Genomic DNA, 288,358 nt, shown 5'->3' on the forward strand with positions numbered 1-288,358 from the left:
AAGTGTCTCCTCAGTGTGTTCCCATTTCCTTGGAAACAGTGTATTTGCTGGGAGAAAAGTGCATTACTGTGCGCTTTCACTGTTCAGCAAGTACATGTGTAGAAGCACAGCGCTAGCAGAAACGACCGTTTCTCGACGTTTTCTAACTCAGGGAACAAGTTGCACACTTCTGAGATGCATTTCGGCAACTTTGTCAGAAATGAGTTTTTTGCCTACAGAGACATGCCTATTTGCGCAGTAGTACAGATTCTGAGTATGTAACTGGGCTTGATGAAATCAGCATTTCTCTTGCTTCCCTGTGCGTAGGGAAGCTCAGTTTTAGTCACAGTAGCTCCCACAAGTGTCTCCTCAGTGTGTTCCCATTTCCTTAGAAACAGTGTATTTGCTGGGAGAAAAGTGCATTACTGTGCGCTTTCACCGTTCAGCAAATACATGTGTAGAAGCACAGCGCTAGCAGAAACAAACGTTTCTCGACGTTTTCTGACTCAGGGAACAAGTTGCACACTTCTGAGATGCATTTGGGCAACTTTGTCAGAAATGAGTTTTTTGCCTACAGAGACATGCCTATTTGCGCAGTAGTACAGATTCTGAGTATGTAACTGGGCTTGATGAAATCAGCATTTCTCTTGCTTCCCTGTGCGTAGGGAAGCTCAGTTTTAGTCACAGTAGCTCCCACAAGTGTCTCCTCAGTGTGTTCCCATTTCCTTAGAAACAGTGTATTTGCTGGGAGAAAAGTGCATTACTGTGCGCTTTCACCGTTCAGCAAATACATGTGTAGAAGCACAGCGCTAGCAGAAACGAATGTTTGTCGACGTTTTCGAACTCAGGGAACAAGTTGCACACTTCTGAGATGCATTTGGGCAACTTTGTCAGAAATGAGTTTTTTGCCTAAAGAGACATGCCTATTTGCGCAGTAGTACAGATTCTGAGTATGTAACTGGGCTTGATGAAATCAGCATTTCTCTTGCTTCCCTGTGCGTAGGGAAGCTCAGTTTTAGTTACTGTAGCTCCCACAAGTGTCTCCTCAGTGTGTTCCCATTTCCTTAGAAACAATATATTTGCTGGGAGAAAAGTGAATTATTGTGCGCTTTCACCGTTCAGCAAGTACATGTGTAGAAGCACAGCGCTAGCAGAAACGACCGTTTCTCGACGTTTTCTAACTCAGGGAACAAGTTGCACACTTCTGAGATGCATTTCGGCAACTTTGTCAGAAATGAGTTTTTTGCCTACAGAGACATGCCTATTTGCGCAGTAGTACAGATTCTGAGTATGTAACTGGGCTTGATGAAATCAGCATTTCTCTTGCTTCCCTGTGCGTAGGGAAGCTCAGTTTTAGTCACAGTAGCTCCCACAAGTGTCTCCTTAGTGTGTTCCCATTTCCTTAGAAACAGTGTATTTGCTGGGAGAAAAGTGCATTACTGTGCGCTTTCACCGTTCAGCAAATACATGTGTAGAAGCACAGCGCTAGCAGAAACGAATGTTTGTCGACGTTTTCGAACTCAGGGAACAAGTTGCACACTTCTGAGATGCATTTGGGCAACTTTGTCAGAAACGAGTTTTTTGCCTAAAGAGACATGCCTATTTGCGCAGTAGTACAGATTCTGAGTATGTAACTGGGCTTGATGAAATCAGCATTTCTCTTGCTTCCCTGTGCGTAGGGAAGCTCAGTTTTAGTTACTGTAGCTCCCACAAGTGTCTCCTCAGTGTGTTCCCATTTCCTTAGAAACAATATATTTGCTGGGAGAAAAGTGAATTACTGTGCGCTTTCACCGTTCAGCAAATACATGTGTAGAAACACAGCGCTAGCAGAAACGACCGTTTCTCGACGTTTTCTAACTCAGGGAACAAGTTGCACACTTCTGAGATGCATTTCGGCAACTTTGTCAGAAATGAGTTTTTTGCCTACAGAGACATGCCTATTTGCGCAGTAGTACAGATTCTGAGTATGTAACTGGGCTTGATGAAATCAGCATTTCTCTTGCTTCCCTGTGCGTAGGGAAGCTCAGTTTTAGTCACAGTAGCTCCCACAAGTGTCTCCTCAGTGTGTTCCCATTTCCTTAGAAACAGTGTATTTGCTGGGAGAAAAGTGCATTACTGTGCGCTTTCACCGTTCAGCAAATACATGTGTAGAAGCACAGCGCTAGCAGAAACGACCGTTTCTCGACGTTTCTAACTCAGGGAACAAGTTGCACACTTCTGAGATGCATTTGGGCAACTTTGTCAGAAATGTGTTTTTTGCCTAAAGAGACATGCCTATTTGCGCAGTAGTACAGATTCTGCGTATGTAACTGGGCTTGATGAAATCAGCATTTCTCTTGCTTCCCTGTGCGTAGGGAAGCTCAGTTTTAGTCACAGTAGCTCCCACAAGTGTCTCCTCAGTGTGTTCCCATTTCCTTAGAAACAGTGTATTTGCTGGGAGAAAAGTGCATTACTGTGCGCTTTCACCGTTCAGCAAATACATGTGTAGAAGCACAGCGCTAGCAGAAACGACCGTTTCTCGACGTTTCTAACTCAGGGAACAAGTTGAACACTTCTGAGATGCATTTGGGCAACTTTGTCAGAAATGTGTTTTTTGCCTAAAGAGACATGCCTATTTGCGCAGTAGTACAGATTCTGCGTATGTAACTGGGCTTGATGAAATCAGCATTTCTCTTGCTTCCCTGTGCGTAGGGAAGCTCAGTTTTAGTCACAGTAGCTCCCACAAGTGTCTCCTCAGTGTGTTCCCATTTCCTTAGAAACAGTGTATTTGCTGGGAGAAAAGTGCATTACTGTGCGCTTTCACCGTTCAGCAAATACATGTGTAGAAGCACAGTGCTAGCAGAAACGACCGTTTCTCGACGTTTTCTAACTCAGGGAACAAGTTGCACACTTCTGAGATGCATTTGGGCAACTTTGTCAGAAATGTGTTTTTTGCCTAAAGAGACATGCCTATTTGCGCAGTAGTACAGATTCTGAGTATGTAACTGGGCTTGATGAAATCAGCATTTCTCTTGCTTCCCTGTGTGTAGGGAAGCTCAGTTTTAGTTACTGTAGCTCCCACAAGTGTCTCCTCAGTGTGTTCCCATTTCCTTAGAAACAATATATTTGCTGGGAGAAAAGTGAATTACTGTGCGCTTTCACCGTTCAGCAAATACATGTGTAGAAGCACAGCGCTAGCAGAAATGAACGTTTCTCGACGTTTTCTAACTCAGGGAACAAGTTGCACACTTCTGAGATGCATTTGGGCAACTTAGTCAGAAATGAGTTTTTTGCCTAAAGAGACATGCCTATTTGCCAGGTAGTACAGATTCTGAGTATGTAACTGGGCTTGATGTAATCAGCATTTCTCTTGCTTCCCTGTGCGTAGGGAAGCTCAGTTTTAGTCACAGTAGCTCCCACAAGTGTCTACTCAGTGTGTTCCTATTTCCTTAGAAACAGTGTATTTGCTGGGAGTAAAGTGCATTACTGTGCGCTTTCACCGTTCAGCAAGTACATGTGTAGAAGCACAGCGCTAGCAGAAACGACCGTTTCTCCACGTTTTCTAACTCAGGGAACAAGTTGCACACTTCTGAGATGCATTTCGGCAACTTTGTCAGAAATCAGTTTTTTGCCTACAGAGACATGCCTATTTGCGCAGTAGTACAGATTCTGAGTATGTAACTGGGCTTGATGAAATCAGCATTTCTCATGCTTCCTTGCGCGTAGGGAAGCTCAGTTTTAGTCACAGTAGCTCCCACAAGTGTCTCCTCAGTGTGTTCCCATTTCCTTAAAAACAGTGTATTTGCTGGGAGAAAAGTGCATTACTGTGCGCTTTCACCGTTCAGCAAATACATGTGTAGAAGCACAGCGCTAGCAGAAACGACCGTTTCTCAACGTTTTCTAACTCAGGGAACAAGTTGCACACTTCTGAGATGCATTTGGGCAACTTTGTCAGAAATGAGTTTTTTGCCACAGAGACATGCCTATTTGCGCAGTAGTACAGATTCTGAGTATGTAACTGGGCTTGATGAAATCAGCATTTCTCTTGCTTCCCTGTGCGTAGGGAAGCTCAGTTTTAGTCACAGTAGCTCCCAAAAGTGTCTCCTCAGTGTGTTCCCATTTCCTTAGAAACAGTGTATTTGCTGGGAGAAAAGTGCATTACTGTGCACTTTCACCGTTCAGCAAGTACATGTGTAGAAGCACAGCGCTAGCAGAAATGAACGTTTCTCGACGTTTTCTAACTCAGGGAACAAGTTGCACACTTCTGAGATGCATTTGGGCAACTTTGTCAGAAATGAGTTTTTTGCCTACAGAGACTTGCCTATTTGCGCAGCAGTACAGATTCTGAGTAGGTAACTGGGCTTGATGAAATCAGCATTTCTCTTGCTTCACTGTGCGTACGGAAGCTCAGTTTTAGTCACAGTAGCTCCCACAAGTGTCTCCTCAGTGTGCTCCCATTTCCTTAGAAACAGTGTATTTGCTGGGAGAAAAGTACATTACTGTGCGCTTTCACCGTTCAGCAAATACATGTGTAGAAGCACAACGCTAGCAGAAACGAACGTTTCTCGACGTTTTCTAACTCAGGGAACAAGTTGCACACTTCTGAGATGCATTTGGGCAACTTTGTCAGAAATGAGTTTTTTGCCTACAGAGACATGCCTATTTGCGCAGTAGTACAGATTCTGAGTATGTAACTGGGCTTGATGTAATCAGCATTTCTCTTGCTTCCCTGTGCGTAGGGAAGCTCAGTTTTAGTCACAGTAGCTCCCAAAAGTGTCTCCTCAGTGTGTTCCCATTTCCTTAGAAACAGTGTATTTGCTGGGAGAAAAGTGCATTACTGTGCGCTTTCACCGTTCAGCAAGTACATGTGTAGAAGCCCAGCGCTAGCAGAAACGACCGTTTCTCGACGTTTTCTAACTCAGGGAACAAGTTGCACACTTCTGAGATGCATTTGGTCAACTTTGTCAGAAATGAGTTTTTTGCCTACAGAGACTTGCCTATTTGCGCAGTAGTACAGATTCTGAGTATGTAACTGGGCTTGATGAAATCAGCATTTCTCTTGCTTCCCTGTGCGTAGGGAAGCTCAGTTTTAGTCACAGTAGCTCCCACAAGTGTCTCCTCAGTGTGTTCCCATTTCCTTAGAAACAGTGTATTTGCTGGGAGAAAAGTGCATTACTGTGCGCTTTCACCGTTCAGCAAATACATGTGTAGAAGCACAGCGCTAGCAGAAACGACCGTTTCTCGACGTTTTCTTACTCAGGGAACAAGTTGCACACTTCTGAGATGCATTTGGGCAACTTTGTCAGAAATGAGTTTTTTGCCTACAGAGACATGCCTATTTGCGCAGTAGTACAGATTCTGAGTATGTAACTGGGCTTGATGAAATCAGCATTTCTCTTGCTTCCCTGTGCGTAGGGAAGCTCAGTTTTAGTCACAGTAGCTCCCACAAGTGTCTCCTCAGTGTGTTCCCATTTCCTTAGAAACAGTGTATTTGCTGGGAGAAAAGTGCATTACTGTGCGCTTTCACCGTTCAGCAAATACATGTGTAGAAGCACAGCGCTAGCAGAAACGACCGTTTCTCGACGTTTTCTAACTCAGGGAACAAGTTGCACACTTCTGAGATGCATTTGGGCAACTTTGTCAGAAATGTGTTTTTTGCCTAAAGAGACATGCCTATTTGCGCAGTAGTACAGATTCTGAGTATGTAACTGGGCTTGATGAAATCAGCATTTCTCTTGCTTCCCTGTGTGTAGGGAAGCTCAGTTTTAGTTACTGTAGCTCCCACAAGTGTCTCCTCAGTGTGTTCCCATTTCCTTAGAAACAATATATTTGCTGGGAGAAAAGTGAATTACTGTGCGCTTTCACCGTTCAGCAAATACATGTGTAGAAGCACAGCGCTAGCAGAAACGACCGTTTCTCGGCGTTTTCTAACTCAGGGAACAAGTTTCACACTTCTGAGATGCATTTGGGCAACTTTGTCAGAAATGAGTTTTTTGCCTACAGAGACTTGCCTATTTGCGCAGTAGTACAGATTCTGAGTATGTAACTGGGCTTGATGAAATCAGCATTTCTCTTGCTTCCTTGCGCGTAGGGAAGCTCAATTTTAGTCACAGTAGCTCCCACAAGTGTCTCCTCAGTGTGTTCCCATTTCCTTAAAAACAGTGTATTTGCTGGGAGAAAAGTGCATTACTGTGCGCTTTCACTGTTCAGCAAATACATGTGTAGAAGCACAGCGCTAGCAGAAACGACCGTTTCTCAACGTTTTCTAACTCAGGGAACAAGTTGCACACTTCTGAGATGCATTTGGGCAACTTTGTCAGAAATGAGTTTTTTGCCTACAGAGACATGCCTATTTGCGCAGTAGTACAGATTCTGAGTATGTAACTGGGCTTGATGAAATCAGCATTTCTCTTGCTTCCCTGTGCGTAGGGAAGCTCAGTTTTAGTCACAGTAGCTCCCAAAAGTGTCTCCTCAGTGTGTTCCCATTTCCTTAGAAACGGTGTATTTGCTGGGAGAAAAGTGCATTACCGTGCACTTTCACCGTTCAGCAAGTACATGTGTAGAAGCACAGCGCTAGCAGAAACGACCGTTTCTCGACGTTTTCTAACTCAGGGAACAAGTTGCACACTTCTGAGATGCATTTGGGCAACTTTGTCAGAAATGAGTTTTTTGCTTACAGAGACTTGCCTATTTGCGCAGCAGTACAGATTCTGAGTAGGTAACTGGGCTTGATGAAATCAGCATTTCTCTTGCTTCCCTGTGCGTAGGGAAGCTCAGTTTTAGTCACAGTAGCTCCCAAAAGTGTCTCCTCAGTGTGTTCCCATTTCCTTAGAAACAGTGTATTTGCTGGGAGAAAAGTGCATTACTGTGCGCTTTCACCGATCAGCCAATACATGTGTAGAAGCACAGCGCTAGCAGAAAAGACCGTTTCTCGAAGTTTTCTAACTCAGGGAACAAGTTGCACACTTCTGAGATGCATTTGGGCAACTTTGTCAGAAATGAGTTTTTTGCCTAAAGAGACATGCCTATTTGCGCAGTAGTACAGATTCTGAGTATGTAACTGGGCTTGATGAAATCAGCATTTCTCTTGCTTCCCACTGCGTAGGGAAACTCAGTTATAGTCACTGTAGCTCCCACAAGTGTCTCCTCAGTGTGTTCCCATTTCCTTAGAAACAGTGTATTTGCTGGGAGAAAAGTGCATTACTGTGCGCTTTCACCGCTCAGCAAATACATGTGTAGAAGCACAGCGCTAGCAGAAAAGACCCTTTCTCGACGTTTTCTAACTCAGGGAACAAGTTGCACACTTCTGAGATGCATTTGGGCAACTTTGTCAGAAATGAGTTTTTTGCCTAAAGAGACATGCCTATTTGCGCAGTAGTACAGATTCTAAGTATGTAACTGGGCTTGATGTAATCAGCATTTCTCTTGCTTCCCTGTGCGTAGGGAAGCTCAGTTTTAGTCACAGTAGCTCCCAAAAGTGTCTCCTCAGTGTGTTCCCATTTCCTTAGAAACAGTGTATTTGCTGGGAGAAAAGTGCACATTACTGTGCGCTTTCACCGTTCAGCAAATACATGTGTAGAAGCACAGCGCTAGCAGAAATGAACGTTTCTCGACGTTTTCTAACTCAGGGAACAAGTTGCACACTTCTGAGATGCATTTGGGCAACTTTGTCAGAAATGAGTTTTTTGCCTAAAGAGACATGCCTATTTGCGCAGTAGTACAGATTCTGAGTATGTAACTGGGCTTGATGAAATCAGCATTTCTCTTGCTTCCCTGTGCGTAGGGAAGCTCAGTTTTAGTCACAGTAGCTCCCACAAGTGTCTCCTCAGTGTGTTCCCATTTCCTTAGAAACAGTGTATTTGCTGGGAGAAAAGTGCATTACTGTGCGCTTTCACCGTTCAGCAAATACATGTGTAGAAGCACACCGCTAGCAGAAACGACCGTTTCTCGACGTTTTCTAACTCAGGGAACAAGTTGCACACTTCTGAGATGCATTTGGGCAACTTTGTCAGAAATGTGTTTTTTGCCTAAAGAGACATGCCTATTTGCGCAGTAGTACAGATTCTGAGTATGTAACTGGGCTTGATGTAATCAGCATTTCTCTTGCTTCCCTGTGCGTAGGGAAGCTCAGTTTTAGTCACAGTAGCTCCCACAAGTGTCTCCTCAGTGTGTTCCCATTTCCTTAGAAACAGTGTATTTGCTGGGAGAAAAGTGCATTACTGTGCACTTTCACCGTTCAGCAAATACATGGATAGAAGCACAGCGCTAGCAGAAACGACCGTTTCTCGACGTTTTCTAACTCAGGGAACAAGTTGCACACTTCTGAGATGCATTTGGGCAACTTTGTCAGAAATGAGGTTTTTGCCTACAGAGACATGCCTATTTGCGCAGTAGTACAGATTCTGTGTATGTAACTGGGCTTGATGAAATCAGCATTTCTCTTGCTTCCCTGTGCGTAGGGAAGCTCAGTTTTAGTCACAGTAGCTCCCACAAGTGTCTCCTCAGTGTGTTCCCATTTCCTTAGAAACAGTGTATATGCTGGGAGAAAAGTGCATTACTGTGCGCTTTCACCGTTCAGCAAATACATGTGTAGAAGCACAGCACTAGCAGAAACGACCGTTTCTCGACGTTTTCTAACTCAGGGAACATGTTGCACACTTCTGAGATGCATTTGGGCAACTTTGTAAGAAATGTGTTTTTTGCCTAAAGAGACATGCCTATTTGCGCAGTAGTACAGATTCTGAGTATGTAACTGGGCTTGATGAAATCAGCATTTCTCTTGCTTCCCTCTGCGTAGGGAAGCTCAGTTTTAGTCACTGTAGCTCCCACAAGTGTCTCCTCAGTGTGTTCCCATTTCCTTAGAAACAGTGTATTTGCTGGGAGAAAAGTGCATTACTGTGCGCTTTCACCGTTCAGCAAATACATGTGTAGAAGCACACCGCTAGCAGAAACGACCGTTTCTCGACGTTTTCTAACTCAGGGAACAAGTTGCACACTTCTGAGATGCATTTGGGCAACTTTGTCAGAAATGTGTTTTTTGCCTAAAGAGACATGCCTATTTGCGCAGTAGTACAGATTCTGAGTATGTAACTGGGCTTGATGTAATCAGCATTTCTCTTGCTTCCCTGTGCGTAGGGAAGCTCAGTTTTAGTCACAGTAGCTCCCACAAGTGTCTCCTCAGTGTGTTCCCATTTCCTTAGAAACAGTGTATTTGCTGGGAGAAAAGTGCATTACTGTGCACTTTCACCGTTCAGCAAATACATGGATAGAAGCACAGCGCTAGCAGAAACGACCGTTTCTCGACGTTTTCTAACTCAGGGAACAAGTTGCACACTTCTGAGATGCATTTGGGCAACTTTGTTAGAAATGAGTTTTTTGCCTAAAGAGACATGCCTATTTGCGCAGTAGTACAGATTCTGAGTATGTAACTGGGCTTGATGAAATCAGCATTTCTCTTGATTCCCTGTGCGTAGTGAAGCTCAGTTTTAGTCCCAGTAGCTCCCACAAGTGTCTCCTCAGTGTGTTCCCATTTCCTTAGAAACAGTGTATTTGCTGGGAGAAAAGTGCATTACTGTGCGCTTTCACCGTTCAGCAAATACATGTGTAGAAGCACAGCGCTAGCAGAAACGAACGTTTCTCGACGTTTTCTAACTCAGGGAACAAGTTGCACACTTCTGATATGCATTTGGGCAACTTTGTCAGAAATGTGTTTTTTGCCTAAAGAGACATGCCTATTTGCGCAGTAGTACAGATTCTGAGTATGTAACTGGGCTTGATGAAATCAGCATTTCTCTTGCTTCCCTGTGTGTAGGGAAGCTCAGTTTTAGTTACTGTAGCTCCCACAAGTGTCTCCTCACTGTGTTCCCATTTCCTTAGAAACAATATATTTGCTGGGAGAAAAGTGAATTACTGTGCGCTTTCACCGTTCAGCAAATACATGTGTAGAAGCACAGCGCTAGCAGAAACGACCGTTTCTCGGCGTTTTCTAACTCAGGGAACAAGTTTCACACTTCTGAGATGCATTTGGGCAACTTTGTCAGAAATGAGTTTTTTGCCTACAGAGACTTGCCTATTTGCGCAGTAGTACAGATTCTGAGTATGTAACTGGGCTTGATGAAATCAGCATTTCTCTTGCTTCCTTGCGCGTAGGGAAGCTCAATTTTAGTCACAGTAGCTCCCACAAGTGTCTCCTCAGTGTGTTCCCATTTCCTTAAAAACAGTGTATTTGCTGGGAGAAAAGTGCATTACTGTGCGCTTTCACCGTTCAGCAAATACATGTGTAGAAGCACAGCGCTAGCAGAAACGACCGTTTCTCAACGTTTTCTAACTCAGGGAACAAGTTGCACACTTCTGAGATGCATTTGGGCAACTTTGTCAGAAATGAGTTTTTTGCCTAAAGAGACATGCCTATTTGCGCAGTAGTACAGATTCTGAGTATGTAACTGGGCTTGATGAAATCAGCATTTCTCTTGCTTCCCTGTGCGTAGGGAAGCTCAGTTTTAGTCACAGTAGCTCCCAAAAGTGTCTCCTCAGTGTGTTCCCATTTCCTTAGAAACAGTGTATTTGCTGGGAGAAAAGTGCATTACCGTGCACTTTCACTGTTCAGCAAGTACATGTGTAGAAGCACAGCGCTAGCAGAAACGACCGTTTCTCGACGTTTTCTAACTCAGGGAACAAGTTGCACACTTCTGAGATGCATTTGGGCAACTTTGTCAGAAATGAGTTTTTTGCCTACAGAGACTTGCCTATTTGCGCAGCAGTACAGATTCTGAGTAGGTAACTGGGCTTGATGAAATCAGCATTTCTCTTGCTTCCCTGTGCGTAGGGAAGCTCAGTTTTAGTCACAGTAGCTCCCAAAAGTGTCTCCTCAGTGTGTTCCCATTTCCTTAGAAACAGTGTATTTGCTGGGAGAAAAGTGCATTACTGTGCGCTTTCACCGATCAGCCAATACATGTGTAGAAGCACAGCGCTAGCAGAAAAGACCGTTTCTCGAAGTTTTCTAACTCAGGGAACAAGTTGCACACTTCTGAGATGCATTTGGGCAACTTTGTCATAAATGAGTTTTTTGCCTAAAGAGACATGCCTATTTGCGCAGTAGTACAGATTCTGAGTATGTAACTGGGCTTGATGAAATCAGCATTTCTCTTGCTTCCCACTGCGTAGGGAAACTCAGTTATAGTCACTGTAGCTCCCACAAGTGTCTCCTCAGTGTGTTCCCATTTCCTTAGAAACAGTGTATTTGCTGGGAGAAAAGTGCATTACTGTGCGCTTTCACCGCTCAGCAAATACATGTGTAGAAGCACAGCGCTAGCAGAAAAGACCGTTTCTCGACGTTTTCTAACTCAGGGAACAAGTTGCACACTTCTGAGATGCATTTGGGCAACTTTGTCAGAAATGAGTTTTTTGCCTAAAGAGACATGCCTATTTGCGCAGTAGTACAGATTCTGAGTATGTAACTGGGCTTGATGTAATCAGCATTTCTCTTGCTTCCCTGTGCGTAGGGAAGCTCAGTTTTAGTCACAGTAGCTCCCAAAAGTGTCTCCTCAGTGTGTTCCCATTTCCTTAGAAACAGTGTATTTGCTGGGAGAAAAGTGCACATTACTGTGCACTTTCACCGTTCAGCAAATACATGTGTAGAAGCACAGCGCTAGCAGAAATGAACGTTTCTCGACGTTTTCTAACTCAGGGAACAAGTTGCACACTTCTGAGATGCATTTGGGCAACTTTGTCAGAAATGAGTTTTTTGCCTACAGAGACTTGCCTATTTGCGCAGCAGTACAGATTCTGAGTAGGTAACTGGGCTTGATGAAATCAGCATTTCTCTTGCTTCCCTGTGCGTAGGGAAGCTCAGTTTTAGTCACAGTAGCTCCCAAAAGTGTCTCCTCAGTGTGTTCCCATTTCCTTAGAAACAGTGTATTTGCTGGGAGAAAAGTGCATTACTATGCGCTTTCACCGATCAGCCAATACATGTGTAGAAGCACAGCGCTAGCAGAAAAGACCGTTTCTCGAAGTTTTCTAACTCAGGGAACAAGTTGCACACTTCTGAGATGCATTTGGGCAACTTTGTCAGAAATGAGTTTTTTGCCTAAAGAGACATGCCTATTTGCGCAGTAGTACAGATTCTGAGTATGTAACTGGGCTTGATGTAATCAGCATTTCTCTTGCTTCCCTGTGCGTAGGGAAGCTCAGTTTTAGTCACAGTAGCTCCCAAAAGTGTCTCCTCAGTGTGTTCCCATTTCCTTAGAAACAGTGTATTTGCTGGGAGAAAAGTGCACATTACTGTGCACTTTCACCGTTCAGCAAATACATGTGTAGAAGCACAGCGCTAGCAGAAATGAACGTTTCTCGACGTTTTCTAACTCAGGGAACAAGTTGCACACTTCTGAGATGCATTTGGGCAACTTTGTCAGAAATGAGTTTTTTGCCTAAAGAGACATGCCTATTTGCGCAGTAGTACAGATTCTGAGTATGTAACTGGGCTTGATGAAATCAGCATTTCTCTTGCTTCCCTCTGCGTAGGGAAGCTCAGTTTTAGTCACAGTAGCTCCCACAAGTGTCTCCTCAGTGTGTTCCCATTTCCTTAGAAACAGTGTATTTGCTGGGAGAAAAGTGCATTACTGTGCGCTTTCACCGTTCAGCAAATACATGTGTAGAAGCACACCGCTAGCAGAAACGACCGTTTCTCGACGTTTTCTAACTCAGGGAACAAGTTGCACACTTCTGAGATGCATTTGGGCAACTTTGTCAGAAATGTGTTTTTTGCCTAAAGAGACATGCCTATTTGCGCAGTAGTACAGATTCTGAGTATGTAACTGGGCTTGATGTAATCAGCATTTCTCTTGCTTCCCTGTGCGTAGGGAAGCTCAGTTTTAGTCACAGTAGCTCCCACAAGTGTCTCCTCAGTGTGTTCCCATTTCCTTAGAAACAGTGTATTTGCTGGGAGAAAAGTGCATTACTGTGCGCTTTCACCGTTCAGCAAATACATGTGTAGAAGCACAGCGCTAGCAGAAACGACCGTTTCTCGACGTTTTCTAACTCAGGGAACATGTTGCACACTTCTGAGATGCATTTGGGCAACTTTGTAAGAAATGTGTTTTTTGCCTAAAGAGACATGCCTATTTGCGCAGTAGTACAGATTCTGAGTATGTAACTGGGCTTGATGAAATCAGCATTTCTCTTGCTTCCCTCTGCGTAGGGAAGCTCAGTTTTAGTCACTGTAGCTCCCACAAGTGTCTCCTCAGTGTGTTCCCATTTCCTTAGAAACAGTGTATTTGCTGGGAGAAAAGTGCATTACTGTGTGCTTTCACCGTTCAGCAAATACATGTGGAGAAGCACAGCGCTAGCAGAAACGAACGTTTCTCGACGTTTTCTAACTCAGGGAACAAGTTGCACACTTCTGAGATGCATTTGGGCAACTTTGCCAGAAATGAGTTTTTTGCCTACAGAGACATGCCTATTTGCGCAGTAGTACAGATTCTGAGTATGTAACTGGGCTGGATGAAATCAGCATTTCTCTTGCTTCCCTGTGCGTAGGGAAGCTCAGTTTTAGTCACTGTAGCTCCCACAAGTGTCTCCTCAGTGTGTTCCCATTTCCTTAGAAACAGTGTATTTGCTGGGAGAAAAGTGCATTACTGTGCGCTTTCACCGTTCAGCAAATACATGTGTAGAAGCACAGCGCTAGCAGAAACGAACGTTTCTCGACGTTTTCTAACTCAGGGAACCAGTTGCACACTTCTGAGATGCATTTGGGCAACTTTGTTAGAAATGAGTTTTTTGCCTAAAGAGACATGCCTATTTGCGCAGTAGTACAGATTCTGAGTATGTAACTGGGCTTGATGAAATCAGCATTTCTCTTGATTCCCTGTGCGTAGGGAAGCTCAGTTTTAGTCCCAGTAGCTCCCACAAGTGTCTCCTCAGTGTGTTCCCATTTCCTTAGAAACAGTGTATTTGCTGGGAGAAAAGTGCATCACTGTGCGCTTTCACCGTTCAGCAAATACATGTGTAGAAGCACAGCGCTAGCAGAAACGAACGTTTCTCGACGTTTTCTAACTCAGGGAACAAGTTGCACACTTCTGAGATGCATTTGGGCAACTTTGTCAGAAATGTGTTTTTTGCCTAAAGAGACATGCCTATTTGCGCAGTAGTACAGATTCTGAGTATGTAACTGGGCTTGATGAAATCAGCATTTCTCTTGCTTCCCTGTGTGTAGGGAAGCTCAGTTTTAGTTACTGTAGCTCCCACAAGTGTCTCCTCACTGTGTTCCCATTTCCTTAGAAACAATATATTTGCTGGGAGAAAAGTGAATTACTGTGCGCTTTCACCGTTCAGCAAATACATGTGTAGAAGCACAGCGCTAGCAGAAACGACCGTTTCTCGGCGTTTTCTAACTCAGGGAACAAGTTTCACACTTCTGAGATGCATTTGGGCAACTTTGTCAGAAATGAGTTTTTTGCCTACAGAGACTTGCCTATTTGCGCAGTAGTACAGATTCTGAGTATGTAACTGGGCTTGATGAAATCAGCATTTCTCTTGCTTCCTTGCGCGTAGGGAAGCTCAATTTTAGTCACAGTAGCTCCCACAAGTGTCTCCTCAGTGTGTTCCCATTTCCTTAAAAACAGTGTATTTGCTGGGAGAAAAGTGCATTACTGTGCGCTTTCACCGTTCAGCAAATACATGTGTAGAAGCACAGCGCTAGCAGAAACGACCGTTTCTCAACGTTTTCTAACTCAGGGAACAAGTTGCACACTTCTGAGATGCATTTGGGCAACTTTGTCAGAAATGAGTTTTTTGCCTACAGAGACATGCCTATTTGCGCAGTAGTACAGATTCTGAGTATGTAACTGGGCTTGATGAAATCAGCATTTCTCTTGCTTCCCTGTGCGTAGGGAAGCTCAGTTTTAGTCACGGTAGCTCCCAAAAGTGTCTCCTCAGTGTGTTCCCATTTCCTTAGAAACAGTGTATTTGCTGGGAGAAAAGTGCATTACCGTGCACTTTCACCGTTCAGCAAGTACATGTGTAGAAGCACAGCGCTAGCAGAAACGACCGTTTCTCGACGTTTTCTAACTCAGGGAACAAGTTGCACACTTCTGAGATGCATTTGGGCAACTTTGTCAGAAATGAGTTTTTTGCCTACAGAGACTTGCCTATTTGCGCAGCAGTACAGATTCTGAGTAGGTAACTGGGCTTGATGAAATCAGCATTTCTCTTGCTTCCCTGTGCGTAGGGAAGCTCAGTTTTAGTCACAGTAGCTCCCACAAGTGTCTCCTCAGTGTGTTCCCATTTCCTTAGAAACAGTGTATTTGCTGGGAGAAAAGTGCATTACTGTGCGCTTTCACCGATCAGCCAATACATGTGTAGAAGCACAGCGCTAGCAGAAAAGACCGTTTCTCAAAGTTTTCTAACTCAGGGAACAAGTTGCACACTTCTGAGATGCATTTGGGAAACTTTGTCAGAAATGAGTTTTTTGCCTAAAGAGACATGCCTATTTGCGCAGTAGTACAGATTCTGAGTATGTAACTGGGCTTGATGAAATCAGCATTTCTCTTGCTTCCCACTGCGTAGGGAAACTCAGTTATAGTCACTGTAGCTCCCACAAGTGTCTCCTCAGTGTGTTCCCATTTCCTTAGAAACAGTGTATTTGCTGGGAGAAAAGTGCATTACTGTGCGCTTTCACCGCTCAGCAAATACATGTGTAGAAGCACAGCGCTAGCAGAAAAGACCGTTTCTCGACGTTTTCTAACTCAGGGAACAAGTTGCACACTTCTGAGATGCATTTGGGCAACTTTGTCAGAAATGAGTTTTTTGCCTAAAGAGACATGCCTATTTGCGCAGTAGTACAGATTCTGAGTATGTAACTGGGCTTGATGTAATCAGCATTTCTCTTGCTTCCCTGTGCGTAGGGAAGCTCAGTTTTAGTCACAGTAGCTCCCAAAAGTGTCTCCTCAGTGTGTTCCCATTTCCTTAGAAACAGTGTATTTGCTGGGAGAAAAGTGCACATTACTGTGCGCTTTCACCGTTCAGCAAATACATGTGTAGAAGCACAGCGCTAGCAGAAATGAACGTTTCTCGACGTTTTCTAACTCAGGGAACAAGTTGCACACTTCTGAGATGCATTTGGGCAACTTTGTCAGAAATGAGTTTTTTGCCTAAAGAGACATGCCTATTTGCGCAGTAGTACAGATTCTGAGTATGTAACTGGGCTTGATGAAATCAGCATTTCTCTTGCTTCCCTGTGCGTAGGGAAGCTCAGTTTTAGTCACAGTAGCTCCCACAAGTGTCTCCTCAGTGTGTTCCCATTTCCTTAGAAACAGTGTATTTGCTGGGAGAAAAGTGCATTACTGTGCGCTTTCACCGTTCAGCAAATACATGTGTAGAAGCACAGCGCTAGCAGAAACGACCGTTTCTCGACGTTTTCTAACTCAGGGAACATGTTGCACACTTCTGAGATGCATTTGGGCAACTTTGTAAGAAATGTGTTTTTTGCCTAAAGAGACATGCCTATTTGCGCAGTAGTACAGATTATGAGTATGTAACTGGGCTTGATGAAATCAGCATTTCTCTTGCTTCCCTCTGCGTAGGGAAGCTCAGTTTTAGTCACTGTAGCTCCCACAAGTGTCTCCTCAGTGTGTTCCCATTTCCTTAGAAACAGTGTATTTGCTGGGAGAAAAGTGCATTACTGTGCGCTTTCACCGTTCAGCAAATACATGTGTAGAAGCACAGCGCTAGCAGAAATGAACGTTTCTCGACGTTTTCTAACTCAGGGAACAAGTTGCACACTTCTGAGATGCATTTGGGCAACTTTGTCAGAAATGAGTTTTTTGCCTAAAGAGGCATGCCTATTTGCGCAGTAGTACAGATTCTGAGTATGTAACTGGGCTTGATGAAATCAGCATTTCTCTTGCTTCCCTGTGCGTAGGGAAGCTCAGTTTTAGTCACAGTAGCTCCCACAAGTGTCTCCTCAGTGTGTTCCCATTTCCTTAGAAACAGTGTATTTGCTGGGAGAAAAGTGCATTACTGTGCGCTTTCACCGTTCAGCAAATACATGTGTAGAAGCACACCGCTAGCAGAAACGACCGTTTCTCGACGTTTTCTAACTCAGGGAACAAGTTGCACACTTCTGAGATGCATTTGGGCAACTTTGTCAGAAATGTGTTTTTTGCCTAAAGAGACATGCCTATTTGCGCAGTAGTACAGATTCTGAGTATGTAACTGGGCTTGATGTAATCAGCATTTCTCTTGCTTCCCTGTGCGTAGGGAAGCTCAGTTTTAGTCACAGTAGCTCCCACAAGTGTCTCCTCAGTGTGTTCCCATTTCCTTAGAAACAGTGTATTTGCTGGGAGAAAAGTGCATTACTGTGCACTTTCACCGTTCAGCAAACACATGTATAGAAGCACAGCGCTAGCAGAAACGACCGTTTCTCGACGTTTTCTAACTCAGGGAACAAGTTGCACACTTCTGAGATGCATTTGGGCAACTTTGTCAGAAATGAGGTTTTTGCCTACAGAGACATGCCTATTTGCGCAGTAGTACAGATTCTGTGTATGTAACTGGGCTTGATGAAATCAGCATTTCTCTTGCTTCCCTGTGCGTAGGGAAGCTCAGTTTTAGTCACAGTAGCTCCCACAAGTGTCTCCTCAGTGTGTTCCCATTTCCTTAGAAACAGTGTATATGCTGGGAGAAAAGTGCATTACTGTGCGCTTTCACCGTTCAGCAAATACATGTGTAGAAGCACAGCGCTAGCAGAAACGACCGTTTCTCGACGTTTTCTAACTCAGGGAACATGTTGCACACTTCTGAGATGCATTTGGGCAACTTTGTAAGAAATGTGTTTTTTGCCTAAAGAGACATGCCTATTTGCGCAGTAGTACAGATTCTGAGTATGTAACTGGGCTTGATGAAATCAGCATTTCTCTTGCTTCCCTCTGCGTAGGGAAGCTCAGTTTTAGTCACTGTAGCTCCCACAAGTGTCTCCTCAGTGTGTTCCCATTTCCTTAGAAACAGTGTATTTGCTGGGAGAAAAGTGCATTACTGTGCGCTTTCACCGTTCAGCAAATACATGTGTAGAAGCACAGCGCTAGCAGAAACGAACGTTTCTCGACGTTTTCTAACTCAGGGAACAAGTTGCACACTTCTGAGATGCATTTGGGCAACTTTGTCAGAAATGAGTTTTTTGCCTACAGAGACATGCCTATTTGCGCAGTAGTACAGATTCTGAGTATGTAACTGGGCTGGATGAAATCAGCATTTCTCTTGCTTCCCTGTGCGTAGGGAAGCTCAGTTTTAGTCACAGTAGCTCCCACAAGTGTCTCCTCAGTGTGTTCCCATTTCCTTAGAAACAGTGTATTTGCTGGGAGAAAAGTGCATTACTGTGCGCTTTCACCGTTCAGCAAATACATGTGTAGAAGCACAGCGCTAGCAGAAACGAACGTTTCTCGACGTTTTCTAACTCAGGGAACCAGTTGCACACTTCTGAGATGCATTTGGGCAACTTTGTTAGAAATGAGTTTTTTGCATAAAGAGACATGCCTATTTGCGCAGTAGTACAGATTCTGAGTATGTAACTGGGCTTGATGAAATCAGCATTTCTCTTGATTCCCTGTGCGTAGGGAAGCTCAGTTTTAGTCCCAGTAGCTCCCACAAGTGTCTCCTCAGTGTGTTCCCATTTCCTTAGAAACAGTGTATTTGCTGGGAGAAAAGTGCATTACTGTGCGCTTTCACCGTTCAGCAAATACATGTGTAGAAGCACAGCGCTAGCAGAAAAGACCGTTTCTCGACGTTTTCTAACTCAGAGAACAAGTTGCACACTTCTGAGATGCATTTGGTCAACTTTGTCAGAAATGAGTTTTTTGCCTACATAGACATGCCTATTCGCGCAGTAGTACAGATTCTGAGTATGTAACTGGGCTTGATGAAATCAGCATTTCCCTTGCTTCCCTGTGCGTAGGGAAGCTCAGTTTTAGTCACAGTAGCTCCAACGAGTGTCTCCTCAGTGTGTTCCCAGTTCCTTAGAAACAGTTTATTTGCTGGGAGAAAAGTGCATTACTGTGCGCTTTCACCGTTCAGCAAATACATGTGTAGAAGCACATCGCTAGCAGAAACGAACGTTTCTCGACGTTCTCTAACTCAGGGAACAAGTTGCACACTTCTGAGATGCTTTTGGGCAACATTGTCAGAAATGAGTTTTTTGCCTACAAAGACATGCCTATTTGCGCAGTAGTACAGATTCTGAGTATGTAACTGGGCTTGATGAAATCAGCATTTCTCTTGCTTCCCTGTGCGTAGGGAAGCTCAGTTTTAGTCACAGTAGCTCCCACAAGTGTCTCCTCAGTGTGTTCCCATTTCCTTAGAAACAGTGTATATGCTGGGAGAAAAGTGCATTACTGTGCGCTTTCACCGTTCAGCAAATACATGTGTAGAAGCACAGCGCTAGCAGAAACGACCGTTTCTCGACGTTTTCTAACTCAGGGAACATGTTGCACACTTCTGAGATGCATTTGGGCAACTTTGTAAGAAATGTGTTTTTTGCCTAAAGAGACATGCCTATTTGCGCAGTAGTACAGATTCTGAGTATGTAACTGGGCTTGATGAAATCAGCATTTCTCTTGCTTCCCTCTGCGTAGGGAAGCTCAGTTTTAGTCACTGTAGCTCCCACAAGTGTCTCCTCAGTGTGTTCCCATTTCCTTAGAAACAGTGTATTTGCTGGGAGAAAAGTGCATTACTGTGCGCTTTCACCGTTCAGCAAATACATGTGTAGAAGCACAGCGCTAGCAGAAATGAACGTTTCTCGACGTTTTCTAACTCAGGGAACAAGTTGCACACTTCTGAGATGCATTTGGGCAACTTTGTCAGAAATGAGTTTTTTGCCTAAAGAGACATGCCTATTTGCGCAGTAGTACAGATTCTGAGTATGTAACTGGGCTTGATGAAATCAGCATTTCTCTTGCTTCCCTGTGCGTAGGGAAGCTCAGTTTTAGTCACAGTAGCTCCCACAAGTGTCTCCTCAGTGTGTTCCCATTTCCTTAGAAACAGTGTATTTGCTGGGAGAAAAGTGCATTACTGTGCGCTTTCACCGTTCAGCAAATACATGTGTAGAAGCACACCGCTAGCAGAAACGACCGTTTCTCGACGTTTTCTAACTCAGGGAACAAGTTGCACACTTCTGAGATGCATTTGGGCAACTTTGTCAGAAATGTGTTTTTTGCCTAAAGAGACATGCCTATTTGCGCAGTAGTACAGATTCTGAGTATGTAACTGGGCTTGATGTAATCAGCATTTCTCTTGCTTCCCTGTGCGTAGGGAAGCTCAGTTTTAGTCACAGTAGCTCCCACAAGTGTCTCCTCAGTGTGTTCCCATTTCCTTAGAAACAGTGTATTTGCTGGGAGAAAAGTGCATTACTGTGCACTTTCACCGTTCAGCAAATACATGTATAGAAGCACAGCGCTAGCAGAAACGACCGTTTCTCGACGTTTTCTAACTCAGGGAACAAGTTGCACACTTCTGAGATGCATTTGGGCAACTTTGTCAGAAATGAGGTTTTTGCCTACAGAGACATGCCTATTTGCGCAGTAGTACAGATTCTGTGTATGTAACTGGGCTTGATGAAATCAGCATTTCTCTTGCTTCCCTGTGCGTAGGGAAGCTCAGTTTTAGTCACAGTAGCTCCCACAAGTGTCTCCTCAGTGTGTTCCCATTTCCTTAGAAACAGTGTATATGCTGGGAGAAAAGTGCATTACTGTGCGCTTTCACCGTTCAGCAAATACATGTGTAGAAGCACAGCGCTAGCAGAAACGACCGTTTCTCGATGTTTTCTAACTCAGGGAACATGTTGCACACTTCTGAGATGCATTTGGGCAACTTTGTAAGAAATGTGTTTTTTGCCTAAAGAGACATGCCTATTTGCGCAGTAGTACAGATTCTGAGTATGTAACTGGGCTTGATGAAATCAGCATTTCTCTTGCTTCCCTCTGCGTAGGGAAGCTCAGTTTTAGTCACTGTAGCTCCCACAAGTGTCTCCTCAGTGTGTTCCCATTTCCTTAGAAACAGTGTATTTGCTGGGAGAAAAGTGCATTACTGTGCGCTTTCACCGTTCAGCAAATACATGTGTAGAAGCACAGCGCTAGCAGAAACGAACGTTTCTCGACGTTTTCTAACTCAGGGAACAAGTTGCACACTTCTGAGATGCATTTGGGCAACTTTGTCAGAAATGAGTTTTTTGCCTACAGAGACATGCCTATTTGCGCAGTAGTACAGATTCTGAGTATGTAACTGGGCTGGATGAAATCAGCATTTCTCTTGCTTCCCTGTGCGTAGGGAAGCTCAGTTTTAGTCACAGTAGCTCCCACAAGTGTCTCCTCAGTGTGTTCCCATTTCCTTAGAAACAGTGTATTTGCTGGGAGAAAAGTGCATTACTGTGCGCTTTCACCGTTCAGCAAATACATGTGTAGAAGCACAGCGCTAGCAGAAACGAACGTTTCTCGACGTTTTCTAACTCAGGGAACCAGTTGCACACTTCTGAGATGCATTTGGGCAACTTTGTTAGAAATGAGTTTTTTGCATAAAGAGACATGCCTATTTGCGCAGTAGTACAGATTCTGAGTATGTAACTGGGCTTGATGAAATCAGCATTTCTCTTGATTCCCTGTGCGTAGGGAAGCTCAGTTTTAGTCCCAGTAGCTCCCACAAGTGTCTCCTCAGTGTGTTCCCATTTCCTTAGAAACAGTGTATTTGCTGGGAGAAAAGTGCATTACTGTGCGCTTTCACCGTTCAGCAAATACATGTGTAGAAGCACAGCGCTAGCAGAAAAGACCGTTTCTCGACGTTTTCTAACTCAGAGAACAAGTTGCACACTTCTGAGATGCATTTGGTCAACTTTGTCAGAAATGAGTTTTTTGCCTACATAGACATGCCTATTCGCGCAGTAGTACAGATTCTGAGTGTGTAACTGGGCTTGATGAAATCAGCGTTTCCCTTGCTTCCCTGTGCGTAGGGAAGCTCAGTTTTAGTCACAGTAGCTCCAACGAGTGTCTCCTCAGTGTGTTCCCAGTTCCTTAGAAACAGTTTATTTGCTGGGAGAAAAGTGCATTACTGTGCGCTTTCACCGTTCAGCAAATACATGTGTAGAAGCACATCGCTAGCAGAAACGAACGTTTCTCGACGTTCTCTAACTCAGGGAACAAGTTGCACACTTCTGAGATGCTTTTGGGCAACATTGTCAGAAATGAGTTTTTTGCCTACAAAGACATGCCTATTTGCGCAGTAGTACAGATTCTGAGTATGTAACTGGGCTTGATGAAATCAGCATTTCTCTTGCTTCCCTGTGCGTAGGGAAGCTCAGTTTTAGTCACAGTAGCTCCCACAAGTGTCTCCTCAGTGTGTTCCCATTTCCTTAGAAACAGTGTATTTGCTGGGAGAAAAGTGCATTACTGTGAGCTTTCACCGTTCAGCAAATACATGTGAAGAAGCACAGCGCTAGCAGAAACGAACGTTTCTCGACGTTTTCTAACTCAGGGAACAAGATGCACCCTTCTGAGATGCATTTGGTCAACTTTGTCAGAAATGAGTTTTTTGCCTACAGAGACATGCCTATTTGCGCAGTAGTACAGATTCTGAGTATGTAACTGGGCTTGATGAAATCAGCATTTCTCTTGCTTCCCTGTGCGTAGGGAAGCTCAGTTTTAGTCACAGTAGCTCCCACGAGTGTCTCCTCAGTGTGTTCCCATTTCCTTAGAAACAGTGTATTTGCTGGGAGAAAAGTGCATTACTGTGCGCTTTCACCGTTCAGCAAATACATGTGTAGAAGCACAGCGCTAGCAGAAACGAACGTTTCTCGACGTTTTCTAACTCAGGGAACAAGTTGCACACTTCTGAGATGCATTTGGGCAACTTTGTCAGAAATGAGTTTTTTGCCTACAGAGACATGCCTATTTGCGCAGTAGTACAGATTCTGAGTATGTAACTGGGCTGGATGAAATCAGCATTTCTCTTGCTTCCCTGTGCGTAGGGAAGCTCAGTTTTAGTCACAGTAGCTCCCACAAGTGTCTCCTCAGTGTGTTCCCATTTCCTTAGAAACAGTGTATTTGCTGGGAGAAAAGTGCATTACTGTGCGCTTTCACCGTTCAGCAAATACATGTGTAGAAGCACAGCCCTAGCAGAAACGAACGTTTCTCGACGTTTTCTAACTCAGGGAACCAGTTGCACACTTCTGAGATGCATTTGGGCAACTTTGTTAGAAATGAGTTTTTTGCCTAAAGAGACATGCCTATTTGCGCAGTAGTACAGATTCTGAGTATGTAACTGGGCTTGATGAAATCAGCATTTCTCTTGATTCCCTTTGCGTAGGGAAGCTCAGTTTTAGTCACAGTAGCTCCCACAAGTGTCTCCTCAGTGTGTTCCCATTTCCTTAGAAACAGTGTATTTGCTGGGAGAAAAGTGCATTACTGTGCGCTTTCACCGTTCAGCAAATACATGTGTAGAAGCACAGCGCTAGCAGAAACGAACGTTTCTCGACGTTTTCTAACTCAGGGAACAAGTTGTACACTTCTGAGATGCATTTGGGCAACTTTGTCAGAAATGAGTTTTTTGCCTACAGAGACAAGCCTATTTGCGCAGTAGTACAGATTCTGAGTATGTAACTGGGCTTGATGAAATCAGCATTTCTCTTGATTCCCTGTGCGTAGGGAAGCTCAGTTTTAGTCACAGTAGCTCCCACGAGTGTCTCCTCAGTGTGTTCCCATTTCCTTAGAAACAGTGTATTTGCTGGGAGAAAAGTGCATTACTGTGCGCTTTCACCGTTCAGCAAATACATGTGTAGAAGCACAGCGCTAGGAGAAACGAACGTTTCTCGACGTTTTCTAACTCAGGGAACAAGTTGCACACTTCTGAGATGCATTTGGGCAACTTTGTCAGAAATGAGTTTTTTGCCTACAGAGACATGCCTATTTGCGCAGTAGTACAGATTCTGAGTATGTAACTGGGCTGGATGAAATCAGCATTTCTCTTGCTTCCCTGTGCATAGGGAAGCTCAGTTTTAGTCACAGTAGCTCCCACAAGTGTCTCCTCAGTGTGTTCCCATTTCCTTAGAAACAGTGTATTTGCTGGGAGAAAAGTGCATTACTGTGCGCTTTCACCGTTCAGCAAATACATGTGTAGAAGCACAGCCCTAGCAGAAACGAACGTTTCTCGACGTTTTCTAACTCAGGGAACCAGTTGCACACTTCTGAGATGCATTTGGGCAACTTTGTTAGAAATGAGTTTTTTGCCTAAAGAGACATGCCTATTTGCGCAGTAGTACAGATTCTGAGTATGTAACTGGGCTTGATGAAATCAGCATTTCTCTTGATTCCCTTTGCGTAGGGAAGCTCAGTTTTAGTCACAGTAGCTCCCACAAGTGTCTCCTCAGTGTGTTCCCATTTCCTTAGAAACAGTGTATTTGCTGGGAGAAAAGTGCATTACTGTGCGCTTTCACCGTTCAGCAAATACATGTGTAGAAGCACAGCGCTAGCAGAAACGAACGTTTCTCGACGTTTTCTAACTCAGGGAACAAGTTGTACACTTCTGAGATGCATTTGGGCAACTTTGTCAGAAATGAGTTTTTTGCCTACAGAGACAAGCCTATTTGCGCAGTAGTACAGATTCTGAGTATGTAACTGGGCTTGATGAAATCAGCATTTCTCTTGCTTCCCTGTGCGTAGGGAAGCTCAGTTTTAGTCACCGTAGCTCCCACGAGTGTCTCCTCAGTGTGTTCCCAGTTCCTTAGAAACAGTGTATTTGCTGGGAGAAAAGTGCATTACTGTGCGCTTTCACCGTTCAGCAAATACATGTGTAGAAGCACATCGCTAGCAGAAACGAACGTTTCTCGACGTTCTCTAACTCAGGGAACAAGTTGCAATTTCTGAGATGCTTTTGGGCAACATAGTCAGAAATGAGTTTTTTGCCTACAAAGACATGCCTATTTGCGCAGTAGTACAGATTCTGAGTATGTAACTGGGCTTGATGAAATCAGCATTTCTCTTGCTTCCCTGTGCGTAGGGAAGCTCAGTTTTAGTCACTGTAGCTCCCACAAGTGTCTCCTCAGTGTGTTCCCATTTCCTTAGAAACAATGTATTTGCTGGGAGAAAAGTGCATTACTGTGCGCTTTCACCGTTCTGCAAATACATGTGTAGAAGCACAGCGGTAGTAGAAACGAACGTTTCTTGACGTTTCCTAACTCAGGGAACAAGTTGCACACTTCTGAGATGCATTTGGGCAACTTTGTCATAAATGAGTTTTTTGCCTACAGAGACATGCCTATTTGCGCAGTAGTACAGAGTCTGAGTATGTAACTGGGCTTGATGAAATCAGCATTTCTCTTGCTTCCCTGTGCGTAGGGAAGCTCAGTTTTAGTCACTGTAGCTCCCACATGTGTCTCCTCAGTGTGTTCCCATTTCCTTAGAAACAGTGTATTTGCTGGGAGAAAAGTGCATTACTGTGCGCTTTCACCGTTCAGCAAATACATGTGTAGAAGCACAGCGCTAGCAGAAACGAACGTTTCTCGACGTTTTCTAACTCAGGGAACAAGTTGCACACTTCTGAGATGCATTTGGGCAACTTTGTCAGAAATGAGTTTTTTGCCTACAGAGACATGCCTATTTGCGCAGTAGTACAGATTCTGAGTATGTAACTGGGCTTGATGAAATCAGCATTTCTCTTGCTTCCCTGTGTGTAGGGAAGCTCAGTTTTAGTCACAGTAGCTCCCACAAGTGTCTCCTCAGTGTGTTCCCATTTCCTTAGAAACAGTGTATTTGCTGGGAGAAAAGTGCATTACTGTGCGCTTTCACCGTTCAGCAAATACATGTGTAGAAGCACAGCGCTAGCAGAAACGACCGTTTCTCGACGTTTTCTAACTCAGGGAACAAGTTGCACACTTCTGAGATGCATTTGGGCAACTTTGTCAGAAATGAGTTTTTTGCCTAAAGAGATATGCCTATTTGCGCAGTAGTACAGATTCTGAGTATGTAACTGGGCTTGAAGAAATCAGCATTTCTCTTGCTTCCCTGTGCGTAGGGAACCTCAGTTTTAGTCACAGTAGATCCCACAAGTGTCTCCTCAGTGTGTTCCCATTTCCTTAGAAACAGTGTATTTGCTGGGAGAAAAGTGCATTACTGTGCGCTTTCACCGTTCAGCAAATACATGTGTAGAAGCACAGGGCTAGCAGAAACGAACGTTTCTAGACGTTTTCTAACTCAGGGAACAAGTTGCACACTTCTGAGATGCATTTGGGCAACTTTGTCAGAAATGAGTTTTTTGCCTACAGAGACATGCCTATTTGCGCAGTAGTACAGATTCTGAGTATGTAACTGGGCTTGATGAAATCAGCATTTCTCTTGCTTCCCTGTGCTTAGCGAAGCTCAGTTTTAGTCACAGTAGCTCCCACAAGTGTCTCCTCAGTGTGTTCCCATTTCCTTAGAAACAGTGTATTTGCTGGGAGAAAAGTGCATTACTGTGAGCTTTCACCGTTCAGCAAATACATGTGTAGAAGCACAGCGCTAGCAGAAACGAACGTTTTTCGACGTTTTCTAACTCAGGGAACAAGATGCACCCTTCTGAGATGCATTTGGTCAACTTTGTCAGAAATGAGTTTTTTGCCTACGGAGACATGCCTATTTGCGCAGTAGTACAGATTCTGAGTATGTAACTGGGCTTGATGAAATCCGCATTTCTCTTGCTTCCCTGTGCGTAGGGAAGCTCAGTTTTAGTCACAGTAGCTCCCACAAGTGTCTCCTCAGTGTGTTCCCATTTCCTTAGAAACAGTGTATTTGCTGGGAGAAAAGTGCATTACTGTGCGCTTTCACCGTTCAGCAAATACATGTGTAGAAGCACAGCGCTAGCAGAAACGAACGTTTCTCGACGTTTTCTAACTCAGGGAACAAGTTGCACACTTCTGAGATGCATTTGGGCAACTTTGTCAGAAATGAGTTTTTTGCCTACAGAGACATGCCTATTTGCGCAGTAGTACAGATTCTGAGTATATAACTGGGCTGGATGAAATCAGCATTTCTCTTGCTTCCCTGTGCGTAGGGAAGCTCAGTTTTAGTCACAGTAGCTCCCACAAGTGTCTCCTCAGTGTGTTCCCATTTCCTTAGAAACAGTGTATTTGCTGGGAGAAAAGTGCATTACTGTGCGCTTTCACCGTTCAGCAAATACATGTGTAGAAGCACAGCGCTAGCAGAAACGAACGTTTCTCGACGTTTTCTAACTCAGGGAACCAGTTGCACACTTCTGAGATGCATTTGGGCAACTTTGTTAGAAATGAGTTTTTTGCCTAAAGAGACATGCCTATTTGCGCAGTAGTACAGATTCTGAGTATGTAACTGGGCTTGATGAAATCAGCATTTCTCTTGATTCCCTGTGCGTAGGGAAGCTCAGTTTTAGTCCCAGTAGCTCCCACAAGTGTCTCCTCAGTGTGTTCCCATTTCCTTAGAAACAGTGTATTTGCTGGGAGAAAAGTGCATTACTGTGCGCTTTCACCGTTCAGCAAATACATGTGTAGAAGCACAGCGCTAGCAGAAAAGACCGTTTCTCGACGTTTTCTAACTCAGAGAACAAGTTGCACACTTCTGAGATGCATTTGGTCAACTTTGTCAGAAATGAGTTTTTTGCCTACATAGACATGCCTATTCGCGCAGTAGTACAGATTCTGAGTATGTAACTGGGCTTGATGAAATCAGCGTTTCCCTTGCTTCCCTGTGCGTAGGGAAGCTCAGTTTTAGTCACAGTAGCTCCAACGAGTGTCTCCTCAGTGTGTTCCCAGTTCCTTAGAAACAGTGTATTTGCTGGGAGAAAAGTGCATTACTGTGCGCTTTCACCGTTCAGCAAATACATGTGTAGAAGCACAGCGCTAGCAGAAATGAACGTTTCTCGACGTTCTCTAACTGAGGGAACAAGTTGCACACTTCTGAGATGCTTTTGGGCAACATTGTCAGAAATGAGTTTTTTGCCTACAAAGACATGCCTATTTGCGCAGTAGTACAGATTCTGAGTATGTAACTGGGCTTGATGAAATCAGCATTTCTCTTGCTTCCCTGTGCGTAGGGAAGCTCAGTTTTAGTCACTGTAGCTCCCACAAGTGTCTCCTCAGTGTGTTCCCATTTCCTTAGAAACAGTGTATTTGCTGGGAGAAAAGTGCATTACTGTGCGCTTTCACCGTTCAGCAAATACATGTGTAGAAGCACAGGGCTAGCAGAAACGACCGTTTCTCGACGTTTTCGAACTCAGGGAATAAGTTGCACACTTCTGAGATGTATTTGGGCAACTTTGTCAGAAATGAGTTTTTTGCCTAAAGAGACATGCCTATTTGCGCAGTAGTACAGATTCTGAGTATGTAACTGGGCTTGATGAAATCAGCATTTCTCTTGCTTCCCTGTGCGTAGGGAAGCTCAGTTTTAGTCACAGTAGCTCCCACAAGTGTCTCCTCAGTGTGTTCCCATTTCCTTAGAAACAGTGTATTTGCTGGGAGAAAAGTGCATTACTGTGCGCTTTCACCGTTCAGCAAATACATGTGTAGAAGCACAGCGCTAGCAGAAACGAACGTTTCTCGACGTTTTCTAACTCAGGGAACAAGTTGCACACTTCTGAGATGCATTTGGGCAACTTTGTCAGAAATGAGTTTTTTGCCTACAGAGACATGCCTATTTGCGCAGTAGTACAGATTCTGAGTATGTAACTGGGCTGGATAAAATCAGCATTTCTCTTGTTTCCCTGTGCGTAGGGAAGCTCAGTTTTAGTCACAGTAGCTCCCACAAGTGTCTCCTCAGTGTGTTCCCATTTCCTTAGAAACAGTGTATTTGCTGGGAGAAAAGTGCATTACTGTGCGCTTTCACCGTTCAGCAAATACATGTGTAGAAGCACAGCGCTAGCAGAAACGAACGTTTCTCGACGTTTTCTAACTCAGGGAACCAGTTGCACACTTCTGAGATGCATTTGGGCAACTTTGTTAGAAATGAGTTTTTTGCCTAAAGAGACATGCCTATTTGCGCAGTAGTACAGATTCTGAGTATGTAACTGGGCTTGATGAAATCAGCATTTCTCTTGATTCCCTGTGCGTAGGGAAGCCCAGTTTTAGTCACAGTAGCTCCCACAAGTGTCTCCTCAGTGTGTTCCCATTTCCTTAGAAACAGTGTATTTGCTGGGAGAAAAGTGCATTACTGTGCGCTTTCACCGTTCAGCAAATACATGTGTAGAAGCACAGCGCTAGCAGAAACGAACGTTTCTCGACGTTTTCTAACTCAGGGAACAAGTTGCACACTTCTGAGATGCATTTGGGCAACTTTGTCAGAAACGAGTTTTTTGCCTACAGAGACAAGCCTATTTACGCAGTAGTACTGATTCTGAGTATGTAACTGGGCTTGATGAAATCAGCATTTCTCTTGCTTCCCTGTGCGTAGGGAAGCTCAGTTTTAGTCACAGTAGCTCCCACAAGTGTCTCCTCAGTGTGTTCCCATTTCCTTAGAATCAGTGTATTTGCTGGGGGAAAAGTGCATTACTGTGCGCTTTCACCGTTCAGCAAATACCTGTGTAGAAGCACAGCGCTAGCAGAAAAGACCGTTTCTCGACGTTTTCTAACTCAGAGAACAAGTTGCACACTTCTGAGATGCATTTGGTCAACTTGGTCAGAAATGAGTTTTTTGCCTACATAGACATGCCTATTCGCGCAGTAGTACAGATTCTGAGTATGTAACTGGGCTTGATGAAATCAGCATTTCCCTTGCTTCCCTGTGCGTAGGTAAGCTCAGTTTTAGTCACAGTAGCTCCAACGAGTGTCTCCTCAGTGTGTTCCCAGTTCCTTAGAAACAGTGTATTTGCTGGGAGAAAAGTGCATTACTGTGCGCTTTCACCGTTCAGCAAATACATGTGTAGAAGCACAGCGCTAGCAGAAACGAACGTTTCTCGACGTTCTCTAACTCAGGGAACAAGTTGCACACTTCTGAGATGCTTTTGGGCAACATTGTCAGAAATGAGTTTTTTGCCTACAAAGACATGCCTATTTGCGCAGTAGTACAGATTCTGAGTATGTAACTGGGCTTGATGAAATCAGCATTTCTCTTGCTTCCCTGTGCGTAGGGAAGCTCAGTTTTAGTCACTGTAGCTCCCACAAGTGTCTCCTCAGTGTGTTCCCATTTCCTTAGAAACAGTGTATTTGCTGGGAGAAAAGTACATTACTGTGCGCTTTCACCGTTCAGCAAATACATGTGTAGAAGCACAGCGCTAGCAGAAACGACCGTTTCTCGACGTTCTCTAACTCAGGGAACAAGTTGCACACTTCTGAGATGCTTTTGGGCAACATTGTCAGAAATGAGTTTTTTGCCTACAAAGACATGCCTATTTGCGCAGTAGTACAGATTCTGAGTGTGTAACTGGGCTTGATGAAATCAGCATTTCTCTTGCTTCCCTGTGCGTAGGGAAGCTCAGTTTTAGTCACTGTAGCTCCCACAAGTGTCTCCTCAGTGTGTTCCCATTTCCTTAGAAACAGTGTATTTGCTGGGAGAAAAGTGCATTACTGTGCGCTTTCACCGTTCAGCAAATACATGTGTAGAAGCACAGGGCTAGCAGAAACGACCGTTTCGCGACGTTTTCGAACTCAGGGAATAAGTTGCACACTTCTGAGATGAATTTGGGCAACTTTGTCAGAAATGAGTTTTTTGCCTAAAGAGACATGCCTATTTGCGCAGTAGTACAGATTCTGAGTATGTAACTGGGCTTGATGAAATCAGCATTTCTCTTGCTTCCCTGTGCGTAGGGAAGCTCAGTTTTAGTCACAGTAGCTCCCACAAGTGTCTCCTCAGTGTGTTCCCATTTCCTTAGAAACAGTGTATTTGCTGGGAGAAAAGTGCATTACTGTGCGGTTTCACCGTTCAGCAAATACATGTGTAGAAGCACAGCGCTTGCAGAAACGAACGTTTCTCGACGTTTTCTAACTCAGGGAACAAGTTGCACACTTCTGAGATGCATTTGGGCAACTTTGTCAGAAATGAGTTTTTTGCCTACAGAGACATGCCTATTTGCGAAGTAGTACAGATTCTGAGTATGTAACTGGGCTTGATGAAATCAGCATTCTCTTGCTTCCCTGTGCGTACGGAAGCTCACTTTTAGTCACAGTAGCTCCCACAAGTGTCTCCTCAGTGTGTTCCCTTTTCCTTAGAAACAGTGTATTTGCTGGGAGAAAAGTGCATTACTGTGCGCTTTCACCGTTCAGCAAATACATGTGTAGAAGCACAGCGCTTGCAGAAACGAACGTTTCTCGACGTTTTCTAACTCAGGGAACAAGTTGCACACTTCTGAGATGCATTTGGGCAACTTTGTCAGAAATGAGTTTTTTGCCTAAAGAGACATGCCTAATTGCGCAGTAGTACAGATTCTGAGTATGTAACTGGGCTTGATGAAATCAGCATTTCTCTTGCTTCCCTGTGCGTAGGGAAGCTCAGTTTTAGGTACAGTAGCTCCCACAAGTGTCTCCTCAGTGTGTTCCCATTTCCTTAGAAACAGTGTATTAGCTGGGAGAAAAGTGCATTACTCTGCGCTTTCACCGTTCAGCAAATACATGTGTAGAAGCACAGCGCTAGCAGAAACGAACGTTTCTCGACGTTTTCTAACTCAGGGAACAAGTTGCACACTTCTGAGATGCATTTGGGCAACTTTGTCAGAAATGAGTTTTTTGCCTACACAGACATTCCTACTTGCGCAGTAGTACAGATTCTGAGTATGTAACTGGGCTGGATAAAATCAGCATTTCTCTTGCTTCCCTGTGCGTAGGGAAGCTCAGTTTTAGTCACAGTAGCTCCCACAAGTGTCTCCTCAGTGTGTTCCCATTTCCTTAGAAACAGTGTATTTGCTGGGAGAAAAGTGCATTACTGTGCGCTTTCACCGTTCAGCAAATACATGTGTAGAAGCACAGCGCTAGCAGAAACGAACGTTTCTCGACGTTTTCTAACTCAGGGAACCAGTTGCACACTTCTGAGATGCATTTGGGCAACTTTGTTAGAAATTAGTTTTTTGCCTAAAGAGACATGCCTATTTGCGCAGTAGTACAGATTCTGAGTATGTAACTGGGCTTGATGAAATCAGCATTTCTCTTGATTCCCTGTGCGTAGGGAAGCTCAGTTTTAGTCACAGTAGCTCCCACAAGTGTCTCCTCAGTGTGTTCCCATTTCCTTAGAAACAGTGTATTTGCTGGGAGAAAAGTGCATTACTGTGCGCTTTCACCGTTCAGCAAATACATGTGTAGAAGCACAGCGCTAGCAGAAACGAACGTTTCTCGACGTTTTCTAACTCAGGGAACAAGTTGCACACTTCTGAGATGCATTTGGGCAACTTTGTCAGAAACGAGTTTTTTGCCTACAGAGACAAGCCTATTTACGCAGTAGTACAGATTCTGAGTATGTAACTGGGCTTGATGAAATCAGCATTTCTCTTGCTTCCCTGTGCGTAGGGAAGCTCTGTTTTAGTCACAGTAGCTCCCACAAGTGTCTCCTCAGTGTGTTCCCATTTCCTTAGAAACAGTGTATTAGCTGGGAGAAAAGTGCATTACTCTGCGCTTTCACCGTTCAGCAAATACATGTGTAGAAGCACAGCGCTAGCAGAAACGAACGTTTCTCGACGTTTTCTAACTCAGGGAACAAGTTGCACACTTCTGAGATGCATTTGGGCAACTTTGTCAGAAATGAGTTTTTTGCCTACAGAGACATTCCTATTTGCGCAGTAGTACAGATTCTGAGTATGTAACTGGGCTGGATAAAATCAGCATTTCTCTTGCTTCCCTGTGCGTAGGGAAGCTCAGTTTTAGTCACAGTAGCTCCCACAAGTGTCTCCTCAGTGTGTTCCCATTTCCTTAGAAACAGTGTATTTGCTGGGAGAAAAGTGCATTACTGTGCGCTTTCACCGTTCAGCAAATACATGTGTAGAAGCACAGCGCTAGCAGAAACGAACGTTTCTCGACGTTTTCTAACTCAGGGAACCAGTTGCACACTTCTGAGATGCATTTGGGCAACTTTGTTAGAAATTAGTTTTTTGCCTAAAGAGACATGCCTATTTGCGCAGTAGTACAGATTCTGAGTATGTAACTGGGCTTGATGAAATCAGCATTTCTCTTGATTCCCTGTGCGTAGGGAAGCTCAGTTTTAGTCACAGTAGCTCCCACAAGTGTCTCCTCAGTGTGTTCCCATTTCCTTAGAAACAGTGTATTTGCTGGGAGAAAAGTGCATTACTGTGCGCTTTCACCGTTCAGCAAATACATGTGTAGAAGCACAGCGCTAGCAGAAACGAACGTTTCTCGACGTTTTCTAACTCAGGGAACAAGTTGCACACTTCTGAGATGCATTTGGGCAACTTTGTCAGAAACGAGTTTTTTGCCTACAGAGACAAGCCTATTTACGCAGTAGTACAGATTCTGAGTATGTAACTGGGCTTGATGAAATCAGCATTTCTCTTGCTTCCCTGTGCGTAGGGAAGCTCTGTTTTAGTCACAGTAGCTCCCACAAGTGTCTCCTCAGTGTGTTCCCATTTCCTTAGAATCAGTGTATTTGCTGGGGGAAAAGTGCATTACTGTGCGCTTTCACCGTTCAGCAAATACCTGTGTAGAAGCACAGCGCTAGCAGAAAAGACCGTTTCTCGACGTTTTCTAACTCAGGGAACAAGTTGCACACTTCTGAGATGCATTTGGTCAACTTTGTCAGAAATGAGTTTTTTGCCTACATAGACATGCCTATTCGCGCATTAGTACAGATTCTGAGTATGTAACTGGGCTTGATGAAATCAGCATTTCCCTTGCTTCCCTGTGCGTAGGGAAGCTCAGTTTTAGTCACAGTAGCTCCAACGAGTGTCTCCTCAGTGTGTTCCCATTTCCTTAGAAACAGTGTATTTGCTGGGAGAAAAGTACATTACTGTGCGCTTTCACCGTTCAGCAAATACATGTGTAGAAGCACAGCGCTAGCAGAAACGACCGTTTCTCGACGTTCTCTAACTCAGGGAACAAGTTGCACACTTCTGAGATGCTTTTGGGCAACATTGTCAGAAATGAGTTTTTTGCCTACAAAGACATGCCTATTTGCGCAGTAGTACAGATTCTGAGTATGTAACTGGGCTTGATGAAATCAGCATTTCTCTTGCTTCCCTGTGCGTAGGGAAGCTCAGTTTTAGTCACTGTAGCTCCCACAAGTGTCTCCTCAGTGTGTTCCCATTTCCTTAGAAACAGTGTATTTGCTGGGAGAAAAGTGCATTACTGTGCGCTTTCACCGTTCAGCAAATACATGTGTAGAAGCACAGGGCTAGCAGAAACGACCGTTTCTCGACGTTTTCGAACTCAGGGAATAAGTTGCACACTTCTGAGATGCATTTGGGCAACTTTGTCAGAAATGAGTTTTTTCCTAAAGAGACATGCCTATTTGCGCAGTAGTACAGATTCTGAGTATGTAACTGGGCTTGATGAAATCAGCATTTCTCTTACTTCCCTGTGCGTAGGGAAGCTCAGTTTTAGTCACAGTAGCTCCCACAAGTGTCTCCTCAGTGTGTTCCCATTTCCTTAGAAACAGTGTATTTGCTGGGAGAAAAGTGCATTACTGTGCGGTTTCACCGTTCAGCAAATACATGTGTAGAAGCACAGCACTAGCAGAAACAAACGTTTCTCGACGTTTTCTAACTCAGGGAACAAGTTGCACCCTTCTGAGATGCATTTGGGCAACTTTGTCAGAAATGAGTTTTTTGCCTACAGAGACATGCCTATTTGCGCAGTAGTACAGATTCTGAGTATGTAACTGGGCTTGATGAAATCAGCATTTCTCTTGCTTCCCTGTGCGTAGGGAAGCTCAGTTTTAGTCACAGTAGCTCCCACAAGTGTCTCCTCAGTGTGTTCCCATTTCCTTAGAAACAGTGTATTTGCTGGGAGAAAAGTGCATTACTGTGAGCTTTCACCGTTCAGCAAATACATGTGTAGAAGCACAGCGCTAGCAGAAACGAACGTTTCTCGACGTTTTCTAACTCAGGGAACAAGTTGCACACTTCTGAGATGCATTTGGGCAACTTTGTCAGAAATGAGTTTTTTGCCTACAGAGACATGCCTATTTGCGCAGTAGTACAGATTCTGAGTATGTAACTGGGCTTGATGAAATCAGCATTCTCTTGCTTCCCTGTGCGTACGGAAGCTCAGTTTTAGTCACAGTAGCTCCCACAAGTGTCTCCTCAGTGTGTTCCCATTTCCTTAGAAACAGTGTATTTGCTGGGAGAAAAGTGCATTACTGTGCGCTTTCACCGTTCAGCAAATACATGTGTAGAAGCACAGCGCTAGCAGAAACGACCGTTTCTCGACGTTTTCTAACTCAGGGAACAAGTTGCACACTTCTGAGATGCATTTGGGCAACTTTGTCAGAAATGAGTTTTTTGCCTAAAGAGACATGCCTAATTGCGCAGTAGTACAGATTCTGAGTATGTAACTGGGCTTGATGAAATCAGCATTTCTCTTGCTTCCCTGTGCGTAGGGAAGCTCAGTTTTAGGTACAGTAGCTCCCACAAGTGTCTCCTCAGTGTGTTCCCATTTCCTTAGAAACAGTGTATTAGCTGGGAGAAAAGTGCATTAATGTGCGCTTTCACCGTTCAGCAAATACATGTGTAGAAGCACAGCGCTAGCAGAAACGAACGTTTCTCGACGTTTTCTAACTCAGGGAACAAGTTGCACACTTCTGAGATGCATTTGGGCAACTTTGTCAGAAATGAGTTTTTTGCCTAAAGAGACATGCCTATTTGCGCAGTAGTACAGATTCTGAGTATGTAACGGGGCTTGATGAAATCAGCATTTCTCTTGCTTCCCTGTGCGTAGGGAAGCTCAGTTTTAGTCACAGTAGCTCCCACAAGTGTCTCCTCAGTGTGTTCCCATTTCCTTAGAAACAGTGTATTTGCTGGGAGAAAAGTGCATTACTGTGAGCTTTCACCGTTCAGCAAATACATGTGTAGAAGCACAGCGCTAGCAGAAACGAACGTTTCTCGACGTTTTCTAACTCAGGGAACAAGTTGCACACTTCTGAGATGCATTTGGGCAACTTTGTCAGAAATGAGTTTTTTGCCTAAAGAGACATGCCTATTTGCGCAGTAGTACAGATTCTGAGTATGTAACTGGGCTTGATGAAATCAGCATTTCTCTTGCTTCCCTCTGCGTAGGGAAGCTCAGTTTTAGTCACAGTAGCTCCCACAAGTGTCTCCTCAGTGTGTTCCCATTTCCTTAGAAACAGTGTATTTGCTGGGAGAAAAGTGCATTACTGTGCGCTTTCACCGTTCAGCAAATACATGTGTAGAAGCACAGCGCTAGCAGAAACGAACGTTTCTCGACGTTTTCGAACTCAGGGAACAAGTTGCACACTTCTGAGATGCATTTGGGCAACTTTGTCAGAAATGAGTTTTTTGCCTAAAGAGACATGCCTATTTGCGCAGTAGTACAGATTCTGAGTATGTAACTGGGCTTGATGAAATCAGCATTTCTCTTGCTTCCCTGTGCGTAGGGAAGCTCAGTTTTAGGTACAGTAGCTCCCACAAGTGTCTCCTCAGTGTGTTCCCATTTCCTTAGAAACAGTGTATTAGCTGGGAGAAAAGTGCATTACTGTGCGCTTTCACCGTTCAGCAAATACATGTGTAGAAGCACAGCGCTAGCAGAAACGAACGTTTCTCGACGTTTTCTAACTCAGGGAACAAGTTGCACACTTCTGAGATGCATTTGGGCAACTTTGTCATAAATGAGTTTTTTGCCTACAGAGACATGCCTATTTGCGCAGTAGTACAGAGTCTGAGTATGTAACTGGGCTTGATGAAATCAGCATTTCTCTTGCTTCCCTGTGCGTAGGGAAGCTCAGTTTTAGTCACAGTAGCTCCCACAAGTGTCTCCTCAGTGTGTTCCCATTTCCTTAGAAACAGTGTATTTGCTGGGAGAAAAGTGCATTACTGTGCGCTTTCACCGTTCAGCAAATACATGTGTAGAAGCACAGCGCTAGCAGAAACGAAGGTTTCTCAACGTTTTCTAACTCAGGGAACAAGTTGCACACTTCTGAGATGCATTTGGGCAACTTTGTCAGAAATGAGTTTTTTGCCTACAGAGACATGCCTATTTACGCAGTAGTACAGATTCTGAGTATGTAACTGGGCTTGATGAAATCAGCATTTCTCTTGCTTCCCTGTGCGTAGGGAAGCTCTGTTTTAGTCACAGTAGCTCCCACAAGTGTCTCCTCAGTGTGTTCCCATTTCCTTAGACACAGTGTATTTGCTGGGAGAAAAGTGCATTACTGTGCGCTTTCACCGTTCAGCAAATACATGTGTAGAAGCACAGCGCTAGCAGAAACGAACGTTTCTCGACGTTTTCTAACTCAGGGAACAAGTTGCACACTTCTGAGATGCATTTGGGCAACTTTGTCAGAAATGAGTTTTTTGCCTAAAGAGACATGCCTATTTGCGCAGTAGTACAGATTCTGAGTATGTAACTGGGCTTGATGAAATCAGCATTTCTCTTGCTTCCCTGTGCGTAGGGATGCTCTGTTTTAGTCACAGTAGCTCTGACAAGTGTCTCCTCAGTGTGTTCCCATTTCCTTAGAAACAGTGTATTTGCTGGGAGAAAAGTGCATTACTGTGCGTTTTCACCGTTCAGCAAATACATGTGTAGAAGCACAGCGCTAGCAGAAACGACCATTTCTCAACGTTTTCTAACTCAGGGAACAAGATGCACCCTTCTGAGATGCATTTGGGCAACTTTGTCATAAATGAGTTTTTTGCCTACAGAGACATGCCTATTTGCGCAGTAGTACAGATTCTGAGTATGTAACTGGGCTTGATGAAATCAGCATTTGTCTTGCTTCCCTGTGCGTAGAGAAGCTCAGTTTTAGTCACTGTAGCTCCCACAAGTGTCTGCTCAGTGTGTACCCATTTCCTTAGAAAGAGTGTATTTTCTGGGAGAAAAGTACATTACTGTGCGCTTTCACCGTTCAGCAAATACATGTGTAGAAGCACAGCGCTAGCAGAAACGAACGTTTCTCGACGTTTTCTAACTCACGGAACAAGATGCACACTTCTGAGATGCATTTGGGCAACTTTGTCAGAAATGAGTTTTTTGCCTAAAGAGACATGCCTATTTGCGCAGTAGTACAGATTCTGAGTATGTAACTGGGCTTGATGAAATCAGCATTTCTCTTGCTTCCCTGTGCGTAGGGAAGCTCAGTTTTAGTCACAATAGCTCCCACGTGTGTCTCCTTAGTGTGTTTCCATTTCCTTAGAAACAGTGTATTTGCTGGGAGAAAAGTGCATTACTGTTCGCTTCACCGTTCAGCAAGTACATGTGTAGAAGCACAGCACTAGCAGAAACGAACGTTTCTCGACGTTTTCTAAATCAGGGAACAAGTTGCACACTTCTGAGATGCATTTGGGCAACTTTGTCAGAAATGAGTTTTTTCTACAGAGACATGCCTTTTTGCGCAGTAGTACAGATTCTGAGTATGTAACTGGGCTTGATGAAATCAGCATTTCTCTTGCTTCCCTGTGCGTAGGGAAGCTCAGTTTTAGTCACAGTAGCTCCCACAAGTGTCTCCTCAGTGTGTTCCCATTTCCTTAGAAACAGTGTATTTGCTGGGAGAAAAGTGCATTACTGTGCGCTTTCACCGTTCAGCAAATACATGTGTAGAAGCACAGCGCTAGCAGAAACGAATGTTTCTCGACGTTTTCTAACTCAGGGAACAAGTTGCACACTTCTGAGATGCATTTGGGCAACTTTGTCAGAAATGAGTTTTTTGCCTACAGAGACATGCCTATTTGCGCAGTAGTACAGATTCTAGTATGTAACTGGGCTTGATGAAATCAGCATTTCTCTTGCTTCCCTGTGCATAGGGAAGCTCAGTTTTAGTCACTGTAGCTCCCACAAGTGTGTCAGTGTGTTTATATTTCCTTAGAAACAGTGTATTTGCTGGGAGAAAAGTGCATTACTGTGCGCTTTCACCGTTCAGCCAATACATGTGTAGAAGCACAGCGCTAGCAGAAACGAACGTTTCTCGGCGTTTTCTAACTCAGGGAACAAGTTGCACACTTCTGAGATGCATTTGGGCAACTTTGTCCGAAATGAGTTTTTTGCCTACAGAGACATGCCTATTTGCGCAGTAGTATAGATTCTGAGTATGTTACTGGGCTTGATGAAATCAGCATTTCTCTTGCTTCCCTGTGTGTAGGGAAGCTCAGTTTTAGACACAGTAGCTCCCACAAGTGTCTCCTCAGTGTGTTCCCATTTCCTTAGAAACAGTGTATTTGTTGGGAGAAAAGTGCATTACTGTGCGCTTTCACCGTTCAGCAAATACATGTGTAGAAGCACAGCGCTAGCAGAAACGACCGTTTCTCTACGTTTTCTAACTCAGGGAACAAGTTGCACACTTCTGAGATGCATTTGGGCAACTTTGTCAGAAATGAGTTTTTTGCCTACAGAGACATGCCTATTTGCGCACTAGTACAGATTCTGAGTATGTAACTGGGCTGGATGAAATCAGCATTTCTCTTGCTTCCCTGTGTGTAGGGAAGCTCAGTTTTAGTCACAGTAGCTCCCTCAAGTGTCTCCTCAGTGTGTTCCCATTTCCTTAGAAACAGTGTATTTGCTGGGAGAAAAGTACATTACTGTGCGCTTTCACCGTTCAGCAAATACATGTGTAGAAGCACAGCACTAGCAGAAACGACCGTTTCTCGATGTTTTCTAACTCAGGGAACAAGTTGCACACTTCTGAGATGCATTTGGGCAACTTTGTCAGAAATGAGTTTTTTGCCTACAGAGACATGCCTATTTGCGCATTAGTACAGATTCTGAGTATGTAACTGGGCTTGATGAAATCAGCATTTCTCTTGCTTCCCTGTGCGTAGGTAAGCTCAGTTTTAGTCACTGTAGCTCCCACAAGTGTCTCCTCAGTGTGTTCCCATTTCCTTAGAAACAGTGTTTTTGCTGGGAGAAAAGTGCATTACTGTGCGCTTTCACCGTTCAGCAAATACATGTGTAGAAGCACAGCACTAGCAGAAACGAACGTTTCTCGATGTCTTCTAACTCAGGGAACAAGTTGCACACTTCTGAGATGCATTTGGGCAACTTTGTCAGAAATGAGTTTTTTGCTAAAGAGACATGCCTATTTGCGCAGTAGTACAGATTCTGAGTATGTAACTGGGCTTGATGAAATCAGCATTTCTCTTGCTTCCCTGTGTGTAGGGAAGCTCAGTTTTAGACACAGTAGCTCCCACAAGTGTCTCCTCAGTGTGTTCCCATTTCCTTAGAAACAGTGTATTAGTTGGGAGAAAAGTGCATTACTGTGCGCTTTCACCGTTCAGCAAATACATGTGTAGAAGCACAGCGCTAGCAGAAACGACCGTTTCTCGACGTTTTCTAACTCAGGGAACAAGTTGCACACTTCTGAGATGCATTTGGGCAACTTTGTCAGAAATGAGTTTTTTGCCTACAGAGACATGCCTATTTGCGCACTAGTACAGATTCTGAGTATGTAACTGGGCTGGATGAAATCAGCATTTCTCTTGCTTCCCTGTGTGTAGGGAAGCTCAGTTTTAGTCACAGTAGCTCCCTCAAGTGTCTCCTCAGTGTGTTCCCATTTCCTTAGAAACAGTGTATTTGCTGGGAGAAAAGTACATTACTGTGCGCTTTCACCGTTCAGCAAATACATGTGTAGAAGCACAGCACTAGCAGAAACGACCGTTTCTCGATGTTTTCTAACTCAGGGAACAAGTTGCACACTTCTGAGATGCATTTGGGCAACTTTGTCAGAAATGAGTTTTTTGCCTAAAGAGACATGCCTATTTGCACAGTAGTACAGATTCTGAGTATGTAACTGGGCTTGATGAAATCAGCATTTCTCTTGCTTCCCTGTGCGTAGGTAAGCTCAGTTTTAGTCACTGTAGCTCCCACAAGTGTCTCCTCAGTGTGTTCCCATTTCCTTAGAAACAGTGTTTTTGCTGGGAGAAAAGTGCATTACTGTGCGCTTTCACCGTTCAGCAAATACATGTGTAGAAGCACAGCACTAGCAGAAACGAACGTTTCTCGATGTTTTCTAACTCAGGGAACAAGTTGCACACTTCTGAGATGCATTTGGGCAACTTTGTCAGAAATGAGTTTTTTGCCTAAAGAGACATGCCTATTTGCGCAGTAGTACAGATTCTGAGTATGTAACTGGGCTGGATGAAATCAGCAGTTCTCTTGCTTCCCTGTGCGTACGGAAGCTCAGTTTTAGTCACAGTAGCTCCCACAAGTGTCTCCTCAGTGTGTTCCCATTTCCTTACAAACAGTGTATTTGCTGGGAGAAAAGTGCATTACTGTGCGCTTTCACCGTTCAGCAAATACATGTGTAGAAGCACAGCGCTAGCAGAAACGAACGTTTCTCGACGTTTTCTAACTCAGGGAACAAGTTGCACACTTCTGAGATGCATTTGTGCAACTTTGTCAGAAATGAGTTTTTTGCCTAAGAGACATGCCTATTTGCGCAGTAGTACAGATTCTGAGTATGTAACTGGGCTTGATGAAATCAGCATTTCTCTTGCTTCCCTGTGCGTAGGGATGCTCTGTTTTAGTCACAGTAGCTCCGACAAGTGTCTTCTCAGTGTGTTCCCATTTCCTTAGAAACAGTGTATTTGCTGGGAGAAAAGTGCATTACTGTGCGCTTTCACCGTTCAGCAAATACATGTGTAGAAGCACAGCGCTAGCAGAAACGACCATTTCTCAACGTTTTCTAACTCAGGGAACAAGATGCACACTTCTGAGATGCATTTGGGCAACTTTGTCAGAAATGAGTTTTTTGCCTAAAGAGACATGCCTATTTGCGCAGTAGTACAGATTCTGAGTATGTAACTGGGCTTGATGAAATCAGCATTTCTCTTGCTTCCCTGTGCGGAGGGAAGCTCAGTTTTAGTCACAGCAGGTCCCACAAGTGTCTCCTCAGTGTGTTCCCATTTCCTTAGAAACAGTGTATTTGCTGGGAGAAAAGTGCACATTACTGTGCGCTTTCACCGTTCAGCAAATACATGTGTAGAAGCACAGCGCTAGCAGAAACGAACGTTTCTCGATGTTTTCTAACTCAGGGAACAAGTTGCACACTTCTGAGATGCATTTGGGCAACTTTGTGAGAAATGAGTTTTTTCTACAGAGACATGCCTTTTTGCGCAGTAGTACAGATTCTGAGTATGTAACTGGGCTTGATGAAATCAGCATTTCTCTTGCTTCCCTGTGCGTAGGGAAGCTCAGTTTTAGTCACAGTAGCTCCCACAAGTGTCTCCTCAGTGTGTTCCCATTTCCTTAGAAACAGTGTATTTGCTGGGAGAAAAGTGCATTAGTGTGCACTTTCACCGTTCAGCAAGTACATGTGTAGAAACACAGCGCTAGCAGAAAAGACCGTGTCTTGACGTTTTCTAACTCAGAGAACAAGTTGCACACTTCTGAGATGCATTTGGGCAACTTTATCAGAAATGAGTTTTTTGCCTATAGAGTTATGCCTATTTGCGCAGTAGTACAGATTCTGAATACGTAACTGGGCTTGAAGAAATCAGCATTTCTCTTGCTTCCCTGTGCGTAGGGAAGCTCAGTTTTAGTCACAGTAGCTCCCACAAGTGTCTCCTCAGTGTGTTCCCATTTCCTTAGAAACAGTGTATTTGCTGGGAGAAAAGTGCATTACTGTGCGCTTTCACCGTTCAGCAAATACATGTGTAGAAGCACAGCGCTAGCAGAAACGACCATTTCTCAACGTTTTCTAACTCAGGGAACAAGATGCACACTTCTGAGATGCATTTGGGCAACTTTGTCAGAAATGAGTTTTTTGCCTAAAGAGACATGCCTATTTGCGCAGTAGAACAGATTCTGAGTATGTAACTGCGCTTGATGAAATCAGCATTTCTCTTGCTTCCCTGTGCGTAGGGAAGCTCAGTTTTACTCACAGTAGCTCCCACAAGTGTCTCCTCAGTGTGTTCCCATTTCCTTAGAAACAGTGTATTTGCTGTGAGAAAAGTGCATTACTGTGCGCTTTCACCGTTCAGCAAATACATGTGTAGAAGCACAGGGCTAGCAGAAACGAACGTTTCTAGACGTTTTCTAACTCAGGGAACAAGTTGCACACTTCTGAGATGCATTTGGGCAACTTTGTCAGAAATGAGTTTTTTGCCTACAGAGACATGCCTATTTGCGCAGTAGTACAGATTCTGAGTATGTAACTGGGCTTGATGAAATCAGCATTTCTCTTGCTTCCCTGTGCGTAGGGAAGCTCAGTTTTAGTCACAGTAGGTCCCACAAGTGTCTCCTCAGTGTGTTCCCATTTCCTTAGAAACAGTGTATTTGCTGGGAGAAAAGTGCATTACTGTGGGCTTTCACCGTTCAGCAAATACATGTGTAGAAGCACAGCGCTAGCAGAAACGACCGTTTCTCGACGTTTTCTAACTCAGGGAACAAGTTGCACACTTCTGAGATGCATTTGGGCAACTTTGTCAGAAATGAGTTTTTTGCCTAAAGAGACATGCCTATTTGCGCAGTAGTATAAAGTCTGAGTATGTAACTGGGCTTGATGAAATCAGCATTTCTCTTGCTTCCCTGTGCGTAGGGAAGATCAGTTTTAGTCACAGTAGCTCCCACAAGTGTCTCCTCAGTGTGTTCTCATTTCCTTAGAAACAGTGTATTTGCTGGGAGAAAAGTGCATTACTGTGCGCTTTCACCGTTCTGCAAATACATGTGTAGAAGCACAGTGCTAGCAGAAACGAACGTTTCTCGACGTTTTCTAAATCAGGGAACAAGTTGCACACTTCTGAGATGCATTTGGGCAACTTTGTCAGAAATGAGTTTTTTCTACAGAGACATGCCTTTTTGCGCAGTAGTACAGATTCTGAGTATGTAACTGGGCTTGATGAAATCAGCATTTCTCTTGCTTCCCTGTGCGTAGGGAAGCTCAGTTTTAGTCACAGTAGCTCCCACAAGTGTCTCCTCAGTGTGTTCCCATTTCCTTAGAAACAGTGTATTTGCTGGGAGAAAAGTGCATTACTGTGCGCTTTCACCGTTCAGCAAATACATGTGTAGAAGCACAGCGCTAGCAGAAACGAATGTTTCTCGACGTTTTCTAACTCAGGGAACAAGTTGCACACTTCTGAGATGCATTTGGGCAACTTTGTCAGAAATGAGTTTTTTGCCTACAGAGACATGCCTATTTGCGCAGTAGTACAGATTCTGAGTATGTAACTGGGCTTGATGAAATCAGCATTTCTCTTGCTTCCCTGTGCATAGGGAAGCTCAGTTTTAGTCACTGTAGCTCCCACAAGTGTGTCAGTGTGTTTATATTTCCTTAGAAACAGTGTATTTGCTGGGAGAAAAGTGCATTACTGTGCGCTTTCACCGTTCAGCAAATACATGTGTAGAAGCACAGCGCTAGCAGAAACGAACGTTTCTCGGCGTTTTCTAACTCAGGGAACAAGTTGCACACTTCTGAGATGCATTTGGGCAACTTTGTCCGAAATGAGTTTTTTGCCTACAGAGACATGCCTATTTGCGCAGTAGTATAGATTCTGAGTATGTTACTGGGCTTGATGAAATCAGCATTTCTCTTGCTTCCCTGTGTGTAGGGAAGCTCAGTTTTAGACACAGTAGCTCCCACAAGTGTCTCCTCAGTGTGTTCCCATTTCCTTAGAAACAGTGTATTTGTTGGGAGAAAAGTGCATTACTGTGCGCTTTCACCGTTCAGCAAATACATGTGTAGAAGCACAGCGCTAGCAGAAACGACCGTTTCTCGACGTTTTCTAACTCAGGGAACAAGTTGCACACTTCTGAGATGCATTTGGGCAACTTTGTCAGAAATGAGTTTTTTGCCTACAGAGACATGCCTATTTGCGCACTAGTACAGATTCTGAGTATGTAACTGGGCTGGATGAAATCAGCATTTCTCTTGCTTCCCTGTGTGTAGGGAAGCTCAGTTTTAGTCACAGTAGCTCCCTCAAGTGTCTCCTCAGTGTGTTCCCATTTCCTTAGAAACAGTGTATTTGCTGGGAGAAAAGTACATTACTGTGCGCTTTCACCGTTCAGCAAATACATGTGTAGAAGCACAGCACTAGCAGAAACGACCGTTTCTCGATGTTTTCTAACTCAGGGAACAAGTTGCACACTTCTGAGATGCATTTGGGCAACTTTGTCAGAAATGAGTTTTTTGCCTAAAGAGACATGCCTATTTGCACAGTAGTACAGATTCTGAGTATGTAACTGGGCTTGATGAAATCAGCATTTCTCTTGCTTCCCTGTGCGTAGGTAAGCTCAGTTTTAGTCACTGTAGCTCCCACAAGTGTCTCCTCAGTGTGTTCCCATTTCCTTAGAAACAGTGTTTTTGCTGGGAGAAAAGTGCATTACTGTGCGCTTTCACCGTTCAGCAAATACATGTGTAGAAGCACAGCACTAGCAGAAACGAACGTTTCTCGATGTCTTCTAACTCAGGGAACAAGTTGCACACTTCTGAGATGCATTTGGGCAACTTTGTCAGAAATGAGTTTTTTGCTAAAGAGACATGCCTATTTGCGCAGTAGTACAGATTCTGAGTATGTAACTGGGCTTGATGAAATCAGCATTTCTCTTGCTTCCCTGTGTGTAGGGAAGCTCAGTTTTAGACACAGTAGCTCCCACAAGTGTCTCCTCAGTGTGTTCCCATTTCCTTAGAAACAGTGTATTTGTTGGGAGAAAAGTGCATTACTGTGCGCTTTCACCGTTCAGCAAATACATGTGTAGAAGCACAGCGCTAGCAGAAACGAACGTTTCTCGGCGTTTTCTAACTCAGGGAACAAGTTGCACACTTCTGAGATGCATTTGGGCAACTTTGTCCGAAATGAGTTTTTTGCCTACAGAGACATGCCTATTTGCGCAGTAGTATAGATTCTGAGTATGTTACTGGGCTTGATGAAATCAGCATTTCTCTTGCTTCCCTGTGTGTAGGGAAGCTCAGTTTTAGACACAGTAGCTCCCACAAGTGTCTCCTCAGTGTGTTCCCATTTCCTTAGAAACAGTGTATTTGTTGGGAGAAAAGTGCATTACTGTGCGCTTTCACCGTTCAGCAAATACATGTGTAGAAGCACAGCGCTAGCAGAAACGACCGTTTCTCGACGTTTTCTAACTCAGGGAACAAGTTGCACACTTCTGAGATGCATTTGGGCAACTTTGTCAGAAATGAGTTTTTTGCCTACAGAGACATGCCTATTTGCGCACTAGTACAGATTCTGAGTATGTAACTGGGCTGGATGAAATCAGCATTTCTCTTGCTTCCCTGTGTGTAGGGAAGCTCAGTTTTAGTCACAGTAGCTCCCTCAAGTGTCTCCTCAGTGTGTTCCCATTTCCTTAGAAACAGTGTATTTGCTGGGAGAAAAGTACATTACTGTGCGCTTTCACCGTTCAGCAAATACATGTGTAGAAGCACAGCACTAGCAGAAACGACCGTTTCTCGATGTTTTCTAACTCAGGGAACAAGTTGCACACTTCTGAGATGCATTTGGGCAACTTTGTCAGAAATGAGTTTTTTGCCTAAAGAGACATGCCTATTTGCACAGTAGTACAGATTCTGAGTATGTAACTGGGCTTGATGAAATCAGCATTTCTCTTGCTTCCCTGTGCGTAGGTAAGCTCAGTTTTAGTCACTGTAGCTCCCACAAGTGTCTCCTCAGTGTGTTCCCATTTCCTTAGAAACAGTGTTTTTGCTGGGAGAAAAGTGCATTACTGTGCGCTTTCACCGTTCAGCAAATACATGTGTAGAAGCACAGCACTAGCAGAAACGAACGTTTCTCGATGTCTTCTAACTCAGGGAACAAGTTGCACACTTCTGAGATGCATTTGGGCAACTTTGTCAGAAATGAGTTTTTTGCTAAAGAGACATGCCTATTTGCGCAGTAGTACAGATTCTGAGTATGTAACTGGGCTTGATGAAATCAGCATTTCTCTTGCTTCCCTGTGTGTAGGGAAGCTCAGTTTTAGACACAGTAGCTCCCACAAGTGTCTCCTCAGTGTGTTCCCATTTCCTTAGAAACAGTGTATTTGTTGGGAGAAAAGTGCATTACTGTGCGCTTTCACCGTTCAGCAAATACATGTGTAGAAGCACAGCGCTAGCAGAAACGACCGTTTCTCGACGTTTTCTAACTCAGGGAACAAGTTGCACACTTCTGAGATGCATTTGGGCAACTTTGTCAGAAATGAGTTTTTTGCCTACAGAGACATGCCTATTTGCGCACTAGTACAGATTCTGAGTATGTAACTGGGCTGGATGAAATCAGCATTTCTCTTGCTTCCCTGTGTGTAGGGAAGCTCAGTTTTAGTCACAGTAGCTCCCTCAAGTGTCTCCTCAGTGTGTTCCCATTTCCTTAGAAACAGTGTATTTGCTGGGAGAAAAGTACATTACTGTGCGCTTTCACCGTTCAGCAAATACATGTGTAGAAGAACAGCACTAGCAGAAACGACCGTTTCTCGATGTTTTCTAACTCAGGGAACAAGTTGCACACTTCTGAGATGCATTTGGGCAACTTTGTCAGAAATGAGTTTTTTGCCTAAAGAGACATGCCTATTTGCACAGTAGTACAGATTCTGAGTATGTAACTGGGCTTGATGAAATCAGCATTTCTCTTGCTTCCCTGTGCGTAGGTAAGCTCAGTTTTAGTCACTGTAGCTCCCACAAGTGTCTCCTCAGTGTGTTCCCATTTCCTTAGAAACAGTGTTTTTGCTGGGAGAAAAGTGCATTACTGTGCGCTTTCACCGTTCAGCAAATACATGTGTAGAAGCACAGCACTAGCAGAAACGAACGTTTCTCGATGTTTTCTAACTCAGGGAACAAGTTGCACACTTCTGAGATGCATTTGGGCAACTTTGTCAGAAATGAGTTTTTTGCCTAAAGAGACATGCCTATTTGCGCAGTAGTACAGATTCTGAGTATGTAACTGGGCTGGATGAAATCAGCATTTCTCTTGCTTCCCTGTGCGTACGGAAGCTCAGTTTTAGTCACAGTAGCTCCCACAAGTGTCTCCTCAGTGTGTTCCCATTTCCTTACAAACAGTGTATTTGCTGGGAGAAAAGTGCATTACTGTGCGCTTTCCCCGTTCAGCAAATACATGTGTAGAAGCACAGCGCTAGCAGAAACGAACGTTTCTCGACGTTTTCTAACTCAGGGAACAAGTTGCACACTTCTGAGATGCATTTGTGCAACTTTGTCAGAAATGAGTTTTTTGCCTAAGAGACATGCCTATTTGCGCAGTAGTACAGATTCTGAGTATGTAACTGGGCTTGATGAAATCAGCATTTCTCTTGCTTCCCTGTGCGTAGGGATGCTCTGTTTTAGTCACAGTAGCTCCGACAAGTGTCTCCTCAGTGTGTTCCCATTTCCTTAGAAACAGTGTATTTGCTGGGAGAAAAGTGCATTACTGTGCGCTTTCACCGTTCAGCAAATACATGTGTAGAAGCACAGCGCTAGCAGAAACGACCATTTCTCAACGTTTTCTAACTCAGGGAACAAGATGCACGCTTCTGAGATGCATTTGGGCAACTTTGTCAGAAATGAGTTTTTTGCCTAAAGAGACATGCCTATTTGCGCAGTAGTACAGATTCTGAGTATGTAACTGGGCTTGATGAAATCAGCATTTCTCTTGCTTCCCTGTGCGGAGGGAAGCTCAGTTTTAGTCACAGCAGGTCCCACAAGTGTCTCCTCAGTGTGTTCCCATTTCCTTAGAAACAGTGTATTTGCTGGGAGAAAAGTGCACATTACTGTGCGCTTTCACCGTTCAGCAAATACATGTGTAGAAGCACAGCGCTAGCAGAAACGAACGTTTCTCGATGTTTTCTAACTCAGGGAGCAAGTTGCACACTTCTGAGATGCATTTGGGCAACTTTGTGAGAAATGAGTTTTTTCTACAGAGACATGCCTTTTTGCGCAGTAGTACAGATTCTGAGTATGTAACTGGGCTTGATGAAATCAGCATTTCTCTTGCTTCCCTGTGCGTAGGGAAGCTCAGTTTTAGTCACAGTAGCTCCCACAAGTGTCTCCTCAGTGTGTTCCCATTTCCTTAGAAACAGTGTATTTGCTGGGAGAAAAGTGCATTAGTGTGCACTTTCACCGTTCAGCAAGTACATGTGTAGAAACACAGCGCTAGCAGAAAAGACCGTGTCTTGACGTTTTCTAACTCAGAGAACAAGTTGCACACTTCTGAGATGCATTTGGGCAACTTTATCAGAAATGAGTTTTTTGCCTATAGAGATATGCCTATTTGCGCAGTAGTACAGATTCTGAATACGTAACTGGGCTTGAAGAAATCAGCATTTCTCTTGCTTCCCTGTGCGTAGGGAAGCTCAGTTTTAGTCACAGTAGCTCCCACAAGTGTCTCCTCAGTGTGTTCCCATTTCCTTAGAAACAGTGTATTTGCTGGGAGAAAAGTGCATTACTGTGCGCTTTCACCGTTCAGCAAATACATGTGTAGAAGCACAGCGCTAGCAGAAACGACCATTTCTCAACGTTTTCTAACTCAGGGAACAAGATGCACACTTCTGAGATGCATTTGGGCAACTTTGTCAGAAATGAGTTTTTTGCCTAAAGAGACATGCCTATTTGCGCAGTAGAACAGATTCTGAGTATGGAACTGCGCTTGATGAAATCAGCATTTCTCTTGCTTCCCTGTGCGTAGGGAAGCTCAGTTTTACTCACAGTAGCTCCCACAAGTGTCTCCTCAGTGTGTTCCCATTTCCTTAGAAACAGTGTATTTGCTGTGAGAAAAGTGCATTACTGTGCGCTTTCACCGTTCAGCAAATACATGTGTAGAAGCACAGGGCTAGCAGAAACGAACGTTTCTAGACGTTTTCTAACTCAGGGAACAAGTTGCACACTTCTGAGATGCATTTGGGCAACTTTGTCAGAAATGAGTTTTTTGCCTACAGAGACATGCCTATTTGCGCAGTAGTACAGATTCTGAGTATGTAACTGGGCTTGATGAAATCAGCATTTCTCTTGCTTCCCTGTGCGTAGGGAAGCTCAGTTTTAGTCACAGTAGGTCCCACAAGTGTCTCCTCAGTGTGTTCCCATTTCCTTAGAAACAGTGTATTTGCTGGGAGAAAAGTGCATTACTGTGGGCTTTCACCGTTCAGCAAATACATGTGTAGAAGCACAGCGCTAGCAGAAACGACCGTTTCTCGACGTTTTCTAACTCAGGGAACAAGTTGCACACTTCTGAGATGCATTTGGGCAACTTTGTCAGAAATGAGTTTTTTGCCTAAAGAGACATGCCTATTTGCGCAGTAGTACAGAGTCTGAGTATGTAACTGGGCTTGATGAAATCAGCATTTCTCTTGCTTCCCTGTGCGTAGGGAAGCTCAGTTTTAGTCACAGTAGCTCCCACAAGTGTCTCCTCAGTGTGTTCCCATTTCCTTAGAAACAGTGTATTTGCTGGGAGAAAAGTGCATTACTGTGCACTTTCACCGTTCAGCAAGTACATGTGTAGAAGCACAGCGCTAGCAGAAAAGACCATGTCTCGACGTTTTCTAACTCAGAGAACAAGTTGCACACTTCTGAGATGCATTTGGGCAACTTTATCAGAAATGAGTTTTTTGCCTAAAGAGATATGCCTATTTGCGCAGTAGTACAGATTCTGAATATGTAACTGGGCTTGAAGAAATCAGCATTTCTCTTGCTTCCCTGTGCGTAGGGAACCTCAGTTTTAGTCACAGTAGATCCCACAAGTGTCTCCTCAGTGTGTTCCCATTTCCTTAGAAACAGTGTATTTGCTGGGAGAAAAGTGCATTACTGTGCGCTTTCACCGTTCAGCAAATACATGTGTAGAAGCACAGGGCTAGCAGAAACGAACGTTTCTAGACGTTTTCTAACTCAGGGAACAAGTTGCACACTTCTGAGATGCATTTGGGCAACTTTGTCAGAAATGAGTTTTTTGCCTACAGAGACATTCCTATTTGCGCAGTAGTACAGATTCTGAGTATGTAACTGGGCTTGATGAAATCAGCATTTCTCTTGCTTCCCTGTGCGTAGGGAAGCTCAGTTTTAGTCACAGTAGGTCCCACAAGTGTCTCCTCAGTGTGTTCCCATTTCCTTAGAAACAGTGTATTTGCTGGGAGAAAAGTGCATTACTGTGCGCTTTCACCGTTCAGCAAATACATGTGTAGAAGCACAGCGCTAGCAGAAACGACCGTTTCTCGACGTTTTCTAACTCAGGGAACAAGTTGCACACTTCTGAGATGCATTTGGGCAACTTTGTCAGAAATGAGTTTTTTGCCTAAAGAGACATGCCTATTTGCGCAGTAGTACAGAGTCTGAGTATGTAACTGGGCTTGAAGAAATCAGCATTTCTCTTGCTTCCCTGTGCGTAGGGAAGCTCAGTTTTAGTCACAGTAGCTCCCACAAGTGTCTCCTCAGTGTGTTCCCATTTCCTTAGAAACAGTGTATTTGCTGGGAGAAAACTGCATTACTGTGCGCTTTCACCGTTCAGCAAATACATGTGTAGAAGCACAGCGCTAGCAGAAACGAACGTTTCTCGACGTTTTCTAACTCAGGGAACAAGTTGCACACTTCTGAGATGCATTTGGGCATCTTCGTCAGAAATGAGTTTTTTGCCTAAAGAGACATGCCTATTTGCGCAGTAGTACAGATTCTGAGTATGTAACTGAGCTTGATGAAATCAGCATTTCTCTTGCTTCCCTGTGCGTAGGGAAGCTCAGTTTTAGTCACTGTAGCTCCCACAAGTGTCTCCTCAGTGTGTTCCCAATTCCTTAGGAACAGTGTATTTGCTGGGAGAAAAGTGCATTACTGTGTGCTTTCACCGTTCAGCAAATACATGTGTAGAAGCACAGCGCTAGCAGAAACGACCGTTTCTCGACGTTTTCTAACTCAGGGAACAAGTTGCACACTTCTGAGATGCATTTGGGAAACTTGGTCAGAAATGAGTTTTTTGCCTACAGAGACATGCCTATTTTCGCAGTAGTACAGATTCTGAGTATGTAACTGGGCTTGATGAAATCAGCATTTCTCTTGCTTCCCTGTGCGTAGGGAAGCTCAATTTTAGTCACAATAGCTCCCACGTGTGTCTCCTCAGTGTGTTCCCATTTCCTTAGAAACAGTGTATTTGCTGGGAGAAAAGTGCATTACTGTGCGCTTTCACCGTTCAGCAAATACATGTGTAGAAGCACAGCGCTAGCAGAAACGACCGTTTCTCGATGTTTTCGAACTCAGGGAACAAGTTGCACACTTCTGAGATGCATTTGGGCAACTTTGTCAGAAATGAGTTTTTTGCCTAAAGAGACATGCCTATTTGCGCAGTAGTACAGATTCTGAGTATGTAACTGGGCTTGATGAAATCAGCATTTCTCTTGATTCCCTGTGCGTAGGGAAGCTCAGTTTTAGTCACTGTAGCTCCCACAAGTGTCTCAGAGTGTTCCCATTTCCTTAGAAACAGTGTATTTGCTGGGAGAAAACTGCATTACTGTGCGCTTTCACCGTTCAGCAAATACATGTGTAGAAGCACAGCGCTAGCAGAAACGAACGTTTCTCGACGTTATCTAACTCAGGGAACAAGTTGCACACTTCTGCGATGCATTTGGGCAACTTTGTCAGAAATGAGTTTTTTGCCTAAAGAGACATGCCTATTTGCGCAGTAGTACAGATTCTGAGTATGTAACTGGGCTTGATGAAATCAGCATTCTCTTGCTTCCCTGTGCGTAGGGAAGTTCAGTTTTAGTCACAGTAGCTCCCACAAGTGTCTCCTCAGTGTGTTCCCATTTCCTTAGAAACTGTGTATTTGCTGGGAGAAAAGTGCATTACTCTGCGCTTTCACCGTTCAGCCAATACATGTGTAGAAGCACAGCGCTAGCAGAAACGAACGTTTCTCAACGTTTTCTAACTCAGGGAACAAGTTGCACACTTCTGAGATGCATTTGAGCAACTTTGTCAGAAATGAGTTTTTTGCCTACAGAGACATGCCTATTTGCGCAGTAGTACAGATTCTGAGTATGTAACTGGGCTTGATGAAATCAGCATTTCTCTTGCTTCCCTGTGCATAGGGAAGCTCAGTTTTAGTCACAGTAGCTCCCACAAGTGTCTCCTCAGTGTGTTCACATTTCCTGAGAAGAAGTGTATTGGCTGGGAGAAATCTGCATTACTGTGCGCTTTCACCGTTCAGCAAATACATGTGTAGAAGCACAGCGCTAGCAGAAACGACCGTTTCTCGACGTTTTCTAACTCAGGGAACAAGTTGCACACTTCTGAGATGCATTTGGGCAACTTTGTCAGAAATGAGTTTTTTGCCTACAGAGACATGCCTATTTGCGCAGTAGTACAGATTCTGAGTATGTAACTGGGCTTGATGAAATCAGCATTTCTCTTGCTTCCCTGTGTGTAGGGAAGCTCAGTTTTAGTCACAGTAGCTTCCACAAGTGTCTCCTCAGTGTGTTCCCATTTCCTTAGAATCAGTGTATTTGCTGGGAGAAAAGTGCATTACTGTGCGCTTTCACCGTTCAGCAAATACATGTGTAGAAGCACAGCGCTAGCAGAAATGACTGTTTCTCGACGTTTTCTAACTCAGGGAACAAGTTGCACACTTCTGAGATGCATTTGGGCAACTTTGTCAGAAATGAGTTTTTTGCCTACAGAGACATGCCTATTTGCGCAGTAGTATAGATTCTGAGTATGTAACTGGGCTTGATGAAATCAGCATTTCTCTTGCTTCCCTGTGCGTAGTGAAGCTCAGTTTTAGTCACAGTAGCTCCAACAAGTGTCTTCTCAGTGTGTTCCCATTTCCTTAGAAACAGTGTATTTGCTGGGAGAAAAGTGCATTACTGTGCACTTTCACCGTTCAGCAAGTATATGTGTAGAAGCACAGCGCTAGCAGAAAAGACTGTGTTTCGACGTTTTCTAACTCAGGGAACAAGTTGCACACTTCTGAGATGCATTTGGGCAACTTTGTCAGAAATGAGTTTTTTGCCTAAAGAGATATGCCTATTTGCGCAGTAGTACAGATTCTGAATATGTAACTGGGCTTGATGAAATCAGCATTGTCTTGCTTACCTATGCGTAGGGAAGCTCAGTTTTAGTCACTGTAGCTCCCACAAGTGTCTGCTCAGTGTGTACCCATTTCCTTAGAAACAGTGTATTTGCTGGGAGAAAAGTGCATAACTGTGCGCTTTCACCGTTCAGCAAATACATGTGTAGAAGCACAGCGCTAGCAGAAACGACCGTTTCTCGACGTTTTCTAACTCGGGGAACAAGTTGCACACATCTTAGAGGCATTTCGGCAACTTTGTCAGAAAGGAGTTTTTTGCCTAAAGAGACGTGCTTTAGAACGCACTAGTTTTTCCTCTTCGCACAGTAGGACAGATTCTGGGTATGTGACTGTGCTTGATGAAATCCTCATTTCTCTTGCTTCCCTGTGCGTAGGGAAGCTCAGTTTTAGTCACAGGAGCTCCCACAAGTGTCTCCTCATTGTGTTCACATTTCCGTAGAAACAGTGTATTTCCTGGGAGAAACGTGCATTAATTACTATTCCGATTCACCGTTCAGCACATACATGTGTAGAAGCACAGCGCTAGCAGAAACAACAGTTTCTTGATGTTGTCTAACTTGCGGAACAAGTTGCACACTTCTGAGAGGCATTTGGGCAACTTTGTCAGAAATGAGTTTTTGCCTAAAGAGACGTGCTTTAGAACGCTCTAGTTTTTCCTCTTTGCGCAGTTGTACAGATTCCGAGTATGTGACTGTGTTTGATGAAATCATCATTTCTCTTGCTTCCCTGTGCGTAGGGAAGCTCAGTTTTAGTCACAGGAGCTCCCACAAGTGTCTCCTCATTGTGTTCACATTTCCGTAGAAACAGTGTATTTCCTGGGAGAAACGTGCATTAATTACTATTCCGATTCACCGTTCAGCACATACATGTGTAGAAGCACAGCGCTAGCAGAAACAACAGTTTCTTGATGTTGTCTAACTCGCGGAACAAGTTGCACACTTCTGAGAGGCATTTGGGCAACTTTGTCAGAAATGAGTTTTTGCCTAAAGAGACGTGCTTTAGGACGCACTAGTTTATTCTCTTTGCGCAGTTGTACAGATTCCGAGTATGTGACTGTGTTTGATGAAATCATCATTTCTCTTGCTTCCCTGTGCGTAGGGAAGCTCAGTTTTAGTGACAGGAGCGCCCACAAGCGTCTCCTCCGTGTGTTCGCACTTTCTTATAAACAGCGTATTTCTTGGGAGAAAAGTGCATTACAGTGCCGTTTCACCGTTCAGTAAATACATGTGTAGAAGCACACCGCTAGCAGAAACAACAGTTTCTTGATGTTTTCTAACTCGGGAAACAAGTTCTACACTTCTGAGAGGCATTTGGGCAACTTAGTCAGAAAGGAGTTTTTTGCCTAAAGAGACGTGCTTTAGAACGCACTAGTTTTTCTTCCTTGCGCAGTTGTACAGATTCCGAGTATGTGACTGTGTTTGATGAAATCATCATTTCTCTTGCTTCCCTGTGCGTAGGGAAGCTCAGTTTTAGTGACAGGAGCTCCCACAAGCGTCTCCTCCGTGTGTTCGCACTTTCTTCTAAACAGCGTATTTGCTGGGAGAAAAGTGCATTACAGTGCCGTTTCACCGTTCAGTAAATACATGTGTAGAAGCACACCGCTAGCAGAAACAACAGTTTCTTGATGTTTTCTAACTCGGGGAACAAGTTGCACACTTCTTAGAGGCATTTCGGCAACTTTGTCAGAAAGGAGTTTTTTGCCTAAAGAGACGTGCTAGTTTTTCCTCTTTGCGCAGTTGTACAGATTCCGAGTATGTGACTGTGTTTGATGAAATCATCATTTCTCTTGCTTCCCTGTGCGTAGGGAAGCTCAGTTTTAGTCACAGGAGCTCCCACAAGTGTTTCCTCATTGTGCTCACATTTCCGTAGAAACAGTGTATTTCCTGGGAGAAACGTGCATTAATTACTATTCCGAATCACCGTTCAGCACATACATGTGTAGAAGCCCAGCGCTAGCAGAAACAACAGTTTCTTGATGTTGTCTAACTCGGGGAACAAGTTGCACACTTCTGAGAGGCATTTGGGCAACTTTGTCAGAAATGAGTTTTTGCCTAAAGAGACGTGCTTTAGAACGCACTAGTTTTTCCTCTTTGCGCAGTTGTACAGATTCCGAGTATGTGACTGTGTTTGATGAAATCATCATTTCTCTTGCTTCCCTGTGCGTAGGGAAGCTCAGTTTTAGTCACAGGAGCTCCCACAATTGTCTCCTCATTGTGTTCACATTTCCGTAGAAACAGTGTATTTCCTGGGAGAAACGTGCATTAATTACTATTCTGATTCACCGTTCAGCACATACATGTGTAGAAGCACAGCGCTAGCAGAAACAACAGTTTCTTGATGTTGTCTAACTCGCCAAACAAGTTGCACACTTCTGAGAGGCATTTGGGCAACTTTGTCAGAAATGAGTTTTTGCCTAAAGAGACGTGCTTTAGAACGCACTAGTTTTTCCTCTTTGCGCAGTTGTACAGATTCCGAGTATGTGACTGTGTTTGATGAAATCATCATTTCTCTTGCTTCCCTGTGCGTAGGGAAGCTCAGTTTTAGTCACAGGAGCTCCCACAAGTGTCTCCTCATTGTGTTCACATTTCCGTAGAAACAGTGTATTTCCTGGGAGAAACGTGCATTAATTACTATTCCGATTCACCGTTCAGCACATACATGTGTAGAAGCACAGCGCTAGCAGAAACAACAGTTTCTTGATGTTGTCTAACTCGCGGAACAAGTTGCACACTTTTGAGAGGCATTTGGGCAACTTTGTCAGAAATGAGTTTTTGCCTAAAGAGACGTGCTTTAGAACGCACTAGTTTTTCCTCTTTGCGCAGTTGTACAGATTCCGAGTATGTGACTGTGTTTGATGAAATCATCTTTTCTCTTGCTTCCCTGTGCGTAGGGAAGCTCAGTTTTAGTCACAGGAGCTCCCACAAGTGTCTCCTCATTGTGTTCACATTTCTGTAGAAACAGTGTATTTCCTGGGAGAAACGTGCATTAATTACTATTCCGATTCACCGTTCAGCACATACATGTGTAGAAGCACAGCACTAGCAGAAACAACAGTTTCTTGAAGTTGTCTAACTCGCGGAACAAGTTGCACACTTCTGAGAGGCATTTGGGCAACTTTGTCAGAAATGAGTTTTTGCCTAAATAGACGTGCTTTAGAACGCACTAGTTTTTCCTCTTTGCGCATTTGTACAGATTCCGAGTATGTGACTGTGTTTGATGAAATCATCATTTCTCTTGCTTCCCTGTGCGTAGGGAAGCTCAGTTTTAGTGACAGGAGCGCCCACAAGGGTCTCCTCCGTGTGTTCGCACTTTCTTCTAAACAGCGTATTTGCTGGGAGAAAAGTGCATTACAGTGCCGTTTCACCGTTCAGTAAATACATGTGTAGAAGCACACCTCCAGCAGAAACAACAGTTTCTTGATGTTGTCTAACTCGGGGAACAAGTTGCACACTTCTGAGAGGCATTTGGGCAACTTTGTCAGAAATGAGTTTTTGCCTAAAGAGACGTGCTTTAGAACGCACTAGTTTTTCCTCTTTGCGCAGTTGTACAGATTCCGAGTATGTGACTGTGTTTGATGAAATCATCATTTCTCTTGCTTCCCTGTGCGTAGGGAAGCTCAGTTTTAGTGACAGGAGCGCCCACAAGGGTCTCCTCCGTGTGTTCGCACTTTCTTCTAAACAGCGTATTTGCTGGGAGAAAAGTGCATTACAGTGCCGTTTCACCGTTCAGTAAATACATGTGTAGAAGCACACCGCTAGCAGAAACAATAGTTTCTTGATGTTTTCTAACTCGGGGAACAAGTTGCACACTTCTTAGAGGCATTTCGGCAACTTTGTCAGAAATGAGTTTTTGCCTAAAGAGACGTGCTTTAGAACGCACTAGTTTTTCCTCTTCGCACAGTAGTACAGATTCTGGGTATGTGACTGTGCTTGATGAAATCCTCATTTCTCTTGCTTCCCTGTGCGTAGGGAAGCTCAGTTTTAGTCACAGGAGCTCCCACAAGTGTCTCCTCATTGTGTTCACATTTCCGTAGACACAGTGTATTTCCTGGGAGAAACGTGCATTAATTACTATTCCGAATCACCGTTCAGCACATACATGTGTAGAAGCCCAGCGCTAGCAGAAACAACAGTTTCTTGATGTTGTCTAACTCGGGGAACAAGTTGCACACTTCTGAGAGGCATTTGGGCAACTTTGTCAGAAATGAGTTTTTGCCTAAAGAGACGTGCTTTAGAACGCACTAGTTTTTCCTCTTTGCGCAGTTGTACAGATTCCGAGTATGTGACTGTGTTTGATGAAATCATCATTTCTCTTGCTTCCCTGTGCGTAGGGAAGCTCAGTTTTAGTGACAGGAGCGCCCACAAGGGTCTCCTCCGTGTGTTCGCACTTTCTTCTAAACAGCGTATTTGCTGGGAGAAAAGTGCATTACAGTGCCGTTTCACCGTTCAGTAAATACATGTGTAGAAGCACACCGCCAGCAGAAACAACAGTTTCTTGATGTTGTCTAACTCGGGGAACAAGTTGCACACTTCTGAGAGGCATTTGGGCAACTTTGTCAGAAATGAGTTTTTGCCTAAAGAGACGTGCTTTAGAACGCACTAGTTTTTCCTCTTTGCGCAGTTGTACAGATTCCGAGTATGTGACTGTGTTTGATGAAATCATCATTTCTCTTGCTTCCCTGTGCGTAGGGAAGCTCAGTTTTAGTCACAGGAGCTCCCACAAGTGTCTCCTCATTGTGTTCACATTTCTGTAGAAACAGTGTATTTCCTGGGAGAAACGTGCATTAATTACTATTCCGATTCACCGTTCAGCACATACATGTGTAGAAGCACAGCGCTAGCAGAAACAACAGTTTCTTGATGTTGTCTAACTCGCGGAACAAGTTGCACACTTCTGAGAGGCATTTGGGCAACTTTGTCAGAAATGAGTTTTTGCCTAAATAGACGTGCTTTAGAACGCACTAGTTTTTCCTCTTTGCGCAGTTGTACAGATTCCGAGTATGTGACTGTGTTTGATGAAATCATCATTTCTCTTGCTTCCCTGTGCGTAGGGAAGCTCAGTTTTAGTGACAGGAGCGCCCACAAGCGTCTCCTCCGTGTGTTCGCACTTTCTTCTAAACAGCGTATTTGCTGGGAGAAAAGTGCATTACAGTGCCGTTTCACCGTTCAATAAATACATGTGTAGAAGCACACCGCCAGCAGAAACAACAGTTTCTTGATGTTTTCTAACTCGGGGAGCAAGTTGCAAACTTCTTAGAGGCATTTCGGCAACTTTGTCAGAAAGGAGTTTTTTGCCTAAAGAGACGTGCTTTAGAACGCACTAGTTTTTCCTCTTCGCACAGTAGTACAGATTCTGGGTATGTGACTGTGCTTGATGAAATCCTCATTTCTCTTGCTTCCCTGTGCGTAGGGAAGCTCAGTTTTAGTCACAGGAGCTCCCACAAGTGTCTCCTCATTGTGTTCACATTTCCGTAGAAACAGTGTATTTCCTGGGAGAAACGTGCATTAATTACTATTCCGATTCACCGTTCAGCACATACATGTGTAGAAGCACAGCGCTAGCAGAAACAACAGTTTCTTGATGTTGTCTAACTCGCGGAACAAGTTGCACACTTCTGAGAGGCATTTGGGCAACTTTGTCAGAAATGAGTTTTTGCCTAAAGAGACGTGCTTTAGAACGCACTAGTTTTTCCTCTTTGCGCAGTTGTACAGATTCCGAGTATGTGACTGTGTTTGATGAAATCATCATTTCTCTTGCTTCCCTGTGCGTAGGAAAGCTCAGTTTTAGTGACCGGAGCTCCCACAAGCGTCTCCTCCGTGTGTTCGCACTTTCTTCTAAACAGCATATTTGCTGGGAGAAAAGTGCATTACAGTGCCGTTTCACCGTTCAGTAAATACATGTGTAGAAGCACACCGCCAGCAGAAACAACAGTTTCTTGATGTTTTCTAACTCGGGGAGCAAGTTGCACACTTCTTAGAGGCATTTCGGCAACTTTGTCAGAAAGGAGTTTTTTGCCTAAAGAGTCGTGCTTTAGAACGCACTAGTTTTTCCTCTTCGCACAGTAGTACAGATTCTGGGTATGTGACTGTGCTTGATGAAATCCTCATTTCTCTTGCTTCCCTGTGCGTAGGGAAGCTCAGTTTTAGTCACAGGAGCTCCCACAAGTGTCTAATCATTGTGTTCACATTTCCGTAGAAACAGTGTATTTCCTGGGAGAATCGTGCATTAATTACTATTCCGATTCACCGTTCAGCACATACATGTGTAGAAGCACAGCGCTAGCAGAAACAACAGTTTCTTGATGTTGTCTAACTCGCGGAACAAGTTGCACACTTCTGAGAGGCATTTGGGCAACTTTGTCAGAAATGAGTTTTTGCCTAAAGAGACGTACTTTAGAACGCACTAGTTTTTCCTCTTTGCGCAGTTGTACAGATTCCGAGTATGTGACTGTGTTTGATGAAATCATCATTTCTCTTGCTTCCCTGTGCGTAGGGAAGCTCAGTTTTAGTCACAGGAGCTCCCACAAGTGTCTCCTCATTGTGTTCACATTTCCGTAGAAACAGTGTATTTCCTGGGAGAAACGTGCATTAATTACTATTCCGATTCACCGTTCAGCACATACATGTGTAGAAGCACAGCGCTAGCAGAAACAACAGTTTCTTGATGTTGTCTAACTCGCGGAACAAGTTGCACACTTCTGAGAGGCATTTGGGAAACTTTGTCAGAAAGGAGTTTTTTGCCTAAAGAGACGTACTTTAGAACGCACTAGTTTTTCCTCTTTGCGCAGTTGTACAGATTCCGAGTATGTGACTGTGTTTGATGAAATCATCATTTCTCTTGCTTCCCTGTGCGTAGGAAAGCTCAGTTTTAGTGACAGGAGCTCCCACAAGCGTCTCCTCCGTGTGTTCGCACTTTCTTCTAAACAGCATATTTGCTGGGAGAAAAGTGCATTACAGTGCCGTTTCACCGTTCAGTAAATACATGTGTAGAAGCACACCGCCAGCAGAAACAACAGTTTCTTGATGTTTTCTAACTCGGGGAGCAAGTTGCACACTTCTTAGAGGCATTTCGGCAACTTTGTCAGAAAGGAGTTTTTTGCCTAAAGAGACGTGCTTTAGAACGCACTAGTTTTTCCTCTTCGCACAGTAGTACAGATTCTGGGTATGTGACTGTGCTTGATGAAATCCTCATTTCTCTTGCTTCCCTGTGCGTAGGGAAGCTCAGTTTTAGTCACAGGAGCTCCCAAAAGTGTCTAATCATTGTGTTCACATTTCCGTAGAAACAGTGTATTTCCTGGGAGAATCGTGCATTAATTACTATTCCGATTCACCGTTCAGCACATACATGTGTAGAAGCACAGCGCTAGCAGAAACAACAGTTTCTTGATGTTGTCTAACTCGCGGAACAAGTTGCACACTTCTGAGAGGCATTTGGGCAACTTTGTCCGAAATGAGTTTTTGCCTAAAGAGACGTGCTTTAGACGCACTAGTTTTTCCTCTTTGCGCAGTTGTACAGATTCCGAGTATGTGACTGTGTTTGATGAAATCATCATTTCTCTTGTTTCCCTGTGCGTAGGGAAGCTCAGTTTTAGTCACAGGATCTCCCACAAGTGTCTCCTCATTGTGTTCACATTTCCGTAGAAACAGTGTATTTCCTGGGAGAAACGTGCATTAATTACTATTCCGATTCACCGTTCAGTAAATACATGTGTAGAAGCACAGCGCTAGCAGAAACAACAGTTTCTTGATGTTGTCTAACTCGCGGAACATGTTGCACACTTCTGAGAGGCATTTGGGCAACTTTGTCAGAAATGAGTTTTTGCCTAAAGAGACGTGCTTTAGAACGCACTAGTTTTTCCTCTTTGCGCAGTTGTACAGATTCCGAGTATGTGACTGTGTTTGATGAAATCATCATGTCTCTTGCTTCCCTGTGCGTAGGGAAGCTCAGTTTTAGTGACCGGAGCTCCCACAAGCGTCTCCTCCGTGTGTTCGCACTTTCTTCTAAACAGCGTATTTGCTGGGAGAAAACTGCATTACAGTGCCGTTTCACCGTTCAGTAAATACATGTGTAGAAGCACACCGCTAGCAGAAACAACAGTTTCTTGATGTTGTCTAACTCGCGGAACAAGTTCTACACTTCTGAGAGGCATTTGGGCAACTTTGTCAGAAAGGAGTTTTTTGCCTAAAGAGGCGTGCTTTAGAACGCACTAGTTTTTCCTCTTTGCGCAGTTGTACAGATTCCGAGTATGTGACTGTGTTTGATGAAATCATCATTTCTCTTGCTTCCCTGTGCGTAGGGAAGCTCAGTTTTAGTGACAGGAGCTCCCACAAGCGTCTCCTCCGTGTGTTCGTACTTTCTTCTAAACAGCATATTTGCTGGGAGAAAAGTGCATTACAGTGCCGTTTCACCGTTCAGTAAATACATGTGTAGAAGCACACCGCCAGCAGAAACAACAGTTTCTTGATGTTTTCTAACTCAGGGAGCAAGTTGCACACTTCTTAGAGGCATTACGGCAACTTTGTCAGAAAGGAGTTTTTTGCCTAAAGAGACGTGCTTTAGAACGCACTAGTTTTTCCTCGTCGCACAGTAGTACAGATTCTGGGTATGTGACTGTGCTTGATGAAATCCTCATTTCTCTTGCTTCCCTGTGCGTAGGGAAGCTCAGTTTTAGTCACAGGAGCTCCCACAATTGTCTCCTCATTGTGTTCACATTTCCGTAAAAACAGTGTATTTCCTGGGAGAAACGTGCATTAATTACTATTCCGATTCACCGTTCAGCACATACATGTGTAGAAGCACAGCGCTAGGAGAAACAACAGTTTCTTGATGTTGTCTAACTCGCGGAACAAGTTGCACACTTCTGAGAGGCATTTGGGCAACTTTGTCAGAAATGAGTTTTTGCCTAAAGAGACGTGCTTTAGAACGCACTAGTTTTTCCTCTTTGCGCAGTTGTACAGATTCCGAGTATGTGACTGTGTTTGATGAAATCATCATTTCTCTTGCTTCCCTGTGCGTAGGGAAGCTCAGTTTTAGTGACCGGAGCTCCCACAAGCGTCTCCTCCGTGTGTTCGCACTTTCTTCTAAACAGCGTATTTGCTGGGAGAAAACTGCATTACAGTGCCGTTTCACCGTTCAGTAAATACATGTGTAGAAGCACACCGCTACAGAAACAACAGTTTCTTGATGTTGTCTAACTCGCGGAACAAGTTCTACACTTCTGAGAGGCATTTGGGCAACTTTGTCAGAAAGGAGTTTTTTGCCTAAAGAGGCGTGCTTTAGAACGCACTAGTTTTTCCTCTTTGCGCAGTTGTACAGATTCCGAGTATGTGACTGTGTTTGATGAAATCATCATTTCTCTTGCTTCCCTGTGCGTAGGGAAGCTCAGTTTTAGTGACAGGAGCTCCCACAAGCGTCTCCTCCGTGTGTTCGCACTTTCTTCTAAACAGCATATTTGCTGGGAGAAAAGTGCATTACAGTGCCGTTTCACCGTTCAGTAAATACATGTGTAGAAGCACACCGCCAGCAGAAACAACAGTTTCTTGATGTTTTCTAACTCGGGGAGCAAGTTGCACACTTCTTAGAGGCATTACGGCAACTTTGTCAGAAAGGAGTTTTTTGCCTAAAGAGACGTGCTTTAGAACGCACTAGTTTTTCCTCGTCGCACAGTAGTACAGATTCTGGGTATGTGACTGTGCTTGATGAAATCCTCATTTCTCTTGCTTCCCTGTGCGTAGGGAAGCTCAGTTTTAGTCACAGGAGCTCCCACAATTGTCTCCTCATTGTGTTCACATTTCCGTAAAAACAGTGTATTTCCTGGGAGAAACGTGCATTAATTACTATTCCGATTCACCGTTCAGCACATACATGTGTAGAAGCACAGCGCTAGCAGAAACAACAGTTTCTTGATGTTGTCTAACTCGCGGAACAAGTTGCAAATTCTGAGAGGCATTTGGGCAACTTTGTCCGAAATGAGTTTTTGCCTAAAGAGACGTGCTTTAGAACGCACTAGTTTTTCCTCTTTGCGCAGTTTTACAGATTCCGAGTATGTGACTGTGCTTGATGAAATCATCATTTCTCTTGTTTCCCTGTGCGTAGGGAAGCTCAGTTTTAGTCACAGGAGCTCCCACAAGTGTCTCCTCATTGTGTTCACATTTCCGTAGAAACAGTGTATTTCCTGGGAGAAACGTGCATTAATTACTATTCCGATTCACCGTTCAGCACATACATGTGTAGAAGCACAGCGCTAGCAGAAACAACAGTTTCTTGATGTTGTCTAACTCGCGGAACATGTTGCACACTTCTGAGAGGCATTTGGGCAACTTTGTCAGAAATGAGTTTTTGCCTAAAGAGACGTGCTTTAGAACGCACTAGTTTTTCCTCTTTGCGCAGTTGTACAGATTCCGAGTATGTGACTGTGTTTGATGAAATCATCATGTCTCTTGCTTCCCTGTGCGTAGGGAAGCTCAGTTTTAGTGACCGGAGCTCCCACAAGCGTCTCCTCCGTGTGTTCGCACTTTCTTCTAAACAGCGTATTTGCTGGGAGAAAACTGCATTACAGTGCCGTTTCACCGTTCAGTAAATACATGTGTAGAAGCACACCGCTAGCAGAAACAACAGTTTCTTGATGTTGTCTAACTCGCGGAACAAGTTCTACACTTCTGAGAGGCATTTGGGCAACTTTGTCAGAAAGGAGTTTTTTGCCTAAAGAGGCGTGCTTTAGAACGCACTAGTTTTTCCTCTTTGCGCAGTTGTACAGATTCCGAATATGTGACTGTGTTTGATGAAATCATCATTTCTCTTGCTTCCCTGTGCGTAGGGAAGCTCAGTTTTAGTGACAGGAGCTCCCACAAGCGTCTCCTCCGTGTGTTCGTACTTTCTTCTAAACAGCATATTTGCTGGGAGAAAAGTGCATTACAGTGCCGTTTCACCGTTCAGTAAATACATGTGTAGAAGCACACCGCCAGCAGAAACAACAGTTTCTTGATGTTTTCTAACTCGGGGAGCAAGTTGCACACTTCTTAGAGGCATTACGGCAACTTTGTCAGAAAGGAGTTTTTTGCCTAAAGAGACGTGCTTTAGAATGCACTAGTTTTTCCTCGTCGCACAGTAGTACAGATTCTGGGTATGTGACTGTGCTTGATGAAATCCTCATTTCTCTTGCTTCCCTGTGCGTAGGGAAGCTCAGTTTTAGTCACAGGAGCTCCCACAATTATCTCCTCATTGTGTTCACATTTCCGTAAAAACAGTGTATTTCCTGGGAGAAACGTGCATTAATTACTATTCCGATTCACCGTTCAGCACATACATGTGTAGAAGCACAGCGCTAGGAGAAACAACAGTTTCTTGATGTTGTCTAACTCGCGGAACAAGTTGCAAATTCTGAGAGGCATTTGGGCAACTTTGTCCGAAATGAGTTTTTGCCTATAGAGACGTGCTTTAGAACGCACTAGTTTTTCCTCTTTGCGCAGTTGTACAGATTCCGAGTATGTGACTGTGTTTGATGAAATCATCATTTCTCTTGCTTCCCTGTGCGTAGGGAAGCTCAGTTTTAGTCACAGGAGCTCCCACAAGTGTCTCCTCATTGTGTTCACATTTCCGTAGAAACAGTGTATTTCCTGGGAGAAACGTGCATTAATTACTATTCCGATTCACCGTTCAGCACATACATGTGTAGAAGCACAGCGCTAGCAGAAACAACAGTTTCTTGATGTTGTCTAACTCGCGGAACAAGTTGCACACTTCTGAGAGGCATTTGGGCAACTTTGTCAGAAATGAGTTTTTGCCTAAAGAGACGTGCTTTAGAACGCACTAGTTTTTCCTCTTTGCGCAGTTGTACAGATTCCGAGTATGTGACTGTGTTTGATGAAATCATCATGTCTCTTGCTTCCCTGTGCGTAGGGAAGCTCAGTTTTAGTGACCGGAGCTCCCACAAGCGTCTCCTCCGTGTGTTCGCACTTTCTTCTAAACAGCGTATTTGCTGGGAGAAAACTGCATTACAGTGCCGTTTCACCGTTCAGTAAATACATGTGTAGAAGCACACCGCTAGCAGAAACAACAGTTTCTTGATGTTGTCTAACTCGCGGAACAAGTTCTACACTTCTGAGAGGCATTTGGGCAACTTTGTCAGAAAGGAGTTTTTTGCCTAAAGAGGCGTGCTTTAGAACGCACTAGTTTTTCCTCTTTGCGCAGTTGTACAGATTCCGAGTATGTGACTGTGTTTGATGAAATCATCATTTCTCTTGCTTCCCTGTGCGTAGGGAAGCTCAGTTTTAGTGACAGGAGCTCCCACAAGCGTCTCCTCCGTGTGTTCGCACTTTCTTCTAAACAGCATATTTGCTGGGAGAAAAGTGCATTACAGTGCCGTTTCACCGTTCAGTAAATACATGTGTAGAAGCACACCGCCAGCAGAAACAACAGTTTCTTGATGTTTTCTAACTCGGGGAGCAAGTTGCACACTTCTTAGAGGCATTACGGCAACTTTGTCAGAAAGGAGTTTTTTGCCTAAAGAGACGTGCTTTAGAACGCACTAGTTTTTCCTCTTTGCGCAGTTGTACAGATTCCGAGTATGTGACTGTGTTTGATGAAATCATCATTTCTCTTGCTTCCCTGTGCGTAGGAAAGCTCAGTTTTAGTCACAGGAGCTCCCACAATTGTCTCCTCATTGTGTTCACATTTCCGTAAAAACAGTGTATTTCCTGGGAGAAACGTGCATTAATTACTATTCCGATTCACCGTTCAGCACATACATGTGTAGAAGCACAGCGCTAGCAGAAACAACAGTTTCTTGATGTTGTCTAACTCGCGGAACAAGTTGCAAATTCTGAGAGGCATTTGGGCAACTTTGTCCGAAATGAGTTTTTGCCTATAGAGACGTGCTTTAGAACGCACTAGTTTTTCCTCTTTGCGCAGTTGTACAGATTCCGAGTATGTGACTGTGTTTGATGAAATCCTCATTTCTCTTGCTTCCCTGTGCGTAGGGAAGCTCAGTTTTAGTCACAGGAGCTCCTACAAGTGTCTCCTCATTGTGTTCACATTTCCGTAGAAACAGTGTATTTCCTGGGAGAAACGTGCATTAATTACTATTCCGATTCACCGTTCAGCACATACATGTGTAGAAGCACAGCGCTAGCAGAAACAACAATTTCTTGATGTTGTCTAACTCGCGGAACAAGTTCTACACTTCTGAGAGGCATTTGGGCAACTTTGTCAGAAAGGAGTTTTTTGCCTAAAGAGGCGTGCTTTAGAACGCACTAGTTTTTCCTCTTTGCGCAGTTGTACAGATTCCGAGTATGTGACTGTGTTTGATGAAATCATCATTTCTCTTGCTTCCCTGTGCGTAGGAAAGCTCAGTTTTAGTTACAGGAGCTCCCACAAGTGTCTCCTCATTGTGTGCACATTTCCGTAGAAACAGTGTATTTCCTGGGAGAAACGTGCATTAATTACTATTCCGATTCACCGTTCAGCACATACATGTGTAGAAGCACAGCGCTAGCAGAAACAACAGTTCCTTGATGTTGTCTAACTCGCGGAACAAGTTGCACACTTCTGAGAGGCATTTGGGCAACTTTGTCCGAAATGAGTTTTTGCCTAAAGAGACGTGCTTTAGAACGCACTAGTTTTTCCTCTTTGCGCAGTTGTACAGATTCCGAGTATGTGACTGTGTTTGATGAAATCATCATTTCTCTTGCTTCCCTGTGCGTAGGGAAGCTCCGTTTTAGTGACAGGAGCGCCCACAAGCGTCTCCTCCGTGTGTTCGCACTTTCTTCTAAACAGCGTATTTGCTGGGAGAAAAGTGCATTACAGTGCCGTTTCACCGTTGAGTAAATACATGTGTAGAAGCACAGCGCTAGCAGAAACAACAGTTTCTTGATGTTGTCTAACTCGCGGAACAAGTTCTACACTTCTGAGAGGCATTTGGGCAACTTTGTCAGAAAGGAGTTTTTTGCCTAAAGAGGCGTGCTTTAGAACGCACTAGTTTTTCCTCTTTGCGCAGTTGTACAGATTCCGAGTATGTGACTGTGTTTGATGAAATCATCATTTCTCTTGCTTCCCTGTGCGTAGGGAAGCTCAGTTTTAGTGACAGGAGCGCCCACAAGCGTCTCCTCCGTGTGTTCGCACTTTCTTCTAAACAGCGTATTTGCTGGGAGAAAAGTGCATTACAGTGCCGTTTCACCGTTCAGTAAATACATGTGTAGAAGCACACCGCTAGCAGAAACAACAGTTTCTTGATGTTTTCTAACTCGGGGAACAAGTTGCACACTTCTTAGAGGCATTTGGGCAACTTTGTCAGAAATGAGTTTTTTGCCTAAAGAGACGTGCTTTAGAACGCACTAGTTTTCCTCTTCGCACAGTAGTACAGATTCTGGGTATGTGACTGTGCTTGATGAAATCCTCATTTCTCTTGCTTCCCTGTGCGTAGGGAAGCTCAGTTTTAGTCACAGGAGCTCCCACAAGTGTCTCCTCATTGTGTTCACATTTCCGTAGAAACAGTGTATTTCCTGGGAGAAACGTGCATTAATTACTATTCCGATTCACCGTTCAGCACATACATGTGTAGAAGCACAGCGCTAGCAGAAACAACAGTTTCTTGATGTTGTCTAACTCGCGGAACAAGTTGCACACTTCTGAGAGGCATTTGGGCAACTTTGTCAGAAATGAGTTTTTGCCTAAAGAGACGTGCTTTAGAACGCACTAGTTTTTCCTCTTTGCGCAGTTGTACAGATTCCGAGTATGTGACTGTGTTTGATGAAATCATCATTTCTCTTGCTTCCCTGTGCGTAGGGAAGCTCAGTTTTAGTGACCGGAGCTCCCACAAGCGTCTCCTCCGTGTGTTCGCACTTTCTTCTAAACAGCGTATTTGCTGGGAGAAAACTGCATTACAGTGCCGTTTCACCGTTCAGTAAATACATGTGTAGAAGCACACCGCTAGCAGAAACAACAGTTTCTTGATGTTGTCTAACTCGCGGAACAAGTTCTACACTTCTGAGAGGCATTTGGGCAACTTTGTCAGAAAGGAGTTTTTTGCCTAAAGAGGCGTGCTTTAGAACGCACTAGTTTTTCCTCTTTGCGCAGTTGTACAGATTCCGAGTATGTGACTGTGTTTGATGAAATCATCATTTCTCTTGCTTCCCTGTGCGTAGGGAAGCTCAGTTTTAGTGACAGGAGCTCCCACAAGCGTCTCCTCCGTGTGTTCGCACTTTCTTCTAAACAGCATATTTGCTGGGAGAAAAGTGCATTACAGTGCCGTTTCACCGTTCAGTAAATACATGTGTAGAAGCACACCGCCAGCAGAAACAACAGTTTCTTGATGTTTTCTAACTCGGGGAGCAAGTTGCACACTTCTTAGAGGCATTACGGCAACTTTGTCAGAAAGGAGTTTTTTGCCTAAAGAGACGTGCTTTAGAACGCACTAGTTTTTCCTCGTCGCACAGTAGTACAGATTCTGGGTATGTGACTGTGCTTGATGAAATCCTCATTTCTCTTGCTTCCCTGTGCGTAGGGAAGCTCAGTTTTAGTCACAGGAGCTCCCACAATTGTCTCCTCATTGTGTTCACATTTCCGTAAAAACAGTGTATTTCCTGGGGGAAACGTGCATTAATTACTATTCAGATTCACCATTCAGCACATACATGTGTAGAAGCACAGCGCTAGCAGAAACAACAGTTTCTTGATGTTGTCTAACTCGCGGAACAAGTTGCACACTTCTGAGAGGCATTTGGGCAACTTTGTCCGAAATGAGTTTTTGCCTATAGAGACGTGCTTTAGAACGCACTAGTTTTTCCTCTTTGCGCAGTTGTACAGATTCCGAGTATGTGACTGTGTTTGATGAAATCCTCATTTCTCTTGCTTCCCTGTGCGTAGGGAAGCTCAGTTTTAGTCACAGGAGCTCCCACAAGTGTCTCCTCATTGTGTTCACATTTCCGTAGAAACAGTGTATTTCCTGGGAGAAACGTGCATTAATTACTATTCCGATTCACCGTTCAGCACATACATGTGTAGAAGCACAGCGCTAGCAGAAACAACAGTTTCTTGATGTTGTCTAACTCGCGGAACAAGTTCTACACTTCTGAGAGGCATTTGGGCAACTTTGTCAGAAAGGAGTTTTTTGCCTAAAGAGGCGTGCTTTAGAACGCACTAGTTTTTCCTCTTTGCGCAGTTGTACAGATTCCGAGTATGTGACTGTGTTTGATGAAATCATCATTTCTCTTGCTTCCCTGTGCGTAGGGAAGCTCAGTTTTAGTTACAGGAGCTCCCACAAGTGTCTCCTCATTTTGTGCACATTTCCGTAGAAACAGTGTATTTCCTGGGAGAAACGTGCATTAATTACTATTCCGATTCACCGTTCAGCACATACATGTGTAGAAGCACAGCGCTAGCAGAAACAACAGTTCCTTGATGTTGTCTAACGCGCGGAACAAGTTGCACACTTCTGAGAGGCATTTGGGCAACTTTGTCCGAAATGAGTTTTTGCCTAAAGAGACGTGCTTTAGAACGCACTAGTTTTTCCTCTTTGCGCAGTTGTACAGATTCCGAGTATGTGACTGTGTTTGATGAAATCATCATTTCTCTTGCTTCCCTGTGCGTAGGGAAGCTCCGTTTTAGTGACAGGAGCGCCCACAAGCGTCTCCTCCGTGTGTTCGCACTTTCTTCTAAACAGCGTATTTGCTGGGAGAAAAGTGCATTACAGTGCCGTTTCATCGTTGAGTAAATACATGTGTAGAAGCACAGCGCTAGCAGAAACAACAGTTTCTTGATGTTGTCTAACTCGCGGAACAAGTTCTACACTTCTGAGAGGCATTTGGGCAACTTTGTCAGAAAGGAGTTTTTTGCCTAAAGAGACGTGCTTTAGAACGCCCTAGTTTTTCCTCTTTGCGCAGTTGTACAGATTCCGAGTATGTGACTGTGTTTGATGAAATCATCATTTCTCTTGCTTCCCTGTGCGTAGGGAAGCTCAGTTTTAGTGACAGGAGCGCCCACAAGCGTCTCCTCCGTGTGTTCGCACTTTCTTCTAAACAGCGTATTTGCTGGGAGAAAAGTGCATTACAGTGCCGTTTCACCGTTCAGTAAATACATGTGTAGAAGCACACCGCTAGCAGAAACAACAGTTTCTTGATGTTTTCTAACTCGGGGAACAAGTTGCACACTTCTTAGAGGCATTTGGGCAACTTTGTCTGAAATGAGTTTTTTGCCTAAAGAGACGTGCTTTGGAACGCACTAGTTTTCCTCTTCGCACAGTAGTACAGATTCTGGGTATGTGACTGTGCTTGATGAAATCCTCATTTCTCTTGCTTCCCTGTGCGTAGGGAAGCTCAGTTTTAGTCACAGGAGCTCCCACAAGTGTCTCCTCATTGTGTTCACATTTCCGTAGAAACAGTGTATTTCCTGGGAGAAACGTGCATTAATTACTATTCCGATTCACCGTTCAGCACATACATGTGTAGAAGCACAGTGCTAGCAGAAACAACAGTTTCATGATGTTGTCTAACTCGCGGAACAAGTTGCACACTTCTGAGAGGCATTTGGGCAACTTTGTCAGAAATGAGTTTTTGCCTAAAGAGACGTGCTTTAGAACGCACTAGTTTTTCCTCTTTGCGCAGTTGTACAGATTCCGAGTATGTGACTGTGTTTGATGAAATCATCATTTCTCTTGCTTCCCTGTGCGTAGGGAAGCTCGGTTTTAGTGAGAGGAGCGCCCACAAGCGTCTCCTCCGTGTGTTCGCACTTTCTTCTAAACAGCGTATTTGCTGGGAGAAAAGTGCATTACAGTGCCGTTTCACCGTTCAGTAAATACATGTGTAGAAGCACACCGCTAGCAGAAACAACAGTTTCTTGATGTTGTCTAACTCGCGGAACAAGTTCTACACTTCTGAGAGGCATTTGGGCAACTTTGTCAGAAAGGAGTTTTTTGCCTAAAGAGACGTACTTTAGAACGCACTAGTTTTTCCTCTTTGCGCAGTTGTACAGATTCTGAGTATGTGACTGTGTTTGATGAAATCATCATTTCTCTTGCTTCCCTGTGCGTAGGGAAGCTCAGTTTTAGTGACAGGAGCTCCCACAAGCGTCTCCTCCGTGTGTTCGCACTTTCTTCTAAACAGCATATTTGCTGGGAGAAAAGTGCATTACACTGCCGTTTCACCGTTCAGTAAATACATGTGTAGAAGCACACCGCCAGCAGAAACAACAGTTTCTTGATGTTTTCTAACTCGAGGAGCAAGTTGCACACTTCTTAGAGGCATTTCGGCAACTTTGTCAGAAAGGAGTTTTTTGCCTAAAGAGACGTGCTTTAGAACGCACTAGTTTTTCCTCTTCGCACAGTAGTACAGATTCTGGGTATGTGACGGTGCTTGATGAAATCCTCATTTCTCTTGCTTCCCTGTGCGTAGGGAAGCTCAGTTTTAGTCACAGGAGCTCCCACAAGTGTATAATCGTTGTGTTCACATTTCCGTAGAAACAGTGTATTTCCTGGGAGAAACGTGCATTAATTACTATTCCGATTCACCGTTCAGCACATACATGTGTAGAAGCACAGCGCTATCAGAAACAACAGTTTCTTGATGTTGTCTAACTCGCAGAACAAGTTGCACACTTCTGAGAGGCATTTGGGCAACTTTGTCCGAAATGAGTTTTTGCCTAAAGAGACGTGCTTTAGAACGCACTAGTTTTTCCTCTTTGCGCAGTTGTACAGATTCCGAGTATGTGACTGTGTTTGATGAAATCATCATTTCTCTTGCTTCCCTGTGCCTAGGGAAGCTCAGTTTTAGTCACAGGAGCTCCCACAAGTGTCTCCTCATTGTGTTCACATTTCCGTAGAAACAGTGTATTTCCTGGGAGAAACCTGCATTAATTACTATTCCGATTCACCGTTCAGCACATACATGTGTAGAAGCACAGCGCTAGCAGAAACAACAGTTTCTTGATGTTGTCTAACTCGCGGAACAAGTTCTACACTTCTGAGAGGCATTTGGGCAACTTTGTCAGAAAGGAGTTTTTTGCCTAAAGAGGCGTGCTTTAGAACGCACTAGTTTTTCCTCTTTGCGCAGTTGTACAGATTCCGAGTATGTGACTGTGTTTGATGAAATCATCATTTCTCTTGCTTCCCTGTGCGTAGGAAAGCTCAGTTTTAGTTACAGGAGCTCCCACAAGTGTCTCCTCATTGTGTGCACATTTCCGTAGAAACAGTGTATTTCCTGGGAGAAACGTGCATTAATTACTATTCCGATTCACCGTTCAGCACATACATGTGTAGAAGCACAGCGCTAGCAGAAACAACAGTTCCTTGATGTTGTCTAACTCGCGGAACAAGTTGCACACTTCTGAGAGGCATTTGGGCAACTTTGTCCGAAATGAGTTTTTGCCTAAAGAGACGTGCTTTAGAACGCACTAGTTTTTCCTCTTTGCGCAGTTGTACAGATTCCGAGTATGTGACTGTGTTTGATGAAATCATCATTTCTCTTGCTTCCCTGTGCGTAGGGAAGCTCCGTTTTAGTGACAGGAGCGCCCACAAGCGTCTCCTCCGTGTGTTCGCACTTTCTTCTAAACAGCGTATTTGCTGGGAGAAAAGTGCATTACAGTGCCGTTTCACCGTTGAGTAAATACATGTGTAGAAGCACAGCGCTAGCAGAAACAACAGTTTCTTGATGTTGTCTAACTCGCGGAACAAGTTCTACACTTCTGAGAGGCATTTGGGCAACTTTGTCAGAAAGGAGTTTTTTGCCTAAAGAGGCGTGCTTTAGAACGCACTAGTTTTTCCTCTTTGCGCAGTTGTACAGATTCCGAGTATGTGACTGTGTTTGATGAAATCATCATTTCTCTTGCTTCCCTGTGCGTAGGGAAGCTCAGTTTTAGTGACAGGAGCGCCCACAAGCGTCTCCTCCGTGTGTTCGCACTTTCTTCTAAACAGCGTATTTGCTGGGAGAAAAGTGCATTACAGTGCCGTTTCACCGTTCAGTAAATACATGTGTAGAAGCACACCGCTAGCAGAAACAACAGTTTCTTGATGTTTTCTAACTCGGGGAACAAGTTGCACACTTCTTAGAGGCATTTGGGCAACTTTGTCAGAAATGAGTTTTTTGCCTAAAGAGACGTGCTTTAGAACGCACTAGTTTTCCTCTTCGCACAGTAGTACAGATTCTGGGTATGTGACTGTGCTTGATGAAATCCTCATTTCTCTTGCTTCCCTGTGCGTAGGGAAGCTCAGTTTTAGTCACAGGAGCTCCCACAAGTGTCTCCTCATTGTGTTCACATTTCCGTAGAAACAGTGTATTTCCTGGGAGAAACGTGCATTAATTACTATTCCGATTCACCGTTCAGCACATACATGTGTAGAAGCACAGCGCTAGCAGAAACAACAGTTTCTTGATGTTGTCTAACTCGCGGAACAAGTTGCACACTTCTGAGAGGCATTTGGGCAACTTTGTCAGAAATGAGTTTTTGCCTAAAGAGACGTGCTTTAGAACGCACTAGTTTTTCCTCTTTGCGCAGTTGTACAGATTCCGAGTATGTGACTGTGTTTGATGAAATCATCATTTCTCTTGCTTCCCTGTGCGTAGGGAAGCTCAGTTTTAGTGACCGGAGCTCCCACAAGCGTCTCCTCCGTGTGTTCGCACTTTCTTCTAAACAGCGTATTTGCTGGGAGAAAACTGCATTACAGTGCCGTTTCACCGTTCAGTAAATACATGTGTAGAAGCACACCGCTAGCAGAAACAACAGTTTCTTGATGTTGTCTAACTCGCGGAACAAGTTCTACACTTCTGAGAGGCATTTGGGCAACTTTGTCAGAAAGGAGTTTTTTGCCTAAAGAGGCGTGCTTTAGAACGCACTAGTTTTTCCTCTTTGCGCAGTTGTACAGATTCCGAGTATGTGACTGTGTTTGATGAAATCATCATTTCTCTTGCTTCCCTGTGCGTAGGGAAGCTCAGTTTTAGTGACAGGAGCTCCCACAAGCGTCTCCTCCGTGTGTTCGCACTTTCTTCTAAACAGCATATTTGCTGGGAGAAAAGTGCATTACAGTGCCGTTTCACCGTTCAGTAAATACATGTGTAGAAGCACACCGCCAGCAGAAACAACAGTTTCTTGATGTTTTCTAACTCGGGGAGCAAGTTGCACACTTCTTAGAGGCATTACGGCAACTTTGTCAGAAAGGAGTTTTTTGCCTAAAGAGACGTGCTTTAGAACGCACTAGTTTTTCCTCGTCGCACAGTAGTACAGATTCTGGGTATGTGACTGTGCTTGATGAAATCCTCATTTCTCTTGCTTCCCTGTGCGTAGGGAAGCTCAGTTTTAGTCACAGGAGCTCCCACAATTGTCTCCTCATTGTGTTCACATTTCCGTAAAAACAGTGTATTTCCTGGGGGAAACGTGCATTAATTACTATTCAGATTCACCATTCAGCACATACATGTGTAGAAGCACAGCGCTAGCAGAAACAACAGTTTCTTGATGTTGTCTAACTCGCGGAACAAGTTGCACACTTCTGAGAGGCATTTGGGCAACTTTGTCCGAAATGAGTTTTTGCCTATAGAGACGTGCTTTAGAACGCACTAGTTTTTCCTCTTTGCGCAGTTGTACAGATTCCGAGTATGTGACTGTGTTTGATGAAATCCTCATTTCTCTTGCTTCCCTGTGCGTAGGGAAGCTCAGTTTTAGTCACAGGAGCTCCCACAAGTGTCTCCTCATTGTGTTCACATTTCCGTAGAAACAGTGTATTTCCTGGGAGAAACGTGCATTAATTACTATTCCGATTCACCGTTCAGCACATACATGTGTAGAAGCACAGCGCTAGCAGAAACAACAGTTTCTTGATGTTGTCTAACTCGCGGAACAAGTTCTACACTTCTGAGAGGCATTTGGGCAACTTTGTCAGAAAGGAGTTTTTTGCCTAAAGAGGCGTGCTTTAGAACGCACTAGTTTTTCCTCTTTGCGCAGTTGTACAGATTCCGAGTATGTGACTGTGTTTGATGAAATCATCATTTCTCTTGCTTCCCTGTGCGTAGGGAAGCTCAGTTTTAGTTACAGGAGCTCCCACAAGTGTCTCCTCATTTTGTGCACATTTCCGTAGAAACAGTGTATTTCCTGGGAGAAACGTGCATTAATTACTATTCCGATTCACCGTTCAGCACATACATGTGTAGAAGCACAGCGCTAGCAGAAACAACAGTTCCTTGATGTTGTCTAACGCGCGGAACAAGTTGCACACTTCTGAGAGGCATTTGGGCAACTTTGTCCGAAATGAGTTTTTGCCTAAAGAGACGTGCTTTAGAACGCACTAGTTTTTCCTCTTTGCGCAGTTGTACAGATTCCGAGTATGTGACTGTGTTTGATGAAATCATCATTTCTCTTGCTTCCCTGTGCGTAGGGAAGCTCCGTTTTAGTGACAGGAGCGCCCACAAGCGTCTCCTCCGTGTGTTCGCACTTTCTTCTAAACAGCGTATTTGCTGGGAGAAAAGTGCATTACAGTGCCGTTTCATCGTTGAGTAAATACATGTGTAGAAGCACAGCGCTAGCAGAAACAACAGTTTCTTGATGTTGTCTAACTCGCGGAACAAGTTCTACACTTCTGAGAGGCATTTGGGCAACTTTGTCAGAAAGGAGTTTTTTGCCTAAAGAGACGTGCTTTAGAACGCCCTAGTTTTTCCTCTTTGCGCAGTTGTACAGATTCCGAGTATGTGACTGTGTTTGATGAAATCATCATTTCTCTTGCTTCCCTGTGCGTAGGGAAGCTCAGTTTTAGTGACAGGAGCGCCCACAAGCGTCTCCTCCGTGTGTTCGCACTTTCTTCTAAACAGCGTATTTGCTGGGAGAAAAGTGCATTACAGTGCCGTTTCACCGTTCAGTAAATACATGTGTAGAAGCACACCGCTAGCAGAAACAACAGTTTCTTGATGTTTTCTAACTCGGGGAACAAGTTGCACACTTCTTAGAGGCATTTGGGCAACTTTGTCTGAAATGAGTTTTTTGCCTAAAGAGACGTGCTTTGGAACGCACTAGTTTTCCTCTTCGCACAGTAGTACAGATTCTGGGTATGTGACTGTGCTTGATGAAATCCTCATTTCTCTTGCTTCCCTGTGCGTAGGGAAGCTCAGTTTTAGTCACAGGAGCTCCCACAAGTGTCTCCTCATTGTGTTCACAATTCCGTAGAAACAGTGTATTTCCTGGGAGAAACGTGCATTAATTACTATTCCGATTCACCGTTCAGCACATACATGTGTAGAAGCACAGTGCTAGCAGAAACAACAGTTTCATGATGTTGTCTAACTCGCGGAACAAGTTGCACACTTCTGAGAGGCATTTGGGCAACTTTGTCAGAAATGAGTTTTTGCCTAAAGAGACGTGCTTTAGAACGCACTAGTTTTTCCTCTTTGCGCAGTTGTACAGATTCCGAGTATGTGACTGTGTTTGATGAAATCATCATTTCTCTTGCTTCCCTGTGCGTAGGGAAGCTCGGTTTTAGTGAGAGGAGCGCCCACAAGCGTCTCCTCCGTGTGTTCGCACTTTCTTCTAAACAGCGTATTTGCTGGGAGAAAAGTGCATTACAGTGCCGTTTCACCGTTCAGTAAATACATGTGTAGAAGCACACCGCTAGCAGAAACAACAGTTTCTTGATGTTGTCTAACTCGCGGAACAAGTTCTACACTTCTGAGAGGCATTTGGGCAACTTTGTCAGAAAGGAGTTTTTTGCCTAAAGAGACGTACTTTAGAACGCACTAGTTTTTCCTCTTTGCGCAGTTGTACAGATTCTGAGTATGTGACTGTGTTTGATGAAATCATCATTTCTCTTGCTTCCCTGTGCGTAGGGAAGCTCAGTTTTAGTGACAGGAGCTCCCACAAGCGTCTCCTCCGTGTGTTCGCACTTTCTTCTAAACAGCATATTTGCTGGGAGAAAAGTGCATTACACTGCCGTTTCACCGTTCAGTAAATACATGTGTAGAAGCACACCGCCAGCAGAAACAACAGTTTCTTGATGTTTTCTAACTCGAGGAGCAAGTTGCACACTTCTTAGAGGCATTTCGGCAACTTTGTCAGAAAGGAGTTTTTTGCCTAAAGAGACGTGCTTTAGAACGCACTAGTTTTTCCTCTTCGCACAGTAGTACAGATTCTGGGTATGTGACGGTGCTTGATGAAATCCTCATTTCTCTTGCTTCCCTGTGCGTAGGGAAGCTCAGTTTTAGTCACAGGAGCTCCCACAAGTGTATAATCGTTGTGTTCACATTTCCGTAGAAACAGTGTATTTCCTGGGAGAAACGTGCATTAATTACTATTCCGATTCACCGTTCAGCACATACATGTGTAGAAGCACAGCGCTATCAGAAACAACAGTTTCTTGATGTTGTCTAACTCGCGGAACAAGTTGCACACTTCTGAGAGGCATTTGGGCAACTTTGTCCGAAATGAGTTTTTGCCTAAAGAGACGTGCTTTAGAACGCACTAGTTTTTCCTCTTTGCGCAGTTGTACAGATTCCGAGTATGTGACTGTGTTTGATGAAATCATCATTTCTCTTGCTTCCCTGTGCCTAGGGAAGCTCAGTTTTAGTCACAGGAGCTCCCACAAGTGTCTCCTCATTGTGTTCACATTTCCGTAGAAACAGTGTATTTCCTGGGAGAAACCTGCATTAATTACTATTCCGATTCACCGTTCAGCACATACATGTGTAGAAGCACAGCGCTAGCAGAAACAACAGTTTCTTGATGTTGTCTAACTCGCGGAACAAGTTCTACACTTCTGAGAGGCATTTGGGCAACTTTGTCAGAAATGAGTTTTTGCCTAAAGAGACGTGCTTTAGAACGCACTAGTTTTTCCTCTTTGCGCAGTTGTACAGATTCCGAGTATGTGACTGTGTTTGATGAAATCATCATTTCTCTTGCTTCCCTGTGCGTAGGGAAGCTCAGTTTTAGTCACAGGAGCTCCCACAAGTGTCTCCTCATTGTGTTCACATTTCCGTAGAAACAGTGTATTTCCTGGGAGAAACGTGCATTAATTACTATTCCGATTCACCGTTCAGCACATACATGTGTAGAAGCACAGCGCTAGCAGAAACAACAGTTTCTTGATGTTGTCTAACTCGCGGAACAAGTTGCACACTTCTGAGAGGCATTTGGGCAACTTTGTCAGAAAGGAGTTTTTTGCCTAAAGAGGCATGCTTTAGAACGCACTAGTTTTTCCTCTTTGCGCATTTGTACAGATTCCGAGTACGTGACTGTGTTAGATGAAATCATCATTTCTCTTGCTTCCCTGTGCGTAGGGAAGTTCAGTTTTAGTGACAGGAGCTCCCACAAGCGTCTCCTCCGTGTGTTCGCACTTTCTTCTAAACAGCATATTTGCTGGGAGAAAAGTGCATTACAGTGCCGTTTCACCGTTCAGTAAATACATGTGTAGAAGCACACTGCCAGCAGAAACAACAGTTTCTTGATGTTTTCTAACTCGGGGAGCAAGTTGCACACTTCTGAGAGGCATTTGGGCAACTTTGTCAGAAAGGAGTTTTTTGCCTAAAGAGACGTGCTTTAGAACGCACTAGTTTTTCCTCTTCGCACAGTAGTACAGATTCTGGGTATGTGACTGTGCTTGATGAAATCCTCATTTCTCTTGATTCCCTGTGCGTAGGGAAGCTCAGTTTTAGTCACAGGAGCTCCCACAAGTGTCTCCTCATTGTGTTCACATTTCCGTAGAAACAGTGTATTTCCTGGGAGAAACGTGCATTAATTACTATTCCGATTCACCGTTTAGCACATACATGTGTAGAAGCACAGCGCTAGCAGAAACAACAGTTTCTTGATGTTGTCTAACTCGCGGAACAAGTTGCACCCTTCTGAGAGGCATTTGGGCAACTTTGTCAGAAATGAGTTTTTGCCTAAAGAGACGTGCTTTAGAACGCACTAGTTTTTCCTCTTTGCACAGTTGTACAGATTCCGAGTATGTGACTGTGTTTGATGAAATCATCATTTCTCTTGCTTCCCTGTGCGTAGGGAAGCTCAGTTTTAGTGACAGTAGCGCCCACAAGCGTCTCCTCCGTGTGTTCGCACTTTCTTCTAAACAGCGTATTTGCTGGGAGAAAAGTGCATTACAGTGCCGTTTCACCGTTCAGTAAATACATGTGTAGAAGCACACCGCTAGCAGAAACAACAGTTTCTTGATGTTGTCTAACTCGTGGAACAAGTTCTACACTTCTGAGAGGCATTTCGGCAACTTTGTCAGAAAGGAGTTTTTTGCCTAAAGAGACGTGCTTTAGAACGCACTACTTTTTCCTCTTTGCGCAGTTGTACAGATTCCGAGTATGTGACTGTGTTTGATGAAATCATCATTTCTCTTGCTTCCCTGTGCGTAGGGAAGCTCAGTTTTAGTGACAGGAGCTCCCACAAGCGTCTCCTCCGTGTGTTCACACTTTCTTCTAAACAGCATATTTGCTGGGAGAAAAGTGCATTACAGTGCCGTTTCACCGTTCAGTAAATACATGTGTAGAAGCACACCGCCAGCAGAAACAACAGTTTCTTGATGTTTTCTAACTCGGGGAGCAAGTTGCACACTTCTTAGAGGCATTTCGGCAACTTTGTCAGAAAGGAGTTTTTTGCCTAAAGAGACGTGCTTTAGAACGCACTAGTTTTTCCTCTTCGCACAGTAGTACAGATTCTGGGTATGTGACTGTGTTTGATGAAATCATCATTTCTCTTGCTTCCCTGTGCGTAGGGAAGCTCGGTTTTAGTGACAGTAGCGCCCACAAGCGTCTCCTCCGTGTGTTCGCACTTTCTTCTAAACAGCGTATTTGCTGGGAGAAAAGTGCATTACAGTGCCGTTTCACCGTTCAGTAAATACATGTGTAGAAGCACACCGCTAGCAGAAACAACAGTTTCTTGATGTTGTCTAACTCGCGGAACAAGTTCTACACTTCTGAGAGGCATTTGGGCAACTTTGTCAGAAAGGAGTTTTTTGCCTAAAGAGACGTGCTTTAGAACGCACTAGTTTTTCCTCTTTGCGCAGTTGTACAGATTCCGAGTATGTGACTGTGTTTGATGAAATCATCATTTCTCTTGCTTCCCTGTGCGTAGGGAAGCTCAGTTTTAGTCACAGGAGCTCCCACAAGTGTCTCCTCATTGTGTTCACATTTCCGTAGAAACAGTGTATTTCCTGGGAGAAACCTGCATTAATTACTATTCCGATTCACCGTTCAGCACATAAATGTGTAGAAGCACAGCGCTAGGAGAAACAACAGTTTCTTGATGTTGTCTAACTCGCGGAACAAGTTGCAAATTCTGAGAGGCATTTGGGCAACTTTGTCCGAAATGAGTTTTTGCCTAAAGAGACGTGCTTTAGAACGCACTAGTTTTTCCTCTTTGCGCAGTTGTACAGATTCCGAGTATGTGACTGTGTTTGATGAAATCCTCATTTCTCTTGCTTCCCTGTGCGTAGGGAAGCTCAGTTTTAGTCACAGGAGCTCCCACAAGTGTCTCCTCATTGTGTTCACATTTCCGTAGAAACAGTGTATTTCCTGGGAGAAACGTGCATTAATTACTATTCCGATTCACCGTTCAGCACATACATGTGTAGAAGCACAGCGCTAGCAGAAACAACAGTTTCTTGATGTTGTCTAACTCGCGGAACAAGTTGCACACTTCTGAGAGGCATTTGGGCAACTTTGTCAGAAATGAGTTTTTGCCTAAAGAGACGTGCTTTAGAACGCACTAGTTTTTCCTCTTTGCGCAGTTGTACAGATTCCGAGTATGTGACTGTGTTTGATGAAATCATCATTTCTCTTGCTTCCCTGTGCGTAGGGAAGCTCAGTTTTAGTGACAGGAGCGCCCACAAGCGTCTCCTCCGTGTGTTCGCACTTTCTTCTAAACAGCGTATTTGCTGGGAGAAAAGTGCATTACAGTGCCGTTTCACCGTTCAGTAAATACATGTGTAGAAGCACACCGCTAGCAGAAACAACAGTTTCTTGATGTTGTCTAACTCGCGGAACAAGTTCTACACTTCTGAGAGGCATTTGGGCAACTTTGTCAGAAAGGAGTTTTTTGCCTAAAGAGACGTGCTTTAGAACGCACTAGTTTTTCCTCTTTGCGCAGTTGTACAGATTCCGAGTATGTGACTGTGTTTGATGAAATCATCATTTCTCTTGCTTCCCTCTGCGTAGGGAAGCTCAGTTTTAGTGACAGGAGCGCCCACAAGCGTCTCCTCCGTGTGTTCGCACTTTCTTCTAAACAGCGTATTTGCTGGGAGAAAAGTGCATTACAGTGCCGTTTCACCGTTGATTAAATACATGTATAGATGGACAGCGCTAGCAGAAACAACAGTTTCTTGATGTTGTCTAACTCGCGGAACAAGTTCTACACTTCTGAGAGGCATTTGGGCAACTTTGTCAGAAAGGAGTTTTTTGCCTAAAGAGACGTGCTTTAGAACGCACTAGTTTTTCCTCTTTGCGCAGTTGTACAGATTCCGAGTATGTGACTGTGTTTGATGAAATCATCATTTCTCTTGCTTCCCTGTGCGTAGGGAAGCTCAGTTTTAGTGACAGGAGCTCCAACAAGCGTCTCCTCCGTGTGTTCGCACTTTCTTCTAAACAGCGTATTTGCTGGGAGAAAAGTGCATTACAGTGCCGTTTCACCGTTCAGTAAATACATGTGTAGAAGCACACCGCCAGCAGAAACAACAGTTTCTTTATGTTTTCTAACTCGGGGAGCAAGTTGCACACTTCTTAGAGGCATTTCGGCAACTTGTCAGAAAGGAGTTTTTTGCCTAAAGAGACGTGCTTTAGAACGCACTAGTTTTTCCTCTTCGCACAGTAGTACAGATTCCGGGTATGTGACTGTGTTTGATGAAATCATCATTTCTCTTGCTTCCCTGTGCGTAGGAAAGCTCAGTTTTAGTGACAGGAGCTCCCACAAGCGTCTCCTCCGTGTGTTCGCACTTTCTTCTAAACAGCATATTTGCTGGGAGAAAAGTGCATTACAGTGCCGTTTCACCGTTCAGTAAATACATGTGTAGAAGCACACCGCCAGCAGAAACAGCAGTTTCTTGATGTTTTCTAACTCGGGGAGCAAGTTGCACACTTCTTAGAGGCATTTCGGCAACTTTGTCAGAAAGGAGTTTTTTGCCTAAAGAGACGTGCTTTAGAACGCACTAGTTTTTCCTCTTCGCACAGTAGTACAGATTCTGGGTATGTGACTGTGCTTGATGAAATCCTCATTTCTCTTGCTTTCCTGTGCGTAGGGAAGCTCAGTTTTAGTCACAGGAGCTCCCACAAGTGTCTCCTCATTGTGTTCACATTTCCGTAAAAACAGTGTATTTCCTGGGAGAAACGTGCATTAATTACTATTCCGATTCACCGTTCAGCACATACATGTGTAGAAGCACAGCGCTAGGAGAAACAACAGTTTCTTGATGTTGTCTAACTGGCGGAACAAGTTGCAAACTGAGAGGCATTTGGGCAACTTTGTCCGAAATGAGTTTTTGCCTAAAGAGACGTGCTTTAGAACGCACTAGTTTTTACTCTTTGCGCAGTTGTACAGATTCCGAGTATGTGACTGTGTTTGATGAAATCATCATTTCTCTTGCTTCCCTGTGCGTAGGGAAGCTCAGTTTTAGTCACAGGAGCTCCCACAAGTGTCTCCTCATTGTGTTCACATTTCCGTAGAAACAGTGTATTTCCTGGGAGAAACGTGCATTAATTACTATTCCGATTCACCGTTCAGCACATACATGTGTAGAAGCACAGCGCTAGCAGAAACAACAGTTTCTTGATGTTGTCTAACTCGCGGAACAAGTTGCACACTTCTGAGAGGCATTCGGGCAACTTTGTCCGAAATGAGTTTTTGCGTAAAGAGACGTGCTTTAGAACGCACTAGTTTTTCCTCTTTGCGCAGTTGTACAGATTCCGAGTATGTGACTGTGTTTGATGAAATCCTCATTTCTCTTGCTTCCCTGTGCGTAGGGAAGCTCAGTTTTAGTCAGAGGAGCTCCCACAAGTGTCTCATCATTGTGTTCACTTTTCCGTAGAAACAGTGTATTTCCTGGGAGAAACGTGAATTAATTACTATTCCGATTCACCGTTCAGCACATACATGTGTAGAAGCACAGCGCTAGCAGAAACAACAGTTTCTTGATGTTGTCTAACTCGGGGAACAAGTTGCACACTTCTGAGAGGCATTTGGGCAACTTTGTCAGAAATGAGTTTTTGCCTAAAGAGACGTGCTTTAGAACGCACTAGTTTTTCCTCTTTGCGCAGTTGTACAGATTCCGAGTATGTGACTGTGTTTGAGGAAATCATCATTTCTCTTGCTTCCCTGTGCGTAGGGAAGCTCAGTTTTAGTCACAGGAGCGCCGACAAGCGTCTCCTCCGTGTGTTCGCACTTTCTTCTAAACAGCGTATTTGCTGGGAGAAAAGTGCATTACAGTGCCGTTTCACCGTTGAGTAAATACATGTGTAGATGGACAGCGCTAGCAGAAACAACAGTTTCTTGATGTTGTCTAACTCGCGGAACAAGTTGCACACTTCTGAGAGGCATTTGGGCAACTTTGTCAGAAAGGAGTTTTTTGCCTAAAGAGACGTGCTTTAGAACGCACTAGTTTTTCCTCTTTGCGCAGTTGTACAGATTCCGAGTATGTGACTGTGTTTGATGAAATCATCATTTCTCTTGCTTCCCTGTGCGTAGGGAAGCTCAGTTTTAGTGACAGGAGCGCCCACAAGCGTCTCCTCCGTGTGTTCGCACTTTCTTCTAGACAGCGTATTTGCTGGGAGAAAAGTGCATTACAGTGCCGTTTCACCGTTCAGTAAATACATGTGTAGAAGCACACCGCTAGCAGAAACAACAGTTTCTTGATGTTGTCTAACTCGCGGAACAAGTTCTACACTTCTGAGAGGCATTTGGGCAACTTTGTCAGAAAGGAGTTTTTTGCCTAAAGAGACGTGCTTTAGAACGCACTAGTTTTTCCTCTTTGCGCAGTTGTACAGATTCCGAGTATGTGACTGTGTTTGAGGAAATCATCATTTCTCTTGCTTCCCTGTGCGTAGAGAAGCTCAGTTTTAGTCACAGGAGCGCCCACAAGCGTCTCCTCCGTGTGTTCGCACTTTCTTCTAAACAGCGTATTTGCTGGGAGAAAAGTGCATTACAGTGCCGTTTCACCGTTGAGTAAATACATGTGTAGATGGACAGCGCTAGCAGAAACAACAGTTTCTTGATGTTGTCTAACTCGCGGAACAAGTTGCACACTTCTGAGAGGCATTTGGGCAACTTTGTCAGAAAGGAGTTTTTTGCCTAAAGAGACGTGCTTTAGAACGCACTAGTTTTTCCTCTTTGCGCAGTTGTACAGATTCCGAGTATGTGACTGTGTTTGATGAAATCATCATTTCTCTTGCTTCCCTGTGCGTAGGGAAGCTCAGTTTTAGTGACAGGAGCGCCCACAAGCGTCTCCTCCGTGTGTTCGCACTTTCTTCTAAACAGCGTATTTGCTGGGAGAAAAGTGCATTACAGTGCCGTTTCACCGTTCAGTAAATACATGTGTAGAAGCACACCGCCAGCAGAAACAACAGTTTCTTGATGTTTTCTAACTCGGGGAGCAAGTTGCACACTTCTTAGAGGCATTTCGGCAACTTTGTCAGAAAGGAGTTTTTTGCCTAAAGAGACGTGCTTTAGAACGCACTAGTTTTTCCTCTTCGCACAGTAGTACAGATTCTGGGTATGTGACTGTGCTTGATGAAATCCTCATTTCTCTTGCTTCCCTGTGCGTAGGGAAGCTCAGTTTTAGTCACAGGAGCTCCCACAAGTGTCTCCTCATTGTGTTCACATTTCCGTAGAAACAGTGTATTTCCTGGGAGAAACGTGCATTAATTACTATTCCGATTCACCGTTCAGCACATACATGTGTAGAAGCACAGCGCTAGCAGAAACAACACTTTCTTGATGTTGTCTAACTCGCGGAACAAGTTGCACACTTCTGAGAGGCATTTGGGCAACTTTGTCAGAAATGAGTTTTTGCCTAAAGAGACGTGCTTTAGAACGCACTAGTTTTTCCTCTTTGCGCAGTTGTACAGATTCCGAGTATGTGACTGTGTTTGATGAAATCATCATTTCTCTTGCTTCCCTGTGCGTAGGGAAGCTCAGTTTTAGTGACAGGAGCGCCCACAAGCGTCTCCTCCGTGTGTTCGCACTTTCTTCTAAACAGCGTATTTGCTGGGAGAAAAGTGCATTACACTGCCGTTTCACCGTTCAGTAAATACTTGTATAGATGGACAGCGCTAGCAGAAACAACAGTTTCTTGATGTTGTCTAACTCGCGGAACAAGTTCTACACTTCTGAGAGGCATTTGGGACACTTTGTCAGAAAGGAGTTTTTTGCCTAAAGAGACGTGCTTTAGAACGCACTTGTTTTTCCTCTTTGCGCAGTTGTACAGATTCCGAGTATGTGACTGTGTTTAATGAAATCATCATTTCTCTTGCTTCCCTGTGCGTAGGGAAGCTCAGTTTTAGTGACAGGAGCGCCCACAAGCGTCTCCTCCGTGTGTTCGCACTTTCTTCTAACAGCGTATTTGATGGGAGAAAAGTGCATTACAGTGCCGTTTCACCGTTCAGTAAATACATGTGTAGAAGCACACCGCTAGCAGAAACAACAGTTTCTTGATGTTGTCTAACTCGCGGAACAAGTTCTACACTTCTGAGAGGCATTTGGGACACTTTGTCAGAAAGGAGTTTTTTGCCTAAAGAGACGTGCTTTAGAACGCACTAGTTTTTCCTCTTTGCGCAGTTGTACAGATTCCGAGTATGTGACTGTGTTTGATGAAATCATCATTTCTCTTGCTTCCCTGTGCGTAGGGAAGCTCAGTTTTAGTCACAGGAGCTCCCACAAGTGTCTCCTCATTGTGTTCACATTTCCGTAGAAACAGTGTATTTCCTGGGAGAAACGTGCATTAATTACTATTCCGATTCACCGTTCAGCACATACATGTGTAGAAGCACAGCGCTAGCAGAAACAACAGTTTCTTGATGTTGTCTAACTCGCGGAACAAGTTCTACACTTCTGAGAGGCATTTCGGCAACTTTGTCAGAAAGGAGTTTTTTGCCTAAAGAGGCGTGCTTTAGAACGCACTAGTTTTTCCTCTTTGCGCAGTTGTACAGATTCCGAGTATGTGACTGTGTTTGATGAAATCATCATTTCTCTTGCTTCCCTGTGCGTAGGGAAGCTCAGTTTTAGTGACAGGAGCGCCCACAAGCGTCTCCTCCGTGTGTTCGCACTTTCTTCTAAACAGCGTATTTGCTGGGAGAAAAGTGCATTACAGTGCCGTTTCACCGTTGAGTAAATACATGTGTAGATGGACAGCGCTAGCAGAAACAACAGTTTCTTGATGTTGTCTAACTCGCGTTACAAGTTCTACACTTCTGAGAGGCATTTGCGCAACTTTGTCAGAAAGGAGTTTTTTGCCTAAAGAGACGTGCTTTAGAACGCACTAGTTTTTCCTCTTTGTGCAGTTGTACAGATTCCGAGTATGTGACTGTGTTTGATGAAATCATCATTTCTCTTGCTTCCCTGTGCGTAGGGAAGCTCAGTTTTAGTGACAGGAGCGCCCACAAGCGTCTCCTCCGTGTGTTCGCACTTTCTTCTAAACAGCGTATTTGCTGGGAGAAAAGTGCATTACAGTGCCGTTTCACCGTTGAGTAAATACATGTGTAGATGGACAGCGCTAGCAGAAACAACAGTTTCTTGATGTTGTCTAACTCGCGGAACAAGTTGCACACTTCTGAGAGGCATTTGGGCAACTTTGTCAGAAAGGAGTTTTTTGCCTAAAGAGACGTGCTTTAGAACGCACTCGTTTTTCCTCTTTGCGCAGTTGTACAGATTCCGAGTATGTGACTGTGTTTGATGAAATCATCATTTCTCTTGCTTCCCTGTGCGTAGGGAAGCTCAGTTTTAGTGACAGGAGCTCCCACAAGCGTCTCCTCCGTGTGTTCGCACTTTCTTCTAAACAGCGTATTGGCTGGGAGAAAAGTGCATTACAGTGCCGTTTCACCGTTCAGTAAATACATGTGTAGAAGCACACCGCTAGCAGAAACAACAGTTTCTTGATGTTTTCTAACTCGGGGAACAAGTTGCACACTTCTTAGAGGCATTTCGGAAACTTTGTCAGAAAGGAGTTTTTTGCCTAAAGAGACGTGCTTTAGAACGCACTAGTTTTTCCTCTTCACACAGTAGTACAGATTCTGGGTATGTGACTGTGCTTGATGAAATCCTCATTTCTCTTGCTTCCCTGTGCGTAGGGAAGCTCAGTTTTAGTCACAGGAGCTCCCACAAGTGTCTCCTCATTGTGTTCACATTTCCGTAGAAACAGTGTATTTCCTGGGAGAAACGTGCATTAATTACTATTCCGATTCACCGTTCAGCACATACATGTGTAGAAGCACAGCGCTAGCACAAACAACAGTTTCTTGATGTTGTCTAACTCGCAGAACAAGTTGCACACTTCTGAGAGGCATTTGGGCAACTTTGTCAGAAATGAGTTTTTGCCTAAAGAGACGTGCTTTAGAACGCACTAGTTTTTCCTCTTTGCGCAGTTGTACAGATTCCGAGTATGTGACTGTGTTTGATGAAATCATCATTTCTCTTGCTTCCCTGTGCGTAGGGAAGCTCAGTTTTAGTGACAGGAGCGCCCACAAGCGTCTCCTCCGTGTGTTCGCACTTTCTTCAAAACAGCGTATTTGCTGGGAGAAAAGTGCATTACAGTGCCGTTTCACCGTTGAGTAAATACTGGTATAGATGGACAGCGCTAGCAGAAACAACAGTTTCTTGATGTTGTCTAACTCGCGGAACAAGTTCTACACTTCTGAGAGGCATTTGGGCAACTTTGTCAGAAAGGAGTTTTTTGCCTAAAGAGACGTGCTTTAGAACGCACTAGTTTTTCCTCTTTGCGCAGTTGTACAGATTCCGAGTATGTGACTGTGTTTGATGAAATCATCATTTCTCTTGCTTCCCTGTGCGTAGGGAAGCTCAGTTTTAGTGACAGGAGCGCCCACAAGCGTCTCCTCCGTGTGTTCGCACTTTCTTCTAAACAGCGTATTTGCTGGGAGAAAAGTGCATTACAGTGCCGTTTCACCGTTCAGTAAATACATGTGTAGAAGCACACCGCTAGCAGAAACAACAGTTTCTTGATGTTGTCTAACTCGCGGAACAAGTTCTACACTTCTGAGAGGCATTTGGGACACCTTGTCAGAAAGGAGTTTTTTGCCTAAAGAGACGTGCTTTAGAACGCACTAGTTTTTCCTCTTTGCGCAGTTGTACAGATTCCGAGTATGTGACTGTGTTTGATGAAATCCTCATTTCTCTTGCTTCCCTGTGCGTAGGGAAGCTCAGTTTTAGTCACAGGAGCTCCCACAAGTGTCTCCTCATTGTGATCACATTTCCGTAGAAACAGTGTATTTCCTGGGAGAAACGTGCATTAATTACTATTCCGATTCACCGTTCAGCACATACATGTGTAGAAGCACAGCGCTAGCAGAAACAACAGTTTCTTGATGTTGTCTAAGTCGCGGAACAAGTTTCACACTTCTGAGAGGCATTTGGGCAACTTTGTCAGAAAGGAGTTTTTTGCCTAAAGAGACGTGCTTTAGAACGCACTAGTTTTTCCTCTTTGCGCAGTTGTACAGATTCCGAGTATGTGACTGTGTTTGATGAAATCATCATTTCTCTTGCTTCCCTGTGCGTAGGGAAGCTCAGTTTTAGTGACAGGAGCGCCCACAAGCGTCTCCTCCGTGTGTTCGCACTTTCTTCTAAACAGCGTATTTGCTGGGAGAAAAGTGCATTACAGTGCCGTTTCACCGTTCAGTAAATACATGTGTAGAAGCACACCGCTAGCAGAAACAACAGTTCCTTGATGTTGTCTAACTCGCGGAACAAGTTCTACACTTCTGAGAGGCATTTGGGCAACTTTGTCAGAAAGGAGTTTTTTGCCTAAAGAGACGTGCTTTAGAACGCACTAGTTTTTCCTCTTTGCGCAGTTGTACAGATTCCGAGTATGTGACTGTGTTTGATGAAATCCTCATTTCTCTTGCTTCCCTGTGCATAGGGAAGCTCAGTTTTAGTGATAGGAGCGCCCACAAGCGTCTCCTCCGTGTGTTCGCACTTTCTTCTAAACAGCGTATTTGCTGGGAGAAAAGTGCATTACAGTGCCGTTTCACCGTTGAGTAAATACATGTGTAGATGGACAGCGCTAGCAGAAACAACAGTTTCTTGATGTTGTCTAACTCGCGGAACAAGTTCTACACTTCTGAGAGGCATTTGGGCAACTTTGTCAGAAAGGAGTTTTTTGCCTAAAGAGACGTGCTTTAGAACGCACTAGTTTTTCCTCTTTGCGCAGTTGTACAGATTCCGAGTATGTGACTGTGTTTGATGAAATCATCATTTCTCTTGCTTCCCTGTGCGTAGGGAAGCTCAGTTTTAGTGACAGGAGCTCCCACAAGCGTCTCCTCCGTGTGTTCGCACTTTCTTCTAAACAGCGTATTTGCTGGGAGAAAAGTGCATTACAGTGCCGTTTCACCGTTCAGTAAATACATGTGTAGAAGCACACCGCCAGCAGAAACAACAGTTTCTTGATGTTTTCTAACTCGGAGAACAAGTTGCACACTTCTTAGAGGCATTTCGGCAACTTTGTCAGAAAGGAGTTTTTTGCCTAAAGAGACGTGCTTTAGAACGCACTAGTTTTTCCTCTTCGCACAGTAGTACAGATTCTGGGTATGTGACTGTGCTTGATGAAATCCTCATTTCTCTTGCTTCCCTGTGCGTAGGGAAGCTCAGTTTTAGTCACAGGAGCTCCCACAAGTGTCTCCTCATTGTGTTCACATTTCCGTAAAAACAGTGTATTTCCTGGGAGAAACGTGCATTAATTACTATTCCGATTCACCGTTCAGCACATACATGTGTAGAAGCACAGCGTTAGGAGAAACAACAGATTCTTGATGTTGTCTAACTCGCGGAACAAGTTGCAAATTCTGAGAGGCATTTGGGCAACTTTGTCCGAAATGAGTTTTTGCCTAAAGAGACGTGCTTTAGGACGCACTAGTTTTTCCTCTTTGCGCAGTTGTACAGATTCTGAGTATGTGACTGTGTTTGATGAAATCATCATTTCTCTTGCTTCCCTGTGCGTAGGGAAGCTCAGTTTTAGTCACAGTAGCTCCCACAAGTGTCTCCTCATTGTGTTCACATTTCCGTAGAAACAGTGTATTTCCTGGGAGAAACGTGCATTAATTACTATTCCGATTCACCGTTCAGCACATACATGTGTAGAAGCACAGCGCTAGCAGAAACAACAGTTTCTTGATGTTGTCTAACTCGCGGAACAAGTTGCACACTTCTGAGAGGCATTTGGGCAACTTTGTCAGAAATGAGTTTTTGCCTAAAGAGACGTGGTTTAGAACGCACTAGTTTTTCCTCTATGCGCAGTTGTACAGATTCCGAGTATGTGACTGTGTTTGATGAAATCCTCATTTCTCTTGCTGCCCTGTGCGTAGGGAAGCTCAGTTTTATTCACAGGAGGTCCCACAAGTGTCTCCTCATTGTGTTCACATTTCCGTAGAAACAGTGTATTTCCTGGGAGAAACGTGCTTTAATTACTATTCCGATTCACCGTTCAGCACATACATGTGTAGAAGCACAGCGCTAGCAGAAACAACAGTTCCTTGATGTTGTCTAACTCGCGGAACAAGTTCTACACTTCTGAGAGGCATTTGGGCAACTTTGTCAGAAAGGAGTTTTTTGCCTAAAGAGACGTGCTTTAGAACGCACTAGTTTTTCCTCTTTGCGCAGTTGTACAGATTCCGAGTATGTGACTGTGTTTGATGAAATCATCATTTCTCTTGCTTCCCTGTGCGTAGGGAAGCTCAGTTTTAGTGACAGGAGCGCCCACAAGCGTCTCCTCCGTGTGTTCGCACTTTCTTCTATACAGCGTATTTACTGGGAGAAAAGTGCATTACAGTGCCGTTTCACCGTTCAGTAAATACATGTGTAGAAGCACACCGCCAGCAGAAACAACAGTTTCTTGATGTTTTCTAAGTCGGGGAGCAAGTTGCACACTTCTTAGAGGCATTTCGGCAACTTTGTCAGAAAGGAGTTTTTTGCCTAAAGAGACGTGCTTTAGAACGCACTAGTTTTTCCTCTTCGCACAGTAGTACACATTCTGGGTATGTGACTGTGCTTGATGAAATCCTCATTTCTCTTGCTTCCCTGTGCGTAGGGAAGCTCAGTTTTAGTCACAGGAGCTCCCACAAGTGTCTCCTCATTGTGTTCACATTTCCGTAAAAACAGTGTATTTCCTGGGAGAAACGTGCATTAATTACTATTCCGATTCACCGTTCAGCACATACATGTGTAGAAGCACAGCGCTAGGAGAAACAACAGATTCTTGATGTTGTCTAACTCGCGGAACAAGTTGCAAATTCTGAGAGGCATTTGGGCAACTTTGTCCGAAATGAGTTTTTGCCTAAAGAGACGTGCTTTAGGACGCACTAGTTTTTCCTCTTTGCGCAGTTGTACAGATTCTGAGTATGTGACTGTGTTTGATGAAATCATCATTTCTCTTGCTTCCCTGTGCGTAGGGAAGCTCAGTTTTAGTCACAGTAGCTCCCACAAGTGTCTCCTCATTGTGTTCACATTTCCGTAGAAACAGTGTATTTCCTGGGAGAAACGTGCATTAATTACTATTCCGAATCACCGTTCAGCACATACATGTGTAGAAGCACAGCGCTAGCAGAAACAACAGTTTCTTGATGTTGTCTAACTCACGGAACAAGTTGCACACTTCTGAGAGGCATTTGGGCAACTTTGTCAGAAATGAGTTTTTGCCTAAAGAACGTGGTTTAGAACGCACTAGTTTTTCCTCTATGCGAGGTGTACAGATTCCGAGTATGTGACTGTGTTTGATGAAATCCTCATTTCTCTTGCTGCCCTGTGCGTAGGGAAGCTCAGTTTTAGTCACAGGAGGTCCCAAAAGTGTCTCCTCATTGTGTTCACATTTCCGTAGAAACAGTGTATTTCCTGGGAGAAACGTGCTTTAATTACTATTCCGATTCACCGTTCAGCACATACATGTGTAGAAGCACAGCGCTAGCAGAAACAACAGTTCCTTGATGTTGTCTAACTCGCGGAACAAGTTGCACACTTCTGAGAGGCATTTGGGAAACTTTGTCAGAAAGGAGTTTTTGCCTAAACAGACGTGCTTTAGAACGCACTAGTTTTTCCTCTTTGGCCAGTTGTACAGATTCCGATTATGTGACTGTGTTTGATGAAATCCTCATTTCTCTTGCTTCCCTGTGCGTAGGGAAGCTCAGTTTTAGTCACAGGAGCTCCCACAAGTGTCTCCTCATTGTGTTCACATTTCCGTAGAAACAGTGTATTTCCTGGGAGAAACGTGCATTAATTACTATTCCGATTCACCGTTCAGCACATACATGTGTAGAAGCACAGCGCTAGCAGAAACAACAGTTTCTTGATGTTGTCTAACTCGCGGAACAAGTTGCACACTTCTTAGAGGCATTTGGGCAACTTTGTCAGAAAGGAGTTTTTGCCTAAAGAGACGTGCTTTAGAATGCCCTAGTTTTTCCTTTTGCGCAGTTGTACAGATTCCGATTATGTGACTGTGTTTGATGAAATCCTCATTTCTCTTGCTTCCCTGTGCGTAGGGAAGCTCAGTTTTAGTCACAGGAGCTCCCACAAGTGTCTCCTCATTGTGTTCACATTTCCGTAGAAACAGTGTATTTCCTGGGAGAAACGTGCATTAATTACTATTCCGATTCACCGTTCAGCACATACATGTGTAGAAGCACAGCGCTAGCAGAAACAACAGTTTCTTGATGTTGTCTAACTCGGGGAACATGTTGCACACTTCTGAGAGGCATTTGGGCAACTTTGTCAGAAATGAGTGTTTGCCTAAAGAGACGTGCTTTAGAACGCACTAGTTTTTCCTCTTTGCGCAGTTGTACAGATTCTGAGTATGTGACTGTGTTTGATGAAATCATCATTTCTCCTGCTTCCCTGTGCGTAGGGAAGCTCAGTTTTAGTGACAGGAGCTCCCACAAGCGTCTCCTCCGTGTGTTCGCACTTTCTTCTAAACAGCGTATTTGCTGGGAGAAAAGTGCATTACAGTGCCGTTTCACCGTTCAGTAAATACATGTGTAGAAGCACACCGCTAGCAGAAACAACAGTTTCTTGATGTTTTCTAACTCGGGGAACAAGTTGCACACTTCTTAGAGGCATTTGGGCAACTTTGTCAGAAAGGAGTTTTTTTGTCTAAAGAGACGTGCTTTAGAACGCACTAGTTTTTCCTCTTTGCACAGTAGTACAGATTCTTTGTATGTGACTGTGCTTGATGAAATCCTCATTTCTCTTGCTTCCCTGTGCGTAGGGAAGCTCAGTTTTAGTCACAGGAGCTCCCACAAGTGTCTCCTCATTGTGTTCACATTTCCGTAGAAACAGTGTATTTCCTGGGAGAAACGTGCATTAATTACTATTCCGAATCACCGTTCAGCACATACATGTGTAGAAGCACAGCGCTAGCAGAAACAACAGTTTCCTGATGTTGTCTAACTCGGGGAACAAGTTGCACACTTCTGAGGGTCATTTGTGCAACTTTGTCAGAAATGAGTTTTTGCCTAAAGAGACGTGCTTTAGAACGCACTACTTTTTCCTCTTTGCGCAGTTGTAAAGATTCCGAGTATGTGACTGTGTTTGATGAAATCCTCATTTCTCTTGCTTCCCTGTGCGTAGGGAAGCTCAGTTTTAGTGACAGGAGCTCCCACAAGCGTCTCCTCCGTGTGTTCGCACTTTCTCTAAACAGCGTATTTGCTGGGAGAAAAGTGCATTACAGTGCCGTTTCACCGTTCAGTAAATACATGTGTAGAAGCACACCGCCAGCAGAAACAACAGTTTCTTGATGTTTTCTAACTCGGGGAACAAGTTGCACACTTCTCAGAGGCATTTGGGCAACTTTGTCAGAAAGGAGTTTTTTTGCCTAAAGAGACGTGCTTTAGAACGCACTAGTTTTTCCTCTTTGCACAGTAGTACAGATTCTGGGTATGTGACTGTGCTTGATGAAATCCTCATTTCTCTTGCTTCCCTGTGCGTAGGGAAGCTCAGTTTTAGTCACAGGAGCTCCCACAAGTGTGTCCTCATTGTGTTCACATTTCCGTAGAAACAGTGTATTTCCTGGGAGAAACGTGCATTAATTACTATTCCGAATCACCGTTCAGCACATACATGTGTAGAAGCACAGCGCTAGCAGAAACAACAGTTTCTTGATGTTGTCTAACTCGGGGAACAAGTTGCACACTTCTGAGAGGCATTTGGGCAACTTTGTCAGAAATGAGTGTTTGCCTAAAGAGACGTGCTTTAGAACGCACTAGTTTTTCCTCTTTGCGCAGTTGTACAGATTCTGAGCATGTGACTGTGTTTGATGAAATCATCATTTCTCTTGCTTCCCTGTGCGTAGGGAAGCTCAGTTTTAGTGACAGGAGCTCCCACAAGCGTCTCCTCCGTGTGTTCGCACTTTCTTCTAAACAGCGTATTTGCTGGGAAAAAGTGCATTACAGTGCCGTTTCACTGTTCAGTAAATACATGTGTAGAAGCACACCGCTAGCAGAAACAACAGTTTCATGATGTTTTCTAACTCGGGGAACAAGTTGCACACTTCTTAGAGGCATTTGGGCAACTTTGTCAGAAAGGAGTTTTTTTGCCTAAAGAGACGTGCTTTAGAACGCACTAGGTTTTCCTCTTCGCACAGTAGTACAGATTCTGGGTATGTGACTGTGCTTGATGAAATCCTCATTTCTCTTGCTTCCCTGTGCGTAGGGAAGCTCAGTTTTAGTGACAGGAGCTCCCACAAGTGTGTCCTCATTGTGTTCACATTTCCATAGAAACAGTGTATTTCCTGGGAGATACGTGCATTAATTACTATTCCGAATCACCGTTCAGCACATACATGTGTAGAAGCACAGTGCTAGCAGAAACAACAGTTTCTTGATGTTGTCTAACTCGCGGAACAAGTTGCACACTTCTGAGAGGCGTTTGGGCAACTTTGTCAGAAATGAGTTTTTGCCTAAAGAGACGTGCTTTAGAATGCACTAGTTTTTCCTCTTTGCGCAGTTGTACAGATTCCGAGTATGTGACTGTGTTTGATGAAATCATCATTTCTCTTCCTTCCCTGTGCGTAGGGAAGCTCAGTGTTAGTGACAGGAGCGCCCACAAGCGTCTCCTCCGTGTGTTCGCACTTTCTTCTAAACAGCGTATTTGCTGGGAGAAAAGTGCATTACAGTGCCGTTTCACCGTTGAGTAAATACATGTGTAGATGGACAGCGCTAGCAGAAACAACAGTTTCTTGATGTTGTCTAACTCGCGGAACAAGTTCTACACTTCTGAGAGGCATTTGGGCAACTTTGTCAGAAAGGAGTTTTTTGCCTAAAGAGACGTGCTTTAGAACGCACTAGTTTTTCCTCTTCGCACAGTAGTACAGATTCTGGGTATGTGACTGTGCTTGATGAAATCCTCATTTCTCTTGCTTCCCTGTGCGTAGGGAAGCTCAGTTTTAGTCACAGGAGCTCCCACAAGTGTCTCCTCATTGTGTTCACATTTGCGTAAAAACAGTGTATTTCCTGGGAGAAACGTGCATTAATAACTATTCCGATTCACCGTTCAGCACATACATGTGTAGAAGCACAGCGCTAGGAGAAACAACAGTTTCTTGATGTTGTCTAACTCGCGGAACAAGTTGCAAATTCTGAGAGGCATTTGGGCAACTTTGTCCGAAATGAGTTTTTGCCTAAAGAGACGTGCTTTAGAACGCACTAGTTTTTACTCTTTGCGCAGTTGTACAGATTCCGAGTATGTGACTGTGTTTGATGAAATCATCATTTCTCTTGCTTTCCTGTGCGTAGGGAAGCTCAGTTTTAGTCACAGGAGCTCCCACAAGTGTCTCCTCATTGTGTTCACATTTCCGTAGAAACAGTGTATTTCCTGGGAGAAACGTGCATTAATTACTATTCCGATTCACCGTTCAGCACATACATGTGTAGAAGCACAGCGCTAGCAGAAACAACAGTTTCTTGATGTTGTCTAACTCGCGGAACAAGTTGCACACTTCTGAGAGGCATTTGGGCAACTTTGTCAGAAATGAGTTTTTGCCTAAAGAGACGTGCTTTAGAAAGCACTAGTTTTTCCTCTTTGCGCAGTTGTACAGATTCCGAGTATGTGACTGTGTTTGATGAAATCATCATTTCTCTTGCTTCCTTGTGCGTAGGGAAGCTCAGTTTTACTGACAGGAGCGCCCACAAGCGTCTCCTCCGTGTGTTCGCACTTTCTTCTAAACAGCGTGTTTGCTGGGATAAAAGTGCATTACAGTGCCATTTCACCGTTCAGTAAATACATGTGTAGATGGACAGCGCTAGCAGAAACAACAGTTTCTTGATGTTGTCTAACTCGCGGAACAAGTTCTACACTTCTGAGAGGCATATGGGCAACTTTGTCAGAAAGGAGTTTTTTGCCTAAAGAGACGTGCTTTAGAACGCACTAGTTTTTCCTCTTTGCGCAGTTGTACAGATTCTGGGTATGTGACTTTGTTTGATGAAATCACCATTTCTCTTGCTTCCCTGTGCGTAGGGAAGCTCAGTTTTAGTGACAGGAGCTCCCACAAGCGTCTCCTCGGTGTGTTCGCACTTTCTTCTAAACAGCGTAATTGCTGGGAGAAAAGTGCATTACAGTGCCGTTTCACCGTTCAGTAAATACATGTGTAGAAGCACACCGCTAGCAGAAACAACAGTTTCTTGATGTTTTCTAACTCGGGGAACAAGTTGCACACTTCTTAGAGGCATTTCGGCAACTTTGTCAGAAAGGAGTTTTTTGCCTAAAGAGACGTGCTTTAGAACGCACTAGTTTTTCCTCTTCGCACAGTAGTACAGATTCTGGGTATGTGACTGTGCTTGATGAAATCCTCATTTCTCTTGCTTCCCTGTGCGTAGGGAAGCTCAGTTTTAGTCACAGGAGCTGCCACAAGTGTCTCCTCATTGTGTTCACATTTCCGTAGAAACAGTGTATTTCCTGGGAGAAACGTGCATTAATTACTATTCCGATTCACCGTTCAGCACATACATGTGTAGAAGCACACCGCTAGCAGAAACAACAGATTCTTGATGTTGTCTAACTCGCGGAACAAGTTCTACACTTCTGAGAGGCATTTGTGCAACTTTGTCAGAAAGGAGTTTTTTGCCTAAAGAGACGTGCTTTAGAACGCACTAGTTTTTCCGCTTTGCGCAGTTGTACAGATTCCGAGTATGTGACTGTGTTTGATGAAATCATCATTTCTCTTGCTTCCCTGTGCGTAGGGAAGCTCAGTTTTAGTGACAGGAGCTCCCACAAGCGTCTCCTTCGTGTGTTCGCACTTTCTCCATAACAGCGTATTTGCTGGGAGAAAAGTGCATTACAGTGCCGTTTCACCGTTCAGTGAATACATGTGTAGAAGCACACCGCCAGCAGAAACAACAGTTTCTTGATGTTTTCTAACTCGGGGAACAAGTTGCACACTTCTTAGAGGCATTTCAGCAACTTTGTCAGAAAGGAGTTTTTTGCCTAAAGAGACGTGCTTTAGAACGCACTAGTTTTTCCTCTTCGCACAGTAGTACAGATTCTGGGTATGTGACTGTGCTTGATGAAATCCTCATTTCTCTTGCTTCCCTGTGCGTAGGGAAGCTCAGTTTTAGTCACAGGAGCTCCCACAAGTGTCTCCTCATTGTGTTCACATTTCCGTAGAAACAGTGTATTTCCTGGGAGAAACGTGCATTAATTACTATTCCCACAGCGCTAGCAGAAACAACAGTTTCTTGATGTTGTCTAACTCGCGGAACAAGTTGCACACTTCTGAGAGGCATTTGGGCAACTTTGTCAGAAATGAGTTTTTGCCTAAAGAGACGTGCTTTAGAATGCACTAGTTTTTCCTCTTTGCGCAGTTGTACAAATTCCGAGTATGTGACTGTGTTTGATGAAATCATCATTTCTCTTGCTTCCCTGTGCGTAGGGAAGCTCAGTTTTAGTCACAGGAGCTCCCACAAGTGTCTCCTCATTGAGTTCACATTTCCGTAGAAACAGTGTATTTCCTGGGAGAAACATGCATTAATTACTATTCCGATTCACCGTTCAGCACATACATGTGTAGAAGCACAGCGCTAGCAGAAACAACAGTTTCTTGATGTTGTCTAACTCGCGGAACAAGTTGCACACTTCTGAGAGGCATTTGGGCAACTTTGTCAGAAAGGAGTTTTTTGCCTAAAGAGACGTGCTTTAGAACGCACTAGTTTTTCCTCTTTGCGCAGTTGTACAGATTCCGAGTATGTGACTGTGTTTGATGAAATCATCATTTCTCTTGCTTCCCTGTGCATAGGGAAGCTCAGTTTTAGTGACAGGAGCTCCCACAAGCGTCTCCTCCGTGTGTTCGCACTTTCTTCTAAACAGCGTATTTGCTGGGAGAAAAGTGCATTACAGTGCCGTTTCACCGTTCAGTAAATACATGTGTAGAAGCACACCGCCAGCAGAAACAACAGTTTCTTGATGTTTTCTAACTCGGGGAACAAGTTGCACACTTCTTAGAGGCATTTCGGCAACTTTGTCAAAAAGGAGTTTTTTGCCTAAAGAGACGTGCTTTAGAACGCACTAGTTTTTCCTCTTCGCACAGTAGTACAGATTCTGGGTATGTGACTGTGCTTGATTAAATCCTCATTTCTCTTGCTTCCCTGTGAGTAGGGAAGCTCAGTTTTAGTCACAGGAGCTCCCACAAGTGTCTCCTCATTGTGTTCACATTTCCGTAGAAACAGTGTATTTCCTGGGAGAAACGTGCATTAATTACTATTCCCACAGCGCTAGCAGAAACAACAGTTTCTTGATGTTGTCTAACTCGAGGAACAAGTTGCACACTTCTGAGAGGCATTTGGGCAACTTTGTCAGAAATGAGTTTTTGCCTAAAGAGACGTGCTTTAGAATGCACTAGTTTTTCCTCTTTGCGCAGTTGTACAGATTCCGAGTATGTGACTGTGTTTGATGAAATCATCATTTCTCTTGCTTCCCTGTGCATAGAGAAGCTCAGATTTAGTCACAAGAGCTACCACAAATGTCTACTCAGTGTTCGCACTTTCTTCTAAACAGCGTATTTGCTGGGGAAAAGTGCATTACAGTGCCGTTTCACCGTTCAGCACATACATGTGTAGAAGCACACCGCTAGCAGAAACAACAGTTTCTTGATGTTGTCTAACTCGCGGAACAAGTTGCACACTTCTGAGAGGCATTTGGGCAACTTTGTCAGAAATGAATTTTTGCCTAAAGAGACGTGCTTTAGAACGCACTAGTTTTTCCTCTTTGCGCAGTTGTACAGATTCCGAGTATGTGACTGTGTTTGATGAAATCATCATTTCTCTTGCTTCCCTGTGCGTAGGGAAGCTCAGTTTTAGTGACAGGAGCTCCCACAAGCGTCTCCTCCGTGTGTTCGCACTTTCTTCTAAACAGCGTATTTGCTGGGAGAAAAGTGCATTACAGTGCCATTTCACCGTTCACTAAATACATGTGTAGAAGCACACCGCCAGCAGAAACAACAGTTTCTTGATGTTTTCTAACTCGGGGAACAAGTTGCACACTTCTTAGAGGCATTTCGGCAACATTGTCAGAAAGGAGTTTTTTGCCTAAAGAGACGTGCTTTAGAACGCACTAGTTTTTCCTCTTCGCACAGTAGTACAGATTCTGGGTATGTGACTGTGCTTGATGAAATCCTCATTTCTCTTGCTTCCCTGTGCGTAGGGAAGCTCAGTTTTAGTGACAGGAGCTCCCACAAGTGTGTCCTCATTGTGTTCACATTTCCGTAGGAACAGTGTATTTCCTGGGAGAAATGTGCATTAATTACTATTCCCACAGCGCTAGAAGAAACAACAGTTTCTTGATGTTGTCTAACTCGGGGAACAAGTTGCACAATTCTGAGAGGCATTTGGGCAACTTTGTCAGAAATGAGTTTTTGCCTAAAGAGACGTGCTTTAGAATGCACTAGTTTTTCCTCTTTGCGCAGTGGTACAGATTCCGAGTATGTGACTGTGTTTGATGAAATCATCATTTCTCTTGCTTCCCTGTGCGTAGGGAAGCTCAGTTTTAGTCACAGGAGATCCCACAAGTGTCTCCTCATTGTGTTCACATTTCCGTAGAAACAGTGTATTTCCTGGGAGAAACGTGCATTAATTACTATTCCGATTCACCGTTCAGCACATACATGTGTAGAAGCACAGCGCTAGCAGAAACAACAGTTTCTTGATGTTGTCTAACTCGCGGAACAAGTTCTACACTTCTGAGAGGCATTTGGGCAACTTTGTCAGAAATGAGTTTTTGCCTAAAGAGACGTGCTTTAGAACGCACTAGTTTTTCCTCTTTGCGCAGTTGTACAGATTCCGAGTATGTGACTGTGTTTGATGAAATCATCATTTCTCATGCTTCCCTGTGCGTAGGGAAGCTCAGTTTTAGTGACAGGAGCGCCCACAAGCGTTTCCTCCGTGTGTTCGCACTTTCTTCTAAACAGCGTATTTGCTGGGATAAAAGTGCATTACAATGCCGTTTCACCGTTCAGTAAATACATGTGTAGAAGCACACCGCTTGCAGAAACAACAGTTTCTTGATGTTGTCTAACTCGCGGAACTAGTTCTACACTTCTGAGAGGCATTTGGGCAACTTTGTCAGAAAGGAGTTTTTTGCCTAAAGAGACGTGCTTTAGAACGCACTAGTTTTTCCTCTTTGCGCAGTTGTACAGATTCCGAGTATGTGACTGTGTTTGATGAAATCATCATTTCTCTTGCTTCCCTGTGCGTAGGGAAGCTCAGTTTTAGTGACAGGAGCTCCCACAAGCGTCTCCGCCGTGTGTTCGCACTTTCTTCTAAACAGCGTATTTGCTGGGAAAAAAGTACATTACAGTGCCGTTTCACCGTTCAGTAAATACATGTGTAGAAGCACACCGCCAGCAGAAACAACAGTTTCTTGATGTTGTCTAACTCGCGGAACAAGTTGCACACTTCTGAGAGGCATTTGGGCAACTTTGTCAGAAATGAGTTTTTGCCTAAAGAGACGTGCTTTAGAACGCACTAGTTTTTCCTCTTTGCGCAGTTGTACAGATTCCGAGTATGTGACTGTGTTTGATGAAATCATCATTTCTCTTGCTTCCCTGTGCGTAGGGAAGCTCAGTTTTAGTGACAGGAGCTCCCACAAGCTTCTCCTCCGTGTGTTCGCACTTTCTTCTAAACAGCGTATTTGCTGGGAAAAAAGTGCATTACAGTGCCGTTTCACCGTTCAGTAAATACATGTGTAGAAGCACACCGCCAGCAGAAACAACAGTTTCTTGATGTTGTCTAACTCGCGGAACAAGTTGCACACTTCTGAGAGTCATTTGGGCAACTTTGTCAGAAATGAGTTTTTGCCTAAAGAGACGTGCTTTAGAACGCACTAGTTTTTCCTCTTTGCGCAGTTGTACAGATTCCGAGTATGTGACTGTGTTTGATGAAATCATCATTTCTCTTGCTTCCCTGTGCGTAGGGAAGCTCAGTTTTAGTGACAGGAGCTCCCACAAGCGTCTCCTCCGTGTGTTCGCACTTTCTTCTAAACAGCGTATTTGCTGGGAGAAAAGTGCATTACAGTGCCATTTCACCGTTCACTAAATACATGTGTAGAAGCACACCGCCAGCAGAAACAACAGTTTCTTGATGTTTTCTAACTCGGAGAACAAGTTGCACACTTCTTAGAGGTATTTCGGCAACATTGTCAGAAAGGAGTTTTTTGCCTAAAGAGACGTGCTTTAGAACGCACTAGTTTTTCCTCTTCGCACAGTAGTACAGATTCTGGGTATGTGACTGTGCTTGATGAAATCCTCATTTCTCTTGCTTCCCTGTGCGTAGGGAAGCTCAGTTTTAGTGACAGGAGCTCCCACAAGTGTGTCCTCATTGTGTTCACATTTCCGTAGGAACAGTGTATTTCCTGGGAGAAACGTGCATTAATTACTATTCCCACAGCGCTAGCAGAAACAACAGTTTCTTGATGTTGTCTAACTCGGGGAACAAGTTGCACACTTCTGAGAGGCATTTGGGCAACTTTGTCAGAAAGGAGTTTTTTGCCTAAAGAGACGTGCATTAGAACGCAATAGGTTTTCCTCTTTGCGCAGTTGTACAGATTCCGAGTATGTGACTGTGTTTGATGAAATCATCATTTCTCTTGCTTCCCTGTGCATAGAGAAGCTCAGTTTTAGTCACAGAGCTACCACAAATGTCTACTCAGTGTTTGCACTTTCTTCTAAAACAGCGTATTTGCTGGGAAAAAAGTACATTACAGTGCCGTTTCACCGTTCAGTAAATACATGTGTAGAAGCACACCGCTAGCAGAAACAACAGTTTCTTGATGTTTTCTAACTCGGGGAAGAAGTTGCACACTTCTAAGAGGCATTTCGGCAACTTTCTCAGAAAGGAGTTGTTTCCTAAAGAGACGAGCTTTAGAACGCACTAGTTTTTCCTCTTCGCACAGTAGTACAGATTCTGGGTATGTGACTGTGCTTGATGAAATCCTCATTTCTCTTGCTTCCCTGTGCGTAGGGAAGCTCAGTTTTAGTCACAGGAGCTCCCACAAGTGTCTCCTCACTGTGTTCACATTTCCGTAGAAACAGTGTATTTCCTGGGAGAAACGTGCATTAATTACTATTCCCACAGCGCTAGCAGAAACAACAGTTTCTTGATGTTGTCTAACTCGGGGAACAAGTTGCACACTTCTGAGAGGCATTTGGGCAACTTTGTCAGAAAGGAGTTTTTTGCCTAAAGAGACGTGCTTTAGAACGCACTAGTTTTACCTCTTCGCACAGTAGTACAGATTCTGGGTATGTGACTGTGCTTGATGAAATCCTCATTTCTCTTGCTTCCCTGTGCATAGGGAAGCTGAGTTTTAGTCACAAGAGCTACCACAAGTGTCTCCTCATTGTGTTCACATTTCCGTAGAAACAGTGTATTTCCTGGGTAGAAACGTGCATTAATTACTATTCCGATTCACCGTTCAGCACATACATGTGTAGAAGCACAGCGCTAGCAGAAACAACAGTTTCTTGATGTTGTCTAACTCGCGGAACAAGTTCTACACTTCTGAGAGGCATTTGGGCAACTTTGTCAGAAATGAGTTTTTGCCTAAAGAGACGTGCTTTAGAACGCACTAGTTTTTCCTCTTTGCGCAGTTGTACAGATTCTGAGTATGTGACAATGTTTGATGAAATCATCATTTCTCTTGCTTCCCTGTGCGTAGGGAAGCTCAGTTTTAGTGACAGGAGCGCCCACAAGCGTCTCCTCCGTGTGTTCGCACTTTCTTCTAAACAGCGTATTTCCTGGGATAAAAGTGCATTACAGTGCCGTTTCACCGTTCAGTAAATACATGTGTAGAAGCACACCGCTTGCAGAAACAACAGTTTCTTGATGTTGTCTAACTCGCGGAACAAGTTCTACACTTCTGAGAGGCATTAGGGCAACTTTGTCAGAAATGAGTTTTTGCCGAAAGAGACGTGCTTTAGAACGCACTAGTTTTTCCTCTTTGCGCAGTTGTACAGATTCCGAGTATGTGACTGTGTTTGATGAAATCATCATTTTTCTTGCCTCCCTGTGCATAGAGAAGCTCAGTTTTAGTCACAAGAGCTACCACAAATGTCTACTCAGTGTTCGCACTTTCTTCTAAACAGCGTATTTGCTGGGAGAAAAGTGCATTACAGTGCCGTTTCACCGTTCAGCACATACATGTGTAGAAGCACACCGCTAGCAGAAACAACAGTTTCTTGATGTTTTCTAACTCGGGGAAGAAGTTGCACACTTCTTAGAGGCATTTCAGCAACTTTGTCAGAAAGGAGTTTTTTGCCTAAAGAGACGTGCTTTAGAACGCACTAGTTTTTCCTCTTTGCGCAGTTGTACAGATTCCGAGTATGTGACTGTGTTTGATGAAATCATCATTTCTCTTGCTTCCCTGTGCGTAGGGAAGCTCAGTTTTAGTGACAGGAGCTCCCACAAGCGTCTCCTCCGTGTGTTCGCACTTTCTTCTAAACAGCGTATTTGCTGGGAGAAAAGTGCATTACAGTGCCGTTTCACCGTTCAGTAAATACATGTGTAGAAGCACACCGCCAGCAGAAACAACAGTTTCTTGATGTTTTCTAACTCGGGGAACAAGTTGCACACTTCTTAGAGGCATTTCGGCAACTTTGTCAGAAAGGAGTTTTTTTGCCTAAAGAGACGTGCTTTAGAACGCACTAGTTTTTCCTCTTTGCGCAGTTGTACAGATTCCGAGTATGTGACTGTGTTTGATGAAATCCTCATTTCTCTTGCTTCCCTGTGCGTAGGGAAGCTCAGTTTTAGTGACAGGAGCGCCCACAAGCGTCTCCTCCGTGTGTTCGCACTTTCTTCTAAACAGCCTATTTGCTGGGATAAAAGTGCATTACAGTGCCGTTTCACGGTTCACTAAATACATGTGTAGAAGCACACCGCTTGCAGAAACAACAGTTTCTTGATGTTGTCTAACTCGCGGAACAAGTTCTACACTTCTGAGAGGCATTTGGGCAACTTTGTCAGAAAGGAGTTTTTTGCCTAAAGAGACGTGCTTTAGAACGCACTAGTTTTTCCTCTTTGCGCAGTTGTACAGATTCCGAGTATGTGACTGTGTTTGATGAAATCATCATTTCTCTTGCTTCCCTGTGCGTAGGGAAGCTCAGTTTTAGTGACACGAGCTCCCACAAGCGTCTCCTCCGTGTGTTCGCACTTTCTTCTAAACAGCGTATTTGCTGGGAGAAAAGTGCATTACAGTGCCGTTTCACCGTTCAGTAACTACATGTGTAGAAGCACACCGCCAGCAGAAACAACAGTTTCTTGATGTTTTCTAACTCGGGGAACAAGTTGCACACTTCTTAGAGGCATTTCGGCACTTTGTCAGAAAGGAGTTTTTTGCCTAAAGAGACGTGCTTTAGAACGCACTAGTTTTTCCTCTTCGCACAGTAGTACAGATTCTGGGTATGTGACTGTGCTTGATGAAATCCTCATTTCTCTTGCTTCCCTGTGCGTAGGGATGCTCAGTTTTAGTCACAGGAGCTCCCACAAGTGTCTCCTCATTGTGTTCACATTTCCGTAGAAACAGTGTATTTGCTGGGAGAAACGTGCATTAATTACTATTCTGATTCACCGTTCAGCACATACATGTGTAGAAGCACAGCGCTAGCAGAAACAACAGTTTCTTGATGTTGTCTAACTCGGGGAACAAGTTGCACACTTCTGAGAGGCATTTGGGCAACTTTGTCCGAAATGAGTTTTTGCCTAAAGAGACGTGCTTTAGAACGCACTAGTTTTTCCTCTTTGCGCAGTTGTACAGATTCCGAGTATGTGACTGTGTTTGATGAAATCATCATTTCTCTTGCTTCCCTGTGCATAGAGAAGCTCAGTTTTAGTCACAAGAGCTACCACAAATGTCTACTCAGTGTTCGCACTTTCTTCTAAACAGCGTATTTGCTGGGGAAAAGTGCATTACAGTGCCTTTTCACCGTTCAGTAAATACATGTGTAGAAGCACACCGCTAGCAGAAACAACAGTTACTTGATGTTTTCTAACTCGGGGAAGAAGTTGCACACTTCTAAGAGGCATTTCGGCAACTTTGTCAGAAAGGAGTTTTTTGCCTAAAGAGACGTGCTTTAGAACGCACTAGTTTTTCCTCTTTGCGCAGTTGTACAGATTCCGAGTATGTGACTGTGTTTGATGAAATCATCATTTCTCTTGCTTCCCTGTGCGTAGGGAAGCTCAGTTTTAGTCACAGGAGCTCCCACAAGTGTCTCCTCATTGTGTTCACATTTCCGTAGAAACAGTGTTTTTCCTGGGAGAAACGTGCATTAATTACTATTCCGATTCACCGTTCAGCACATATATGTGTAGAAGCACAGCGCTAGCAGAAACAACAGTTTCTTGATGTTGTCTAACTCGGGGAACAAGTTGCACACTTCTGAGAGGCATTTGGGCAACTTTGTCAGAAATGAGTTTTTGCCTAAAGACACGTGCTTTAGAACGCACTAGTTTTTCCTCTTTGCGCAGTTGTACAGATTCCGAGTATGTGACTGTGTTTGATGAAATCATCATTTCTCTTGCTTCCCTGTGCGTAGGGAAGCTTAGTTTTAGTCACAGGAGCTCCCACAAGTGTCTCCTCATTGTGTTCACATTTCCGTAGAAACAGTGTATTTCCTGGGAGAAACGTGCATTAATTACTATTCCGATTCACCGTTCAGCACATACATGTGTAGAAGCACAGCGCTAGCAGAAACAACAGTTTCTTGATGTTGTCTAACTCGCGGAACAAGTTCTACACTTCTGAGAGGCATTTGGGCAACTTTGTCAGAAAGGAGTTTTTTGCCTAAAGAGACGTGCTTTAGAACGCACTAGTTTTTCCTCTTTGCGCAGTTGTACAGATTCCGAGTATGTGACTGTGTTTGATGAAATCATCATTTCTCTTGCTTCCCTGTGCGTAGGGAAGCTCAGTTTTAGTGACAGGAGCTCCCACAAGTGTCTCCTCCTTGTGTTCGCACTTTCTTCTAAACAGCGTATTTGCTGGGAGAAATGTGCATTACAGTGCCGTTTCACCGTTCAGTAAATACATGTGTAGAAGCACACCGCCAGCAGAAACAACAGTTTCTTGATGTTTTCTAACTCGGGGAACAAGTTGCACACTTCTTAGAGGCATTTCGGCAACTTTGTCAGAAAGGAGTTTTTTGCCTAAAGAGACGTGCTTTAGAACGCAGTAGTTTTTCCTCTTCGCACAGTAGAACAGATTCTGGGTATGTGACTGTGCTTGATGAAATCCTCATTTCTCTTGCTTCCCTGTGCGTAGGGAAGCTCAGTTTTAGTCACAGGAGCTCCCACAAGTGTCTCCTCATTGTGTTCACATTTCCGTAGGAACAGTGTATTTCCTGGGAGAAACGTGCATTATTTACTATTCCGATTCACCGTTCAGCACATACATGTGTAGAAGCACAGCGCTAGCAGAAACAACAGTTTCTTGATGTTGTCTAACTCGCGGAACAAGTTGCACACTTCTGAGAGGCATTTGGGCAACTTTGTCAGAAATGAGTTTTTGCCTAAAGAGACGTGCTTTAGAACGCACTAGTTTTTCCTCTTTGCGCAGTTGTACAGATTCCGAGTATGTGACTGTGTTTGATGAAATCATCATTTCTCTTGCTTCCCTGTGCGTAGGGAAGCTCAGTTTTAGTGACAGGAGCTCCCACAAGCGTCTCCTCCGTGTGTTCGCACTTTCTTCTAAACAGCGTATTTGCTGGGAGAAAAGTGCATTACAGTGCCGTTTCACCGTTCAGTAAATACATGTGTAGAAGCACACCGCTAGCAGAAACAACAGTTTCTTGATGTTTTCTAACTCGGGGAACAAGTTGCACACTTCTAAGAGGCATTTCGGCAACTTTGTCAGAAAGGAGTTTTTTGCCTAAAGAGACGTGCTTTAGAACGCACTAGTTTTTCCTCTTTGCGCAGTTGTACAGATTCCGAGTATGTGACTGTGTTTGATGAAATCATCATTTCTCTTGCTTCCCTGTGCGTAGGGAAGCTCAGTTTTAGTGACAGGAGCTCCCACAAGCGTCTCCTCCGTGTGTTCGCACTTTCTTCTAAACAGCGTATTTGCTGGGAGAAAAGTGCATTACAGTGCCGTTTCACCGTTCAGTAAATACATGTGTTGAAGCACACCGCTATCAGAAACAACAGTTTCTTGATGTTTTCTAACTCGGGGAACAAGTTCTACACTTCTGAGAGGCATTTCGGCAACTTTGTCAGAAAGGAGTTTTTTGCCTAAAGAGGCGTGCTTTAGAACGCACTAGGTTTCCTCTTTGCGCAGTAGTACAGATTCTGGGTATGTGACTGTGCTTGATGAAATCCTCATTTCTCTTGCTTCCCTGTGCGTAGGGAAGCTCAGTTTTAGTGACAGGAGCTCCCACAAGCGTCTCCTCCGTGTGTTCGGACTTTCTTCTAAACAGCGTATTTGCTGGGAGAAAAGTGCATTACAGTGCCGTTTCACCGTTCAGTAAATACATGTGTAGAAGCACACCGCTAGCAGAAACAACAGTTTCTTGATGTTTTCTAACTCGGGGAACAAGTTGCACACTTCTTAGAGGCATTTCGGCAACTTTGTCAGAAAGGAGTTTTTTGCCTAAAGAGACGTGCTTTAGAACGCACTAGCTTTTCCTCTTCGCACAGTAGTACAGATTCTGGGTATGTGACTGTGCTTGATGAAATCCTCATTTCTCTTGTTTCCCTGTGCGTAGGGAAGCTCAGTTTTAGTCACAGGAGCTCCCACAAGTGTCTCCTCATTGTGTTCACATTTCCGTAGAAACAGTGTATTTCCTGGGAGAAACGTGCATTAATTACTATTCCGATTCACCGTTCAGCACATACATGTGTAGAAGCACAGCGCTAGCAGAAACAACAGTTTCTTGATGTTGTCTAACTCGCGGAACAAGTTGCACACTTCTGAGAGGCATTTGGGCAACTTTGTCAGAAATGAGTTTTTGCCTAAAGAGACGTGCTTTAGAACGCACTAGTTTTTCCTCTTTGCGCAGTTGTACAGATTCCGAGTATGTGACTGTGTTTGATGAAATCATCATTTCTCTTGCTTCCCTGTGCGTAGGGAAGCTCAGTTTTAGTGACAGGAGCGCCCACAAGCGTCTCCTCCGTGTATTTGCACTTTCTTCTAAACAGCGTATTTGCTGGGAGAAAAGTGCATTACAGTGCCGTTTCACCGTTCATTAAATACATGTGTAGAAGCACACCACTAGCAGAAACAACAGTTTCTTGATGTTTTCTAACTCAGGGAACAAGTTGCACACTTCTTAGCGGCATTTCGGCAACTTTGTCAGAAAGTAGTTTTTTGCCTAAAGAGACGTGCTTTAGAACGCACTAGTTTTTCCTCTTCGCACAGTAGTACAGATTCTGGGTATGTGACTGTGCTTGATGAAATCCTCATTTCCCTTGCTTCCCTGTGCGTAGGGAAGCTCAGTTTTAGTCACAGGAGCTCCCACAAGTGTCTCCTCATTGTCTTCACATTTCCGTAGAAACAGTGTATTTCCTGGGAGAAACGTGCATTAATTACTATTCCGATTCACCGTTCAGCACATACATGTGTAGAAGCACAGCGCTAGCAGAAACAACAGTTTCTTGATGTTTTCTAACTCGCGGAACAAGTTGCACACTTCTGAGAGGCATTTGGGCAACTTTGTCAGAAATGAGTTTTTGCCTAAAGAGACGTGCTTTAGAACTCACTAGTTTTTCCTCTTTGCGCAGTTGTACAGATTCCGAGTATGTGACTGTGTTTGATGAAATCATCATTTCTCTTGCTTCCCTGTGCGTAGGGAAGCTCAGTTTTAGTCACAGGAGCTCCCACAAGTGTCTCCTCATTGTGTTCACATTTCCGTAGAAACAGTGTATTTCCTGGGAGAAACGTGCATTAATTACTATTCCGATTCACCGTTCAGCACATACATGTGTAGAAGCACAGCGCTAGCAGAAACAACAGTTTCTTGATGTTGTCTAACTCGCGGAACAAGTTGCACACTTCTGAGAGGCATTTGGGCAACTTTGTCAGAAATGAGTTTTTGCCTAAAGAGACGTGCTTTAGAACGCACTAGTTTTTCCTCTTTGCGCAGTTGTACAGATTCCGAGTATGTGACTGTGTTTGATGAAATCATCATTTCTCTTGCTTCCCTGTGCGTAGGGAAGCTCAGTTTTAGTGACAGGAGCGCCCACAAGCGTCTCCTCCGTGTGTTCGCACTTTCTTCTAAACAGCGTATTTGCTGGGAGAAAAGTGCATTACAGTGCCGTTTCACCGTTCAGTAAATACATGTGTTGAAGCACACCGCTATCAGAAACAACAGTTTCTTGATGTTTTCTAACTCGCGGAACAAGTTCTACACTTCTGAGAGGCATTTGGGCAACTTTGTCAGAAAGGAGTTTTTTGCCTAAAGAGGCGTGCTTTAGAACGCACTAGTTTTTCCTCTTTGCGCAGTAGTACAGATTCTGGGTATGTGACTGTGCTTGATGAAATCCTCATTTCTCTTGCTTCCCTGTGCGTAGGGAAGCTCAGTTTTAGTCACAGGAGCTCCCACAAGTGTCTCCTCATTGTGTTCACATTTCCGTAGAAACAGTGTATTTCCTGGGAGAAACGTGCATTAATTACTATTCCGATTCACCGTTCAGCACATACATGTGTAGAAGCACAGCGCTAGCAGAAACAACAGTTTCTTGATGTTGTCTAACTCGCGGAACAAGTTGCACACTTCTGAGAGGCATTTGGGCAACTTTGTCAGAAATGAGTTTTTGCCTAAAGAGACGTGCTTTAGAACGCACTAGTTTTTCCTCTTTGCGCAGTTGTACAGATTCCGAGTATGTGACTGTGTTTGATGAAATCATCATTTCTCTTGCTTCCCTGTGCGTAGGGAAGCTCAGTTTTAGTGACAGGAGTGCCCACAAGCGTCTCCTCCGTGTGTTCGCACTTTCTTCTAAACAGCGTATTTGCTGGGAGAAAAGTGCATTACAGTGCCGTTTCACCGTTCAGTAAATACATGTGTTGAAGCACACCGCTATCAGAAACAACAGTTTCTTGATGTTTTCTAACTCGGGGAACAAGTTCTACACTTCTGAGAGGCATTTCGGCAACTTTGTCAGAAAGGAGTTTTTTGCCTAAAGAGGCGTGCTTTAGAACGCACTAGTTTTTCCTCTTTGCGCAGTAGTACAGATTCTGGGTATGTGACTGTGCTTGATGAAATCCTCATTTCTCTTGCTTCCCTGTGCGTAGGGAAGCTCAGTTTTAGTCACAGGAGCTCCCACAAGTGTCTCCTCATTGTGTTCACATTTCCGTAGAAACAGTGTATTTCCTGGGAGAAACGTGCATTAATTACTATTCCGATTCACCGTTCAGCACATACATGTGTAGAAGCACAGCGCTAGCAGAAACAACAGTTTCTTGATGTTGTCTAACTCGCGGAACAAGTTGCACACTTCTGAGAGGCATTTGGGCAACTTTGTCAGAAATGAGTTTTTGCCTAAAGAGACGTGCTTTAGAACGCACTAGTTTTTCCTCTTTGCGCAGTTGTACAGATTCCGAGTATGTGACTGTGTTTGATGAAATCATCATTTCTCTTGCTTCCCTGTGCGTAGGGAAGCTCAGTTTTAGTGACAGGAGCGCCCACAAGCGTCTCCTCCGTGTATTTGCACTTTCTTCTAAACAGCGTATTTGCTGGGAGAAAAGTGCATAACAGTGCCGTTTCACCGTTGAGTAAATACATGTGTTTATGGACAGCGCTAGCAGAAACAACAGTTTCTTGATGTTGTCTAACTCGCGGAACAAGTTGCACACTTCTGAGAGGCATTTGGGCAACTTTGTCAGAAATGAGTTTTTGCCTAAAGAGACGTGCTTTAGAACGCACTAGTTTTTCCTCTTTGCGCAGTTGTACAGATTCTGGGTATGTGACTGTGTTTGATGAAATCATCATTTCTCTTGCTTCCCTGTGCGTAGGGAAGCTCAGTTTTAGTGACAGGAGCTCCCACAAGCGTTTTCTCCGTGTGTTCGCACTTTCTTCTAAACAGCGTATTTGCTGGGAGAAAAGTGCATTACAGTGCCGTTTCACCGTTCAGTAAATACATGTGTAGAAGCACACCGCTAGCAGAAACAAAAGTTTCTTGATGTTTTCTAACTTGGGGAACAAGTTGCACACTTCTTAGAGGCATTTCGGCAACTTTGTCAGAAAGGAGTTTTTTGCCTAAAGAGACGTGCTTTAGAACGCACTAGTTTTTCCTCTTTGCACAGTAGTACAGATTCTGGGTATGTGACTGTGCTTGATGAAATCCTCATTTCCCTTGCTTCCCTGTGCGTAGGGAAGCTCAGTTTTAGTCACAGGAGTCCCACAAGTGTCTCCTCATTGTGTTCACATTTCCGTAGAAACAGTGTATTTCCTGGGAGAAACGTGCATTAATTACTATTCCGATTCACCGTTCAGCACATACATGTGTAGAAGCACAGCGCTAGCAGAAACAACAGTTTCTTGATGTTGTCTAACTCGGGGAACAAGTTGCACACTTCTGAGAGGCATTTGGGCAACTTTGTCAGAAATGAGTTTTTGCCTAAAGAGACGTGCTTTAGAACGCACTAGTTTTTCCTCTTTGCGAAGTTGTACAGATTCTGAGTATGTGACTGTGTTTGATGAAATCATCATTTCTCTTGCTTCCCTGTGCGTAGGGAAGCTCAGTTTTAGTCACAGGAGCTCCCACAAGTGTCTCCTCATTGTGTTCACATTTCCGTAGAAACAGTGTATTTCCTGGGAGAAACGTGCATTAATTACTATTCCGATTCACCGTTCAGCACATACATGTGTAGAAGCACAGCGCTAGCAGAAACAACAGTTTCTTGATGTTGTCTAACTCGCGGAACAAGTTGCTCACTTCTGAGAGGCATTTGGGCAACTTTGTCAGAAATGAGTATTTGCCTAAAGACACGTGCTTTAGAACGCACTAGTTTTTCCTCTTTGCGCAGTTGTACAGATTCCGAGTATGTGACTGTGTTTGATGAAATCATCATTTCTCTTGCTTCCCTGTGCGTAGGGAAGCTCAGTTTTAGTGACAGGAGCGCCCACAAGCGTCTCCTCCGTGTGTTTGCACTTTCTTCTAAACAGCGTATTTGCTGGGAGAAAAGTGCATTACAGTGCCGTTTCACCGTTCATTAAATACATGTGTAGAAGCACACCGCTAGCAGAAACAACAGTTTCTTGATGTTTTCTAACTCAGGGAACAAGTTGCACACTTCTTAGCGGCATTTCGGCAACTTTGTCAGAAAGGAGTTTTTTGCCTAAAGAGACGTGCTTTAGAACGCACTAGTTTTTCCTCTTCGCACAGTAGTACAGATTCTGGGTATGTGACTGTGCTTGATGAAATCCTCATTTCTCTTGCTTCCCTGTGCGTAGGGAAGCTCAGTTTTAGTGACAGGAGCGCCCACAAGCGTCTCCTCCGTGTGTTCGCACTTTCTTGTAAACAGCGTATTTGCTGGAAGAAAAGTGCATTACAGTGCCGTTTCACCGTTCAGTAAATACATGTGTTGAAGCACACCGCTAGCAGCAACAACAGTTTCTTGATGTTTTCTAACTCGGGGAACAAGTTCTACACTTCTGAGAGGCATTTCGGCAACTTTGTCAGAAAGGAGTTTTTTGCCTAAAGAGGCGTGCTTTAGAACGCACTAGTTTTTCCTCTTTGCGCAGTAGTACAGATTCTGGGTATGTGACTGTGCTTGATGAAATCCTCATTTCTCTTGCTTCCCTGTGCGTAGGGAAGCTCAGTTTTAGTCACAGGAGCTCCCACAAGTGTCTCCTCATTGTGTTCACATTTCCGTAGAAACAGTGTATTTCCTGGGAGAAACGTGCATTAATTACTATTCCGATTCACCGTTCAGCACATACATGTGTAGAAGCACAGCGCTAGCAGAAACAACAGTTTCTTGATGTTGTCTAACTCGCGGAACAAGTTGCACACTTCTGAGAGGCATTTGGGCAACTTTGTCAGAAATGAGTTTTTGCCTAAAGAGACGTGCTTTAGAACGCACTAGTTTTTCCTCTTTGCGCAGTTGTACAGATTCCGAGTATGTGACTGTGTTTGATGAAATCATCATTTCTCTTGCTTCCCTGTGCGTAGGGAAGCTCAGTTTTAGTGACAGGAGCGCCCACAAGCGTCTCCTCCGTGTGTTCGCACTTTCTTCTAAACAGCGTATTTGCTGGGAGAAAAGTGTATTACAGTGCCGTTTCACCGTTGAGTAAATACATGTGTAGATGGACAGCGCTAGCAGAAACAACAGTTTCTTGATGTTGTCTAACTCGCGGAACAAGTTCTACACTTCTGAGAGGCATTTGGGCAACTTTGTCAGAAAGGAGTTTTTTGCCTAAAGAGACGTGCTTTAGAACGCACTAGTTTTTCCTCTTTGCGCATTTGTACAGATTCAGAGTATGTGACTGTGTTTGATGAAATCATCATTTCTCTTGCTTCCCTGTGCGTAGGGAAGCTCAGTTTTAGTGACAGGAGCTCCCACAAGCGTTTTCTCCGTGTGTTCGCACTTTCTTCTAAACAGCGTATTTGCTGGGAGAAAAGTGCATTACAGTGCCGTTTCACCGTTCAGTAAATACATGTGTAGAAGCACACCGCTAGCAGAAACAACAGTTTCTTGATGTTTTCAAACTTGGGGAACAAGTTGCACACTTCTTAGAAGCATTTCGGCAACTTTGTCAGAAAGGAGTTTTTTGCCTAAATAGGCGTGCTTTAGAACGCACTAGTTTTTCCTCTTTGCACAGTAGTACAGATTCTGGGTATGTGACTGTGCTTGATAAAATCCTCATTTCTCTTGCTTCCCTGTGCGTAGGGAAGCTCAGTTTTAGTCACAGGAGCACCCACAAGTGTCTCCTCATTGTGTTCACATTTCCGTAGAAACTGTGTATTTCCTGGGAGAAACGTGCATTAATTACTATTCTGATTCACCGTTCAGCACATACATGTTTAGAAGCACATCGCTAGCAGAAACAACAGTTTCTTGATGTTGTCTAACTCGCGGAACAAGTTGCACACTTCTGAGAGGCATTTGGGCAACTTTGTCAGAAATGAGTTTTTGCCTAAAGAGACGTGCTTTAGAACGCACTAGTTTTTCCTCTTTGCGCAGTTGTACAGATTCCGAGTATGTGACTGTGTTTGATGAAATCATCATTTCTCTTGCTTCCCTGTGCGTAGGGAAGCTCAGTTTTAGTGACAGGAGCGCCCACAAGCGTCTCCTCCGTGTGTTCGCACTTTCTTCTAAACAGCGTATTTGCTGGGAGAAAAGTGCATTACAGTGCCGTTTCACCGTTCAGTAAATACATGTGTTGAAGCACACCGCTAGCAGAAACAACAGTTTCTTGATGTTTTCTAACTCAGGGAACAAGTTCTACACTTCTGAGAGGCATTTCGGCAACTTTGTCAGAAAGGAGTTTTTTGCCTAAATAGGCGTGCTTTAGAACGCACTAGTTTTTCCTCTTTGCACAGTAGTACAGATTCTGGGTATGTGACTGTGCTTGATGAAATCCTCATTTCTCTTGCTTCCCTGTGCGTAGGGAAGCTCAGTTTTAGTCACAGGAGCTCCCACAAGTGTCTCCTCATTGTGTTCACATTTCCGTAGAAACAGTGTATTTCCTGGGAGAAACGTGCATTAATTACTATTCCGATTCACCGTTCAGCACATACATGTGTAGAAGCACAGCGCTAGCACAAACAACAGTTTCTTGATGTTGTCTAACTCGCAGAACCAGTTGCACACTTCTGAGAGGCATTTGGGCAACTTTGTCAGAAATGAGTTTTTGCCTAAAGAGACGTGCTTTAGAACGCACTAGTTTTTCCTCTTTGCGCAGTTGTACAGATTCCGAGTATGTGACTGTGTTTGATGAAATCATCATTTCTCTTGCTTCCCTGTGCGTAGGGAAGCTCAGTTTTAGTGACAGGAGCGCCCACAAGCGTCTCCTCCGTGTGTTCGCACTTTCTTCTAAACAGCGTATTTGCTGGGAGAAAAGTGCATTACAGTGCCGTTTCACCGTTCAGTAAATACATGTGTAGATGGACAGCGCTAGCAGAAACAACAGTTTCTTGATGTTTTCTAACTCGGGGAACAAGTTCTACACTTCTGAGAGGCATTTCGGCAACTTTGTCAGAAAGGAGTTTTTTGCCTAAAGAGACATGCTTTAGAACGCACTAGTTTTTCCTCTTTGCACAGTAGTACAGATTCTGGGTATGTGACTGTGCTTGATGAAATCCTCATTTCTCTTGCTTCCCTGTGCGTAGGGAAGCTCAGTTTTAGTCACAGGAGCTCCCACAAGTGTCTCCTCATTGTGTTCACATTTCCGTAGAAACAGTGTATTTCCGGGGAGAAACGTGCATTAATTACTATTCCGATTCACCGTTCAGCACATACATGTGTAGAAGCACAGCGCTAGCAGAAACAACAGTTTCTTGATGTTGTCTAACTCGCGGAACAAGTTGCACACTTCTGAGAGGCATTTGGGCAACTTTGTCAGAAAGGAGTTTTTGCCTAAAGAGACGTGATAGTTTTTCCTCTTTGCGCAGTTGTACAGATTCCGAGTATGTGACTGTGTTTGATGAAATCATCATTTCTCTTGCTTCCCTGTGCGTAGGGAAGCTCAGTTTTAGTGACAGGAGCGCCGACAAGTGTCTCCTCCGTGTGTTCGCACTTTCTTCTAAACAGCGTATTTGCTGGGAGAAAAGTGCATTACAGTGCCGTTTCACCGTTCAGTAAATACATGTGTTGAAGCACACCGCTAGCAGAAACAACAGTTTCTTGATGTTTTCTAACTCGGGGAACAAGTTCTACACTTCTGAGAGGCATTTCGGCAACTTTGTCAGAAAGGAGTTTTTTGCCTAAAGAGGCGTGCTTTAGAACGCACTAGTTTTTCCTCTTTGCGCAGTAGTACAGATTCTGGGTATGTGACTGTGCTTGATGAAATCCTCATTTCTCTTGCTTCCCTGTGCGTAGGGAAGCTCAGTTTTAGTCACAGGAGCTCCCACAAGTGTCTCCTCATTGTGTTCACATTTCCGTAGAAACAGTGTAATTCCTGGGAGAAACATGCATTAATTACTATTCCGATTCACCGTTCAGCACATACATGTGTAGAAGCACAGCGCTAGCAGAAACAACAGTTTCTTGATGTTGTCTAACTCGCGGAACAAGTTGCACACTTCTGAGAGGCATTTGGGCAACTTTGTCAGAAATGAGTTTTTGCCTAAAGAGACGTGCTTTAGAACGCACTAGTTTTTCCTCTTTGCGCAGTTGTACAGATTCCGAGTATGTGACTGTGTTTGATGAAATCATCATTTCTCTTGCTTCCCTGTGCGTAGGGAAGCTCAGTTTTAGTGACAGGAGCGCCCACAAGCGTCTCCTCCGTGTGTTCGCACTTTCTTCTAAACAGCGTATTTGCTGGGAGAAAAGTGCATTACAGTGCCGTTTCACCGTTCAGTAAATACATGTGTTGAAGCACACCGCTAGCAGAAACAACAGTTTCTTGATGTTTTCTAACTCGGGGAACAAGTTCTACACTTCTGAGAGGCATTTCGGCAACTTTGTCAGAAAGGAGTTTTTTGCCTAAAGAGGCGTGCTTTAGAACGCACTAGTTTTTCCTCTTTGCGCAGTAGTACAGATTCCGGGTATGTGACTGTGCTTGATGAAATCCTCATTTCTCTTGCTTCCCTGTGCGTAGGGAAGCTCAGTTTTAGTCACAGGAGCTCCCACAAGTGTCTCCTCATTGTGTTCACATTTCTGTAGAAACAGTGTATTTCCTGGGAGAAACGTGCATTAATTACTATTCCGATTCACCGTTCAGCACATACATGTGTAGAAGCACAGCGCTAGCAGAAACAACAGTTTCTTGATGTTGTCTAACTCGCGGAACAAGTTGCACACTTCTGAGAGGCGTTTGGGCAACTTTGTCAGAAATGAGATTTTGCCTAAAGAGGCGTGCTTTAGAACGCACTAGTTTTTCCTCTTTGCGCAGTTGTACAGATTCCGGGTATGTGACTGTGTTTGATGAAATCATCTTTTCTCTTGCTTCCCTGTGCGTAGGGAAGCTCAGTTTTAGTGACAGGAGTGCCCACAAGCGTCTCCTCCGTGTGTTCGCACTTTCTTCTAAACAGCGTATTTGCTGGGAGAAAAGTGCATTACAGTGCCGTTTCACCGTTCAGTAAATACATGTGTAGATGGACAGCGCTAGCAGAAACAACAGTTTCTTGATGTTGTCTAACTCGCGGAACAAGTTCTACACTTCTGAGAGGCATTTGGGCAACTTTGTCAGAAAGGAGTTTTTTGCCTAAAGAGACGTGCTTTAGAACGCACTAGTTTTTCCTCTTTGCGCAGTTGTACAGATTCCGAGTATGTGACTGTGTTTGATGAAATCATCATTTCTCTTGCTTCCCTGTGCGTAGGGAAGCTCAGTTTTAGTGACAGGAGCGCCCACAAGCGTCTCCTCCGTGTGTTCGCACTTTCTTCTAAACAGCGTATTTGCTGGGAGAAAAGTGCATTACAGTGCCGTTTCACCGTTCAGTAAATACATGTGTTGAAGCACACCGCTAGCAGAAACAACAGTTTCTTGATGTTTTCTAACTCGGGGAACAAGTTCTACACTTCTGAGAGGCATTTCGGCAACTTTGTCAGAAATGAGTTTTTTGCCTAAAGAGGCGTGCTTTAGAACGCACTAGTTTTTCCTCTTTGCGCAGTAGTACAGATTCTGGGTATGTGACTGTGCTTGATGAAATCCTCATTTCTCTTGCTTCCCTGTGCGTAGGGAAGCTCAGTTTTAGTCACAGGAGCTCCCACAAGTGTCTCCTCATTGTGTTCACATTTCCGTAGAAACAGTGTATTTCCTGGGAGAAACGTGCATTAATTACTATTCCGATTCACCGTTCAGCACATACATGTGTAGAAGCACAGCGCTAGCAGAAACAACAGTTTCTTGATGTTGTCTAACTCGCGGAACAAGTTGCACACTTCTGAGAGGCGTTTGGGCAACTTTGTCAGAAATGAGATTTTGCCTAAAGAGGCGTGCTTTAGAACGCACTAGTTTTTCCTCTTTGCGCAGTTGTACAGATTCCGGGTATGTGACTGTGTTTGATGAAATCATCTTTTCTCTTGCTTCCCTGTGCGTAGGGAAGCTCAGTTTTAGTGACAGGAGTGCCCACAAGCGTCTCCGCCTTGTATTCGCACTTTCTTCTAAACAGCGTATTTGCTGGGAGAAAAGTGCATTACAGTGCCGTTTCACCGTTGAGTAAATACATGTGTAGATGGACAGCGCTAGCAGAAACAACAGTTTCTTGATGTTGTCTAACTCGCGGAACAAGTTCTACACTTCTGAGAGGCATTTGGGCAACTTTGTCAGAAAGTAATTTTTTGCCTAAAGAGACGTGCTTTAGAACGCACTAGTTTTTCCTCTTTGCGCAGTTGTACAGATTCCGAGTATGTGACTGTGTTTGATGAAATCATCATTTCTCTTGCTTCCCTGTGCGTAGGGAAGCTCAATTTTAGTGACAGGAGCGCCCACAAGCGTCTCCTCCGTGTGTTCGCACTTTCTTCTAAACAGCGTATTTGCTGGGAGAAAAGTGCATTACAGTGCCGTTTCACCGTTCAGTAAATACATGTGTTGAAGCACACCGCTAGCAGAAACAACAGTTTCTTGATGTTTTCTAACTCGGGGAACAAGTTCTACACTTCTGAGAGGCATTTCGGCAACTTTGTCAGAAAGGAGTTTTTTGCCTAAAGAGGCGTGCTTTAGAACGCACTAGTTTTTCCTCTTTGCGCAGTAGTACAGATTCTGGATATGTGACTGTGCTTGATGAAATCCTCATTTCTCTTGCTTCCCTGTGCGTAGGGAAGCTCAGTTTTAGTCACAGGAGCTCCCACAAGTGTCTCCTCATTGTGTTCACATTTACGTAGAAACAGTGTATTTCCTGGGAGAAACGTGCATTAATTACTATTCCGATTCACCGTTCAGCACATACATGTGTAGAAGCACAGCGCTAGCAGAAACAACAGTTTCTTGATGTTGTCTAACTCGCGGAACAAGTTGCACACTTCTGAGAGGCATTTGGGCAACTTTGTCAGAAATGAGTTTTTGCCTAAAGAGACGTGCTTTAGAACGCACTAGTTTTTCCTCTTTGCGCAGTTGTACAGATTCCGAGTATGTGACTGTGTTTGATGAAATCATCATTTCTCTTGCTTCCCTGTGCGTAGGGAAGCTCAGTTTACGGACAGGAGCGCCCACAAGCGTCTCCTCCGTGTGTTCGCACTTTCTTCTAAACAGCGTATTTGCTGGGAGAAAAGTGCATTACAGTGCCGTTTCACCGTTCAGTAAATTCATGTGTAGAAGCACACCGGTAGCAGAAACAACAGTTTCTTGATGTTTTCTAACTCGGGGAACAAGTTGCACACTTCTTAGAGGCATTTCGGCAACTTTGTCAGAAAGGAGTTTTTTGCCTAAAGAGACGTGCTTTAGAACGCACTAGTTTTTCCTCTTTGCGCAGTTGTACAGATTCCGAGTATGTGACTGTTTTTGATGAAATCATCATTTCTCTTGCTTCCCTGTGCGTAGGGAAGCTCAGTTTTAGTGACAGGAGCGCCCACAGGCGTCTCCTCCATGTGTTCGCACTTTCTTCTAAACAGCGTATTTGCTGGGAGAAAAGTGCATTACAGTGCCGTTTCACCGTTCAGTAAATACATGTGTTGAAGCACACCGCTAGCAGAAACAACAGTTTCTTGATGTTTTCTAACTCGGGCAACAAGTTCTACACTTCTGAGAGGCATTTCGGCAACTTTGTCAGAAATGAGTTTTTTGCCTAAAGAGGCGTGCTTTAGAACGCACTAGTTTTTCCTCTTTGCGCAGTAGTACAGATTCTGGGTATGTGACTGTGCTTGACGAAATCCTCATTTCTCTTGCTTCCCTGTGCGTAGGAAGCTCAGTTTTAGTCACAGGAGCTCCCACAAGTGTCTGCTCATTGTGTTCACATTTCCGTAGAAACAGTGTATTTCCTGGGAGAAACGTGCATTAATTACTATTCCGATTCACCGTTCAGCACATACATGTGTAGAAGCACAGCGCTAGCAGAAACAACAGTTTCTTGATGTTGTCTAACTCGCGGAACAAGTTGCACACTTCTGAGAGGCGTTTGGGCAACTTTGTCAGAAATGAGATTTTGCCTAAAGAGGCGTGCTTTAGAACGCACTAGTTTTTCCTCTTTGCGCAGTTGTACAGATTCCGGGTATGTGACTGTGTTTGATGAAATCATCTTTTCTCTTGCTTCCCTGTGCGTAGGGAAGCTCAGTTTTAGTGACAGGAGTGCCCACAAGCGTCTCCTCCTTGTGTTCGCACTTTCTTCTAAACAGCGTATTTGCTGGGAGAAAAGTGCACTACAGTGCCGTTTCACCGTTGAGTAAATACATGTGTAGATGGACAGCGCTAGCAGAAACAACAGTTTCTTGATGTTGTCTAACTCGCGGAACAAGTTCTACACTTCTGAGAGGCATTTGGGCAACTTTGTCAGAAAGTAATTTTTTGCCTAAAGAGACGTGCTTTAGAACGCACTAGTTTTTCCTCTTTGCGCAGTTGTACAGATTCCGAGTATGTGACTGTGTTTGATGAAATCATCATTTCTCTTGCTTCCCTGTGCGTAGGGAAGCTCAGTTTTAGTGACAGGAGCGCCCACAAGCGTCTCCTCCGTGTGTTCGCACTTTCTTCTAAACAGCGTATTTGCTGGGAGAAAAGTGCATTATAGTGCCGTTTCACCGTTCAGTAAATACATGTGTTGAAGCACACCGCTAGCAGAAACAACAGTTTCTTGATGTTTTCTAACTCGGGGAACAAGTTCTACACTTCTGAGAGGCATTTCGGCAACTTTGTCAGAAATGAGTTTTTTGCCTAAAGAGGCGTGCTTTAGAACGCACTAGTTTTTCCTCTTTGCGCAGTAGTACAGATTCTGGGTATGTGACTGTGCTTGATGAAATCCTCATTTCTCTTGCTTCCCTGTGCGTAGGGAAGCTCAGTTTTAGTCACAGGAGCTCCCACAAGTGTCTCCTCATTGTGTTCACATTTCCGTAGAAACAGTGTATTTCCTGGGAGAAACGTGCATTAATTACTATTCCGATTCACCGTTCAGCACATACATGTGTAGAAGCACAGCGCTAGCAGAAACAACAGTTTCTTGATGTTGTCTAACTCGCGGAACAAGTTGCACACTTCTGAGAGGCATTTGGGCAACTTTGTCAGAAATGAGTTTTTGCCTAAAGAGACGTGCTTTAGAACGCACTAGTTTTTCCTCTTTGCGCAGTTGTACAGATTCCGAGTATGTGACTGTGTTTGATGAAATCATCATTTCTCTTGCTTCCCTGTGCGTAGGGAAGCTCAGTTTTAGTGACAGGAGCTCCCACAAGCGTCTCCTCCGTGTGTTCGCACTTTCTTCTAAACAGCGTATTTGCTGGGAGAAAAGTGCATTACAGTGCCGTTTCACCGTTCAGTAAATACATGTGTAGAAGCACACCGGTAGCAGAAACAACAGTTTCTTGATGTTTTCTAACTCGGGGAACAAGTTGCACACTTCTTAGAGGCATTTCGGCAACTTTGTCAGAAAGGAGTTTTTTGCCTAAAGAGACGTGCTTTAGAACGCACTAGTTTTTCCTCTTTGCGCAGTTGTACAGATTCCGAGTATGTGACTGTTTTTGATGAAATCATCATTTCTCTTGCTTCCCTGTGCATAGGGAATTTCAGTTTTAGTGACAGGAGCGCCCACAGGCGTCTCCTCCATGTGTTCGCACTTTCTTCTAAACAGCGTATTTGCTGGGAGAAAAGTGCATTACAGTGCCGTTTCACCGTTCAGTAAATACATGTGTTGAAGCACACCGCTAGCAGAAACAACAGTCTCTTGATGTTTTCTAACTCGTGGAACAAGTTCTACACTTCTGAGAGGCATTTCGGCAACTTTGTCAGAAAGGAGTTTTTTGCCTAAAGAGGCGTGCTTTAGAATGCACTAGTTTTTCCTCTTTGCGCAGTAGTACAGATTCTGGGTATGTGACTGTGCTTGATGAAATCCTCATTTCTCTTGCTTCCCTGTGCGTAGGGAAGCTCAGTTTTAGTCACAGGAGCTCCCACAAGTGTCTCCTTATTGTGTTCACATTTCCGTAGAAACAGTGTATTTCCTGGGAGAAACGTACATTAATTACTAGTCCGATTCACCGTTCAGCACATACATGTGTAGAAGCACAGCGCTAGCAGAAACAACAGTTTCTTGATGTTGTCTAACTCGCGGAACAAGTTGCACACTTCTGAGAGGCATTTGGGCAACTTTGTCAGAAATGAGTTTTTGCCTAAAGAGACGTGCTTTAGAACACACTAGTTTTTCCTCTTTGCGCAGTTGTACCGATTGCGAGTATGTGACTGTGTTTGATGAAATCATCATTTCTCTTGCTTCCCTGTGCGTAGGGAAGCTCAGTTTTAGTCACAGGAGCTCCCACAAGTGTCTCCTCATTGTGTTCACATTTCCGTAGAAACAGTGTATTTCCTGGGAGAAACGTGCATTAATTACTATTCCGATTCACCGTTCAGCACATACATGTGTAGAAGCACAGCGCTAGCAGAAACAACAGTTTCTTGATGTTGTCTAACTCGCGGAACAAGTTGCACACTTCTGAGAGGCATTTGGGCAACTTTGTCAGAAATGAGTTTTTGCCTAAAGAGACGTGCTTTAGAACGCTCTAGTTTTTCCTCTTTGCGCAGTTGTACAGATTCCGAGTATGTGACTGTGTTTGATGAAATCATCATTTCTCTTGCTTCCCTGTGCGTAGGGAAGCTCAGTTTTAGTGACAGGAGCGCCCACAAGCGTCTCCTCAGTGTGTTCACACTTTCTTCTAAACAGCGTATTTGCTGGGAGAAAAGTGCATTACAGTGCCGTTTCACCGTTCAGTAAATACATGTGTAGAAGCACACCGCTAGCAGAAACAACAGTTTCTTGATGTTTTCTAACTCGGGGAAGAAGTTGCACACTTCTTAGCGGCATTTCGGCAACTTTGTCAGACAGGAGTTTTTTGCCTAAAGAGACGTGCTTTAGAACGCACTAGTTTTTCCTCTTTGCACAGTAGTACAGATTCTGGGTATGTGACTGTGCTTGATGAAATCCTCATTTCTCTTGCTTCCCTGTGCGTAGGGAAGCTCAGTTTTAGTCCCAGGAGCTCCCACAAGTGTCTCCTCATTGTTTTCACACTTCCGTAGAAACAGTGTATTTCCTGGGAGAAACGTGCATTAATTACTATTCCGATTCACCGTTCAGCACATACATGTGTAGAAGCACAGCGCTAGCAGAAACAACAGTTTCTTGATGTTGTCTAACTCACGGAACAAGTTGCACACTTCTGAGAGGCATTTGGGCAACTTTGTCAGAAATGAGGTTTTGCCTAAAGAGACGTGCTTTAGAACGCACTAGTTTTTCCTCTTTGCGCAGTTGTACAGATTCCGAGTATGTGACTGTGTTTGATGAAATCATCATTTCTCTTGCTTCCCTGTGCGTAGGGAAGCTCAGTTTTAGTGACAGGAGCGCCCACAAGCGTCTCCTCCGTGTGTTCACACTTTCTTCTAAACAGCGTATTTGCTGGGAGAAAAGTGCATTACAGTGCCGTTTCACCGTTGAGTAAATACATGTGTAGATGGACAGCGCTAGCAGAAACAACAGTTTCTTGATGTTGTCTAACTCGGGGAACATGTTCTACACTTCTAAGAGGCATTTCGTCAACTTTGTCAGAAAGGAGTTTTTTGCCTAAAGAGGCATGCTTTAGAACGCACTAGTTTTTCCTCTTTGCGCAGTAGTACAGATTCTGGGTATGTGACTGTGCTTGATGAAATCCTCATTTCTCTTGCTTCCCTGTGCGTAGGGAAGCTCAGTTTTAGTCACAGGAGCTCCCACAAGTGTCTCCTCATTGTGTTCACATTTCCGTAGAAACAGTGTATTTCCTGGGAGAAACGTGCATTAATTACTATTCCGATTCACCGTTCAGCATATACATGTGTAGAAGCACAGCGCTAGCAGAAACAACAGTTTCTTGATGTTGTCTAACTCGCGGAACAAGTTGCACACTTCTGAGAGGCATTTGGGCAACTTTTTCAGAAATGAGTTTTTGCCTAAAGAGACGTGCTTTAGAACGCACTAGTTTTTCCTCTTTGCGCAGTTGTACAGATTCCGAGTATGTGACTGTGTTTGATGAAATCATCATTTCTCTTGCTTCCCTGTGCGTAGGGAAGCTCAGTTTTAGTGACAGGAGCGCCCACAAGCATCTCCTCCATGTGTTCGCACTTTCTTCTAAACAGCGTATTTGCTGGGAGAAAAGTGCATTACAGTGCTCTTTCACCATTCAGTAAATACATGTGTTGAAGCACACCGCTAGCAGAAACAACAGTTTCTTGATGTTTTCTAACTCGGGGAACAAGTTCTACACTTCTGAGAGGCATTTCGGCAACTTTGTCAGAAAGGAGTTTTTTGCCTAAAGAGGCGTGCTTTAGAACGCACTAGTTTTTCCTCTTTGCGCAGTAGTACAGATTCTGGGTATGTGACTGTGCTTGATGAAATCCTCATTTCTCTTGCTTCCCTGTGAGTAGGGAAGCTCAGTTTTAGTCACAGGAGCTCCCACAAGTGTCTCCTTATTGTGTTAACATTTCCGTAGAAACAGTCTATTTCCTGGGAGAAACGTGCATTAATTACTATTCCGATTCACCGTTCAGCACATACATGTGTAGAAGCACAGCGCTAGCAGAAACAACAGTTTCTTGATGTTGTCTAACTCGCGGAACAAGTTGCACACTTCTGAGAGGCATTTGGGCAACTTTGTCAGAAATGAGTTTTTGCCTAAAGAGACGTGCTTTAGAACGCACTAGTTTTTCCTCTTTGCGCAGTTGTACAGATTCCGAGTATGTGACTGTGTTTGATGAAATCATCATTTCTCTTGCTTCCCTGTGCGTAGGGAAGCTCAGTTTTAGTGACAGGAGCGCCCACAAGCGTCTCCTCCATGTGTTCGCACTTTCTTCTAAACAGCGTATTTGCTGGGAGAAAAGTGCATTACAGTGCCGTTTCACCGTTCAGTAAATACATGTGTAGATGGACAGCGCTAGCAGAAACAACACTTTCTTGATGTTGTCTAACTCGCGGAACAAGTTCTACACTTCTGAGAGGCATTTGGGCAACTTTGTCAGAAAGTAGTTTTTTGCCTAAAGAGACGTGCTTTAGAACGCACTAGTTTTTCCTCTTTGCGCAGTTGTACAGATTCCGAGTATGTGACTGTGTTTGATGAAATCATCATTTCTCTTGCTTCCCTGTGCATAGGGAAGCTCAGTTTTAGTGACAGGAGCTCCCACAAGCGTCTCCTCCGTGTGTTCGCACTTTCTTCTAAACAGCGTATTTGCTGGGAGAAAAGTGCATTACAGTGCCGTTTCACCGTTCAGTAAATACATGTGTAGAAGCACACCGCTAGCAGAAACAACAGTTTCTTGATGTTTTCTAACTCGGGGAACAAGTTGCACACTTCTTAGAGGCATTTCGGCAACTTTGTCAGAAAGGAGTTTTTTGCCTAAAGAGACGTGCTTTAGAACGCACTAGTTTTTCCTCTTTGCGCAGTAGTACAGATTCTGGGTATGTGACTGTGCTTGATGAAATCCTCATTTCTCTTGCTTCCCTGTGCGTAGGGAAGCTCAGTTTTAGTCACAGGAGCTCCCACAAGTGTCTCCTCATTGTGTTCACATTTCCGTAGAAACAGTGTATTTCCTGGGAGAAACGTGCATTAATTACTATTCCGATTCACCGTTCAGCACATACATGTGTAGAAGCACAGCGCTAGCAGAAACAACAGTTTCTTGATGTTGTCTAACTCGCGGAACAAGTTGCACACTTCTGAGAGGCATTTGGGCAACTTTGTCAGAAATGAGTTTTTGCCTAAAGAGACGTGCTTTAGAACGCACTAGTTTTTCCTCTTTGCGCAGTTGTACAGATTCCGAGTATGTGACTGTGTTTGATGAAATCATCATTTCTCTTGCTTCCCTGTGCGTAGGGAAGCTCAGTTTTAGTGACAGGAGCGCCCACAAGCGTCTCCTCCATGTGTTCGCACTTTCTTCTAAACAGCGTATTTGCTGGGAGAAAAGTGCATTACAGTGCCGTTTCACCGTTCAGTAAATACATGTGTTGAAGCACACCGCTAGCAGAAACAACAGTTTCTTGATGTTTTCTAACTCGGGGAACAAGTTCTACACTTCTGAGAGGCATTTCGGCAACTTTGTCAGAAAGGAGTTTTTTGCCTAAAGAGACGTGCTTTAGAACGCACTAGTTTTTCCTCTTTGCGCAGTAGTACAGATTCTGGGTATGTGACTGTGCTTGATGAAATCCTCATTTCTCTTGCTTCCCTGTGCGTAGGGAAGCTCAGTTTTAGTCACAGGAGCTCCCACAAGTGTCTCCTTATTGTGTTCACATTTCCGTAGAAACAGTCTATTTCCTGGGAGAAACGTGCATTAATTACTATTCCGATTCACCGTTCAGCACATACATGTGTAGAAGCACAGCGCTAGCAGAAACAACAGTTTCTTGATGTTGTCTAACTCGCGGAACAAGTTGCACACTTCTGAGAGGCATTTGGGCAACTTTGTCAGAAATGAGTTTTTGCCTAAAGAGACGTGCTTTAGAACGCACTAGTTTTTCCTCTTTGCGCAGTTGTACAGATTCCGAGTATGTGACTGTGTTTGATGAAATCATCATTTCTCTTGCTTCCCTGTGCGTAGGGAAGCTCAGTTTTAGTGACAGGAGCGCCCACAAGCGTCTCCTCCGTGTGTTCGCACTTTCTTCTAAACATCGTATTTGCTGGGAGAAAAGTGCATTACAGTGCCGTTTCACCGTTGAGTAAATACATGTGTAGATGGACAGCGCTAGCAGAAACAACAGTTTCTTGATGTTGTCTAACTCGCGGAACAAGTTCTACACTTCTGAGAGGCATTTGGGCAACTTTGTCAGAAAGGAGTTTTTTGCCTAAAGAGACGTGCTTTAGAACGCACTAGTTTTTCCTCTTTGCGCAGTTGTACAGATTCCGAGTATGTGACTGTGTTTGACGAAATCATCATTTCTCTTGCTTCCCTGTGCATAGGGAAGCTCAGTTTTAGTGACAGGAGCTCCCACAAGCGTCTCCTCCGTGTGTTCGCACTTTCTTCTAAACAGCGTATTTGCTGGGAGAAAAGTGCATTACAGTGCCGTTTCACCGATCAGTAAATACATGTGTAGAAGCACACCGCTAGCAGAAACAACAGTTTCTTGATGTTTTCTAACTCGGGGAACAAGTTGCACACTTCTTAGAGGCATTTCGGCAACTTTGTCAGAAAGGAGTTTTTTGCCTAAAGAGACGTGCTTTAGAACGCACTAGTTTTTCCTCTTTGCACAGTAGTACAGATTCTGGGTATGTGACTGTGCTTGATGAAATCCTCATTTCTCTTGCTTCCCTGTGCGTAGGGAAGCTCAGTTTTAGTCACAGGAGCTCCCACAAGTGTCTCCTCATTGTGTTCACATTTCCGTAGAAACAGTGTATTTCCTGGGAGAAACGTGCATTAATTACTATTCCGATTCACCGTTCAGCACATACATGTGTAGAAGCTCAGCGCTAGCAGAAACAACAGTTTCTTGATGTTGTCTAACTCGCGGAACAAGTTGCACACTTCTGAGAGGCATTTGGGCAACTTTGTCAGAAATGAGTTTTTGCCTAAAGAGACGTGCTTTAGTACGCACTAGTTTTTCCTCTTTGCGCAGTTGTACAGATTCCGAGTATGTGACTGTGTTTGATGAAATCATCATTTCTCTTGCTTCCCTGTGCATAGGGAAGCTCAGTTTTAGTGACAGGAGCGCCCACAAGCGTCTCCTCCGTGTGTTCGCACTTTCTTCTAAACAGCGTATTTGCTGGGAGAAAAGTGCATTACAGTGCCGTTTCACCGTTCAGTAAATACATGTGTAGAAGCACACCGCTAGCAGAAACAACAGTTTCTTGATGTTTTCTAACTCGGGGAACAAGTTGCACACTTCTTAGAGGCATTTCGGCAACTTTGTCAGAAAGGAGTTTTTTCCCTAAAGAGACGTGCTTTAGAACGCACTAGTTTTTCCTCTTTGCACAGTAGTACAGATTCTGGGTATGTGACTGTGCTTAATGAAATCCTCATTTCTCTTGCTTCCCTGTGCGTAGGGAAGCTCAGTTTTAGTCACAGGAGCTCCTACAAGTGTCTCCTCATTGTGTTCACATTTCCGTAGAAACAGTGTATTTCCTGTGAGAAACGTGCATTAATTACTATTCCGATTCACCGTTCAGCACATACATGTGTAGAAGCACAGCGCTAGCAGAAACAACAGTTTCTTGATGTTGTCTAACTCGCGGAACAAGTTGCACACTTCTGAGAGGCATTTGATCAACTTTGTCAGAAATGAGGTTTTGCCTAAAGAGACGTGCTTTAGAACGCACTAGTTTTTCCTCTTTGCGCAGTTGTACAGATTCCGAGTATGTGACTGTGTTTGATGAAATCATCATTTCTCTTGCTTCCCTGTGCGTAGGGACGCTCAGGTTTAGTGACAGGAGCGCCCACAAGCGTCTCCTCCGTGTGTTCGCACTTTCTTCTAAACAGCGTATTTGCTGGGAGAAAAGTGCATTACAGTGCCGTTTCACCGTTCAGTAAATACATGTGTAGATGGACAGCGCTAGCAGAAACAACAGTTTCTTGATGTTGTCTAACTCGCGGAACAAGTTCTACACTTCTGAGAGGCATTTGGGCAACTTTGTCAGAAAGGAGTTTTTTGCCTAAAGAGACGTGCTTTGGAACGCACTAGTTTTTCCTCTTTGCACAGTTGTACAGATTCCGAGTATGTGACTGTGTTTGATGAAATCATCATTTCTCTTGCTTCCCTGTGCGTAGGGAAGCTCAGTTTTAGTGACAGGAGCTCCCACAAGCGTCTCCTCCGTGTGTTCGCACTTTCTTCTAAACAGCGTATTTGCTGGGAGAAAAGTGCATTACAGTGCCATTTCACCGTTCAGTAAATACATGTGTAGAAGCACACCGCTAGCAGAAACAACAGTTTCTTGATGTTTTCTAACTCGGGGAACAAGTTGCACACTTCTTAGAGGCATTTCGGCAACTTTGTCAGAAAGGAGGTTTTTGCCTAAAGAGACGTGTTTTAGAACGCACTAGTTTTTCCTCTTCGCACAGTAGTACAGATGCTGGTTTTGTGACTGTGCTTGATGAAATCCTCATTTCTCTTGCTTCCCTGTGCGTAGGGAAGCTCAGATTTAGTCACAGGAGCTCCCACAAGTGTCTCCTCATTGTGTTCACATTTCCGTAGAAACAGTGTATTTCCTGGGAGAAACGTGCATTAATTACTATTCCAATTCACCGTTCAGCACATACATGTGTAGAAGCACAGCGCTAGCAGAAACAACAGTTTCTTGATGTTGTCTAACTCGCGGAACAAGTTGCACACTTCTGAGAGGCATTTGGGCAACTTTGTCAGAAATGAGTTTTTGCCTAAAGAGACGTGCTTTAGAACGCACTAGTTTTTCCTCTTTGCGCAGTTGTACAGATTCCGAGTATGTGACTGTGTTTGATGAAATCATCATTTCTCTTGCTTCCCTGTGCGTAGGGAAGCTCAGTTTTAGTGACAGGAGCGCCCACAAGCGTCTCCTCCGTGTGTTCGCACTTTCTTCTAAACAGCGTATTTGCTGGGAGAAAAGTGCATTACAGTGCCGTTTCACCGTTCAGTAAATACATGTGTAGAAGCACACCGCTAGCAGAAACAACAGTTTCTTGATGTTTTCTAACTCGGGGAACAAGTTCTACACTTCTGAGAGGCATTTCGGCAACTTTGTCAGAATGGAGTTTTTTGCCTAAAGAGGCGTGCTTTAGAACGCACTAGTTTTTCCTCTTTGCGCAGTAGTACAGATTCTGGGTATGTGACTGTGCTTGATGAAATCCTCATTTCTCTTGCTTCCCTGTGCGTAGGGAAGCTCAGTTTTAGTCACAGGAGCTCCCACAAGTGTCTCCTCATTGTGTTCACATTTCCGTAGAAACAGTGTATTTCCTGGGAGAAACGTGCATTAATTACTATTCCGATTCACCGTTCAGCACATACATGAGTAGAAGCACAGCGCTAGCAGAAACAACAGTTTCTTGATGTTGTCTAACTCGCGGAACAAGTTCTACACTTCTGAGCGGCATTTGGGCAACTTTGTCAGAAAGGAGTTTTTTGCCTAAAGAGACGTGCTTTAGAACGCACTAGTTTTTCCTCTTTGCGCAGTTGTACAGATTCCGAGTATGTGACTGTGTTTGATGAAATCATCATTTCTCTTGCTTCCCTGTGCGTAGGGAAGCTCAGTTTTAGTGACAGGAGCGCCCACAAGCGTCTCCTCCGTGTGTTCGCACTTTCTTCTAAACAGCGCATTTGCTGGGAGAAAAGTGCATTACAGTGCCGTTTCACCGTTCAGTAAATACATGTGTTGAAGCACACCGCTAGCAGAAACAACAGTTTCTTGATGTTTTCTAACTCGGGGAACAAGTTCTACACTTCTGAGAGGCATTTCGGCAACTTTGTCAGAAAGGAGTTTTTTGCCTAAAGAGGCGTGCTTTAGAACGCACTAGTTTTTCCTCTTTGCGCAGTAGTACAGATTCTGGGTATGTGACTGTGCTTGATGAAATCCTCATTTCTCTTGCTTCCCTGTGCGTAGGGAAGCTCAGTTTTAGTCACAGGAGCTCCCACAAGTGTCTCCTCATTGTGTTCACATTTACGTAGAAACAGTGTATTTCCTGGGAGAAACGTGCATTAATTACTATTCCGATTCACCGTTCAGCACATACATGTGTAGAAGCACAGCGCTAGCAGAAACAACAGTTTCTTGATGTTGTCTAACTCGCGGAACAAGTTGCACACTTCTGAGAGGCATTTGGGCAACTTTGTCAGAAATGAGTTTTTGCCTAAAGAGACGTGCTTTAGAACGCACTAGTTTTTCCTCATTGCGCAGTTGTACAGATTCCGAGTATGTGACTGTGTTTGATGAAATCATCATTTCTCTTGCTTCCCTGTGCGTAGGGAAGCTCAGTTTTAGTCACAGGAGCTCCCACAAGTGTCTCCTCATTGTGTTCACATTTCCGTAGAAACAGTGTATTTCCTGGGAGAAACGTGCATTAATTACTATTCCGATTCACCGTTCAGCACATACATGTGTAGAAGCACAGCGCTAGCAGAAACAACAGTTTCTTGATGTTGTCTAACTCGCGGAACAAGTTGCACACTTCTGAGAGGCATTTGGGCAACTTTGTCAGAAAGGAGTTTTTTGCCTAAAGAGACGTGCTTTAGAACGCACTAGTTTTTCCTCTTTGCGCAGTTGTACAGATTCCGAGTATGTGACTGTGTTTGATGAAATCATCATTTCTCTTGCTTCCCTGTGCGTAGGGAAGCTCAGTTTTAGTGACAGGAGCGCCCTCAAGCGTCTCCTCTGTGTGTTTGCACTTTCTTCTAAACAGCGTATTTGCTGATAGAAAAGTGCATTACAGTGCCGTTTCACCGTTCATTAAATACATGTGTAGAAGCACACCGCTAGCAGAAACAACAGTTTCTTGATGTTTTCTAACTCGGGGAACAAGTTGCACACTTCTTAGCGGCATTTCGGCAACTTTGTCAGAAAGGAGTTTTTTTTTTTTTTTTTAAAGTTCTACATCTTTTTTAAAGATTTATTTATTTATCATGTACACAGTGCTTTGCCTGCATGCACACCTGCAGGCCAGAAGAGGGCATCAGATCACATCAGAGATGGCTGTGAGCCACCATGTGGTTGCTAGGTACCGAACTCAGGACCTCGGGAGAAGGAGCCAGTGCTCCTAACCTCTGAGCCACCTCTCCAACCTAGAAAGGAGTTTTTTGCCTAAAGAGACGTGCTTTAGAACGCACTAGTTTTTCCTCTTCGCACAGTAGTACAGATTCTGGGTATGTGACTGTGCTTGATGAAATCCTCATTTCTCTTGCTTCCCTGTGCGTAGGGAAGCTCAGTTTTAGTCACAGGAGCTCCCACAAGTGTCTCCTCTTTGTGTTCACATTTCCGTAGAAACAGTGTATTTCCTGGGAGAAACGTGCATTAATTACTATTCCGATTCACCGTTCAGCACATACATGTGTAGAAGCACAGCGCTAGCAGAAACAACAGTTTCTTGATGTTGTCTAACTCGCGGAACAAGTTGCACACTTCTGAGAGGCATTTGGGCAACTTTGTCAGAAATGAGTTTTTGCCTAAAGAGACGTGCTTTAGAACGCACTAGTTTTTCCTCTTTGCTCAGTTGTACAGATTCCGAGTATGTGACTGTGTTTGATGAAATCATCATTTCTCTTGTTTCCTGTGCGTAGGGAAGCTCAGTTTTAGTGACAGGAGCGCCCACAAGCGTCTCCTCCGTGTGTGCGCACTTTCTTCTAAACAGCGTATTTGCTGGGAGAAAAGTGCATTACAGTGCCGTTTCACCGTTCATTAAATACATGTGTAGAAGCACACCGCCAGCAGAAACAACAGTTTCTTGATGTTTTCTAACTCGGGGAACAAGTTGCACACTTCTTAGAGGCATTTTGGCAACTTTGTCTGAAAGGAGTTTTTTGCCTAAAGAGACGTGCTTTAGAACGCACTAGTTTTTCCTCTTTGCACAGTAGTACAGATTCTGGGTATGTGACTGTGCTTGATGAAATCCTCATTTCTCTTGCTTCCCTGTGCGTAGGGAAACTCAGTTTTAGTCACAGGAGCTCCCACAAGTGTCTCCTCATTGTGTTCACATTTCCGTAGAAACAGTGTATTTCCTGGGAGAAACGTGCATTAATTACTATTCCGATTCACCGTTCAGCACATACATGTGTAGAAGCACAGCGCTAGCAGAAACAACAGTTTCTTGATGTTGTCTAACTCGCGGAACAAGTTGCACACTTCTGAGAGGCATTTGGGCAACTTTGTCAGAAATGAGTTTTTGCCTAAAGAGACGTGCTTTAGAACGCACTAGTTTTTCCTCTTTGCGCAGTTGTACAGATTCCGAGTATGTGACTGTGTTTGATGAAATCATCATTTCTCTTGCTTCCCTGTGCGTAGGGAAGCTCAGTTTTAGTGACAGGAGCGCCCACAAGCGTCTCCTCCGTGTGTTCGCACTTTCTTCTAAACAGCGTATTTGCTGGGAGAAAAGTGCATTACAGTGCCGTTTCACCGTTCAGTAAATACATGTGTTGAAGCACACCGCTAGCAGAAACAACAGTTTCTTGATGTTTTCTAACTCGGGGAACAAGTTCTACACTTCTGAGAGGCATTTCGGCAACTTTGTCAGAAAGGAGTTTTTTGCCTAAAGAGGCGTGCTTTAGAACGCACTAGTTTTTCCTCCTTGCGCAGTAGTACAGATTCTGGGTATGTGACTGTGCTTGATGAAATCCTCATTTCTCTTGCTTCGCTGTGCGTAGGGAAGCTCAGTTTTAGTCACAGGAGCTCCCACAAGTGTCTCCTCATTGTGTTCACATTTCCGTAGAAACAGTGTATTTCCTGGGAGAAACGTGCATTAATTACTATTCCGATTCACCGTTCAGCACATACATGTGTAGAAGCACAGCGCTAGCAGAAACAACAGTTTCTTGATGTTGTCTAACTCGCGGAACAAGTTGCACCCTTCTGAGAGGCATTTGGGCAACTTTGTCAGAAATGAGTTTTTGCCTAAAGAGACGTGCTTTAGAACGCACTAGTTTTTCCTCTTTGCTCAGTTGTACAGATTCCGAGTATGTGACTGTGTTTGATGAAATCATCATTTCTCTTGTTTCCTGTGCGTAGGGAAGCTCAGTTTTAGTGACAGGAGCGCCCACAAGCGTCTCCTCCGTGTGTGCGCACTTTCTTCTAAACAGCGTATTTGCTGGGAGAAAAGTGCATTACAGTGCCGTTTCACCGTTCATTAAATACATGTGTAGAAGCACACCGCCAGCAGAAACAACAGTTTCTTGATGTTTTCTAACTCGAGGAACAAGTTGCACACTTCTTAGAGGCATTTTGGCAACTTTGTCTGAAAGGAGTTTTTTGCCTAAAGAGACGTGCTTTAGAACGCACTAGTTTTTCCTCTTTGCACAGTAGTACAGATTCTGGGTATGTGACTGTGCTTGATGAAATCCTCATTTCTCTTGCTTCCCTGTGCGTAGGGAAACTCAGTTTTAGTCACAGGAGCTCCCACAAGTGTCTCCTCATTGTGTTCACATTTCCGTAGAAACAGTGTATTTCCTGGGAGAAACGTGCATTAATTACTATTCCGATTCACCGTTCAGCACATACATGTGTAGAAGCACAGCGCTAGCAGAAACAACAGTTTCTTGATGTTGTCTAACTCGCGGAACAAGTTGCACACTTCTGAGAGGCATTTGGGCAACTTTGTCAGAAATGAGTTTTTGCCTAAAGAGACGTGCTTTAGAACGCACTAGTTTTTCCTCTTTGCGCAGTTGTACAGATTCCGAGTATGTGACTGTGTTTGATGAAATCATCATTTCTCTTGCTTCCCTGTGCGTAGGGAAGCTCAGTTTTAGTGACAGGAGCGCCCACAAGCGTCTCCTCCGTGTGTGCGCACTTTCTTCTAAACAGCGTATTTGCTGGGAGAAAAGTGCATTACAGTGCCGTTTCACCGTTCATTAAATACATGTGTAGAAGCACACCGCCAGCAGAAACAACAGTTTCTTGATGTTTTCTAACTCGAGGAACAAGTTGCACACTTCTTAGAGGCATTTTGGCAACTTTGTCTGAAAGGAGTTTTTTGCCTAAAGAGACGTGCTTTAGAACGCACTAGTTTTTCCTCTTTGCACAGTAGTACAGATTCTGGGTATGTGACTGTGCTTGATGAAATCCTCATTTCTCTTGCTTCCCTGTGCGTAGGGAAACTCAGTTTTAGTCACAGGAGCTCCCACAAGTGTCTCCTCATTGTGTTCACATTTCCGTAGAAACAGTGTATTTCCTGGGAGAAACGTGCATTAATTACTATTCCGATTCACCGTTCAGCACATACATGTGTAGAAGCACAGCGCTAGCAGAAACAACAGTTTCTTGATGTTGTCTAACTCGCGGAACAAGTTGCACACTTCTGAGAGGCATTTGGGCAACTTTGTCAGAAATGAGTTTTTGCCTAAAGAGACGTGCTTTAGAACGCACTAGTTTTTCCTCTTTGCGCAGTTGTACAGATTCCGAGTATGTGACTGTGTTTGATGAAATCATCATTTCTCTTGCTTCCCTGTGCGTAGGGAAGCTCAGTTTTAGTGACAGGAGCGCCCACAAGCGTCTCCTCCGTGTGTGCGCACTTTCTTCTAAACAGCGTATTTGCTGGGAGAAAAGTGCATTACAGTGCCGTTTCACCGTTCATTAAATACATGTGTAGAAGCACACCGCCAGCAGAAACAACAGTTTCTTGATGTTTTCTAACTCGAGGAACAAGTTGCACACTTCTTAGAGGCATTTTGGCAACTTTGTCTGAAAGGAGTTTTTTGCCTAAAGAGACGTGCTTTAGAACGCACTAGTTTTTCCTCTTTGCACAGTAGTACAGATTCTGGGTATGTGACTGTGCTTGATGAAATCCTCATTTCTCTTGCTTCCCTGTGCGTAGGGAAACTCAGTTTTAGTCACAGGAGCTCCCACAAGTGTCTCCTCATTGTGTTCACATTTCCGTAGAAACAGTGTATTTCCTGGGAGAAATGTGCATTAATTACTATTCCGATTCACCGTTCAGCACATACATGTGTAGAAGCACAGCGCTAGCAGAAACAACAGTTTCTTGATGTTGTCTAACTCGCGGAACAAGTTGCACACTTCTGAGAGGCATTTGGGCAACTTTGTCAGAAATGAGTTTTTGCCTAAAGAGACGTGCTTTAGAACGCACTAGTTTTTCCTCTTTGCGCAGTTGTACAGATTCCGAGTATGTGACTGTGTTTGATGAAATCATCATTTCTCTTGCTTCCCTGTGCGTAGGGAAGCTCAGTTTTAGTGACAGGAGCGCCCACAAGCGTCTCCTCCGTGTGTTCGCACTTTCTTCTAAACAGCGTATTTGCTGGGAGAAAAGTGCATTACAGTGCCGTTTCACCGTTCAGTAAATACATGTGTTGAAGCACACCGCTAGCAGAAACAACAGTTTCTTGATGTTTTCTAACTCGGGGAACAAGTTCTACACTTCTGAGAGGCATTTCGGCAACTTTGTCAGAAAGGAGTTTTTTGCCTAAAGAGGCGTGCTTTAGAACGCACTAGTTTTTCCTCCTTGCGCAGTAGTACAGATTCTGGGTATGTGACTGTGCTTGATGAAATCCTCATTTCTCTTGCTTCGCTGTGCGTAGGGAAGCTCAGTTTTAGTCACAGGAGCTCCCACAAGTGTCTCCTCATTGTGTTCACATTTCCGTAGAAACAGTGTATTTCCTGGGAGAAACGTGCATTAATTACTATTCCGATTCACCGTTCAGCACATACATGTGTAGAAGCACAGCGCTAGCAGAAACAACAGTTTCTTGATGTTGTCTAACTCGCGGAACAAGTTGCACACTTCTGAGAGGCATTTGGGCAACTTTGTCAGAAATGAGTTTTTGCCTAAAGAGACGTGCTTTAGAACACACTAGTTTTTCCTCTTTGCGCAGTTGTACAGATTCCGAGTATGTGACTGTGTTTGATGAAATCATCATTTCTCTTGCTTCCCTGTGCATAGGGAAGCTCAGTTTTAGTGACAGGAGCGCCCACAAGCGTCTCCTCCGTGTGTTCGCACTTTCTTCTAAACAGCGTATTTGCTGGGAGAAAAGTGCATTACAGTGCCGTTTCACCGTTCAGTAAATACATGTGTAGATGGACAGCGCTAGCAGAAACAACAGTTTCTTGATGTTGTCTAACTCGCGGAACAAGTTGCACACTTCTGAGAGGCATTTGGGCAACTTTGTCAGAAAGGAGTTTTTTGCCTAAAGAGACATGCCTATTTGCGCAGTAGTACAGATTCTGAGTATGTGACTGTGCTTGATGAAATCCTCATTTCTCTTGCTTCCCTGTGCGTAGGGAAGCTCAGTTTTAGTCACAGGAGCTCCCACAAGTGTCTCCTCATTGTGTTCACATTTCCGTAGAAAGTGTATTTCCTGGGAGAAACGTGCATTAATTACTATTCCGATTCACCGTTCAGCACATACATGTGTAGAAGCACAGCGCTAGCAGAAACAACAGTTTCTTGATGTTGTCTAACTCGCGGAACAAGTTGCACACTTCTGAGAGGCATTTGGGCAACTTTGTCCGAAATGAGTTTTTGCCTAAAGAGACGTGCTTTAGAACGCACTAGTTTTTCCTCTTTGCGCAGTTGTACAGATTCCGAGTATGTGACTGTGTTTGATGAAATCATCATTTCTCTTGCTTCCCTGTGCATAGGGAAGCTCAGTTTTGTGACAGGAGCTCCCACAAGCGTCTCCTCCGTGTATTCGCACTTTCTTCTAAACAGAGTATTTGCTGGGAGAAAAGTGCATTACAGTGCCGTTTCACCGTTCAGTAAATACATGTGTAGAAGCACACCGCCAGCAGAAACAACAGTTTCTTGATGTTTTCTAACTCGGGGAACAAGTTCTACACTTCTGAGAGGCATTTTGGCAACTTTGTCAGAAAGGAGTTTTTTGCCTAAAGAGACGTGCTTTAGAACGCACTAGTTTTTCTTCTTTGCACAGTAGTACAGATTCTGGGTATGTGACTGTGCTTGATGAAATCCTCATTTCTCTTGCTTCCCTGTGCGTAGGGAAGCTCAGTTTTAGTCACAGGAGCTCCCACAAGTGTCTCCTCATTGTGTTCACATTTCCGTAGAAAGTGTATTTCCTGGGAGAAACGTGCATTAATTACTATTCCGATTCACCGTTCAGCACATACATGTGTAGAAGCACAGCGCTAGCAGAAACAACAGTTTCTTGATGTTGTCTAACTCGCGGAACAAGTTGCACACTTCTGAGAGGCATTTGGGCAACTTTGTCCGAAATGAGTTTTTGCCTACATAGACGTGCTTTAGAACGCACTAGTTTTTCCTCTTTGCGCAGTTGTACAGATTCCGAGTATGTGACTGTGTTTGATGAAATCATCATTTCTCTTGCTTCCCTGTGCGTAGGGAAGCTCAGTTTTGTGACAGGAGCTCCCACAAGCGTCTCCTCCGTGTGTTCGCACTTTCTTCTAAACAGAGTATTTGCTGGGAGAAAAGTGCATTACAGTGCCGTTTCACCGTTCAGTAAATACATGTGTAGAAGCACACCGCCAGCAGAAACAACAGTTTCTTGATGTTTTCTAACGCGGGGAACAAGTTGCACACTTCTTAGAGGCATTTTGGCAACTTTGTCAGAAAGGAGTTTTTTGCCTAAAGAGACGTGCTTTAGAACGCACAAGTTTTTCCTCTTTGCACAGTAGTACAGATTCTGGGTATGTGACTGTGCTTGATGAAATCCTCATTTCTCTTGCTTCCCTGTGCGTAGGGAAGCTCAGTTTTAGTCACAGGAGCTCCCACAAGCGTCTCCTCATTGTGTTCACATTTCCGTAGAAAATGTATTTCATGGGAGAAAGGTGCATTAATTACTATTCCAATTCACCGTTCAGCACATACATGTGTAGAAGCACAGCGCTAGCAGAAACAACAGTTTCTTGATGTTGTCTAACTCGCGGAACAAGTTGCACACTTCTGAGAGGCATTTGGGCAACTTTGTCCGAAATGAGTTTTTGCCTAAAGAGACGTGCTTTAGAACGCACTAGTTTTTCCTCTTTGCGCAGTTGTACAGATTCCGAGTATGTGACTGTGTTTGAAAATCATCATTTCTCTTGTTTCCCTGTGCGTAGGGAAGCTCTGTTTTAGTGACAGGCGCGCCCACAAGCGTCTCCTCCGTTTGTGCGCACTTTCTTCTAAACAGCGTATTTGCTTGGAGAAAAGTGCATTACAGTGCCGTTTCACCGTTCAGTAAATACATGTGTAGAAGCACACCGCTAGCAGAAACAACAGTTTCTTGATGTTTTCTAACTCGGGGAACAAGTTGCACACTTCTTAGCGGCATTTCGGCAACTTTGTCAGAAAGGAGTTTTTTGCCTAAAGAGGCGTGCTTTAGAACGCACTAGTTTTTCCTCTTTGCACAGTAGTACAGATTCTGGGTATGTGACTGTGCTTGATGAAATCCTCATTTCTCTTGCTTCCCTGTGCGTAGGGAAGCTCAGTTTTAGTCACAGGAGCTCCCACAAGTGTCTCCTCATTGTGTTCACATTTCCGTAGAAACAGTGTATTTCCTGGGAGAAACGTGCATTAATTACTATTCCGATTCACCGTTCAGCACATACATGTGTAGAAGCTCAGCGCTAGCAGAAACAACAGTTTCTTGATGTTGTCTAACTCGCGGAACAAGTTGCACACTTCTGAGAGGCATTTGGGCAACTTTGTCCGAAATGAGTTTTTGCCTAAAGAGACGTGCTTTAGAACGCACTAGTTTTTCCTCTTTGCGCAGTTGTACAGATTCCGAGTATGTGACTGTGTTTGATGAAATCATCATTTCTCTTGCTTCCCTGTGCGTAGGGAAGCTCAGTTTTAGTGACAGGAGCTCCCACAAGCGTCTCCTCCGTGTGTTCGCACTTTCTTCTAAACAGCGTATTTGCTGGGAGAAAAGTGCATTACAGTGCCGTTTCACCGTTCAGTAAATACATGTGTAGAAGCACACCGCCAGCAGAAACAACAGTTTCTTGATGTTTTCTAACTCGGGGAACAAGTTGCACACTTCTTAGAGGCATTTCGGCAACTTTGTCAGAAAGGAGTTTTTTGCCTAAAGAGACGTGCTTTAGAACGCACTAGTTTTTCCTCTTTGCACAGTACTACAGATTCTGGGTATGTGACTGTGCTTGATGAAATCCTCATTTCTCTTGCTTCCCTGTGCGTAGGGAAGCTCAGTTTTAGTCACAGGATTTCCCACAAGTGTCTCCTCATTGTGTTCACATTTCCGTAGAAAGTGTATTTCCTGGGAGAAACGTTCATTAATTACTATTCCGATTCACCGTTCAGCACATACATGTGTAGAAGCACAGCGCTAGCAGAAACAACAGTTTCTTGATGTTGTCTAACTCGCGGAACAAGTTGCACACTTCTGAGAGGCATTTGGGCAACTTTGTCCGAAATGAGTTTTTGCCTAAAGAGACGTGCTTTAGAACGCACTAGTTTTTCCTCTTTGCGCAGTTGTACAGATTCCGAGTATATGACTGTGTTTGATGAAATCATCATTTCTCTTGCTTCCCTGTGCGTAGGGAAGCTCAGTTTTGTGACAGGAGCTCCCACAAGCGTCTCCTCCGTGTGTTCGCACTTTCTTCTAAACAGAGTATTTGCTGGGAGAAAAGTGCATTACAGTGCCGTTTCACCGTTCAGTAAATACATGTGTAGAAGCACACCGCCAGCAGAAACAACAGTTTCTTGATGTTTTCTAACGCGGGGAACAAGTTGCACACTTCTTAGAGGCATTTTGGCAACTTTGTCAGAAAGGAGTTTTTTGCCTAAAGAGACGTGCTTTAGAACGCACAAGTTTTTCCTCTTTGCACAGTAGTACAGATTCTGGGTATGTGACTGTGCTTGATGAAATCCTCATTTCTCTTGCTTCCCTGTGCGTAGGGAAGCTCAGTTTTAGTCACAGGAGCTCCCACAAGCGTCTCCTCATTGTGTTCACATTTCCGTAGAAAGTGTATTTCCTGGGAGAAAGGTGCATTAATTACTATTCCAATTCACCGTTCAGCACATACATGTGTAGAAGCACATCGCTAGCAGAAACAACAGTTTCTTGATGTTGTCTAACTCGCGGAACAAGTTGCACACTTCTGAGAGGCATTTGGGCAACTGTGTCCGAAATGAGTTTTTGCCTAAAGAGACGTGCCTTAGAACGCACTAGTTTTTCCTCTTTGCGCAGTTGTACAGATTCCGAGTATGTGACTGTGTTTGATGAAATCATCATTTCTCTTGTTTCCCTGTGCGTAGGGAAGCTCTGTTTTAGTGACAGGCGCGCCCACAAGCGTCTCCTCCGTTTGTGCGCACTTTCTTCTAAACAGCGTATTTGCTTGGAGAAAAGTGCATTACAGTGCCGTTTCACCGTTCAGTAAATACATGTGTAGAAGCACACCGCTAGCAGAAACAACAGTTTCTTGCTGTTTTCTAACTCGGGGAACAAGTTGCACACTTCTTAGCGGCATTTCGGCAACTTTGTCAGAAAGGAGTTTTTTGCCTAAAGAGGCGGGCTTTAGAACGCACTAGTTTTTCCTCTTTGCACAGTAGTACAGATTCTTGGTATGTGACTGTGCTTGATGAAATCCTCATTTCTCTTGCTTCCCTGTGCATAAGGAAGCTCAGTTTTAGTCACAGGAGCTCCCACAAGTGTCTCCTCATTGTGTTCACATTTCCGTAGAAACAGTGTATTTCCTGGGAGAAACGTGCATTAATTACTATTCCGATTCACCGTTCAGCACATACATGTGTAGAAGCTCAACGCTAGCAGAAACAACAGTTTCTTGATGTTGTCTAACTCGCGGAACAAGTTGCACACTTCTGAGAGGCATTTGGGCAACTTTGTCCGAAATGAGTTTTTGCCTAAAGAGACGTGCTTTAGAACGCACTAGTTTTTCCTCTTTGCGCAGTTGTACAGATTCCGAGTATGTGACTGTGTTTGATGAAATCATCATTTCTCTTGCTTCCCTGTGGGTAGGGAAGCACAGTTTTAGTGACAGGAGCTCCCACAAGCGTCTCCTCCGTGTGTTCGCACTTTCTTCTAAACAGCGTATTTGCTGGGAGAAAAGTGCCTTACAGTGCCGTTTCACCGTTCAGTAAATACATGTGTAGAAGCACACCGCCAGCAGAAACAACAGTTTCTTGATGATTTCTAACTCGGGGAACAAGTTGCACACTTCTTAGAGGCATTTCGGCAACTTTGTCAGAAAGGAGTTTTTGCCTAAAGAGACGTGCTTTAGAACGCACTAGTTTTTCCTCTTTGCACAGTACTACAGATTCTGGGTATGTGACTGTGCTTGATGAAATCCTCATTTCTCTTGCTTCCCTGTGCGTAGGGAAGCTCAGTTTTAGTCACAGGATTTCCCACAAGTGTCTCCTCATTGTGTTCACATTTCCGTAGAAAGTGTATTTCCTGGGAGAAACGTTCATTAATTACTATTCCGATTCACCGTTCAGCACATACATGTGTAGAAGCACAGCGCTAGCAGAAACAACAGTTTCTTGATGTTGTCTAACTCGCGGAACAAGTTGCACACTTCTGAGAGGCATTTGGGCAACTTTGTCAGAAATGAGTTTTTGCCTAAAGAGACGTGCTTTAGAACGCACTAGTTTTTCCTCTTTGCGCAGTTGTACAGATTCCGAGTATATGACTGTGTTTGATGAAATCATCATTGCTCTTGCTTCCCTGTGCGTAGGGAAGCTCAGTTTTAGTGACAGGAGCGCCCAAAAGCGTCTCCTCCGTGTGTTCGCACTTTCTTCTAAACAGCGTATTTGCTGGGAGAAAAGTGCATTACAGTGCCGTTTCACCGTTCAGTAAATACATGTGTAGAAGCACACCGCTAGCAGAAACAACAGTTTCTTGATGTTTTCTAACTCGGGGAACAAGTTGCACACTTCTTAGCGGCATTTCGGCAACTTTGTCAGAAAGGAGTTTTTTGCCTAAAGAGACGTGCTTTAGAACGCACTAGTTTTTCCTCTTTGCACAGTAGTACAGATTCTGGGTATGTGACTGTGTTTGATGAAATCATCATTTCTCTTGCTTCCCTGTGCGTAGGGAAGCTCAGTTTTAGTCACAGGAGCTCCCACAAGCGTCTCCTCCGTGTGTTCGCACTTTCTTCTAAACAGCGTATTTGCTGGGATAAAAGTGCATTACAGTGCCGTTTCACCGTTCAGTAAATACATGTGTAGAAGCACACCGCTAGCAGAAACAACAGTTTCTTGATGTTGTCTAACTCGCGGAACAAGTTCTACACTTCTGAGAGGTTTTGGGCAACTTTGTCAGAAAGGAGTTTTTTGCCTAAAGAGACGTGCTTTAGAACACACTAGTTTTTCCTCTTTGCACAGTAGTACAGATTCTGGGTATGTGACTGTGCTTGATTAAATCCTCATTTCTCTTGCTTCCCTGTGCGTAGGGAAGCTCAGTTTTAGTCACAGGAGCTCCCACAAGTGTCTCCTCATTGTGTTCACATTTCCGTAGAAACAGTGTATTTCCTGGGAGAAACGTGCATTAATTAGTATTCCGATTCACCGTTCAGCACATACATGTGTAGAAGCACAGCGCTAGTAGAAACAACAGTTTCTTGATGTTGTCTAACTCGCGGAACAAGTTGCACACTTCTGAGAGGCATTTGGGCAACTTTGTCAGAAATGAGTTTTTGCCTAAAGAGACGTGCTTTAGAACGCACTAGTTTTTCCTCTTTGCGCAGTTGTACAGATTCCGAGTATGTGACTGTGTTTGATGAAATCATCATTTCTCTTGCTTCCCTGTGCGTAGGGAAGCTCAGTTTTAGTGACAGGAGCTTCCACAAGTGTCTCCTCATTGTGTTCACAATTCCGTAGAAACAGTGTATTTCCTGGGAGAAACGTGCAATAATTACTATTCCGATTCACCGTTCAGCACATCCATGTGTAGAAGCACAGCACTAGCAGAAACAACAGTTTCTTGATGTTGTCTAACTCGCGGAACAAGTTGCACACTTCTGAGAGGCATTTGGGCAACTTTGTCAGAAATGAGTTTTTGCCCAAAGAGAGGTGCTTTAGAACGCACTAGTTTTTCCTCTTTGCGCAGTTGTACAGATTCCGAGTATGTGACTGTGTTTGATGAAATCATCATTTCTCTTGCTTCCCTGTGCGTAGGGAAGCTCAGTTTTAGTGACAGGAGCGCCCACAAGCGTCTCCTCCGTGTGTTCGCACTTTCTTCTAAACAGCGTATTTGCTGGGATAAAAGTGCATTACAGTGCCGTTTCACCGTTCAGTAAATACATGTGTAGAAGCACACCGCTAGCAGAAACAACAGTTTCTTGATGTTGTCTAACTCGCGGAACAAGTTCTACACTTCTGAGAGGTTTTGGGCAACTTTGTCAGAAAGGAGTTTTTTGCCTAAAGAGACGTGCTTTAGAACGCACTAGTTTTTCCTCTTTGCACAGTAGTACAGATTCTGGGTATGTGACTGTGCTTGATGAAATCCTCATTTCTCTTGCTTCCCTGTGCGTAGGGAAGCTCAGTTTTAGTCACAGGAGCTCCCACAAGTGTCTCCTCATTGTGTTCACATTTCCGTAGAAACAGTGTATTTCCTGGGAGAAACGTGCATTAATTACTATTCCGATTCACCGTTCAGCACATAATGGTGTAGAAGCACAGCGCTAGTAGAAACAACAGTTTCTTGATGTTGTCTAACTCGCGGAACAAGTTGCACACTTCTGAGAGGCATTTGGGCAACTTTGTCAGAAATGAGTTTTTGCCTAAAGAGATGTGCTTTAGAACGCACTAGTTTTTCCTCTTTGCGCAGTTGTACAGATTCCGAGTATGTGACTGTGTTTGATGAAATCATCATTTCTCTTGCTTCCCTGTGCGTAGGGAAGCTAAGTTTTAGTGACAGGAGCGCCCACAAGCGTCTCCTCCGTGTGTTCGCACTTTCTTCTCAACAGCGTATTTGCTGGGAGAAAAGTGCATTACAGTGCCGTTTCTCCATTCAGTAAATACATGTGTAGAAGCACACCGCTAGCAGAAACAACAGTTTCTTGATGTTGTCTAACTCGGGGAACAAGTTGCACACTTCTTAGAGGCATTTCGGCAACTTTGTCAGAAAGGAGTTTTTTACCTAAAGAGGCGTGCTTTAGAACGCACTAGTTTTTCCTCTTTGCACAGTAATACAGATTCTGGGTATGTGACTGTGCTTGATGAAATCCTCATTTCTCTTGCTTCCCTGTGCATAGGGAAGCTCAGTTTTAGTCACAGGAGCTCCCACAAGTGTCTCCTCATTGTGTTCACATTTCAGTAGAAAGTATATTTCCTGGGAGAAACGTGCATTAATTACTATTCCGATTCACCGTTCAGCACATACATGTGTAGAAGCACAGCGCTAGCAGAAACAACAGTTTCTTGATGTTGTCTAACTCGCGGAACAAGTTGCACACTTCTGAGAGGCATTTGGGCAACTTTGTCCGAAATGAGTTTTTGCCTAAAGAGACGTGCTTTAGAACGCACTAGTTTTTCCTCTTTGCGCAGTTGTACAGATTCCGAGTATGTGACTGTGTTTGATGAAATCATCATTTCTCTTGCTTCCCTGTGCGTAGGGAAGCTCAGTGTTAGTGACAGGAGTGCCCACAAGCGTCTCCTCCGTGTGTTCGCACTTTCTTCTAAACAGCGTATTTGCTGGGAGAAAAGTGCATTACAGTGCCGTTTCACCGTTCACTAAATACATGTGTTGAAGCACACCGCTAGCAGAAACAACAGTTTCTTGATGTTTTCTAACTCGGGGAACAAGTTGCACACTTCTTAGAGGCATTTCGGCACCTTGTCAGAAAGGAGTTTTTTGCCTAAAGAGACGTGCTTTAGAACGCACTAGTTTTTCCTCTTTGCACAGTAGTACAGATTCTGGGTATGTGACTGTGCTTGATGAAATCCTCATTTCTCTTGCTTCCCTGTGCGTAGGGAAGCTCAGTTTTAGTCACAGGAGCTCCCACAAGTGTCTCCTCATTGTGTTCACATTTCCGTAGAAAGTGTATTTCCTGGGAGAAACGTGCATTAATTACTATTCCGATTCACCGTTCAGCACATACATGTGTAGAAGCACAGCGCTAGCAGAAACAACAGTTTCTTGATGTTGTCTAACTCGCGGAACAAGTTGCACACTTCTGAGAGGCATTTGGGCAACTTTGTCCGAAATGAGTTTTTGCCTAAAGAGACGTGCTTTAGAACGCACTAGTTTTTCCTCTTTGCGCAGTTGTACAGATTCCGAGTATGTGACTTTGTTAGATGAAATCATCATTTCTCTTGCTTCCCTGTGCGTAGGGAAGCTCAGTTTTAGTGACAGGAGCGCCCACAAGCGTCTCCTCCGTGTGTTCGCACTTTCTTCTAAACAGCGTATTTGCTGGGAGAAAAGTGCATTACAGTGCCGTTTCACCGTTCAGTAAATACATGTGTAGAAGCACACCGCTAGCAGAAACAACAGTTTCTTGATGTTTTCTAACTCGGGGAACAAGTTGCACATTTCTTAGAGGCATTTCGGCAACTTTGTCAGAAAGGAGTTTTTTGCCTAAAGAGGCATGCTTAAGAACGCACTAGTTTTTCCTCTTTGCACAGTAGTACAGATTCTGGGTATGTGACTGTGCTTGATGAAATCCTCATTTCTCTTGTTCCCTGTGCGTAGGGAAGCTCAGTTTTAGTCACAGGAGCTCCCACAAGTGTCTCCTCATTGTGTTCACATTTCCGTAGAAACAGTGTATTTCCTGGGAGAAACGTGCATTAATTACTATTCCGATTCACCGTTCAGCACATACATGTGTAGAAGCACAGCGGTAGCAGAAACAACAGTTTCTTGATGTTGTCTAACTCGCGGAACAAGTTGCACACTTCTGAGAGGCATTTGGGCAACTGTGTCCGAAATGAGTTTTTGCCTAAAGAGACGTGCTTTAGAACGCACTAGTTTTTCCTCTTTGCGCAGTTGTACAGATTCCGAGTATGTGACTGTGTTTGATGAAATCATCATTTCTCTTGCTTCCCTGTGCGTAGGGAAGCTCAGTTTTAGTGACAGGAGCACCCACAAGCGTCTCCTCCGTGTGTTCGCACTTTCTTCTAAACAGCGTATTTGCTGGGAGAAAAGTGCATTACAGTGCCGTTTCACCGTTCAGTAAATACATGTGTAGAAGCACACCGCTAGCAGAAACAACAGTTTCTTGATGTTGTCTAACTCGCGGAACAAGTTCTACACTTCTGAGAGGCATTTGGGCAACTTTGTCAGAAAGGAGTTTTTTGCCTAAAGAGACGTGCTTTAGAACGCACTAGTTTTTCCTCTTTGCACAGTAGTACAGATTCTGGGTATGTGACTGTGCTTGATGAAATCCTCATTTCTCTTGCTTCCCTGTGCGTAGGGAAGCTCACTTTTAGTCACAGGATCTCCCACAAGTGTCTCCTCATTGTGTTCACATTTCCGTAGAAACAGTGTATTTCCTGGGAGAAACGTGCATTAATTACTATTCCGATTCACCGTTCAGCACATACATGTGTAGAAGCACAGCGCTAGCAGAAACAACAGTTTCTTGATGTTGTCTAACTCGCGGAACACGTTGCACACTTCTGAGAGGCATTTGGGCAACTGTGTCCGAAATGAGTTTTTGCCTAAAGAGACGTGCTTTAGAACGCACTAGTTTTTCCTCTTTGCGCAGTTGTACAGATTCCGAGTATGTGACTGTGTTTGATGAAATCATCATTTCTCTTGCTTCCCTGTGCGTAGGGAAGCTCAGTTTTAGTGACAGGTGCGCCCACAAGCGTCTCCTCCGTGTGTTCGCACTTTCTTCTAAACAGCGTATTTGCTGGGAGAAAAGTGCATTACAGTGCCGTTTCGCCTTTCAGTAAATACATGTGTAGAAGCACACCGCTAGCAGAAACAACAGTTTCTTGATGTTGTCTAACTCCCGGAACAAGTTGTACACTTGTGAGAGGCATTTGGGCAACTTTGTCAGAAAGGAGTTTTTTGCCTAAAGAGACGTGCTTTAGAACGCACTAGTTTTTCCTCTTTGCGCAGTTGTACAGATTCCGAGTATGTGACTGTGTTTGATGAAATCATCATTTCTCTTGCTTCCCTGTGCGTAGAGAAGCTCAGTGTTAGTGACAGGAGCTCCCACAAGCGTCTCCTCCGTGTGTTCGCACTTTCTTCTAAACAGCGTATTTGCTGGGAGAAAAGTGCATTACAGTGCCGTTTCACCGTTCAGTAAATACATGTGTAGAAGCACACCGCTAGCAGAAACAACAGTTTCTTGATGTTTTCTAACTCGGGGAACAAGTTGCACACTTCTTAGAGGCATTTCGGCAACTTTGTCAGAAAGGAGTTTTTTGCCTAAAGAGGCGTGCTTTAGAATGCACTAGTTTTTCCTCTTTGCACAGTTGTACAGATTCTGGGTATGTGACTGTGCTTGATGAAATCCTCATTTCTCTTGCTTCCCTGTGCGTAGGGAAGCTCAGCTTTAGTCACAGGAGCTCCCACAAGTGTCTCCTCATTGTGTTCACATTTCCGTAGTAACAGTGTATTTCCTGGGAGAAACGTGCATTAATTACTATTCCGATTCACCGTTCAGCACATACATGTGTAGAAGCACAGCGCTAGCAGAAACAACAGTTTCTTGATGTTGTCTAACGCGCGGAACAAGTTGCACACTTCTGAGAGGCATTTGGGCAACTTTGTCAGAAATGAGTTTTTGCCTAAAGAGACGTGCTTTAGAATGCACTAGTTTTTCCTCTTTGCGCAGTTGTACAGATTCCGAGTATGTGACTGTGTTTGATGAAATCATCATTTCTCTTGCTTCCCTGTGCGTAGGGAAGCTCAGTTTTAGTAACAGGAGCTCCCACAAGTGTCTCCTCATTGTGTTCATATTTCCGTAGAAAGAGTCTATTTCCTGGGAGAAACGTGCATTAATTACTATTCCGATTCACCGTTCAGCACATACATGTGTAGAAGCACAGCGCTAGCAGAAACAACAGTTTCTTGATGTTGTCTAACTCGCGGAACAAGTTGCACACTTCTGAGAGGCATTTGTGCAACTTTGTCAGAAATGAGTTTTTGCCTAAAGAGACGTGCTTTAGAACGCACTAGTTTTTCCTCTTTGCGCAGTTGTACAGATTCCGAGTATGTGACTGTGTTTGAGGAAATCATCATTTCTCTTGCTTCCTTGTGCGTAGGGAAGCTCAGTTTTAGTGACAGGAGCGCCCACAAGCGTCTCCTCCGTGTGTTCGCACTTTCTTCTAAACAGCGTATATGCTGGGAGAAAAGTGCATTACAGTACCGTTTCACCGTTCAGTAAATACATGTGTCGATGGACAGCGCTAGCAGAAACAGCAGTTTCTTGATGTTTTCTAACTCGCGGAACAAGTTCTACACTTCTGAGTGGCATTTGGGCAACATTGTCAGAAAGGAGTTTTTTGCCTATAGAGACGTGCTTTAGTACGCACTAGTTTTTCCTCTTTGCGCAGTTGTACAGATTCCGAGTATGTGACTGTGTTTGATGAAATCCTCATTTCTCTTGCTTCCCTGTGCGTAGGGAAGCTCAGTTTTTGTCACAGGAGCTCCCACAAGCGTCTCCTCCGTGTGTTCGCACTTTCTTCTAAACAGCGTATTTGCTGGGAGAAAAGTGCATTACAGTGCCGTTTCACCGTTCAGTAAATACATGTGTAGAAGCACACCGCTAGCAGAAACAACAGTTTCTTGATGTTTTCTAACTCGGGGAACAAGTTCTAAACTTCTGAGAGGCATTTCGGCAACTTTGTCAGAAAGGAGTTTTTTGCCTAAAGAGACGTGCTTTAGAACGCACTAGTTTTTCCTCTTTGCGCAGTTGTACAGATTCTGGGTATGTGACTGTGTTTGATGAAATCATCATTTCTCTTGCTTCCCTGTGCGTAGGGAAGCTCAGTTTTAGTCACAGGAGCTCCCACAAGCGTCTCCTCCGTGTGTTCGCACTTTCTTCTAAACAGCGTATTTGCTGGGAGAAATGTGAATTACAGTGCCGTTTCACCGTTCAGTAAATACATGTGTAGAAGCACAGCGCTAGCAGAAACAACAGTTTCTTGATGTTTTCTAACTCGGGGAACAAGTTGCACACTTCTTAGAGGCATTTCGGCAACTTTGTCAGAAAGGAGTTTTTTGCCTAAAGAGGCGTGCTTTAGAACGCACTAGTTTTTCCTCTTTGCACAGTAGTACAGATTCTGGGTATGTGACTGTGCTTGATGAAATCCTCATTTCTCTTGCTTCCCTGTGCGTAGGGAAGCTCAGTTTTATTCACTGGAGCTCCCACAAGTGTCTCCTCATTGTGTTCACATTTCCGTAGAAACAGTGTATTTGCTGGGAGAAAAGTGCATTACAGTGCCGTTTCACCGTTCAGTAAATACATGTGTAGAAGCACAGCGCTAGCAGAAACAACAGTTTCTTGATGTTTTCTAACTCGGGGAACAAGTTGCACACTTCTTAGAGGCAAATCGGCAACTTTGTCAGAAAGGAGTTTTTTTGCCTAAAGAGACGTGCTTTAGAAGGCACTAGTTTTTCCTCTTTGCACAGTAGTACAGATTCTGGGTATGTGACTGTGCTTGATGAAATCCTCATTTCTCTTGCTTCCCTGTGCGTAGGGAAGCTCAGTTTTAGTCACAGGCGCTCCCACAAGTGTCTCCTCATTGTGTTCACATTTCCGTAGAAACAGTGTATTTGCTGGGAGAAAAGTGCATTACAGTGCCGTTTCACCGTTCTGTAAATACATGTGTAGAAGCACAGCGCTAGCAGAAACAACAGTTTCTTGATGTTTTCTAACTCGGGGAACAAGTTGCACACTTCTTAGAGGCATTTCGGCAACCTTGTCAGAAAGGAGTTTTTTGCCTAAAGAGACGTGCTTTAGAAGGCACTAGTTTTTCCTCTTTGCACAGTAGTAGAGATTCTGGGTATGTGACTGTGCTTGATGAAATCCTCATTTCTCTTGCTTCCCTGTGCGTAGGGAAGCTCAGTTTTAGTCACAGGCGCTCCCACAAGTGTCTCCTCATTGTGTTCACATTTCCGTAGAAACAGTGAATTTGCTGGGAGAAAAGTGCATTACAGTGCCGTTTCACCGTTCTGTAAATACATGTGTAGAAGCACAGCGCTAGCAGAAACAACAGTTTCTTGATGTTTTCTAACTCGGGGAACAAGTTGCACACTTCTTAGAGGCATTTCGGCAACTTTGTCAGAAAGGAGTTTTTTGCCTAAAGAGGCGTACTTTAGAACGCACTAGTTTTTCCTCTTTGCGCAGTTGTACAGATTCTGGGTATGTGACTGTGTTTGATGAAATCATCATTTCTCTTGCTTCCCTGTGCGTAGGGAAGCTCAGTTTTAGTGACTGGAGCTCCCACAAGCGTCTCCTCCGTGTGTTCGCACTTTCTTCTCAACAGCGTATTTGCTGGGAGAAAAGTGCATTACAGTGCCGTTTCACCGTTCAGTAAATACATGTGTAGAAGCACACCGCTAGCAGAAACAACAGTTTCTTGATGTTTTCTAACTCGGGGAACAAGTTGCACACTTCTTAGAGGCATTTGGGCAACTTTGTCAAAAAGGAGTTTTTTGCCTAAAGAGACGTGCTTTAGAACGCACTAGTTTTTCCTCTTTGCACAGTAGTACAGATTCTGGGTATGTGACTGTGCTTGATGAAATCCTCATTTCTCTTGCTTCCCTGTGCGTAGGGAAGCTCAGTTTTAGTCACAGGAGCTCCCACAAGTGTCTCCTCATTGTGTTCACATTTCCGTAGAAACAGTGTATTGCTGGGAGAAAAGTGCATTACAGTGCCGTTTCACCGTTCAGCACATACATGTGTAGAAGCACAGCGCTAACAGAAACAACAGTTTCTTCATGTTTTCTAACTCGGGGAACAAGTTGCACACTTCTTAGAGGCAATTCGGCAACTTTGTCAGAAAGGAGTTTTTTTGCCTAAAGAGACGTGCTTTAGAAGGCGCTAGTTTTTCCTCTTTGCACAGTAGTACAGATTCTGGGTATGTGACTGTGCTTGATGAAATCCTCATTTGTCTTGCTTCCCTGTGCGTAGGGAAGCTCACTTTTAGTCACAGGATCTCCCACAAGTGTCTCCTCATTGTGTTCACATTTCCGTAGAAACAGTGTATTTCCTGGGAGAAACGTGCATTAATTACTATTCCGATTCACCGTTCAGCACATACATGTGTAGAAGCACAGCGCTCGCAGAAACAACAGTTTCTTGATGTTGTCTAACTAGGGGAACAAGTTGCACACTTCTGAGAGGCATTTGGGCAACTTTGTCAGAAATGAGTTTTTGCCTAAAGAGACGTGCTTTAGAACGCACTAGTTTTTCCTCTTTGCACAGTAGTACAGTTTCTGGGTATGTGACTGTGCTTGATGAAATCCTCATTTCTCTTGCTTCCCTGTGCGTAGGGAAGCTCAGTTTTATTCACAGGAGCTCCCACAAGTGTCTCCTTATTGTGTTCACATTTCTGTAGAAACAGTGTATTTGCTGGGAGAAAAGTGCATTACAGTGGCGTTTCACTGTTCAGTAAATACATGTGTAGAAGCACAGCGCTGGAAGAAACAACAGTTTCTTGATGTTTTCTAACTCGCGGAACAAGTTGCACACTTCTTAGAGGCAATTCGGCAACTTTGTCAGAAATGAGTTTTTGCCTAAAGAGACGTGCTTTAGAAGGCACTAGTTTTTCCTCTTTGCACAGTAGTACAGATTCTGGGTATGTGACTGTGCTTGATGAAATCCCCATTTCTCTTGCTTCCCTGTGCGTAGGGAAGCTCAGTTTTAGTCACAGGAGCTCCCACAAGTGTCTCCTCATTGTCTTCACATTTCCGTAGAAACAGTGTATTTCCTGGGAGAAACGTGCATTAATTACTATTCCGATTCACCGTTCAGCACATACATGTGTAGAAGCACAGCGCTAGCAGAAACACCAGTTTCTTGATGTTGTCTAACTAGGGGAACAAGTTGCACACTTCTGAGAGGCATTTGGGCAACTTTGTCAGAAAGGAGTTTTTTGCCTAAAGAGACGTGCTATAGAAGGCACTATTTTTTCCTCTTTGCACAATAGTACAGATTCTGGGTATGTGACTGTGCTTGATGAAATCCTCATTTCTCTTGCTTCCCTGTGCGTAGGGAAGCTCAGTTTTAGTCACAGGAGCTCCCACAAGTGTCTCCTCACTGTGTTCACATTTCCGTAGAAACAGTGTATTTCCTGGGAGAAACGTGCATTAATTACTATTCCGATTCACCGTTCAGCACATACATGTGTAGAAGCACAGCGCTAGCAGAAACAACAGTTTCTTGATGTTGTCTAACTCGCGGAACAAGTTGCACACTTCTGAGAGGCATTTCGGCAACTTTGTCAGAAATGAGTTTTTGCCTAAAGAGACGTGCTTTAGAACGCACTAGTTTTTCCTCTTTGCGCAGTTGTACAGATTCTGAGTATGTAACTGTGTTTGATGAAATCATCATTTCTCTTGCTTCCCTGTGCATAGAGAAGCTCAGATTTAGTCACAGTAGCTCCCACAAGCTTCTCCTCCGTGTGTTCGCACTTTCTTCTAAACAGCGTATTTGCTGGGGAAGAGTGCGTTATAGTGCCATTTCACCGTTCAGTAAATACATGTGTAGACGCACAACGCTAGCAGAAACAACAGTTTCTTGATGTTGTCTAACTCGCGGATCAAGTTCTACACTTCTGATAGGCATTTCGGCAACTTTGTCAGAAAGGAGTTTTTTGCGTAAAGAGACGTGCTTTAGAACGCACCAGTTTTTCCTCTTTGCACAGTAGTACAGATTCTGGGTATGTGACTGTGCTAGATGAAATCCTCATTTCTCTTGCTTCCCTGTGTGTAGGAAAGCTCAGTTTTAGTCACAGGAGCTCCCACAAGTGTCTCCTCATTGTGTCCACATTTCCGTAGAAACAGTGTATTTGCTGGGAGAAAAGTGCATTACAGTGCCGTTTCACCGTTCAGTAAATACATGTGTAGACGCTAGCAGAAACAACAGTTTCTTGATGTTTTCTAACTCGGGGAACAAGTTGCACACTTCTTAGAGGAATTTCGGCAACTTTGTCAGATAGGAGTTTTTTGCCTAAAGAGACGTGCTTTAGAACGCACTAGTTTTTCCTCTTTGCACAGTAGTACAGATTCTGGGTATGTGACTGTGCTTGATGAAATCCTCATTTCTCTTGCTTCCCTGTGCGTAGGGAAGCTCAGTTTTAGTCACAGGAGCTCCCACAAGTGTCTCCTCATTGTGTTCACATTTCCGTAGAAACAGTGTATTTCCTGGGAGAAACGTGCATTAATTACTATTCCGATTCACCGTTCAGCACATACATGTGTAGAAGCACAGCGCTAGCAGAAAAAACAGTTTCTTGATGTTCTCTAACTAGGGGAACAAGTTGCACACTTCTGAGAGGCATTTGGGCAACTTTGTCAGAAATGAGTTTTTGCCTAAAGAGACGTGCTTTAGAACGCACTAGTTTTTCCTCTTTGCACAGTAGTACAGATTCTGGGTATGTGACTGTGTTTGATGAAATCCTCATTTCTCTTGCTTCCCTGTGCATAGAGAAGCTCAGATTTAGTCACAGGAGCTCCCACAAGCGTCTGCTCCGTGTGTTCGCACTTTCTTCTAAACAGCGTTTTTGCTGGGGAAAAGTGCGTTACAGTGCCATTTCACCGTTCAGTAAATACATGTGTAGACGCACAACGCTAGCAGAAACAACAGTTTCTTGATGTTGTCTAACTCGCGGATCAAGTTCTACACTTCTGATAGGCATTTCGGCAACTTTGTCAGAAAGGAGTTTTTTGCCTAAAGAGACGTGCTTTAGAACGCACCAGTTTTTCCTCTTTTCACAGTAGTACAGATTCTGGGTATGTGACTGTGCTTGATGAAATCCACCATTTCTCTTGCTTCCCTGTGCGTAGGGAAGCTCAGTTTTAGTCACAGGAGCTCCCACAAGTGTCTCCTCATTGTGTTCACATTTCCGTAGAAACAGTGGATTTCCTGGGAGAAAAGTGCTTTACAGTGCCGTTTCACCGTTCAGTAAATACATGTGTAGAAGCACAGCGCTAGCAGAAAGAACAGTTTCTTGATGCTTTATAACTCGGGGAACAAGTTGCACACTTCTTAGAGGCATTTGGGCAACTTTGTCAGAAAGGAGTTTTTTTGCCTAAAGAGACGTGCTTTAGAAGGCACTAGATTTTCCTCTTTGCACAGTAGTACAGATTCTGGGTATGTGACTGTGCTTAATGAAATCCTCATTTCTCTTGCTTCCCTGTGCATAGGGAAGCTCAGTTTTAGTCACAGGAGCGACCACAAGTGTCTCCTCATTGTGTTCACATTTCCGTAGAAACAGTGTATTTCCTGGGAGAAACGTGCATTAATTACAATTCCGATTCACCGTTCAGCACATACATGTGTAGAAGCACAGCGCTAGCAGAAACAACAGCTTCTTGATGTTGTCTAACTAGGGGAACAAGTTGCACACTTCTGAGAGGCATTTGGGCAACTTTGTCAGAAATGAGTTTTTGCCTGAAGAGACGTGCTTTAGAACGCACTAGTTTTTCCTTTTTGCACAGTAGTACAGATTCTGGGTATGTGACTGTGCTTGATGAAATCCTCATTTTTCTTGCTTCCCTGTGCGTAGGGAAGCTCAGTTTTAGTCACAGGAGCTCCCACAAGTGTCTCCTTATTGTGTTCACATTTCCGTAGATACAGTGTATTTGCTGGGAGAAAAGTGCATTACAGTGGCATTTCACCGTTCAGTAAATACATGTGTAGAAGCACACCGCTAGCAGAAACAACAGTTTCTTGATGTTTTCTAACTCGGGGAACAAGTTGCACACTTCTTACAGGCATTTGGGCAACTTTGTCAGAAATGAGTTTTTGCCTAAAGAGACGTGCTTTAGAACGCACTAGTTTTTCCTCTTTGCACAGTAGTACAGATTCTGGGTATGTGACTGTGCTTGATGAAATCCTCATTTCTCTTGCTTCCCTGTGCCTTGGGAAGCTCAGTTTTAGTCACAGGCGCTGCCACAAGTGTCTCCTCATTGTGTTCACATTTCCGTAGAAACAGTGTATTTCCTGGGAGAAAAGTGCATTACAGTGCCGTTTCACCGTTCAGTAAATACATGTGTAGAAGCACAGTGCTAGCAGAAACAACAGTTTCTTGATGTTTTCTAACTCGGGGAACAAGTTGCACACTTCTTAGAGGCAATTCGGCAACTTTGTCAGAAAGGAGTTTTTTTGCCTAAAGAGACGTGCTTTAGAAGGCACTAGATTTTCCTCTTTGCACAGTAGTACAGATTCTGGGTATGTGACTGTGTTTGATGAAATCCTCATTTCTCTTGCTTCCCTGTGCGTAGGGAAGCTCAGTTTTAGTCACAGGAGCTCCCACAAGTGTCTCCTCATTGTGTTCACATTTCAGTAGAAACAGTGTATTTCCTGGGAGAAACGTGCAATAATTACTATTCCGATTCACCGGTCAGCACATACATGTGTAGAAGCACAGCGCTAGCAGAAACAACAGTTTCTTGATGTTGTCTAACTCGCGGAACAAGTTGCACACTTCTGAGAGGCATTTTGGCAACTTTGTCAGAAATGAGTTTTTGCCTAAAGAGACGTGCTTTAGAACGCACTAGTTTTTCCTCTTTGCGCAGTTGTACAGATTCTGAGTATGTAACTGTGTTTGATGAAATCATCATTTCTCTTGCTTCCCTGTGCATAGAGAAGCTCAGATTTAGTCACAGGAACTCCTACAAGCGTCTCCTCAGTGTGTTTGCACTTTCTTCTAAACAGCGTATTTGCTGGTGAAGAGTGCGTTACAGTGCCGTTTCATCGTTCAGTAAATACATGTGTAGACGCACAACGCTAGCAGAAACAACAGTTTCTTTATGTTGTCTAACTCGCGGATCAAGTTCTACACTTCTGAGAGGCATTTCGGCAATTTTGTCAGAAAGGAGTTTTTTGCCTAAGGAGACGTGCTTTAGAACGCACTAGTTTTTCCTCTTTGCACAGTAGTACAGATTCTGGGTATGTGACTGTGCTTGATGAAATCCTCATTTCTCTTGCTTCCCTGTGCGTAGGGAAGCTCAGTTTTAGTCACAGGAGCTCCCACAAGTGTCTCCTCATTGTGTTCACATTTGCGTTGAAACAGTGTATTTGCTGGGAGAAAAGTGCATTACAGTGCCGTTTCACCGTTCAGTAAATACATGTGTAGAAGCACACCGCTAGCAGAAACAACAGTTTCTTGATGTTTTCTAACTCGGGGAACAAGTTGCACACTTCTTAGAGGCAATTCGGCAACTTTGTCAGAAAGGAGTTTTTTGCCTAAAGAGACGTGCTTTAGAAGGCACTAGTTTTTCCTCTTTGCACAGTAGTACAGACTCTGGGTATGTGACTGAGCTTGATGAAATCCTCATTTCTCTTGCTTCCCTGTGCATAGGGAAGCTCAGTTTTAGTGACAGGAGCTCCCACAAGTGTCTCCTCATTGTGTTCACATTTCCGTAGAAACAGTGTATTTCCTGGGAGAAACGTGCATTAATTACTATTCCGATTCACCGTTCAGCACATACATGTGTAGAAGCATAGCGCTCGCAGAAACAACAGTTTCTTGATGTTGTCTAACTCGGGGAACAAGTTGCACACTTCTGAGAGGCATTTGGGCAACTTTGTCAAAAAGGAGTTTTTGCCTAAAGAGACGTGCTTTAGAACGCACTAGTTTTTCCTCTTTGCGCAGTTGTACAGATTCTGAGTATGTAACTGTGTTTGATGAAATCATCATTTCTCTTGCTTCCCTGTGCATAGAGAAGCTCAGGTTTAGTCAAAAGAGCTCCCACAAGCGTCTCCTCAGTGTTCGCCCTTTCTTCTAAACAGCGTATTTGCTGGGGAAAAGCGCGTTACAGTGCCGTTTCACCGTTCAGTAAATACATGTGTAGACGGACAACGCTGGCAGAAACAACAGTTTCTAGATCTTGTCTAACTCGCGGAACAAGCTCTACGCTTCTGAGAGGCATTTGGGCAACTTTGTCAGAAAGGAGTTTTTTGCCTAAAGAGACGTGCTTTAGAACGCACTAGTTTTTCCTCTTTGCACAGTAGTACAGATTCTGGGTATGTGACTGTGCTTGATGAAATCCTCATTTCTCTTGCTTCCCTGTGCGTAGGGAAGCTCAGTTTTAGTCACAGGAGCTCCCACAAGTGTCTCCTCATTGTGTTCACATTTCCGTAGAAACAGTGAATTTGCTGGGAGAAAATTGCATTACAGTGGCGTTTCACCATTCAGTAAATACATGTGTAGAAGCACAGCGCTAGCAGAAACAACAGTTTCTTGATGTTGTCTAACTCGGGGAACAAGTTGCACACTTCTGAGAGGCATTTCGGCACCTTTGTCATAAATGAGTTTTTGCCTAAAGAGACGTGCTTTAGAACGCACTAGTTTTTCCTCTTTGCGCAGTTGTATAGATTCTGAGTATGTAACTGTGTTTGATGAAATCATCATTTCTCTTGCTTCCCTGTGCATAGAGAGGCTCAGATTTAGTCAAAGGAACTCCTACAAGCGTCTCCTCAGTGTGTTCGCACTTTCTTCTAAACAGCGTATTTGCTGGGGAAAAGTGCGTTACAGTGCCGTTTCACCGTTCAGTAAATACATGTGTAGACGCACAACGCTAGCAGAAACAAGAGTTTCCTGATGTTGTCTAACTCGCGGATCAAGTTCTACACTTCTGAGAGGCATTTCGGCAACTTTGTCAGAAATGAGTTTTTGCCTAAAGAGACGTGCTTTAGAACGCACAAGTTTTTCCACCTTGCGCAGTAGTACAGATTCCGAGTATGTAACTGTGTTTGATGAAATCATCATTTCTCTTGCTTCCCTGTGCATAGAGAAGCTCAGTTTTAGTCACAGGACCTCCCACCAGCGTCTCCTCCGTGTGTTCGCACTTTCTTCTAAACAGCGTATTTGCTGGGAGAAAAGTGCATTACAGTGCCGTTTCACCGTTCAGTAAATACATGTGTAGAAGCACACCGCTAGCAGAAACAACAGTTTCTTGATGTTTTCTAACTCGGGGAACGAGTTGCACACTTCTTAGAGGCATTTCGGCAACTGTGTCAGAAAGGAGTTTTTTGCCTAAAGAGACGTGCTTTAGAAGGCACTAGTTTTTCCTCTTTGCACAGTAGTACAGATTCTGGGTATGTGACTGTGCTTGATGAAATCCTTATTTCTCTTGCTTCCCTGTGCCTAGGGAAGCTCAGTTTTAGTCACAGGCGCTCCCACAAGTGTGTCCTCATTGTGTTCACATTTCGGTAGAAACAGTGTATTTCCTGGGAGAAACGTGCATTAATTACAATTCCGATTCACCGTTCAGCACATACATGTGTAGAAGCACCGCGCTAGCAGAAATAACAGTTTCTTGATGCTGTCTAACTCGGGGAACAAGTTGCACACTTCTGAGAGGCATTTGGGCAACTTTGTCAGAAATGAGTTTTTGCCTAAAGAGACGTGCTTTAGAACGCACTAGTTTTTCCTCTTTGCACAGTAGTACAGATTCTGGGTATGTGACTGTGCTTGATGAAATCCTCATTTCTCTTGCTTCCCTGTGCGTAGGGAAGCTCAGTTTTAGTCACAGGAGCTCCCACAAGTGTCTCCTCATTGTGTTCACATTTCCGTAGAAACAGTGTATTTCCTGGGAGAAACGTGCATTACAGTGGCGTTTCACCGTTCAGTAAATACATGTGTAGAAGCACAGCGCTAGCAGAAACAACAGTTTCTTGATGTTTTCTAACTCGGGGAACAAGTTGCACACTTCTTAGAGGCATTTCGGCAACTTTGTCAGAAAGGAGTTTTTTGCCTAAAGAGATGTCCTTTAGAAGGCACTAGTTTTTCCTCTTTGCACAGTAGTACAGATTCTGGGTATGTGACTGTGCTTGATGAAATCACCATTTCTCTTGCTTCCCTGTGCGTAGGCAAGCTCAGTTTTAGTCAAAGGACCTCCCACAAGTGTCTCCTCATTGTGTCCACATTTCTGTAGAAACAGTGTAATTGCTGGGAGAAAAGTGCATTACAGTGCCGTTTCACCGTTCAGTAAATACATATGTAGAAGCACACCGCTAGCAGAAACAACAGTTTCTTGATGTTTTCTAACTCGGGGAACAAGTTGCACACTTCTTAGAGGCAATTCGGCAACTTTGTCAGAAAGGAGTTTTTTTGCCTAAAGAGACGTGCTTTAGAAGGCACTAGTTTTTCCTCTTTGCACAGTAGTACAGATTCTGGGTATGTGACTGTGCTTGATGAAATCCTCATTTCTCTTGCTTCCCTGTGCGTAGGGAAGCTCAGTTTTAGTCACAGGAGCTCCCACAAGTGTCTCCTCATTGTGTTCACATTTCCGTAGAAACAGTGTATTTCCTGGGAGAAACGTGCATTAATTACTATTCCGATTCACCGTTCAGCACATACATGTGTAGAAGCACAGCGCTAGCAGAAACAACAGTTTCTTGATGTTGTCTAACTTGGGGAACAAGTTGCACACTTCTGAGAGGCATTTGGACAACTTTGTCAGAAATGAGTTTTTGCCTAAAGAGACGTGCTTTAGAACGCAATAGTTTTTCCTCTTTGCACAGTAGTACAGATTCTGGGTATGTGACTGTGCTTGATGAAATCCTCATTTCTCTTGCTTCCCTGTGCATAGAGAAGCTCAGATTTAGTCACAGGAACTCCTACAAGCGTCTCCTCAGTGTGTTCGCACTTTCTTCTAAACAGTGTATTTGCTGGGGAAAAGTGCGTTACAGTGCCGTTTCACCGTTCAGTAAATACATGTGTAGACGCACACTGCTAGCAGAAACAACAGTTTCTTGATGTTGTCTAACTCGCGGATCAAGTTCTACACTTCTGAGAGGCATTTCGGCAATTTTGTCAGAAAGGAGTTTTTTGCCTAAGGAGACGCGCTTTAGAACGCACTAGTTTTTCCTCTTTGCACAGTAGTACAGATTCTGGGTATGTGACTGTGCTTGATGAAATCCTCATTTCTCTTGCTTCCCTGTGTGTAGGGAAGCTCAGTTTTAGTCACAGGAGCTCCCACAAGTGTCTCCTCATTGTGTTCACATTTCCGTTGAAACAGTGTATTTGCTGGGAGAAAATTGCATTACAGTGCCGTTTCACCGTTCAGTAAATACATGTGTAGAAGCACAGCGCTAGCAGAAACAACAGTTTCTTGATGTTTTCTAACTCGGGAAACAAGTTGCACACTTCTTAGAGGCAATTCGGCCACTTTGTCAGAAAGGAGTTTTTTTGCGTAAAGAGACGTGCTTTAGAAGGCACTAGTTTTTCCTCTTTGCACAGTAGTACAGATTCTGGGTATGTGACTGTGCTTGATGAAATCCTCATTTCTCTTGTTTCCCTGTGCGTAGGGAAGCTCAGTTTTAGTCACAGGAGCTCCCACAAGTGTCTCCTCATTGTGTTCACATTTCCGTAGAAACAGTGTATTTCCTGGGAGAAACGTGCATTAATTACTATTCCGATCCACCGGTCAGCACATACATGTGTAGAAGCACAGCGCTAGCAGAAACAACAGTTTCTTGATGTTGTCTAACTCGCGGAACAAGTTGCACACTATTGAGAGGCATTTCGGCAACTTTGTCAGAAATGAGTTTTTGCCTAAAGAGACGTGCTTTAGAACGCACTAGTTTTTCCTCTCTGCGCAGTTGTACAGATTCTGAGTATGTAACTGTGTTTGATGAAATCATCATTTCTCTTGCTTCCCTGTGCATAGAGAGGCTCAGATTTAGTCACAGGAACTCCTACAAGCGTCTCCTCAGTGTGTTCGCACTTTCTTCTAAACAGCGTATTTGCTGGGGAAAAGTGCGTTACAGTGCCGTTTCACCGTTCAGTAAATACATGTGTAGACGCACAACGCTAGCAGAAACAACAGTTTCTTGATGTTGTCTAACTCGCGGATCAAGTTCTACACTTCTGAGAGGCAATTCGGCCACTTTTTCAGAAAGGAGTTTTTTTGCGTAAAGAGACGTGCTTTAGAAGGCACTAGTTTTTCCTCTTTGCACAGTAGTACAGATTCTGGGTATGTGACTGTGCTTGATGAAATCCTCATTTCTCTTGTTTCCCTGTGCGTAGGGAAGCTCAGTTTTAGTCACAGGAGCTCCCACAAGTGTCTCCTCATTGTGTTCACATTTCCGTAGAAACAGTGTATTTCCTGGGAGAAACGTGCATTAATTACTATTCCGATCCACCGGTCAGCACATACATGTGTAGAAGCACAGCGCTAGCAGAAGCAACAGTTTCTTGATGTTGTCTAACTCGCGGAACAAGTTGCACACTATTGAGAGGCATTTCGGCAACTTTGTCAGAAATGAGTTTTTGCCTAAAGAGACATGCTTTAGAACGCACTAGTTTTTCCTCTTTGCGCAGTTGTACAGATTCTGAGCATGTAACTGTGTTTGATGAAATCATCATTTCTCTTGCTTCCCTGTGCATACAGAGGCTCAGATTTAGTCACAGGAACTCCTACAAGCGTCTCCTCAGTGTGTTCGCACTTTCTTCTAAACAGCATATTTGCTGGGGAAAAGTGCGTTACAGTGCCGTTTCACCGTTCAGTAAATACATGTGTAGACGCACAACGCTAGCAGAAACATCAGTTTCTTGATGTTGTCTAACTCGCGGATCAAGTTTTACACTTCTGAGAGGCATTTCGGCAATTTTGTCAGAAAGGAGTTTTTTGCCTAAGAAGACGTGCTTTAGAACGCACTAGTTTTTCCTCTTTGCACAGTAGTACAGATTCTGGGTATGTGACTGAGCTTGATGAAATCCTCATTTCTCTTGCTTCCCTGTGCGTAGGGAAGCTCAGTTTTAGTCACAGGAGCTCCCACAAGTGTCTCCTCATTGTGTTCACATTTCCGTTGAAACAGTGTATTTGCTGGGAGAAAAGTGCATTACAGTGCCGTTTAACTGTTCAGTAAATACATGTGTAGAAGCACACCGCTAGCAGAAAGAACAGTTTCTTGATGTGTTCTAACTCGGGGAAGAAGTTGCACTCTTCTTAGAGGCAATTCGGCAACTTTGTCAGAAAGGAGTTTTTTTGCCTAAAGAGACGTGCTTTAGAAGGCACTAGTTTTTCCTCTTTGCACAGTAGTACAGACTCTGGGTATGTGATTTTGCTTGATGAAATCCTCATTTCTCTTGCTTCCCTGTGCGTAGGGAAGCTCAGTTTTAGTCACAGGAGCTCCCACAAGTGTCTCCTCATTGTGTTCACATTTCCGTAGAAACAGTGTATTTCCTGGGAGAAACGTGCATTAATTACTATTCCGATTCACCGTTCAGCACATACAAGTGTAGAAGCACAGCGCTAGCAGAAACAACAGTTTCTTGATGTTGTCTAACTCGGGGAACAAGTTGCACACTTCTGAGAGGCATTTGGGCAACTTTGTCAGAAAGGAGTTTTTTTCCCTAAGGAGACGTGCTTTAGAAGGCACTCGTTTTTCCTCTTTGCGCAGTAGTACAGATTCTGGGTATGTGACTGTGCTTGATGAAATCCTCATTTCTCTTGCTTCCCTGTGCGTAGGGAAGCTCAGTTTTAGTGACAGGAGCTCCCACAAGTGTCTCCTCATTGTGTTCTCATTTCCGTAGAAACAGTGTATTTCCTGGGAGAAACGTGCATTAATTACTATTCCGATTCACCGTTCAGCACATACATGTGTAGAAGCACAGCGCTAGCAGAAACAACAGTTTCTTGATGTTGTCTAACTCGGGGAAAAAGTTGCACACTTCTTAGCGGCATTTCGGCAACTTTGTCAGAAATGAGTTTTTGCCTAAAGAGACGTGCTTTAGAACGCACTAGTTTTTCCTCTTTGCACAGTAGTACAGATTCTGGGTATGTGACTGTGCTTGATGAAATCCTCATTTCTCTTGCTTCCCTGTGCGTAGGGAAGCTCAGTTTTAGTCACAGGAGCTCCCACAAGTGTCTCCTCATTGTGTTCACATTTCCGTAGAAACAGTGTATTTGCTGGGAGAAAAGTGCATTACAGTGCCGTTTCACCGTTCAGTAAATACATGTGTAGAAGCACACCGCTAGCAGAAAAAACAGTTTCTTGATGTTTTCTAACTCGGGGAACAAGTTGCACACTTCTAAGAGGCATTTCGGCAACTGTGTCAGAAATGAGTTTTTGCCTAAAGAGACGTGCTTTAGAACGCACTAGTTTTTCATCTTTGCGCAGTTGTACAGATTCTGAGTATGTGACTGTGTTTGATGAAATCATCATTTCTCTTGCTTCCGTGTGCATAGAGAAGCTCAGATTTAGTCACAGGAGCTACCACAAGCGTCTCCTCAGTGTGTTTGCACTTTCTTCTAAACAGCGTATTTGCTGGGAATTAGTGCATTACAGTGCCGTTTCACCGTTCAGTAAATACATGTGTAGACGCACAGCGCTAGCAGAAACAACAGTTTCTTGATGTTGTCTAACCCGCGGAACAAGTTCTACACTTCTGAGAGGCATTTGGGCAACTTTGTCAGAAAGGAGTTTTTTGCCTAAAGAGACGTGCTTTAGAACGCACTAGTTTTTCCTCTTTACACAGTAGTACAGATTCTGGGTATGTGACTGTGCTTGATGAAATCCTCATTTCTCTTGCTTCCCTGTGCGTAGGGAAGCTCAGTTTTAGTCACAGGCGCTCCCACAAGTGTGTCCTCATTGTGTTCACATTTCCGTAGAAACAGTGTATTTCCTGGGAGAAACGTGCATTAATTACTATTCCGATTCACCGTTCAGCACATACATGTGTAGAAGCACAGCGCTAGCAGAAACAACAGTTTCTTGTTGTTGTCTAACTCGGGGAACAAGTTGCACACTTCTGAGAGGCATTTGGGCAACTTTGTCAGAAATGAGTTTTTGCCTAAAGAGACGTGCTTTAGAACGCACTAGTTTTTCCTCTTTGCGCAGTTGTACAGATTCCGAGTATGTGACTGTGTTTGATGAAATCATCATTTCTCTTGCTTCCCTGTGCGTAGGGAAGCTCAGTTTTAGTGACAGGAGCTCCCACAAGCGTCTCCTCCGTGTGTTCGCACTTTCTTCTAAACAGCGTATTTGCTGGGAGAAAAGTGCATTACAGTGCCGTTTCACCGTTCAGTAAATACATGTGTAGAAGCACACCGCTAGCAGAAACAACAGTTTTTTGATGTTTTCTAACTCGGGGAACAAGTTGCACACTTCTTAGAGGTATTTGGGCAACTTTGTCAGAAAGGAGTTTTTGCCTAGAGACGTGCTTTAGATCGCACTAGTTTTTCCTCTTTGCGCAGTTGGTACAGATTCTGAGTATGTGACTGTGTTTGATGAAATCATCATTTCTCTTGCTTCCCTGTGCATAGAGAAGCTCAGATTAGTCACAGGAGCTACCACAAGCGTCTCCTCAGTGTGTTCGCACTTTCTTCAAAACAGCGTATTTGCTGGGGAATAGTGCATTACAGTGCCGTTTCACCGTGCAGTAAATACATGTGTAGAATACATGTGTAGTAAATACATGTGTAGAAGCACACCGCTAGCAGAAACAACAGTTTCTTGATGTTTTCTAACTCGGGGAACAAGTTGCACACTTCTTAGTGGCATTTGGGCAACTTTGTCAGAAAGGAGTTTTTTGCCTAAAGAGACGTGCTTTAGAATGCACTAGTTTTTCCTCTTTGCACAGTAGTACAGATTCTGGGTATGTGACTGTGCTTGATGAAATCCTCATTTCTCTTGCTTCCTGTGCGTAGGGAAGCTCAGATTTAGTCACAGGAGCTCCCACAAGTGTCTCCTCATTGTGTTCACATTTCCGTAGAAACAGTGTATTTCCTGGGAGTAACGTGCATTAATTACTATTCCGATTCACCGTTCAGCACATACATGTGAAGAAGCACAGCGCTAGCAGAAACAACAGTTTCTTGATGTTGTCTAACTCGGGGAACAAGTTGCACACCTCTGTGAGGCATTTGGGCAACTTTGTCAGAAATGAGTTTTTGCCTAAAGAGACGTGCTTTAGAACGCACTAGTTTTTCCTCTTTGTGCAGTTGTACAGATTCTGAGTATGTGACTGTGTTTGATGAAATCATCATTTCTCTTGCTTCCCTGTGCATAGAGAAGCTCAGATTTAGTCACAGGAGCTACCACAAGCATCTCCTCAGTGTGTTCGCACTTTCTTCTAAACAGCGTATTTGCTGGGGAATAGTGCATTACAGTGCCGTTTCACCGTTCAGTAAATACATGTGTAGAGGCACAGCGCTAGCAGAAAAAACAGTTTCTTGATGTTGTCTAACCCTCGGAACAAGTGCTACACTTCTGAGAGGCATTTGGGCAACTTTTTCAGAAAGGAGTTTTTTGCCTAAGGAGACGTGCTTTAGAACGTACTAGTTTTTCCTCTTTGCACAGTAGTACAGATTCTGGGTATGTGACTGTGCTTGATGAAATCCTCATTTCTCTTGCTTCCCTGTGCGTAGGGAAGCTCAGTTTTAGTCACAGGCGCTCCCACAAGTGTGTCCTCATTGTGTTCACATTTCCGTAGAAACAGTGTATTTCCTGGGAGAAACGTGCATTAATTACGATTCCGATTCACCGTTCAGCACATACATGTGTAGAAGCACAGCGCTAGCAGAAACAACAGTTTCTTGATGTTGTCTAACTCGGCGAACAAGTTGCACACTTCTGAGAGGCATTTGGGCAACTTTGTCAGAAATGAGTTTTTGCCTAAAGAGACGTGCTTTAGAACGCACTAGTTTTTCCTCTTTGCGCAGTTGTACAGATTCCGAGTATGTGACTGTGTTTGATGAAATCATCATTTCTCTTGCTTCCCTGTGCATAGGGAAGCTCAGTTTTAGTGACAGGAGCTCCCACAAGCGTCTCCTCCGTGTGTTCGCACTTTCTTCTAAACAGCGTATTTGCTGGGAGAAAAGTGCATTACAGTGCCGTTTCATCGTTCAGGAAATACATGTGTGGAAGCACACCGCTAGCAGAAACAACAGTTTCTTGATGTTTTCTAACTCGGGGAACAAGTTGCACACTTCTGAGAGGCATTTAGGCAACTTTGTCAGAAAGGAGTTTTTTGCCTAAAGAGACGTGCTTTAGAACGCACTAGTTTTTCCTCTTTGCGCAGTTGTATAGATTCTGCGTATGTGACTGTGTTTGATGAAATCATCATTTCTCTTGCTTCCCTGTGCATTGAGAAGCTCAGACTTAGTCACAGGAGCTACCACAAGCGTCTCCTCAGTGTGTTCGCACTTTCTTCTAAACAGCGTATTTGCTGGGGAATAGTGCATTACAGTGCCGTTTCACCATTCAGTAAATACATGTGTAGACGCACAGCGCTAGCAGAAACAACAGTTTCTTGATGTTGTCTAACTCGCGGAACAAGTTCTACACTTCTGAGAGGCATTTGGGCAACTTTGTCAGAAAGGAGTTTTTTGCCTAAAGAGACGTGCTTTAGAACGCACTAGTTTTTCCTCTTTGCACAGTAGTACAGATTCTGGGTATGTGACTGTGCTTGATGAAATCCTCATTTCTCTTGCTTCCCTGTGTGTAGGGAAGCTCAGTTTTAGTCACAGGCGCTCCCACAAGTGTGTCCTCATTGTGTTCACATTTCCGTAGAAACAGTGTATTTCCTGGGAGAAACGTGCATTAATTACTATTCCGATTCACCGTTCAGCACATACATGTGTAGAAGCACAGCGCTAGCAGAAACAACAGTTTCTTGATGTTGTCTAACTCGCGGAACAAGTTGCACACTTCTGAGAGGCATTTGGGCATCTTTGTCAGAAATGAGTTTTTGCCTAAAGAGACGTGCTTTAGAACGCACTAGTTTTTCCTCTTTGCGCAGTTGTACAGATTCCGAGTATGTGACTGTGTTTGATGAAATCATCATTTCTCTTGCATCCCTGTGCGTAGGGAAGCTCAGTTTTAGTGACAGGAGCTCCCACAAATGTCTACTCAGTGTTCGCACTTTCTTCTAAACAGCGTGTTTGCTGGGGAATAGTGCATTACAGTGCCTTTTCACCGTTCAGTAAATACATGTGTAGAAGCACACCACAAGCAGAAACAACAGTTTCTTGATGTTTTCTAACTCGGGGAACAAGTTGCACACTTTTTAGAGGCATTTGGGCAACTTTGTCAGAAAGGAGTTTTTTGCCTAAAGAGACGTGCTTTAGAACGCACTAGTTTTTCCTCTTTGCACAGTAGTACAGATTCTGGGTATGTGACTGTGCTTGATGAAATCCTCATTTCTCTTGCTTCCCTGTGCGTAGGGAAGCTCAGTTTTAGTCACAGGAGCTCCCACAAGTGTCTCCTCATTGTGTTCACATTTCCGTAGAAACAGTGTATTTCCTGGGAGAAACGTGCATTAATTACTATTCCGATTCACCGTTCAGCACATACATGTGTAGAAGCACAGCGCTAGCAGAAACAACAGTTTCTTGATGTTCTCTAACTTGGGGAACAAGTTGCACACTTCTTAGAGGCATTTGGGCAACTTTGTCAGAAAGGAGTTTTTTGCCTAAAGAGACGTGCTTTAGAACGCACTAGTTTTTCCTCTTTGCACAGTAGTACAGATTCTGGGTATGTGACTGTGCTTGTTGAAATCCTCATTTCTCTTGCTTCCCTGTGCGTAGGGAAGCTCAGTTTTAGTCACAGGAGCTCCCAAAAGTGTGTCCTCATTGTGTTCACATTTCCGTAGAAACAGTGTATTTCCTGGGAGAAACGTGCATTAATTACTATTCCGATTCACCGTTCAGCACATACATGTGTAGAAGCACAGCGCTAGCAGAAACAACAGTTTCTTGATGTTTTCTAACTCGGGGAACAAGTTGCACACTTCTTAGAGGCATTTCGGCAACTTTGTCAGAAAGGAGTTTTTTGCCTAAAGAGGCGTACTTTAGAACGCACTAGTTTTTCCTCTTCGAACAGTAGTACAGATTCTGGGTATGTGACTGTGTTTGATGAAATCATCATTTCTCTTGCTTCCCTGTGCGTAGGGAAGCTCAGTTTTAGTGACTGGAGCTCCCACAAGCGTCTCCTCCGTGTGTTCGCACTTTCTTCTCAACAGCGTATTTGCTGGGAGAAATGTGCATTACAGTGCCGTTTCACCGTTCAGTAAATACATGTGTAGAAGCACACCACAAGCAGAAACAACAGTTTCTTGATGTTTTCTAACTCGGGGAACAAGTTGCACACTTTTTAGAGGCATTTGGGCAACTTTGTCAGAAAGGAGTTTTTTGCCTAAAGAGACGTGCTTTAGAACGCACTAGTTTTTCCTCTTTGCACAGTAGTACAGATTCTGGGTATGTGACTGTGCTTGATGAAATCCTCATTTCTCTTGCTTCCCTGTGCGTAGGGAAGCTCAGTTTTAGTCACAGGAGCTCCCACAAGTGTCTCCTCATTGTGTTCACATTTCCGTAGAAACAGTGTATTTCCTGGGAGAAACGTGCATTAATTACTATTCCGATTCACCGTTCAGCACATACAAGTGTAGAAGCACAGCGCTAGCAGAAACAACAGTTTCTTGATGTTGTCTAACTCGGGGAACAAGTTGCACACTTCTGAGAGGCATTTGGGCAACTTTGTCAGAAATGAGTTTTTGCCTAAAGAGTCGTGCTTTACAACGCACTAGTGTTTCCTCTTTGCGCAGTTGTACAGATTCCGAGTATGTGACTGTGTTTGATGAAATCATCATTTCTCTTGCTTCCCTGTGCGTAGGGAAGCTCAGTTTTAGTGACAGGAGCTCCCACAAGCGTCTCCTGCGTGTGTTCGCACTTTCTTCTAAACAGCGTATTTGCTGGGAGAAAAGTGCATTAAAGTGCCGTTTCACCGTTCAGTAAATACATGTGTAGAAGCACACCGCTAGCAGAAACAACAGTTTCTTGATGTTTTCTAACTCGGGGAACAAGTTGCACACTTCTTAGAGGCATTTGGGCAACTTTGTCAGAAAGGAGTTTTTTACCTAAAGAGACGTGCTTTAGAACGCACTAGTTTTTCCTCTTTGCACAGTAGTACAGATTCTGGGTATGTGACTGTGCTTGTTGAAATCCTCATTTCTCTTGCTTCCCTGTGCGTAGGGAAGCTCAGTTTTAGTCATAGGAGCTCCCAAAAGTGTGTCCTCATTGTGTTCACATTTCCGTAGAAACAGTGTATTTCCTGGGAGAAACGTGCATTAATTACTATTCCGATTCACCGTTCAGCACATACATGTGTAGAACCACAGCGCTAGCAGAAACAACAGTTTCTTGATGTTGTCTAACTCGGGGAACAAGTTGCACACTTCTGAGGGGCATTTGGGCAACTTTGTCAGAAATGAGTTTTTGCCTAAAGAGACGTGCTTTAGAATGCACTAGTTTTTCCTCTTTGCGCAGTTGTACAGATTCTGAGTATGTGACTGTGTTTGATGAAAGCATCATTTCTCTTCCTTCCATGTGCGTAGGGAAGCTCAGTTTTAGTGACAGGAGCTCCCACAAGCGTCTCCTCCGTGTGTTCGCACTTTCTTCGAAACAGCGTATTTGCTGGGAGAAAAGTGCATTACAGTGCCGTTTCACCGTTCAGTAAATACATGTGTAGAAGCACACCGCAAGCAGAAACAACAGTTTCTTGATGTTTTCTAACTCGGGGAACAAGTTGCACACTTCTAAGAGGCATTTCGGCAAATTTGTCAGAAAGGAGTTTTTTGCCTAAAGAGACGTGCTTTAGAACGCACTAGTTTTTCCTCTTTGCACAGTAGTACAGATTCTGGGTATGTGACTGTGCTTGATGAAATCCTCATTTCTCTTGCTTCCCTGTGCGTAGGGAAGCTCAGTTTTAGTCACAGGAGCTCCCACAAGTGTCTCCTCATTGTGTTCACATTTCCGTAGAAACAGTGTATTTCCTGGGAGAAACGTGCATTAATTACTATTCCGATTCACCGTTCAGCACATACAAGTGTAGAAGCACAGCGCTAGCAGAAACAACAGTTTCTTGATGTTGTCTAACTCGGGGAACAAGTTGCACACTTCTGAGAGGCATTTGGGCAACTTTGTCAGAAATGAGTTTTTGCCTAAAGAGTCGTGCTTTACAACGCACTAGTGTTTCCTCTTTGCGCAGTTGTACAGATTCCGAGTATGTGACTGTGTTTGATGAAATCATCATTTCTCTTGCTTCCCTGTGCGTAGGGAAGCTCAGTTTTAGTGACAGGAGCTCCCACAAGCGTCTCCTGCGTGTGTTCGCACTTTCTTCTAAACAGCGTATTTGCTGGGAGAAAAGTGCATTAAAGTGCCGTTTCACCGTTCAGTAAATACATGTGTAGAAGCACACCGCTAGCAGAAACAACAGTTTCTTGATGTTTTCTAACTCGGGGAACAAGTTGCACACTTCTTAGAGGCATTTGGGCAACTTTGTCAGAAAGGAGTTTTTTACCTAAAGAGACGTGCTTTAGAACGCACTAGTTTTTCCTCTTTGCACAGTAGTACAGATTCTGGGTATGTGACTGTGCTTGTTGAAATCCTCATTTCTCTTGCTTCCCTGTGCGTAGGGAAGCTCAGTTTTAGTCATAGGAGCTCCCAAAAGTGTGTCCTCATTGTGTTCACATTTCCGTAGAAACAGTGTATTTCCTGGGAGAAACGTGCATTAATTACTATTCCGATTCACCGTTCAGCACATACATGTGTAGAAGCACAGCGCTAGCAGAAACAACAGTTTCTTGATGTTGTCTAACTCGGGGAACAAGTTGCACACTTCTGAGGGGCATTTGGGCAACTTTGTCAGAAATGAGTTTTTGCCTAAAGAGACGTGCTTTAGAATGCACTAGTTTTTCCTCTTTGCGCAGTTGTACAGATTCTGAGTATGTGACTGTGTTTGATGAAATCATCATTTCTCTTGCTTCCATGTGCGTAGGGAAGCTCAGTTTTAGTGACAGGAGCTCCCACAATCGTCTCCTCCGTGTGTTCGCACTTTCTTCGAAACAGCGTATTTGCTGGGAGAAAAGTGCATTACAGTGCCGTTTCACCGTTCAGTAAATACATGTGTAGAAGCACACCGCAAGCAGAAACAACAGTTTCTTGATGTTTTCTAACTCGGGGAACAAGTTGCACACTTCTAAGAGGCATTTCGGCAAATTTGTCAGAAAGGAGTTTTTTGCCTAAAGAGACGTGCTTTAGAACGCACTAGTTTTTCCTCTTTGCACAGTAGTACAGATTCTGCGTATGTGACTGTGCTTGATGAAATCCTCATTTCTCTTGCTTCCCTGTGCGTAGGGAAGCTCAGTTTTAGTCACAGGTGCTCCCACAAGTGTCTCCTCATTGTGTTCACATTTCCGTAGTAACAGTGTATTTCCTGGGAGAAACGTGCATTAATTACTATTCCGATTCACCGTTCAGCACATACATGTGTAGAAGCACAGCGCTAGCAGATACAACAGTTTCTTGATGTTGTCTAACTCGGGGAACAAGTTGCACACTTCTGAGAGGCATTTGGGCAACTTTGTCAGAAATGAGTGTTTGCCTAAAGAGACGTGCTTTAGAATGCACAAGTTTTTCCTCTTTGCGCAGTTGTACAGATTCTGAGTATGCAACTGTGTTTGATGAAATCATCATTTCTCTTGCTTCCCTGTGCGTAGAGAAGCTCAGTTTTAGTGACAGGAGCTCCCATCACCGTCTCCTCCGTGTGTTCGCACTTTCTTCTAAACAGCGTATTTTCTGGGAGAAAAGTGCATTACCGTGCCGTTTCACCGTTCAGTAAATACATGAGTAGAAGCACACTGCTGGCAGAAACAACAGTTTCTTGATGTTTTCTAATTCGGGCAACAAGTTGCACACTTCTTAGAGGCATTTGGGGAACTTTGTCAGAAAGTAGTTTTTTGCCTAAAGAGACGTGCTTTAGAATGCACTAGTTTTTCTTCTTTGCACAGTAGTACAGATTCTGGGTATGTGACTGTGCTTGATGAAATCCTCATTTCTCTTGCTTCCCTGTGGGTAGGGAAGCTCAGTTTTACTCACAGGAGCTCCCACAAGTGTCTCCTCAATGTGTTCACATTTCCGTAGAAAAAGTGTATTTCCTGGGAGAAACATACATTAATTACTATTCCGATTCAGCGTTCAGCACATACATGTGTAGAAGCAGAGCGCTAGCAGAAACAACAGTTTCTTGATGTTGTCTAACTCGGGGAACAAGTTGCACACTTCTGAGAGGCATTTGGGCAACTTTGTCAGAAATGAGTTTTTGCCTAAAGAGTCGTGCTTTACAACGCACTAGTTTTTCCTCTTTGCGCAGTTGTACAGATTCCGAGTATGTGACTGTGTTTGATGAAATCATCATTTCTCTTGCTTCCCTGTGCATAGGGAAGCTCAGTTTTAGTGACAGGAGCTCCCACAAGCGTCTCCTGCGTGTGTTCGCACTTTCTTCTAAACAACGTATTTGCTGGGAGAAAAGTGCATTACAGTGCCATTTCACCGTTCAGTAAATACATGTGTAGAAGCACACCGCTAGCAGAAACAACAGTTTCTTGATGATGTCTAACTCGGGGAACAAGTTGCACACTTCTTAGAGGCATTTGGGCAACTTTGTCAGAAAGGAGTTTTTTGCCTAAAGAGACGTGCTTTAGAACGCACTAGTTTTTCCTCTTTGCACAGTAGTACAGATTCTGGGTATGTGATTGTGCTTGATGAAATCCTCATTTCTCTTGCTTCCCTGTGCGTAGGGAAGCTCAGTTTTAGTCACAGGAGCTCCCAAAAGTGTGTCCTCATTTTGTTCACATTTCCGTAGAAACAGTGTATTTCCTGGGAGAAACGTGCATTAATTACTATTCCGATTCACTGTTCAGCACGTACATGTGTAGAAGCACAGCGCTAGCAGAAACAACAGTTTCTTGATGTTGTCTAACTCGGGGAACAAGTTGCACACTTCTGAGGGGCATTTGGGCAACTTTGTCAGAAATGAGTTTTTGCCTAAAGAGACGTGCTTTAGAACGCACTAATTTTTCCTCTTTGCGCAGTTGTACAGAGTCTGAGTATGTGACTGTGTTTGATGAAATCATCATTTCTCTTGCTTCCCTGTGCGTAGGGAAGCTCAGTTTTAGTGACAGGAGCTCCCACAAGCGTCTCATTTCTCTTGCTTCCCTGTGCGTAGGGAAGCTCAGTTTTAGTGACAGGAGCTCCCACAAGCGTCTCCTGCGTGTGTTCGCACTTTCTTCGAAACAGCGTATTTGCTGGGAGAAAAGTGCATTACAGTGCCGTTTCACCGTTCAGTAAATACATGTGTAGAAGCACACCGCAAGCAGAAACAACAGTTTCTTGATGTTTTCTAACTCGGGGAACAAGTTGCACACTTTTTAGAGGCATTTGGGCAACTTTGTCAGAAAGGAGTTTTTTGCCTAAAGAGACGTGCTTTAGAATGCACTAATTTTTCCTCTTTGCACAGTAGTACAGATTCTGGGTATGTGACTGTGCTTGATGAAATCCTCATTTCTCTTGCTTCCCTGTGCGTAGGGAAGCTCAGTTTTAGTCACAGGCGCTCCCACAAGTGTCTCCTCATTGTGTTCACATTTCCGTAGAAACAGTGTATTTCCTGGGAGAAACGTGCATTAATTACTATTCCGATTCACCGTTCAGCACATACATGTGTAGAAGCACAGCGCTAGCAGAAACAACAGTTTCTTGATGTTGTCTAACTCGGGGAACAAGTTGCACACTTCTGAGAGGCATTTGGGCAACTTTGTCAGAAATGAGTGTTTGCCTAAAGAGACGTGCTTTAGAATGCACAAGTTTTTCCTCTTTGCGCAGTTGTACAGATTCTTTGTATGCAACTGTGTTTGATGAAATCATCATTTCTCTTGCTTCCCTGTGCGTAGAGAAGCTCAGTTTTAGTCACTGGAGCTCCCACCAGCGTCTCCTCCGTGTGTTCGCACTTTCTTCTAAACAGCGTATTTGCTGGGAGAAAAGTGCATTACAGTGCCGTTTCACCGTTCAGTAAATACATGTGTAGAAGCACACCGCTAGCAGAAACAACAGTTTCTTGATGTTTTCTAACTCGGGGAACAAGTTGCAGACTTCTTATAGGCATTTCGGCAACTTTGTCAGAAAGGAGTATTTTGCCTAAAGAGACGTGCTTTAGAACGCACTAGTTTTTCCTCTTTGCACAGTAGTACAGATTCTGGGTATGTGCCTGTGCTTGATGAAATCCTCATTTCTCTTGCTTCCCTGTGCGTAGGGAAGCTCAGTTTTAGTCACAGGCGCTCCCACAAGTGTCTCCTCATTGTGTTCACATTTCCGTAGAAACAGTGTATTTGCTGGGAGAAAACTGCATTACAGTGGCGTTTCACCGTTCTATAAATACATGTGTAGAAGCACAGCGCTAGCAGAAACAACAGTTTCTTGATGTTTTCTAACTCGGGGAACAAGTTGCACACTTCTTAGAGGCATTTCGGCAACTTTGTCAGAAAGGAGTTTTTTGCCTAAAGAGACGTGCTTTAGAACGCACTAGTTTTTCCTCTTTGCACAGTAGTACAGATTCTGGGTATGTGACTGTGCTTGATGAAATCCCCATTTCTCTTGCTTCCCTGTGCGTAGGGAAGCTCAGTTTTAGTCACAGGCGCTCCCACAAGTGTGTCCTCATTGTGTTCACACTTCCGTAGAAACAGTGTATTTGCTGGGAGAAAAGTGCATTACAGTGCGGTTTCACCGTTCAGTAAATACATGTGTAGAAGCACAGCGCTAGCAGAAACAACAGTTTCTTGATGTTTTCTAACTCAGGGAACAAGTTGCACACTTCTAAGAGTCATTTCGGCAACTGTGTCAGAAAGGAGTTTTTTGCCTAAAGAGACGTGCTTTAGAACGCACTAGTTTTTCCTCTTTGCACAGTAGTACAGATTCTGGGTATGTGACTGTGCTTGATGAAATCCTCATTTCTCTTGCTTCCCTGTGCGTAGGGAAGCTCAGTTTTAGTCACAGGAGCTCCCAGAAGTGTCTCCTCATTGTGTTCACATTTCCGTAGAAACAGTGTATTTCCTGGGAGAAACGTGCATTAATTACTATTCCGATTCACCGTTCATCACATACATGTGTAGAAGCACAGCGCTAGCAGAAACAACAATTTCTTGATGTTGTCTAACTCGGGGAACAAGTTGCACACTTCTGAGAGGCATTTGGGCAACTTTGTCAGAAACGAGTGTTTGCCTAAAGAGACGTGCTTTAGAACGCACTAGTTTTTCCTCTTTGCGCAGTTGTACAGATTCTGAGTATGTAACTGTGTTTGATGAAATCATCATTTCTCTTGCTTCTATGTGCGTAGGGAAGCTCAGTTTTAGTGACAGGAGCTCCCACCAGCGTCTCCTCCGTGTGTTCGCACTTTCTTCTAAACAGCGTATTTGCTGGGAGAAAAGTGCATTACAGTGCCGTTTCACCATTCAGTAAATACATGTGTAGACGCACAGCGCTAGCAGAAACAACAGTTTCTTGATGTTGTCTAACCCGCGGAAAAAGTTCTACACTTCTGAGAGGCATTTGGGCCACTTTGTCAGAAAGGAGTTTTTTGCCTAAAGAGTCGTGCTTTAGAACGCACTAGTTTTTCCTCTTTGCACAGTAGTACAGATTCTGGGTATGTGACTGTGCTTGATGAAATCCTCATTTCTCTTGCTTCCCTGTGTGTAGGGAAGCTCAGTTTTAGTCACAGGAGCTCCCACAAGTGTCTCCTCATTGTGTTCACATTTCCGTAGAAACAGTGTATTTCCTGGGAGAAACGTGCATTAATTACTATTCCGATTCACCGTTCAGCACATACATGTGAAGAAGCACAGCGCTAGCAGAAACAACAGTTTCTTGATGTTGTCTAACTCGGGGAACAAGTTGCACACTTCTGAGAGGCATTTGGGCAACTTTGTCAGAAATGAGTTTTTGCCTAAAGAGACGTGCTTTGGAACGCACTAGTTTGTCCTCTTTGCGCTGTTGTACAGATTCTGAGTATGTGAGTGTGTTTGATGAAATCATCATTTCTCTTGCTTCCCTGTGCGTAGGGAAGTTCAGTTTTAGTGACAGGAGCTCCCACTAATGTCTACTCAGTGTTCGCACTTTCTTCTAAACAGCGTATTTGCTGGGGAAAAGTGCATTACAGTGCCGTTTCACCGTTCAGTAAATACATGTGTAGAAGCACACCGCTAGCAGAAACAACAGTTTCTTGATGTTTTCTAACTCGGGGAACAAGTTGCACACTTCTTAGAGGCATTTCGGCAACTTTGTCAGAAATGAGTTTTTGCCTAAAGAGACGTGCTTTAGAACGCACTAGTTTTTCCTCTTTGCGCAGTTGTACAGATTCTGAGTATGTGACTGTGTTTGATGAAATCATCATTTCTCTTGCTTCCCTGTGCATAGAGAAGCTCAGATTTAGTCACAGGAGCTACCACAGCGTCTCCTCAGTGTGTTCGCACTTTCTTCTAAACAGCGTATTTGCTGGGGAATAGTGCATTACAGTGACATTTCACCGTTCAGTAAATACATCTGTAGACGCACAGCGCTAGCAGAAACAACAGTTTCTTGATGTTGTCTAACCCGCGGATCAAGTTCTACACTGCTTAGAGGCATTTGGGCAACTTTGTCAGAAAGGAGTTTTTTGCCTAAAGAAACGTGCTTTAGAACGCACTAATTTTTCCTCTTTGCACAGTAGTACAGATTCTGGGTATGTGACTGTGCTTGATGAAATCCTCATTTCTCCTGCTTCCCTGTGCGTAGGGAAGCTCAGTTTTATTCACAGGCGCTCCCACAAGTGTGTCCTCATTGTGTTCACATTTCCGTAGAAACAGTGTATTTCCTGGGAGAAACGTGCATTAGTTACTATTCCGATTCACCGTTCAGCACATACATGTGTAGAAGCACAGCGCTAGCAGAAACAACAGTTTCTTGATGTTGTCTAACTCGGGGAACAAGTTGCACACTTCTGAGAGGCATTTCGGCAACTTTGTCAGAAAGGAGTTTTTTGCCTAAAGAGACGTGCTTTAGAACGCACTAGTTTTTCCTCTTTGCACAGTAGTACAGATTCTGGGTATGTGACTGTGCTTGATGAAATCCTCATTTCTCTTGCTTCCCTTTGCGTAGGGAAGCTCAGTTTTAGTCACAGGAGCTCCCACAAGTGTCTCCTCATTGTGTTCACATTTACGTAGAAACAGTGTATTTCCTGGGAGAAACGTCCATTAATTACTATTCCGATTCACCGTTCAGCACATACATGTGTAGAAGCACAGCGCTAGCAGAAACAACAGTTTCTTGATGTTGTCTAACTCGCGGAACAAGTTGCACACTTCTGAGAGGCATTTGGGCAACTTTGTCAGAAATGAGTTTTTGCCTACATAGACGTGCTTTAGAATGCACTAGTTTTTTCTCTTTGCGCAGTTGTACAGATTCTGAGTATGTAACTGTGTTTGATGAAATCATCATTTCTCTTGCTTCCCTGTGCATATAGAAGTTCAGTTTTAGTCAATGGAGCTCTTACAAGCGTCTCCTCAGTGTGTTCGCACTTTCTTCTAAACAGCGTATTTGCTGTCGAATAGTGCATTAGAGTGCCGTTTCGCCGTTCAGTAAATACATGTGTAGAAGCACACCGCTAGCAGAAACAACAGTTTCTTGATGTTGTCTAACCCACGGAACAAGTTCTACACTTCTGAGAGGCATTTGGGCAACTTTGTCAGAAAGGAGTTTTTTGCCTAAAGAGACGTGCTTTAGAACGCACTAGTTTTTCCTCTTTGCACAGTAGTGCAGATTCTGGGTATGTGACTGTGCTTGATGAAATCCTCATTTCTCTTGCTTCCCTGTGCGTAGGGAAGCTCAGTTTTAGTCACAGGAGCTCCCACAAGTGTGTCCTCATTGTGTTCACATTTCCGTAGAAACAGTGAATTTCCTGGGAGAAACGTGCATTAATTACTATTCCGATTCACCGTTCAGCACATACATGTGTAGAAGCACAGCGCTAGCAGAAACAACAGTTTCTTGATGTTGTCTAACTCGGGGAACAAGTTGCACACTTCTTAGAGGCATTTCGGCAACTTTGTCAGAAAGGAGTTTTTTTTGCGTAAAGAGACGTGCTTTAGAACGCACTACTTTTTCCTCTTTGCGCAGTTGTACAGATTCCGAGTATGTGACTGTGTTTGATGAAATCATCATTTCTCTTGCTTCCCTGTGCGTAGGGAAGCTCAGTTTTAGTGACAGGAGCTCCCACAAATGTCTACTCAGTGTTCGCACTTTCTCTAAACAGCGTATTTGCTGGGGAAAAGTGCATTACAGTGCCGTTTCACCGTTCAGTAAATACATGTGTAGACGCACAGCGCTAGCAGTAACAACAGTTTCTTGATGTTGTCTAACCCGCGGAACAAGTTCTACACTGCTGAGAGGCATTTGGGCAACTTTGTCAGAAAGGAGTTTTTTGCCTAAAGAGACGTGCTTTAGAACGCACTAGTTTTTCCTCTTTGCACAGTAGTTACACATTCTGGGTATGTGACTGTGCTTGATGAAATCCTCATTTCTCTTGCTTCCCTTTGCGTAGGGAAGCTCAGTTTTTGTCACAGGCGCTCCCACAAGTGTGTCCTCATTGTGTTCACATTTCCGTAGAAACAGTGTATTTCCTGGGAGAAACGTGCATTAATTACTATTCCGATTCACCGTTCAGCACATACATGTGTAGAAGCACAGCGCTAGCAGAAACAACAGTTTCTTGATGTTGTCTAACTCGGGGAACAAGTTGCACACTTCTGAGAGGCATTTGGGCAACATTGTCAGAAATGAGTTTTTGCCTAAAGAGTCGTGCTTTAGAATGCACTAGTTTTTCCTCTTTGCGCAGTTGTACAGATTCTGAGTATGTGACTGTGTTTGATGAAATCATCATTTCTCTTGCTTCCCTGTGCGTAGGGAAGCTCAGTTTTAGTGACAGGAGCTCCCACAAGCGTCTCCTCCGTGTGTTCGCACTTTCTTCTAAACAGCGTATTTGCTGGGAGAAAAGTGCATTACAGTGCCGTTTCACCGTTCAGGAAATACATGTGTGGAAGCACACCGCTAGCAGAAACAACAGTTTCTTGATGTTTTCTAACTCGGGGAACAAGTTGCACACTTCTTAGAGGCATTTGGGCAACTTTGTCAGAAAGGAGTTTTTTGCCTAAAGAGACGTGCTTTAGAACGCACTAGTTTTTCCTCTTTGCGCAGTTGTATAGATTCTGAGTATGTGACTGTGTTTGATGAAATCATCATTTCTCTTGCTTCCCTGTGCATAGAGAAGCTCAGATTTAGTCACAGGAGCTACCACAAGCGTCTCCTCAGTGTGTTCGCACTTTCTTCTAAACAGCGTATTTGCTGGGGAATAGTGCATTACAGTGCCGTTTCACCGTTCAGTAAATACATGTGTAGACGCACAGCGCTAGCAGAAACAACAGTTTGTTGATGTTGTCTAACCCACGGAACAAATTCTACACTTCGGAGAGGCATTTGGGCAACTTTGTCAGAAAGGAGTTTTTTGCCTAAAGAGACGTGCTTTAGAACGCACTAGTTTTTCCTCTTTGCACAGTAGTACAGATTCTGGGTATGTGACTGTGCTTGATGAAATCCTCATTTCTCTTGCTTCCCTCTGCGTAGGGAAGCTCAGTTTTAGTCACAGGAGATCCCACAAGTGTCTCCTCATTGTGTTCACATTTCCGTAGAAACAGTGTATTTCCTGAGAGAAACGTGCATTAATTACTATTCCGATTCACCGTTCAGCACATACATGTGAAGAAGCACAGCGCTAGCAGAAACAACAGTTTCTTGATGTTGTCTAACTCGGGGAACAAGTTGCACACTTCTGAGAGGCATTTGGACAACTTTGTCAGAAATGAGTTTTTGCCTAAAGAGATGTGCTTTAGAACGCACTAGTTTTTCCTCTTTGCGCAGTTGTACAGATTCTGAGTATGTGACTGTGTTTGATGAAATCATCATTTCTCTTGCTTCCCTGTGCATAGAGAAGCTCAGATTTAGTCACAGGAGCTACCACAAGCGTCTCCTCAGTGTGTTCGCACTTTCTTCTAAAAAGCGTATTTGCTGGGGAATAGTGCATTACAGTGCCGTTTCACCGTTCAGTAAATACATGTGTAGACGCACAGCGCTAGCAGAAACAACAGTTTCTTGATGTTGTCTAACCCGCGCAACAAGTTCTACACTGCTGAGAGGCATTTGGGCAACTTTGTCAGAAAGGAGTTTTTTGCCTAAAGAGACGTGCTTTAGAACGCACTAGTTTTTCCTCTTTGCACAGTAGTACAGATTCTGGGTATGTGACTGTGCTTGATGAAATCCTCATTTCTCTTGTTTCCCTGTGCGTAGGGAAGCTCAGTTTTAGTCAGAGGCGCTCCCACAAGTGTGTCCTCATTGTGTTCACATTTCCGTAAAAACAGTGTATTTCCTGGGAGAAACGTGCATTAATTACTATTCTGATTCACCGTTCAGCACATACATGTGTAGAAGCACAGCGCTAGCAGAAACAACAGTTTCTTGATGTTGTCTAACTCGGGGAACAAGTTGCACACTTCTGAGAGGCATTTGGGCAACTTTGTCAGAAATGAGTTTTTGCCTAAAGAGACGTGCTTTAGAACGCACTAGTTTTTCCTCTTTGCGCAGTTGTACAGATTCCGAGTATGTGACTGTGTTTGATGAAATCATCATTTCTCTTGCTTCCCTGTGCGTAGGGAAGCTGAGTTTTAGTGACAGGATCTCCCACAAATGTCTACTCAGTGTTCGCACTTTCTTCAAACAGCGTATTTGCTGGGGAAAAGTGCATTACAGTGCCGTATCACCGTTCAGTAAATACATGTGTAGAAGCACACCGCTAGCAGAAACAACAGTTTCTTGATGTTTTCTAACTCGGGGAACAAGTTGCACACTTCTAAGAGGCATTTCGGCAACTTTGTCAGAAAGGAGTTTTTTGCCTAAAGAGACGTGCTTTAGAACGCACTAGTTTTTCCTCTTTGCACAGTAGTACAGATTCTGGGTATGTGCCTGTGCTTGATGAAATCCTCATTTCTCTTGCTTCCCTGTGCGTAGGGAAGCTCAGTTTTAGTCACAGGAGCTCCCACAAGTGTCTCCTCATTGTGTTCACATTTCCGTAGAAACAGTGTATTTCCTGGGAGAAACGTGCATTAATTACTATTCCGTTTCACCGTTCAGCACATACATGTGAAGAAGCACAGCGCTAGCAGAAACAACAGTTTCTTGATGTTGTCTAACTCGGGGAACAAGTTGCACACTTCTGAGAGGCATTTGGGCAACTTTGTCAGAAATGAGTTTTTGCCTAAAGAGACGTGCTTTAGAACGCACTAGTTTTTCCTCTTTGCGCAGTTGTACAGATTCTGAGTATGTGACTGTGTTTGATGAAATCATCATTTCTCTTGCTTCCCTGTGCATATAGAAGTTCAGTTTTAGTCAATGGAGCTCTTACAAGCGTCTCCTCAGGGTGTTCGCACTTTCTTCTAAACAGCGTATCTGCTGTCGAATAGTGCATTAGAGTGCCGTTTCGCCGTTCAGTAAATACATGTGTAGAAGCACACCGCTAGCAGAAACAACAGTTTCTTGATGTTGTCTAACCCACGGAACAAGTTCTACACTTCTGAGAGGCATTTGGGCAACTTTGTCAGAAAGGAGTTTTTTGCCTAAAGAGACGTGCTTTAGAACGCACTAGTTTTTCCTCTTTGCACAGTAGTGCAGATTCTGGGTATGTGACTGTGCTTGATGAAATCCTCATTTCTCTTGCTTCCCTGTGCGTAGGGAAGCTCAGTTTTAGTCACAGGAGCTCCCACAAGTGTGTCCTCATTGTGTTCACATTTCCGTAGAAACAGTGAATTTCCTGGGAGAAACGTGCATTAATTACTATTCCGATTCACCGTTCAGCACATACATGTGTAGAAGCACAGCGCTAGCAGAAACAACAGTTTCTTGATGTTGTCTAACTCGGGGAACAAGTTGCACACTTCTTAGAGGCATTTCGGCAACTTTGTCAGAAAGGAGTTTTTTTTGCGTAAAGAGACGTGCTTTAGAACGCACTACTTTTTCCTCTTTGCGCAGTTGTACAGATTCCGAGTATGTGACTGTGTTTGATGAAATCATCATTTCTCTTGCTTCCCTGTGCGTAGGGAAGCTCAGTTTTAGTGACAGGAGCTCCCACAAATGTCTACTCAGTGTTCGCACTTTCTCTAAACAGCGTATTTGCTGGGGAAAAGTGCATTACAGTGCCGTTTCACCGTTCAGCACATACATGTGTAGACGCACAGCGCTAGCAGTAACAACAGTTTCTTGATGTTGTCTAACCCGCGGAACAAGTTCTACACTGCTGAGAGGCATTTGGGCAACTTTGTCAGAAAGGAGTTTTTTGCCTAAAGAGACGTGCTTTAGAACGCACTAGTTTTTCCTCTTTGCACAGTAGTTACACATTCTGGGTATGTGACTGTGCTTGATGAAATCCTCATTTCTCTTGCTTCCCTTTGCGTAGGGAAGCTCAGTTTTTGTCACAGGCGCTCCCACAAGTGTGTCCTCATTGTGTTCACATTTCCGTAGAAACAGTGTATTTCCTGGGAGAAACGTGCATTAATTACTATTCCGATTCACCGTTCAGCACATACATGTGTAGAAGCACAGCGCTAGCAGAAACAACAGTTTCTTGATGTTGTCTAACTCGGGGAACAAGTTGCACACTTCTGAGAGGCATTTGGGCAACATTGTCAGAAATGAGTTTTTGCCTAAAGAGTCGTGCTTTAGAATGCACTAGTTTTTCCTCTTTGCGCAGTTGTACAGATTCTGAGTATGTGACTGTGTTTGATGAAATCATCATTTCTCTTGCTTCCCTGTGCGTAGGGAAGCTCAGTTTTAATGACAGGAGCTCCCACAAGCGTCTCCTCCGTGTGTTCGCACTTTCTTCTAAACAGCGTATTTGCTGGGAGAAAAGTGCATTACAGTGCCGTTTCACCGTTCAGGAAATACATGTGTGGAAGCACACCGCTAGCAGAAACAACAGTTTCTTGATGTTTTCTAACTCGGGGAACAAGTTGCACACTTCTTAGAGGCATTTGGGCAACTTTGTCAGAAAGGAGTTTTTTGCCTAAAGAGACGTGCTTTAGAACGCACTAGTTTTTCCTCTTTGCGCAGTTGTATAGATTCTGAGTATGTGACTGTGTTTGATGAAATCATCATTTCTCTTGCTTCCCTGTGCATAGAGAAGCTCAGATTTAGTCACAGGAGCTACCACAAGCGTCTCCTCAGTGTGTTCGCACTTTCTTCTAAACAGCGTATTTGCTGGGGAATAGTGCATTACAGTGCCGTTTCACCGTTCAGTAAATACATGTGTAGACGCACAGCGCTAGCAGAAACAACAGTTTGTTGATGTTGTCTAACCCACGGAACAAATTCTACACTTCGGAGAGGCATTTGGGCAACTTTGTCAGAAAGGAGTTTTTTGCCTAAAGAGACGTGCTTTAGAACGCACTAGTTTTTCCTCTTTGCACAGTAGTACAGATTCTGGGTATGTGACTGTGCTTGATGAAATCCTCATTTCTCTTGCTTCCCTCTGCGTAGGGAAGCTCAGTTTTAGTCACAGGAGATCCCACAAGTGTCTCCTCATTGTGTTCACATTTCCGTAGAAACAGTGTATTTCCTGAGAGAAACGTGCATTAATTACTATTCCGATTCACCGTTCAGCACATACATGTGAAGAAGCACAGCGCTAGCAGAAACAACAGTTTCTTGATGTTGTCTAACTCGGGGAACAAGTTGCACACTTCTGAGAGGCATTTGGACAACTTTGTCAGAAATGAGTTTTTGCCTAAAGAGACGTGCTTTAGAACGCACTAGTTTTTCCTCTTTGCGCAGTTGTACAGATTCTGAGTATGTGACTGTGTTTGATGAAATCATCATTTCTCTTGCTTCCCTGTGCATAGAGAAGCTCAGATTTAGTCACAGGAGCTACCACAAGCGTCTCCTCAGTGTGTTCGCACTTTCTTCTAAACAGCGTATTTGCTGGGGAATAGTGCATTACAGTGCCGTTTCACCGTTCAGTAAATACATGTGTAGACGCACAGCGCTAGCAGAAACAACAGTTTCTTGATGTTGTCTAACCCGCGGAACAAGTTCTACACTGCTGAGAGGCATTTGGGCAACTTTGTCAGAAAGGAGTTTTTTGCCTAAAGAGACGTGCTTTAGAACGCACTAGTTTTTCCTCTTTGCACAGTAGTACAGATTCTGGGTATGTGACTGTGCTTGATGAAATCCTCATTTCTCTTGCTTCCCTGTGCGTAGGGAAGCTCAGTTTTAGTCAGAGGCGCTCCCACAAGTGTGTCCTCATTGTGTTCACATTTCCGTAAAAACAGTGTATTTCCTGGGAGAAACGTGCATTAATTACTATTCTGATGCACCGTTCAGCACATACATGTGTAGAAGCACAGCGCTAGCAGAAACAACAGTTTCTTGATGTTGTCTAACTCGGGGAACAAGTTGCACACTTCTGAGAGGCATTTGGGCAACTTTGTCAGAAATGAGTTTTTGCCTAAAGAGACGTGCTTTAGAACGCACTAGTTTTTCCTCTTTGCGCAGTTGTACAGATTCCGAGTATGTGACTGTGTTTGATGAAATCATCATTTCTCTTGCTTCCCTGTGCGTAGGGAAGCTGAGTTTTAGTGACAGGATCTCCCACAAATGTCTACTCAGTGTTCGCACTTTCTTCAAACAGCGTATTTGCTGGGGAAAAGTGCATTACAGTGCCGTATCACCGTTCAGTAAATACATGTGTAGAAGCACACCGCTAGCAGAAACAACAGTTTCTTGATGTTTTCTAACTCGGGGAACAAGTTGCACACTTCTAAGAGGCATTTCGGCAACTTTGTCAGAAAGGAGTTTTTTGCCTAAAGAGACGTGCTTTAGAACGCACTAGTTTTTCCTCTTTGCACAGTAGTACAGATTCTGGGTATGTGCCTGTGCTTGATGAAATCCTCATTTCTCTTGCTTCCCTGTGCGTAGGGAAGCTCAGTTTTAGTCACAGGAGCTCCCACAAGTGTCTCCTCATTGTGTTCACATTTCCGTAGAAACAGTGTATTTCCTGGGAGAAACGTGCATTAATTACTATTCCGTTTCACCGTTCAGCACATACATGTGAAGAAGCACAGCGCTAGCAGAAACAACAGTTTCTTGATGTTGTCTAACTCGGGGAACAAGTTGCACACTTCTGAGAGGCATTTGGGCAACTTTGTCAGAAATGAGTTTTTGCCTAAAGAGACGTGCTTTAGAACGCACTAGTTTTTCCTCTTTGCGCAGTTGTACAGATTCTGAGTATGTGACTGTGTTTGATGAAATCATCATTTCTCTTGCTTCCCTGTGCATAGAGAAGCTCAGATTTAGTCACAGGAGCTCCCACAAGCGTCTCCTCAGTGTGTTCGCACTTTCTTCTAAACAGCGTATTTGCTGGGGAAATGTGCGTTACAGTGCCGTTTCACCGTTCAGTAAATACATGTGTAGACGCACAGCGCTAGCAGAAACAACAGTTTCTTGATGTTGTCTAACTCGCGGAACAAGTTACACACTTCTTAGAGGCATTTCGGCAACTTTGTCAGAAAGGAGTTTTTTGCCTAAAGAGACGTGCTTTAGAACGCACTAGTTTTTCCTCTTTGCACAGTAGTACAGATTCTGGGTATGTGACTGTGCTTGATGAAATCCTCATTTCTCTTGCTTCCCTGTGCGTAGGGAAGCACAGTTTTAGTCACAGGAGCTCCCAGAAGTGTCTTCTCATTGTGTTCACATTTCCGTAGAAACAGTGTATTTCCTGGGAGAAACGTGCATTAATTACTATTCCAATTCACCATTCAGCACATACATGTGTAGAAGCACAGCGCTAGCAGAAACAACAGTTTCTTGATGTTGTCTAACTCGCGGAACAAGTTGCACACTTCTGAGAGGCATTTGGGCAACTTTGTCAGAAATGAGTTTTTGCCTAAAGAGACGTGCTTTAGAACGCACTAGTTTTTCCTCTTTGCGCAGTTGTACAGATTCCGAGTATGTAACTGTGTTAGATGAAATCATCATTTCTCTTGCTTCCCTGTGCATAGAGAAGCTCAGATTTAGTCACAGGAGCTACCACAAGCGTCTCCTCAGTGTGTTCGCACTTTCTTCTAAACAGCGTATTTGCTGGGGAAAAGTGCATTACAGTGCCGTTTCACCGTTCAGTAAATACATGTGTAGACGCACAGCGCTAGCAGAAACAACAGTTTCTTGATGTTGTCTAACTCGCGGAACAAGTTGCACACTTCTGAGAGGCATTTGGGCAACTTTGTCAGAAAGGAGTTTTTTGCCTAAAGAGACGTGCTTTAGAACGCACTAGTTTTTCCTCTTTGCACAGTAGTACAGATTCTGGGAATGTGAATGTGCTTGATGAAATCCTCATTTCTCTTGCTTCCCTGTGCGTAGGGAAGCTCAGTTTTAGTCACAGGCGCTCCCACAAGTGTCTCCTCATTGTGTTCACATTTCCGTAGAAACAGTGTATTTCCTGGGAGAAACGTGCATTAATTACTATTCCGATTCACCGTTCAGCACATACATGTGTAGAAGCACAGCGCTAGCAGAAACAACAGTTTCTTGATGTTGTCTAACTCGGGGAACAAGTTGCACACGTCTGAGAGGCATTTGGGCAACTTTGTCAGAAATGAGTTTTTGCAAAAAGAGACGTGCTTTAGAACGCACTAGTTTTTCCTCTTTGCGCAGTTGTACAGATTCCGAGTATGTGACTGTGTTTGATGAAATCATCATTTCTCTTGCTTCCCTGTGCGTAGTGAAGCTCAGATTTATTCACAGGAGCTCCAACAAGCGTCTGCTCCGTATGTTCGCACTTTCTTCTAAACAGCGTATTTGCTGGGAGAAAAGTGCATTACAGTGCCATTTCACCGTTCAGTAAATACATGTGTAGAAGCACACCGCTAGCAGAAACAACAGTTTCTTGATGTTTTCTAACTTGGGGAACAAGTTGCACACTTCTTAGAGGCATTTCGGCAACTTTGTCAGAAAGGAGTTTTTTCCCTAAAGAGACGTGCTTTAGAACACACTATTTTTTCCTCTTTGCTCAGTAGTACAGATTCTGGGTATGTGACTGTGCTTGATGAAATCCTCATTTCTCTTGCTTCCCTGTGCGTACGGAAGCTCAGTTTTAGTCACAGGAGCTCCCACAAGTGTGTCCTCATTGTGTTCACATTTCGGTAGAAACAGTGTATTTCCTGGGAGAAACGTGCATTAATTACTATTCCGATTCACCGTTCAGCACATGCATGTGTAGAAGCACAGCGCTAGTAGAAACAACAGTTTCTTGATGTTGTCTAACTCGGGGAACAAGTTGCACACTTCTGAGAGGCGTTTGGGCAACTTTGTCAGAAATGAGTTTTTGCATAAAGAGACGGGCTTTAGAACACACTAGTTTTTCCTCTTTGCGCAGTTGTACAGATTCCGAGTATGTGACTGTGTTTGATGAAATCATCATTTCTCTTGCTTCCCTGTGCGTAGGGAAGCTCAGTTTTAGTGACAGGAGCTCCCACAAGCGTCTCCTCAGTGTGTTCGCACTTTCTTCTAAACAGCGTATTTGCTGGGGAAAAGTGCATTACAGTGCCGTTTCACCGTTCAGTAAATACATGTGTGGACGCACAGCGCTAGCAGAAACAACAGTTTCTTGATGTTGTCTAACTCGCGGAACAAGTTCTACACTTCTGACAGGCATTTGGGCAACTTTGTCAGAAAGGAGTTTTTTGCCTAAAGAGACGTGCTTTAGAACGCACTAGTTTTTCCTCTTTGCACAGTAGTACAGATTCTGGGTATGTGACTGTGCTTGATGAAATCCTCATTTCTCTTGCTTCCCTGTGCGTAGGGAAGCTCAGTTTTAGTCACAGGCGCTCCCACAAGTGTCTCCTCATTGTTTTCACATTTCCGTAGAAACAGTGTATTTCCAGGGAGGAACGTGCATTAATTACTATTCCGATTCACCATTCAGCACATACATGTGTAGAAGCACAGCGCTAGCAGAAACAACAGTTTCTTGATGTTGTCTAACTCGGGGAACAAGTTGCACACGTCTGAGAGGCATTTGGGCAACTTTGTCATAAATGAGTTTTTGCCTAAAGAGACGTGCTTTAGAACGCACTAGTTTTTCCTCTTTGCGCAGTTGTACAGATTCCGAGTATGTGACTGTGTTTGATGAAATCATCATTTCTCTTGCTTCCCTGTGCGTAGTGAAGCTCAGATTTAGTCACAGGAGCTCCCACAAGCGTCTGCTCCGTGTGTTCGCACTTTCTTCTAAACAGCGTATTTGCTGGGAGAAAAGTGCATTACAGTGCCGTTTCACCGTTCAGTAAATACATGTGTAGAAGCACACCGCTAGCAGAAACAACAGTTTCTTGATGTTTTCTAACTCGGGAAACAAGTTGCACACTTCTTAGAGGCATTTCGGCAACTTTGTCAGAAAGGAGTTTTTTGCCTAAAGAGACGTGCTTTAGAACGCACTAGTTTTTCCTCTTTGCACAGTAGTACAGATTCTGGGTATGTGGCTGTGCTTGATGAAATCCTCATTTCTCTTGCTTGCCTGTGGGTAGGGAAGCTCAGTTTTAGTCACAGGCGCTCCCACAAGTGTCTCGTCATTGTGTTCACATTTCCGTAGAAACAGTGTATTTCCTGGGAGAAACGTGCATTAATTACTATTCCGATTCACCGTTCAGCACATACATGTGTAGAAGCACAGCGCTAGCAGAAACAACAGTTTCTTGATGTTGTCTAACTCGCGAAACAAGTTGCACACTTCTGAGAGGCATTTGGGCAACTTTGTCAGAAATGAGTTTTTGCCTAAAGAGACGTGCTTAGGACGCACTAGTTTTTCCTCTTTGCGCAGTTGTACAGATTCTGAGTATGTAACTGTGTTTGATGAAATCATCATTTCTCTTGCTTCCCTGTGCATAGAGAAGCTCAGATTTAGTCACAGGAACTCCCAGAAGCGTCTCCTCAGTGTGTTCGCACTTTCTTCTAAACAGCGTATTTGCTGGGGAAAAGTGCATTACAGTGCCGTTTCACCGTTCAGTAAATACATGTGTGGACGCACAGCGCTAGCAGAAACAACAGTTTCTTGATTTTGTCTAACTCGCGGAACAAGTTCTACACTTCTGACAGGCATTTGGGCAACTTTGTCAGAAAGGAGTTTTTTGCCTAAAGAGACGTGCTTTAGAACGCACTAGTTTTTCCTCTTTGCACAGTAGTACAGATTCTGGGTATGTGACTGTGCTTGATGAAATCCTCATTTCTCTTGCTTCCCTGTGCGTAGGGAAGCTCAGTTTTAGTCACAGACGCTCCCACAAGTGTCTCCTCATTGTTTTCACATTTCCGTAGAAACAGTGTATTTCCAGGGTGAAACGTGCATTAATTACTATTCCGATTCACCGTTCAGCACATACATGTGTAGAAGCACAGCGCTAGCAGAAACAACAGTTTCTTGATGTTGTCTAACTCGGGGAACAAGTTGCACACGTCTGAGAGGCATTTGGGCAACTTTGTCAGAAATGAGTTTTTGCCTAAAGAGAGGTGCTTTAGAACGCACTAGTTTTTCCTCTTTGCGCAGTTGTACAGATTCCGAGTATGTGACTGTGTTTGATGAAATCATCATTTCTCTTGCTTCCCTGTGCGTAGTGAAGCTCAGATTTAGTCACAGGAGCTCCCACAAGCGTCTGCTCCGTGTGTTTGCACTTTCTTCTAAACAGCGTATTTGCTGGGAGAAAAGTGCATTACAGTGCCGTTTCACCGTTCAGTAAATACATGTGTAGAAGCACACCGCTAGCAGAAACATCAGTTTCTTGATGTTTTCTAACTCGGGGAACAAGTTGCACACTTCTTAGAGGCATTTGGGCAACTTTGTCAGAAAGGAGTTTTTTGCCTAAAGAGACGTGCTTTAGAACGCACTAGTTTTTCCTCTTTGCACAGTAGTACAGATTCTGGGTATGTGGCTGTGCTTGATGAAATCCTCATTTCTCTTGCTTCCCTGTGCGTAGGGAAGCTCAGTTTTAGTCACAGGCGCTCCCACAAGTGTGTCGTCATTGTGTTCACATTTCCGTAGAAACAGTGTATTTCCTGGGAGAAACGTGCATTAATTACTATTCCGATTCACCATTCAGCACATACATGTGTAGAAGCACAGCGCTAGCAGAAACAACAGTTTCTTGATGTTGTCTAACTCGGGGAACAAGTTGCACACGTCTGAGAGGCATTTGGGCAACTTTGTCATAAATGAGTTTTTGCCTAAAGAGACGTGCTTTAGAACGCACTAGTTTTTCCTCTTTGCGCAGTTGTACAGATTCCGAGTATGTGACTGTGTTTGATGAAATCATCATTTCTCTTGCTTCCCTGTGCGTAGTGAAGCTCAGATTTAGTCACAGGAGCTCCCACAAGCGTCTGCTCCGTGTGTTCGCACTTTCTTCTAAACAGCGTATTTGCTGGGAGAAAAGTGCATTACAGTGCCGTTTCACCGTTCAGTAAATACATGTGTAGAAGCACACCGCTAGCAGAAACAACAGTTTCTTGATGTTTTCTAACTCGGGAAACAAGTTGCACACTTCTTAGAGGCATTTCGGCAACTTTGTCAGAAAGGAGTTTTTTGCCTAAAGAGACGTGCTTTAGAACGCACTAGTTTTTCCTCTTTGCACAGTAGTACAGATTCTGGGTATGTGGCTGTGCTTGATGAAATCCTCATTTCTCTTGCTTGCCTGTGGGTAGGGAAGCTCAGTTTTAGTCACAGGCGCTCCCACAAGTGTCTCGTCATTGTGTTCACATTTCCGTAGAAACAGTGTATTTCCTGGGAGAAACGTGCATTAATTACTATTCCGATTCACCGTTCAGCACATACATGTGTAGAAGCACAGCGCTAGCAGAAACAACAGTTTCTTGATGTTGTCTAACTCGCGAAACAAGTTGCACACTTCTGAGAGGCATTTGGGCAACTTTGTCAGAAATGAGTTTTTGCCTAAAGAGACGTGCTTAGGACGCACTAGTTTTTCCTCTTTGCGCAGTTGTACAGATTCTGAGTATGTAACTGTGTTTGATGAAATCATCATTTCTCTTGCTTCCCTGTGCATAGAGAAGCTCAGATTTAGTCACAGGAACTCCCAGAAGCGTCTCCTCAGTGTGTTCGCACTTTCTTCTAAACAGCGTATTTGCTGGGGAAAAGTGCATTACAGTGCCGTTTCACCGTTCAGTAAATACATGTGTGGACGCACAGCGCTAGCAGAAACAACAGTTTCTTGATTTTGTCTAACTCGCGGAACAAGTTCTACACTTCTGACAGGCATTTGGGCAACTTTGTCAGAAAGGAGTTTTTTGCCTAAAGAGACGTGCTTTAGAACGCACTAGTTTTTCCTCTTTGCACAGTAGTACAGATTCTGGGTATGTGACTGTGCTTGATGAAATCCTCATTTCTCTTGCTTCCCTGTGCGTAGGGAAGCTCAGTTTTAGTCACAGACGCTCCCACAAGTGTCTCCTCATTGTTTTCACATTTCCGTAGAAACAGTGTATTTCCAGGGTGAAACGTGCATTAATTACTATTCCGATTCACCGTTCAGCACATACATGTGTAGAAGCACAGCGCTAGCAGAAACAACAGTTTCTTGATGTTGTCTAACTCGGGGAACAAGTTGCACACGTCTGAGAGGCATTTGGGCAACTTTGTCAGAAATGAGTTTTTGCCTAAAGAGAGGTGCTTTAGAACGCACTAGTTTTTCCTCTTTGCGCAGTTGTACAGATTCCGAGTATGTGACTGTGTTTGATGAAATCATCATTTCTCTTGCTTCCCTGTGCGTAGTGAAGCTCAGATTTAGTCACAGGAGCTCCCACAAGCGTCTGCTCCGTGTGTTTGCACTTTCTTCTAAACAGCGTATTTGCTGGGAGAAAAGTGCATTACAGTGCCGTTTCACCGTTCAGTAAATACATGTGTAGAAGCACACCGCTAGCAGAAACATCAGTTTCTTGATGTTTTCTAACTCGGGGAACAAGTTGCACACTTCTTAGAGGCATTTGGGCAACTTTGTCAGAAAGGAGTTTTTTGCCTAAAGAGACGTGCTTTAGAACGCACTAGTTTTTCCTCTTTGCACAGTAGTACAGATTCTGGGTATGTGGCTGTGCTTGATGAAATCCTCATTTCTCTTGCTTCCCTGTGCGTAGGGAAGCTCAGTTTTAGTCACAGGCGCTCCCACAAGTGTGTCGTCATTGTGTTCACATTTCCGTAGAAACAGTGTATTTCCTGGGAGAAACGTGCATTAATTACTATTCCGATTCACCATTCAGCACATACATGTGTAGAAGCACAGCGCTAGCAGAAACAACAGTTTCTTGATGTTGTCTAACTCGCGAAACAAGTTGCACACTTCTGAGAGGCATTTGGGCAACTTTGTCAGAAATGAGTTTTTGCCTAAAGAGACGTGCTTAGGACGCACTAGTTTTTCCTCTTTGCGCAGTTGTACAGATTCTGAGTATGTAACTGTGTTTGATGAAATCATCATTTCTCTTGCTTCCCTGTGCATAGAGAAGCTCAGATTTAGTCACAGGAGCTCCCAGAAGCGTCTCCTCAGTGTGTTCGCACTTTCTTCTAAACAGCGTATTTGCTGGGTAAAAGTGCATTACAGTGCCGTTTCACCGTTCAGTAAATACATGTGTGGACGCACAGCGCTAGCAGAAACAACAGTTTCTTGATGTTGTCTAACTCGCAGAACAAGTTCTACACTTCTGACAGGCATTTGGGCAACTTTGTCAGAAAGGAGTTTTTTGCCTAAAGAGACGTGCTTTAGAACGCACTAGTTTTTCCTCTTTGCACAGTAGTACAGATTCTGGGTATGTGACTGTGCTTGATGAAATCCTCATTTCTCTTGCTTCCCTGTGCGTAGGGAAGCTCAGTTTTAGTCAAAGGCGCTCCCACAAGTGTCTCCTCATTGTTTTCACATTTCCGTAGAAACAGTGTATTTCCAGGGAGAAACGTGCATTAATTACTATTCCGATTCACCGTTCAGCACATACATGTGTAGAAGCACAGCGCTAGCAGAAACAACAGTTTCTTGATGTTGTCTAACTCGGGGAACAAGTTGCACACGTCTGAGAGGCATTTGGGCAACTTTGTCAGAAATGAGTTTTTGCCTAAAGAGACGTGCTTTAGAACGCACTAGTTTTTCCTCTTTGCGCAGTTGTACAGATTCCGAGTATGTGACTGTGTTTGATGAAATCATCATTTCTCTTGCTTCCCTGTGCGTAGGGAAGCTCAGATTTAGTCACAGGAGCTCCCACAAGCGTCTGCTCCGTGTGTTCGCACTTTCTTCTAAACAGCGTATTTGCTGGGAGAAAAGAGCATTACAGTACCGTTTCACCGTTCAGTAAATACATGTGTAGAAGCACACCGCTAGAAGAAACAACAGTTTCTTGATGTTTTCTAACTCGGGAAACAAGTTGCACACTTCTTAGAGGCATTTCGGCAACTTTGTCAGAAAGGAGTTTTTTGCCTAAAGAGACGTGCTTTAGAACGCACTAGTTGTTCCTCTTTGCACAGTAGTACAGATTCTGGGTATGTGGCTGTGCTTGATGAAATCCTCATTTCTCTTGCTTGCCTGTGGGTAGGGAAGCTCAGTTTTAGTCACAGGAGCTCCCACAAGTGTCTCCTCATTGTGTTCACATTTCCGTAGAAACAGTGTATTTCCTGGGAGAAACGTGCATTAATTACTATTCCGATTCACCGTTCAGCACATACATGTGTAGAAGCACAGCGCTAGCAGAAACAACAGTTTCTTGATGTTGTCTAACTCGCGAAACAAGTTGCACACTTCTGAGAGGCATTTGGGCAACTTTGTCAGAAATGAGTTTTTGCCTAAAGAGACGTGCTTTAGAACGCACTAGTTTTTCCTCTTTGCGCAGTTGTACAGATTCTGAGTATGTAACTGTGTTTGATGAAATCATCATTTCTCTTGCTTCCCTGTGCATAGAGAAGCTCAGATTTGGTCACAGGAGCTCCCAGAAGCGTCTCCTCAGTGTGTTCGCACTTTCTTCTAAACAGCGTATTTGCTGGGGAAAAGTGCATTACAGTGCCGTTTCACCGTTCAGTAAATACATGTGTGGACGCACAGCGCTAGCAGAAACAACAGTTTCTTGATGTTGTCTAACTCGCGGAACGAGTTCTACACTTCTGACAGCCATTTGGGCAACTTTGTCAGAAAGGAGTTTTTTGCCTAAAGAGACGTGCTTTAGAACGCACTAGTTTTTCCTCTTTGCACAGTAGTACAGATTCTGGGTATGTGACTGTGCTTGATGAAATCCTCATTTCCCTTGCTTCCCTGTGCGTACGGAAGCTCAGTTTTAGTCACAGGTGCTCCCACAAGTGTCTCCTCATTGTTTTCAGATTTCCGTAGAAACAGTGTATTTCCAGGGTGAAACGTGCATTAATTACTATTCCGATTCACCGTTCAGCACATACATGTGTAGAAGCACAGCGCTAGCAGAAACAACAGTTTCTTGATGTTGTCTAACTCGGGGAACAAGTTGCACACGTCTGAGAGGCATTTGGGCAACTTTGTCAGAAATGAGTTTTTGCCTAAAGAGACGTGCTTTAGAACGCAATAGTTTTTCCTCTTTGCGCAGTTGTACAGATTCCGAGTATGTGACTGTGTTTGATGAAATCATCATTTCTCTTGCTTCCCTGTGCGTAGTGAAGCTCAGATTTAGTCACAGGAGCTCCCACAAGCGTCTGCTCCGTGTGTTCGCACTTTCTTCTAAACAGCGTATTTGCTGGGAGAAAAGTGCATTACAGTGCCGTTTCACCGTTCAGTAAATACATGTGTAGAAGCACACCGCTAGCAGAAACAACAGTTTCTTGATGTTTTCTAACTCGGGGAACAAGTTGCACACTTCTTAGAGGCATTTCGGCAACTTTGTCAGAAAGGAGTTTTTTGCCTAAAGAGACGTGCTTTAGAACGCACTAGTTTTTCCTCTTTGCACAGTAGTACAGATTCTGGGTATGTGGCTGTGCTTGATGAAATCCTCATTTCTCTTGCTTCCCTGTGGGTAGGGAAGCTCAGTTTTAGTCACAGGAGCTCCCACAAGTGTCTCCTCATTGTGTTCACATTTCCGTAGAAACAGTGTATTTCCTGGGAGAAACGTGCATTAATTACTATTCCGATTCACCGTTCAGCACATACATGTGTAGAAGCACAGCGCTAGCAGAAACAACAGTTTCTTGATGTTGTCTAACTCGCGAAACAAGTTGCACACTTCTGAGAGGCATTTCGGCAACTTTGTCAGAAATGAGTTTTTGCCTAAAGAGACGTGCTTAGGACGCACTAGTTTTTCCTCTTTGCGCAGTTGTACAGATTCTGAGTATGTAACTGTGTTTGATGAAATCTACATTTCTCTTGCTTCCCTGTGCATAGAGAAGCTCAGATTTAGTCACAGGAGCTCCCAGAAGCGTCTCCTCAGTGTGTTCGCACTTTCTTGTAAACAGCGTATTTGCTGGGGAAAAGTGCATTACAGTGCCGTTTCACCGTTCAGTAAATACATGTGTAGAAGCACACCGCTAACAGAAACAAGAGTTTCTTGATGTTGTCTAACTAGCGGAACAAGTTCTACACTTCTGACAGCCATTTGGGCAACTTTGTCAGAAAGGAGTTTTTTGCCTAAACAGACGTGCTCTAGAACGCACTAGTTTTTCCTCTTTGCACAGTAGTACAGATTCTGGGTATGTGACTGTGCTTGATGAAATCCTCATTTCTCTTGCTTCCCTGTGGGTAGGGAAGCTCAGTTTTAGTCACAGGCGCTCCCACAAGTGTCTCCTTATTGTGTTCACATTTCTGTAGAAACAGTGTATTTCCTGGGAGAAACGTGCATTAATTACTATTCCGATTCACCGTTCAGCACATACATGTGTAGAAGCACAGCGCTAGCAGAAACAACAGTTTCTTGATGTTGTCTAACTCGCGGAACAAGTTGCACACTTCTGAGAGTCATTTGGGCAACTTTGTCAGAAATGAGTTTTTGCCTAATGAGACGTGCTTTAGAATGCACTAGTTTTTCCTCTTTGCGCAGTTGTACAGAATCTGAGTATGTAACTGTGTTTGATGAAATTATCATTTCTCTTGCTTCCCTGTGCATAGAGAAGCTCAGATTTAGTCACAGGAGCTCCCACAAGCGTCTCCTTAGTGTGTTCGCACTTTCTTCTAAACAGCGTATTTGCTGCGGAAAAGTGCATTACAGTGCCGTTTCACCGTTCAGTAAATACATGTGTAGACGCACAGCGCTAGCAGAAACAACAGTTTCTTGATGTTGTCTAACTCGCGGAACAAGTTCTACACTTCTGAGAGGCATTTGGGCAACTTTGTCAGAAAGGAGTTTTTTGCCTAAAGAGACGTGCTTTAGAACGCACTAGTTTTTCCCCTTTGCACAGTAGTCCAGATTCTGGGTATGTGACTGTGCTTGATGAAATCATCATTTCTCTTGCTTCCCTGTGCGTACGGAAGCTCAGTTTTAGTCACAGGCGCTCCCACAAGTGTCTCCTCATTGTGTTAACATTTCCGTAGAAACAGTGTATTTCCTGGGAGAAACGTGCATTAATTACTATTCCGATTCACCGTTCAGCACATACATGTGTAGAAGCACAGCGCTAGCAGAAACAACAGTTTCTTGATGTTGTCTTCCTCGGGGAACAGGTTGCACACTTCTGAGAGGCATTTGGGCAACTTTGTCAGAAATGAGTTTTTGCCTAAAGAGACGTGCTTTAGAACGCACTAGTTTTTCCTCTTTCCGCAGTTGTACAGATTCCGAGTATGTGACTGTGTTTGATGAAATCATCATTTCTCTTGCTTCCCTGTGCGTAGGGAAGCCCAGTTTTAGTGACAGGAGCTCCCACAATCGTCTCCTCCGTGTGTTCGCACTTTCTTCTAAACAGCGTATTTGCTGGGAGAAAAGTGCATTACAGTGCCGTTTCACCGTTCAGTAAATACATGTGTAGAAGCACACCGCTACAGAAACAGTTTCTTGATGTTTTCTAACTCGGGGAACAAGTTGCACACTTCTTAGAGGCATTTGGGCAACTTTGTCAGAAAGGAGTTTTTTGCCTAAAGAGACGTGCTTTAGAACGCACTAGTTTTTCCTCTTTGCACAGTAGTACAGATTCTGAGTATGTGACTGTGCTTGATGAAATCCTCATTTCTCTTGCTTCCCTGTGCATAGGAACCTCAGTTTTAGTCACAGGAGCTCCCACAAGTGTCTCCTCATTGTGTTCACATTACCGTAGAAACAGTGTATTTCCTGGGAGAAACGTGCATTAATTACTATTCTGATTCACCGTTCAGCACATACATGTGTAGAAGCACAGCGCTAGCAGAAACAACAGTTTCTTGATGTTGTCTAACTCGTGGAACAGGTTGCACACTTCTGAGAGGCATTTGGGCAACTTTGTCAGAAATGAGTTTTTGCCTACATAGACGTGCTTTAGAATGCACTAGTTTTTCCTCTTTGCGCAGTTGTACAGATTCTGAGAATGTGACTGTGTTTGATGAAATCATCATTTCTCTTGCTTCCCTGTGCGTAGGGAAGCTCAGTTTTAGTGACAGGAGCTCCCACAAGCGTCTCCTCCGTGTGTTCGCACTTTCTTCTAAACAGCGTATTTGCTGGGAGAAAAGTGCATTACAGTGCCATTTCACCGTTCAGTAATACATGTGGAGAAGCACACCGCTAGCGGAAACAACAGTTTCTTGATGTTGTCAAACTCGCGGAACAAGTTGCACACTTCTTATAGGCATTTCGGCAACTTTGTCAGAAAGGAGTTTTTTGCCTAAAGAGACGTGCTTTAGAACGCACTAGTTTTTCCTCTTTGCACAGTAGTCCAGATTCTGGGTATGTAACTGTGTTTGATGAAATCATCATTTTTCTTGCTTCCCTGTGCATAGAGAAGTTCAGTTTTAGTCACAGGAGCTCCCACAAGCGTCTCCTCAGTGTGTTCGCACTTTCTTCTAAACAGCGTATTTGCTGGGGAATAGTGCATTACAGTGCCGTTTCACCGTTCAGTAAATACATGTGTAGAAGCACACCGCTAGCAGAAATATCAGTTTCTTGATGTTTTCTAACTCGGGGAACAAGTTGCACACTTCTAAGAGGTATTTGGACAACTTTGTCAGAAAGGAGTTTTTTGCCTAAAGAGAGGTGCTTTAGAACGCACTAGTTTTTCCTCCTTGCACAGTAGTACAGATTCTGGGTATGTGACTGTGCTTGATGAAATCCTCATTTCTCTTGCTTCCCTGTGCATAGGGAAGCTCAGTTTTAGTCACAGGAGCTCCCACAAGTGTCTCCTCATTGTGTTCACATTTCCGTAGAAACAGTGTATTTCCTGGGAGAAACGTGCTTTAATTACTATTCCGATTCACCGTTCAGCACATACATGTGAAGAAGCACAGCGCTAGCAGAAACAACAGTTTCTTGATGTTGTCTAACTCGGGGAACAAGTTGCACACTTCTGAGAGGCATTTGGGCAACTTTGTCAGAAATGTGTTTTTGCCTAAAGAGACGTGCTTTAGAACACACTAGTTTTTCCTCTTTGCGCAGTTGTACAGATTCCGAGTATGTGACTGTGTTTGATGAAATCATCATTTCTCTTGCTTCCCTGTGCATAGAGAAGCTCAGATTTAGTCACAGGAGCTCCCAGAAGCGTCTCCTCAGTGTGTTCGCACTTTCTTCTAAACAGCGTATTTGCTGGGGAAAAGTGCATTACAGTGCCGTTTCACCGTTCAGTAAATACATGTGTAGACGCACAGCGCTAGCAGAAACAACAGTTTCTTGATGTTGTCTAACCCGCGGAACAAGTTCTACACTGCTGAGAGGCATTTGGGCAACTTTGTCAGAAAGGAGTTTTTTGCCTAAAGAGACGTGCTTTAGAACGCACTAGTTTTTCCTCTTTGCACAGTAGTACAGATTCTGGGTATGTGTCTGTGTTTGATGAAATCCTCATTTCTCTTGCTTCCCTGTGCGTAGGGAAGCTCAGTTTTACTCACAGGAGCTCCCACAAGTGTCTCCTCATTGTGTTCACATTTCCGTAGAAACAGTGTATTTCCTGGGAGAAACGTGCTTTAATTACTATTCCGATTCACCGTTCAGCACATACATGTGAAGAAGCACAGCGCTAGCAGAAACAACAGTTTCTTGATGTTGTCTAACTCGGGGAACAAGTTGCACACTTCTGAGAGGCATTTGGGCAACTTTGTCAGAAATGTGTTTTTGCCTAAAGAGACGTGCTTTAGAACACACTAGTTTTTCCTCTTTGCGCAGTTGTACAGATTCCGAGTATGTGACTGTGTTTGATGAAATCATCATTTCTCTTGCTTCCCTGTGCGTAGGGAAGCTCAGTTTTAGTGACAGGAGCTCCCACAAATGTCTACTCAGTGTTCGCACTTTCTTCTAAACAGCGTATTTGCTGGGGAAAATTGCATTACAGTGCCGTTTCACCGTTCAGTAAATACATGTGTAGAAGCACACCGCTAGCAGAAACAACAGTTTCTTGATGTTTTCTAACTCGGGGAACAAGTTGCACACTTCTAAGACGCATTTCGGCAACTTTGTCAGAAAGGAGTTTTTTGCCTAAAGAGACGTGCTTTAGAACGCACTAGTTTTTCCTCTTTGCACAGTAGTACAGATTCAGGGTATGTAACTGTGCTTGATGAAATCCTCATTTCTCTTGCTTCCCTGTGCGTAGGGAAGCTCAGTTTTAGTCACAGGAGCTCCCACAAGTGTCTCCTCATTGTGTTCACATTACCGTAGAAACAGTGTATTTCCTGGGAGAAACGTGCATTAATTACTATTCTGATTCACCGTTCAGCACATACATGTGAAGAAGCACAGCGCTAGCAGAAACAACAGTTTCTTGATGTTGTCTAACTCGCGGAACAAGTTGCACACTTCTGAGAGGCATTTGGGCAACTTTGTCAGAAATGAGTTTTTGCCTACATAGACGTGCTTTAGAATGCACTAGTTTTTCCTCTTTGCACAGTAGTCCAGATTCTGGGTATGTAACTGTGTTTGATGAAATCATCATTTCTCTTGCTTCCCTGTGCATAGAGAAGTTCAGTTTTAGTCACAGGAGCTCCCACAAGCGTCTCTTCAGTGTGTTCGCACTTTCTTCTAAACAGCGTATTTGCTGGGGAAGAGTGCATTACAGTGCCGTTTCACCGTTCAGTAAATACATGTGTAGACGCACAGCGCTAGCAGAAACAACAGTTTCTTGATGTTGTCTAACCCACGGAACTAGTTCTACACTTCTGAGAGGCATTTGGGCAACTTTGTCAGAAAGGAGTTTTTTGCCTAAAGAGACGTGCTTTAGAACGCACTAGTTTTTCCTCTTTGCGCAGTTGTACAGATTCCGAGGATGTGACTGTGTTTGATGAAATCATCATTTCTCTTGCTTCCCTGTGCGTAGGGAAGCTCAGTTTTAGTGACAGGAGCTCCCACAAGCGTCTCCTCCGTGTGTTCGCACTTTCTACTAAACAGCGTATTGGCTGGGAGAAAAGTGCATTTCAGTGCCGTTTCACCGTTCAGGAAATACATGTGTGGAAGCACACCGCTAGCAGAAACAACAGTTTCTTGATGTTGTCTAACCCGCGGAACAAGTTCTACACTGCTGAGAGGCATTTGGGCAACTTTGTCAGAAAGGAGTTTTTTGCCTAAAGAGACGTGCTTTAGAACGCACTAGTTTTTCCTCTTTGCACAGTAGTACAGATTCTTGGTATGTGTCTGTGTTTGATGAAATCCTCATTTCTCTTGCTTCCCTGTGCGTAGGGAAGCTCAGTTTTAGTCACAGGAGCTCCCACAAGTGTCTCCTCGTTGTGTTCATATTTCCGTAGAAACAGTGTATTTCCTGGGAGAAACGTGCATTAATTACTATTCCGATTCACCGTTCAGCACATACATGTGTAGAAGCACAGCGCTAGCAGAACCAACAGTTTCTTGATGTTGTCTAACTCGCGGAACAAGTTGCACACTTCTGAGAGGCATTTGGGCAACTTTGACAGAAATGAGTTTTTGCCTAAAGAGACGTGCTTTAGAACGCACTAGTTTTTCCTCTTTGCGCAGTTGTACAGATTCCGAGTATGTGACTGTGTTTGATGAAATCATCATTTCTCTTGCTTCCCTGTGTGAAGGGAAGCTCAGTTTTAGTGACAGGAGCTCCCACAAGCGTCTCCTCCGTGTGTTCGCACTTTCTTCTAAACAGCGTATTTGCTGGGAGAAAAGTGCATTACAGTGCCGTTTCACCGTTCAGTAAATACATGTGTAGAAGCACACCGCTAGCAGAAACAACAGTTTCTTGATGTTTTCTAAGTCGGGGAACAAGTTGCACACTTCTTAGAGGCATTTCGGGAACTTTGTCAGAAAGGAGTTTTTTGCCTAAAGAGACGTGCTTTAGAACGCACTAGATTTTCCTCTTTGCACAGTAGTACAGATTCTGGGTATGTGACTGTGCTTGATGAAATCCTCATTTCTCTTGCTTCCCTGTGCGTAGGGAAGCTCAGTTTTAGTCACAGGAGCTCCCACAAGTGTCTCCTCATTGTGCTCACATTTCCGTAGAAACAGTGTATTTCCTGGGAGAAACGTGCATTAATTACTATTCCGATTCACCGTTCAGCACATACATGTGTAGAAGCACAGCGCTAGCAGAAACAACAGTTTCTTGATGTTGTCTAACTCGCGGAACAAGTTGCCCACTTCTGAGAGGCATTTGGGTAACTTTGTCAGAAATGAGTTTTTGCATAAAGAGACGTGCTTTCGAACGCACTAGTTTTTCCTCTTTGCCCAGTTGTACAGATTCTGAGTATGTAACTGTGTTTGATGAAATCATAATTTCTCTTGCTTCCCTGTGCATAGAGAAGCTCAGATTTAGTCACAGGAGCTCCCAGAAGCGTCTCCTCAGTGTGTTCGCATTTCTTCTAAACAGCGTATTTGCTGGGGAAAAGTGCATTACAGTGCCGTTTCACCGTTCAGTAAATACATGTGTAGAAGCACACCGCTAGCAGAAACAACAGTTTCTTGATGTTGTCTAACTCGCGGAACAAGTTCTACACTTCTGAGAGGCATTTGGGCAACTTTGTCAGAATGGAGTTTTTTGCCTAAAGAGACGTGCTTTAGAACGCACTAGTTTTTCCTCTTTGCACAGTAGTACAGATTCTGGGTATGTGACTGTGCTTGATGAAATCCTCATTTCTCTTGGTTCCCTGTGCGTAGGGAAGCTCAGTTTTAGTCACAGGCGCTCCCACAAGTGTCTCCTCATTGTGTTCACATTTCCGTAGAAACAGTGTATTTCCTGGGAGAAACGTGCATTAATTACTATTCTGATTCACCGTTCAGCACATACATGTGTAGAAGCACAGCGCTAGCAGAAACAACAGTTTCTTGATGTTGTCTAATTCGCGGAACAAGTTGCACACTGCTGAGAGGCCTTTGGGCAACTTTGTCAGAAATGAGTTTTTGCCTACATAGACGTGCTTGAGAACGCACTAGTTTTTCCTCTTTGCGCAGTTGTACAGATTCCGAGTATGTGACTGTGTTTGATGAAATCATCATTTCTCTTGCTTCCCTGTGCGTAGGGAAGCTCAGTTTTAGTCACAGGAGCTCCCACAAGCGTCTCCTCCGTGTGTTCGCACTTTCTTCTAAACAGCGTATTTGCTGGGAGAAAAGTGCATTACAGTGCCGTTTCACCGTTCAGTAAATACATGTGTAGAAGCACACCGCTAGCAGAAACAACAGTTTCTTGATGTTTTCTAAGTCGGGGAACAAGTTGCACACTTCTTAGAGGCATTTCGGGAACTTTGTCAGAAAGGAGTTTTTTGCCTAAAGAGACGTGCTTTAGAACGCACTAGATTTTCCTCTTTGCACAGTAGTACAGATTCTGGGTATGTGACTGTGCTTGATGAAATCCTCATTTCTCTTGCTTCCCTGTGCGTAGGGAAGCTCAGTTTTAGTCACAGGAGCTCCCACAAGTGTCTCCTCATTGTGCTCACATTTCCGTAGAAACAGTGTATTTCCTGGGAGTAACATGCATTAATTACTATTCCGATTCACCGTTCAGCACATACATGTGAAGAAGCACAGCGCTAGCAGAAACAACAGTTTCTTGATGTTGTCTAACTCGCGGAACAAGTTGCCCACTTCTGAGAGGCATTTGGGCAACTTTGTCAGAAATGAGTTTTTGCATAAAGAGACGTGCTTTAGAACGCACTAGTTTTTCCTCTTTGCCCAGTTGTACAGATTCTGAGTATGTAACTGTGTTTGATGAAATCATCATTTCTCTTGCTTCCCTGTGCATAGAGAAGCTCAGATTTAGTCACAGGAGCTCCCACAAGCGTCTCCTCCGTGTGTTCGCACTTTCTTCTAAACAGCGTATTTGCTGGGAGAAAAGTGCATTACAGTGCCGTTTCACCGTTCAGTAAATACATGTGTAGAAGCACACCGCTAGCAGAAACAACAGTTTCTTGATGTTTTCTAACTCGGGGAACAAGTTGCACACTTCTTAGAGGCATTTCGGGAACTTTGTCAGAAAGGAGTTTTTTGCCTAAAGAGACGTGCTTTAGAACGCACTAGATTTTCCTCTTTGCACAGTAGTACAGATTCTGGGTATGTGACTGTGCTTGATGAAATCCTCATTTCTCTTGCTTCCCTGTGCGTAGGGAAGCTCAGTTTTAGTCACAGGAGCTCCCACAAGTGTCTCCTCATTGTGCTCACATTTCCGTAGAAACAGTGTATTTCCTGGGAGTAACATGCATTAATTACTATTCCGATTCACCGTTCAGCACATACATGTGAAGAAGCACAGCGCTAGCAGAAACAACAGTTTCTTGATGTTGTCTAACTCGCGGAACAAGTTGCCCACTTCTGAGAGGCATTTGGGCAACTTTGTCAGAAATGAGTTTTTGCATAAAGAGACGTGCTTTAGAACGCACTAGTTTTTCCTCTTTGCCCAGTTGTACAGATTCTGAGTATGTAACTGTGTTTGATGAAATCATCATTTCTCTTGCTTCCCTGTGCATAGAGAAGCTCAGATTTAGTCACAGGAGCTCCCAGAAGCGTCTCCTCAGTGTGTTCGCACTTTCTTCTAAACAGCGTATTTGCTGGGGAAAAGTGCATTACAGTGCCGTTTCACCGTTCAGTAAATACATGTGTAGACGCACAACGCTAGCAGAAACAACAGTTTCTTGATGTTGTCTAACTCGCGGAACAAGTTCTACACTTCTGAGAGGCATTTGGGCAACTTTGTCAGAATGGAGTTTTTTGCCTAAAGAGACGTGCTTTAGAACGCACTAGTTTTTCCTCTTTGCACAGTAGTACAGATTCTGGGTATGTGAATGTGATTGATGAAATCCTCATTTCTCTTGCTTCCCTGTGCGTAGGGAAGCTCAGTTTTAGTCACAGGCGCTCCCACAAGTGTCTCTTCATTGTGTTCACATTTCCGTAGAAACAGTGTATTTCCTGGGAGAAACGTGCATTAATTACTATTCCGATTCACCGTTCAGCACATACATGTGTAGAAGCACAGCGCTAGCAGAAACAACAGTTTCTTGATGTTGTCTAATTCGCGGAACAAGTTGCACACTTCTGAGAGGCATTTGGGCAACTTTGTCAGAAATGAGTTTTTGCCTAAAGAGACGTGCTTTAGAACGCACTAGTTTTTCCTCTTTGCCCAGTTGTACAGATTCTGAGTATGTAACTGTGTTTGATGAAATCATCATTTCTCTTGCTTCCCTGTGCATAGAGAAGCTCAGATTTAGTCACAGGAGCTCCCAGAAGCGTCTCCTCAGTGTGTTCGCACTTTCTTCTAAACAGCGTATTTGCTGGGGAAAAGTGCATTACAGTGCCATTTCACCGTTCAGTAAATACATGTGTAGACGCACAGCGCTAGCAGAAACAACAGTTTCTTGATGTTGTCTAACTCGCGGAACAAGTTCTACACTTCTGAGAGGCATTTGGGCAACTTTGTCAGAATGGAGTTTTTTGCCTAAAGAGACGTGCTTTAGAACGCACTAGTTTTTCCTTTTTGCACAGTAGTACAGATTCTGGGTATGTGACTGTGCTTGATGAAATCCTCATTTCTCTTGCTTCCCTGTGCGTAGGGAAGCTCAGTTTTAGTCACAGGCGCTCCCACAAGTGTCTCCTCATTGTGTTCATATTTCCGTAGAAACAGTGTATTTCCTGGGAGAAACGTGCATTAATTACTATTCCGATTCACCGTTCAGCACATACATGTGTAGAAGCACAGCGCTAGCAGAAACAACAGTTTCTTGATGTTGTCTAACTCGCAGAACAAGTTGTCCACTTCTGAGAGGCATTTGGGCAACTTTGTCAGAAATGAGTTTTTGCCTAAAGAGACGTGCTTTAGAACGCACTAGTTTTTCCTCTTTGCGCAGTTGTACAGATTCCGAGTATGTGACTGTGTTTGATGAAATCATCATTTCTCTTGCTTCCCTGTGCGTAGGGAAGCCCAGTTTTAGTGACAGGAGCTCCCACAATCGTCTCCTCCGTTTGTTTGCACTTTCTTCTAAACAGCGTATTTGCTGGGAGAAAAGTGCATTACAGTGCCGTTTCACCGTTCAGTAAATACATGTGTAGAAGCACACCGCTAGCAGAAACAACAGTTTCTTGATGTTTTCTAACTCGGGGAACAAGTTGCACACTTCTTAGAGGCATTTGGGCAACTTTTTCAGAAAGGAGTTTTTTGCCTAAAGAGACGTGCTTTAGAACGCACTAGTTTTTCCTCTATGCACAGTAGTACAGATTCTGGGTATGTGACTGTGCTTGATGAAATCCTCATTTCTCTTGCTTCCCTGTGCGTAGGGAAGCTCAGATTTAGTCACAGGAGCTCCCACAAGTGTCTCCTCATTGTGTTCACATTTCCGTAGAAACAGTGTATTTCCTGGGAGAAACGTGCATTAATTACTATTCTGATTCACCGTTCAGCACATACATGTGTAGAAGCACACCGCTAGCAGAAACAACAGTTTCTTGATGTTGTCTAACTCGGGGAACAAGTTGCACACTTCTGAGAGGCATTTATGCAACTTTGTCAGAAATGAGTTTTTGCCTACGTAGATGTGCTTTAGAATGCACTAGTTTTTCCTCTTTGCGCAGTTGTACAGATTCTGAGTATGTAATTGTGTTTGATGAAATCATCATTTCTCTTGCTTCCCTTTGAATAGAGAAGCTCAGTTTTAGTCACAGGAGCTCCCAGAAGCGTCTCCTCAGTGTGTTCGCACTTTCTCCTAAACAGCGTATTTAATGGGAGAAAAGTGCATTACAGTGCCGTTTCACCGTTCAGTAAATACATGTGTAGACGCACAGCGCTAGCAGAAACAACAGTTTCTTGATGTTGTCTAACTCGCGGAACAAGTTCTACACTTCTGAGAGGCATTTGGGCAACTTTGTCAGAAAGGAGTTTTTTGCCTAAAGAGATGTGCTTTAGAACGCACTAGTTTTTCCTCTTTGCACAGTAGTACAGATTCTGACTATGTAATTGTGTTTGATGAAATCATCATTTCTCTTGCTTCCCTGTGCCTAGGGAAGCTCAGTTTTAGTCACAGGCTCTCCCACAAGTGTGTCCTCATTGTGTTCACCTTTCCGTAGAAACAGTGTCTTTCCTGGGAGAAACGTGCATTAATTACTATTCCGATTCACCGTTCAGCACATACATGTGTAGAAGCACGGCGCTAGCAGAAACAACAGTTTCTTGATGTTGTCTAACTCGGGGAACAAGTTGCCCACTTCTGAGAGGCATTTGGGCAACTTTGTCAGAAATGAGTTTTTGCCTAAAGAGACGTGCTTTAGAACGCACTAGTTTTTCCTCTTTGCGCAGTTGTACAGATTCTGAGTATGTGACTGTGTTTGATGAAATCATCATTTCTCTTGCTTCCCTGTGCGTAGGGAAGCTCAGTTTTAGTGACAGGAGCTCCCACAAGCGTCTCCTCCGTGTGTTCGCACTTTTTTCTAAACAGAGTATTTGCTGGGAGAAAAGTGCATTACAATGCCGTTTCACCGTTCAGTAAATACATGTGTAGAAGCACACCGCTAGCAGAAACAGTTTCTTGATGTTGTCTAACTCGCGGATCAAGTTTTACACTTCTGAGAGGCATTTCGGCAATTTTGTCAGAAAGGAGTTTTTTGCCTAAGAAGACGTGCTTTAGAACGCACTAGTTTTTCCTCTTTGCACAGTAGTACAGATTCTGGGTATGTGACTGAGCTTGATGAAATCCTCATTTCTCTTGCTTCCCTGTGCGTAGGGAAGCTCAGTTTTAGTCACAGGAGCTCCCACAAGTGTCTCCTCATTGTGTTCACATTTCCGTTGAAACAGTGTATTTGCTGGGAGAAAAGTGCATTACAGTGCCGTTTAACTGTTCAGTAAATACATGTGTAGAAGCACACCGCTAGCAGAAACAACAGTTTCTTGATGTGTTCTAACTCGGGGAAGAAGTTGCACACTTCTTAGAGGCAATTCGGCAACTTTGTCAGAAAGGAGTTTTTTTGCCTAAAGAGACGTGCTTTAGGAGGCACTAGTTTTTCCTCTTTGCACAGTAGTACAGACTCTGGGTATGTGATTTTGCTTGATGAAATCCTCATTTCTCTTGCTTCCCTGTGCGTAGGGAAGCTCAGTTTTAGTCACAGGAGCTCCCACAAGTGTCTCCTCATTGTGTTCACATTTCCGTAGAAACAGTGTATTTCCTAGGAGAAACGTGCATTAATTACTATTCCGATTCACCGTTCAGCACATACATGTGTAGAAGCACAGCGCTAGCAGAAACAACAGTTTCTTGATGTTGTCTAACTCGGGGAACAAGTTGCACACTTCTGAGAGGCATTTGGGCAACTTTGTCAGAAAGGAGTTTTTTTCCCTAAGGAGACGTGCTTTAGAAGGCACTAGTTTTTCCTCTTTGCGCAGTAGTACAGATTCTGGGTATGTGACTGTGCTTGATGAAATCCTCATTTCTCTTGCTTCCTTGTGCGTAGGGAAGCACAGTTTTAGTGACAGGAGCTCCCTCAAGTGTCTCCTCATTGTGTTCTCTTTTCCGTAGAAACAGTGTATTTCCTGGGAGAAACGTGCATTAATTACTATTCCGATTCACCGTTCAGCACATACATGTGTAGAAGCACAGCGCTAGCAGAAACAACAGTTTCTTGATGTTGTCTAACTCGGGGAACAAGTTGCACACTTCTTAGCGGCATTTCGGCAACTTTGTCAGAAATGAGTTTTTGCCTAAAGAGACGTGCTTTAGAACGCACTAGTTTTTCCTCTTTGCACAGTAGTACAGATTCTGGGTATGTGACTGTGCTTGATGAAATCCTCATTTCTCTTGCTTCCCTGTGCGTATGGAAGCTCAGTTTTAGTCACAGGAGCTCCCACAAGTGTCTCCTCATTGTGTTCACATTTCCGTAGAAACAGTGTATTTGCTGGGAGAAAACTGCATTACAGTGGCGTTTCACCGTTCAGTAAATACATGTGTAGAAGCACACCGCTAGCAGAAAAAACAGTTTCTTGATGTTTTCTAACTCGGGGAACAAGTTGCACACTTCTAAGAGGCATTTCGGCAACTGTGTCAGAAATGACTTTTTGCCTAAAGAGACGTGCTTTAGAACGCACTAGTTTTTCATCTTTGCAAAGTTGTACAGATTCTGAGTATGTGACTGTGTTTGATGAAATCATCATTTCTCTTGCTTCCCTGCGCATAGAGAATCTCAGATTTAGTCACAGGAGCTACCACAAGCATCTCCTCAGTGTGTTCGCACTTTCTTCTAAACAGCATATTTCCTGGGGAATAATGCATTACAGTGCCGTTTCACCGTTCAGTAAATACATGTGTAAACGCACAGCGCTAGCAGAAACAACAGTTTCTTTATGTTGTCTAACTCGGGGAACAAGTTGCACACTTCTGAGAGGCATTTGGGCAACTTTGTCAGAAATGAGTTTTTGCCTAAGGAGACGTGCTTTAGAACGCACTAGTTTTTCCACTTTGCGCAGTTGTACAGATTCTGAGTATGTGACTGTGTTTGATGAAATCATCATTTCTCTTGCTTCCCTGTGTGTAGTGAAGCTCAGTTTTAGTCACAGGCGCTCCCACAAGTGTCTCCTCATTGTGTTCACATTTCCGTAGAAACAGTGTATTTCCTGGGAGAAACGTGCATTAATTACTATTCCGATTCACCGTTCAGCACATTCATGTGAAGAAGCACAGCGCTAGCAGAAACAACTGTTTCTTGATGTTGTCTAACTCGGGGAACAAGTTGCACACTTCTGAGAGGCATTTGGGCAACTTTGTCAGAAATGAGTTTTTGCCTAAAGAGACGTGCTTTAGAACACACTAGTTTTTCCTCTTTGTGCAGTTGTACAGATTCCGAGTATGTGACTGTGTTTGATGAAATCATCATTTCTCTTGCTTCCCTGTGCATAGAGAAGCTCAGATTTAGTCACAGGAGCTACCACAAGCGTCTCCTCCGTGTGTTCGCACTTTCTTCTAAACAGCGTATTTGCTGGGGATTAGTGCATTACAGTGCCGTTTCACCGTTCAGTAAATACATGTGTAGACGCACAGCGCTAGCAGAAACAACAGTTTCTTGATGTTGTCTAACCCGCGGAACAAGTTCTACACTTCTGAGAGGCATTTGGGCAACTTTGTCAGAAAGGAGTTTTTTGCCTAAAGAGACGTACTTTAGAACGCACTAGTTTTTCCTCTTTACACAGTAGTACAGATTCTGGGTATGTGACTGTGCTTGATGAAATCCTCATTTCTCTTGCTTCCCTGTGCGCAGGGAAGCTCAGTTTTAGTCACAGGCGCTCCCACAAGTGTGTCCTCATTGTGTTCACATTTCCGTAGAAACAGTGTATTTCCTGGGAGAAACGTGCATTAATTACTATTCCGATTCACCGTTCAGCACATACATGTGAAGAAGCACAGCGCTAGCAGAAACAACAGTTTCTTGATGTTGTCTAACTCGGGGAACAAGTTGCACACCTCTGTGAGGCATTTGGGCAACTTTGTCAGAAAGGAGTTTTTGCCTAAAGAGACGTGCTTTAGAACGCACTAGTTTTTCATCTTTGCGCAGTTGTACAGATTCTGAGTATGTGACTGTGTTTGATGAAATCATCATTTCTCTTGCTTCCCTGCGCATAGAGAATCTCAGATTTAGTCACAGGAGCTACCACAAGCATCTCCTCAGTGTGTTCGCACTTTCTTCTAAACAGCATATTTCCTGGGGAATAATGCATTACAGTGCCGTTTCACCGTTCAGTAAATACATGTGTAAACGCACAGCGCTAGCAGAAACAACAGTTTCTTGATGTTGTCTAACTCGGGGAACAAGTTGCACACTTCTGAGAGGCATTTGGGCAACTTTGTCAGAAATGAGTTTTTGCCTAAGGAGACGTGCTTTAGAACGCACTAGTTTTTCCACTTTGCGCAGTTGTATAGATTCTGAGTATGTGACTGTGTTTGATGAAATCATCATTTCTCTTGCTTCCCTGTGCGTAGGGAAGCTCAGTTTTAGTGACCGGAGCTCCCACAAGCGTCTCCTCCGTGTGTTCGCACTTTCTTCTAAACAGCGTATTTGCTGGGAGAAAAGTGCATTACAGTGCCGTTTCACCGTTCAGTAAATACATGTGTAGAAGCACACCGCTAGCAGAAACAACAGTTTTTTGATGTTTTCGAACTCGGGGAACAAGTTGCACACTTCTTAGAGGTATTTGGGCAACTTTGTCAGAAAGGAGTTTTTGCCTAGAGACGTTCTTTAGATCGCACTAGTTTTTCCTCTTTACGCAGTTGGTACAGATTCTGAGTATGTGACTGTGTTTGATGAAATCATCATTTCTCTTGCTTCCCTGTGCATAGAGAAGCTCAGATTTAGTCACAGGAGCTACCACAAGCGTCTCCTCAGTGTGTTCGCACTTTCTTCAAAACAGCGTATTTGCTGGGGAATAGTGCACTACAGTGCCGTTTCACCGTGCAGTAAATACATGTGTAGAATACATGTGTAGTAAATACATGTGTAGAAGCACACCGCTAGCAGAAACAACAGTTTCTTGATGTTTTCTAACTCGGGGAACAAGTTGCACACTTCTTAGAGGCATTTGGGCAACTTTGTCAGAAAGGAGTTTTTTGCCTAAAGAGACGTGCTTTAGAACGCACTAGTTTTTCCTCTTTGCACAGTAGTACAGATTCTGGGTATGTGACTGTGCTTGATGAAATCCTCATTTCTCTTGCTTCCCTGTGCGTAGGGAAGCTCAGATTTAGTCACAGGAGCTCCCACAAGTGTCTCCTCATTGTGTTCACATTTCCGTAGAAACAGTGTATTTCCTGGGAGAAACGTGCATTAATTACTATTCCGATTCACCGGTCAGCACATACATGTGAAGAAGCACAGCGCTAGCAGAAACAACAGTTTCTTGATGTTGTCTAACTCCGGGAACAAGTTGCACACCTCTGTGAGGCATTTGGGCAACTTTGTCAGAAATGAGTTTTTGCCTAAAGAGACGTGCTTTAGAACGCACTAGTTTTTCCTCTTTGTGCAGTTGTACAGATTCTGAGTATGTGACTGTGTTTGATGAAATCATCATTTCTCTTGCTTCCCTGTGCATAGAGAAGCTCAGATTTAGTCACAGGAGCTACCACAAGCATCTCCTCAGTGTGTTCGCACTTTCTTCTAAACAGCGTATTTGCTGGGGAATAGTGCATTACAGTGCCGTTTCACCGTTCAGTAAATACATGTGTAGAGGCACAGCGCTAGCAGAAACAACAGTTTCTTGATGTTGTCTAACCCGCGGAACAAGTGCTACACTTCTGAGAGTCATTTGGGCAACTTTGTCAGAAAGGAGTTTTTTGCCTAAGGAGACGTGCTTTAGAACGCACTAGTTTTTCCACTTTGCGCAGTTGTACAGATTCTGAGTATGTGACTGTGTTTGATGAAATCATCATTTCTCTTGCTTCCCTGTGTGTAGTGAAGCTCAGTTTTAGTCACAGGCGCTCCCACAAGTGTGTCCTCATTGTGTTCACATTTCCGTAGAAACAGTGTATTTCCTGGGAGAAACGTGCATTAATTACTATTCCGATTCACCGTTCAGCACATTCATGTGAATAAGCACAGCGCTAGCAGAAACAACTGTTTCTTGATGTTGTCTAACTCGGGGAACTAGTTGCACACTTCTGAGAGGCATTTGGGCAACTTTGTCAGAAATGAGTTTTTGCCTAAAGAGACGTGCTTTAGAACGCACTAGTTTTTCCTCTTTTTGCAGTTGTACAGATTCCGAGTATGTGACTGTGTTTGATGAAATCATCATTTCTCTTGCTTCCCTGTGCATAGAGAAGCTCAGATTTAGTCACAGGAGCTACCACAAGCGTCTCCTCAGTGTGTTCGCACTTTCTTCTAAACAGCGTATTTGCTGGGGATTAGTGCATTACAGTGCCGTTTCACCGTTCAGTAAATACATGTGTAGACGCACAGCGCTAGCAGAAACAACAGTTTCTTGATGTTGTCTAACCCGCGGAACAAGTTCTACACTTCTGAGAGGCATTTGGGCAACTTTGTCAGAAAGGAGTTTTTTGCCTAAAGAGACGTGCTTTAGAACGCACTAGTTTTTCCTCTTTACACAGTAGTACAGATTCTGGGTATGTGACTGTGCTTGATGAAATCCTCATTTCTCTTGCTTCCCTGTGCGTAGGGAAGCTCAGATTTAGTCACAGGAGCTCCCACAAGTGTCTCCTCATTGTGTTCACATTTCCGTAGAAACAGTGTATTTCCTGGGAGAAACGTGCATTAATTACTATTCCGATTCACCGGTCAGCACATACATGTGAAGAAGCACAGCGCTAGCAGAAACAACAGTTTCTTGATGTTGTCTAACTCGGGGAACAAGTTGCACACCTCTGTGAGGCATTTGGGCAACTTTGTCAGAAATGAGTTTTTGCCTAAAGAGACGTGCTTTAGAACGCACTAGTTTTTCCTCTTTGTGCAGTTGTACAGATTCTGAGTATGTGACTGTGTTTGATGAAATCATCATTTCTCTTGCTTCCCTGTGCATAGAGAAGCTCAGATTTAGTCACAGGAGCTACCACAAGCATCTCCTCAGTGTGTTCGCACTTTCTTCTAAACAGCGTATTTGCTGGGGAATAGTGCATTACAGTGCCGTTTCACCGTTCAGTAAATACATGTGTAGAGGCACAGCGCTAGCAGAAAAAACAGTTTCTTGATGTTGTCTAACCCGCGGACAAGTGCTACACTTCTGAGAGTCATTTGGGCAACTTTGTCAGAAAGGAGTTTTTTGCCTAAGGAGACGTGCTTTAGAACGCACTAGTTTTTCCACTTTGCGCAGTTGTACAGATTCTGAGTATGTGACTGTGTTTGATGAAATCATCATTTCTCTTGCTTCCCTGTGTGTAGTGAAGCTCAGTTTTAGTCACAGGCGCTCCCACAAGTGTGTCCTCATTGTGTTCACATTTCCGTAGAAACAGTGTATTTCCTGGGAGAAACGTGCATTAATTACTATTCCGATTCACCGTTCAGCACATTCATGTGAAGAAGCACAGCGCTAGCAGAAACAACTGTTTCTTGATGTTGTCTAACTCGGGGAACAAGTTGCACACTTCTGAGAGGCATTTGGGCAACTTTGTCAGAAATGAGTTTTTGCCTAAAGAGACGTGCTTTAGAACGCACTAGTTTTTCCTCTTTTTGCAGTTGTACAGATTCCGAGTATGTGACTGTGTTTGATGAAATCATCATTTCTCTTGCTTCCCTGTGCATAGAGAAGCTCAGATTTAGTCACAGGAGCTACCACAAGCGTCTCCTCAGTGTGTTCGCACTTTCTTCTAAACAGCGTATTTGCTGGGGATTAGTGCATTACAGTGCCGTTTCACCGTTCAGTAAATACATGTGTAGACGCACAGCGCTAGCAGAAACAACAGTTTCGTGATGTTGTCTAACCCGCGGAACAAGTTCTACACTTCTGAGAGGCATTTGGGCAACTTTGTCAGAAAGGAGTTTTTTGCCTAAAGAGACGTGCTTTAGAACGCACTAGTTTTTCCTCTTTACACAGTAGTACAGATTCTGGGTATGTGACTGTGCTTGATGAAATCCTCATTTCTCTTGCTTCCCTGTGCGTAGGGAAGCTCAGTTTTAGTCACAGGCGCTCCCACAAGTGTGTCCTCATTGTGTTCACATTTCCGTAGAAACAGTGTATTTGCTGGGAGAAACGTGCATTAATTACTATTCCGATTCACCATTCAGCATATACATGTGTAGAAGCACAGCGCTAGCAGAAACAACAGTTTCTTGTTGTTGTCTAACTCGGGGAACAAGTTGCACACTTCTGAGAGGCATTTGGGCAACTTTGTCAGAAATGAGTTTTTGCCTTAAGAGACGTGCTTTAGAACGCACTACTTTTTCCTCTTTGCCAAGTTGTACAGATTCCGAGTATGTGACTGTGTTTGATGAAATCATCATTTCTCTTGCTTCCCTCTGCATAGGGAAGCTCAGTTTTAGTGACAGGAGCTCCCACAAGCGTCTCCTCCGTGTGTTCGCACTTTCTTCTAAACAGCATATTTGCTGGGAGAAAAGTGCATTACAGTGCCGTTTCACCGTTCAGTAAATACATGTGTAGAAGCACACCGCTAGCAGAAACAACAGTTTTTTGATGTTTTCGAACTCGGGGAACAAGTTGCACACTTCTTAGAGGTATTTGGGCAACTTTGTCAGAAAGGAGTTTTTGCCTAGAGACGTGCTTTAGATCGCACTAGTTTTTCCTCTTTACGCAGTTGGTACAGATTCTGAGTATGTGACTGTGTTTGATGAAATCATCATTTCTCTTGCTTCCCTGTGCATAGAGAAGCTCAGATTTAGTCACAGGAGCTACCACAAGCGTCTCTTCAGTGTGTTCGCACTTTCTTCAATACAGCGTATTTGCTGGGGAATAGTGCACTACAGTGCCGTTTCACCGTGCAGTAAATACAGGTGTAGAATACATGTGTAGTAAATACATGTGTAGAAGCACACCGCTAGCAGAAACAACAGTTTCTTGATGTTTTCTAACTCGGGGAACAAGTTGCACACTTCTTAGAGGCATTTGGGCAACTTTGTCAGAAAGGAGTTTTTTGCCTAAAGAGACGTGCTTTAGAACGCACTAGTTTTTCCTCTTTGCACAGTAGTACAGATTCTGGGTATGTGACGGTGCTTGATGAAATCCTCATTTCTCTTGCTTCCCTGTGCGTAGGGAAGCTCAGATTTAGTCACAGGAGCTCCCACAAGTGTCTCCTCATTGTGTTCACATTCCGTAGAAACAGTGTGTTTCCTGGGAGAAACGTGCATTAATTACTATTCCGATTCACCGTTCAGCACATTCATGTGAATAAGCACAGCGCTAGCAGAAACAACTGTTTCTTGATGTTGTCTAACTCGGGGAACTAGTTGCACACTTCTGAGAGGCATTTGGGCAACTTTGTCAGAAATGAGTTTTTGCCTAAAGAGACGTGCTTTAGAACGCACTAGTTTTTCCTCTTTTTGCAGTTGTACAGATTCCGAGTATGTGACTGTGTTTGATGAAATCATCATTTCTCTTGCTTCCCTGTGCATAGAGAAGCTCAGATTTAGTCACAGGAGCTACCACAAGCGTCTCCTCAGTGTGTTCGCACTTTCTTCTAAACAGCGTATTTGCTGGGGATTAGTGCATTACAGTGCCGTTTCACCGTTCAGTAAATACATGTGTAGACGCACAGCGCTAGCAGAAACAACAGTTTCTTGATGTTGTCTAACCCGCGGAACAAGTTCTACACTTCTGAGAGGCATTTGGGCAACTTTGTCAGAAAGGAGTTTTTTGCCTAAAGAGACGTGCTTTAGAACGCACTAGTTTTTCCTCTTTGCACAGTAGTACAGATTCTGGGTATGTGACTGTGCTTGATGAAATCCTCATTTCTCTTGCTTCCCTGTGCGTAGGGAAGCTCAGATTTAGTCACAGGAGCTCCCACAAGTGTCTCCTCATTGTGTTCACATTTCCGTAGAAACAGTGTATTTCCTGGGAGAAACGTGCATTAATTACTATTCCGATTCACCGGTCAGCACATACATGTGAAGAAGCACAGCGCTAGCAGAAACAACAGTTTCTTGATGTTGTCTAACTCCGGGAACAAGTTGCACACCTCTGTGAGGCATTTGGGCAACTTTGTCAGAAATGAGTTTTTGCCTAAAGAGACGTGCTTTAGAACGCACTAGTTTTTCCTCTTTGTGCAGTTGTACAGATTCTGAGTATGTGACTGTGTTTGATGAAATCATCATTTCTCTTGCTTCCCTGTGCATAGAGAAGCTCAGATTTAGTCACAGGAGCTACCACAAGCATCTCCTCAGTGTGTTCGCACTTTCTTCTAAACAGCGTATTTGCTGGGGAATAGTGCATTACAGTGCCGTTTCACCGTTCAGTAAATACATGTGTAGAGGCACAGCGCTAGCAGAAACAACAGTTTCTTGATGTTGTCTAACCCGCGGAACAAGTGCTACACTTCTGAGAGTCATTTGGGCAACTTTGTCAGAAAGGAGTTTTTTGCCTAAGGAGACGTGCTTTAGAACGCACTAGTTTTTCCACTTTGCGCAGTTGTACAGATTCTGAGTATGTGACTGTGTTTGATGAAATCATCATTTCTCTTGCTTCCCTGTGTGTAGTGAAGCTCAGTTTTAGTCACAGGCGCTCCCACAAGTGTGTCCTCATTGTGTTCACATTTCCGTAGAAACAGTGTATTTCCTGGGAGAAACGTGCATTAATTACTATTCCGATTCACCGTTCAGCACATTCATGTGAATAAGCACAGCGCTAGCAGAAACAACTGTTTCTTGATGTTGTCTAACTCGGGGAACTAGTTGCACACTTCTGAGAGGCATTTGGGCAACTTTGTCAGAAATGAGTTTTTGCCTAAAGAGACGTGCTTTAGAACGCACTAGTTTTTCCTCTTTTTGCAGTTGTACAGATTCCGAGTATGTGACTGTGTTTGATGAAATCATCATTTCTCTTGCTTCCCTGTGCATAGAGAAGCTCAGATTTAGTCACAGGAGCTACCACACGCGTCTCCTCAGTGTGTTCGCACTTTCTTCTAAACAGCGTATTTGCTGGGGATTAGTGCATTACAGTGCCGTTTCACCGTTCAGTAAATACATGTGTAGACGCACAGCGCTAGCAGAAACAACAGTTTCTTGATGTTGTCTAACCCGCGGAACAAGTTCTACACTTCTGAGAGGCATTTGGGCAACTTTGTCAGAAAGGAGTTTTTTGCCTAAAGAGACGTGCTTTAGAACGCACTAGTTTTTCCTCTTTACACAGTAGTACAGATTCTGGGTATGTGACTGTGCTTGATGAAATCCTCATTTCTCTTGCTTCCCTGTGCGTAGGGAAGCTCAGATTTAGTCACAGGAGCTCCCACAAGTGTCTCCTCATTGTGTTCACATTTCCGTAGAAACAGTGTATTTCCTGGGAGAAACGTGCATTAATTACTATTCCGATTCACCGGTCAGCACATACATGTGAAGAAGCACAGCGCTAGCAGAAACAACAGTTTCTTGATGTTGTCTAACTCGGGGAACAAGTTGCACACCTCTGTGAGGCATTTGGGCAACTTTGTCAGAAATGAGTTTTTGCCTAAAGAGACGTGCTTTAGAACGCACTAGTTTTTCCTCTTTGTGCAGTTGTACAGATTCTGAGTATGTGACTGTGTTTGATGAAATCATCATTTCTCTTGCTTCCCTGTGCATAGAGAAGCTCAGATTTAGTCACAGGAGCTACCACAAGCATCTCCTCAGTGTGTTCGCACTTTCTTCTAAACAGCGTATTTGCTGGGGAATAGTGCATTACAGTGCCGTTTCACCGTTCAGTAAATACATGTGTAGAGGCACAGCGCTAGCAGAAAAAACAGTTTCTTGATGTTGTCTAACCCGCGGACAAGTGCTACACTTCTGAGAGTCATTTGGGCAACTTTGTCAGAAAGGAGTTTTTTGCCTAAGGAGACGTGCTTTAGAACGCACTAGTTTTTCCACTTTGCGCAGTTGTACAGATTCTGAGTATGTGACTGTGTTTGATGAAATCATCATTTCTCTTGCTTCCCTGTGTGTAGTGAAGCTCAGTTTTAGTCACAGGCGCTCCCACAAGTGTGTCCTCATTGTGTTCACATTTCCGTAGAAACAGTGTATTTCCTGGGAGAAACGTGCATTAATTACTATTCCGATTCACCGTTCAGCACATTCATGTGAAGAAGCACAGCGCTAGCAGAAACAACTGTTTCTTGATGTTGTCTAACTCGGGGAACAAGTTGCACACTTCTGAGAGGCATTTGGGCAACTTTGTCAGAAATGAGTTTTTGCCTAAAGAGACGTGCTTTAGAACGCACTAGTTTTTCCTCTTTTTGCAGTTGTACAGATTCCGAGTATGTGACTGTGTTTGATGAAATCATCATTTCTCTTGCTTCCCTGTGCATAGAGAAGCTCAGATTTAGTCACAGGAGCTACCACAAGCGTCTCCTCAGTGTGTTCGCACTTTCTTCTAAACAGCGTATTTGCTGGGGATTAGTGCATTACAGTGCCGTTTCACCGTTCAGTAAATACATGTGTAGACGCACAGCGCTAGCAGAAACAACAGTTTCGTGATGTTGTCTAACCCGCGGAACAAGTTCTACACTTCTGAGAGGCATTTGGGCAACTTTGTCAGAAAGGAGTTTTTTGCCTAAAGAGACGTGCTTTAGAACGCACTAGTTTTTCCTCTTTACACAGTAGTACAGATTCTGGGTATGTGACTGTGCTTGATGAAATCCTCATTTCTCTTGCTTCCCTGTGCGTAGGGAAGCTCAGTTTTAGTCACAGGCGCTCCCACAAGTGTGTCCTCATTGTGTTCACATTTCCGTAGAAACAGTGTATTTGCTGGGAGAAACGTGCATTAATTACTATTCCGATTCACCATTCAGCATATACATGTGTAGAAGCACAGCGCTAGCAGAAACAACAGTTTCTTGTTGTTGTCTAACTCGGGGAACAAGTTGCACACTTCTGAGAGGCATTTGGGCAACTTTGTCAGAAATGAGTTTTTGCCTTAAGAGACGTGCTTTAGAACGCACTACTTTTTCCTCTTTGCCAAGTTGTACAGATTCCGAGTATGTGACTGTGTTTGATGAAATCATCATTTCTCTTGCTTCCCTCTGCATAGGGAAGCTCAGTTTTAGTGACAGGAGCTCCCACAAGCGTCTCCTCCGTGTGTTCGCACTTTCTTCTAAACAGCATATTTGCTGGGAGAAAAGTGCATTACAGTGCCGTTTCACCGTTCAGTAAATACATGTGTAGAAGCACACCGCTAGCAGAAACAACAGTTTTTTGATGTTTTCGAACTCGGGGAACAAGTTGCACACTTCTTAGAGGTATTTGGGCAACTTTGTCAGAAAGGAGTTTTTGCCTAGAGACGTGCTTTAGATCGCACTAGTTTTTCCTCTTTACGCAGTTGGTACAGATTCTGAGTATGTGACTGTGTTTGATGAAATCATCATTTCTCTTGCTTCCCTGTGCATAGAGAAGCTCAGATTTAGTCACAGGAGCTACCACAAGCGTCTCTTCAGTGTGTTCGCACTTTCTTCAATACAGCGTATTTGCTGGGGAATAGTGCACTACAGTGCCGTTTCACCGTGCAGTAAATACAGGTGTAGAATACATGTGTAGTAAATACATGTGTAGAAGCACACCGCTAGCAGAAACAACAGTTTCTTGATGTTTTCTAACTCGGGGAACAAGTTGCACACTTCTTAGAGGCATTTGGGCAACTTTGTCAGAAAGGAGTTTTTTGCCTAAAGAGACGTGCTTTAGAACGCACTAGTTTTTCCTCTTTGCACAGTAGTACAGATTCTGGGTATGTGACGGTGCTTGATGAAATCCTCATTTCTCTTGCTTCCCTGTGCGTAGGGAAGCTCAGATTTAGTCACAGGAGCTCCCACAAGTGTCTCCTCATTGTGTTCACATTCCGTAGAAACAGTGTGTTTCCTGGGAGAAACGTGCATTAATTACTATTCCGATTCACCGTTCAGCACATACATGTGAAGAAGCACAGCGCTAGCAGAAACAACAGTTTCTTGATGTTGTCTAACTCGAGGAACAAGTTGCACACCTCTGTGAGGCATTTGGGCAACTTTGTCAGAAATGAGTTTTTGCCTAAAGAGACGTGCTTTAGAACGCACTAGTTTTTCCTCTTTGTGCAGTTGTACAGATTCTGAGTATGTGACTGTGTTTGATGAAATCATCATTTCTCTTGCTTCCCTGTGCATAGAGAAGCTCAGATTTAGTCACAGGAGCTACCACAAGCATCTCCTCAGTGTGTTCGCACTTTCTTCTAAACAGCGTATTTGCTGGGGAATAGTGCATTACAGTGCCGTTTCACCGTTCAGTAAATACATGTGTAGAGGCACAGCGCTAGCAGAAAAAACAGTTTCTTGATGTTGTCTAACCCGCGGAACAAGTGCTACACTTCTGAGAGTCATTTGGGCAACTTTGTCAGAAAGGAGTTTTTTGCCTAAGGAGACGTGCTTTAGAACGCACTAGTTTTTCCACTTTGCGCAGTTGGACAGATTCTGAGTATGTGACTGTGTTTGATGAAATCATCATTTCTCTTGCTTCCCTGTGTGTAGTGAAGCTCAGTTTTAGTCACAGGCGCTCCCACAAGTGTGTCCTCATTGTGTTCACATTTCCGTAGAAACAGTGTATTTCCTGGGAGAAACTTGCATTAATTACTATTCCGATTCACCGTTCAGCACATACATGTGTAGAAGCACAGCGCTAGCAGAAACAACAGTTTCTTGTTGTTGTCTAACTCGGGGAACAAGTTGCACACTTCTGAGAGGCATTTGGGCAACTTTGTCAGAAATGAGTTTTTGCCTAAAGAGACGTGCTTTAGAACGCACTACTTTTTCCTCTTTGCCAAGTTGTACAGATTCCGAGTATGTGACTGTGTTTGATGAAATCATCATTTCTCTTGCTTCCCTCTGCATAGGGAAGCTCAGTTTTAGTGACAGGAGCTCCCACAAGCGTCTCCTCCGTGTGTTCGCACTTTCTTCTAAACAGCGTATTTGCTGGGAGAAAAGTGCATTACAGTGCCGTTTCACCGTTCAGTAAATACATGTGTAGAAGCACACCGCTAGCAGAAACAACAGTTTTTTGATGTTTTCGAACTCGGGGAACAAGTTGCACACTTCTTAGAGGTATTTGGGCAACTTTGTCAGAAAGGAGTTTTTGCCTAGAGACGTGCTTTAGATCGCACTAGTTTTTCCTCTTTGCGCAGTTGGTACAGATTCTGAGTATGTGACTGTGTTTGATGAAATCATCATTTCTCTTGCTTCCCTGTGCATAGAGAAGCTCAGATTTAGTCACAGGAGCTACCACAAGCGTCTCCTCAGTGTGTTCGCACTTTCTTCAAAACAGCGTATTTGCTGGGGAATAGTGCATTACAGTGCCGTTTCACCGTGCAGTAAATACATGTGTAGAATACATGTGTAGTAAATACATGTGTAGAAGCACACCGCTAGCAGAAACAACAGTTTCTTGATGTTTTCTAACTCGGGGAACAAGTTGCACACTTCTTAGAGGCATTTGGGCAACTTTGTCAGAAAGGAGTTTTTTGCCTAAAGAGACGTGCTTTAGAACGCACTAGTTTTTCCTCTTTGCACAGTAGTACAGATTCTGGGTATGTGACTGTGCTTGATGAAATCCTCATTTCTCTTGCTTCCCTGTGCATAGAGAAGCTCAGATTTAGTCACAGGAGCTACCACAAGTGTCTCCTCAGTGTGTTCGCACTTTCTTCTAAACAGCGTATTTGCTGGGGAATAGTGCATTACAGTGCCGTTTCACCGTTCAGTAAATACATGTGTAGAGGCACAGCGCTAGCAGAAAAAACAGTTTCTTGATGTTGTCTAACCCGCGGAACAAGTGCTACACTTCTGAGAGTCATTTGGGCAACTTTGTCAGAAAGGAGTTTTTTGCCTAAGGAGACGTGCTTTAGAACGCACTAGTTTTTCCTCTTTGCACAGTAGTACAGATTCTGGGTATGTGACTGTGCTTGATGAAATCCTCATTTCTCTTGCTTCCCTGTGCGTAGGGAAGCTCAGTTTTAGTCACAGGCGCTCCCACAAGTGTGTCCTCATTGTGTTCACATTTCCGTAGAAACATTGTATTTCCTGGGAGAAACGTGCATTAATTACGATTCCGATTCACCGTTCAGCACATACATGTGTAGAAGCACAGCGCTAGCAGAAACAACAGTTTCTTGATGTTGTCTAACTCGGCGAACAAGTTGCACACTTCTGAGAGGCATTTGGGCAACTTTGTCAGAAATGAGTTTTTGCCTAAAGAGACGTGCTTTAGAACGCACTAGTTTTTCCTCTTTGCGCAGTTGTACAGATTCCGAGTATGTGACTGTGTTTGATGAAATCATCATTTCTCTTGCTTCCCTGTGCATAGGGAAGCTCAGTTTTAGTGACAGGAGCTCCCACAAGCGTCTCCTCCGTGTGTTCGCACTTTCTTCTAAACAGCGTATTTGCTGGGAGAAAAGTGCATTACAGTGCCGTTTCACCGTTCAGGAAATACATGTGTGGAAGCACACCGCTAGCAGAAACAACAGTTTCTTGATGTTTTCTAACTCGGGGAACAAGTTGCACACTTCTGAGAGGCATTTGGGCAACTTTGTCAGAAAGAAGTTTTTTGCCTAAAGAGACGTGCTTTAGAACGCACTAGTTTTTCCTCTTTGCGCAGTTGTATAGATTCTGCGTATGTGACTGTGTTTGATGAAATCATCATTTCTCTTGCTTCCCTGTGCATTGAGAAGCTCAGATTTAGTCACAGGAGCTACCACAAGCGTCTCCTCAGTGTGTTCGCACTTTCTTCTAAACAGCGTATTTGCTGGGGAATAGTGCATTACAGTGCCGTTTCACCATTCAGTAAATACATGTGTAGACGCACAGCGCTAGCAGAAACAACAGTTTCTTGATGTTGTCTAACCCGCGGAACAAGTTCTACACTTCTGAGAGGCATTTGGGCAACTTTGTCAGAAAGGAGTTTTTTGCCTAAAGAGACGTGCTTTAGAACGCACTAGTTTTTCCTCTTTGCACAGTAGTACAGATTCTGGGTATGTGACTGTGCTTGATGAAATCCTCATTTCTCTTGCTTCCCTGTGCGTAGGGAAGCTCAGTTTTAGTCACAGGAGCTCCCACAAGTGTGTCCTCATTGTGTTCACATTTCCGTAGAAACAGTGTATTTCCTGGGAGAAACGTGCATTAATTACTATTCCGATTCACCGTTCAGCACATACATGTGTAGAAGCACAGCGCTAGCAGAAACAACAGTTTCTTGATGTTGTCTAACTCGGGGAACAAGTTGCACACTTCTGAGAGGCATTTGGGCAACTTTGTCAGAAATGAGTTTTTGCCTAAAGAGACGTGCTTTAGAACGCACTAGTTTTTCCTCTTTGCGCAGTTGTACAGATTCCGAGTATGTGACTGTGTTTGATGAAATCATCATTTCTCTGGCTTCCCTGTGCATAGGGAAGCTCAGTTTTAGTGACAGGAGCTCCCACAAATGTCTACTCAGTGTTCGCACTTTCTTCTAAACAGCGTATTTGCTGGGGAAAAGTGCATTACAGTGCCGTTTCACCGTTCAGTAAATACATGTGTAGAAGCACACCGCTGGCAGAAACAACAGTTTCTTGATGTTTTCTAACTCGGGGAACAAGTTGCACACTTCTAAGAGGCATTTCGGCAACTTTGTCAGAAAGGAGTTTTTTGCCTAAAGAGACGTGCTTTAGAACGCACTAGTTTTTCCTCTTTGCACAGTAGTACAGATTCTGGGTATGTGACTGTGCTTGATGAAATCCTCATTTCTCTTGCTTCCCTGTGCGTAGGGAAGCTCAGTTTTAGTCACAGGAGCTCCCACAAGTGTCTCCTCATTGTGTTCACATTTCCGTAGAAACAGTGTATTTCCTGGGAGAAACGTGCATTAATTACTATTCCGATTCACCGTTCAGCACATACATGTGAAGAAGCACAGCGCTAGCAGAAACAACAGTTTCTTGATGTTGTCTAACTCCGGGAACAAGTTGCACACTTCTGAGAGGCATTTGGGCAACTTTGTCAGAAATGAGTTTTTGCCTAAAGAGACGTGCTTTAGAACGCACTACTTTTTCCTCTTTGCGCAGTTGTACAGATTCCGAGTATGTGACTGTGTTTGATGAAATCATCATTTCTCTTGCATCCCTGTGCGTAGGGAAGCTCAGTTTTAGTGACAGGAGCTCCCACAAATGTCTACTCAGTGTTCGCACTTTCTTCTAAACAGCGTATTTGCTGGGGAATAGTGCATTACAGTGCCGTTTCACCGTTCAGTAAATACATGTGTAGAAGCACACCGCTAGCAGAAACAACAGTTTCTTGATGTTTTCTAACTCGGGGAACAAGCTGCACACTTCTAAGAGGCATTTAGGCAACTTTGTCAGAAAGGAGTTTTTTGCCTAAAGAGACGTGCTTTAGAACGCACTAGTTTTTCCTCTTTGCACAGTAGTACAGATTCTGGGTATGTGACTGTGCTTGATGAAATCCTCATTTCTCTTGCTTCCCTGTGCGTAGGGAAGCTCAGTTTTAGTCACAGGAGCTCCCACAAGTGTCTCCTCATTGTGTTCACATTTCCGTAGAAACAGTGTATTTCCTGGGAGAAACGTGCATTAATTACTATTCCGATTCACCGTTCAGCACATACATGTGAAGAAGCACAGCGCTAGCAGAAACAACAGTTTCTTGATGTTGTCTAACTCAGGGAACAAGTTGCACACTTCTGAGAGGCATTTGGGCAACTTTGTCAGAAATGAGTTTTTGCCTAAAGAGACGTGCTTTAGAACGCACTATTTTTTCCTCTTTGCGCAGTTGTACAGATTCTGAGTATGTGACTGTGTTTGATGAAATCATCATATCTCTTGCTTCCCTGTGCATAGAGAAGCTCAGATTTAGTCACAGGAGCTACCACAAGCGTCTCCTCAGTGTGTTCGCACTTTCTTCTAAACAGCGTATTTGCTGGGGAATAGTGCATTACAGTGCCGTTTCACCGTTCAGTAAATACATGTGTAGACGCACAGCGCTAGCAGAAACAACAGTTTCTTGATGTTGTCTAACCCGCGGAACAAGTTCTACACTTCTGAGAGGCATTTGGGCAACTTTGTCAGAAAGGAGTTTTTTGCCTAAAGAGACGTGCTTTAGAACGCACTAGTTTTTCCTCTTTACACAGTAGTACAGATTCTGGGTATGTGACTGTGCTTGATGAAATCCTCATTTCTCTTGCTTCCCTGTGCGTAGGGAAGCTCAGTTTTAGTCACAGGCGCTCCAACAAGTGTGTCCTCATTATGTTCACATTTCCGTAGAAACAGTGTATTTCATGGGAGAAACGTGCATTAATTACTATTCCGATTCACCGTTCAGCACATACATGTGTAGAAGCACAGCGCTAGCAGAAACAACAGTTTCTTGATGTTGTCTAACTCGCGGAACAAGTTGCACACTTCTGAGAGGCATTTGGGCAACTTTGTCAGAAATGAGTTTTTGCCTAAAGAGACGTGCTTTAGAACGCACTAGTTTTTCCTCTTTGCGCAGTTGTACAGATTCCGAATATGTGACTGTGTTTGATGAAGTCATCATTTCTCTTGCTTCCCTTTGCGTAGGGAAGCTCAGTTTTAGTGAAATGAGCTCCCACAAGCGTCTCCTCCGTGTGTTCGCACTTTCTTCTAAACAGCGTATTTGCTGGGAGAAAAGTGCATTACAGTACCGTTTCACCGTTCAGTAAATACATGTGTAGAAGCACACCGCTAGCAGAAACAGTTTCTTGATGTTTTCTAACTCGGGGAACAAGTTGCACACTTCTTAGAGGCATTTGGGCAACTTTGTCAGAAAGGAGTTTTTTGCCTAAAGGGACGTGCTTTAGAACGCACTAGTTTTTCCTATTTGCACAGTAGTACAGATTCTGGGTATGTGACTGTGCTTGATGAAATCCTCTTTTCTCTTGCTTCCCTGTGCGTAGGGAAGCTCAGTTTTAGTCACAGGCGCTCCCACAAGTGTGTCCTCATTGTGTTCACATTTCCGTAGAAACAGTGTATTTCCTGGGAGAAACGTGCATTAATTACTATTCCGATTCACCGTTCAGCACATACATGTGTAGAAGCACAGCGCTAGCAGAAACAACAGTTTCTTGATGTTGTCTAACTCGCGGAACAAGTTGCACACTTCTGAGAGGCATTTGGGCAACTTTGTCAGAAATGAGTTTTTGCCTAAAGAGACGTGCTTTAGAACGCGCTAGTTTTTCCTCTTTGCGCAGTTGTACAGATTCCGAGTATGTGACTGTGTTTGATGAAATCATCATTTCTCTTGCTTCCCTGTGCGTAGGGAAGCTCAGTTTTAGTGACAGGAGCTCCCACAAGCGTCTCCTGCGTATGTTCGCACTTTCTTCTAAACAGCGTATTTGCTGGGAGAAAAGTGCATTACAGTGCCTTTTCACCGTTCAGTAAATACATGTGTAGAAGCACACCGCTAGCAGAAACAACAGTTTCTTGATGTTTTCTAACTCGGGGAACAAGTTGCACACTTCTTAGAGGCATTTGGGCAACTTTGTCAGAAAGGAGTTTTTTGCCTAAAGAGACGTGCTTTAGAACGCACTAGTTTTTCCTCTTTGCACAGTAGTACAGATTCTGGGTATGTGACTGTGCTTGTTGAAATCCTCATTTCTCTTGCTTCCCTGTGCGTAGGGAAGCTCAGTTTTAGTCACAGGAGCTCCCAAAAGTGTGTCCTCATTGTGTTCACATTTCCGTAGAAACAGTGTATTTCCTGGGAGAAACGTGCATTAATTACTATTCCGATTCACCGTTCAGCACATACATGTGTAGAAGCACAGCGCTAGCAGAAACAACAGTTTCTTTATGTTGTCTAACTCGGGGAACAAGTTGCACACTTCTGAGGGGCATTTGGGCAACTTTGTCAGAAATGAGTTTTTGCCTAAAGAGACGTGCTTTAGAACGCACTAATTTTTCCTCTTTGCGCAGTTGTACAGAGTCTGAGTATGTGACTGTGTTTGATGAAATCATCATTTCTCTTGCTTCCCTGTGCGTAGGGAAGCTCAGTTTTAGTGACAGGAGCTCCCACAAGCGTCTCCTCCGTGTGTTCGCACTTTCTTCGAAACAGCGTATTTGCTGGGAGAAAAGTGCATTACAGTGCCGTTTCACCGTTCAGTAAATACATGTGTAGAGGCACAGCGCTAGCAGAAAAAACAGTTTCTTGATGTTGTCTAACCCGCGGAACAAGTGCTACACTTCTGAGAGGCATTTGGGCAACTTTTGTCAGAAAGGAGTTTTTTGCCTAAGGAGACGTGCTTTAGAACGCACTAGTTTTTCCTCTTTGCACAGTAGTACAGATTCTGGGTATGTGACTGTGCTTGATGAAATCCTCATTTCTCTTGCTTCCCTGTGCGTTTGGAAGCTCAGTTTTAGTCACAGGCGCTCCCACAAGTGTGTCCTCATTGTGTTCACATTTCCGTAGAAACAGTGTATTTCCTGGGAGAAACGTGCATTAATTACGATTCCGATTCACCGTTCAGCACATACATGTGTAGAAGCACAGCGCTAGCAGAAACAACAGTTTCTTGATGTTGTCTAACTCGGGGAACAAGTTGCACACTTCTGAGAGGCATTTGGGCAACTTTGTCAGAAATGATTTTTTGCCTAAAGAGACGTGCTTTAGAACGCACTACTTTTTCCTCTTTGCGCAGTTGTACAGATTCCGAGTATGTGACTGTGTTTGATGAAATCATCATTTCTCTTGCATCCCTGTGCGTAGGGAAGCTCAGTTTTAGTGACAGGAGCTCCCACAAATGTCTACTCAGTGTTCGCACTTTCTTCTAAACAGCGTATTTGCTGGGGAATAGTGCATTACAGTGCCGTTTCACCGTTCAGTAAATACATGTGTAGAAGCACACCACTAGCAGAAACAACAGTTTTTTGATGTTTTCTAACTCGGGGAACAAGCTGCACACTTCTAAGAGGCATTTAGGCAACTTTGTCAAAAAGTAGTTTTTTGCCTAAAGAGACGTGCTTTAGAACGCACTAGTTTTTCCTCTTTGCACAGTAGTACAGATTCTGGGTATGTGACTGTGCTTGATGAAATCCTCATTTCTCTTGCTTCCCTGTGCGTAGGGAAGCTCAGTTTTAGTCACAGGAGCTCCCACAAGTGTCTCCTCATTGTGTTCACATTTCCGTAGAAACAGTGTATTTCCTGGGAGAAACGTGCATTAATTACTATTCCGATTCACCGTTCAGCACATACATGTGAAGAAGCACAGCGCTAGCAGAAACAACAGTTTCTTGATGTTGTCTAACTCAGGGAACAAGTTGCACACTTCTGAGAGGCATTTGGGCAACTTTGTCAGAAATGAGTTTTTGCCTAAAGAGACGTGCTTTAGAACGCACTAGTTTTTCCTCTTTGCGCAGTTGTACAGATTCTGAGTATGTGACTGTGTTTGATGAAATCATCATATCTCTTGCTTCCCTGTGCATAGAGAAGCTCAGATTTAGTCACAGGAGCTACCACAAGCGTCTCCTCAGTGTGTTCGCACTTTCTTCTAAACAGCGTATTTGCTGGGGAATAGTGCATTACAGTGCCGTTTCACCGTTCAGTAAATACATGTGTAGACGCACAGCGCTAGCAGAAACAACAGTTTCTTGATGTTGTCTAACCCACAGAACAAGTTCTACACTTCTGAGAGGCATTTGGGCAACTTTGTCAGAAAGGAGTTTTTTGCCTAAAGAGACGTGCTTTAGAACGCACTAGTTTTTCCTCTTTACACAGTAGTACAGATTCTGGGTATGTGACTGTGCTTGATGAAATCCTCATTTCTCTTGCTTCCCTGTGCGTAGGGAAGCTCAGTTTTAGTCACAGGCGCTCCAACAAGTGTGTCCTCATTATGTTCACATTTCCGTAGAAACAGTGTATTTCATGGGAGAAACGTGCATTAATTACGATTCCGATTCACCGTTCAGCACATACATGTGTAGAAGCACAGCGCTAGCAGAAACAACAGTTTCTTGATGTTGTCTAACTCGCGGAACAAGTTGCACACTTCTGAGAGGCATTTGGGCAACTTTGTCAGAAATGAGTTTTTGCCTAAAGAGACGTGCTTTAGAACGCACTAGTTTTTCCTCTTTGCGCAGTTGTACAGATTCCGAGTATGTGACTGTGTTTGATGAAGTCATCATTTCTCTTGCTTCCCTTTGCGTAGGGAAGCTCAGTTTTAGTGAAATGAGCTCCCACAAGCGTCTCCTCCGTGTGTTCGCACTTTCTTCTAAACAGCGTATTTGCTGGGAGAAAAGTGCATTACAGTACCGTTTCACCGTTCAGTAAATACATGTGTAGAAGCACACCGCTAGCAGAAACAGTTTCTTGATGTTTTCTAACTCGGGGAACAAGTTGCACACTTCTTAGAGGCATTTGGGCAACTTTGTCAGAAAGGAGTTTTTTGCCTAAAGGGACGTGCTTTAGAACGCACTAGTTTTTCCTCTTTGCACAGTAGTACAGATTCTGGGTATGTGACTGTGCTTGATGAAATCCTCATTTCTCTTGCTTCCCTGTGCGTAGGGAAGCTCAGTTTTAGTCACAGGCGCTCCCACAAGTGTGTCCTCATTGTGTTCACATTTCCGTAGAAACAGTGTATTTCCTGGGAGAAACGTGCATTAATTACTATTCCGATTCACCGTTCAGCACATACATGTGTAGAAGCACAGCGCTAGCAGAAACAACAGTTTCTTGATGTTGTCTAACTCGCGGAACAAGTTGCACACTTCTGAGAGGCATTTGGGCAACTTTGTCAGAAATGAGTTTTTGCCTAAAGAGACGTGCTTTAGAACGCACTAGTTTTTCCTCTTTGCGCAGTTGTACAGATTCCGAGTATGTGACTGTGTTTGATGAAATCATCATTTCTCTTGCTTCCCTGTGCGTAGGGAAGCTCAGTTTTAGTGACAGGAGCTCCCACAAGCGTCTCCTGCGTATGTTCGCACTTTCTTCTAAACAGCGTATATGCTGGGAGAAAAGTGCATTACAGTGCCTTTTCACCGTTCAGTAAATACATGTGTAGAAGCACACCGCTAGCAGAAACAACAGTTTCTTGATGTTTTCTAACTCGGGGAACAAGTTGCACACTTCTTAGAGGCATTTGGGCAACTTTGTCAGAAAGGAGTTTTTTGCCTAAAGAGACGTGCTTTAGAACGCACTAGTTTTTCCTCTTTGCACAGTAGTACAGATTCTGGGTATGTGACTGTGCTTGTTGAAATCCTCATTTCTCTTGCTTCCCTGTGCGTAGGGAAGCTCAGTTTTAGTCACAGGAGCTCCCAAAAGTGTGTCCTCATTGTGTTCACATTTCCGTAGAAACAGTGTATTTCCTGGGAGAAACGTGCATTAATTACTATTCCGATTCACCGTTCAGCACATACATGTGTAGAAGCACAGCGCTAGCAGAAACAACAGTTTCTTGATGTTGTCTAACTCGGGGAACAAGTTGCACACTTCTGAGGTGCATTTGGGCAACTTTGTCAGAAATGAGTTTTTGCCTAAAGAGACGTGCTTTAGAACGCACTAGTTTTTCCTCTTTGCGCAGTTGTACAGATTCTGAGTATGTGACTGTGTTTGATGAAATCATCATTTCTCTTGCTTCCCTGTGCGTAGGGAAGCTCAGTTTTAGTGACAGGAGCTCCCACAAGCGTCTCCTCCGTGTGTTCGCACTTTCTTCGAAACAGCGTATTTGCTGGGAGAAAAGTGCATTACAGTGCCGTTTCACCGTTCAGTAAATACATGTGTAGAAGCACACCGCAAGCAGAAACAACAGTTTCTTGATGTTTTCTAACTCGGGGAACAAGTTGCACACTTCTAAGAGGCATTTCGGCAACTGTGTCAGAAAGGAGTTTTTTGCCTAAAGAGACGTGCTTTAGAACGCACTAGTTTTTCCTCTTTGCACAGTAGTACAGATTCTGGGTATGTGACTGTGCTTGATGAAATCCTCATTTCTCTTGCTTCCCTGTGCGTAGGGAAGCTCAGTTTTAGTCACAGGAGCTCCCACAAGTGTCTCCTCATTGTGTTCACATTTCCGTAGAAACAGTGTATTTCCTGGGAGAAACGTGCATTAATTACTATTCCGATTCACCGTTCAGCACATACATGTGTAGAAGCACAGCGCTAGCAGAAAGAACAATTTCTTCATGTTGTCTAACTCGGGGCACAAGTTGCACACTTCTGAGAGGCATTTGGGCAACTTTGTCAGAAACGAGTGTTTGCCTAAAGAGACGTACTTTAGAACGCACTAGTTTTTCCTCTTTGCGCAGTTGTACAGATTCTGAGTATGTAACTGTGTTTGATGAAATCATCATTTCTCTTGCTTCTATGTGTGTAGGGAAGCTCAGTTTTAGTGACAGGAGCTCCCACCAGCGTCTCCTCCGTGTGTTCGCACTTTCTTCTAAACAGCGTATTTGCTGGGAGAAAAGTGCATTACAGTGCCGTTTCACCATTCAGTAAATACATGTGTAGACGCACAGCGCTAGCAGAAACAACAGTTTCTTGATGTTGTCTAACCCGCGGAAAAAGTTCTACACTTCTGAGAGGCATTTGGGCCACTTTGTCAGAAAGGAGTTTTTTGCCTAAAGAGTCGTGCTTTAGAACACACTAGTTTTTCCTCTTTGCACAGTAGTACAGATTCTGGGTATGTGACTGTGCTTGATGAAATCCTCATTTCTCTTGCTTCCCTGTGTGTAGGGAAGCTCAGTTTTAGTCACAGGAGCTCCCACAAGTGTCTCCTCATTGTGTTCACATTTCCGTAGAAACAGTGTATTTCCTGGGAGAAACGTGCATTAATTACTATTCCGATTCACCGTTCAGCACATACATGTGAAGAAGCACAGCGCTAGCAGAAACAACAGTTTCTTGATGTTGTCTAACTCGGGGAACAAGTTGCACACTTCTGAGAGGCATTTGGGCAACTTTGTCAGAAATGAGTTTTTGCCTAAAGAGACGTGCTTTAGAACGCACTAGTTTTTCCTCTTTGCGCAGTTGTACAGATTCTGAGTATGTGAGTGTGTTTGATGAAATCATCATTTCTCTTGCTTCCCTGTGCGTAGGGAAGTTCAGTTTTAGTGACAGGAGCTCCCACTAATGTCTACTCAGTGTTCGCACTTTCTTCTAAACAGCGTATTTGCTGGGGAAAAGTGCATTACAGTGCCGTTTCACCGTTCAGTAAATACATGTGTAGAAGCACACCGCTAGCAGAAACAACAGTTTCTTGATGTTTTCTAACTCGGGGAACAAGTTGCACACTTCTTAGAGGCATTTCGGCAACTTTGTCAGAAAGGAGTTTTTGCCTAAAGAGACGTGCTTTAGAACGCACTAGTTTTTCCTCTTTGCGCAGTTGTACAGATTCTGAGTATGTGACTGTGTTTGATGAAATCATCATTTCTCTTGCTTCCCTGTGCATAGAGAAGCTCAGATTTAGTCACAGGAGCTACCACAGCGTCTCCTCAGTGTGTTCGCACTTTCTTCTAAACAGCGTATTTGCTGGGGAATAGTGCATTACAGTGACATTTCACCGTTCAGTAAATACATCTGTAGACGCACAGCGCTAGCAGAAACAACAGTTTCTTGATGTTGTCTAACCCGCGGAACAAGTTCTACACTGCTTAGAGGCATTTGGGCAACTTTGTCAGAAAGGAGTTTTTTGCCTAAAGAAACGTGCTTTAGAACGCACTAATTTTTCCTCTTTGCACAGTAGTACAGATTCTGGGTATGTGACTGTGCTTGATGAAATCCTCATTTCTCCTGCTTCCCTGTGCGTAGGGAAGCTCAGTTTTATTCACAGGCGCTCCCACAAGTGTGTCCTCATTGTGTTCACATTTCCGTAGAAACAGTGTATTTCCTGGGAGAAACGTGCATTACTTACTATTCCGATTCACCGTTCAGCACATACATGTGTAGAAGCACAGCGCTAGCAGAAACAACAGTTTCTTGATGTTGTCTAACTCGGGGAACAAGTTGCACACTTCTGAGAGGCATTTCGGCAACTTTGTCAGAAAGGAGTTTTTTGCCTAAAGAGACGTGCTTTAGAACGCACTAGTTTTTCCTCTTTGCACAGTAGTACAGATTCTGGGTATGTGACTGTGCTTGATGAAATCCTCATTTCTCTTGCTTCCCTTTGCGTAGGGAAGCTCAGTTTTAGTCACAGGAGCTCCCACAAGTGTCTCCTCATTGTGTTCACATTTACGTAGAAACAGTGTATTTCCTGGGAGAAACGTCCATTAATTACTATTCCGATTCACCGTTCAGCACATACATGTGAAGAAGCACAGCGCTAGCAGAAACAACAGTTTCTTGATGTTGTCTAACTCGGGGAACAAGTTGCACACTTCTGAGAGGCATTTGGGCAACTTTGTCAGAAATGAGTTTTTGCCTACATAGACGTGCTTTAGAATGCACTAGTTTTTTCTCTTTGCGCAGTTGTACAGATTCTGAGTATGTAACTGTGTTTGATGAAATCATCATTTCTCTTGCTTCCCTGTGCATATAGAAGTTCAGTTTTAGTCAATGGAGCTCTTACAAGCGTCTCCTCAGTGTGTTCGCACTTTCTTCTAAACAGCGTATTTGCTGGGGAATAGTGCATTAGAGTGCCGTTTCGCCGTTCAGTAAATACATGTGTAGAAGCACACCGCTAGCAGAAACAACAGTTTCTTGATGTTGTCTAACCCACGGAACAAGTTCTACACTTCTGAGAGGCATTTGGGCAACTTTGTCAGAAAGGAGTTTTTTGCCTAAAGAGACGTGCTTTAGAACGCACTAGTTTTTCCTCTTTGCACAGTAGTACAGATTCTGGGTATGTGACTGTGCTTGATGAAATCCTCATTTCTCTTGCTTCCCTGTGCGTAGGGAAGCTCAGTTTTAGTCACAGGCGCTCCCACAAGTGTGTCGTCATTGTGTTCACATTTCCGTAGAAACAGTGTATTTCCTGGGAGAAACGTGCATTAATTACTATTCCGATTCACCGTTCAGCACATACATGTGTAGAAGCACAGCGCTAGCAGAAACAACAGTTTCTTGATGTTGTCTAACTCGGGGAACAAGTTGCACACTTCTGAGAGGCATTTGGGCAACTTTGTCAGAAATGAGTTTTTGCCTAAAGAGACGTGATTTAGAACGCACTAGTTTCTCCTCTTTGCGCAGTTGTACAGATTCTGTGTATGTAACTGTGTTTGATGAAATCATCATTTTTCTTGCTTCCCTGTGCATAGAGAAGGTCAGATTTAGTCACAGGAGCTCCCACAAGCGTCTCCTCAGTGTGTTCGCAGTTTCTTCTAAACAGCGTATTTGCTGGGAGAAAAGTGCATTACAGTGCCGTTTCACCGTTCAGTAAATACATGTGTAGACGCACAGCGCTAGCAGAAACAACAGTTTCTTGATGTTGTCTAACCCGCGGAACAAGTTCTACACTGCTGAGAGGCATTTGGGCAACTTTGTCAGAAAGGAGTTTTTTGCCTAAAGAGACGTGCTTTTGAACGCACTAGTTTTTCCTCTTTGCACAATAGTACAGATTCTGGGTATGTGACTGTGCTTGATGAAATCCTCATTTCTCTTGCTTCCCTGTGTGTAGGGAAGCTCAGTTTTAGTCACAGGCGCTCCCACAAGTGTGTCCTCATTGTGTTCACATTTCCGTAGAAACAGTGTATTTCCTGGGAGAAACGTGCATTAATTACTATTCCGATTCACCGTTCAGCACATACATGTGTAGAAGCACAGCGCTAGCAGAAACAACAGTTTCTTGATGTTGTCTAACTCGGGGAACAAGTTGCACACTTCTGAGAGGCATTTGGGGAACTTTGTCAGAAATGAGTTTTTGCCTAAAGAGACGTGCTTTAGAACGCACTACTTTTTCCTCTTTGCGCAGTTGTACAGATTCCGAGTATGTGACTGTGTTTGATGAAATCATCATTTCTCTTGCTTCCCTGTGCGTAGGGAAGCTCAGTTTTAGTGACAGGAGCTCCCACAAATGTCTACTCAGTGTTCGCACTTTCTCTAAACAGCGTATATGATGGGGAAAAGTGCATTACAGTGCCGTTTCACCGTTCAGTAAATACATGTGTAGACGCACAGCGCTAGCAGTAACAACAGTTTCTTGATGTTGTCTAACCCGCGGAACAAGTTCTACACTGCTGAGAGGCATTTGGGCAACTTTGTCAGAAAGGAGTTTTTTGCCTAAAGAGACGTGCTTTAGAACGCACTAGTTTTTCCTCTTTGCACAGTAGTTACAGATTCTGGGTATGTGACTGTGCTTGATGAAATCCTCATTTCTCTTGCTTCCCTTTGCGTAGGGAAGCTCAGTTTTTGTCACAGGCGCTCCCACAAGTGTGTCCTCATTGTGTTCACATTTCCGTAGAAACAGTATATTTCCTGGGAGAAACGTGCATTAATTACTATTCCGATTCACCGTTCAGCACATACATGTGTAGAAGCACAGCGCTAGCAGAAACAACAGTTTCTTGATGTTGTCTAACTCGGGGAACAAGTTGCACACTTCTGAGAGGCATTTGGGCAACTTTGTCAGAAATGAGTTTTTGCCTAAAGAGTCGTGCTTTAGAACGCACTAGTTTTTCCTCTTTGCGCAGTTGTACAGATTCTGAGTATGTGACTGTGTTTGATGAAATCATCATTTCTCTTGCTTCCCTGTGCGTAGGGAAGCTCAGTTTTAGTGACAGGAGCTCCCACAAGCGTCTCCTCCGTGTGTTCGCACTTTCTTCTAAACAGCGTATTTGCTGGGAGAAAAGTGCATTACAGTGCCGTTTCACCGTTCAGGAAATACATGTGTGGAAGCACACCGCTAGCAGAAACAACAGTTTCTTGATGTTTTCTAACTCGGGGAACAAGTTGCTCACTTCTGAGAGGCATTTGGGAAACTTTGTCAGAAAGGAATTTTTTGCCTAAAGAGACGTGCTTTAGAACGCACTAGTTTTTCCTCTTTGCGCAGTTGTACAGATTCTGAGTATGTGACTGTGTTTGATGAAATCATCATTTCTCTTGCTTTCCTGTGCATAGAGAAGCTCAGATTTAGTCACAGGAGCTACCACAAGCGTCTCCTCAGTGTGTTCGCAGTTTCTTCTAAACAGCGTATTTGCTGGGGAATAGTGCATTACAGTGCCGTTTCATCGTTCAGTAAATACATGTGTAGACGCACAGCGCTAGCAGAAACAACAGTTTCTTGATGTTGTCTAACCCGCGGAACAAGTTCTACACTGCTGAGAGGCATTTGGGCAACTTTGTCAGAAATGAGTTTTTGCCTAAAGAGACGTGCTTTAGAACGCACTAGTTTTTCCTCTTTGCACAGTAGTACAGATTCTGGGTATGTGACTGTGCTTGATGAAATCCTCATTTCTCTTGCTTCCCTGTGCGTAGGGAAGCTCAGTTTTAGTCACAGGCGCTCCCACAAGTGTGTCCTCATTGTGTTGACATTTCCGTAGAAACAGTGTATTTCCTGGGAGAAACGTGCATTAATTACTATTCCGATTCACCGTTCAGCACATACATGTGTAGAAGCACAGCGCTAGCAGAAACAACAGTTTCTTTATGTTGTCTAACTCGGGGAACAAGTTGCACACTTCTGAGAGGCATTTGGGCAACTTTGTCAGAAATGAGTTTTTGCCTAAAGAGTCGTGCTTTACAACGCACTAGTGTTTCCTCTTTGCGCAGTTGTACAGATTCCGAGTATGTGACTGTGCTTGATGAAATCCTCATTTCTCTTGCTTCCCTCTGCGTAGGGAAGCTCAGTTTTAGTCACAGGAGCTCCCACAAGTGTCTCCTCTTGTGTTCACATTTCCGTAGAAACAGTGTATTTCCTGAGAGAAACGTGCATTAATTACTATTCCGATTCACCGTTCAGCACATACATGTGAAGAAGCACAGCGCTAGCAGAAACAACAGTTTCTTGATGTTGTCTAACTCGGGGAACAAGTTGCACACTTCTGAGAAGCATTTGGACAACTTTGTCAGAAATGAGTTTTTGCCTAAAGAGACGTGCTTTAGAACGCACTAGTTTTTCCTCTTTGCGCAGTTGTACAGATTCCGAGTATGTGACTGTGTTTGATGAAATCATCATTTCTCTTGCTTCCCTGTGCGTAGGGAAGCTCAGTTTTAGTGACAGGATCTCCCACAAATGTCTACTCAGTGTTCGCACTTTCTTCAAACAGCGTATATGCTGGGGAAAAGTGCATTACAGTGCCGTTTCACCGTTCAGTAAATACATGTGTAGAAGCACACCGCTAGCAGAAACAACAGTTTCTTGATGTTTTCTAACTCGGGGAACAAGTTGCACACTTCTAAGAGGCATTTCGGCAACTTTGTCAGAAAGGAGTTTTTTGCCTAAAGAGACGTGCTTTAGAACGCACTAGTTTTTCCTCTTTGCACAGTAGTACAGATTCTTGGTATATGCCTGTGCTTGATGAAATCCTCATTTCTCTTGCTTCCCTGTGCGTAAGGAAGCTCAGTTTTAGTCACAGGAGCTCCCAGAAGTGTCTTCTCATTGTGTTCACATTTCCGTAGAAACAGTGTATTTCCTGGGAGAAATGTGCATTAATTACTATTCCAATTCACCATTCAGCACATACATGTGTAGAAGCACAGCGCTAGCAGAAACAACAGTTTCTTGATGTTGTCTAACTCGCGGAACAAGTTGCACACTTCTGAGAGGCATTTGGGCAACTTTGTCAGAAATGAGTTTTTGCCTAAAGAGACGTGCTTTAGAACGCACTAGTTTTTCCTCTTTGCGCAGTTGTACAGATTCCGAGTATGTAACTGTGTTAGATGAAATCATCATTTCTCTTGCTTCCCTGTGCATAGAGAAGCTCAGATTTAGTCACAGGAGCTACCACAAGCGTCTCCTCAGTGTGTTCGCACTTTCTTCTAAACAGCGTATTTGCTGGGGAATAGTGCATTACAGTGCCGTTTCACCGTTCAGTAAATACATGTGTAGACGCACAGCGCTAGCAGAAACAACAGTTTCTTGATGTTGTCTAACTCGCGGAACAAGTTCTACACTTCTGAGAGGCATTTGGGCAACTTTGTCAGAAAGGAGTTTTTTGCCTAAAGAGACGTGCTTTAGAACGCACTAGTTTTTCCTCTTTGCACAGTAGTACAGATTCTGGGAATGTGAATGTGCTTGATGAAATCCTCATTTCTCTTGCTTCCCTGTGCGTAGGGAAGCTCAGTTTTAGTCACAGGCGGTCCCACAAGTGTCTCCTCATTGTGTTCACATTTCCGTAGAAACAGTGTATTTCCTGGGAGAAACGTGCATTAATTACTATTCCGATTCACCGTTCAGCACATACATGTGTAGAAGCACAGCGCTAGCAGAAACAACAGTTTCTTGATGTTGTCTAACTCGGGGAACAAGTTGCACACGTCTGAGAGGCATTTGGGCAACTTTGTCAGAAATGAGTTTTTGCCTAAAGAGACGTGCTTTAGAACGCACTAGTTTTTCCTCTTTGCGCAGTTGTACAGATTCCGAGTATGTGACTGTGTTTGATGAAATCATCATTTCTCTTGCTTCCCTGTGCGTAGTGAAGCTCAGATTTAGTCACAGGAGCTCCAACAAGCGTCTGCTCCGTATGTTCGCACTTTCTTCTAAACAGCGTATTTGCTGGGAGAAAAGTGCATTACAGTGCCATTTCACCGTTCAGTAAATAAATGTGTAGAAGCACACCGCTAGCAGAAACAACAGTTTCTTGATGTTTTCTAACTTGGGGAACAAGTTGCACACTTCTTAGAGGCATTTCGGCAACTTTGTCAGAAAGGAGTTTTTTCCCTAAAGAGACGTGCTTTAGAACACACTATTTTTTCCTCTTTGCACAGTAGTACAGATTCTGGGTATGTGACTGTGCTTGATGAAATCCTCATTTCTCTTGCTTCCCTGTGCGTACGGAAGCTCAGTTTTAGTCACAGGCACTCCCACAAGTGTGTCCTCATTGTGTTCACATTTCGGTAGAAACAGTGTATTTCCTGGGAGAAACGTGCATTAATTACTATTCCGATTCACCGTTCAGCACATGCATGTGTAGAAGCACAGCGCTAGCAGAAACAACAGTTTCTTGATGTTGTCTAACTCGGGGAAGAAGTTGCACACTTCTGAGAGGCGTTTGGGCAACTTTGTCAGAAATGAGTTTTTGCATAAAGAGACGTGCTTTAGAACACACTAGTTTTTCCTCTTTGCGCAGTTGTACAGATTCCGAGTATGTGACTGTGTTTGATGAAATCATCATTTCTCTTGCTTCCCTGTGCGTAGGGAAGCTCAGTTTTAGTGACAGGAGCTCCCACAAGCGTCTCCTCCGTGTGTTCGCACTTTCTTCTAAACAGCGTATTTGCTGGGAGAAAAGTGCATTACAGTGCCGTTTCACCGTTCAGTAAATACATGTGTAGAAGCACACCGCTAGCAGAAACAACAGTTTCTTGATGTTTTCTAACTTGGGGAACAAGTTGCACACTTCTTAGAGGCATTTCGGCAACTTTGTCAGAAAGGAGTTTTTTCCCTAAAGAGACGTGCTTTAGAACACACTATTTTTTCCTCTTTGCACAGTAGTACAGATTCTGGGTATGTGACTGTGCTTGATGAAATCCTCATTTCTCTTGCTTCCCTGTGCGTACGGAAGCTCAGTTTTAGTCACAGGCACTCCCACAAGTGTCTCCTCATTGTGTTCACATTTCAGTAGAAACAGTGTATTTCCTGGGAGAAACATGCATTAATTACTATTCCGATTCACCGTTCAGCACATGCATGTGTAGAAGCACAGCGCTAGCAGAAACAACAGTTTCTTGATGTTGTCTAACTCGGGGAACAAGTTGCACACTTCTGAGAGGCGTTTGGGCAACTTTGTCAGAAATGAGTTTTTGCATAAAGAGACGTGCTTTAGAACACACTAGTTTTTCCTCTTTGCGCAGTTGTACAGATTCCGAGTATGTGACTGTGTTTGATGAAATCATCATTTCTCTTGTGTCCCTGTGCGTAGGGAAGCTCAGTTTTAGTGACAGGAGCTCCCACAAGCGTCTCCTCCGTGTGTTCGCACTTTCTTCTAAACAGCGTATTTGCTGGGAGAAAAGTGCATTACAGTGCCGTTTCACCGTTCAGTAAATACATGTGTAGAAGCACACCGCTAGCAGAAACAACAGTTTCTTGATGTTTTCTAACTCGGGGAACAAGTTGCACACTTCTTAGAGGCATTTCGGCAACTTTGTCAGAAAGGAGTTTTTTGCCTAAAGAGACGTGCTTTAGAACGCACTAGTTTTTCCTCTTTGCACAGTAGTACAGATTCTGGGTATGTGACTGTGCTTAATGAAATCCTCATTTCTCTTGCTTCGCTGTGCGTAGGGAAGCTCAGTTTTAGTCACAGGCGCTCCCACAAGTGTCTCGTCATTGTGTTCACATTTCCGTAGAAACAGTGTATTTCCTGGGAGAAACGTGCATTAATTACTATTCCGATTCACCGTTCAGCACATACATGTGTAGAAGCACAGCGCTAGCAGAAACAACAGTTTCTTGATGTTGTCTAACTCGCGAAACAAGTTCTACACTTCTGAGAGGCATTTGGGCAACTTTGTCAGAAATGAGTTTTTGCCTAAAGAGACGTGCTTAGGACGCACTAGTTTTTCCTCTTTGCGCAGTTGTACAGATTCCGAGTATGTAACTGTGTTTGATGAAATCATCATTTCTCTTGCTTCCCTGTGCATAGAGAAGCTCAGATTTAGTCACAGGAGCTCCCAGAAGCGTCTCCTCAGTGTGTTCGCACTTTCTTCTAAACAGCGTATTTGCTGGGGAAAAGTGCATTACAGTGCCGTTTCACCGTTCAGTAAATACATGTGTGGACGCACAGCGCTAGCAGAAACAACAGTTTCTTGATGTTGTCTAACTCGCAGAACAAGTTCTACACTTCTGACAGGCATTTGGGCAACTTTGTCAGAAAGGAGTTTTTTGCCTAAAGAGACGTGCTTTAGAACGCACTAGTTTTTCCTCTTTCAACAGTAGTACAGATTCTGGGTATGTGACTGTGCTTGATGAAATCCTCATTTCTCTTGCTTCCCTGTGCGTAGGGAAGCTCAGTTTTAGTCACAGGCGCTCCCACAAGTGTCTCCTCATTGTTTTCACATTTCCGTAGAAACAGTGTATTTCCAGGGAGAAACGTGCATTAATTACTATTCCGATTCACCGTTCAGCACATACATGTGTAGAAACACAGCGCTAGCAGAAACAACAGTTTCTTGATGTTGTCTAACTCGGGGAACAAGTTGCACATGTCTGAGAGGCATTTGGGCAACTTTGTCAGAAATGAGTTTTTGCCTAAAGAGACGTGCTTTAGAACGCACTAGTTTTTCCTCTTTGCGCAGTTGTACAGATTCCGAGTATGTGACTGTGTTTGATGAAATCATCATTTCTCTTGCTTCCCTGTGCGTAGTGAAGCTCAGATTTAGTCACAGGAGCTCCCACAAGCGTCTGCTCTGTGTGTTCGCACTTTCTTCTAAACAGCGTATTTGCTGGGAGAAAAGTGCATTACAGTGCCGTTTCACCGTTCAGTAAAAACATGTGTAGAAGCACACCGCTAGCAGAAACAACAGTTTCTTGATGTTTTCTAACTTGGGGAACAAGTTGCACACTTCTTAGAGGCATTTCGGCAACTTTGTCAGAAAGGAGTTTTTTCCCTAAAGAGGTGTGCTTTAGAACACACTATTTTTTCCTCTTTGCACAGTAGTACAGATTCTGGGTATGTGACTGTGCTTGATGAAATCCTCATTTCTCTTGCTTCCCTGTGCGTAGGGAAGCTCAGTTTTAGTCACACGCGCTCCCACAAGTGTCTCCTCATTGTTTTCACATTTCCGTAGAAACAGTGTATTTCCAGGGAGAAACGTGCATTAATTACTATTCCGATTCACCGTTCAGCACATACATGTGTAGAAACACAGCGCTAGCAGAAACAACAGTTTCTTGATGTTGTCTAACTCGGGGAACAAGTTGCACACGTCTGAGAGGCATTTGGGCAACTTTGTCAGAAATGAGTTTTTGCCTAAAGAGACGTGCTTTAGAACGCACTAGTTTTTCCTCTTTGCGCAGTTGTACAGATTCCGAGTATGTGACTGTGTTTTATGAAATCATCATTTCTCTTGCTTCCCTGTGCGTAGTGAAGCTCAGATTTAGTCACAGGAGCTCCCACAAGCGTCTGCTCCGTGTGTTCGCACTTTCTTCTAAACAGCGTATTTGCTGGGAGAAAAGAGCATTACAGTGCCGTTTCACCGTTCAGTAAATACATGTGTAGAAGCACACCGCTAGCAGAAACAACAGTTTCTTGATGTTTTCTAACTCGGGGAACAAGTTGCACACTTCTTAGAGGCATTTCGGCAACTTTGTCAGAAAGGAGTTTTTTGCCTAAAGAGACGTGCTTTAGAACGCACTAGTTTTTCCTCTTTGCACAGTAGTACAGATTCTGGGTATGTGGCTGTGCTTGATGAAATCCTCATTTCTCTTGCTTCCCTGTGCATAGGGAAGCTCAGTTTTAGTCACAGGAGCTCCCACAAGTGTCTCCTCATTGTGTTCACATTTCCGTAGAAACAGTGTATTTCCTGGGAGAAACGTGCATTAATTACTATTCCGATTCACCGTTCAGCACGTACATGTGTAGAAGCACAGCGCTAGCAGAAACAACTGTTTCTTGATGATGTCTAACTCGCGAAACAAGTTGCACACTTCTGAGAGGCATTTGGGCAACTTTGTCAGAAATGAGTTTTTGCCTAAAGAGACGTGCTTAGGACGCACTAGTTTTTCCTCTTTGCGCAGTTGTACAGATTCTGAGTATGTAACTGTGTTTGATGAAATCATCATTTCTCTTGCTTCCCTGTGCATAGAGAAGCTCAGATTTAGTCACAGGAGCTCCCAGAAGCGTCTCCTCAGTGTGTTCGCACTTTCTTCTAAACAGCGTATTTGCTGGAGAAAAGTGCATTACAGTGCCGTTTCACCGTTCAGTAAATACATGTGTGGACGCATAGCGCTAGCAGAAACAACAGTTTCTTGATGTTGTCTAACTCGCAGAACAAGTTCTACACTTCTGACAGGCATTTGGGCAACTTTGTCAGAAAGGAGTTTTTTGCCTAAAGAGACGTGCTTTAGAACGCACTAGTTTTTCCTCTTTGCACAGTAGTACAGATTCTGGGTATGTGACTGTGCTTGATGAAATCCTCATTTCTCTTGCTTCCCTGTGCGTAGGGAAGCTCAGTTTTTGTCACAGGCGCTCCCACAAGTGTCTCCTCATTGTTTTCACATTTCCGTAGAAACAGTGTATTTCCAGGGAGAAACGTGCATTAATTACTATTCCGATTCACCGTTCAGCACATACATGTGTAGAAGCACAGCGCTAGCAGAAACAACAGTTTCTTGATGTTGTCTAACTCGGGGAACAAGTTGCACACGTCTGAGAGGCATTTGGGCAACTTTGTCAGAAATGAGTTTTTGCCTACATAGACGTGCTTTAGAACGCACTAGTTTTTCCTCTTTCCGCAGTTGTACAGATTTCGAGTATGTGACTGTGTTTGATGAAATCATCATTTCTCTTGCTTCCCTGTGCGTAGTGAAGCTCAGATTTAGTCACAGGAGCTCCCACAAGCGTCTGCTCCGTGTGTTCGCACTTTCTTCTAAACAGCGTATTTGCTGGGAGAAAAGAGCATGACAGTGCCGTTTCACCGTTCAGTAAATACATGTGTAGAAGCACACCGCTAGCAGAAACAACAGTTTCTTGATGTTTTCTAACTCGGGAAACAAGTTGCACACTTCTTAGAGGCATTTCGGCAACTTTGTCAGAAAGGAGTTTTTTGCCTAAAGAGACGTGCTTTAGAACGCACTAGTTTTTCCTCTTTGCACAGTAGTACAGATTCTGGGTATGTGGCTGTGCTTGATGAAATCCTCATTTCTCTTGCTTCCCTGTGGGTAGGGAAGCTCAGTTTTAGTCACAGGAGCTCCTACAAGTGTCTCCTCATTGTGTTCACATTTCCGTAGAAACAGTGTATTTCCTGGGAGAAACGTGCATTAATTACTATTCCGATTCACCGTTCAGCACGTACATGTGTAGAAGCACAGCGCTAGCAGAAACAACAGTTTCTTGATGTTGTCTAACTCGCGAAACAAGTTGCACACTTCTGAGAGGCATTTGGGCAACTTTGTCAGAAATGAGTTTTTGCCTAAAGAGACGTGCTTAGGACGCACTAGTTTTTCCTCTTTGCGCAGTTGTACAGATTCCGAGTATGTAACTGTGTTTGATGAAATCATCATTTCTCTTGCTTCCCTGTGCATAGAGAAGCTCAGATTTGGTCACAGGAGCTCCCAGAAGCGTCTCCTCAGTGTGTTCGCACTTTCTTCTAAACAGCGTATTTGCTGGGGAAAAGTGCATTACAGTGCCGTTTCACCGTTCAGTAAATACATGTGTGGACGCACAGCGCTAGCAGAAACAACAGTTTCTTGATGTTGTCTAACTCGCGGAACAAGTTCTACACTTCTGACAGGCATTTGGGCAACTTTGTCAGAAAGGAGTTTTTTGCCTAAAGAGACGTGCTTTAGAACGCACTAGTTTTTCCTCTTTGCACAGTAGTACAGATTCTGGGTATGTGACTGTGCTTGATGAAATCCTCATTTCTCTTGCTTCCCTGTGCGTAGGGAAGCTCAGTTTTAGTCACAGGCGCTCCCACAAGTGTCTCCTCATTGTTTTCAGATTTCCGTAGAAACAGTGTATTTCCAGGGTGAAACGTGCATTAATTACTATTCCGATTCACCGTTCAGCACATACATGTGTAGAAGCACAGCGCTAGCAGAAACAACAGTTTCTTGATGTTGTCTAACTCGGGGAACAAGTTGCACACGTCTGAGAGGCATTTGGGCAACTTTGTCAGAAATGAGTTTTTGCCTAAAGAGACGTGCTTTAGAACGCACTAGTTTTTCCTCTTTGCGCAGTTGTACAGATTCCGAGTATGTGACTGTGTTTGATGAAATCATCATTTCTCTTGCTTCCCTGTGCGTAGTGAAGCTCAGATTTAGTCACAGGAGCTCCCACAAGCGTCTGCTCCGTGTGTTCGCACTTTCTTCTAAACAGCGTATTTGCTGGGAGAAAAGTGCATTACAGTGCCGTTTCACCGTTCAGTAAATACATGTGTAGAAGCACACCGCTAGCAGAAACAACAGTTTCTTGATGTTTTCTAACTCGGGGAACAAGTTGCACACTTCTTAGAGGCATTTCGGCAACTTTGTCAGAAAGGAGTTTTTTGCCTAAAGAGACGTGCTTTAGAACGCACTAGTTTTTCCTCTTTGCACAGTAGTACAGATTCTGGGTATGTGGCTGTGCTTGATGAAATCCTCATTTCTCTTGCTTCCCTGTGGGTAGGGAAGCTCAGTTTTAGTCACAGGAGCTCCCACAAATGTCTCCTCATTGTGTTCACATTTCCGTAGAAACAGTGTATTTCCTGGGAGAAACGTGCATTAATTACTATTCCGATTCACCGTTCAGCACATACATGTGTAGAAGCACAGCGCTAGCAGAAACAACAGTTTCTTGATGTTGTCTAACTCGCGAAACAAGTTGCACACTTCTGAGAGGCATTTGGCAACTTTGTCAGAAATGAGTTTTTGCCTAAAGAGACGTGCTTAGGAAGCACTAGTTTTTCCTCCTTACGCAGTTGTACAGATTCTGAGTATGTAACTGTGTTTGATGAAATCATCATTTCTCTTGCTTCCCTGTGCATAGAGAAGCTCAGATTTAGTCACAGGAGCTCCCAGAAGCGTCTCCTCAGTGTGTTCGCACTTTCTTGTAAACAGCGTATTTGCTGGGGAAAAGTGCATTACAGTGCCGTTTCACCGTTCAGTAAATACATGTGTAGAAGCACACCGCTAACAGAAACAAGAGTTTCTTGATGTTGTCTAACTAGCGGAACAAGTTCTACACTTCTGACAGGCATTTGGGCAACTTTGTCAGAAAGGAGTTTTTTGCCTAAAGAGACGTGCTTTAGAACGCACTAGTTTTTCCTCTTTGCACAGTAGTACAGATTCTGGGTATGTGACTGTGCTTGATGAAATCCTCATTTCTCTTGCTTCCCTGTGGGTAGGGAAGCTCAGTTTTAGTCACAGGCGCTCCCACAAGTGTCTCCTCATTGTGTTCACATTTCTGTAGAAACAGTGTATTTCCTGGGAGAAACGTGCATTAATTACTATTCCGATTCACCGTTCAGCACATACATGTGTAGAAGCACAGCGCTAGCAGAAACAACAGTTTCTTGATGTTGTCTAACTCGCGGAACAAGTTGCACACTTCTGAGAGGCATTTGGGCAACTTTGTCAGAAATGAGTTTTTGCCTAAAGAGACGTGCTTTAGAATGCACTAGTTTTTCCTCTTTGCGCAGTTGTACAGAATCTGAGTATGTAACTGTGTTTGATGAAATTATCATTTCTCTTGCTTCCCTGTGCATAGAGAAGCTCAGATTTAGTCACAGGAGCTCCCACAAGCGTCTCCTTAGTGTGTTCGCACTTTCTTCTAAACAGCGTATTTGCTGCGGAAAAGTGCATTACAGTGCCGTTTCACCGTTCAGTAAATACATGTGTAGACGCACAGCGCTAGCAGAAACAACAGTTTCTTGATGTTGTCTAACTCGCGGAACAAGTTCTACACTTCTGAGAGGCATTTGGGCAACTTTGTCAGAAAGGAGTTTTTTGCCTAAAGAGATGTGCTTTAGAACGCACTAGTTTTTCCCCTTTGCACAGTAGTCCAGATTCTGGGTATGTGACTGTGCTTGATGAAATCATCATTTCTCTTGCTTCCCTGTGCGTACGGAAGCTAAGTTTTAGTCACAGGAGCTCCCACAAGTGTCTCCTCATTGTGTTAACATTTCCGTAGAAACAGTGTATTTCCTGGGAGAAACGTGCATTAATTACTATTCCGATTCACCGTTCAGCACATACATGTGTAGAAGCACAGCGCTAGCAGAAACAACAGTTTCTTGATGTTGTCTAACTCGGGGAACAAGTTGCACACTTCAGAGAGGCATTTGGGCAACTTTGTCAGAAATGAGTTTTTGCCTAAAGAGACGTGCTTTAGAACGCACTAGTTTTTCCTCTTTGCGCAGTTGTACAGATTCCGAGTATGTGACTGTGTTTGATGAAATCATCATTTCTCTTGCTTCCCTGTGCGTAGGGAAGCTCAGTTTTAGTGACAGGAGCTCCCACAAGCGTCTCCTCCGTGTGTTCGCACTTTCTTCTAAACAGCGTATTTGCTGGGAGAAAAGTGCATTACAGTGCCATTTCACCGTTCAGTAAATACATGTGTAGAAGCACACCGCTAGCGGAAACAACAGTTTCTTGATGTTGTCAAACTCGCGGAACAAGTTGCACACTTCTTATAGGCATTTCGGCAACTTTGTCAGAAAGGAGTTTTTTGCCTAAAGAGACGTGCTTTAGAACGCACTAGTTTTTCCTCTTTGCACAGTAGTCCAGATTCTGGGTATGTAACTGTGTTTGATGAAATCATCATTTTTCTTGCTTCCCTGTGCATAGAGAAGTTCAGTTTTAGTCACAGGAGCTCCCACAAGCGTCTCCTCAGTGTGTTCGCACTTTCTTCTAAACAGCGTATTTGCTGGGGAATAGTGCATTACAGTGCCGTTTCACCGTTCAGTAAATACATGTGTAGAAGCACACCGCTAGCAGAAACATCAGTTTCTTGATGTTTTCTAACTCGGGGAACAAGTTACACACTTCTAAGAGGTATTTGGGCAACTTTGTCAGAAAGGAGTTTTTTGCGTAAAGAGACGTGCTTTAGAACGCACTAGTTTTTCCTCTTTGCACAGTAGTACAGATTCTGGGTATGTAACTGTGCTTGATGAAATCCTCATTTCTCTTGCTTTCCTGTGCGTAGGGAAGCTCAGTTTTAGTCACAGGAGCTCCCACAAGTGTCTCCTCATTGTGTTCACATTACCGTAGAAACAGTGTATTTCCTGGGAGAAACGTGCATTAATTACTATTCTGATTCACCGTTCAGCACATACATGTGTAGAAGCACAGCGCTAGCAGAAACAACAGTTTCTTGATGTTGTCTAACTCGTGGAACAAGTTGCACACTTCTGAGAGGCATTTGGGCAACTTTGTCAGAAATGAGTTTTTGCCTACATAGACGTGCTTTAGAATGCACTAGTTTTTCTTCTTTACGCAGTTGTACAGATTCTGAGAATGTGACTGTGTTTGATGAAATCATCATTTCTCTTGCTTCCCTGTGCGTAGGGAAGCTCAGTTTTAGTGACAGGAGCTCCCACAAGCGTCTCCTCCGTGTGTTCGCACTTTCTTCTAAACAGCGTATTTGCTGGGAGAAAAGTGCATTACAGTGCCGTTTCACCGTTCAGTAAATACATGTGTAGAAGCACACCGCTAGCGGAAACAACAGTTTCTTGATGTTGTCAAACTCGCGGAACAAGTTGCACACTTCTTAGAGGCATTTCGGCAACGTTGTCAGAAAGGAGTTTTTTGCCTAAAGAGACGTGCTTTAGAACGCACTAGTTTTTCCTCTTTGCACAGTAGTCCAGATTCTGGGTATGTAACTGTGTTTGATGAAATCATCATTTCTCTTGCTTCCCTGTGCATAGAGAAGTTCAGTTTTAGTCACAGGAGCTCCCACAAGCGTCTCTTCAGTGTGTTCGCACTTTCTCCTAAACAGCGTATTTGCTGGGGAAGAGTGCATTACAGTGCCGTTTCACCGTTCAGTAAATACATGTGTAGACGCACAGCGCTAGCAGAAACAACAGTTTCTTGATGTTGTCTAACCCACGGAACTAGTTCTACACTTCTGAGAGGCATTTGGGCAACTTTGTCAGAAAGGAGTTTTTTGCCTAAAGAGACGTGCTTTAGAACGCACTAGTTTTTCCTCTTTGCGCAGTTGTACAGATTCCGAGTATGTGACTGTGTTTGATGAAATCCTCATTTCTCTTGCTTCCCTGTGCGTAGGGAAGCTCAGTTTTAGTGACAGGAGCTCCCACAAGCGTCTCCTCCGTGTGTTCGCACTTTCTTCTAAACAGCGTATTGGCTGGGAGAAAAGTGCATTACAGTGCCGTTTCACCGTTCAGGAAATACATGTGTGGAAGCACACCGCTAGCAGAAACAACAGTTTCTTGATGTTGTCTAACACGCGGAACAAGTTCTACACTGCTGAGAGGCATTTGGGCAACTTTGTCAGAAAGGAGTTTTTTGCCTAAAGAGACGTGCTTTAGAACGCACTAGTTTTTCCTCTTTGCACAGTAGTACAGATTCTTGGTATGTGTCTGTGTTTGATGAAATCCTCATTTCTCTTGCTTCCCTGTGCGTAGGGAAGCTCAGTTTTAGTCACAGGAGCTCCCACAAGTGTCTCCTCGTTGTGTTCACATTTCCGTAGAAACAGTGTATTTCCTGGGAGAAACGTGCATTAATTACTATTCCGATTCACCGTTCAGCACATACATGTGTAGAAGCACAGCGCTAGCAGAACCAACAGTTTCTTGATGTTGTCTAACTCGCAGAACAAGTTGCACACTTCTGAGAGGCATTTGGGCAACTTTGACAGAAATGAGTTTTTGCCTAAAGAGACGTGCTTTAGAACGCACTAGTTTTTCCTCTTTGCGCAGTTGTACAGATTCCGAGTATGTGACTGTGTTTGATGAAATCATCATTTCTCTTGCTTCCCTTTGCGTAGGGAAGCTCAGTTTTAATGACAGGAGCTCCCACAAGCGTCTCCTCCATGTTTTCGCACTTTCTTCTAAACAGTGTATTTGCTGGGAGAAAAGTGCATTACAGTGCCGTTTCACCGTTCAGTAAATACATGTGTAGAAGCACACCGCTAGCAGAAACAGTTTCTTGATGTTTTCTAACTCGGCGAACAAGTTGCACACTTCTTAGAGGCATTTCGGCAACTTTGTCAGAAAGGAGTTTTTTGCCTAAAGAGACGTGCTTTAGAACGCACTAGTTTTTCCTCTTTGCACAGTAGTACAGATTCTGGGTATGTGACTGTGCTTGATGAAATCCTCATTTCTCTTGCTTCCCTGTGCGTATGGAAGCTCAGTTTTATTCACAGGAGCTCCCACAAGTGTCTCCTCATTGTGTTCACATTTCCGTAGAAACAGTGTATTTCCTGGGAGAAACGTGCATTAATTACTATTCCGATTCACCGTTCAGCACATACATGTGTAGAAGCACAGCGCTAGCAGAAACAACAGTTTCTTGATGTTGTCTAACTCGGGGAACAAGTTGCACACTTCAGAGAGGCATTTGGGCAACTTTGTCAGAAATGAGTTTTTGCCTAAAGAGACGTGCTTTAGAACGCACTAGATTTCCTCTTTGCGGAGTTGTACAGATTCTGAGTATGTAACTGTGTTTGATGAAATCATCATTTCTCTTGCTTCCCTGTGCATAGGGAAGCTCAGATTTAGTCACAGGAGCTCCCACAAGCGTCTCCTCAGTGTGTTCGCACTTTCTTCTAAACAGCGTATATGCTGGGGAAAAGTGCGTTACAGTGCCGTTTCACCGTTCAGTAAATACATGTGTAGACGCACAGCGCTAGCAGAAACAACAGTTTCTTGATGTTGTCTAACTCGCGGAACAAGTTGCACACTTCTTAGAGGCATTTGGGCAACTTTGTCAGAAAGGAGTTTTTTGCCTAAAGAGACGTGCTTTAGAACGCACTAGTTTTTCCTCTTTGCAAAGTAGTACAGATTCTGGGTATGTGACTGTGCTTGATGAAATCCTCATTTCTCTTGCTTCCCTGTGCGTAGGGAAGCTCAGTTTTAGTCACAGGAGCTCCCACAAGTGTCTCCTCATTGTGTTCACATTTCCGTAGAAACAGTGTATTTCCTGGGAGAAACGTGCATTAATTACTATTCCGATTCACAGTTCAGCACAAACATGTGAAGAAGCACAGCGCTAGCAGAAACAACAGTTTCTTGATGTTGTCTAACTCGCGGAACAAGTTGCACACTTCTGAGAGGCATTTCGGCAACTTTGTCAGAAATGAGTTTTTGCCTAAAGAGACGTGCTTTAGAACGCACTAGTTTTTCCTCTTTGCGCAGTTGTACAGATTCTGAGTATGTGACTGTGTTTGATGAAATCATCATTTCTCTTGCTTCCCTGTGCGTAGGGAAGCTCAGTTTTAGTGACCGGAGCTCCCACAAGCGTCTCCTCCGTGTGTTCGCACTTTCTTCTAAACAGCGTATTTGCTGGGAGAAAAGTGCATTACAGTGCCGTTTCACCGTTCAGTAAATACATGTGTAGAAGCACACTGCTAGCAGAAACAACAGTTTCTTGATGTTTTCTAACTCGGGGAACAAGTTGCACACTTCTTAGAGGCATTTGGGCAACTTTGTCAGAAAGGAGTTTTTTGCGTAAAGAGACGTGCTTTAGAACGCACTAGTTTTTCCTCTTTCCACAGTAGTACACATTCTGGGTATGTGACTGTGCTTGATGAAATCCTCATTTCTCTTGCTTCCCTGTGCATAGGGAAGCTCAGTTTTAGTCACAGGAGCTCCCACAAGTGTCTCCTCATTGTGTTCACATTTCCGTAGAAACAGTGTATTTCCTGAGAGAAACGTGCATTAATTACTATTCTGATTCACCGTTCAGCACATACATGTGTAGAAGCACAGCACTAGCAGAAACAACAGTTTCTTGATGTTGTCTAACTCGGGGAACAAGTTGCACACTTCTGAGAGGCATTTCGGCAACTTTGTCAGAAATGAGTTTTTGCCTAAAGAGACGTGCTTTAGAACGCACTAGTTTTTCCTCTTTGCGCAGTTGTACAGATTCTGCGTATGTGACTGTGTTTGATGAAATCATCATTTCTCTTGCTTCCCTGTGCGTAGGGAAGCTCAGTTTTAGTCACAGGAGCTCCCACAAATGTCTACTCAGTGTTCGCACTTTCTTCTAAACAGCGTATTTGCTGGGGAAAAGTGCATTACAGTGCCGTTTCACCGTTCAGTAAATACATGTGTAGAAGCACACCGCTAGCAGAACCAACAGTTTCTTCATGTTTTCTAACTCGGGGAACAAGTTGCACACTTCTAAGAGGCATTTCGGCAACTTTGTCAGAAAGGAGTTTTTTGCCTAAAGAGACGTGCTTTAGAACGCACTAGTTTTTCCTCTTTGCACAGTAGTACAGATTCTGGGTATGTGACTGTGCTTGATGAAATCCTCATTTCTCTTGCTTCCCTGTGCGTAGGGAAGCTCAGTTTTAGTCACAGGAGCTCCCACAAGTGTCTCCTCATTGTGTTCACATTTCCGTAGAAACAGTGTATTTCCTGGGAGTAACGTGCATTAATTACTATTCCGATTCACCGTTCAGCACATACATGTGAAGAAGCACAGCGCTAGCAGAAACAACAGTTTCTTGATGTTGTCTAACTCGGGGAACAAGTTGCACACTTCTGAGAGGCATTCGGGCAACTTTGTCAGAAATGAGTTTTTGCCTAAAGAGACGTGCTTTAGAACGCACTAGTTTTTCCTCTTTGCGCAGTTGTACAGATTCCGAGTATGTGACTGTGTTTGATGAAATCATCATTTCTCTTGCTTCCCTGTGCATAGAGAAGCTCAGATTTAGTCACAGGAGCTACCACAAATGTCTCCTCAGTGTTTTCGCACTTTCTTCTAAACAGCGTATTTGCTGGGGTATATTGCATTACAGTGCCGTTTCACCGTTCAGTAAATACATGTGTAGACGCACAGCGCTAGCAGAAACAACAGTTTCTTGATGTTGTCTAACCCGCGGAACAAGTTCTACACTTCTGAGAGGCATTTGGGCAACTTTGTCAGAAAGGAGTTTTTTGCCTAAAGAGACGTGCTTTAGAACGCACTAGTTTTTCCTCTTTGCACAGTAGTACAGATTCTGGGTATGTGACTGTGCTTGATGAAATCCTCATTTCTCTTGCTTCCCTGTGCGTAGGGAAGCTCAGTTTTAGTGACAGGAGCTCCCACAAGTGTGTCCTCATTGTGTCCACATTTCCGTACAAACAGTGTATTTCCTGGGAGAAACGTGCATTAATTACTATTCCGATTCACCGTTCACCACATACATGTGTAGAAGCACGGCGCTAGCAGAAACAACAGTTTCTTGATGTTGTCTAACTCGGGGAACAAGTTGCACACTTCTGAGAGGCATTTGGGCAACTTTGTCAGAAATGAGTTTTTGCCTAAAGAGACGTGCTTTAGAACGCACTAGTTTTTCCTCTTTGCACAGTAGTACAGATTCTGGGTATGTGACTGTGCTTGATGAAATCCTCATTTCTCTTGCTTCCCTGTGCGTAGGGAAGCTCAGTTTTAGTCACAGGAGCTCCCACAAATATCTACTCAGTGTTCGCACTTTCTTCTAAACAGCGTATTTGCTGGGGAAAAGTGCATTACAGTGCCGTTTCACCGTTCAGTAAATACATGTGTAGAAGCACACCGCTAGCAGAAACAACAGTTTCTTCATGTTTTCTAACTCGGGGAACAAGTTGCACACTTCTAAGAGGCATTTCGGCAACTTTGTCAGAAAGGAGTTTTTTGCCTAAAGAGACGTGCTTTAGAACGCACTAGTTTTTCCTCTTTGCACAGTAGTACAGATTCTGGGTATGTGACTGTGCTTGATGAAATCCTCATTTCTCTTGCTTCCCTGTGCGTAGGGAAGCTCAGTTTTAGTCACAGGAGCTCCCACAAGTGTCTCCTCATTGTGTTCACATTTCCGTAGAAACAGTGTATTTCCTGGGAGTAACGTGCATTAATTACTATTCCGATTCACCGTTCAGCACATACATGTGAAGAAGCACAGCGCTAGCAGAAACAACAGTTTCTTGATGTTGTCTAACTCGGGGAACAAGTTGCACACTTCTGAGAGGCATTCGGGCAACTTTGTCAGAAATGAGTTTTTGCCTAAAGAGACGTGCTTTAGAACGCACTAGTTTTTCCTCTTTGCGCAGTTGTACAGATTCCGAGTATGTGACTGTGTTTGATGAAATCATCATTTCTCTTGCTTCCCTGTGCATAGAGAAGCTCAGATTTAGTCACAGGAGCTACCACAAATGTCTCCTCAGTGTGTTCGCACTTTCTTCTAAACAGCGTATTTGCTGGGGAATATTGCATTACAGTGCCGTTTCACCGTTCAGTAAATACATGTGTAGACGCACAGCGCTAGCAGAAACAACAGTTTCTTGATGTTGTCTAACCCGCGGAACAAGTTCTACACTTCTGAGAGGCATTTGGGCAACTTTGTCAGAAAGGAGTTTTTTGCCTAAAGAGACGTGCTTTAGAACGCACTAGTTTTTCCTCTTTGCACAGTAGTACAGATTCTGGGTATGTGACTGTGCTTGATGAAATCCTCATTTCTCTTGCTTCCCTGTGGGTAGGGAAGCTCAGTTTTAGTGACAGGAGCTCCCACAAGCGTCTCCTCCGTGTGTTCGCACTTTCTTCTAAACAGCGTATTTGCTGGGAGAAAAGTGCATTACAGTGCCGTTTCACCGTTCAGTAAATACATGTGTAGAAGCACACTGCTACCAGAAACAACAGTTTCTTGATGTTTTCTAACTCGGGGAACAAGTTGCACACTTCTAAGAGGCATTTCGGCAACTTTGTCAGAAAGGACTTTTTTGCCAAAAGGTACGTGCTTTAGAACGCACTAGTTTTTCCTCTTTGCACAGTAGTACAGATTCTGGGTATGTGACTGTGCTTGATGAAATCCTCATTTCTCTTGCTTCCCTGTGCGTAGGGAAGCTCAGTTTTAGTCACAGGAGCTCCCACAAGTGTCTCCTCATTGTGTTCACATTTCCGTAGAAACAGTGTATTTCCTGGGAGAAACGTGCATTAATTACTATTCCGATTCACCGTTCAGCACATACATGTGAAGAAGCACAGGGCTAGCAGAAACAACAGTTTCTTGATGTTGTCTAACCCACGGAACAAGTTCTACACTTCTGAGAGGCATTTGGGCAACTTTATCAGAAAGGAGTTTTTTGCCTAAAGAGACGTGCTTTAGAACGCACTAGTTTTTCCTCTTTGCACAGTAGTACAGATTCTGGGTATGTGACTGTGCTTGATGAAATCATCATTTCTCTTGCTTCCCTGTGCGTAGGGAAGCTCAGTTTTAGTGACCGGAGCTCCCACAAGCGTCTCCTCCATGTGTTCGCACTTTCTTCTAAACAGCGTATTTGCTGGGAGAAAAGTGCATTACAGTGCCGTTTCACCGTTCAGTAAATACATGTGTAGAAGCACACTGCTAGCAGAAACAACAGTTTCTTGATGTTTTCTAACTCGGGGAACAAGTTGCACACTTCTTAGAGGCATTTGGGCAACTTTGTCAGAAAGGAGTTTTTTGCGTAAAGAGACGTGCTTTAGAACGCACTAGTTTTTCCTCTTTCCACAGTAGTACACATTCTGGGTATGTGACTGTGCTTGATGAAATCCTCATTTCTCTTGCTTCCCTGTGCGTAGGGAAGCTCAGTTTTAGTCACAGGAGCTCCCACAAGTGTCTTCTCATTGTGTTCACATTTCCGTAGAAACAGTGTATTTCCTGAGAGAAACGTGCATTAATTACTATTCTGATTCACCGTTCAGCACATACATGTGTAGAAGCACAGCACTAGCAGAAACAACAGTTTCTTGATGTTGTCTAACTCGGGGAACAAGTTGCACACTTCTCAGAGGCATTTCGGCAACTTTGTCAGAAATGAGTTTTTGCCTAAAGAGACGTGCTTTAGAACGCACTAGTTTTTCCTCTTTGCGCAGTTGTACAGATTCCGAGTATGTGACTGTGTTTGATGAAATCATCATTTCTCTTGCTTCCCTGTGCGTAGGGAAGCTCAGTTTTAGTGACAGGAGCTCCCACAAATGTCTACTCAGTGTTCGCACTTTCTTCTAAACAGCGTATTTGCTGGGGAAAAGTGCATTACAGTGCCGTTTCACCGTTCAGTAAATACATGTGTAGAAGCACACCGCTAGCAGAAACAACAGTTTCTTCATGTTTTCTAACTCGGGGAACAAGTTGCACACTTCTAAGAGGCATTTCGGCAACTTTGTCAGAAAGGAGTTTTTTGCCTAAAGAGACGTGCTTTAGAACGCACTAGTTTTTACTCTTTGCACAGTAGTACAGATTCTGGGTATGTGACTGTGCTTGATGAAATCCTCATTTCTCTTGCTTCCCTGTGCGTAGGGAAGCTCAGTTTTAGTCACAGGAGCTCCCACAAGTGTCTCCTCATTGTGTTCACATTTCCGTAGAAACAGTGTATTTCCTGGGAGAAACGTGCATTAATTACTATTCCGATTCACCGTTCAGCACATACATGTAAAGAAGCACAGCGCTAGCAGAAACAACAGTTTCTTGATGTTGTCTAACTCGGGGAACAAGTTGCACACTTCTGAGAGGCATTTGGGCAACTTTGTCAGAAATGAGTTTTTGCCTAAAGAGACGTGCTTTAGAACGCACTAGTTTTTCCTCTTTGCGCAGTTGTACAGATTCCGAGTATGTGACTGTGTTTGATGAAATCATCATTTCTCTAGCTTCCCTGTGCATAGAGAAGCTCAGATTTAGTCACAGGAGCTACCACAAGTGTCTCCTCAGTGTGTTCGCACTTTCTTCTAAACAGCGTATTTGCTGGGGAATATTGCATTACAGTGCCGTTTCACCGTTCAGTAAATACATGTGTAGACGCACAGCGCTAGCAGAAACAACAGTTTCTTGATGTTGTCTAACCCGCGGAACAAGTTCTACACTTCTGAGAGGCATTTGGGCAACTTTGTCAGAAAGGAGTTTTTTGCGTAAAGAGACGTGCTTTAGAACGCACTAGTTTTTCCTCTTTGCACAGTAGTACAGATTCTGGGTATGTGACTGTGCTTGATGAAATCCTCATTTCTCTTGCTTCCCTGTGCGTAGGGAAGCTCAGTTTTAGTGACAGGAGCTCCCACAAGTGTGTCCTCATTGTGTCCACATTTCCGTACAAACAGTGTATTTCCTGGGAGAAACGTGCATTAATTACTATTCCGATTCACCGTTCACCACATACATGTGTAGAAGCACGGCGCTAGCAGAAACAACAGTTTCTTGATGTTGTCTAACTCGGGGAACAAGTTGCACACTTCTGAGAGGCATTTGGGCAACTTTGTCAGAAATGAGTTTTTGCCTAAAGAGACGTGCTTTAGAACGCACTAGTTTTTCCTCTTTGCACAGTAGTACAGATTCTGGGTATGTGACTGTGCTTGATGAAATCCTCATTTCTCTTGCTTCCCTGTGGGTAGGGAAGCTCAGTTTTAGTGACAGGAGCTCCCACAAGCGTCTCCTCTGTGTGTTCGCACTTTCTTCTAAACAGCGTATTTGCTAGGAGAAAAGTGCATTACAGTGCCGTTTCACCGTTCAGTAAATACATGTGTAGAAGCACACCCCCAGCAGAAACAACAGTTTCTTGATGTTTTCTAACTCGGGGAACAAGTTGCACACTTCTAAGAGGCATTTCGGCAACTTTGTCAGAAAGGACTTTTTTGCCAAAAGGTACGTGCTTTAGAACGCACTAGTTTTTCCTCTTTGCACAGTAGTACAGATTCTGGGTATGTGACTGTGCTTGATGAAATCCTCATTTCTCTTGCTTCCCTGTGCGTAGGGAAGCTCAGTTTTAGTCACAGGAGCTCCCACAAGTGTCTCCTCATTGTGTTCACATTTCCGTAGAAACAGTGTATTTCCTGGGAGAAACGTGCATTAATTACTATTCCGATTCACCGTTCAGCACATACATGTGAAGAAGCACAGCGCTAGCAGAAACAACAGTTTCTTGATGTTGTCTAACTCGGGGAACAAGTTGCACACTTCTTATAGGCATTTCGGCAACTTTGTCAGAAATGAGTTTTTCCCTAAAGAGACGTGCTTTAGAACGCACTAGTTTTTCCTCTTTGCGCAGTTGTACAGATTCCGAGTATGTGACTGTGTTTGATGAAATCATCATTTCTCTAGCTTCCCTGTGCATAGAGAAGCTCAGATTTAGTCACAGGAGCTACCACAAGTGTCTCCTCAGTGTGTTCGCACTTTCTTCTAAACAGCGTATTTGCTGGGGAATATTGCATTACAGTGCCGTTTCACCGTTCAGTAAATACATGTGTAGACGCACAGCGCTAGCAGAAACAACAGTTTCTTGATGTTGTCTAACCCGCGGAACAAGTTCTACACTTCTGAGAGGCATTTGGGCAACTTTGTCAGAAAGGAGTTTTTTGCGTAAAGAGACGTGCTTTAGAACGCACTAGTTTTTCCTCTTTGCACAGTAGTACAGATTCTGGGTATGTGACTGTGCTTGATGAAATCCTCATTTCTCTTGCTTCCCTGTGCGTAGGGAAGCTCAGTTTTAGTGACAGGAGCTCCCACAAGTGTGTCCTCATTGTGTCCACATTTCCGTACAAACAGTGTATTTCCTGGGAGAAACGTGCATTAATTACTATTCCGATTCACCGTTCACCACATACATGTGTAGAAGCACGGCGCTAGCAGAAACAACAGTTTCTTGATGTTGTCTAACTCGGGGAACAAGTTGCACACTTCTGAGAGGCATTTGGGCAACTTTGTCAGAAATGAGTTTTTGCCTAAAGAGACGTGCTTTAGAACGCACTAGTTTTTCCTCTTTGCACAGTAGTACAGATTCTGGGTATGTGACTGTGCTTGATGAAATCCTCATTTCTCTTGCTTCCCTGTGGGTAGGGAAGCTCAGTTTTAGTGACAGGAGCTCCCACAAGCGTCTCCTCTGTGTGTTCGCACTTTCTTCTAAACAGCGTATTTGCTGGGAGAAAAGTGCATTACAGTGCCGTTTCACCGTTCAGTAAATACATGTGTAGAAGCACACCCCCAGCAGAAACAACAGTTTCTTGATGTTTTCTAACTCGGGGAACAAGTTGCACACTTCTAAGAGGCATTTCGGCAACTTTGTCAGAAAGGACTTTTTTGCCAAAAGGTACGTGCTTTAGAACGCACTAGTTTTTCCTCTTTGCACAGTAGTACAGATTCTGGGTATGTGACTGTGCTTGATGAAATCCTCATTTCTCTTGCTTCCCTGTGCGTAGGGAAGCTCAGTTTTAGTCACAGGAGCTCCCACAAGTGTCTCCTCATTGTGTTCACATTTCCGTAGAAACAGTGTATTTCCTGGGAGAAACGTGCATTAATTACTATTCCGATTCACCGTTCAGCACATACATGTGAAGAAGCACAGCGCTAGCAGAAACAACAGTTTCTTGATGTTGTCTAACCCACGGAACAAGTTCTACACTTCTGAGAGGCATTTGGGCAACTTTATCAGAAAGGAATTTTTTGCCTAAAGAGACGTGCTTTAGAACGCACTAGTTTTTCCTCTTTGCACAGTAGTACAGATTCTGGGTATGTGACTGTGCTTGATGAAATCATCATTTCTCTTGCTTCCCTGTGCGTAGGGAAGCTCAGTTTTAGTGACCGGAGCTCCCACAAGCGTCTCCTCCGTGTGTTCGCACTTTCTTCTAAACAGCGTATTTGCTGGGAGAAAAGTGCATTACAGTGCCGTTTCACCGTTCAGTAAATACATGTGTAGAAGCACACTGCTAGCAGAAACAACAGTTTCTTGATGTTTTCTAACTCGGGGAACAAGTTGCACACTTCTTAGAGGCATTTGGGCAACTTTGTCAGAAAGGAGTTTTTTGCGTAAAGAGACGTGCTTTAGAACGCACTGGTTTTTCCTCTTTCCACAGTAGTACACATTCTGGGTATGTGACTGTGCTTGATGAAATCCTCATTTCTCTTGCTTCCCTGTGCATAGGGAAGCTCAGTTTTAGTCACAGGAGCTCCCACAAGTGTCTCCTCATTGTTTTCACATTTCCGTAGAAACAGTGTATTTCCTGAGAGAAACGTGCATTAATTACTATTCTGATTCACCATTCAGCACATACATGTGTAGAAGCACAGCACTAGCAGAAACAACAGTTTCTTGATGTTGTCTAACTCGGGGAACAAGTTGCACACTTCTGAGAGGCATTTCGGCAACTTTGTCAGAAATGAGTTTTTGCCTAAAGAGACGTGCTTTAGAACGCACTAGTTTTTCCTCTTTGCGCAGTTGTACAGATTCCGAGTATGTGACTGTGTTTGATGAAATCATCATTTCTCTTGCTTCCCTGTGCGTAGGGAAGCTCAGTTTTAGTGACAGGAGCTCCCACAAATGTCTACTCAGTGTTCGCACTTTCTTCTAAACAGCGTATTTGCTGGGGAAAAGTGCATTACAGTGCCGTTTCACCGTTCAGTAAATACATGTGTAGAAGCACACCGCTAGCAGAAACAACAGTTTCTTCATGTTTTCTAACTCGGGGAACAAGTTGCACACTTCTAAGAGGCATTTCGGCAACTTTGTCAGAAAGGAGTTTTTTGCCTAAAGAGACGTGCTTTAGAACGCACTAGTTTTTCCTCTTTGCACAGTAGTACAGATTCTGGGTATGTGACTGTCCTTGATGAAATCCTCATTTCTCTTGCTTCCCTGTGCGTAGGGAAGCTCAGTTTTAGTCACAGGAGCTCCCACAAGTGTCTCCTCATTGTGTTCACATTTCCGTAGAAACCGTGTATTTCCTGGGAGTAACGTGCATTAATTACTATTCCGATTCACCGTTCAGCACATATATGTGAAGAAGCACAGCACTAGCAGAAACAACAGTTTCTTGATGTTGTCTAACTCGCGGAACAAGTTGCACACTTCTGAGAGGCATTTGGGCAACTTTGTCAGAAATGAGTTTTTGCCTAAAGAGACGTGCTTTAGAACGCACTAGTTTTTCCTCTTTGCGCAGTTGTACAGATTCCGAGTATGTGACTGTGTTTGATGAAATCATCATTTCTCTTGCTTCCCTGTGCATAGAGAAGCTCAGATTTAGTCACAGGAGCTATCACAAGCGTCTCCTCAGTGTGTTCGCACTTTCTTCTAAACAGCATATTTGCTGGGGAATAGTGCATTACAGTGCCGTTTCACCGTTCAGTAAATACATGTGTAGTCGCACAGCGCTAGCAGAAACAACAGTTTCTTGATGTAGCCTAACCCGCGGAACAAGTTCTACACTTCTGAGAGGCATTTGGGCAACTTTGTCAGAAAGGAGTTTTTTGCCTAAAGAGACGTGCTTTAGAACGCACTAGTTTTTCCTCTTTGCACAGTAGTACAGATTCTGGGTATGTGACTGTGCTTGATGAAATCCTCATTTCTCTTGCTTCCCTGTGCATAGGGAAGCTCAGTTTTAGTGACAGGAGCTCCCACAAGTGTGTCCTCATTGTGTCCACATTTCCGTACAAACAGTGTATTTCCTGGGAGAAACGTGCATTAATTACTATTCCGATTCACCGTTCACCACTAACATGTGTAGAAGCACAGCGCTAGCAGAAACAACAGTTTCTTGATGTTGTCTAACTCGGGGAACAAGTTGCACACTTCTGAGAGGCATTTGGGCAACTTTGTCAGAAATGAGTTTTTGCCTAAAGAGACGTGCTTTAGAACGCACTAGTTTTTCCTCTTTGCACAGTAGTACAGATTCTGGGTATGTGACTGTGCTTGATGAAATCCTCATTTCTCTTGCTTCCCTGTGGGTAGGGAAGCTCAGTTTTAGTGACAGGAGCTCCCACAAGCGTCTCCTCCGTGTGTTCGCACTTTCTTCTAAACAGCGTATTTGCTGGGAGAAAAGTGCATTACAGTGCCGTTTCACCGTTCAGTAAATACATGTGTAGAAGCACACCGCCAGCAGAAACAACAGTTTCTTGATGTTTTCTAACTCGGGGAACAAGTTGCACACTTCTATGAGGCATTTCGGCAACTTTGTCAGAAAGGACTTTTTTGCCAAAAGGTACGTGCTTTAGAACGCACTAGTTTTTCCTCTTTGCACAGTAGTACAGATTCTGGGTATGTGACTGTGCTTGATGAAATCCTCATTTCTATTGCTTCCCTGTGCATAGGGAAGCTCAGTTTTAGTCACAGGAGCTCCCACAAGTGTCTCCTCATTGTGTTCACATTTCCGTAGAAACAGTGTATTTCCTGGGAGAAACGTGCATTAATTACTATTCCGATTCACCGTTCAGCACATACATGTGAAGAAGCACAGCGCTAGCAGAAACAACAGTTTCTTGATGTTGTCTAACCCGCGGAACAAGTTCTACACTTCTGAGAGGCATTTGGGCAACTTTATCAGAAAGGAGTTTTTTGCCTAAAGAGATGTGCTTTGGAACGCACTAGTTTTTCCTCTTTGCACAGTAGTACAGATTCTGGGTATGTGACTGTGCTTGATGAAATCATCATTTCTCTTGCTTCCCTGTGCGTAGGGAAGCTCAGTTTTAGTGACCGGAGCTCCCACAAGCGTCTCCTCCGTGTGTTCGCACTTTCTTCTAAACAGCGTATTTGCTGGGAGAAAAGTGCATTACAGTGCCATTTCACCGTTCAGTAAATACATGTGTAGAAGCACACTGCTAGCATAAACAACAGTTTCCTGATGTTTTCTAACTCGGGGAACAAGTTGCACACTTCTTAGAGGCATTTGGGCAACTTTGTCAGAAAGGAGTTTTTTGCGTAAAGAGACGTGCTTTAAACCCACTAGTTTTTCCTCTTTCCACAGTAGTACAGATTCTGGGTATGTGACTGTGCTTGATGAAATCCTCATTTCTCTTGCTTCCCTGTGCATAGGGAAGCTCAGTTTTAGTCACAGGAGCTCCCACAAGTGTCTCCTCATTGTGTTCACATTTCCGTAGAAACAGTGTATTTCCTGAGAGAAACGTGCATTAATTACTATTCTGATTCACCGTTCAGCACATACATGTGTAGAAGCACAGCGCTAGCAGAAACAACAGTTTCTTGATGTTGTCTAACTCGGGGAACATGTTGCACACTTCTGAGAGGCATTTCGGCAACTTTGTCAGAAATGAGTTTTTGCCTAAAGAGACGTGCTTTAGAACGCACTAGTTTTTCCTCTTTGCGCAGTTGTACAGATTCCGAGTATGTGACTGTGTTTGATGAAATCATCATTTCTCTTGCTTCCCTGTGCATAGGGAAGCTCAGTTTTAGTGACAGGAGCTCCCACAAATGTCTACTCAGTGTTCGCACTTTCTTCTAAACAGCGTATTTGCTGGGGAAAAGTGCATTACAGTGCCGTTTCACCGTTCAGTAAATACATGTGTAGAAGCACACCGCTAGCAGAAACAACAGTTTCTTCATGTTTTCTAACTCGGGGAACAAGTTGCACACTTCTAAGAGGCATTTCGGGAACTTTGTCAGAAAGGAGTTTTTTGCCTAAAGAGACGTGCTTTAGAACGCACTAGTTTTTCCTCTTTGCACAGTAGTACAGATTCTGGGTATGTGACTGTGCTTGATGAAATCCTCATTTCTCTTGCTTCCCTGTGCGTAGGGAAGCTCAGTTTTAGTCACAGGAGCTCCCACAAGTGTCTCCTCATTGTGTTCACATTTCCGTAGAAGCAGTGTATTTCCTGGGAGTAACGTGCATTAATTACTATTCCGATTCACCGTTCAGCAAATATATGTGAAGAAGCACAGCGCTAGCAGAAACAACAGTTTCTTGATGTTGTCTAACTCGCGGAACAAGTTGCACACTTCTGAGAGGCATTTGGGCAACTTTGTCAGAAATGAGTTTTTGCCTAAAGAAACGTGCTTTAGAACGCACTAGTTTTTCCTCTTTGCGCAGTTGTACAGATTCCGAGTATGTGACTGTGTTTGATGAAATCATCATTTCTCTTGCTTCCCTGTGCATAGAGAAGCTCAGATTTAGTCACAGGAGCTACCACAAGCGTCTCCTCAGTGTGTTCGCACTTTCTTCTAAACAGCATATTTGCTGGGGAATAGTGCATTACAGTGCCGTTTCACCGTTCAGTAAATACATGTGTAGTCGCACAGCGCTAGCAGAAACAACAGTTTCTTGATGTAGTCTAACCCGCGGAACAAGTTCTACACTTCTGAGAGGCATTTGGGCAACTTTGTCAGAAAGGAGTTTTTTGCGTAAAGAGACGTGCTTTAGAACGCACTAGTTTTTCCTCTTTGCACAGTAGTACAGATTCTGGGTATGTGACTGTGCTTGATGAAATCCGCATTTCTCTTGCTTCCCTGTGCGTAGGGAAGCTCAGTTTTAGTCACAGGAGCTCCCACAAGTGTCTCCTCATTGTGTTCACATTTCCGTAGAAACAGTGTATTTCCTGGGAGTAACGTGCATTAATTACTATTCCGATTCACCGTTCAGCAAATACATGTGAAGAAGCACAGCGCTAGCAGAAACAACAGTTTCTTGATGTTGTCTAACTCGCGGAACAAGTTGCACACTTCTGAGAGGCATTTGGGCAACTTTGTCAGAAATGAGTTTTTGCCTAAAGAGACGTGCTTTAGAACGCACTAGTTTTTCCTCTTTGCGCAGTTGTACAGATTCCGAGTATGTGACTGTGTTTGATGAAATCATCATTTCTCTTGCTTCCCTGTGCATAGAGAAGCTCAGATTTAGTCACAGGAGCTATCACAAGCGTCTCCTCAGTGTGTTCGCACTTTCTTCTAAACAGCATATTTGCTGGGGAATAGTGCATTACAGTGCCGTTTCACCGTTCAGTAAATACATGTGTAGTCGCACAGCGCTAGCAGAAACAACAGTTTCTTGATGTTGTCTAACTCGCGGAACAAGTTCTACACTTCTGAGAGGCATTTGGGAAACTTTGTCAGAAAGGAGTTTTTTGCCTAAAGAGACGTGCTTTAGAACGCACTAGTTTTTCCTCTTTGCACAGTAGTACAGATTCTGGGTATGTGAATGTGGTTGATGAAATCCTCATTTCTCTTGCTTCCCTGTGCGTAGGGAAGCTCAGTTTTAGTCACAGGCGCTCCCACAAGTGTCTCCTCATTGTGTTCACATTTCCGTAGAAACAGTGTATTTCCTGGGAGAAACGTGCATTAATTACTATTCCGATTCACCGTTCAGCACATACATGTGTAGAAGCACAGCGCTAGCAGAAACAACAGTTTCTTGATGTTGTCTAATTCGCGGAACAAGTTGCACACTTCTGAGAGGCATTTGGGCAACTTTGTCAGAAATGAGTTTTTGCCTACATAGACGTGCTTTAGAACGCACTAGTTTTTCCTCTTTGCGCAGTTGTACAGATTCCGAGTATGTGACTGTGTTTGATGAAATCATCATTTCTCTTGCTTCCCTGTGCGTAGGGAAGCTCAGTTTTAGTGACAGGAGCTCCCACAAGCGTCTCCTCCGTGTGTTCGCACTTTCTTCTAAACAGCGTATTTGCTGGGAGAAAAGTGCATTACAGTGCCGTTTCACCGTTCAGTAAATACATGTGTAGAAGCACACCGCTAGCAGAAACAACAGTTTCTTGATGTTTTCTAACTCGGGGAACAAGTTGCACACTTCTTAGAGGCATTTCGGGAACTTTGTCAGAAAGGAGTTTTTTGCCTAAAGAGACGTGCTTTAGAACGCACTAGTTTTTCCTCTTTGCACAGTAGTACACATTCTGGGTATGTGACTGTGCTTGATGAAATCCTCATTTCTCTTGCTTCCCTGTGCGTAGGGAAGCTCAGTTTTAGTCACAGGAGCTCCCACAAGTGTCTCCTCATTGTGCTCACATTTCCGTAGAAACAGTGTATTTCCTGGGAGAAACGTGCATTAATTACTATTCCGATTCACCGTTCAGCACATACATGTGTAGAAGCACAGCGCTAGCAGAAACAACAGTTTCTTGATGTTGTCTAACTCGCGGAACAAGTTGCCCACTTCTGAGAGGCATTTGGGCAACTTTGCCAGAAATGAGTTTTTGCATAAAGAGACGTGCTTTAGAACGCACTAGTTTTACCTCTTTGCGCAGTTGTACAGATTCTGAGTATGTAACTGTGTTTGATGAAATCATCATTTCTCTTGCTTCCCTGTGCATAGAGAAGCTCAGATTTAGTCACAGGAGCTCCCAGAAGCGTCTCCTCAGTGTGTTCGCACTTTCTTCTAAACAGCGTATTTGCTGGGAGAAAAGTGCATTACAGTGCCGTTTCACCGTTCAGTAAATACATGTGTAGACGCACAGCGCTAGCAGAAACAACAGTTTCTTGATGTTGTCTAACTCTCGGAACAAGTTCTACACTTCTGAGAGGCATTTGGGCAACTTTGTCAGAATGGAGTTTTTTGCCTAAAGAGACGTGCTTTAGAACGCACTAGTTTTTCCTCTTTGCACAGTAGTACAGATTCTGGGTATGTGAATGTGCTTGATGAAATCCTCATTTCTCTTGCTTCCCTGTGCGTAGGGAAGCTCAGTTTTAGTCACAGGCGCTCCCACAAGTGTCTCCTCATTGTGTTCACATTTCCGTAGAAACAGTGTATTTCCTGGGAGAAACGTGCATTAATTACTATTCCGATTCACCGTTCAGCACATACATGTGTAGAAGCACAGCGCTAGCAGAAACAACAGTTTCTTGATGTTGTATAACTCGCGGAACAAGTTGCACACTTCTGAGAGGCATTTGGGCAACTTTGTCAGAAATGAGTTTTTGCCTAAAGAGACGTGCTTTAGAACGCACTAGTTTTTCCTCTTTGCGCAGTTGTACAGATTCCGAGTATGTGACTGTGTTTGATGAAATCATCATTTCTCTTGCTTCCCTGTGCGTAGGGAAGCACAGTTTTAGTGACAGAAGCTCCCACAAGCGTCTCCTCCGTGTGTTCGCACTTTCTTCTAAACAGCGTATTTGCTGGGAGAAAAGTGCATTACAGTGCCGTTTCACCGTTCAGTAAATACATGTGTAGACGCACACCGCTAGCAGAAACAACAGTTTCTTGATGTTTTCTAACTCGGGGAACAAGTTGCACACTTCTTAGAGGCATTTCGGGAACTTTGTCAGAAAGGAGTTTTTTACCTAAAGAGACGTGCTTTAGAACGCACTAGTTTTTCCTCTTTGCACAGTAGTACAGATTCTGGGTATGTGACTGTGCTGATGAAATCCTCATTTCTCTTGCTTCCCTGTGCGTAGGGAAGCTCAGTTTTAGTCACAGGAGCTCCCACAAGTGTCTCCTCATTGTGTTCACATTTCCGTAGAAACAGTGTATTTCCTGGGACAAACGTGCATTAATTACTATTCCGATTCACCGTTCAGCACATACATGTGTAGAAGCACAGCGCTAGCAGAAACAACAGTTTCTTGATGTTGTCTAACTCGCGGAACAAGTTGCCCACTTCTGAGAGGCATTTGGGCAACTTTGTCAGAAATGAGTTTTTGCATAAAGAGACGTGCTTTAAAACGCACTAGTTTTTCCTCTTTGCCCAGTTGTACAGATTCTGAGTATGTAACTGTGTTTGATGAAATCATCATTTCTCTTGCTTCCCTGTGCATAGAGAAGCTCAGATTTAGTCACAGGAGCTCCCAGAAGCGTCTCCTCAGTGTGTTCGCACTTTCTTCTAAACAGCGTATTTGCTGGGGAAAAGTGCATTACAGTGCCGTTTCACCGTTCAGTAAATACATGTGTAGACGCACAGCGCTAGCAGAAACAACAGTTTCTTGATGTTGTCTAACTCGCGGAACAAGTTCTACACTTCTGAGAGGCATTTGGGCAACTTTGTCAGAAAGGAGTTTTTTGCCTAAAGAGACGTGCTTTAGAACGCACTAGTTTTTCCTCTTTGCACAGTAGTACAGATTCTGGGTATGTGAATGTGGTTGATGAAATCCTCATTTCTCTTGCTTCCCTGTGCGTAGGGAAGCTCAGTTTTAGTCACAGGCGCTCCCACAAGTGTCTCTTCATTGTGTTCACATTTCCGTAGAAACAGTGTATTTCCTGGGAGAAACGTGCATTAATTACTATTCCGATTCACCGTTCAGCACATACATGTGTAGAAGCACAGCGCTAGCAGAAACAACAGTTTCTTGATGTTGTCTAATTCGCGGAACAAGTTGCACACTTCTGAGAGGCATTTGGGCAACTTTGTCAGAAATGAGTTTTTGCCTAAAGAGACGTGCTTTAGAACGCACTAGTTTTTCCTCTTTGCGCAGTTGTACAGATTCCGAGTATGTGACTGTGTTTGATGAAATCATCATTTCTCTTGCTTCCCTGTGCGTAGAGAAGCTCAGTTTTAGTGACAGGAGCTCCCACAAGCGTCTCCTCCGTGTGTTCGCACTTTCTTCTAAACAGCGTATTTGCTGGGAGAAAAGTGCATTACAGTGCCGTTTCACCGTTCAGTAAATACATGTGTAGAAGCACACCGCTAGCAGAAACAACAGTTTCTTGATGTTTTCTAACTCGGGGAACAAGTTGCACACTTCTTAGAGGCATTTCGGGAACTTTGTCAGAAAGGAGTTTTTTGCCTAAAGAGACGTGCTTTAGAACGCACTAGATTTTCCTCTTTGCACAGTAGTACAGATTCTGGGTATGTGACTGTGCTTGATGAAATCCTCATTTCTCTTGCTTCCCTGTGCGTAGGGAAGCTCAGTTTTAGTCACAGGAGCTCCCACAAGTGTCTCCTCATTGTGCTCACATTTCCGTAGAAACAGTGTATTTCCTGGGAGAAACGTGCATTAATTACTATTCCGATTCACCGTTCAGCACATACATGTGTAGAAGCACAGCGCTAGCAGAAACAACAGTTTCTTGATGTATTCTAACTCTCGGAACAAGTTGCCCACTTCTGAGAGGCATTTGGGCAACTTTGTCAGAAATGACTTTTTGCATAAAGAGACGTGCTTTAGAACGCACTAGTTTTTCCTTTTTGCCCAGTTGTACAGATTCTGAGTATGTAACTGTGTTTGATGAAATCATCATTTCTCTTGCTTCCCTGTGCATAGAGAAACTCAGATTTAGTCACAGGAGCTCCCAGAAGCGTCTCCTCAGTGTGTTCGCACTTTCTTCTAAACAGCGTATTTGCTGGGGAAAAGTGCATTACAGTGCCGTTTCACCGTTCAGTAAATACATGTGTAGACGCACAGCGCTAGCAGAAACAACAGTTTCTTGATGTTGTCTAACTCGCGGAACAAGTTCTACACTTCTGAGAGGCATTTGGGCAACTTTGTCAGAATGGAGTTTTTTGCCTAAAGAGACGTGCTTTAGAACGCACTAGTTTTTCCTCTTTGCACAGTAGTACAGATTCTGGGTATGTGAATGTGCTTGATGAAATCCTCATTTCTCTTGCTTCCCTGTGCGTAGGGAAGCTCAGTTTTAGTCACAGGCGCTCCCACAAGTGTCTCCTCATTGTGTTCACATTTCCGTAGAAACAGTGTATTTCCTGGGAGAAACGTGCATTAATTACTATTCTGATTCACCGTTCAGCACATACATGTGTAGAAGCACAACGCTAGCAGAAACAACAGTTTCTTGATGTTGTCTAATTCGCGGAACAAGTTGCACACTTCTGAGAGGCATTTGGGCAACTTTGTCAGAAATGAGTTTTTGCCTACATAGACGTGCTTTAGAACGCACTAGTTTTTCCTCTTTGCGCAGTTGTACAGATTCCGAGTATGTGACTGTGTTTGATGAAATCATCATTTCTCTTGCTTCCCTGTGCATAGGGAAGCTCACTTTTAGTCACAGGAGCTCCCACAAGCGTCTCCTCCTTGTGTTCGCACTTTCTTCTAAACAGCGTATTTGCTGGGAGAAAAGTGCATTACAGTGCCGTTTCACCGTTCAGTAAATACATGTGTAGAAGCACACCGCTAGCAGAAACAACAGTTTCTTGATGTTTTCTAACTCGGGGAACAAGTTGCACACTTCTTAGAGGCATTTCGGCAACTTTGTCAGGAAGGAGTTTTTTGCCTAAAGAGACGTGCTTTAGAACGCACTAGTTATTCCTCTTTGCACAGTAGTACAGATTCTGGGTATGTGACTGTGCTTGATGAAATCCTCATTTCTCTTGCTTCCCTGTGCGTAGGGAAGCTCAGATTTAGTCACAGGAGCTCCCACAAGTGTCTCCTCATTGTGTTCATATTTCCGTAGAAACAGTGTATTTCCTGGGAGAAACGTGCATTAATTACTATTCCGATTCACCGTTCAGCACATACATGTGTAGAAGCACAGCGCTAGCAGAAACAACAGTTTCTTGATGTTGTCTAACTCGCAGAACAAGTTGTCCACTTCTGAGAGGCATTTGGGCAACTTTGTCAGAAATGAGTTTTTGCCTAAAGAGACGTGCTTTAGAACGCACTAGTTTTTCCTCTTTGCGCAGTTGTACAGATTCTGAGTATGTAATTGTGTTTGATGAAATCATCATTTCTCTTGCTTCCCTTTGAATAGAGAAGCTCAGTTTTAGTCACAGGAGCTCCCACAAGTGTCTCCTCCGTGTGTTCGCACTTTCTTCTAAACAGCGTATTTGCTGGGAGAAAAGTGCATTACAGTGCTGTTTCATCTTTCAGTAAATACATGTGTAGAAGCACACCGCTAGCAGAAACAACAGTTTCTTGATGTTGTCTAACCCACGGAACAAGTTCTACACTTCTGAGAGGCATTTGGGCAACTTTGTCAGAAAGGAGTTTTTTGCCTAAAGAGACGTGATTTAGAATGCACTAGTTTTTCCTCTTTGCACAGTAGTACAGATTCTGGGTATGTGACTGTGCTTGATGAAATCCTCATTTCTCTTGCTTCCCTGTGCGTAGGGAAGCTCAGTTTTAGTCACAGGAGCTCCCACAAGTGTCTCCTCATTGTGTTCACATTTCCGTAGAAACAGTGTATTTCCTGGGAGAAACGTGCATTAATTACTATTCCGATTCAACGTTGAGCACATACATGTGTAGAAGCACAGCGCTAGCAGAAACAACAGTTTCTTGATGTTGTCTAACTCGGGGAACAAGTTGCACACTTCTGAGAGGCATTTATGCAACTTTGTCAGAAATGAGTTTTTGCCTACATAGACTTGCTTTAGAACGCACTAGTTTTTCCTCTTTGCGCAGTTGTACAGATTCTGAGTATGTGACTGTGTTTGATGAAATCATCATTTCTCTTGCTTCCCTGTGCATAGAGAAGCTCAGATTTAGTCACAGGAGCTACCACAAGCGTCTCCTCAGTGTGTTCGCACTTTCTTCTAAACAGCGTATTTGCTGGGTAATAGTGCATTACACTGCCGTTTCACCGTTCAGTAAATACATGTGTAGAAGCACACCGCTAGCAGGAACAACAGTTTCTTAATGTTTTCTAACTCGGGGAACAAGTTGCACACTTCTTAGAGGCATTTCGGCAACTTTGTCAGAAAGGAGTTTTTTGCCTAAAGAGACGTGCTTTAGAACGCACTAGTTTTTCCTCTTTGCACAGTAGTACAGATTCTGGGTATGTGACTGTGCTTGATGAAATCCTCATTTCTCTTGCTTCCCTGTGCGTAGGGAAGTTCAGTTTTAGTCACAGGCGCTCACACAAGTGTCTCCTCATTGTGTTCACATTTCCGTAGAAACAGTGTATTTCCTGGGAGAAACGTGCATTAATTACTATTCTGATTCACCGTTCAGCACATACATGTGTAGAAGCACAGCGCTAGCAGAAACAACAGTTTCTTGATGTTGTCTAATTCGCGGAACAAGTTGCACACTTCTCATAGGCATTTGGGCAACTTTGTCAGAAATGAGTTTTTGCCTACATAGACGTGTTTTAGAACGCACTAGTTTTTCCTCTTTGCGCAGTTGTACAGATTCCGAGTATGTGACTGTGTTTGATGAAATCATCATTTCTCTTGCTTCCCTGAGCGTAGGGAAGCCCAGTTTTAGTGACAGGAGCTCCCACAATCGTCTCCTCCGTTTGTTTGCACTTTCTTCTAAACAGCGTATTTGCTGGGAGAAAAGTGCATTACAGTGCCGTTTCACCGTTCAGTAAATACATGTGTAGAAGCACACCGCTAGCAGAAACAACAGTTTCTTGATGTTTTCTAACTCGGGGAACAAGTTGCACACTTCTTAGAGGCATTTGGGCAACTTTGTCAGAAAGGAGTTTTTTGCCTAAAGAGACGTGCTTTAGAACGCACTAGTTTTTCCTCTTTGCACAGTAGTACAGATTCTGGGTATGTGACTGTGCTTGATGAAATCCTCATTTCTCTTGCTTCCCTGTGCGTAGGGAAGCTCAGATTTAGTCACAGGAGCTCCCACAAGTGTCTCCTCATTGTGTTCACATTTCCGTAGAAACAGTGTATTTCCTGGGAGAAACGTGCATTAATTACTATTCCGATTCACCGTTCAGCACATACATGTGTAGAAGCACACCGCTAGCAGAAACAACAGTTTCTTGATGTTGTCTAACTCGGGGAACAAGTTGCACACTTCTGAGAGGCATTTGGGCAACTTTGTCAGAAATGAGTTTTTGCCTACATAGACGTGCTTTAGAATGCACTAGTTTTTCCTCTTTGCGCAGTTGTACAGATTCTGAGTATGTAATTGTGTTTGATGAAATCATCATTTCTCTTGCTTCCCTTTGAATAGAGAAGCTCAGTTTTAGTCACAGGAGCTCCCACAAGTGTCTCCTCCGTGTGTTCGCACTTTCTTTTAAACAGCGTATTTGCTGGGAGAAAAGTGCATTACAGTGCTGTTTCATCTTTCAGTAAATACATGTGTAGAAGCACACCGCTAGCAGAAACAACAGTTTCTTGATGTTGTCTAACCCACGGAACAAGTTCTACACTTCTGAGAGGCATTTGGGCAACTTTGTCAGAAAGGAGTTTTTTGCCTAAAGAGACGTGATTTAGAACGCACTAGTTTTTCCTCTTTGCGCAGTTGTACAGATTCCGAGTATGTGACTGTGTTTGATGAAATCATCATTTCTCTTGCTTCCCTGAGCGTAGGGAAGCCCAGTTTTAGTGACAGGAGCTCCCACAATCGTCTCCTCCGTTTGTTTGCACTTTCTTCTAAACAGCGTATTTGCTGGGAGAAAAGTGCATTACAGTGCCGTTTCACCGTTCAGTAAATACATGTGTAGAAGCACACCGCTAGCAGAAACAACAGTTTCTTGATGTTTTCTAACTCGGGGAACAAGTTGCACACTTCTTAGAGGCATTTGGGCAACTTTGTCAGAAAGGAGTTTTTTGCCTAAAGAGACGTGCTTTAGAACGCACTAGTTTTTCCTCTTTGCACAGTAGTACAGATTCTGGGTATGTGACTGTGCTTGATGAAATCCTCATTTCTCTTGCTTCCCTGTGCGTAGGGAAGCTCAGATTTAGTCACAGGAGCTCCCACAAGTGTCTCCTCATTGTGTTCACATTTCCGTAGAAACAGTGTATTTCCTGGGAGAAACGTGCATTAATTACTATTCCGATTCACCGTTCAGCACATACATGTGTAGAAGCACACCGCTAGCAGAAACAACAGTTTCTTGATGTTGTCTAACTCGGGGAACAAGTTGCACACTTCTGAGAGGCATTTGGGCAACTTTGTCAGAAATGAGTTTTTGCCTACATAGACGTGCTTTAGAATGCACTAGTTTTTCCTCTTTGCGCAGTTGTACAGATTCTGAGTATGTAATTGTGTTTGATGAAATCATCATTTCTCTTGCTTCCCTTTGAATAGAGAAGCTCAGTTTTAGTCACAGGAGCTCCCACAAGTGTCTCCTCCGTGTGTTCGCACTTTCTTTTAAACAGCGTATTTGCTGGGAGAAAAGTGCATTACAGTGCTGTTTCATCTTTCAGTAAATACATGTGTAGAAGCACACCGCTAGCAGAAACAACAGTTTCTTGATGTTGTCTAACCCACGGAACAAGTTCTACACTTCTGAGAGGCATTTGGGCAACTTTGTCAGAAAGGAGTTTTTTGCCTAAAGAGACCTGATTTAGAACGCACTAGTTTTTCCTCTTTGCACAGTAGTACAGATTCTGGGTATGTGACTGTGCTTGATGAAATCCTCATTTTTCTTGCTTCCCTGTCCGTAGGGAAGCTCAGTTTTAGTCACAGGAGCTCCCACAAGTGTCTCCTCATTGTGTTCACATTTCCGTAGAAACAGTGTATTTCCTGGGAGAAACGTGCATTAATTACTATTCCGATTCACCGTTGAGCACATACATGTGTAGAAGCACAGCGCTAGCAGAAACAACAGTTTCTTGATGTTGTCTAACTCGGGGAACAAGTTGCACACTTCTGAGAGGCATTTATGCAACTTTGTCAGAAATGAGTTTTTGCCTACATAGACGTGCTTTAGAACGCACTAGTTTTTCCTCTTTGCGCAGTTGTACAGATTCTGAGTATGTGACTGTGTTTGATGAAATCATCATTTCTCTTACTTCCCTGTGCATAGAGAAGCTCAGATTTAGTCACAGGAGCTACCACAAGCGTCTCCTCAGTGTGTTCGCACTTTCTTCTAAACAGCGTATTTGCTGGGTAATAGTGCATTACACTGCCGTTTCACCGTTCAGTAAATACATGTGTAGAAGCACACCGCTAGCAGAAACAACAGTTTCTTAATGTTTTCTAACTAGGGGAACAAGTTGCACACTTCTTAGAGGCATTTCGGCAACTTTGTCAGAAAGGAGTTTTTTGCCTAAAGAGACGTGCTTTAGAACACACTAGTTTTTCCTCTATGCACAGTAGTACAGATTCTGGGTATGTAACTGTGCTTGATGAAATCCTCATTTTTCTTGCTTCCCTGTGCGTAGGGAAGCTCAGTTTTAGTCACAGGAGCTCCCACAAGTGTCTCCTCATTGTGTTCACATTTCCGTAGAAACAGTGTATTTCCTGGGAGAAACGTGCATTAATTACCATTCCGATTCACCGTTCAGCACATACATGTGTAGAAGCACAGCGCTAGCAGAAACAACAGTTTCTTGATGTTGTCTAACTCGGGGAACAAGTTGCCCACTTCTGAGAGGCATTTGGGCAACTTTGTCAGAAATGAGTTTTTGCCTAAAGAGACGTGCTTTAGAACGCACTAGTTTTTCCTCTTTGCGCAGTTGTACAGATTCTGAGTATGTAACTGTGTTTGATGAAATCATAATTTCTCTTGCTTCCCTATGCATAGAGAAGCTCAGTTTTAGTCACAGGAGCTCCCAGAAGCGTCTCCTCAGTGTGTTCGCACTTTCTTCTAAACAGCGTATTTGCTGGGGAATAGTGCATTACAGTGCCGTTTCACCGTTCAGTAAATACATGTGTAGACGCACAGCGCTAGCAGAAACAACAGTTTCTTGATGTTGTCTAACTCGCGGAACAAGTTCTACACTTCTGAGAGGCATTTGGGCAACTTTGTCAGAAAGGAGTTTTTTGCCTAAAGAGACGTGCTTTAGAACGCACTAGATTTTCCTCTTTGCACAGTAGTACAGATTCTGGGTATGTGACTGTGCTTGATGAAATCCTCATTTCTCTTGCTTCCCTGTGAGTAGGGAAGCCCAGTTTTAGTCACAGGGGCTCCCACAAGTGTCTCCTCATTGTGTTCACATTTCCGTAAACAGTGTATTTCCTGGGAGAAACGTGCATTAATTACTCTTCCGATTCACCGTTCAGCACATACATGTGTAGAAGCACAGCGCTAGCAGAAACAACAGTTTCTTGATGTTGTCTAACTCGCGGAACAAGTTGCACACTTCTGAGAGGCATTTGGGCAACTTGGTCAGAAATGAGTTTTTGCCTAAAGAGACGTGCTTTAGAATGCACTAGTTTTTCCTCTTTACGCAGTTGTACAGATTCTGACTATGTAACTGTGTTTGATGAAATCATCATTTCTCTTGCTTCCCTGTGCATAGAGAAGCTCAGTTTTAGTCACAGGAGCTCCCACAAGCGTCTCCTCAGTGTGTTCGCACTTTCTTCTAAACAGCGTATTTGTTGGGAGAAAAGTGCATTACAGTGCCGTTTCACCGATCAGTAAATACATGTGTAGACGCACAGCGCTAGCAGAAACAACAGTTTCTTGATGTTGTCTAACTCGCGGAACAAGTTCTACACTTCAGAGAGGCATTTGGGCAACTTTGTCAGAAAGGAGTTTTTTGCCTAAAGAGACGTGCTTTAGAACGCACTAGTTTTTCCTCTTTGCACAGTACTACAGATTCTGACTATGTAACTGTGTTTGATGAAATCATCATTTCTCTTGCTTCCCTGTGCCTAGGGAAGCTCAGTTTTAGTCACAGGCTCTCCCACAAGTGTGTCCTCATTGTGTCCACATTTCCGTAGAAACAGTGTATTTCCTGGGAGAAACGTGCATTAATTACTATTCCGATTCACCGTTCAGCACATACATGTGTAGACGCACAGCGCTAGCAGAAACAACAGTTTCTTGATGTTGTCTAACTCGCGGAAAGAGTTCTACACTTCTGAGAGGCATTTCGGCAACTTTGTCAGAAAGGAGTTTTTTGCCTAAAGAAACGTGCTTTAGAACGCACTAGTTTTTCCTCTTTGCACAGTAGTACAGATTCTGGGTATGTGACTGTGCTTGATGAAATCCTCATTTCTCTTGCTTCCCTGTGCGTAGGGAAGCTCAGTTTTAGTCACAGGAGCTCCCACAAGTGTCTCCTCATTGTGTTCACATTTCCGTAGAAACAGTGTATTTCCTGGGAGTAACGTGCATTAATTACTATTCCGATTCACCGTTCAGCACATACATGTGTAGAAGCACAACGCTAGCAGAAACAACAGTTTCTTGATGTTGTCTAACTCGGGGAACAAGTTGCACACTTCTGAGAGGCATTTGGGCAACTTTGTCAGAAATGAGTTTTTGCCTAAAGAGACGTGCTTTAGAATGCACTAGTTTTTCCTCTTTGCGCAGTTGTACAGATTCTGAGTATGTAACTGTGTTTGATGAAATCATCATTTCTCTTGCTTCCCTGTGCATAGAGAAGCTCAGTTTTAGTCACAGGAGCTCCCACAAGCGTCTCCTCAGTGTGTTCGCACTTTCTTCTAAACAGCGTATTTGCTGGGAGAAAAGTGCATTACAGTGCCGTTTCACCGTTCAGTAAATACATGTGTAGACGCACAGCGCTAGCAGAAACAACAGTTTCTTGATGTTGTCTAACTCGCGGAACAAGTTCTACACTTCTGAGAGGCATTTGGGCAACTTTGTCAGAAAGGAGTTTTTTGCCTAAAGAGACGTGCTTTAGAACGCACTAGTTTTTCCTCCTTGCACAGTAGTACAGATTTTGGGTATGTGACTGTGCTTGATGAAATCCTCATTTCTCTTGCTTCCCTGTGCGTAGGGAAGCCCAGTTTTAGTCACAGGCTCTCCCACAAGTGTGTCCTCATTGTGTTCACATTTCCGTAGAAACAGTCTATTTCCTGGGAGAAACGTGCATTAATTACTATTCCGATTCACCGTTCAGCACATACATGTGTAGAAGCACGGCGCTAGCAGAAACAACAGTTTCTTGATGTTGTCTAACTCGGGGAACAAGTTGCACACTTCTGAGAGGCATTTGGGCAACTTTGTCAGAAATGAGTTTTTGCCTAAAGAGACGTGCTTTAGAACGCACTAGTTTTTGCTCTTTGCGCAGTTGTACAGATTCCAAGTATGTGACTGTGTTTGATGAAATCATCATTTCTCTTGTTTCCCTGTGTGTAGGGAAGCTCAGTTTTAGTGACAGGAGCTCCCAGAAGCGTCTCCTCAGTGTGTTCGCACTTTCTTCTAAACAGCGTATTTGCTGGGAGAAAAGTGCATTACAATGCCGTTTCACCGTTCAGCACATACATGTGTAGAAGCACACCACTAGCAGAAACAACAGTTTCTTGATGTTTTCTAACTCGGGGAACAAGTTGCACACTTCTTAGAGGCATTTGGGCAACTTTGTCAGAAAGGAGTTTTTTGCCTAAAGAGACGTGCTTTAGAACGCACTAGTTTTTCCTCTTTGCACAGTAGTACAGATTCTGGGTATGTGACTGTGCTTGAAGAAATCCTCATTTCTCTTGCTTCCCTGTGCGTACGGAAGCTCAGTTTTAGTCACAGGAGCTGCCACAAGTGTCTCCTCATTGTGTTCACATTTCCGTAGAAACAGTGTATTTCCTGGGAGAAACGTGCATTAATTACTATTCCGATTCACCGTTCAGCACATACATGTGTAGAAGCACAGCGCTAGCAGAAACAACAGTTTCTTGATGTTGTCTAACTCGCGGAACAAGTTGCACACTTCTGAGAGGCATTTGGGCAACTTGGTCAGAAATGAGTTTTTGCCTAAAGAGACGTGCTTTAGGATGCACTAGTTTTTCCTCTTTGCGCAGTTGTACAGATTCTGACTATGTAACTGTGTTTGATGAAATCATCATTTCTCTTGCTTCCCTGTGCATAGAGAAGCTCAGTTTTAGTCACAGGAGCTCCCACAAGCGTCTCCTCAGTGTGTTCCCACTTTCTTCTAAACAGCGTATTTGCTGGGAGAAAAGTGCATTACAGTGCCGTTTCACCGTTCAGTAAATACATGTGTAGAAGCACAGCGCTAGCAGAAACAACAGTTTCTTGATGTTGTCTAACTCGCGGGACAAGTTGCACACTTCTGAGAGGCATTTGGGCAACTTTGTCAGAAATGAGTTTTTGCCTAAAGAGACGTGCTTTAGAACGTACTAGTTTTTCCTCTTTGCGCAGTTGTACAGATTCTGAGTATGGGACTGTGATTGATGAAATCATCATTTCTCTTGCTTACCTGTGTGTAGGGAAGCTCAGTTTTAGTGACAGGAGCTCCCACAAGCATCTCCTCCGTGTGTTTGCACTTTCTTCTATACAGCGTATTTGCTGGGAGAAAAGTGCCTTACAGTGCCGTTTCACCGTTCAGTAAATACATGTGTAGACGCACAGCGCTAGCAGAAACAACAGTTTCTTGATGTTGTCTAACTCGCGGAACAAGTTCTACACTTCTGAGAGGCATTTGGGCAACTTTGTCAGAAAGGAGTTTTTTGCCTAAAGAGACGTGCTTTAGAATGCACTAGTTTTTCCTCTTTGCACAGTAGTACAGATTCTGACTATGTAATTGTGGTTGATGAAATCATCATTTCTCTTGCTTCCCTGTGCCTAGGGAAGCTCAGTTTTAGTCACAGGCTCTCCCACAAGTGTGTCCTCATTGTGTTCACGTTTCCGTAGAAACAGTGTATTTCCTGGGAGAAACGTGCATTAATTATTATTCCGATTCACCGTTCAGCACATACATGTGTAGAAGCACAGCGCTAGCAGAAACAACAGTTTCTTGACCTTGTCTAACTCGGGGAACAAGTTGCACACTTCTGAGAGGCATTTGGGCAACTTTGTCAGAAATGAGTTTTTGCCTAAAGAGACGTGCTTTAGAACGCACTAGTTTTTCCTCTTTGCGCAGTTGTACAGATTCTGCGTATGTGACTGTGTTTGATGAAATCATCATTTCTCTTGCTTCCCTGTGCATAGAGAAGCTCAGTTTTAGTCACAGGAGCTCCCACAAGCATCTCCTCAGTGTGTTCGCACTTTCTTCTAAACAGCGTATTTGCTGGGGAATAATGCATTACAGTGCCGTTTCACCGTTCAGTAAACACATGTGTAGACGCACAGCGCTAGCAGAAACAACAGTTTCTTGATGTTGTCTAACTCGCGGAACAAGTTCTACACTTCTGAGAGGCATTTGGGCAACTTTGTCAGAAAGGAGTTTTTTGCCTAAAGAGACGTGCTTTAGAACGCACTAGTTTTTCCTCTTTGCACAGTAGTACAGATTCTGGGTATGTGACTGTGCTTGATGAAATCCTCATTTCTCTTGCTTCCCTGTGCATAGAGAAGCTCAGTTTTAGTCACAGGAGCTCCCACAAGTGTCTCCTCATTGTGTTCACATTTCCGTAGAAACAGTCTATTTCCTGGGAGAAACGTGCATTAATTACTATTCCGATTCACCGTTCAGCACATACATGTGTAGAAGCACAGCGCTAGCAGAAACAACAGTTTCTTAATGTTGTCTAACTCGGGGAACAAGTTGCACACTTCTGAGAGGCATTTGGGCAACTTTGTCAGAAATGAGTTTTTGCCTAAAGAGACGTGCTTTAGAATGCACTAGTTTTTCCTCTTTGCGCAGTTGTACAGATTCTGACTATGTAACTGTGTTTGATGAAATCATCATTTCTCTTGCTTCCCTGTGCATAGAGAAGCTCAGTTTTAGTCACAGGAGCTCCCACAAGCGTCTCCTCAGTGTGTTCGCACTTTCTTCTAAACAGCGTATTTAATGGGAGAAAAGTGCATTACAGTGCCGTTTCACCGTTCAGTAAATACATGTGTAGACGCACAACGCTAGCAGAAACAACAGTTTCTTGATGTTGTCTAACTCGCGGAACAAGTTCTACACTTCTGAGAGGCATTTGGGCAACTTTGTCAGAAAGGTGTTTTTTGCCTAAAGAGACGTGCTTTAGAACGCACTAGTTTTTCATCTTTGCACAGTAGTACAGATTCTGACTATGTAATTTTGTTTGATGAAATCATCATTTCTCTTGCTTCCCTGTGCCTAGGGAAGCTCAGTTTTAGTCACAGGCTCTCCCACAAGTGTGTCCTAATTGTGTTCACGTTTCCGTAGAAACAATGTATTTCCTGGGAGAAACGTGCATTAATTATTATTCCGATTCTCCGTTCAGCACATACATGTGTAGAAGCACAGCGCTAGCAGAAACAACAGTTTCTTGACCTTGTCTAACTCGGGGAACAAGTTGCACACTTCTGAGAGGCATTTGGGCAACTTTATCAGAAATGAGTTTTTGCCTAAAGAGACGTGCTTTAGAACGCACTAGTTTTTCCTCTTTGCGAAGTTGTACAGATTCTGAGTATGTGACTGTGTTTGATGAAATCATCATTTCTCTTGCTTCCCTGTGCATAGAGAAGCTCAGTTTTAGTCACAGGAGCTCCCACAAGCGTCTCCTCAGTGTGTTCGCACTTTCTTCTGAACAGCGTATTTGCTGGGGAATAATGCATTACAGTGCCGTTTCACCGTTCAGTAAACACATGTGTAGACGCACAGCGCTAGCAGAAACAACAGTTTCTTGATGTTGTCTAACTCGCGGAACAAGTTCTACACTTCTGAGAGGCATTTGGGCAACTTTGTCAGAATGGAGTTTTTTGCCTAAAGAGACGTGCTTTAGAACGCACTAGTTTTTCCTCTTTGCACAGTAGTACAGATTCTGGGTATGTCACTGTGCTTGATGAAATCCTCATTTCTCTTGCTTCCCTGTGCCTAGGGAAGCCCAGTTTTAGTCACAGGAGCTCCCACAAGTGTGTCCTCATTGTGTTCACATTTCCGTAGAAACAGTGTCTTTCCTGGGAGAAACGTGCATTAATTACTATTCCGATTCACCGTTCAGCACATACATGTGTAGAAGCACGGCGCTAGCAGAAACAACAGTTTCTTGATGTTGTCTAACTCGGGGAACAAGTTGCCCACTTCTGATAGGCATTTGGGCAACTTTGTCAGAAATGAGTTTTTGCCTAAAGAGACGTGCTTTAGAACGCACTAGTTTTTCCTCTTTGCGCAGTTGTACAGATTCTGAGTATGTAACTGTGTTTGATGAAATCATCATTTCTCTTGCTTCCCTGTGCATAGAGAAGCTCGGTTTTAGTCACAGGAGCTCCCACAACCGTCTCCTCAGTGTGTTCGCACTTTCTTCTAAACAGCGTATTTGCTGGGAGAAAAGTGCATTACAGTGCCGTTTCACCGTTCAGTAAATACATGTGTAGACGCACAGCGCTAGCAGAAACAACAGTTTCTTGATGTTGTCTACCTCGCGGAACAAGTTCTACACTTATGAGAGGCATTTGGGCAACTTTCTCAGAAAGGAGTTTTTTGCCTAAAGAGACTTGCTTTAGAACGCTCTAGTTTTTCCTCTTTGCACAGTAGTACAGATTCTGGGTATGTGACTGTGCTTGATGAAATCCTCATTTCTCTTGCTTCCCTGTGCGTAGGGAAGCTCAGTTTTAGTCACAGGAGCTCCCACAAGTGTGTCCTCATTGTGTTCGCATTTCCGTAGAAACAGTGTCTTTCCTGGGAAACCGTGCATTAATTACTATTCCGATTCACCGTTCAGCACATACATGTGTAGAAGCACAGCGCTAGCAGAAACAACAGTTTCTTGATGTTGTCTAACTCGGGGAACAAGTTGCACACTTCTGAGAGGCATTTGGGCAACTTTGTCAGAAATTAGTTTTTGCCTAAAGAGACGTGCTTTAGAACGCACTAGTTTTTCCTCTTTGCGCAGTTGTACAGATTCTGAGTATGTAACTGTGTTAATGAAATCATCATTTCTCTTGCTTCCCTGTGCATAGGGAAGCTCAGTTTTAGTCACAGGAGCTCCCACAAGCGTCTCCTCAGTGTGTTCGCACTTTCTTCTAAACAGCGTATTTGCTGGGAGAAAAGTGCATTACAGTGCCGTTTCACCGTTCAGCACATACATGTGTAGAAGCACAGCGCTAGCAGAAACAACAGTTTCTTGATGTTGTCTAACTCGCGGGACAAGTTGCACACTTCTGAGAGGCATTTGGGCAACTTTGTCAGTAATGAGTTTTTGCCTAAAGAGACGTGCTTTAGAACGCACTAGTTTTTCCTCTTTGTGCAGTTGTACAGATTCCGAGTATGGGACTGTGTTTGATGAAATCATCATTTCTCTTGCTTCCCTGTGTGTAGGGAAGCTCAGTTTTAGTGACAGGAGCTCCCACAAGCGTCTCCTCCGTGTGTTCGCACTTTCTTCTAAACAGCGTATTTGCTGGGGAAAAGTGCATTACAGTGCCGTTTCACCGTTCAGTAAATACATGTGTAGAAGCACACCGCTAGCAGAAACAACAGTTTCTTGATGTTTTCTAACTCCAGGAACAAGTTGCACACTTCTTAGAGGCATTTCGGCAACTTGGTCAGAAAGGAGTTTTTTGCCTAAAGAGACGTGCTTTAGAACGCACTAGTTTTTCCTCTTTGCACAGTAGTACAGATTCTGGGTATGTGACTGTGCTTGATGAAATCCTCATTTCTCTTGCTTCCCTGTGCGTAGGGAAGCCCAGTTTTAGTCACAGGAGCTCCCACAAGTGTCTCCTCATTGTGTTCACATTTCCGTAGAAACAGTGTATTTCCTGGGAGAAACGTGCATTAATTACTATTCCGATTCACCGTTCAGCACATACATGTGTAGAAGCACAGCGCTAGCAGAAACAACAGTTTCTTGATGTTGTCTAACTCGCGGAACAGGTTGCACACTTCTGAGAGGCATTTGGGCAACTTTGTCAGAAATGAGTTTTTGCCTAAAGAGACGTGCTTTAGAACGCACTAGTTTTTCCTCTTTGCGCAGTTGTACAGATTCTGAGTATGTAACTGTGTTTGATGAAATCATCATTTCTCTTGCTTCCCTGTGCATAGAGAAGCTCAGTTTTAGTCACAGGAGCTCCCACAAGCGTCTCCTCAGTGTGTTCGCACTTTCTTCTAAACAGCGTATTTGCTGGGGAATAGTGCATTACAGTGTCGTTTCACCGTTCAGTAAATACATGTGTAGAAGCACAGTGCTAGCAGAAACTACAGTTTCTTGATGTTTTCTAACTTGGGGAAGAAGTTGCACCCTTCTGAGAGCCATTTTGGCAACTTTGTCAGAAATTAGTTTTTTGCCTAAAGAGACGTGCTTTAGAACGCACTAGTTTTTCCTCTTTGCGCAGTAGTACAGATTCCGAGTACATGACTGTGTTTCATGAAATCATCATTTGTCTTGCTTCCCTGTGCATAGGGAAGCTCAGTTTTAGTGACAGGAGCTCCCACAAGCGTCTCCTCAGTGTGTTCCCACTTTCTTCTAAACAGCGTATTTGCTGGGAGAAAAGTGCATTACAGTGCCGTTTCACCGTTCAGTAAATACATATGTATAAGCACAGCGCTAGCAGAAACCACAGTTTTTTGATGTTTTCTAACTCGCGGAACAAGTTCTACACTTCTGAGAGGCATTTGGGCAACTTTGCCCGAAATGAGTTTTTGCCTAAAGAGACGTGCTTTAAAACACACTAGTTTTTCCTCTTTGCGCAGTAGTACATATTCTGAGTACGTGACTGTGTTTCATGAAATCAGGATTTCTCTTGCTTCCCTGTGCGTAGGGAAGCTCAGTTTTAGTCACAGGAGCTCCCACACGTGTCTCCTCAGTGTGTTCACATTTCCGTAGAAACAGTGTATTTCCTGGGAGAGACGTGCATTACTATGCCGATTCACCGTTCAGCACATACATGTGTAGAAGCACAGCGCTAGCAGAAACAACAGTTCTTGATGTTTTTTAAGTCCCGGAACATGTTCTACACTTCTGAGAGGCATTTGGGCAACTTCGTCAGAAAGGCGTTTTTTGCCTAAAGAGACGTGCTTTAGAACTCACTAGTTTTTCCTCTTTGCGCTTTAGTACAGATTTTGAGTACATGACTGTTTTTGATGAAATCATCATTTCTCCTGCTTCCCTGTGCATAGGGAAGCTCAGTTTTAGTGACAGGAGCTCCCACAAGCGTCTCCTCAGTGTGTAAGCACTTTCTTCTAAACAGAGTATTTGCTGGGAGAAAAGTGCATTATAGTGCCGTTTCACCGTTCAGTAAATACATGTGTAGACGCACAGCGCTAGCAGAAACAACAGTTTCTTGATGTTGTCTAACTCGGGGAACAAGTTGCACACTTTTGACAGGCATTTGGGCACCTTTGTGAGAAATGAGTTTTTTGCCTAAAGAGACGTGCTTTAGAACGCACTAGTTTTTCCTCTGTGCGCAGTAGTACAGATTCTGAGTATGTGACCGTGTTTGATGAAATCATCATTTTTCTTGCTTCCTTGTGCATAGAGACACCCAGTTTTAGTCAGTGGAGCTCCCACATGCGTCTCCTCAGTGTGTTCGCAGTTAATTCTAAATAGCGTATTTGCTGGGAGAAAAGTGCATTACAGTGCAGTTTCACCGTTCAGTAAATACATGTGTAGAAGCACAGCGCTAGCAGAAACGACCGTTTCTCATCGTTTTCTAACGGAGGGAACAAGTTGCCCACTTCGGAGATGCATTTGGGCAACTTTGTAGGAAACGGGTTTTTTGCCTAAAGAGACGTGCTTTAGAACGCACTAGTTTTGCCTATTTGCGCAGTAGTACAGAATCTGGGTATGTGACTGGGTTTGATGAAATCATCATTTCTCTTGCTTCCCTGTGCGTAGGGAAGCTCAGTTTTAGTCACAGTAGCTCCCACAAGTGTCTCCTCAGTGTGTTCCCATTTCCTTAGAAGCAGTGTATTTGCTGGAATAACAGGAGTTGGGAGGCAGAGACAAACAGATCTCTATGCATTTGAGGCCAGCCTCGTCTGCTTGACAAGTTCCAGGCCTGCCCGGGCTACCTAGCTAGACCCTGACTTGACAAAACAAAACAAAACATTTTTTGAACCAACACCTGTGGGCCTGCCTCCTCTGCCAGAGTACACTGGATCGTGTTAGCATCTACTGACTGACATCAGTGACTCCTGTCCTCCAAACACTAGGGTACCCAGATCCAGGCTTTGTGTCCTTGGGAAGCACTGTGTGTGTCAGTGGCCATGCCTGGACAGTTCACACCTACAAGAATAGGAACCCTATACCTGAAAGCTCATGAACTCAGGAAGGTAAGGGACACAACATATGTATTGCCAAGGTTCTTCAGAGCCAGGCCAGCCACCTGCCAAGTGGACATCATGTGATAGTGAGGTTTAATTCGCATGCAGAGCCAATGTGTATGGTCATTCTCCATAGAGAGTGAGTTTGCAGTCAGCAGTGGAGGTCGGCTCATTTCTGCTTTCCACTTGCAGTCTGGAAACAACAGGTGGGTCCATGGTCCTCAGCTTGGACTGGCATCCTAACAACGCTTTTCAGGCTCATATGACTTCAAGTGCACAGTGTTTTCTCCCTGTATTGAAGAGGTGAGTGAGAAGCCAGCTGGCAGCACTATGGTAGCAAGGTGCCTTTTGGTTAGCAGATGTCAGAGTTTGGTGGTCCCGTTGGTTGCCTGGTGCACGG

The sequence above is a fragment of the Acomys minous genome, assembly GCF_964271855.1.
Source record: "Acomys minous genome assembly, chromosome: 9".
NCBI classification, from domain to species: Eukaryota; Metazoa; Chordata; class Mammalia; order Rodentia; family Muridae; genus Acomys; species Acomys minous.